The sequence below is a fragment of the Bos javanicus genome, chromosome 1, assembly GCF_032452875.1.
Source record: "Bos javanicus breed banteng chromosome 1, ARS-OSU_banteng_1.0, whole genome shotgun sequence".
Lineage (NCBI taxonomy): Eukaryota > Metazoa > Chordata > Mammalia > Artiodactyla > Bovidae > Bos > Bos javanicus.
This window is the reverse complement of record NC_083868.1, coordinates 84,261,057-84,549,414: the sequence shown is the minus strand read 5'-3', so window position 1 is coordinate 84,549,414 and position 288,358 is coordinate 84,261,057. Positions and strand designations below refer to the sequence as shown.

Sequence of the window (288,358 nt, the reverse complement as noted above, 5' to 3'; positions counted from 1 at the left end):
TTCTTTTAAAGCATAGAATTGAAAGTCTAGTATCACCCACTCAAACTTTGAGTTAGGTATAAACCAAAAAAAAAATAGGATCCTATGTGAAACTTTACTAAATCAATATTCTAAAGTATTGTCTATTTTTACTTTTCTGCTGAAAGCAGAGATTCAGGACATAAAAAATATTCAATTTTGTTACCAAATCAAACTTGAGTCCACTTCCCAGACACACAGCAAAACCCATCTGTTGATACCAGACGATGAAGAAAAGTGTAGCATTTATTGCAAGTTCTCAAGCAAGGAGAATGGGCAGCTAATGCTCAAAAGACCTGAATTTCCTGATGGCTTTTAAGGGTGGGTTTTTAAAGACAAAGTGAGAATGAGGGTCATAGAGAATGTAATCAGTTCATACAATTTTCTGATTGGTGGGTGGTGAGGTAACCAGATGAGGTCACAGAGATTGATCACATTATCAATCCTCCGGCTCCAGCCAGTCCAGGGGCTACATGCTCATGGTCATCATTGTCCATCTGGCTGGGGTCTGGTTTCTGTAAAACAACTGAGAAATGTGCTTTAGACTACTTTTGAGACAAAACCAAGAATCTTTGAGGCTGATTAATATTTTAAGTTATGGCTATTTCTCTGCCTGACTGCCCTTTATCTTTATTTCTACATTCCTTAGCTTTTCCAATCATCCTGCTTGGGCTTGTTTCTTTCTCTCTCTAATCATGGAGGGCCATGACGGCCACAGTATATTTCCGCAGTCTTTTTCTTAGTCACTAAGAAGCAGGGGACACACTGGGAGTTCTCTCACCAGGAAGGCCTCTACCTGGGTTGCTTAGTTTCAGTTTCACGTTTTTATCTAATAAACAGTATTTTACCTGCAGGACATCTAAGTTCCCATCTCTCTTGCTTGCAGGAAGAGCTACAGAATCATATAACCTTAATGTAAGAGGCTGTCAATATTGTGAATTCCTTTATACATATTTAGAAGGGTTTTTAAACAATTAATGGCAATTAATGCATCATGCAGAATCATTGTCAAGTACATTTCTTAAGCATCTATTTGCATGGGATTCTATCCTAGGCATTATACAAAACAAAATAAGCATGTAGTTAATATCTGCAACTTAAGATACAATTGCTTTTCATAATTCTAAATTAATGTTTCTGTTTATTTCTCCCCCTCAACATTTGTGATTAGCTCCCAAGCCTTCATTTCCATGTAGCTTAAGCCATTGTAATTTATTGGCTTTTTAGAATGCTTTTCAAAATATAATTATGCTTGGTATCCACCTTTCCCTCACAGCCACTTCCAATCCATCAGTGAGTTCTGCATGTCCTATCTCCAAAACATAACTAGAATGTATTCTCTCGGTGTCTAGGACCACCTCCCTAACCAGGTACTCATATCTCCTGCTGAGAATAACTGCAATGGTCTCTTCAGGTGGGCCCTGCCCCATGCAGCCTATCATGCACTGCTACAAGAGTGATGTATTTTCAATAGATCTCAGTGGGTCTGTCCAAGCCCCTTCATTATCAGTTGACTATTTCACTACTTATTTCACTGAGAAAATAGAAGCAAATCAAACAGAAAGTCCACAAATTTCTGCCACCACATCTAACCACATACCTATGTACACACTCACCATTCTGCCTTCCCACCTGTTACTCCAGATGAATTGTTTCAGTTGCTATCTAAAGACAACCATCTTGTCTGGAAGATCTCATTCATTCTTACCTTCTTGATGACATTGCTCCAATTATTCTCTCCTCTCCAGAATCATCAGTTTTTCCTTTTCTGTTGGATCATCTCCATCAACAAATAAACACTATAATCTATCACTCCATTTTAAAAAAAGATTCTCCCTAAACCTTACCTACTCACCTCCCTAAACCACTGCTCCCTCAACATCAAACTTCTCCCCTGGACTTTAGATTCACGTATTCAACTCTTCATGTAACACCTCACATAGACATCTAAAAGGCATCTCAAAGGTAACATATCCAAACTGAGCTCCTAATCTACCCCCATACCTGTTCTTTTGCAGTCTTCATCATCTCAGTGAATGGTAACTCCATCCTTCCAGCTGCTCAAATCAAAAACCTTGCCTCCTCTCTTTGTCTCATCAGCAAATCTCTTGTCCTGTCACTGCAGCTACTTCTGGACTTCATCCACTGTACTGCTACTACCCTGCTGCAAGCTACCAACCTTCATTTTCTAAATCAGCCTCCCTACTACTTTTATCCTTCAATCTATTGCCAACACAGCAGGCAGAGTAATCCTTTAAATGTAAGTTAGACGACGGCTCGCCTCTGCTCAAAATTCTGCAGTGACTCCCCATCTCATGCAGAGTGGCATTCAGAATCCTTATAATGGTGTAATATCCCTGCATGACCTAAGCTTCAGTTACCTTTCTGACCTCATCACCTTCTATTCTCCTTATGCATTTCACTCCAACTATACTGGTCTGCTAGTATTTCTTAAACATGCCAAGAAAGCTTCTGCCTCAGGATCTTCGCACTTGCTCTTCCCTCTGCATGGAAAGTTCACCCTCTAAATATCCTAATATCCTAGATACTTTCTCACCTTCAGATCTTAGCCCAAATTCACCTGTCAGTGAGAACTTCCCTGGTTCCCTGCATGAATTTACACTTTCCCCATTTCCACAAACCAGACACTGTTTTCCTGCTCTGCTTCATTTCCCACTATAGTAACTACATCATTTAACACACTCTGTGTTAGCTTCATGAGGTCAGGGAGATTTTTGTCTGTTTTGTACACTGTACCTTCATGCATAGAATAGTCCCTTAAATAGTATTAGGGAAATAAGTGAAAGTTTGTTTTAAAAGTTAATGCCTGATGTTGATGCGGGTACAGGGCAAAAGTTACTGTCATATTCTGCTGATTAAAATATAAATTTCAACAACTTTCTGGTGGCCAATTAGTCACTAAGGATCCAAAATCCTAAAAACAGATACTATTCAGCTCAGCAACTACACTTTTATGACTGAACCAAGAAAATTCTCATGGATATCTGGGGGGGAAGTTTGTATAATAATGCTTATTGCAGGACTTTGTAATAGCAAAAAAATGGAAATAATCATAAAAATCAAACAAAAGAGATTTGGTAGGATAAACTACAGTACAGTATACTTGTATGGTGAAATTTTATTCACCTAGCCTTGATTAAATTTTAGAAAATCATATAACAATGTGCAAAGCTGTTAACAATAGGTACAATATAATAAAATTAAATTTTGCTAGATAAAAACATATACATGGAAAATGATTGGGAGTAGATATCTCTGTTTATCTCTGGATTATGAGATTATACATAGTTTTATTTCCTTTTGTTTGTCTATATTTTCTTTCTCTTATTGAAGTACAGTTGACTTACAATGTTGTGTGAGCTTCTGGTACATAGCAAAGTGATTCAGATACACATTGGGTTAACCAAAAATGTCACTGGAGTTTTTTTAAAGATTTATGTATTTATTTTTATTTTTTGGCTGTAGTGAGTCTTCATTGCTGCACGTGGCTTTCTCTAGTTGCAACGAAAGGGAGCTACTCCTCATTGTAGTATGTGGGCTTCTCATTGTGGTGGCTTCTCTTATTTCAGAGCAGGGACTCTAGCTGTAGGTTTCAGTAATTGCTGCATGTGGGTTCAACAGTTGCTGCTCAGGGGTGCTAAAGCACAGGCTCAACAGCTGTGGCTCAGGGGCTTAGTTGTGCCAAGGCATGTGGAATCTTCCCAGACCAGGGATCGAACCAGTGTCCCTTGAACTGTAAGGCAGACTCTTTAACCACTGGACCACCAGGGAAGCCCCAGTATTCTAGTTTTCCTGTAAGATGTTACAGAAAAATCCAAACGAACTTTTTGGCCAAGCCAATATATATTTTTTTCATATTCTTTTCTATTGTAATTCATTATAGAATATTGAATATAGTACCCTGTGCAATACAGTAGGACCTTGCAGTTTACCTATTTTTTAAGTATTTAGTTTCTTTTTCAGTATTTATTTATTTATTTGGCTGTGCATGCAGGATCTTTAGTTGTAGCATGTGGAATCTTTTCTTTAGTTGTGGGATGTGAACTCTTAGTTGCAGCATGTGGGATCTAGTTCCCTAACCAGGGATTGAACCTGGGGCCCCTGCATTGGTACCGCAGAATCTTAGTCACTGGATCACCTGAGAAGACTCTGTTGATTTACTTTATATACAGTAGTTTGTATCTGCTAATCTCAAACTCCTCATTTATCCCTCTCACACTGCCTTTCCCCTTTGGTAACTGTAAGTTTGTTTCCTATATCTGTTAATCTGTTTTGCAAATAAGTTTGTGTCACACCTCAAATTCGACATATAAGTGATATCATATGGTGTTTGCCTTGCTCTTTTGACTTACTTCACTTAGCATGATAATCTCTAGGTCGATCCATGTTGCTGCAAATTGCATTATTTCATTCTTTTTTATGGCATAGTAGTATTCCATTGTGTATATATACCACATCTTTACCTGTTCATCTGTTGATGGACACCTAGGTTGTTTCCATGTCTTGGCTATTTAAAATAGTGCTGCTATGAATTTTGGGGAGCATGTATCTTTTAAAATTAGAGTTTTCCTTCAATATGTGCCCAGGAGTGGGATTCCTAGACATATGACAGTTCTATTTTAAGTTTATTAAGGAGCCTTCATACTGTTTTCCATAGTGACTGCACCAATTTACATTCCTACCAACAGTGTAGGAGGGTTTGTTTGTCTTTATTTTCTTAACTGGCTATAATGAATAGGTTCAGTTCAGTTCAGTTGCTCAATGGTGTCCAAATCTTTGCAACCCCATGGACTACAGCACGCCAGGCTTCCCTGTCCATCACCAACTCCTGGAGCTTACTCAAACTCATGTCCATCTCATCGTGATGCCATCCAACCATCTCATCCTCTATCATCCCCTTCTCCTGCCTTGAATCTTTCCCAGCATCAGGGTCTTTTCAAATGAGTCTGTTCTTTGCATCAGGTGGCCAGAGTATTGGAGTTTCAGCTTCAGCATCAGTCTTTACAATGAATATTCAGGACTGATTTCCCTTAGGATGGACTGGTTGGATCTCCTTGCTGTCCAAGGGACTCTCAAGAGTCTTCTTCAATACCACAGTTCAAAAGCATCAATTCTTTGGCACTCACCTTTCTTTACAGTCCAACTCTCACACCACACGTGACTACTGGAAAAACCATAGCTTTGACTAGATGGACCTTTGTTGGCAAAGTAATGTCTCTGCTTTTTAATATGCTGTCTAGGCTGGTCATAGCTTTCCTTCCAAGGACCAAGTGTCTTTTAATTTCATGGCTGCTATCACCATCTGCAGTGATTTTGGAGCCCAAAAAAATAAGTCTGTCACTGTTTCCATTGTTTCCCCATCTATTTGCCATGAAGTGATGGGACCGGATGCCATGATCTTAGTTTTCTGAATGTTGAGTTTTAAGCCCACTTTTTCACTCTCTTCTTTCACTTCCATCAAAAGGCTCTTTAGTTCTTCTTCGATTTCTGCCATAAGAGTGGTGTCATCTGTGTATCTGAAGTTATTGATACTTCTCCCAGCAATCTTAATTCCAGCTTGCGCTTCATCCACTATAGTAAGAAAATGACTTAATGACAAGTTAATATGCCAAATACTTATATATGCCATCTCATTTAATTCTCAAAGAGACATTATAAAGTATTGTCTTAGTCAGTTTGGGCTGCTGTATCAAAAATAGCATAGATTGGATGGCTTATAAACAATAGAAATTTTTTTTTCACAGTTCTGAGTCTGGGAAGTCCAAGATCAAGGCACGTATCTGGTGTCTGATGAGAGCCTTCTTCCTAGTTCATAGACACCAACTTCTCACTGTGTTCTCACATGGCTGAAGGGGAGGGAGATCTCTCTGGGGGTCCCTTTTTTAATGACATGAATCTCAACCTTCATGGGTTCATCACCTCTGAAATGCCCCACCTCCAAATACTATTATATCAGGGATTATTTCAACAGATGAATTTGGAGTGATGTGACTTCAACATCACCCCCTAGTCTACTTGGTGTAAGCTGGGACAGAATATCAAAAATGATTACTGTAAACATCTCAGGACCTACATAATCACCTTTGTGGCTAGGGTTAATGAATTAGGAGACTCCAGAATTACAACCATATAAATAGAATATGCAAATGTGAAAAGTATTTATAGCATATCAACTAAAAATTCACTTTTTGTGAGATCTCTATCACAAGTAAGATAGCAAATGTGGGTAACAGGTTTAAGGCCAAGGGTTAATCATTCCTACTGAAGAGTGCACGGAAAGGTGAGATAATCAATTTCTATATAGCTACAAAAGACCTCCAACCTTTTTCATACTATATTAAATATTAAATAATGGCTAGTTTTAAGAAGGAGAAAATATTTGTTGCAGTTAATGCATGTTAAAAAAAAAACACCACCTCAAGGGAGGGACCAAGATGGTAACATAGGAGGCTCCTAAACTTCCCTCCTTCCATGGACACACCAAATGTACAACCTCACGCAATGCAATTCCCTCTGAGAGAATTCCAGAAACTAACTGAGTGACTCCTACAACACAGGGAAAATGAGAAAGTAACTACAACAAAATAAGTGGGATAGGCTGAGACATATCCTTGCCATAAACTCCACCCCAGGCACAGAACCATACAATCAGGACGGAACCCTAAACTCCCAGTTTCTCCCTGAGGAGCAAAGAACTTGAACTGTGCATCTATTGCTCTACCTTTTAAAGATCATATCAGAGGGATGGGTCCAAAAACACATATCTCTGAAAGCCAATAGGGCTTGGGTTAACAGGACCCACAAAGCTATAACAAACAAAAAAGCAGTTCTTAGCAGGAGTATTAGCACTCACTACATGTACTCTCACCAGGGCTCAGTGCAGAGAAGCAGGCAAAACTGTCCATTACCTAGTTTTTCCCTGGACATTTTTTCCTGGCTTAAACACTTACTAGTTACTGCTGAAAGTCTATGCCGACCAGCCCGCATTAGATGATGACAGCAGTACTCCTCAGTATTCTTTGGGACATTGATGGGTCTTGGCACACCCTCAAATAATAAGGATGGTTGCTGGACAATCACAGAAGTTTGAGAAGCAACCAGGAACTTGGACCAGGCTGATTCACAAGGTTCATATCCTACATGAGACCAGTCTATTAAGACTGGGGAAGGTGGCTCTTTTATCTAATGTAGGAAAACCAACACAGAGAGCCAAGGAAAATGAAGGAACAGGGAAATGTGTTCCAAACAAAAGAACAAAATAAATCTCCAGAAATTGATCCTATTGAAATGGAGATAAATTCTGATAGTTCAAAATAATTGCTAAAAAAAATGCTCACCAGGATCATAAGATCAATTCATGAACAACAAAGAGATAGAAAATATTTCAAAGTACCAAACAGAAATCATAGAGCTGAAGAATACAGTAACTAAACTGAAAAAAAAAAATCAATCAGTTCAGTTCAGTCGCTCAGTCATGTCCAACTCTTTGTGACCCCATGGACTACAGCACACCAGGCTTCCCTGTCCACCAACTCCCAAAGCTTGCTCAAATTCATGTCCATCGAGATGGTGATGCCCTACAACCATCTCATTCTCTGTCAGCCCCTTCTTCTCCCACCTTCAATCTTTCCCAGCATCAGGGTCTTTTCAAATGAGTCAGCTCTTCGCATCAGGTGGCCAAAGTATTGGAGTTTCAGCTTCAGCATCAGTCCTTCCAATGAATTATTCAGGACTGATTTCCTTTAGGACTGACTGGTTGGATCTCTCTGCAGTCCAAGGGATTCTAACGAGTCTTCTCCAACACCACAGTTCAAAAGCATCAATTTTTCGGCACTCAGCTTTCTTTATAGTCCAACTCTCACATCCATACATGACTACTGGAAAAACCATAGCTTTAACTAGATGGACCTTTGTTGGCAAAGTAATGTCTCTGCTTTTTAATATGCTGTCTAGGTTGGTCATAGCTTTTCTTCCAAGGAGCAAGCATCTTTTAATTTCATGGTTGCAGTCACCATCTGCAGGGATTTTGGAGCCCAAAAAAATAAAGTTTTTCACTGTTTCCATTGTTTCCCCATCTTTTTGTCATGAAGTGATGGGACCAGATGCCATGATCTTAGTTTTCTGAATGTTGAGTTTTAAGCCAACTTTTTCACTCTCCTCTTTCACCTTCATCAAGAGGCTCTTTAGTTCTTCTTCGCTTTCTGCCATAAGGGTGGTGTCATCTGCATATCTGAGGTTATTGGTATTTCTCGTTCAGTGTCAGACTTGATCATTCAGAAGAAAGGATCAGTGAACTTGAAAACAGGGAAGTGGAATTCATTCGATCAGAACAGTAAAAGGAAAGAGAATGAAAAAAAGTGAAGATAATTCAAGGGACTTTTTGGTATAATACCAAAAATACCTGTATATGAACTATAGAGATGTGAGAGAGAAAAGGAGCGGAACACTTATTCAGGGAAATAATGGCTTAAAGAATACTAAATAGGATGAATGAACATAAACAGACCCAAATTATAATTAAACCATCAAAAGTTGAGGACAAATGGGGCAAAGACAGCCTCTTCAATAAATGGTGCTGGGAAAACTGGACAACTATATGTAAAAGAATGAAGTTAGAACACTTCCTAACACCATCAGTTCAGTTCAGTTCAGCTCAGTCGCTCAGTCATGTCGGACTCTTTATGACCCCATGAATTGCAGCACTCCAGGCCTCCCTGTCCATCACCAACTCCCGAAGTTCACCCAAACTCATGTCCACTGAGTCAGTGATACCATCCAGTCATCCCATCCTCCATCGTCCCCTTCTCCTCCTGCCCCCAATCCCTCCCAGCATCAGAGTCTTTTCCAATGAGTCAACTCTTCACATGAGGTGGCCAAGTATTGGAGTTTCAGCTTTAGCATCAATCCTTCCAAAGAACACTCAGGACTTATACACAAAGATAAACTCAAAATGGATTAAAGACTTAAACGTAGGATCAGAAACTATAAACCTCTTACAGGAAAACATAGGCAGAACACTCAATGAAATAAATCAAAGCAAGATCCTCTATGACCCACTTCCTAGAGTAATGGAAATAGAAACCAAAGTAAACAAGTGGGACCTGATTAAACTTAAAAGCTTTTGCACAGCAAAAGAAAGTATAAGCAAGGTGAAAAGACAGCCCTCAGAATGGGAGAAAATAACAGCAAATGTAACAACTGACAAAGGACTAATTTCCAAAATACACAAGCAGCTCATACAGCTCAATACCAGAAAAACAAACAACCCGATCAAAAAGTGGGAAAAAAGACCTAAACAGACATTGCTCCATAGAAGACATACAGATGGCTAACAAACACATGAAAAGATGCTCAACATTGCTCTTTATTAGAGAAATGCAAATCAAAACTACAATCAGATATCACCTCATACCAGTCAGAATGGCCATCATCAAAAAGTCTACAAACAATACATGCTGGAGAGGGTGTGGAGAAAAGGGAACGCCCTTGCACTGTTGGTGGGAAAGTAAATTGGTACAGCCACTATGGAAGATTCATTTAAAAGTATGGAGATTCCTTAAAAAAAAAAAAAAAAAACTAGGAATAAAACCACCATGCTGCTGCTGCTAAGTCGCTTCAGTTGTGTCCAACTCTGTGCAACCTCATAGATGGCAGCCCACCAGGCTCCCCCGTCCCTGGGATTCTCCAGGCAAGAACACTGGAGTGGGTTGCCATTTCCTTTTCCAATGCATGAAAGTGAAAAGTGAAAGTGAAGTCACTCAGTCATGTCTGACTCTTAGCGACCTCATGGACTGCAGCCTACCAGGCTCCTCCATCCATGGGATTTTCCAGCCAAGAGTACTGGAGTGGATTGCCATTGCTTTCTCCACCATATGACCCAGCAGTCCCACTCTTAGGCATATACCCTGAGGAACCCCAAAATGAAAAAAACACAAGTACCCCATTGTTCATTGCAGCACTATTTACAATAGCTAGAACATGGAAGCAATCTAGACGTCCATCAACAGATGAATGGATAAAGAAGTTGTGGTCCATGTACACAATGGACACAATGGACAATTTTACTCAGCCATAAAAAGGAATGCATTTGAGTCAGTTTTAATGAGGTGGATGAATCTAGAACCTATTATACAGAGTAAAGTAAGTCAGAAAGAGAAAGAGAAATACCGTGTTCTAACGCATATATATGAAATCTAGAAAAACAGTACTGAAGAATTTATTTACAGGGCAGCAATGGAGAAACAGACATAGAAAATAGACTTATGGACATGGGGAGAGGGGAGAAGAGGGTGAGACGTATGGAAAGAGTAACATGGAAACTTACATTACCATATGTAAAATAGAGAGCCAAGGGGAATTTGCTGTATGGCTCAGAAAACTCAAACAGGGGCTCTATTTCAACCTAGAGGGGTTGGATGGGGAGGGAGATTCAAAAGGGAGGAGATATATGTATACCTATGGCTGATTCATGTTGAGGTTTGACAGACGACAACAAAATTCTGTAAAGCAATTATCCTTCAGTAAAAAAATAAATTTTTTTAAAAAGTTGAGGACAAAAAAAGAATCTTAAAAGCAGCAAGGGAAAAGCAATTTGTTATATACAAAGGAATTCTCTTAAGACTATGATCGTATTTTCAGCAGAGACCTTGCTGGCTAGAAGGAGTAGGATGATTAAAGTGCTGAAATTAAAAACCAAAATACTCTACCTGGCAAAGTTGTCCTTTACCTTAGAATTGAAGGAGAGATAAAGAGTTTTCAGACAAAAGCTGAAGGAGTTCATCAACACTAGACCAGTCTTACAAGAAATGTTAAAGCAAGTTTATCAAGTTTAAATAAAAGCATACTAATTAATAACATGAAAACACACAAATGTATAAAATGTAAAAATGTACTGGTAGAGGTAAATGTATAAATTCAGAATATGCTAAGATTGTAACAGTTATGAGTAAGTCACTTATAACTCTAGTATAAACATTAAAAGACAAAAGCATTAAAAATAACCTAACTACAATAATTTCTTCATAGATACACAATATAAAAAGATGTAAATTGCAACATCAAAAACATGAAAGGTGGGAGAGATGTGAAAATATAGAGCTTTTGTATGCATTAGAATTTAAGTCATTATCAATTTTAAACTAACCATTTTAACTGTAAGATGTTTTATGTAAGCCTCATGGTAACCACAAGGCAAAAAACTACGGCAGAGATACAAGAAAAGTAAGGAATCAATCATACGACTACAGAAATACACCAAAGTACAAAGGAAGAGAGCAAGAGAAGAAAAAAGGAACTACAAACATCCAGAAAATAAGTTATAAAATGGAAATATTTACTCCATAATTAAGTGTAAATGGACTAGAATATAGCCAATATTTTAATGACTATAAATAGAATATAATCTATAATATTTTGAATCAAATATTGTATATTGGAAACTAATGTAATATTATTATAAGTCAATTATGCCTCAATAAAATTAAATAAATATATAAATAAAATTTTTTTAAAATCTAAATAGACTAGATCCTCCAATCAAAAGACAAAGAGTAGCTGAATGAAATTTTTTTTAAAAATCCAACCATATTCTGCCTACAAAAGATTCACTTCTGCTTTATAGACACGCATAGACTGAAAGTGAAGGGATGGAAAAATATATTCCGTGTAAATAAAAATAGAAAGCGAGGAAGGTTAGTTACCTTTACATCTGACAAAATACACTTTAAACGAAAAATTGTAACAAGAAGCAGAGAAGATCACTATATAATTATAAAAGGACCAATTCATCAGAAGATATAACAATTATAAATAATGTATAATGTACATTTAGGTACATCAAAGCACCTTAATGTATAAAGCAAATATTTAACAGATCTGAAAGGAGAAATAGAAAGTTATACAATAATATAGGGAACTTCAATACCCCACTTTCATCAATGGATAGATTACCCAGATGGAATATCAGTAAGGAAACACTGGACTTAAAGTACACACTAAGCTAACAGACATATATAGAACATTCCATCTAACAGCAGCAGAATACACATTCTTCTCAAGTGCACATGGAACATTTTCCAGGATAGATCATGTGTTAGGACACAAAATATGTGTTAATATATTTAAGAAGATTGAAATCATATCAAGCATCTTTTCCAACCACAGTGGTACAAAACTGGAAATCAACTAAAAGAAAAAAACTGAAAAATTCACAAATATGTGAAGATTAAACAACATGCTCCTGAGCAACCAACAGGACAAAGAAGAAGTCAAAAGGAAAACTAGAAAACATCTTAAGACAAATGAATATGGAAGCAAATAACATACCAAAACTTAAAGGGTGTAGCAAAAGCAGTTTTAAGAGGGAAGTTTATAGCAATAAATTCCCATACTAAGAAAAAATAAAGATCTCAAACAACTTAACTTTACACCTCAAAAACTGAAAAAGAACAAACTAACCCAAAGTTAGTAGAGGAAAGGAAATAGCAAAGATCAAAATAGAAATAAATGAAAAAGAGGCTAAAAAGACTAAAGGAAAAAATCCTTGAAACTAAGATCAAGTTCTTTGACAAGATAAATGAAATAGACATAGTGTAGCTAGATTAAGAAAAACAGAAAAAAAGACTCAAATAGATAAAATTGAAATGAGACAGAAGACATTACAACTAATAACACTGAAACAGTAAGGATCATAAGAAGCTACTATAAACAATTGTATGTCAACAATTAGCTAACCTAGAAAGTGAATAAATTCCTAAATACATATAATCTACCACAACTGACTCATGAAGAAACAGAAAATCTGAATTACTAATAGATTAAATCAGTGTTCAAAACCTTCTCCAACACATAAAAAAGTAGATGACTGCACTAGTGAATTCTACAAAACATTTCAAGAAGAATTAATACCAACCCTTCCCAAACTCTTCCAAGAAAACAGGAGAAGGGAACATTTTCCAATCTCATTTTACAAGAACAGTATTAGTCTGCTATCAAAAACCAGGGAAAAACACTGTTAAGAAAAGAAAGTTATAGGCCAATGGCCCTTATGAACACATATGCAAAAATCCTCAACAAAATATCAGCAAACCAAATTCAGTAGTACTTTGAAAGGGTCATACACCATGATCAAGTAGGAAGTGAAAAGAAGCTCAACATCACTAATCATCATCAAAATATAAGTCAAAATCACAAGAAGCTATCACCTCATACATACTAGGATGTGAGGTGATATCTATTATTAAAAAGGGAAGACAGACTTCCCTGGTGCTCCAATCCAGGGGACATGGATCTGAGCCCTGTTCCAGGAAGATTCCACATGCTGCAGAGCAACTAAGCCCATGCACCTCAACTACTGAAGCCCAGATGCAGCAACAAAGACCAGGGCAGCCAAAATTAATTAAAATTTTAAATAAATAAAAAGATAGGAGATAACAAATGCTGGCAAGGATATGAAGAAAGGGAAACTTCTGTACATACTTGGTGGAAATGTAAAGTTGGTACAGCTTCCATGAAGGTTCCTCAGGAAACTAAAACTAGAACTACCATATGATCCATCAATTCTACTTCTGCATATATATCCAAAGGAAATAAAATCACCATCTAGAAAAGATGTTTGTACTTCCATGTTCATTACAGTATTATTGAGAATAGCCTATGTACCCATTGACGAATGAATGGATATAGGGAATGGATTGAAAAAATATTATTCAGTCTTATACAAAGAGTAAAATCCTCCATACATGACAACAAGGATGAACTTGGAGGACTTTATGCTGAGTGAAATAAGCCAAACAGAGAAAGATACATACTGCACAATATCATTTATATATGAATTTTGTAAATTAAATTCATAGAAACATAGAGTTGAATGATGATTTCCAGGGTCTGGAGGGTTGGGGAAATAGAGTTTGATAAAAGTGTACAAAATTTCAGTTTAAAGATGATTAAGGTCTGAGGAACTAATGTATAACATGGTGTCTACAGTTGATAATACTGTATTGTATAATTAAAACTTGTGAAGAGTGTAGAATTTAAGTGTTCTCACCAAAAAAGAAAAGATAAATAAATATGTGAGGTGGGAATCCTTTCACAATGTATGTCTCCGTCAATTCATCATGTATACTTTAAATACATTACAATCTTTTTTGTTAATTATACCTCAATAAGGGGCTTTCCTGGTGGCCCAGTGGTAAAGAATCCACCTGCCAATGCAGGAGACACAGGTTTGATCCATGGATCAGGAAGATCCCTGGAGAAGGAAATGGCAACCCACATCAGTATTCTCGTCTGAAGAATTCCATGGACAGAGGAGCCTGATGGGCTACAGTCCATGGGGTCACATAAGAGTTGGACATGACTTAGCAACTAAACAACAACAAAACACCTCAATAGAACTGAAGAAAAAAAGAAAACATCACGTCTTCATTATGCAGTTACCTTCTTCCAAGGAACTGAAGTCTCTTGAATCCACACATTCAAAGCAAATGGCAAATACACTGGGCCAATTCTACATCCAAAAAGTTATGGCAATAATTCGCAGAAAAGTTCTCCAGATCACTGTAAGTTTTAATTGAGCCCATTGTGTTGCTAACACTGTTAGAGCCTCTAGGAGTAACAGACAAAAAGAGAAAGGGAGACGGGGAATAGAAAGAAGAGAAGTAGCATGTTCTTGTCCTAAAGGAGCTCGTAATGCACTGGGGAACCCCTCAGAATGTTAGTTTGAAAATGAGCAAGTACCAGATTCTCAGTTGGTCCCTCCGCCTTCACTTCTCACTGCACTCTCTCCATTCACCATACAGCATACAGCAATCTGAATGATTGCTTAAAAACCTAAATCAGAGCTTGTACTGTGAAACTGAAAATCTTGTCATAGCTTCCTATTTCACTTACCAGGAAAAAAAGAAAAAGTGCAGTCCTCACAAAGGCTTAGATGTCTGAGACCTGCCAACTTCTGAGACCCCATCTCCTACCACACATCTTCACTTTCACTAGCCTCAGACCGACTGGTCTTCTTTCTATTCCTCAGTCATCCAAGCTCTTACCTACCTTTGGGCCTTTGTACTGACCAGTCCCTCCCCTGACACAGCTGGCTGCTGGTTTTCGGTAGGCTCTTAGATCCTGTGTCGCCCACTGAAAAAGCCTTCCCTAACCGTGCAGCATAAGCCAGCCACTCATCCCACTTGCCACACTCTCTGACATGCGTTTTCTTCGCAGCGCTTTTCACCATCTGAAACTGTCATATGTACTAGTGTCCTTATTTATTGCTTGTTTCCTCCTACTAGAGAGTCAACTATACGAAAATACAAACCATGCCTGTGTTGTTACTCACCACACATACTTGGCTTCAATAAATATTTTTGAATGGAAGGCAGACAGAAAGGAGCATGTTAGTGTTGACTATATAAAGTTATCCAAGAAGACTCCAAGAATTCAATGGGCCTTGAAAGACAGATAGTGGTAAACTGCTCAGAATCTGATCAGGTTAACTCTCCTTCACTCTTTCCCACTAAAGCCTATATCCCTCAGCATCTGAAAAAGTCAAAGTAACCCAGAAAGCACGTGCCAAATGCTTATTGAATTGAATAGCTATTTTTGAACAATCCCACGTGGTGTATATCACTTGAATAGAAGACTGGTATTGGGTTCACAGAGGTTTTTCTAGTTCAGGGCAGCAGTGTCCCAGATAGAGCCTGTTCTATGTCTAGAGTAAGGACAAAATGAAGCAGAGCTACAGGTAACCCAAACTGGTGTTGCTATAACAAGGAAAAGAAATATACTCCAAGTGAGCTCCTTTCCCTCTCTAACTCTCAAGCCTAACTCTACAAAAATACATACAATATGCAGTATCTTCAAATTTTGTGACTTAAATGCCGTACTGTTTGCCTTAGATAAGTTTTTGGCTCCTGTGTCATGCCTTTATTTCTGGGAATGCTTACTTAGCAAAGAAAAGAAATCTAAGGCTTAATGTCTCTCTCCATTAGATATCCATATTCCAAAGTTTTAAATTGCACCCCGTTTCCATCCCATGGTCCCTAACACTCTGTCATTTCAACCACAACCAGGTGGGATACCAAAGGGGATTACATGTTCATTTGGAATGAGATATGTGCAAAAAAACCCTTAAGAAACTAAGATCCTTTTTCTATTCATTAATAATAATGTACAAGAAAAGAAAAGGGCAAATGGAAGAGCAGCAAGAAGCGTTTTTTAGTCGTTTGGGAACTAGGGACTTGGCAGATCTTCTCTGGTATGACAACAGGTCTTGAGCCTAGTGTTTGTCAGACTAAGACTAAAATTGCAATGCCTTTTTACTTGACATACTATGTCCTAGAAAAAAACTCCAAGGAACAACTTGCTAAATATATTTTATGTCTAAAATATATAAAACTGTCAAATCTTAGATTGCACAGCTATAGCTAATTAATTTGTGTATGTGATAAAGTGTTTAAAAGTACTTACAAAATTAATTTTTTAACTTTTGAAAATCAAAAAGTAGTCACACACAAATATACTTTTGATTTGGAGAGGGCACGTATGATTTGCCACATAAGTGACAAAAGATTAAATTCTTATGTAAAACACAGTTTAAATTAATTAGAAAAAGAACTCACAATAATCGATAACTGAACAATATGAAAAAAGCAACTGACACAAGAAGAAATTCAAATGTCCTGCTAACATTTATTCATCTTTTCCTTAATCAGTCAACAAATATTTATTGAGTACCAAATATGTACCTGGTATTACCCAAGACACCAAATTGATTGATGAGCAAAAACTGGCCCTGTTTTGAAAGAACTCATAATATATTAAACCCAATTCATAATCAAAGAAATTCAAATTAAAATGGTGTCTTACCTATTAATTCCTTCAATTTACATTCTATAAATTCAGCAAGATACACTAAGCAGTTTAAATTTTTTCACAAGCTTGTCTTGCTAATTCCATACCTGGGCATTTTTCCTAAGGGAATAATCAGAAAGATGCAAACAGACTTATGTGTAACTATGTTAATTGTGCTATTCTGGGATCCACCTTAATGTTCAACGATTGGTAATGTTTTCTGGAAATTTTTTATGTCATTAGAAAATTCTCAGAAAAAAAGTGTGGCTGAAAAAAAATCATACAAAACTGGAATACCAATAGCATAATATCGATGCACAAATATATCCATATTCTACATTTTCTAAAGTTAAAGTGTTAGTCTAATGTTAAGGAAAAAGTGTTTTTAAAATAACCAACAACCAACAAAAATCCTTTTAACAAGGACGCCATCTTATAAGGATGCCATCTTGTTTGCCAAATAAACCGTCTAAATATACTCTTTTCAGTGTTCACAATTTGAATCTATTTTGGAGTATACAGAGGCTAGGAAAATCCTAATGATAGAAGCAATACAAATCAACCCTCTTAGTTGTCTGAACAATAAAATGCTGCATTATTTAAATTGTTTTGAAAGGAAAGTTCAAAGTTTAGCTTGACAGTCACCTCTGCCTTTATACAAGAAACACAGCCTATAGCACCATTTAAAAACCACAGACCACCGACTTGGACTCAGGACCGGGATTTTCTCCGTTTAGCCCTGACTCTCAAAGGTCCCCAGCGCCACGCCGTCTGCAGATGGCATACCCCCAAAGGGAAGCGCGCGACTCCACTTCCTGCCTGGGGGCGGCACGTGGGGCCCTCGCAGGGATTTCAGAAACCTGTTTGAGCCGTTTCTTGTAGGGCTGAACCTTGTTATTTGGTAAACATTTATTTAGCTCTCTGAGAACTCCGAACTAATCACTGCCACTTCTCTTTAATAATAAATGGTGAACTTCAAACGCAGCAGAATCAACCAACTCATCAGCGCTCGCCGGGAGGTGCAAAACTGCAGCCGGCCAGCGGACATGAAAGACTGAACATTTCCTGTTCCAGCTCCCGGCGGCCCAGAATAAACTTAAACCAAGTGGGAAGATGTTGGTGCGGTCGCCCCCAGCGCGCGGGCCGCGGGAGCTCGAGATCCATCTGTCCGAGGCCGGGCGCGCCGCCCCTTCCCCTTTCGCCCCAGGAACCCTCAAAGCCCGCATCTCTGCCGGCTCCACAATCTGGGCTGCTGCCCTTCTGGGCTTTTAATGCTGCCTTTTAAATGTGTTGTTCAGCTGCAAGCCAATTAGCCCTTTCCGTTTGCCCGGGCGAGCGGTGGGAGCGCTCGGAGCGCCCCTCACCAGCGGAAACGCAACCGCTCCCTCGGCGGCGCTCCCGGGCTCGGAAGGGAGTCGGCACGCCTGGCGGCGTTGACGCCAGTCTTCCAGGATTTGGTCCTCAAAGTCTTTTTTAATATACTAGGAAAGACAAGAGTCTCCCCTTTGATGGTTTCATTTTGTAATGTGAGAAACAAACTTTAAGGCCCATCCTATACACTCGTATTTGATTCAACAAAGCTACACGGTCCCACCTTTCATCCACTGCTGATTTCGAAATGCTATCAAGCCTTTGGAAATACTGAAAGATTTTTCTCCCAGACACAGGGATAAAGATAATGACCTGACTCATATTTGTCTAAAATTCTGTTTATCAAGATGTATTTTTGAATTCTGTACTGCCCGTTCTGATGAAGGCATGTGTTTGAGGTAGAGCTGACTCTAGTTTTCTAATAAACCATAATAAAGCTTTGAATGAGAAATGTTTTACCCTCAATGTATTCTTTATTTTGTATGATTATTTCATCTGTGTATAATGGAGACCCAAACAGATCTGAAGTCCAATTTGTTCTCAAACTTAACACATTTCTGTTAATTTTTTTAAACATGAATTAATTTAGAAGAAGTTGCTGGAACCATAGGGATTGATGTTAAAATAGCTGCGCATCATTCTCAAAGAGCCCTGCTAAATGTACTTTCAATTTTACTCAATAATCCTTAGATATGGAGAGGAGATGTGAAGCACTTGGTCTCCAACGGCTCACAGAAGCGACCCTGCGGGCATTTTCAGTGATGAGCTTGGAGTGCCCCTCTGTGGAAGGAGGTGAGCACTACAATTTCTCTCACTGGTGAGTTTGTGGTTGCTGCTGACTTGGACAGAGAAGGCAATGGCAACCCACTCCAGTATTCTTGCCTGAATACCAGACGGAGGAGCCTGGTGGGCTGCAGTCCATGAGGTCGCCAAGAGTCGGACACGACTGAGCGACTTCACTTTCACTTTTCACTTTCATTCATTGGAGAAGGAAACGGCAGCCCACTCCAGTGTTCTTGCCTGGAGAATCCCCAGGGACGGGGGAGCCTGGTGGGCTGCGGTCTATGGGGTCGCACAGAGTCGGACACGACTGAAGCGACTTAGGAGCAGCAGCTGACTTGGAAACCTTGTAGTTCTTCACTTCTGCATACATGAGGGCAGATGTTACTTTACTGTTAAAATCTGTGAGTTTAGTCTCACTCCTTTTCTTCCGTGAAACATAAATACTTGTTGAAAAGAATGAATGAGTGAATGAATCCTTTTGTCTCTTTCAAAAGCTTTGCATTTATTTTCTTGCAAAACCCATAGCCGTGTTAGTCCCCATTCTGACATTTAGGAGCAGATAGAATGAAATGACAAGGAGCACAAATAGGTGTTATCTTATGTCCCAGGTCTCAGAAATTGGCAGTGGCTGCCACAGAGGGAGACTGTGGCCAAGTGTTGGCTCAGAAGGAAGGGTGATGTGATGACTGAGCAGGATGCAAAAAAGAAGTTAATCACTCTGTGCCCTAGGAGCTGAAACCTGTCTTATTGATATATAACACTTCTGCTGCGGCTGCTGCTAAGTCGCTTCAATCGTGTCCGACTCTGTGCGACCCCATAGACGGCAACCCACCAGGCTCCGCCATCCCTGGGATTCTCCAGGCAAGAACACTGGAGTGGGTTGCCACTTCCTTCTCCAATGCATGAAAGTGAAAAGCGAAAGTGAAGTCGCTCAGTTGTGTCCGACTCTTAGCGACCCCATGGACTGCAGCCCACCAGGCTCCTCCATCCATGGGATTTTTCAGGCAAGAGTACTGGAGTGGGTTGCAATTGCCTTCTCCGATAACACTTCTAGCCATTGGTTAATTGTCACTGAATTTTTTTAATGCATTTCAGTCTTTGTTTTCATCTCAAAAGAAAAATAGTGTATTTTCTGTTTACCCTGCCAAATAATAAACTCCATTTTTATTTATGTGATAATAAATTAAAAGGGGCTTTCCAGGTGGCACTAGTGGTAAAGAACCCACCTGCCAATGCAGGAGACATAAGAGACATGGATTCACTTCCTGGGTAGGGAAGATCCCCTGGAGAAGGGCATGGCAACCCACTCCTGTATTCTTGCCTGGAGAATCCCATGAACAGAGGAGTCTGGAGGGCTACAGTCAAAAGAGTCACAAAGTGTCAGACACAACTTCTTGGAACACTTATTGGCTAGAAGTCATATGTTCAAGTTATACTCTAAATAGAAATATTATCATTAGGATGCTTTTAACTGCAAGTAAACAAAATCCACATCTGTCTTATACAATAAAGGCAATGCATTGGCTCATGTAACTGAAAATTCCAGTTCAAGCTTTAAGCAAGGGTTGATCCAGGGGCTCCAATAGTGTCACCAAAATGTTAGTTTCTTTCCATTTTTCTGCTTTATCTTCCCAGGTACTGTCTTCACCCTAAAGGTGAATTAATGAAATCACCAACATTATCATTACTGTTTGAAGGTCACTCAATGTTCTCTAAGAAGGAATAACAGATAAAGTAACAAAGTTGTTTGAATCAAGATATTTTTTCATGAAATAATCTATAGATTAAGTCATTCAAGGAAAAAAATTTTGTTGAGAGCCTGTTGAGGCCCATCATGGAGGAAACTGTCCTCCTTTTATCTTTTTCTTTAATTGAAATATAATTGATTTGCAATATTGTATTAGTTTAGTTCCAGGTATACAGGAAAGTAATTCAGTTGCTTTTTTTCAGATTATTTTCTGTTATCGGTTCAGTTCAGTTCAGTCTCTCAGTCGTGTCCGACTCTTTGCGACCCCATGAATTGCAGCACGCCAGGCCTCCTTGTCCATCACCAACTCCCAGAGTTCACTCAAACTCACGTCCATTGAGTTGGTGGTGCCATCCAGCCATCTCATCCTCTGTCTTCCCCTTTTCCTCCTGCCCCCAATCCCTCCCAGCATCAGAGTCTTTTCCAATGAGTCAACTCTTCTCATGAGGTGGCCAAAGTACTGGAGTTTCAGCTAGGTTATTACAATATACTGAATATAATTCCCTGTCTATACAGTAAATCTTTATTGCTTATCTACTTTTAATTTAACAGTTTGTATCTGTTAATCTCATGTTCCTAATTTTTCCCTCCCACTTCCTCTTTGGTAACTATAAGTTTGTTTTCTATGCCTATAAGTTTATTTCTGTTTTGTATATAGATTCATTTGTATTATTTTTTATCCCACATAAAGTGATATCACATATTATTTGTCTTTCTCTGTCTGACTTACTTCACTTAGTATGATAATCTCTAGGTCCATCCATGTTGTTGCAAATGACATTATTTCATTCCTTTTTATGGCTGAGTAATATCCCATGTTGTGTGTATATATGAAAGTGAAAGTGAAGTCGCTCAAGTCGTGTCCAACTCTTTGTGATCCCATGGACTGTAGCCTACCAGGCTCCTCCCTCCATGGGATTCTCCAGGCAAGAGTACTGGAGTGGATTGCCATTTCCTTCTCCAAGGGATCTTCCTGACCCAGGGATCGAACCTGGGTCTCCTGCATTCCAAGCAGACGCTTTAACCTCTGAGCCACCAGGGAAGCCCATATGTGTGTATATATATATATATATATATATATATATATATACACACAACATCTTCTTAAACCAATCAACAGTTGTTGGGCATTTAAGTTGTTTCCATATCTTGGCTATTGTAAGTAGTGCTGCTATGCACATTGGGTGCATTATCTTTTCAAATTAGAGTTTTTGTCTTTTCTGGATATATGCCCAGGAGTGGGATTGCAGGATCATATATTAGCTCTAGTTTTAGTTTTTTAAGGAATTTCCATACTTTTTTCCTTAGTGGCTGCACCAATTTATATTTCCAACAATAGTGTAAGAGAGTTCCCTTTTCTCCACACCATCTCCAGCATTTATTATTTGTAGACTTTTTAATGATAGCCATTCTAACTGGTATGAGGTAATACCTCATTATGATTACGATTTGCATTTCTCTAATAATTAGTGATGTTAAGCATCTTTTCATGTTGTCCATCTTTTCATATTGTCCATCTGTATATCTTCTTTGGGCTTCCCTCATAGCTCAGTTGGTAAAGAATCTGCCTGCAATATGGAAGACCTGGGTTCAATCCCTGGATTGGGAAGATCCCCAGAGAAGGGAAAAACTACCCATTCCAGTATTCTGGCCTGGAGAATTCCATGGACTGTATAGTCCGTGAGGTTGCAAAGAGCTGGACACTACTGAGAGACTTTCACTTTCACTATGTCTTCTTTGGGCAAATGTCTATTTAGGTCTTCTGCCCATTTTTTGATTGGGTTATTTGTGGTTTGTTTGTTTGTTAATTTTTTAATTGAGTCATATGAGCTGTTTGTATATTTTGGATATTAATCCCTTGTCAGTCATTTCATTTACAAATACTTTCTCCCACTCTGTAGATCGTCTTTTAGTTTTGTTGATGGTTTCTTTTTATGTGCAAAAGATTTTAAGTTTGATTTGGTCCCTTTTGTTTATTTTTGTTTTTAATTCTTTTGCCTTGGGAGACTGACCTAAGAATATATTGATATGATTTATGTCCAAGAAAGTATTGTCTATGTTCTCTTCTAGGAATGTTATGGTGTCATGTCTTATATTTTGGTCTTTAAACCATTTTGAGTTTATTTTTGTATATAGTATGAGGGACTGTCCTAATTTCATTGATTTATATGTAGCTGTCCAGCTTTCCCAATGCCATGTGTTGAAGAGACTGTCTTTTCTCCATTGTACACCTTTGCCTCCTTTGTTGAAGATTAATTGACAATAAGTGTGTGAGTTTATTTCTGGGCTTTTTATTCTGTTTCATTCATCTATGTGCCTGTCTTTGTGCCAATACCATGCTGTTTTGATTACTGTCACTTTGCAATATTGTCTGAGGTCTGAAAGAGTTATACTTCCAGCTTTGTTCTTTTTCCTCAGAATTACTTTGGCAATTCTGAGTGTTATATGGTTACACATAGATTTTAGGATTATTTGTACTAGTTCTGTGAAAAATGTCAAGGGTATTTTGATAGGATTCACATTAAATCTGTAGATTGTTTTGGGCAGTGTGGCCATTTTAACAATGGTATTTCTTCCAAAACAATAGCATGGAGTGTCTTTCCATTTCTTTGAGTTATCAACTTCCTTTATCAATGTTTTGTGGTTTTCAATGTATAGGTCTTTCACCTCCTTGATTAAGTTGATTCCTATATTGCTGGGGTATTTTTGGGTTTTTTTTAATTTTACACTTTTTGTTGTTGTTGTTGTTGCATTGGGTCTTTGTTGCTGTGCAAAGGCTTTCTCTAGTTGCAGTACACAGGCTTCTCATTGCAATGGCTTCTCTTGTTGTGGGGCACAGGCTCTAGGCTCAAGGGCTTCAGTAGTTGCAGCTCACGGGCTCTAGAGCACAATCTCAATTGTTGTGGCACACAGGCTTAGCTGCTCTGAGGCATGTGGAATCTTCCCTGACCAGAGATCGAACCTGTGTCCCCTGCTTTGGCAGGCAGATTCCCATCCACAGTACCATCAGGGAAGTCCTTTGGCATGATATTTAATGGGATTTTGTTCTGACATTTCATTGTTAAGAAATGCAACATATTTCTGTATATTAATCTTGTATTTTGCTACCTTGTTGAGTTCATTTATTAGTTCTAATAGTTTTTGTGTGGTGACTTTAGAGGTTTCTATATAGAGCATCATGTCATCTGCAAATAGTCACAGTTTTATCTCTTCCGTTCCAGTTTAAATACCTTTTTTAAATTTTTCGTATCTGGATTTCTTGTCTGTGGCTAATAGCCTCCCTTATTCTACTGTACACTGTTTAATGTGGTGGTGAGAGAAGGCTGTGATGAATACTAAAATATACCCTACTTTCATATATTACACCAGACTGATAGTGCTAGGAGAAACCTTAGAGAACACTTGGTTTTGCATCTTTGGTGTACTAGGAAACTAACTAAGACCCAGAGATGGGGGGTAAACATAAAGTTAATTTTATGAGAACTGAAGAGACACTTTAAAATGTGAACAAGGGGGCTTCTCTGGTGGCTCAGTGATAAAGAATCTGCCTGTCAATGCAGGAGACTTGGGTTCAATCCCTGGTCTGGGAAGATCCCACGTGCCACAGTGCAACTAAGCCAGTGAGCCACAACTGCTGAGCTCACGTGCCACAACTGTTGAAGCCCATGCACCCTGGAGCCTGTGTTCTGCAACAGGAGAAGCCACTGTAATGAGAAACCCAAGCACTGCAACGAGAGAGCTGTCCCTACCCACCACAACTAAAGAAAAACTCAAACAGCAATGAAGACCCAGCACAGCCAAAAATAAACAGATAACATTTTTTTAATAAAATGTGAATGGGGATCAAGCCTCTGCAAGACCACACGTGTTTATCTGTCAACAAATAGCACCTGAAAATCAGTCTTACCTAGAGATTCAACCGTCCAGACCAATTTGCCATGCCCTCCATGAAGACTCTGTTGTGCAGTTTCAAAAAGTAATCTCCCTTCAATCTGCTACTCACAGCTTCTTCTTACCTTAAAATAGTATTTTCTGAATTGAGATACACATAAGTCAAAGAATACATCGTATTTTGTATTTTGTATTTGAAAAAATATAGCTGGTATTTCAAGCTGTTGATTTCACGACCATTATTGTTCATAAGAAGACTATAGTTGATGTATCAGTGGTGTTCTACCTTATACAGCACATTTTTAACTTTAAGTATACAATTCAGAGATACCTGCAAAACTTTAAAATAGTCAAATTTACACACTGATGTAGTCACAGAAAAAAACTTTGACTGCTTTGGATATGGGCTTCCCTGGTGGCTCAGCAGTAAAGAATCCATCTGCAATGCAGGAGACACAGGAGACAGTAGTTTGATCCCTGGGTTGAAAAGGTCCCCTGGAGGAGGACATGGCAACCCACTATAGTATTCTTGCCTGGAGAATCCCATAGACAGAGCAGCCTAGCAGGCTACAGTCCATGGGGTCACAAAGAGCTGGACACAACTGAAGCAACTGAGCAGAAACACATGCTCTGGGTGTGTATGAAGATTTAAGAGAAAAATGTTGTAAAATTTTTAATTTTACAATCTCATTAATGCCAAGTTGTTGATCTCTTTGCTTTATTTAACTTTTTAGAGAGATGCAGCTCATTGCCTTCATTCAGTAATGTTCTCATGCTTCTATTTGCTTTGTAAGAAACTCCAAGTCTTTTCTCTAATCTTCAATCTGCCAAACTGTATACACAACTTGTGTTTGTGTTAAAAGATACTTGCTCATTTGAATATTCTAAATCTAACCCTCCGTGGCAAGTTTGCATTCTATATGCAAGATAAAGTGAATGGGCAGATCATAAAACGGGGGCTGTGAGGAACACTGCTTAATCATGGTGAATAAGATAGGTTTTGTTGTCTGAATTACCTTTTTTTAACTCAGCTGAAGATCTAGTTGTAATTTTTTTAATCTTATTAAACAGACACTTAAGGAAAAAACTTCAGATTTCCTTTTCTGGAAGTAAGAGGAGCTAATATTCTGAGAGGGCCTCCCACCAAAAAACAAGTAGATCCTGATAAGCCATCCTTTATTGCATGTCTATAGTTGTAAGAAAAAAAGGTAATTTTTCAGGATACTCTCTCCAAAAATAAATTTCAAGAATGCAGAATGATGCGCAGTATTAAGAAGGGAAAGGTAGAGTGGCCTAAAGGCATAAGCCAATATTAGAGCTTTGATAGCTGGACCAAGTCTTGGGCTAGAAGCTACTATAAGAGTTGAACTTGAGAATCCCACATTAAGCTGATCTCAAAGGAAACTGAAATGTTCCAGCTCAATGGTCTCCCTGTTGCCTAGCACAATTACAAATAAATATTCTCTTAAGAAAACTATCCCCATTGTATTACCAAAAGATCCATATTAAGAGAAAGCAAATATGGGCTCAAAACCAAAATCAGAAAATACACATGTAAAAAAGACACCATCATTGCAAGTCATCAAATAGATTCCAGTCCCTAAGGAATTCACATTTTGGAAATTGTCAGATACAGATTATAACATTTCTATATATAAATTGTTCAAATAATTAAACATGCTTTCACAGAACAAGTAATTGTTAAGGGATTATCAAAAATATTCTGCCAACTTGAAAAAAATGAAAATGAAAAGAACTTTTGGGAATAAAAAATGTAATTGTTGAAAAAGAAAATAGATGGTTTAGACTGCAGATTAAATGTAAATGAAAAGAGAATTGGTAAACTGGAAGATATATCTGAAAGAATATCCAGAATCCCATATAGAGAAAAAAGAAGATAAAAATTAATATAGAGATTGAAAGTTATAGAGAATAAAATGAAAGACTTTAAAATACTTCCATTCAGAATCCTAAAGAAGAAAATAGAATGGAGGAACTGCAATATTTGGAGAGAAAATGATCAAGGAATTTCCAAAATTGATAAGATACATAAACTCAGAAGTATCAGTAAAGGAAGCTGATATATAATAAACAAGATAAATAAAAAGAAACCGACAAAGATACATTGTAGTGAAATTGCAGATCACAAAAGACAAAAAGACTTTAAAAGCAACCTGATAAAGAATGATGTTTTCCTCTCAACCATACCGATAGAAAGCAAAAAGACAGGATCGCTGAATCATGGAGAAAGCGAGGGAGTTCCAGAAAAACATCTACTTCTGCTTCATTGACTATGCTAAAGCCTTTGACTGTGTGGATCACAACAAACCACGGAAAATTCTTAAAGAGATGGGAATACCAGACCACTGTTCCTGTCTCCTAAGAAATCTGTATGAAATCAAGAAAAAAACAGAACAAGACATTTAATAACTAACTGACTGATTCAAAATTGAGAAAGGAGTACATCAAGGTTATATACTGTCACCTGGCTTATTTAACTTTTATATGGAGTACATCATGTGAATGCTGGGCTGGATGAATTACAAGCTGAAATCCAGGTTGCCAGGAGAAATATCAATAATCTCAGATATGCAGATGACATCACCTAATGGTAGAAAGTGAAGAGGAACTAAAGAACCTCGTGATGAAGGTGAAAGAGGAGAGTGAAAACGCTGGCTTAAAACTCAACATTCAAAAAACTAAGATCATGGCAAATAGATGGGGAAAAAATGGAAACAGTGACAGACTTTATTTTCTTGGCCTCCAAAATCACGGCAGATGGTGACTGCAGCCATGAAATTAAAAGACACTTGCTTTTTGAAAGGAAAGTTGGGACAAACCTAGAGAGCATATTAAAAGACAGAGACATCACCTTGCCAACAAAAGTCCGTATAGTCAAAGCTGTAGTTTTTTCAGTAGTCATGTATGGATATGAGAACTGGTCCATAAAGAAGGTTGAACCCTGAAAAATTGATGCTTTTGAATTGTGGTGCTGGAGAAAACTTTTGAGAGTACCTTGGACTGCACAGAGATCAAACCAGTCAATACTAAGGGAATTCAACCCTGAATATTCATTGAAAGGACTGATAGTAAAGCTGAAGCTCCAGTGCTTTGGCAACCTGATGCAAAGAGTCAACTCTTTAGAAAAGACTCTGATGCTGAGAAAGCCTGGAAGCAAAAGGAGAAGGGAGCAGCAAGAGGATTAGATGGTTTGAAAGCATCACCAACTCAGTAGACATGAATTTGAGCAAACTCCCAGAGGTAGTGGAGGACAGAGGAGCCTGATGCACTGCAGTCCATGGGGTTGCAAAGAGTCAGATACAACTTAGCAACTGAACAAGGGGAAAAATTAACTGTCAGCTTATAATTATGTATTCTGCAAAATTATCTTTTTGGAAATAATGAAAAAATGAAGACATTTTCAGTTGAACAAAAATCTAAAGAGTTTGCCATCAACAGTTTTAGGAACTTGTAAAGAATGTGCATTAGTAAGAAACAAAGCTATTGTTAAAGAAAAGTCTAAAATGCAAATTATTAGTGAATAAATTGGTAAAGATGTAATTTTTACATCTTTAATTTTAAATTACCTCATTCAAGGAAGAAGATTAGAAAGAAAGAAGGAAGGAGAGGCGGGGTTCTAATTTATAGTGTTTAAGCAATAAAATACAGAACTGAAGTTCTAGACTTAAGTAGCATTTGGAGATTCTTCAGTCTCCAGATTTTGGTTTTGACTCACCAATGAGAAGTAAGTAGCTGATGGAAAAGTGTTCTAAGATCCTTGCATCTTGCATCGTTCAGGAGCATGTTTAACATATTAACTTACTTTAGACTTACTTAAATTTAATATGCATGATACAGTTTCAATAGTAATTACTAAAAGAATATTTCATCTTAACTGGATGAGGGGAAAATTTGTTAAGAAAACTCTTGAACTAAAAAATTGAATTAATCTTGAAAAGGGAAACGAAGGAAAGAAGCAAGTGAAACAGAAAGGAGAAAAAAAATTAATATTTGTTTATTTTACTTAGCACAGCCAAGTAGCATGCAGCATCTTTTACTTGAGGCATGTGGGATCTAGTTCCCTGACCAGGGATCAAACCCAAGTCCCCTGCCTTGGGAGGGCAGAGTATTAGGCACTGGACCACCAGGAAGGCCCCTAAGGAAAAATTTACATTGATAGAAACAAGTCCAATTATATCAATAATGACAATAAATATAAATGAATTAATTACAAGTTAAAATTTTATTTAATCTGTTTTTTCTTTAGCTAAACCTAAAGAAAAAGTTTATAGTCACACCTAAAATATAAAAATGTCAAAAGATTAAAAGAGAAATTCCAGACAATGCCAGAACAATCATAGATCACTACACTGATATTAGATAAAATATAAAACAAAGAGCATTATTGGGAATAGAGAAGGTTATTATATAATGGTAAAAGTTTTCAGTTCACTATGTAATTATAGCAAATTTAAATTTGAATGCACAGAATAAAATTGCCTCAAAATCATCATAGCATATGTTATCACACCTTTGTAATTATTGGTGGTCTAGAAGATAACATATTAATTTGAATAAAGAATGCTTGAAGAACAAGTATAACAAAATTGCTATAATTAACATATTTAAAATTAGATATCTAACAAGTAGAGAACACACATTCTTCTCAACCTCACAAGCAGTATTTCTTAAAATCCACACTCAACTCAGCCATAACACATGTCTCAACACATCTCAAAGAATCAGCATCGTGAAGACCATATTCTCTGGCAGCAATACAGTTGAAAAGATAAGGGATAATAATACAAATTTGATGGAAGACTGCAAATCACACATTCAAGAAGTCCTATGAATTCTAATCAGAATAACTACAAAGAAAAGCATAACCAGGATATCAGAGCAAAAGAGCTAAAAACAAAAGAAAAGGAGGAAATTTTTAAATCAGGCAAAACAAAAGACATTATCTTCAAAGGAGGAACAATAAGATGAACAGTCATCTTCTCAACAGAAACCATAAAAGTCAGAAGATAGTGTTCTTTTCTCAGTCTGATTGGAGGTGTATCAATTTACTGATCTCAAATAACCAGATTTTGATCTCACTGACCCATTTCCCCTGTTGTTTTCTGTTTCACTGATTTCTGCCATGTTTATTCCCTCCCCCACCCTTTATTCTGCTTACTTTGGGCTTGATTTTCTCTTCTTTTTCTGATTCCTTAAGGTAGAAGCTGATAAAGGACATCCACAAAAAAGCTTACTTTTAATATCATTATTACTGATAAAAGACTGAATGATTTCCCCCTCAGATCAGAAATGAGAGAAGGATGTCCACTCTCATTTCTGCTATTCTGTATCATAATGGAGACCCAAAGGACTAAAGCAAGAAAAAGAAATAAAAGACATGCATATTGGAAATAAGCTTCCCCTTATTTGCAGAAGACATGATTTTCTATGGAGTAAATTCATATACCAAAAAAAAAAGAAAAAATGACTATAAAGTATGAGTTTTGTAAGATTGCAAGATACAGGTTCAATATAAAAAAAATTCATTGTAACATTTCTGCAAAAAAGACATACAGATGGCTAACAAATACATGAAAAGATGCTCAACATCACTCATTATCAGAGAAATGCAAATCAAAACCACAATGAGGTACTTCTATCTCTTGCTGGTCAAAGTAGCTGTCATCAAAAAGTCTACAAACAATAAATGCTGGAGAGAATGTGGAGGAAAGGGAACCCTCTTATACTGTTGGTGGGAATGCAAACTAGTACAGCCACTATGGAGAACAGTGTAGAGATTGCTTAAAAAACTGGACATAGAACTGCCATACAACCCAGCAATCCCACTGCTGGGCATACACACTGAGGAAACCAGAACTGAAAGAGACATATGTACCCCAATGTTCATTGCAGCACTGTTTATGATAGCTAGAACATGAAAGCAACCTGGATGTCCAACAGAAGACAAATGGATAAGGAAGTTATGGTACATATACACAATGGAATATTACTCCAAAGCTATAAAAAAAAAAGAATGCATTTGAGTCAGTTCTAATGAGGTAGACAAAACTGGAGCCTATTATACAGAGTGAAGTAAGATCAAAAGAGAAGCACCAATACAGTATATTAACGCATATGTATGAATTTAGAAAGACGGTAACGACGACCCTATATGCAGGACAGCAAAAGAGACATAGATGTAAAGAACAGACTTCTGGACTCTGTGGGAGAAGGCAAGGGTGGGACGATATGAAAGAATAGCTTTGAAGCATGTATATTACCATATGTAAAATAGATGACCAGTGCAAGTTTGATACATGAAGCACGGCCCTCAAAGTTGGTGCTCTGGGACAACCCAGAGGGATGGGGTGGGGAGGGAGGTCAGAGGGGAGTTCAGGATAGGGGGATGCCTGGACACCCATGCCTAATTCATGTTGATATATGGCGAAAATCACCACAATATTGTAATTAGCCTCCAATTTAATTATTTTTTTAAAAAACTACATAAAAGCATAGCATAGTAAACCCCGAAGATAAGCAGATATGCATTAGAAATGTTGATTCAAAATCAAGCATTTGATAATAATGTTAAGAGCATCATTTAATCATAAGAGTATTTCACTGTATTTATTAAGGATGAAATGAATTTTAAGTACTTAGGGAAAAAATTATTGAATGTAATTCTGTGTACCAGTAGAAGACAATTGAAAATTGAAATTTTAAAGCAGAATTGTTGACTATAGCATCAGAAAACATGAAATGCTTAGGAGTAAATCTAGCAAAATAGTACAAGAGCCATAGACTCTGGAAAGTATAAATGTACTGAGCTCACAGGTCAGAATATACAGTATTATTATGATATCAGTTCTTGTCATATGAATCTATAGATTCAACACATTCCCAATAAATATCCCAGCAGGCTTTTTTGTAGAAATAGATAAGCTGATTCCAAGTTTTACAAGGAAAAGAAAAGAGCTAGAACAACCTATTTCCTTATCAGCCACCAACAGAATCCCAATATCCAAATTTCACATATATCTCATGGTTTAGAACTTTCTCCCAACTAAATCTATTTGTCTTATTTGTACTCATTGCTTAACCCAGGAATGGGTACATTGTACCCATGAATGTACCCATGAAGGGGTACATTGAATGATTATCCATTCTTTAAACCATATGCAATCACATTGTCTTAAAGGCAATGGTTAACATAAATACATTTTATTAAAATAACTTTCCCATCTTGATTAGCTTGTTGGAAAGAATGAAGAAATTCACCTATCAATATGTGAATTTTCCACACATTCAGTTTTTAAGAAAATAAAAGTGTAAATCTTTATTTTCACACTCATAAGCAATAGATGTAAAGAGTGTATTCTTTTCCATATTTTTCACAGCAGCTTCTGTTACTAACATCTGCTGCTCTTTATGATGTTCATGTGAAAATATATACCAGTTATTGTAAGCTTTATCAAAAGAAAATAGAACAGGTTGAACAAAAACCTTAAAATGTGAATAGCAGGACCTTTTTTCCTTTGGGATCTATAGATTCAACACATTCCTACAGTAGTAGAATATGATGCCCTTTGCTATATAGTAGGACCTTGTTGTTTATGTACAGTATTTTCTATGTAGTAGTTTGTATCTACTAATCTCAAACTCCTAATTTGTACCCCTACCCCGTTCCCCTTTGGTAACTGTATATTTGTTTTCTATGCCTGTGAGCCTGTTTCTGTTTTGTAAAAAGTTCATTTGTGTCATATGCTAGATTCTGCTTATAAATGATAGCATATGCTATTTGTCTCTCTCTTTCTTACTTCACTTAGTGTGATCATCTCTAAGTCCATCCATGTTGCTGCAGATGGCACTTCATTCTTTTTTATGGCCGAGTAGTATTCCATGTATACCACACCTTTCATATCCTGTCATCTGTTGATGGGCATTTAGGTTCCTTCCATGTGTTGGCTATTGTAAGTAATGCTGCTATTGAATACTGCACTGTACATATCTTTTTTTTTTTAATTTTTTCCCCTTCTTATTTTTATTTTTTTTATTTTATTTTATTTTTAAACTTTACAATATTGTATTAGTTAAAATTAGAGTTTTCTCTGTATATATGCCCAAGAGTGGGATTGCTAGGTCATATGGCAACTCTGCTTTTGGTTTTTTGAGGAACCTCCATACTGTTTTCCATGGTGTCTACACCAATTTACATTCCCACAAACAGTATAAAAGAGTTCCCTTTTCTCCACAGTTTCTCCAGCCTCTGTTATTTACAGACTTCTTAATGATGGCCATTCTGACCAGTATGAGGTAGTACCTCATCGTAGCTTCAGTTGCATTTTTCTTATAATTGGCAATGTTGAACATCTTTTAATGTGCCTCTTAGTTGTATGTACCCTGGAGTAGAAAATGGCAACCCGCTCCAGTATTCTTGCCTGGAAAATTCCTGGACAGAGTAGCCTGGCAGGCTACAGTCCATGGGGTCGCAAACAGCGGGACTGAGCACGCACATATTGGCTGAATGTCTTGCCAATACCAATAAGGTATTGGCAAGACCTTATTTTAAAAGCACTACTCATGTCATTTTCTGTTCTGAATTGTGTTCTCTCAAAATTCATATGTTGAAACCCTCCCTGTGACTATATTTGGAGATAGGGTCTTTAAAAGGTAATTAAGTTTAAATGAGGTCATGAAGGTGGGGCCTGAATCCAATAACTGGATCCTCATAAGAAGAGGAAGAGGGATTTCCCTGGTAGTCCAGTGGCTGAGACTGCACGCTGCCAATGCAGGGGGCCCGGATTCAATCCCTGGTCAGGGAACTAGATCCCGCATCCCGAAATTAATTAAGAGTTTGAATGCCACAGCTAGAAGATTCCACAGGCCACAACAAAGATCGAAGATTTAGCATGCCACAACTAACTCCCAGTGCAGCCAAATAAATAAATAAAAATAAATTTTAAAAAAGAAGAGGAAAGGACACCAAGGGGTCTGGTGAAAAGGCCATGTGAGGGCACAGCTAGAAGGCATCCGTCTGCAAGCCAAGGACAGACAGAAGTCTAAGGAGAATCCAAATTTGCTGACACCTTGATCTTGAACTTCCAGCCTCCAGAACTGTGAGAAAATAAATTCCTGTTGTTTAAGCCACCCAGTCTGTGGTATTTTGTTATGGCAGCTCTAGCAGACTAAGACTTATTCCAGTTTTTGCCTCTAATTTTTGCTTTGCCTACTTCTCTGGATATTTCTGTAAAAAATGATTATCCAAAATTCATGCCATTTGACCACCTCACACCATACACTCAGCCACCATTTGTCTGACCCAGTCATCTCTTCACCTTCCTGTATGGCATGACTCCGAAACCGCCTAGAAATTCAGGATTGGTTTCTGCTGCCCTATTTGATTAGCTCATTTTGCAAGTTTCTGGGTGGATACAGACCATTACAAAGCCAGCTTGGCCAAGGGACAGAAATCAATAAGGAGGGAGACAGCAGGAACAACAGGGGTTGGGTTCAGAAACCTTGCCACACAGTGCGCTGGCTTTGTTGAGCTTCATGGCACAGGCCCATGTTCTGTAAACTTTTCATCTGCACACAAATTGCATTTCACAGCAATACTGAAAGGGTGGGTTACTGATGCTGCATGTGGGAGGTATGTGCACAAATCCTGTTATCTGATAATAGGATTACCATGCATGCCTCCTGAGCATGCTTTGAAAGTTTACTCCTGAATCTACATATACAGCCACAGGCCAGTCATTTTATTGCACAACAAATAAAATTACTGCCAAATCATTTTTAAAGTGACTATTATTTTCCTCATTATATCTGTCATCATTTCTGAGTTGAGCTGCAGCAACAGCCATATCCAGGTAAGTGTTTTTCTTCTCCCTTATCACATCCACACCGTCACATCCCAACCCACCCAAGCAGCACCAAATTGTTTCTTAATATTTCTGAAGCCCACAGGATATTAAAGGCAAACTAAGGAGATAAACCGATAGAAAAGAAAATGCCTGTTATTTTAGCAACATTGATGAGGTATCTTCTTCAAAACTTATAACCAAAAAGTTCTTTTAAATAGTCACTTACCAGAAACTCCCTGTCGGTCCAGTGGTTAGGACTTGGCGCTTTCAGTGCCGCGGCTAGGGGTCAGTCCCTGGTCACGTAACTAAAATCCTGCAAACCATGTGGCCAAAAAAATTAAAGTCGTTTACCATACATGTTGCCCTTGGCTTTGATTTAATCCTTTCACTAAGTCTTAGGTTATGGACAGCATAGGTGCAGGTTCAAAATTTTCATGTGTATGATTTCTGCCCTCTCTTGTGGCTAGAAGACCTCATACTGTGCTACAGCTCCATAGGAGCTGAGGAAATTGTTCTGCCTAAAGAGACCAGAGCCATGACACTCAGGGCAGTGGTGATGGTTGATCAAAGTCCCTGAACCAACAATCACGATGCCCTGATCTAGCAAAGATTTTTCTCTCAAATGTGAATTTATTTACATGGAAACTATTCAAAATATACGAATAAATGTCATTTATATGTACATTTATTGACTCATTTTTCCTATAAATTATATGAAGAGAAATACAAGATAAGTATACAGTTCAGTGAGTAATATATCTGTTTCAGTAACATAAGAACACTTGGAATCTACAGTATCCTAAAGTATCTAGAAGGGATACAAAAAAGGGAGGCATGGTATTGGTTCTGAGTAAAACGTACGTATCTCATATTTTCTCCTCAGACTTACCTTACACAGGAAGTAATGGTACCATAGAGTAGGATGGTACATTTATATTAATGGTGTAAGATGAGTCTGCGGAGAAAATACGGGATGCATATGTTTTACTCAGAACCAATACCATGCCTCCCTTTTTTATATCCCTTTAAGACCCTCTGACTGGACAGAGCCTCTCCTTAAGCTTCCCTTTGGCTCCCAAGAGGAATCTTTGTGTGCTCCAGTTTATTTCCACTTATCCTTCTTTGCCTGCTTGCCCTGAATCTCATTGCCTCAGGGCTTTACATAAGTCTGTATTGTAAAGGAGAATTCCATTCCATAACCCTTGAGAATTGTCACGCTGTTGTAATCATCAACATGGGTGTGAATGCAAATACATTTGGAGCTAACTACCTAGGATTCCTGGTCAAATCCTAAGAATGCCCTGACCCAATCACTTGTTCAGTCACTCAGTCCTGTTCAACTCTTTGCGATCCCATGGACTACAGCACGCTAGGCTTCCCTGTCCTTCGCTATCTCCTTGAATTTGCCTCAGACTCCTGTCCATTGAATCGGTGATGCCATTCAACCATCTCATCCTCTGTCGCCCCCTTCTCCTCCTGCCCTCAATCTTTCCCAGCATCAGGGTTTTTTTCCAATGAATTGGTTCTTTGTATTAGGTGGGAGAAGGCAATGGCACCCCACTCCAGTACTCTTGCCTGGAAAATCCCATGGACGGAGGAGCCTGGTAGGCTGCAGTCCATGGGGTCGCTAAGAGTCGGACACGACTGAGCGACTTCACTTTCACTTTTCATTTTCATGCATTGGAGAAGGAAATGGCAACCCACTCCAGTGTTCTTGCCTGGAGAGTCCCAGGGACGGCGGGGCCTGGTGGGCTGCGGTCTATGGGGTCGCACAGAGTCAGACACGACTGAAGCGACTTAGCAGCAGCAGCAGCAGCAGCATCGGTGGCCAATGCATTAGAGCTTCAGCTTTAGCATCAGTTCTTCCAGTGAATATTCAGGGTTGATTTCCTTTAGGATTGACTGGTTTGATCTCCTTGCAAGAGTCTTCTCCAGCACCACAGTTCAAAAGCATCTATTCTTCAGAACCCAGCCTTCTTTATGGACCAACTTTCCCATCCGTACATGAGTACTAGAAAAACCATAGCTTTGATTATATGGACCTCTGTTGGCAAATTGATATGTCTGGCTTTTAATATGCTGTCTAGGTTTGTCATAGTTTGGTCACTGTCTGCAGTGGTTTTGGACCCCAAGAAAATAAAATCTGCCACTGTTTTCATTGTTTCCCCATCTATTTGCCATACAGTGGTGGGACTGGATACCATGATGGTAGTTTTCTCAATGTTGAGTTTTAAGTCAGCGTTTCACTCTCCTCTTTTACTCTCATCAAGAGACTCTTCTTTTAGGATTTGAAATAGCTCAGCTGGAATTCCATCGACTCCACTAGCTTTGTTCGTAGTAATGCTTCTTAAGGTCACCTTGACTTCACACTCCAGGATATCTGGCTAAAGGTGAGGGACCCAATCACTTACCCCTCCCCTAACAACTCTCTTGAATTTTATAGTCATCACCGCACTGCTTCACTTTATAGTTCTCCAGTTTGGGGCTATTTCAATTGACCCATCTCTAAATATTCTTGTACATGTATCCTGGTGAACATAGCACACATTTTTTTAGGGTATATACTTAGGAGAGGAATTTGTGTCAAAGGATATGCAAATCTACAACTTCACTGGATAATGCCAAACAGTTTCCTGAAATGGTTGAAATAATTTACCACCTGCCACCCGACCAGCAGTATATGAACTTTTCTGTGGTTCCACATCTTTGCTAACACTTCTTAAGGTTAGAATTTAAGTTTTACCCAGTGTGGTAAGTAGTTGTACCTCACTGTAGTTTTAATTTGCGTTATCTTGATTACCAGTGAGTTTGGATATCTGTACACATGTTTATTGACCATTTAGACATCCTCTTTTGTGAACTGTCAATTCATGTCTTTTCCATTTTTCCATTGGGCTGTCTGGTTATTTGGTATTTTGTCTTTTGTCTCCGTTTGTTGTTGTCGTTATTTGTTATATGTCTTTTATTGCACTGTAGAAGTTCTTTTTATATTTGGATGTGAGCTTTTTGTTAGGTGCATCACAAATGTTTTTTCTCTGTGACTTTTTTTCCTTCTCTTAATGAGTCTTAATGTGTCTTCTGACTCGTGCAGCGAAATTCAGCAATCATTATTTTCTGTGGCTTGTTTTAAAGTATCTCCCTGGCCAGTGATCATAAGGATATTTTCCTAGATTATCTTCAAAAATTTTTATTCTTTGTATTTGACATTGAGATCTACTTTCTACCCAAAACTGACTTGTCATGGTGTGGATTGATTATGGGTTCAATATCTCTCCTTTTTTTCTTTCTCTTCCTCTCCTCCTCCTCCTTTTTCTTTTTGTTGGTGTGGAGTCATCAGATCCATAAACATGGTACATTTCAGTTGCCTTTATTTTCTTTCATTAAGTTTTATAGTTTTCTTCACAAAGGGTTTGCACTTTTTTTATTTATACCTTGGGACTTGATTTGTTAAGCTATTTTGAATGGTTATCTCTTTTTTGTTTCCTTTTTAAACTATTGGCTGCTGATATATAGAAATAGTTAATTTTTGTATTGACTTTGTATCCACTGCTCAATTTGGCTAAAAACTAATATTGTATTCATAGATTATTCTGGGTTTTATCATAATCATATCATCTTTAAACAATGAGTTTGTTTCTTCCTTTCCAATCCTTATAATTCTTATTTCTTTTTCTTATGTAATGGCTCAGACTGGGACTCTGCTACAGTTCTAAATGGAAATAGTTATAATGGGCATCCTTGTATTTTTCCTGATTGTGTGATTTGTAACTGTGGGATTTTAATTTATTGAGGTGACTAAATGATGACATGAAAGCTAATGCCATTGAAATAAGAATTACTCACATTTCCTGAGAGAAGAGGCCACATCATTCAGACCACATGAGTGGTCAGGAGACAGACAGGAGAGAGGGAAAAGCCTAAACCCAGAACCCTTATTGGAGTTTTTTGAGAAAGGCAGGGCAAAGTAAAACAGTTTAGGATTAGTTATTATTAGTAATAAATTGTGGGCTTTGGGCTATGGGGTCCTTTCTAGCTACTTGGTTCCTGGCCTGGGGATGACTTAGGCCAGGGGAAATATTTGCTTAGTGTGTAAGCATTAGATAAAGGAGGTGATTGGCTTGCACATGAGAGGCATGCTCCCGAGTAAAGTATTTACCAATTTCAGGAATTACTAGCCCAAGGAAGCCAGCCTCCCCTCCACCATTAAGATTTTTAAGATGTTAAAATATTATAAGATACGAAAAAATAAGACATGATTAATACACTGATCTCAAAGAGAAAGTTTCCAACATTTCATTAGTTCCATTTTGCTTTTTTTAGATGTCCTTTATCCCTAAAAAGATACTTTCAATTTTAGTTTGTCAACAGTACTTTTTCCTAGTTATAAACAGATACTGAATTTTATCAATTTTTTTTTCCTGATTCAATTAAGATGATTATATGACTTTCCTCATATAATCTGTCAATATTCACATTTACATTTATTGAACTCCGCTTCCCTGGTGGCTCAGACAGTAAAGAATCTGTCTGCAACGCAGGAAATCCAGGGTTGATCCCTGGATTGGAAGATCCCCTGGAGATCCCACTCCAGTATTCTTGCTTGGAGAATTCCATCAACAGAGGAGCCTGGTGGACCACAGTTCATGGGATTGCAAACAGTCAGACACAATTGAGTGACTAACACTTTGACACTGAACTTGTGATGTTAGTCTGTATTTTTATTTCCAAGAATGAGCTCGATTTGATCATGATGTGTTATTTTATACATTGTTGAATTCGGTTTGTTAACATTTTGTTAGAATTTTGGCAGCTATATTTGTAAATGAAATTCATCTGTATTTTTCTTTGCATATGTGCAGAATCTGTCATATTAGTACAAGATTATGTTCATCTTCTGAAATTAGCTGAAGAAAAAGACCATAGGATTATTGGCATTTCCTCCTTGCTTGGTAGAATTCTCCACTTGAGCCAATCAGAGCATAAATTTTCTTTGCAGGATGCTCTTTAATAAGAGACTGTATTTCTGTAATAGTTAGAGAAGTATTTAGGTTTTCTGTGTTTACTAATCGGAGAAGGCAATGGCATCCCACTCCAGCACTCTTGCCTGGAAAATCCCATGGATGGAGGAGCCTGGTAGGCTGCAGTCCATGGGGTCGCTAAGAGTCGGACATGATTGAGCGACTTCCCTCTTATGTCAGTTTTGGTAAGTTTGGTATTTTTCCAGGAGTCTAAATATTTCATTTAAATCTTCAATTTGGGGATAAAAAGTTGTTCATAGTATCCTCTTATCTTTTTATATATTGATTATGTGTTCCTTCTCTTTCTTTTTTCGGTACACTCACCAGAAGTTAATTGATTTTATTGGTCTTTTCAAATAACTACATTTTGGTTTTTGTTCATCTTTTTTATTGACTGTTTTCTGTTTCGTTAGTTCATGTTCTCATCTGTTTTATTTCCTGCCTTCTAATTTCTGTGGATTAACTTTTCTGTTTTTTCTCTCTCTTTTTTTTTTTTTGGCCACACCTCGTAGCTTGCAGGATCCTGGCTCCCCACTAGAGGTTGAATCTAGGCTACCGTCATGAAAATACCAAGTCCTAACCACTGGATTGCCAGGAAATTTCCTCTAATTTCTTGAGATTTGATGTATGGCTTAATTGTTGTCAGTCTGTTTTTCCTTTTTAGTATATGCATTAAAGATAGTAAATTTTCTCCTAAGTACTGGTCTAATCCTATCTTAGGAGATTTAATTTGTAGCATTTTCACTATTATACAAATAAAAATATTTTCTAATTTTAATTGTGATTTTTTTCTTAGACTTATGATTTGTTTAGATGCTTACTAATTAAATTCTAAACATGTAGGTATTTTTTATTTATCTCTTTATTATTGATTTTGTTAGAATAAATATACTTTGTTAGATAACATATTCTATATGATTTCAGTTCTTTAAACTTGTTAAGACTTTATTTATAGCTCAGTATAGCATCAATTTTTGTAAATATTCTTCATGACTTTGAAAAGTCTACAATATGCTGCTATCGGTGCAATACTCATTCTTCACTATTAGGGTGAATTTGTTTCTCCAGGCAATTCTGCCTGAAGTTTGCTCTATATCTGTTGCTGTTATCATATTCAGTTCAGTTCGGTTGCTCAGTCATGTCCGATTCTTTGTGACCCCATGAACTGCAGCACGCCAGGCCTCCCTGTCCATCACCAACTCCCAGAGTTTACCTAAATTCATGTCCATTGAGTCGGTGATGCTATCCAACCATCTCATCTTCTGTCATCCCCTTCTCCTCCTGCCCTCAATCTTTCCCAGCATCAGGATCTTTCCAAATGAGTCAGCTCTTCGCATTAGGTGGCCAAAGTATTGGAGTTTCAGCTTCAACATCAGTCCTTCCAGTTATCATATTAAAAACATGCCAATATAGAATTTCCATATCTTCTTGATGAGTTTAATCTTTTATCATTATGACGTAAAGCCCCTTAACTCTAGTAGTGCTTCTTCCCTAAATTCTATTTTGTCCGACATTAATGGAACTGCTCCAATTTTAAAATAAATTTGGCAGGAAGTTAATATTTTACTCTCCATCTTTCTGTATCCTTATCATCTTCCTCATTTAGGTATATTGCTTAAAAATAAATTAAATATATATGTATATATGAAATTCCGTGGTGGTCCAGTGATTAAGACTGTGCTTTCACTGCCGAGGGCCCCAGGTTAAATCCCTGGTCATGAAACTAAAATCCCTCAAGCTGCCAGGTGCAATGAGATATATATCCACATATAGATATATATCTCCAGTTACACATTATACATACAACTTTCTAACTGGAGCATTTAGCCCATTTATAGTTAACATAATAATGCTGTTTTGGGGAATATATTTACCATCTTACTATGTGCTTTCTATTTGTCTACAAACTCTTTCCTTTTTCTCTCCTATCTCCTGTCTTCTAGGGTAGTGATTTTTTTTTTTTTTTTTTTTGCACATGCCTCTTATCTATTAGTTTGAAAATGTACACTCTTTTTAGTTTTGTTTTGTTTTTAGTAATTACGCTAGAAATTACAAAATGGATTAGACTTATAAAAATATGTGCATAAATAATTTAAAGCCAACTGTAGGATTTTACTCTCCTCAGTGTTATTTTTATTTGTTTCCTTCAGACACCTGGACACAGTAGCAATCAGGATCACTTTATTTGGGATTTTGGGGGTTTCCATATGACTGGAAAGGTACAGCCCATACAAGATCTGATTTACTTCCAGTTAATTTTTATTGCTATATTCCCAGTCCAAGGAGTAGAGGTAGAGTGCTGTTTATCAGGGGCCTTCCCAGGTGGCACTATTGGTAAAGAACCTGCCTGCCAATGTAGGAGATGAAAGACACCTGGGTTTGATCCCTGGATCAGGAAGATCCCCTGAAGAAGGGCATGGCAACCCACTCCAGTATTCTGGCCTGGAGAATCCCATGGACAGAGGAACCTTGAGGGCTACAGTAATAAGGTCACAACACCCTTTGCATGCCCTGAATTGTAATTCTGACAACTCCTAGCTCAGTGAGATCTCAGCTCAGCCTCATGGCTGCCTCCACTGAGTCAGCAGCAAAAGTCATCAAGTAATATTGAAACCAAGTCCTACTAAAACCTAGTTCCCTTCCCAAGTTTATGATTAATATCTCTATCCAAAACTTTATTCCCTTTCTCATCCTCCATGACCTCAATCCTGTCCTAACTGAACACTAATCCTCTAGAGTTAGATGACTACAGTTGCTGTTGTATGTATCATCACCAACGTACAAACTCAGGTTGTTTCCCCAGGGCAAGATAGGCTAACAGACCCCTGAGCCATGGACCACTAGGCCAGAGAATCATAGACCAGAGACATCCTGACTCCCTAAACTACAATTAAGAAATGGCACATAAATGGCACAAGACTATGATTAATTCCAGCCTTTTTGTTCTTCCCCTTAAAAAAACATTCTAATTCGAAGACCAAGTTGGAAAGAACCTGAGTCTTGTCTTCCTTTCCCCTGCTTCACACCCAGCAATAAACACTGTACTTTCTTTCACTACAGACCGGTGTCAGTAGATTGGCTTCACTGCTAATGAGCGAGCCAACCCAAGTTCAGTTCAGTAGCAGTGCATTCACATTTTGAGCTCCCATCCTCTGCCAGATCTCAGTCCAGTAATAGTCGATTATGTTGTTTGTTCTTTGATGCTATGATATTGTGATTTATAATATAATTATAATAGAATAGAGTATATAATACTTTATAAAAATATAAAATATATTTATAGTATATAACTAATATAATTTGTAATACAATATATTATAAAAAATACACTTATAATATAATATAATTTGGTCCTCATCCCCATTTCTGGCACAGAGTTCCTAAAACTTTTGGAATTTCCTAAGTGATGAGAGCAACAAAGATGTTTTCTTTTAGGTTGATGAGGTGACTTTTGGAAAGCACCTAAGGATGGAGGTTGATTGCCAGGGGAACCAACCAAATGATTAGAGGGGTTGAAACTTTTAATCCTACCCCTGACCTCCCAAGAGAGGGTTGGAGTTTGAATCAATTGCCAGTGACCAATGATTTAATCAATCCTCCATAATGAAGCCTCCACAAAAACCCCCAAAGAACATTGTTTAGAGAGCATCTGGGTTGGTGAACAAGTGGAGGTGCTAGGAAAGTGGCTTCAGAGAGGACCTGGAAGCTCTGTACCCTTCCCCATACCTTTCCCTATGCATCTCTTGCATCTGGCTCTTCCTGAATTATATCCTTTTATAATAAGCCAATGATGCTGAAAGCTCAGCCTCTGTGCACCAGTGCCAAATTGAATCTCAGAGGCTGAGTTTTGAGTTAAACAGAAAAGAATAGCTTTATTGCTTTTCCAGGCAAAGGGAACAGAGAAGGCTCATGCCCTCAAAACTGTCCCTACCTGGAAGTATTTGGTGTGGAGATTTATAGCAATGGTTCAAGTGTGGGGTTGCTAATAAGTATCAGTTCGGTTCAGTTCAGTTCAGTTCAGTCACGACTCTTTGCAACCCCATGGACTGCAGCATGCCAGGCCTCCCTGTCCATCACCAACTGCCAGAGTTTACTCAAACTCATGTCCATTGAGTCAGTGATGCCATCCAACCATCTCATCCTCTGTCGTCCCCTTTTCCTCCCACCTTCAATCTTTCCCAGCATCAGGGTCTTTTCAAATGAGTCAGTTTTTCGCATCAGGAGGCCAAAGTATTGGAGTTTCAGCTTCAAAATCAGTCCTTCCAATGAATATTCAGGACTGATTTCCTTTAGGATGGACTGGTTGGATCTCCTTGCAGTCCAAGGGACTCTTGAGTCTTTTCCAACAACACAGTTCAAAAGCATCAATTCTTCAGTGCTCAGCTTTCTTTATAGTCCAACTCTCACATCCATACAAAACTTCTGGAAAAACCATAGCCTTGACAAGACAGACCTTTGTTGGCAAAGTAATGTCTCTGCTTCTTAATATGCTATCTAGGTTGGTCATAACTTTCCTTGCAAGGAGCAAGCATCTTTTAATTTCATAAGAGCCCAAAAAGATAAATTCTGTTACTGTTTCTACTGTTTCCCCATCTATTTGTCATGAAGTGATGGGACTGGATGCCATGATCTTAGTTTTCTGAATGTTGAGCCTTAAGCCAACTTTTTCACTCTCCTCTTTCACTTTCATCAAGAAGCTCTTTAGTTCTTCTTCACTTTCTGCCATAAGGGTGGTGTCATCTGCATATCTGAGGTTATTGATATTTCTCCCATCAATCTTTATTCCGTCCTGTGCTTCTTCCAGCCCAGCATTTCTCATGATATACTCTGCATAGAAGTTAAATAAGCAGGGTGACAATATACAGCCTTGACATACTCCTTTCCCAATTTGGAACCAGTCTGTTGTTCCATGTCCAGTTCTAACTGTTGCTTCTTGACCTGTATACAGATTTCTCAAGAGGCAGGTCAGGTGGTCTGGTATTCCCATCTCTTTCAGAATTTTCCACAGTTTATTGTGATCCACACAGTCAAAGGCTTTGCCATAGTCAATAAAGCAGAAATAGATGTTTTTCGGGAACTCTCTTGCTTTTTCCATGATCCAGCAGATGTTGGCAATTTGATCTCTGGTTCCTCTGCCTTTTCTAAAACCAGTTTGAACATCTGGAATTTCATGGTTCACGTATTGCTGAAGCCTGGCTTGGAGAATTTTGAGCATTACTTTACTAGCGTGTGAGATGAGCGCAATTGTGTGGTAGTTTGAGCATTCTTTGGCATTGCCTTTCTTTGGGATTGAAATGAAAACTGACCTTTTCCACTTTTCCTGTGGCCACTGATGAGTTTTCCAAATTTGCTGGCATATTTAGTGCATATTGAGTATATAAGGCTTGAATTCCTTTAAGGTGAACTCAGGTGGTCTCCTAAGGAGCTTCTCTGGTTCTGGAGGTTATCAAACTATGACTGTCTCTGGAATGAAAAATGCTTCATCAGGTAGTTAACATCTTTCATTTGTTTGGGAGTTTAGTTCTGCAGAAGAGCTCAAAGATATTATTATGTATATCCCTTGAGGCGGAACCAGATCCTGACCCAAGGCTGCACTATTGTTTCTTGACTTCTTCCCTACTTCTTCATCCCCTCCCATCCCTGTTTAAATCTGCCCTTTGAAACTCAGAGAAGGTCATAGAGGCTGAAGCCTATTCCCTACAAACAAGAAACAGAGGACGTAGAAAGTCTTCCACGCCCGGGAGACCCACAGGGTCCTGCTTGGTTGCACTATCTCCAGGTAGATAGTGTCAGAATTGAGTTGAATTGTAGGACACCCACTAGTGAAGAATGGCTTGTTAGTGTGGGAACCACCTCTGCTTCCTTCCCACCCCACCCCCCCATATACATACAAATCAGAATTAGTCACCACAACCTTTGAGTGGCTTTTCAGAAAACTTTTAGTATATTCCATTCAGCTTTTTCATTCCAGTTCTTTAGAGATTACCCCTTAACTCCTGCCAATGAGGTCCCTGGAACTGCTTATAATCTGGTTTCTCATTTAGTCAGTACATTAATTGGAGCCTACTATGTGCCTGGCCCTGTTCTAAGCTCAGAAAACAGCAATAAAGCCCTGCTGTCATAGAGTTGACATTCAAGTTGGAGAAAAGAGGTGATAAACAAGTGAACATATCTGAATAAAGAAGTGAACTATATAAAACTCTGGTGGAAGCTTTCTTCAGCAGGTGAAACAAGTTCAAAGGTCCTGAGGCAGGGGAGAGTAGGGAGGATGGACTACCCGGAACTGATGGGGGTAGGTGGGGAAGCAGAGATGAGGTAACAGGGCCAGGGCCAGATGGTGTAGGGCCTGGTAGAGTTTTATTCTAGCATGTAATGAAAAGCTGTTGGTATGCAAGAAAGAGACTTGAATGACTTGTATTTGTATTAAGTTGCTCTAGCAGCCTTATAGAAAATAGACTGTAGACCTTTTCTCTGATTCTGATTTAACACATTCCAGTAAATTCCTTTCCATCCTAAGTTAGCTATAGTTGTAGAACAGACAAATAAAAATCCTAAATAGTGTGACCAAAGAGGGGACTGCAGAGAAATTTGAGGTATTTTATTAGAAATGATAAAAGACAAATGAATTCATATTCCAGACTGGGAAACTATTGACCCTTGGTATGTAGGACTTAGCCATGCTCTCTTGGATCTGACCTCCCAAGCTGGCTGTTCCTTATTTGATACGGAGAGCGCACCTACAGCAGAGGCCAGGCTGTTCTAGGAACCAGCCACTCCCCTAAAACAATCAAGGTCCTGTTTTCAACCTGGATCACCAGTTCTGATTTCTCCTTCCTTCATCCCCAGAGGGCCTTTTGCGTCCTCTGCCACCCACCACTTCCGTTGAGGTCACTGCTGTCACCTGAGATGTTCTCAGAATTGGAAGAGATCATGGCATAAGGATAAACAAGGATAAAAACAGTTACAGATTGCACAAAATAGGTAACCCCTGAGTAGCAGTTGGACACCTGCTCGATCTTACTGCTGAAACAGCACACTTAGTAGACTGGTGCAAAGCTTCCTGAAGCAGTTTGCTGAGCACTCTTGAAAAATGAAGTAGGAGTAAAGTGATACAGCATAAGAAGGCAAGTGCTCATGGTAAAAAAAAAAAAGAGTAAAGAAAAATGATTTCTCATTCCTAAATTGTGTGAACATATGTTAAATATGACATATCTCAGTGTGGGCCACAAAGTCAAAACAGTCATTTTATTTCCATTTATGGTAACATTTCATTTCTTCAGAATCCAGCTACCTAGCTATTTCAGCTACCCAGAATACATTTAAGAAAAGTAGTAAGCAAAAAAACAAAAAACAAAATTATCCAAAGAATGCAAATAAGATTTAATAAAATTGTTCACTAAGACCCATATCTTTCACTCACAGGAGAGCCCCTTGCACTCTAGGTGGGGGTGGTGGTATTTTTTTCTTTTAGTTCATTCATATTTCTCTCAGTTTGCTTTTATATTCGTTCTTTATTCTTGTAGTTGTATGCAGCATAGTGATAATAGAGGGGAGAGATGGGCCATCCTGTGGATAACACTCTAAGGACATATGATTATGTGGTTACTAACTGGGCTCTGAAGTCAGGTCGATCTTGATTCAGCTCTATAACAGCTATATGACTTAGGACAAGTTACTTACTTACCCAAAACCTAGGTTCCGAATCTCTAAAATGAGATTATTTGTATCTCTCTCTTGGGGTCAGTGTGAGGATGAAACGAGATCAAGCAGGTGAGTCTACCCAATAGTGATGTGGAAAGCTCAGCTTATGTGCACTGGTGCAGAATCAAATCTCAGAGTCTTAGGTGAAGTAGAAAAGAATAGCTCTATTGCTTTGCCAGGCAAATGGGGATACTGCAGGCTCATGGCCTCAAAACTGTGTGCCCCTATCCAGGGGGATCTGCTGAGGAGTTTAATAGCAACAGTGGGGTTGCTAATAAGGACTAGAGAGTGCACAGGGTCTGTACTCCTTTATTCTGGTCTCAGGTGGTCGCCTAATGAGCTTCTCTGGTTCCTTTAATCTGGCCTCATATGGTCTCTTTTTTGGTTTGTTGTTTTGGCTGTGTCAGATCTTAGCTGTGGCACACAGGGTCTTCTGTTGAGGCATGCGAGCTTAGTTGTCCCACAGCATGTAGGATCTTTGTTCTCCAACCAGGGATCGAACCCATGTTCCCTGTTTTGGAAGGCATAATCTTAACCACTGGACCACCTGGTGGTCTCTTGATGAACTTCTTGAGGTTATCAAACTGTAATCTCTGGAATTAAGAATACTAACTTCTTCCATTTGGTGGGGGGCAAGCGAGGGGGCGGGTGGAGTTCAGTTCCGTAAAGAGCTCAAAGATATCATTCTGTGTATCCCTTGAGGTGGAACGCTGCACTATTGTTTCTTCACTGCTCCTCCTTTGTCTCTGGGCTTCCGAGGTGGCGCTAGTGGTAAAGAACCCACCTGCCAATACAGGAAACACAGTTCAGTCCCTGGGTCAGAAAGATCCCCTAGAGGAGGGCACAGCAACCCACTCCAGTATTCCCGCCTGGAGAATCCCCATGGACAGAGGAGCCTGGCAGGCTACAGTCCATGGGGTTGCAAGAGTCGAACGCAACTGAAGTGATCGAGCACACATACACACACTCTTGTCTCTGCATCTCCCCTTCCCTGATTAGCAACTATTTGAATCTGCCCTTTCAGACTCAAGGAAGGTCATGGAGGCTGGAGTCTGTTCCCTACAAACAAGAATCGGGAGACAAAAAGGCTTCTGTGCCCAGGAGCCCCACGTGGTCCTGCTCAGCTACAGTAGTTGCTCTATAGTGGGAACTATAACTGCTAGCATGTTAATGTTTAAGGCAATGTTGCCTAATGACTATGGATTCTGTAGCCAAAATGCATAAAAGGTCAAATATTGGCTTGGCTACTTACTTAGCTGTGTGACCTTGAGTAAGTTACTAAATTTCTGTATGCCCCTATTTCTTGGCCTTTAAAATGGAGACAGTCATTGGACCTACTTCATAGGGTTGTTGGGAAGATGGAGTTAATACATAAAAAGTGTTTAGATCATGACCTGGCACCATAAACACCATGAAAGTATTGACTGTCATTATTAATGACTGATCTTGCCATAATTATAAAGCACTTCTCTCCTTCAGTTTATCCATGACCTCCTAGCTCTGTCCTCCCCTGGCAATCATATCATATACAAAGTGTTCTCAAGTACATCATCCCAAGAGAGTCTTAGGACGTCTCTGTGATACAAACAGGAGAAACTGATAAATGTATATAAATTCCACACAAATATTTGTCCAAAAAATGCTTAATTGAATCATGGATCCTGGTATCAAACAATTCAAGTATCATGTCACATAAAAGTAAATTTGGAAAAAGTATATAGTTGCAAAAATAAGTGTCTTATCTCTCCAGTTCATGGAAAGTCTACTACTGAGACGTTACAAGAGAAACCAATCTAAATAGGTGCAATTTGTTCACTTTAACACTAGGTGGCGGCAAATGATGTTTTAATCTGTGGTTTTATGCCCTAGACAAAATGTTCCCGACTAGACAGAAAGTCTAAGAATACAGCTGGGCATCCCAAGGAGCTCCAGCTGTCAGCAGCTTCCTTCACCCTTCTATGCCCAAATTTCTGAAATTGCTTCATCTTTCAACCTCAATCTCAACTTCTGCAACAATTTGACCACAGGTCAAACTTCTTTAGGAAGTCAGGTGGTGAGCAAAAAGTGGAGAATCCTAGGTTAGTCTTTGTTACCCACAAGAGTTATTGGATATCTAAGATGTGGGAAAATGAAAAGTGAACTAGTTGCTTTTTGCAATTTCCGGTCAGATTTCAGGCTGGAGTGGAGATGGGGTTTTTGTATGACACATTTTAACAGCTGGAAGTGAGACTATGGGATCTGCAAAGCTCCAGAGGTCCACTAACTACCTGGTTTCAAACCCTGAGCTCTGGCACTCATTAGGTGTGTGGCTAGTTTTGCAAATTATTGTTGTTTAGTCACTAAGTTGTGTCTGAGTTTTTGTGACCCTGTGGACTGTAGCTCACCTGGCTCCTCTGTCCATGGGATTTCCCAGGCGAGAATACTGGAGTGGGTTGCCATGCCCTCCTCCAGAGGATCTTCCCGACCCAGGGATCGAACCCACGTCTCTGACATTGGCAGGCAGACTCTTTACCACTGAGCTACCAGGGAAGCTATTTCATCTTTATGTTGCCTCACTATCCCCCTTTCTAAAGTGAGAATGGTAATATAATAGCAGTGCTTATCTCACTGAATAGGTAAGTAAATTAAATGAATTAGTATGTGTGAAGTTTTTAGTATAGCGCTTGACATACAGAAAACACCAGATAACTGGTAGCTATTAGATTTTGGAAGGCTTTGAAAATCAGTCTGAGAAATTTGAACAGTAAGTAACACAGAGATACACTCAGGAAGGTAGGACAAAAGGAAAAGCACAACAGAAGGTCAGTGTGTTCAAGTGGGGTAGGGGCGGGGGGAAGTCAGGCAGAAGAAACAGACTCAGTAAATTGAACTTGAGGTTCCAAGGGTTTGACTTGTGGGGTGGTACAGTAGGGAATAATGTGTGGGAGATTAGTTTATTAGCATGAGAAGCAAATGTCAGCAGGTTTATAAGTGGAAAGAGCACCTTAAACAGCTGGGTGACTTGGGCCTGGCTTTGACTCCACTGGCTACGTGAACTTAGGTGAGTCACTCCTCCCAACCTCTGGTTATTCCCCTGTTGTTGATTTGGAAAATATCCTCACTGCCTTCGTTACAGTGATGGGAGAAGAAAATGGTATGGTATGCATGAAGATACTTTTAAAACAGTAAACTTTCAGATGGATATTATTACTGTTTTTGTTAGGAAGGATAAAATGAATTTATCCAGCTGGAAAATATTGACAGACCCTCCAGGGATGGCTTAAAATAATTAATTCAAATTCAAGGTTATGGAATAAAAGTATTTAGAAGACTAAAACTAAAGAACTGTATTTAAAACATTTGATAGTCATCTATTAAATGGAGCAAAGAGCCTGTGGATTTCTCCTGGGTATAAATCCTTTCTGGGTCCTCCATTTCTTGTTTGTAGGAAACAGGCTGCATTCAGCCTCCTTGACCTTCCATGAGTTCCAAAGGGCAGATTCAAATAGTTACTAATCAGGGAAGGGAGGGAATGCGTAAACAAGGAAGGAATAGTCAAGAAACAAAGGCAGAGCCAGAGTGCAGGGGCCTGGTTCCTCCTCATGGAATATGTTTTTGTTGTTCAATCACTCAGTCCAACTCTTTGAGAACCCATGGACTACAGCTTGCCAGGCTTCCCCGTCCTTCACCATCTCTTTGAGTTTGCTCAAAGTCATGTCCACTGAGGCAGTGATGCCATCTCATCTTCTGTCGTCCCCTTCTCCTCCTGCCTACAATTTTTCCCAGCATCAGGTCTTTTCCAATGAGTTGGCTCTTCGCATCAGGTGGCCAAAGTATTGGAGCTTCGGCTTCAGCATCAGTCCCACCAGTGAGTAATCAGGACTGATTTCCTTTAGGATTGACTGTTTTGATCTCCTTGCTGTCCAAAGGATACTCAAGAGTCTTCCCCAGCACAGTTCAAAAGCATCAATTCTTCCGCACTCAGCCTTTTTTATGATCCAACTGTTACATCCATACCTGACTACCAGAAAGACCTTAGCTTTGACTATACAGACCTTTATCAGAAAAGTGATATCTTTGCTTTTTAATATACATCTTAATATTCCCCAAGGAATATTCAGTTCATTTCAGTCGCTCAGTCATGTTCGACTCTTTGCGACCCCATGAACCGCAGCACGCCAGGCCTCCCTGTCCATCACCAACTCCCAGAGTCCACCCAAACCCATGTCCATCGAGTCGGTGATGCCATCCAACAATCTCTTCCTCTGTTGTCTCCTGCCCTCAATCTTTCCCAGAATCAGGGTCTTTTCAAATGAGTCAGCTCTTCACATCAGGTGGCCAAAGTATTGGAGTTTCAGCTTCAACATCAGTCCTTCCAATGAACACCCAGGACTGATTTCCTTTAGGATGGACTGGTTGGATCACCCTGCAGTCCAAGGGACTCTCAAGAGTCTTCTCCAACACCACAGTTCAAAAGCATCAATTCTTTGGCGCTCAGCTTTCTTTATAGTCCAGTACACATCTATACATGACCACTGGAAAAACCATAGCCTTGACTAGACGGACCTTTGTTAGCAAAGTAACGTCTCTGCTTTTTAATATGCTTTCTAGGTTGGTCGTAACTTTCCTCCCAAGGAGTAAACATCTTTTAATCTCATGGCTGCAATCACCATCTGCAGTGATTTGGGAGCCCAGAAAAGTAAAGTCAGCCACTGTTTCTACTGTTTCCCCATCTATTTGCCATGAAGTGATGGGACCGGATGCCATGATCTTAGTTTTCTGAATGTTGAGCTTTAAGCCAACTTTTTCACTCTCCTCTTTCACTTTCATCAAGTGCCTTTTTAGTCCTCTTCACTTTCTGCCATAAGGGTGGTATCTATCTGCATATCTGAAGTTATTGATATTTCTGGCAATCTTGATTCTAGCTTGTGCTTCCTCCAGCCCAGCGTTTCTCATGATGTACTCTGCGTATCAGTTAAATAAGTAGGGTGACAATATACAGCCTTGACCTACTCCTTTTCCTATTTGGAAAAGGAATATACATAGCAATATATTTTAGTTCTTCTGTAGGAACTAAAGCTCCTGCTCAGGTGAAGGATGGTAACTTCAGGCTGAGCACAAGATTCCTGAAACACTGCCCTGTTATTTCACCACCACCTAGTCAGAAGAAAGCCACATACCCTGAAGCCCTCATCCCACATTTTGCCTGTAGAAACTCCCTGGAGTTTGAGGTTTTTGAGCACAAGCCACCTGTTCTTGTTTGCCCCTGCAATATACCTTTCTCTGCTCCAAACTTGAATGTTTTGATTCATTTGGCCTTCCTGTGTGTCAGGCATAGGAACTTGTTTTCAGTAACATCTACATGGAATTAAGTGAAGATTTTTAAATGTGCTATAAAAATGGCAGTAATAAAAAGGATTCCATTGAATACAATGTATAAATATATCAATCAAAACTTTAAAAGAACTAAACTTCCTTTTTAAAATTAAAAAGATCATGGGAAAAAAAAATTTAGGAGGGGTGGGGGAGAATTTTTTAATTCCATTATTTGTCGCCCTGAAAAAACATGGTTAAAGACAAACTGAATCACCCAGAATAAAGGCTAATTTCTAATTAAACAGATTGATCACATACATTTATCTCCTTTCCAATTCAAGTCCTCACCAACACATCAGTGAGAGAAAGGTATAAATCTGTCATAACAAAGAGAATAGGAGCTGATGTAACAAAATTTTACAACTCAGAAAGTAAATTGTCTTATTCCTGCCAAACCAAACTTGGGTCTGCTCACCCACCCACAGTAAAGCTAGTTTCCTGAAACCAGTTGTGGTGAAGGAAAGTACAGCCCTCATTGCAGGTTCGAGCCAAGAATGTGGGTGGCTCGTGCTCGAAAGATCCAAACTCCCTGATTGTTTTCAGGGGAGTGTCTTTAAAGACAACCTTTGGAGCAAGGGCTTCTGATGGGGCAGTAGTGAGGCAACAGGGTGGTATTTCAGGGCTCTCAATCACGAGCCTTCTGGTTCCATCCAGTATGCGTCTAGTGCTTGGATTCAGCAGCAGTAGCCAGCATCCTCTGCCTCAGGTAGGGATCGTATTTCCTAAGGAACAGTTTCAGAGATACCTGTCCAAATGTTATGTGTATCCTTTGAGGAGGAACCGGGACTCTGCTTTACCACTGACCTGTTATTGCTTTTCTTGTTTAACTACTTTTCCTTTGTTTCTGCATACCCTCACTCCCCTAATTAGTAACTGCATGGGCCTGTGTTTTGCAACTTCAGAAAGATCTAAAAGACTAAAGTCTTTTGTTACACACAAGAAATAAGGAACACAGAGAGGCTTTGGTACCCAAGAGGGCCCCACTGGGTCCTGCTGTTTCAAACCTCCCCCACGCTTTTTCTCTGATACCCCTCAATCCTGAGGGAAACAGATGCAGGACGAGAAAGGGAATAAAGCTTTGGATAGAGAGGTTAATCATAAACTTGGCAGGGGAACTTGGTTCTAGGGGAATTCCGTTTCATTAGCAAAGGACAGAAAGCTATGAAAACTGTCTGTAGAAGCTGTCAGCTACAAATTGTCACTTGCCATGGGCACCTGCCATCTACCTCTACAATGATTAAATCATGTGTTGCTACAGCTGCTGTGACCTTCAACAGCCCCTGAAGGGAGTTCAAAGTAGAGATCAAGAATGAAGTACTCTGTGCTCTGGAAAACTGGCAGAACAGGTCTTCAGATGGATATTTCCAGGAGCAGATATTATGAGCCCAATTCTTGCATCTCCTCATATCTACCAAAGCACTTAATCCCTTCATGGTGACATCAGCTCCTCATCACTAGCAGAAAACTTTTGCAAAGATAAGTACTTGATTACATGAACTCCCTCTTCACCAAAATTCCCTATATATTGACCTCTCCCCTCACCTCTTTGAAGCAGTTTCTCAGTTACCTGAGGTACTGTCTCCCAGGCTGGAGTCCTCATTTTTGCCCAAATAACTTAACACAATTCTCATATCGTGCAATTTTTTCAAGTAGACAAAGGGGATCCCAAGGAGAATAAACCAACATGTACTGCTGAACTGAGATTGTGCGCCTCTGACTGGGAATTGAATCCTTGTGCCAGAACTGGAACGCAGCCTGAACCCAGACTAGGACTTAAACTCATGGTCTTTTAATTATAATCACTCACCTTGTGTCTGGACATACTGAGGCTCTGGTTCTTTGTGTCTCAGTGTAGAAGGAATTCAGTGAGAGGCAAAGTAATAGGCAAGAAGTACACTTATTAATTTAGGATGCTGTGAGAGATGCCAGGGAGGCCTGGCGTGCTATGATTCATGGGGTCACAAGGAGTCGGACACGACTAAGAGACTGAACTGAACTGAGAGATGCAAGGAGGCAGGCAAGGGGGATTAGGTGAGCTACAATTTTATAATCAAAGGAGAATGGGGGAGAGAGGAAAAGATCAGCTTCTTCCTCATTCTTCAAGTATACATCAGGCTTATATAACTAGCTCTGCCTTCATATTACGCAGGAGAATGTCCAACCCTATGAGGTCAAACTATGACTGTTGTAGTACTTATTCACATCAGCAGAAGGGTAGTAACATTTTTCTTTCATTTAATGACCAGGAGGCAGGTAGGGTGGTCTGGTATTCCCATCGCTTTAAGAATTTTCCACTGTCTGTCTTGATCCACACAGTGGATCAAAGGCTTTAGCACAGGCAGTGAGGCAGAAGTAGATGTTTTTCTGGAATTCTCTTGCTTTTTCTATGATCCAATGGATGTTGGCAATTTGATCTCTGGTTCCTCTGCCTTTTCTAAATCTAGCTTGTACATCTGGAAGTTCTCGGTTCACGTACTGTTGAAGCCTATCTTGAAGGATTTTGAACATTACTTTGCTATCATGTGAAATGAGCACCACTGTGCAGTGGTTTGAACATTCTTTGGCATTGCCCTTCTTTGGGATTAGAATGAAAACTGACCTTCCCAGTCCTGTGGCCACTGCTGTATTTTCCAAATTTGCTGGTATATTGTGTACAGCACTTTGACAGCATCATCTTTTAGGGTTAGACCTAGCTCAGCTGGAATTCCATCACCTCCACTAGCTTTGTTCATAGTGATACTTCCTAAGGCCCACTTGACTTCACATTCCAGGATGTCTGGCTCTAGGTGAGTGACCACACCATTGTGGTTATCTCGGTCATTAAGATCTTTTTTGCATAGTGCTTCTGTGTATTCTTGCCACCTCTTCTTAATCTCTTCTGCTTCTGTTAGGTACTTACCATTTCTGTCCTTTATTGTGCCCATTTTTGCATGAAATGTTCTCTTGGTATCTCTAATTTCCTTGAAGAGATCTCTAGTCTTTCCCATTCGATTGTTTTCCTCTATGTCTTTGCATTGTTCTCTTAAGAAGACTTTCTTATCCTTGGTATTCTTCAAAATTCTGTATTCAGATGGGTATATCTTTCCCTTTCTCCTTTGCCTTTCACTTTTCTTGTTTTCTCAGCTATATGTAAGGCCCCCTCAGACAACCATTTTGCCTTTTTGCATTTCTTTTTCTTGGGGATGGTTTTGGTCACCACCTCCTGTACAGTGTTATGAACCTCCATCCATAGTTCTTCAGGCACTCTGTCTCAAATCTAATCCCTTGAATCTATTTGTCACTTCCACTGTATAATCATAAGGTATTTGATTTAGGTCATACCTGAATGACCTAGAGGTTTTCCCTGCTTTCTTCAATTGAAGTCTGAATTTTGCATTAAGGAGCTCATCTCTTCTTAAAGAGATGGGAATATCAGACCACCTCACCTGCCTTCTGAGAAACTGGTATGCAGATAAAGAAGCAACAGTTAGAACCAGACATAGAACAATGGACTGGTTCAAAATTGGGAAAGGAGTACCTCAAGGCTGTATATTGTCACACTGCTTACTTAACTTATATGCAGAGTACATCATGTGAAATGCTGGGTTGGATGAAGCAAAAGCTGGAATCAAGATTGCCAGGGGAAATATCAATAACCTCAGATATGTGGATGACACCACCCTAATGGCAGAAAGTGAAGAGAAACCAAAGAGCTTCTTGATGAAGGTGAAAGAGGAGAGTGAAAAAGCTGGTTTAAAACTCAACATTCAAAAAACTAAGATCATGGCATCCAGTTCCATCACTTCATGGCAAATAGATGATGAAACAATGGAACAGTGACAGATTTTATTTTCTTGGGCTCCAAAATCGCTGCAGACAGCGAGTGCAACCATGAAATTAAAAGACGCTTGCTCCTTGGATGAAAAGCTATGACCAACCTAAACTATGTATTAAAAAGCAGAGACATTACTTTGCCAACAAATGTCTGTATAGTCAAAGCTATGGTCTTTCCGGTAGTCAGGTATGGATGTGACAGTTGGACCATAAAGAAGGATGAATGATGAAGAGTTGATGCTTTTGAACTGTGCTGGAGAAGACTCTTGAGAGTCCCTTGGACTGCAAGGAGATCAAACCAGTCAATCCTAAGGAAATCAACCCTGAATATTCATTGGAAGGACTGATGCTGAAGCTGAAGTTCCAATACTACTTTGCCCACCTAATGCAAAGAGCCAACTCATTGGAAAAGACCCTGATGCTGGAAAAAATTGAAGGCAGGAGAAGGGGATGACAGAGGACAAGATGGTTGGAGGGCATCACTGACTCAATGGACTTGAGTTTGAGCAAGCTCCGGGAGTTAGTGAAGGACAGGGAAGTCTGGTGTGGTGCAGTCCGTGAGGTCACAAAGAGTCGGACACAACTGAGCAACTGAACAACAACAAATTCAAAAGTGCACAGTTGTAGACTTATGGATTGCAGCCATTCTGTGAAATGGTACCTCATAGTGGTTTTGATTTGCATTTCTCTGATAATGAGTGATGTTGAGCACCTTTTCATGTGTTTGTTAGCCATCTGTATGTCTTTTTTGGAGAAATGTCTATTTAGTTCTTTGGCCCATTTTTTGATTGGGTCATTTATTTTTCTGGAGTTGAGCTGTAGGAGTTGCTTGTATATTTTTGAGATTAGTTGTTTGTCTGTTGCTTCATTTGCTATTATTTTCTCCCATTCTGAAGGCTGCCTTTTCACCTTGCTAATAGTTTCCTTTGTTGTGCAGAAGCTTTTAAGTTTAAGAGGGTGTGGACAAAAGGGAACTCTCTTACACTGTTGGTGGGAATGCAAACTAGTACAGCCACTATGGAGAACAGCGTGGAGATTCCTTAAAAAACTGGAAATAGAACTGCCTTATGATCCAGCAATCCCACTGCTGGGCATACACACTGAGGAAACCAGAATTGAAAGAGACACGTGTACCCCAATGTTCATCGCAGCACTGTTTATAATAGCCGGGACATGGAAGCAACCTAGATGCCCATCAGCAGATGAATGGATAAGAAAGCTGTGGTACATATACACAATGGAGTATTACTCAGCCATTAAAAAGAATACATTTGAATCAGTTCTAATGAGATGGATGAAACTGGAACCTATTATACAGAGTGAAGTAAGCCAGAAAGAAAAACACCAATACAGTATACTAACGCATATATATGGAATTTAGAAAGATGGTAACAATAACCCTGTGTACGAGACAGCAAAAGAGACACTCATGTATAGATCAGTCTTATGGACTCTGTGGGAGAGGGAGAGGGTAGAGAGATTTGGGAGAATGGCATTGAAACGTGTATAATATCATGTATGAAACGAGTCGCCAGTCCAGGTTCGATGCACGATACTGGATGCTTGGGGCTGGTGCACTGGGATGACCCAGAGGAAGGGTATGGGGAGGGAGGAGGGAGGAGGGTTCAGGATGGGGAACACAAGTATACCTGTGGCGGATTCATTTTGATATTTGGCAAAACTAATACAATATTGTAAAGTTTAAAAATAAAATAAAATTCAAATTTAAAAACAAAAAAACAAAAGTGCACAGTTGTTAACAGAATTTCTAATATGAGAATAATTCTAACATGAGAGTAAACAGGTTCAAAACCCTATACTGCCCTACTTATTATTAGCTCAGTGAACTTGGGCCATTCATTAGTTAAGCTCTCTGAACCTCAGTTTCCCCATCTACAGAACTATGGCTTTAAGGCATAGAATCATGGTATGGATTCAATGAGATTATATGTATAGGAAAGCTTCCAGGAAAAACAAACCTTCATTACATTTAAGGTGCTGTATTTGTTTTTTTTTTGTTGTTGTTGTTGTTGTTTTTGGCTGCTGTTACAAAATGCCACAAACTTTTGGGCTGCATTTCCTGTTTCATGGTGCCTTCCACCATTTTCAAAACCTGTTTTGCTTCGGTATCTACTTGCCTCCTTCTTCTATGTCCAATCTCCCATAGCTTCTTTGCTCTTTTTATAAAAAGATTGTATTGAAGTATAGTTGATTTACCATGTTTTGTTAATTTCGTCTTTACAGCAAAGTGTCTCATATATATATATTATAATATATATAATTCTTTTTCATATTCATTTCCATTATGGTTTGTTACAGGATATTGAATATAGTTCTCTGTATTGTATAGTAGAACTTTGTTTCCTCTTTTTTTTTAAATATTTATTTATTTGGCTGTGCCAGGTCTTAGTTGCAACATGTGGAATCTAGTTCCCTGACCAGGGATCACACCCAGGTCCCCTTTTTTGGGAGTGAAGAGTCTTACCCACTGGACTACCAGAGAAGTCCCCCTCTGCCTCTTTCTTAAAAAGACACCTGTGAACCTTTAAAAATTGTAACTTGCAGACTTCCCTGGTGATACAGTGGTTAGGAATCCTCCTGTCACTGCAAGGGACACGGGTTTGGTCCCTGTCTGGGAAGATTCCACATGCCACCTGTGTGCCACAACCACTGAGCCCTCCCTCTCTAGAGCACATGCTCTGCAACAAGAGGAGACACCACAAGGAGAAGCCCCTGCACTACAATGAAGAGTAGCCCCCAAGAGCTGCAACAAAGACCCAGCACATACAAAAATAAATAAATAAAATTTAAAATATATATATATATATATATAGAGAGAGAGAGAGAGAGAGAGAATAGACACCTGTGATTCCATTCAGGGCTCACCTGGATAATTTCCTGCCTCAGTATCTTTTATTCATACCTACAAAGTCTTTCTTGCCATTATAAGATAATATTTGCACAGTCCAGAGATTAGGATATCTTTGGGGCCATTATTTAGGTTTTATCTATAAACTATGCTTTGGAGGAATAGACGAGTCCTGTGACTTTTAAACTCATCAAGTCTATTATTGAAAATGAATTGCCCCTCCCACCCAGGCTCTCCCATGGCCTATTTCATCCTAGGCTACAACCAACTGAATAGGAAGATAACCCTACCCTGGCTGGGCTTCCCAGGTGACTCAGTGGTAAAGAATACACCCTCTGACACAGGAAATGCAGTTCCATCCCTGAGTTAGGAAAGATCCTGTGGAGCAGGAAATGGCAAAACCCCACCCCACCCCACACCCCCCAGTATCCTTTCTGGGGAATCCCATGGACAGAGGAACCTGACAGGCTACATACAGTCCATCAGGTTGCAAAGAGTCAGAGACGACTGAGCACGCCAGCACCTATTCTGCCTTCAAGAAATTAAGAAAGCAAGCTTCATCATCCACCCTGTCATAAAAAAGCCTGGAAAAGTCGGCTGACCCAGCAGAATCTCTGCAAGTGTTGCTCTGTCACCTGTGGCTTACCTGCTCAGCTGGGACTCTTTGCAGATACCGAGTTTGCAGGCAGGCAGTAGAACTCCAGCAGAGGCGTGGAAGGTGTTCCTTCCCATGGGAGGTCTTTCCTCCCAGACCTGGAGGCCAGCCAAGACCAGCACCAGAGGTTGGGACTGCTCACTCTTGTCTCCCTCCATGCAGTGGTGTGGTACCAGGCTCTCTGTGTAAATAAAGAGATCTTTTATTTATTTTTTTTTAAGAGCTCCTTTTTAGTTGGCAGCATCTGGCATGAGTCCCTGTCATTATTATTGGCAGGGTTGTTTTTTCTTCAGTTTGGCAAGTCTTATGTAATAATTCCCAGGCCATGTGGTTCTCACCTACTTCACTTGGCCCTAGCTTATAGTCTTGGCAATTCTCTTAGTATAGATGATTGGTCTACAAGCAAGAGATTTGAGAAGCTAGGAGCCAACATTTGTTGAGAGCTTACTATGCACCAGACACTCTGCTAGCTTATGTCATTTTTCCATTTTGTTTTATAACCAGCACATCATGCAAGTGTGAAAATTGGGGGCTTAGCTAGCTTAAAAGTTAATTTACTTTCTCAAATCATAAAGTAAAAATAAGAGGCAGAGTTTAGAGTTCCTCCTAGTCAGACATGGGTGTGTCTGACTCCTAAGTTTTCCCACTACCCCTCCACCTAAGGGAAGGAGAAATAAAAAGCATCTGATCACAGCCATGACTCAGTGGTTTGTCTTGGAGTTCCTTAATTACCAGCAGCAGATTATCCCCTAGTTATAGTTTTACAATCCTAGCTACTAAACCAGTGGCTAAATGACAAGTAAACATCACACAATTGAGAAATCATTCAGCAAACTAAAATCGAATTATTATTCTGCTTTCACCTAATCCATTACCTTATGGGACAGTAATCTCAAATTTTTTTAATTATACACCCTAGTCAGTAAAAAATTATTGAGCACACACCCTCAATAAATGTCTGTTTATTTTTATTATCTATATACAGGCACTAGACATATAAAAAGCCCACTGGGAATTCCCTGGTGGTCCATTGGTTAGGACTCTGCACTTCTACTACCAAGAGCCTGGCTTCAATCCCTGGTTGGGGAACTAAGATCCTGCAAGCTCTACAGTGCAGTAAAAAACAAACAAACAAACAAATAAAAAAACACACAGAAGTAGACGTCTATAATGCAGTATTTTAGTTAGAAGTTCTAATATTTTCTTTCCATATTTGAGTGAGTCAGCTTGCATCATCGCTGTAGGAACAGTCCCCCTGGAAGGCCACTCTCACATGCAGCTACTGTTGAGCTACAGACCCACGGCTGTATACCCAGACTCATTTATAGACATTTAAGAAAACCTCAGCAATGATTAAAATGGCCTCCTACAATGAAAGCTTACTGCTTCTGTGGCAAAAAAACAAACAAACAAAAAAAAACAGAACAAACTCAGGTGATTCTATAGCATCTTCCGCATGGCCAAACAGAACCCTCCCATATCCCTTCATGCCTAAGTGGCACTCTGGTACCCAGGGAACATTTGCCTAGCTGCTCCCTAAATGTTCTGATTCCCATAGTTAATGCATTCAAAAGTGGCCCTAAAGAATATACCATAGAAACTCAGACTTTACCTTAGATTTTGGTTATATAGAGCTTGCCCTGAATTTGGGATGGGTGCCCTGAATTTATTGGAAATCAGTCAGTCACAAAGAGCATCCTACTCCCTGCCTCATTAAGTTTAATTTATGTTTTCTTTCAAAAACAAGTACCTTTGAGTTTGTCTGTCCTGTCGGATGTCTAAAGCCCTCCTCCCTGAGTGAGATAGCTCTCTATAATGTCCTTGTAAATTTCCCCTTCTCCAAGCCTTGTCTGAGCCATGGAGAGAGGCTGTCCTGGTAGCATGACCCCTCTCACAAGGATTTCTTTATCCTGGACCACAGATGGGTCAGAATGAACCTGATATACTGGGCAAAGCAGCCCATGCTGTGTGTGTGGCCTTGATGAGGGAATTGGGGAGTAAAATGGTGATTCTCTAGAGAACTGTTCAAGGAAGTAATTGAAGAGAAGGGTCTGCAGTAAATATCATAATTCAAAGTTCAAATACAATCTTAAAGAACCTATGAATTCTAGCAAAGCAAAAACTGCCACCTGGGTGAATACCTGAGAGAAAGGCTGTTCTGTTCAGCTGACTTTTACCTGCTCACTGAGATATGGAAGGAGGAAGACCAATGTGATATGTCCTGACTGGCAAACTCTACTGGACCCAGGATCACTTGGGGACTTTGTTAAAAATGATAATCTAATTCAGTAGACTTTGGAGGAGAAAACAGGATGGAGACTATGAACCTCCATTTTTAACACACACCTCCAGTGGATTCTGATACAGGTGTTCCATGGCTCACATTTTAAGAAGCACCGAAATAAGTTATAGCTACGTTTAGGCTACTAGGCTACTATTGGAAACATAGTTTTCTGAGCTTTAAATGATGTATATGTGCAGTGTTGTTTAGTCACTAAGTTGTGTCCGACTCTTTGTGACCCCATGGACAGCAGCATGCCAGGCTTCCCTGTCCTTCACTCTCTCCCTGAGTTTGCTCAAACTCATGTCCATTGAGTCACTGATGTCATCCACCATCTCATCCTCTGTCCTCCCCTTCTCCTCCTGCACTCAATCTTTCCCAACATCAAGGTCTTTTCCAATGAGTCAGCTCTTCACATCAGGTGGCCAAAGTATTGGAGCTCCAGCTTCAGCATCAGTCCTTCCAATGAATATTCAAGGTTGATTTCTTTAGGACTGACTGTTTTGATCTCCTTGCTGTCCAAGGAAGTGTCAAGAGTCTTCTCCAGCATCACAGTTCAAAAGTATCAACTTCAGTGCTCAGCTTTCCTGATTGTCCAACTCTCACATCCGTACATGACTACTGGAAAAACCATAGCTTTGATTATTGTTGGCAAAGTGGTGTTCCTGCCTTGTAATATGCCGTCTAGGTTTGTCATAGCTTTTTTTCCAAGGAACTAGCATGTTTTAATTTCATGGCTGCAGTCACCATCCTCAATGATGCTATGTGCATAAATGATTTAAATGATCATGCTAATTAATGTATACCATGTATTTTTCCACTGAAAGAGGCATCTAAAAATCATCCCATGTTGACTTAAGTGCTACCAATAGAAAGTTCAAAACTAAGAGGGAAGGGATGTAACGGATGATCAATCAATGGCAATTATTATTCCCTCCTACTGGTGAGGTGCAGCACCCTTTAGGAGTTATTTTAAAAGATTATAAGTCCCCAAATTGATGGGTGTAGAATTTACATTATTCCTGTAATAATTTCTATTTCACATTATACTTCTCTCTTTTAAAAAAAATTAAATTATTTATTATATAAGTTATTGGCTCAAAAGCAGTATCAGCTATTTTCTAACATGAGCGTCAGTCTTAGGCTTTTTTAAGACCTAGTGAGAAAGACCATAATAAAGTTGCCAGATACTATTCAGATCTTGCAACAACCAAAAAAAATTACAAATATTTGAAAACTAGAAGAGAAGCCTAGGGTTGATAGTAAACACACTCTTACAAAGCAAAAGATAGTGATGAAATCAGTCTAAAAACATGGACTTGCTGATTTGAAGGAGTGTTGGCTTTGTTTTTAATGCAGTGACACTTAATGATGAAGAGACTTGCCAGGATGCAGCAGAGGCAGAGGGTTTGTTTGGTGGGAGTTAAAGGAGAAGGCTTCCTGGGTTCTGAGGATAAAAAGTAAACTCCTAAGAAGCCTGTTTGGTCACTTTTGGTCACTTTTTTGTTTCTGCCCATTGTTGTGGGGTATCAGATGAGATTTCTGTTGAAATTCAATTGGTTTCTTTGTTGCTTTTTTGAATACTAACTTTCTGTGAACAACTTGATTTAACTGCCCACATAATATTGACATTCCTGCCAATGCAATAATATGCTCCTATATTTTGTGCTAGTTTTTAGTGAAATATTTGTTTAGCTACATGTGCTTCAACTCCTGTATTCATTCAAGTTTATTTTATATTGCTGCTTGCTTTGTGCCCATTTTTATTAATATATTTACTCTATAGACTATGCAGAAATTTATCCTAATGTACTTCATATTATAACTTACTTATTGGTACAAACAAATAAAATGCAGTTTCATTATTTGCTTTTACAATATGACATGTACAGTAAGGGACTTAATTTACCAGTCAGTTTGTGATGCTTTATTCTCTTCTAGTCACCAATATTCAGTGGTAATCAATATATTTCTTTAGAACTATATATTTTATATTTTTCCAAGTTTAGTAATAAATTGTTATATATTACATATTGTATTATATGAGCAAAACTATATTTTCCTCTTACAACAGGCACTTTTAAATCACTTTTATACAGTTTAGAAATAGATCTACTATTGTTTCTGAGTTGCAAGCAATTTTACGTGAGTTATTTTATTTAATCTTTATGGCAATCCTAAGACGTAAGTACTGTTATCCTTTTTTTTTTAACTTTTTAATTTTATATTGGAGTATAGCCAATTAACAATGTTGTGACAGTTTCAAGTGGACAGCAAAGGGACTCAGCCAAACACATACATGTGTATCCATTCTCCCCCAATACCATCCCTGTTTTGTAGAGGATGGAACTAAGAATCAGTGAGATGTAACTGCCCATTTCACAAGCCAGTAACTAGGCTTTGGGGAAGGCCCCAGGACTCCTCAGGGCCTGCTCATATCTGAATGATCCCACCTGCCCTGAGGGAACCCTCCTGATTTAAGTTGTGTACATCAGCGAAGGAAAGGAACAGATGGAAATCTGAGATGTCCATGCCTTGTAGTATCTACAGTGAGTAGAGAGAGTCACAAACAGGCGTAGTTCACTCAGGTTCCTCTTCCATCTCCAGTTCCATTGCTTCTGTCCTAGGGTGCTCAGTCAAGTCATCACCTTCTCTGGTCGTGAGTTTCTTTGGAGTACAAATTAAGTAGCTTGACTGGATGATTATCAAGAACTTGTCAGTTCTAAGAGCTAGAAATTAACTTCCCTTCCATATCTATAGGTGGAAGAGGGAGGTGTTGGAAAGCTGACCTTCTGGTAAGCCTGTTCAGTCCCGTGTTTATAACAGTCTGACACCATATTCTTTATACAGCACCTGTGCTGTGTGCTAAGTCACTTTAGTCGTGTCTGATTCTTTGCAGCCCTATGGACTATAGCCTGCCAGGCTCCTCTGTTCATGAGATTCTCCACACAAGAATACTGGAGTGGGTTGCACGCCCTCCTCCAGGGGATCTCTCCTGCATTGGCAGGCAGGTTCTTTACCACCAGCACCACCTGGGAAGCCCAACTGTATACCAAACACCAGATCTTCTTTTTTTAATAATCCCCAAAAAATCTTTAAATATTTATTTTTATTTATTATTTATTTGGCTGTGCCAGGTCTTAGTTGTGGCATGCAGAATCTTTAGTTGCAGCATGCTCTTAGTTGTGGCATGTGGGATTGAATTCCCTAACCAGGAATCGAACCCAGGCCCCCTCCGTTGAGAGTGCAGCACCTTAGCCATTAGGCCACCAAGGAATTCCCCCCACCCACCCAAATAGCTTTAAAAGATCGTGGTGTTCTTCTCATTTTACAAGAAAGGAGATCAAGTATCAGAAAAGATAACTTGTCTGAAGACACAGCCAGTAAGTAGTAGAAGTAAAAGTGGAACCCAGATCTATCTTCCTACAAAGCCCCTGCAGTGACCTACAGTGCTCTCCTGCTCGTCCAGCCATGCTATGCGTGGTTTCAGTAGAGACATGGAGGAGATGGGCCCCTCTCCTGTCTGTGGCTACAGTTTTATGAATAAGAAAGTGTATATAGTATGACTTGTAGTCTCTTCAAGTGCCCCACTTCCTGCCTCTTCCATCTTCAAAGAGGGCTAAGATTACCTGTTTACGAACCAGCAAATAGAATGCAGCATAAAGGACTTAGAAGAAAAATATCACTTATGTGGTTTTGGTAAGCACAGATACTCTGTAAAATATGTTGATAAACTAGGATTGAGAATATTTTTTCTGTCTCACAGGACTCTTATGAAAATCAGATTCACATTTCACTTGTTCTTTTATTGAACAAGTATTTGTTGTACAGCTATTATGTGAAAGGTGTTGTTCTGGATGCTGGTAATAAAAAGGTGGACAAAATAGGCAGGGCTTGTCCTCATGGAGCTTATTTTTTAATAGAGGAAAACAAATAAACAATGAAAATGTGAACAAATAAACAGGATGATTTCAGATTAAGTATTCTAACTGCAGTAAACAGTGATTATGAGGAGGCAGGCAATTTTATAAGAGGACAGAGATGAGGGTAGGGGTGGGGGAGGACCAAGAAGAAATCTAGAAAAGATGACATTGTCAGCCATTCCTAAAGCCTAAGAAACAGCTAGCTATTTAGAGAGCATTCCAGGAAGAGGGAATAAGTGCAAAGTTCCCAAAGTGGCCATGAGTTGAGCACACGTGAGGAAGGGAAGGAAGGCCAATGTGGCTAGAGCACAGTGAGCAAGGGGCAGGAGGTTCAAACAAGGTTGAAACAAGGAAGGAGAGAGGCATGGAAATCAACCCTGATTTTACTTTCAATGCAAAGGGAGGGTATTAAAGGATTTGAAGCTAAGGAATGGCACAATCTGAATAATGCGTAAAAGACATCTTTATGGCTGGTGTGTGAGGGAAATGCATCGGGGGGGGGGGGGTAGTGGCAAGGAGTAGCAGGGATGCAGGAGACTAGGTCATAGGCTACTGCTGGAGCCCAGCGGAGAGACAGAAGAGCCTGGGTGAGGCTGGATTGGGGCAGAGAGATGGGAGAGACAAGGGAAAGCAAGGGATCAAGGACAGCAAATGGATTTCTCAACTGAACCGAGCTAAGGAATTACCAGTATATTGTGGCATCCTGAGGGATGGCAGAGAGGACTACTGCTGGGAAAGAGACACAGGAATGCTAAGACTGAGGACCAGGAATCCTAAATACAAGCTTCTCCTTGATTTCCCTAGGTCTGTCCCTGCGATGTGGAAATTCTGCTTCAAAGGTTTGAAATGAGGGCTGCATCCAATTCTCAAGCCATTTATATATTTTTAAAATTTTATTATTTTGTTGATTTTTAATGATAAAATACACATTAAATTTACCATATTAACCATTTTTTAATTAAAATGTGTTAGTTTCAGGTGTGCAGAAAAGTGATTTATATATATATATTTATTATATATATTCATTTTTTATTATTTCCCTTTTTATAAGCTTAGTAATGTATGTGTGCATGCTAAGTCGCTTCGGTCATGTCCGACTCTTTGCAACCAGGTGGACCATTGCTCACCAGGCTCCTCTGTCCATGGGATTCTCCAGGCAACAATACTGGAATGGGTTATCATGCCCTCCTCCAGGGGATCTTTCGGACCCAGGGATCAAACCTATATCTCTTACATTGCATTGGCAGGCAGGTTCTTTACCAGTAGCGCCACCTGGGAAGCCCCTGGCAGTGTATACATTTTATTTTATTTGTTAAAATTATTTATTTTTGGTTGCCTGGGTCCTGGTTGCTGCACACAGACTTTCTCTAGTTGTAGTGTGCAGGGGCTACTCATCGTTGGGGTGCACGGCTTCTCTCTGTGGTGGCTTCTCTTATTGTGGAACACAGGCTCTTGGTGCACAGGCTTCAGCAGTTGCAGCATGCAGACTCAGTAGTTGGGGCGTGTGGACTCTAAAACTTGGGCTCAGTAGTCATGGCACACAGGCTTAGTTGCTCCATTGCCATGTGAGATCTTTCCAGATCAGGGATTGAATCCATGACCCTGCATTGGCAGGTGGATTCTTATCCACTGTACCACCAGGGAAGTCCCTCTTTCAGTTTATTTTCCATTATAGGTTATTACAAAATATCAAATATACTTCCCTGTTTGTTTTATATATGGTAATGTGTATATATTGGTCGCAAGTTCCTGATTTATCCTTTCCTTCCCCTTTCCCCTTGATAACGGTAAGTTTGTTTTCTATGTCTGTGGGTACCATTTTAACCATTTTTACATGTACAATTCAATAGTGATAAGTATATTCATATTGTTGTATCTACAGATATTTAGAAGTTTTTCATCTTCCAAAACTGACCCTCTACCCATTAAACAGTAATTCCCTCCCTCCCTCTCCCATTTATGCTGTATTTTGAACATAGATCCAAACAAGTTTATTCTTTCTCCCTAAACTTAGGCTCCATCCCTAGGTACTTATTCTTCATATTTGAAAATGATATTGCAAGTAATCAATGTTAGAACATCCAACTTACTTGGATTTTTGTTTTCAAAGAATCTTATTCATAAATCAAAAGCTATGAAGTCTGTTCCATGAAGGAGGTGTCTGTGACTTGGTATTTTTCATCAGGATGATATTAGCATGCTTGGTGGGACTCTTCTTTCCTCTTTAGGCAGGCAGTACAGGACATTAAGTGTCACTGCACCCCATCCCCACTAAGCACCAGCCTTATCCTAGTCATTGTGACCATCTAAAACACCCCCTCACATTTCCAAACACTCCTTGGGGAGTGTTGACCCATCTCAGCAGAGATTCACAAATTGCATATTTATTAGGACCCCCTGACTCAGAATAGTGAAGGACAGGGAAGCCTGACATGCGACAGTCCATGGAGTTGCAAAGAGTCGGACACAACTTAGCGACTGAATTTTTTTTTTTTTTTTGACAGGAAACTGTTATAGTCATATGGCCTAGTTCAATTATATTATCATGAGTCCATGATAATGACATGATTCTAGCTACTTTGCAAGAAATAGTTATGCTTTCCCACACTCTTTTCCCCCACAAGCATTTGCTTGGACTTTTTTGGCCAATTCTCTTGGCCTCGCACTTCTTTGAAGTAGTTGTCATTAAGTAAAAGGTCTTAACAAGAGAGGCATGCCCTCCTTCATTCACCTGCCACCCAGTCCTGCCACTATTTGTGCTTTTAATTTCATTGTATAGACCCAAGGAGACGTGTGGGTCTATATGTGACTCAGGAGCACAAAAGGCACCAAGAAGGGGCTTGATTAGAGTCTTGTGTGCCACCTGACTGATTCAAAAAGGGAAGATCTGATTGAGGGCCATAATCACCATCACCACATTGGCACAAGCTGCCTTTTCAGGGTGAAAACCATTGCCTTGAACAATAGTACAATTTTGTCAGAGAGAGACAGTCAGACAGACAGACACAGTGCAGCAACTTTTATCAGACAAGACACAATGACTCACTCCTTTCCTACAGGTTTCTCCAGTTCTTCTGGCATTGAGTGGTTTGATCTGATAGTAGGAACCAACGATAGACTACCTCCTGGCTCTGCCTCTGATTCATAGCAAGTCTTTCTTCTTGGGATGAGTTTATTACTCATCAAAGTAAGCCACAGCCACCAGACTCGATATTTGGCTTCTCTGGGATCCTCCCAGAGAAAGTCCCACAGCAGAATTATGAAATGTATGTCACTTCCAATAACATCTGTACTTTTACTTCATATAAGTGATGACCAGTTGTCTGTATCATGTCATAATGTGGTTTGCATTATCTACTTCTTGTCATGACAAAACAATCACCCCATTCTCACTGGGAGCTACAAAGCTAATGTGTGCAACAGACTATGTATCCCTTTAGTTTTATTTCTTTTTCCTTGCTTAAACATCAGTTTACAGTAATATAATCTTCTGTGAAGTCTCCTGGGGAGAAAAGCAATTTGGAGGTCCCCACTGTAACTTGATTCACAGACTCTGTTGAATGCATCAGACACCTCATGTTACTGTCTTATCGATCCTGGAAACACATGATGCCTCATCTTCTCTCCATTCTGCCTCCAAGCATCTCTCTTTACACGCTTTCTCTCATCCTCCCCACTGGTCTCTGATGGGGGATGTATTGCTTCCCTTCCCATCTGCTCTCTCCACCGCTGTCTGCCTTGTCTCCTCTGTTCAGTTGAATCCTCTCTATCTTCTTTACTCCCTACTAATTCACTTGCCCTTTCTTCTGTCTACCCTCTGAAACAAGCCTCCTCTGTCCTAGATATAAAACAAAGCAAACAAAAAGCCTTGACTAAGCTGCTCCGCTAGTAAACTACCCTGCCCCTTCTACTTCCTTTCTCTGCCAAACTTCTGGTCTCCACCCTCTGCTTCCACTTTTATATTAACTACTCACTTGAATCTAGTTCCACATTTAGAGCCCAGTGAATCTACAGTCTCCCAGGCTGTTCCTCTCATCTCTCTGCAGCTGAGTATCCGCATTTTGAGAGGTTCTCTTTCTTTGTATTCCAAGAGAGCTTTCTAATCAACCTTCCCATCTCTGTTTCTTTTGCTCTTCATCACTCTCTTCTCCACAACCACTCCTTCAGAAATCTCACCCACACACGCTCAGTTCTCGCCTTGCAAGGCACTTTTAAGCAGTTGTGCCCACCCAAGCCTCATGTCCTCGATTCACGGCCTTTGCTTCCTGAATTGCAGCGGGTGGAGACTAGATGTCTGGCAAAGGAAAAGAAATGGATTTGTTCCAAGCCCTGTGTCTCCTGTCAATCAGCCCATTTCTCAGTCTTCTGTCAGAGACTTAGCTTTCCACTCAGATCATCATATTGTTCCATCTTGCCAACACGTGTACTTATTATATCTTGGATCGTGAGTTTTCTCCTGAGGTTTAATTCTACACTTTAACTAACTGCTAAATATTTCCACTTGATTTTCCTGTCATCACCTCAAACTGAAAGCCTAAGAATAAATGTACTTACCCCTGAGAGAATGCGGGGGAGGGGCAGGCAGGGAACATGGTATTCTTTGTAATTCACTTAGTCTCCAAATACCAGTCATTTTTGTTTCCTCTTCCTATTCTAGAAACCAGCCCTCTTAATTCTTCCTCTTTACTTTTCTTTCCTTCCTATTTCCACTACCAGCATCTTGATTTCTCTATTCTTGATTTGCTACTAGTTTAATTTTCATAAAATCCTACTCTTTTTATAGCCTATGGTAATCAGAAGTCTTTCAGTTGCAAATAAAAGAACCCAGTTGGTACTGACAAATTTAAAAAGAAATGTACTGGCTCACACCTAAATGAAAAGGCCAAGGATATCTCTCTTCGAGCATGGTTGCCCAAGTACTTGTCTAGTACTTAACCAATATCACTGGGAGTCTCTCTCCTCCATCTCTTGGCTATGGGTCGGCTTCACTCGCAGGCACACTCTTCCTAAGTGTGTACCAGGACACACTTAGCCACCACTTTCAGCCACCACTACCAGCAGATTCATACTAGAGAAATGCAACATCATTAGCAGAAAGAGAGGACTCTTTCCCAATAGTCTGGCAGAAGTCCTAATACTGAGTTTGACATGTAAGACCTGAGTCATGGGCCCATGCCTAGAGCCTGGGGTGATGTGAACCCATCCAATCAACATAGAGCAAAAGGAGAAAAAGCATGGTTCCCATAGAAAATAAGGGTGCTATTACAAGATGAGAGGATGGACTTATCTGTAGGTACAGGCAACAGATGGCCAATACACTCTCCCTTGACTGTACAATACAGTTAAATTCCCTTAATCTGACAATCTATAATAGATTCTTTTACCTTAATGTGGCTTAAAACTTCCTTTCCTATTTGCTCACCCCTTATACAACACAAGCCTTTCACTGGAACCAATATTTTTCCTCCTAGCTTTCAGTTCAGTTCAGTTCAGTCGCTCAGTCTTGTCCGACTCTTTGCAACCCCATGAATCACAGCACGCCAGGCCTCCCTGTCCTTCACCATCTCCCGGAGTTCACTCAAACTCATATCCATCGAGTCGGTGATGCCATCCAGCCATCTCATCCTCTGTCGTCCCCTTCTCCTGCCCCCAATCCCTCCCAGCATCAGAGTCTTTTCCAATGAGTCAACTCTTCACATAAGGTGGCCAAAGTACTGGAGTTTCAGCTTTAGCATCATTCCTTCCAAAGACATCCCAGGGCTGATCTCCTTTAAAATGGACTGGTTGGATCTCCTTGCAGTTCAAGGGCCTCTCAAGAGTCTTCTCCAACACCACAGTTCAAAAGTATCAATTCTTCTGAGCTCAGCTTTCTTCACAGTCCAACTCCCACATCCATACATGACCACTGGGAAAACCATAGCCTTGACTAGACGGACCTTTGTTGGCAAAGTAATGTCTCTGTTTTTGAATATGCTATCTAGGTTGGTCATAACTTTCCTCCCAAGGAGTAAGTGTCTTTTAATTTCATGGCTGCAGTCACCATCTGCAGTGATTTTGGAGCCCAGAAAAATAAAGTCAGCCACTGTTTCCACTGTTTCCCCATCTATTTCCCATGAAGTGGTGGGACCAGATGCCATGATCATCGTTTTCTGAATGTTGAGCTTTAAGCCAACTTTTTCACTCTCCTTTTTCACTTTCATCAAGAGGCTTTTGAGTTCCTCTTCACTTTCTGCCATAAGGGTGGTATCATCTCCATATCTGAGGTTATCGATATTTTTCCCGGCAATTCCAGCTTGTGCTTCTTCCAGCCCAGCATTTCTCATGATGTACTCTGCATATAAGTTAAATAAGCAAGGTAACAATATACAGCCTTGACCTACTCCTTTTCCTATTTGGAACCAGTCTGTTGTTCCATGTCCAGTTCTAACTGTTGCTTCCTGACCTGCATATAGGTTTCTCAAGAGGCAGGTCAGGTGGTCTGGTATTCCATTCTCTTTCAGAATTTTCCACAGTTTATTGTGATCCACACAGTCAAAGGCTTTGGCATAGTCAATAAAGTAGAAATAGATGTTTTTCCAGAACTGTCTTGCTTTTTCCATGATCCAGTGAATGTTGGCAATTTTATATGTGGTTCCTCTGCCTTTTCTAAAACCAGCTGGAACATATAGAAATTCAAGGTTCATGTATTGCTGAAGCCTGGCTTGGAGAATTTTGAGCATTACTTTACTAGCATGTGAGATGAGTGCAATTGTGCGGTAGTTTGAGCATTCTTTGGCATTGCCTTTCTTGGGGATTGGAATGAAAACTGACCTTTTCCAGTCCTGTGGCCACTGCTGAGTTTTCCAAATTTGCTGGCATATTGAGTGCATCACTTTCACAGCATCATCTTTCAGGACTTGAAATAGCTCAACTGGAATCCCATCATCTCTACTAGCTTTGTTCATAGTGATGCTTTCTAAGGCCCACTTGACTTCACATTCCAGGATGTTTGGCTCTAGGTGAGTGATCACACCATCATGATTTTCTGTGTCGTGAAGATCTTTTTTGTACAGTTCTGTGTATTCTTGCCACCTCTTCTTAATATCTTCTGCTTCTGTTAGGTCCATACCATTTCTGTCCTTTATCAAGCCCATCTTTGCATGAAATGTTCCCTTGGTATCTCTAATTTTCTTGACGAGATCTCTAGTCTTTCCCATTCTGTTGTTTTCCTCTATTTATTTGCACTGATCGCTAAGGAAGGCTTTCTTATCTCCTTGCTATTCTTTGGAACTCTGCATTCAGATGCTTATATCTTTCCTTTTCTCCTTTGCTTTTCACTTCTTTTCTTTTCACAGCTATTTGTAAGGCCTCCCCAGACAGCCATTTTGCTTTTTTGCATTTCTTTTCCATGGGAATGGTCTTGATCCCTGTCTCCTGTACAATGTCACGAACCTCAGTCCACAGTTCATCAGGCACTCTATCTATCAGATCTAGGCCCTTAAATCTATTTCTCACTTCCACTGTATAATCATAAGGGATTTGATTTAGGTCATACCTGAATGGTCTAGTGGTTTTCCCTACTTTCTTCAATTTCAGTCTGAATTTGGCAATAAGAAGCTCATGATCTGAGCCACAGTCAGCTCCCAGTCTTGTTTTTGCTGACTGAATAGAGCTTCTCCATCTTTGGCTGGAAAGAATATAATCAACCTGATTTCGGTGTTGACCATCTGGTGATGTCCATGTATAGAGTCTTCTCTTGTGTTGTTGAAAGAGGGTGCTTGTTACGACCAGTATGTTCTCTTGGCAAAACCCTGTTAACCTTTGCCCTGCTTCATTCTGTACTCCAAGGCTAAATTTGCCTATTACTCCAAGTGTCTCTTGACTTCCTACTTTTGCATTCCAGTCCCCTATGATGAAAAGGACATCTTTTTTGGGTGTTAGTTCTAAAGGGTCTTGTAGGTCTTCATAGAACCATTCAACTTCAGTTTCTTTAGCATTACTGGTTGGGGCATAGACTTGGATTACTGTGATATTGAATGGTTTGCCTTGGAAACGAACAGAGGTCATTCTGTCATTTTTGAGATTGCATCCAAGTACTGCATTTCGGACTCTTTTGTTGACCGTGATACAACTGACAAATAACATTGTGTGTTTAAAGTGCATAACATAGTGATTTTACATAAGTACATATTGAAAAAATGATTCCCACAATAAGGTTAGTTAACATCGCCACCATCTCACAGTTTCCATTTTTTTAGCTTAATCTTAACTATTTTTTAATCCTCTGATCTCTCCATGGTCTTCCTATCTCTACATCTTTGCTGATGTCACTATCCCTCTCACCTCTTCAAATTCCACCCATCCCCCAAATCCAAGAGTAATTCACTCCTTTTTGAGGTCCACCTAACCCTCCAGACTGCAATGATTTATGTTTTTATTCCCTAGATTAACATTTATTGACTGTGAGCTGGGTCAAACAGAGTACCACTCAAAAGTCAAAAGCAGAAGGCAGTATCTGTTGTCAGATTGTGGGCATGTAGCCAAAAGATCAGTAACAACAGAAAAAGCTGGTATGGAAATGAATATTTATTTGGTATGATAAAATAAATTACAACAATTACAAATTTTGAAAAGACATGTCACAAAATCACAAGATCCAAGAAAGCAACTGTATCTTTATTGATTATCTGCCTGGCACCCCTTTATAATTATAATGCTTGTTGGGAACATTTTTGTCTGTATATTCTTTCATCACATCTTCTATTGACAATTATTTTGTAATATTTTCTATAAAGAAAATAGATAATTCAGTGTTTGAAGCTTTTTGCTCTTTATTATTGATATATTATTGACATACTTTAGCTTCATAACTCATATTTGGTAATGTCATGTAAATACTTAGTATTCTGTCAAATTTGGGAGAAGCTCTATCCTCAGACTTTTTTTTTTTTCTATTTATGATTTATCAGATTTAGAAAAAAAATTTTTTAGTCTGGCTCCTAATATTTTAAACCTTGGTGTTCCTCCATAACACACTCCCACGGGTACAGGTCTCTGTGGAACATATACATTATATATTCATGATAATAAAGTGGCCCTGAGCTCTTGGGTAGAGAATGACATGTGAGTCAGCACAGAGATTGGTAGAAATGTTTTTAGAAGCCATTCCATTCCTACACTGGAATGACTGGCAACAACGTTATCTGTGGAAGTGACAGTGAACCATATAAATATATTTTACTAAAATCTCCACTAAATATATTTCCCAGTCTGCTTCTGTCCTTGACATTTTGTGAATAAGGGTGACCTTCTGTGCTTTGGAAGGCAGCTTAACCCTCATTATGTCAAGCTGAAGTTATACTGTGGGAAAACAGAAAAGACGGAGCTGGGGAGCTGATACAGTCATCTTCAGGGCAAGAACAGCTCCCAGTACCACTTAAGATTTGGTGTAGCACGCAGAAATCAAATCCCAGATTTACTTACGGCAAGCTTCTTCTCATGTTCCCTAATCTGACCAAGCGCTCTATACTCCAGAACACTTCCTTCCCCAAAGGGGAGCATCCCAGATCAACAGCCAGCGCTGTCCCACCACTGAAGTTTGTCTAACCATCTAGACTAGTTCTGCAAGTCCTTCCCAGTTCAAAGAATTATGAACTCAAGTGTGTGCGTGCTAAGTCGCTTTAGTTGTGTCTCTTTGTGATCTATGGACTGTGGCCTGCCAGGCTCCTCTGTCCATGTGATTCTCCAGGCAAAAATACTAGAGTGAGTTGCCATGCCCTTCTCCAGGGGATCTTCCCTACCCAGGGATCGAACCTCGGTCTCCCGCATTTCCTGCATTGCGGATGGATTCTTTACCACTGAGCCACTGAGGAAGCCCCAAGGAAACTGGCCAAAAAATCCAAGCTGATGTGTGGGCAAAAACGCAATGCTGAGTTAAAATACAGTATCCTACATAGCCAATGGAAAAATTCTAATGCCTGTTCACTAAATGATGTTCCCCAAATAGTAAATGCCTTCCTATACCAGTTCCCAGGCTGGAATGGCAGTTGACCCAGCTGAATCAGCCACCCTACCCCTGATCACCACAGCCTTGTACTCTTTCTCCTACTCTTTAACTGAGCTTTGAAAAAATTGCATCTTTCAAACTGAATTTTAATACATGAAAACACACTAGAGCTATGTTTTCAGTGTTCTCCTGTTAGAGCTGGAAGTCCACCTTCAGGTGCCATTTCCCTGTGTTGTGCAGGAGAGTGCTTTTCCACAAAAGAAATAAACCTCAGAGAACTGTACAAGGCAGGCCTGGTCCAGAATAACCTGAAGGTTTTTGAAAATTGCAGGCCTCCATCCTTGATCTTTTATCATTCTTTTGAATGACTTTAAAGACCAAAAATATGGGTTAATACAAAGCTAGGAGAAACAGTGAACTAATAAGAGGAGCCAAAAGTTTTCCTCAGGTTAATTCTATTATGTTGAAATTTTTTAAAAAACGAATAAATATAGAATACTATAGTTGAGTCAAAAAATTTTCCAGATGCTTGCAGAAGTACAAGATTAAACAGTTAACACTTATTGAATGTTACTATGTGTCAGCCACTATTATGGCTTTAGTTGTGTTTACCATATCTAACATGCTATGATGATAAGGCTGTCATAGATAAGTTAGGCATCATTAACTCATCTAGCAAGGTTGTAAGGATTAGAAATGGTATAGGCATACTGCCTGGCACATAGTAGGTGCTCAAGAGATATAGGATATAACTAGTTTGTAAAGAAAGCTTGAAACAACTTATCCCCTTTAATAGAGAGTGATTATTTAATCTTAGATGGAGGGATATGAATAACGAAAATAATTACCTCTAGTTAATTGTAAGACTATAAGTCTGGGGAGGTAGTGAATCTATTTTAAGTGGCCCTGTAGGAAAGATAAAAAACAGTAAGTGAAAGACACGGTTAAAAGGAAGAAAGGGAGGGAAGGAGAGCACAAGGGAGGAAGGGAAGAATAGTGGAAGGAGCCAGGGACTGTCTTGAATCCCCACGTGTCTGTGGGGCTATTCTAGAAAAGGCAGGGACAGACTTCTGAAAATGACAGTTATAAGGGGAATGCAAACATCTTATAAGCTTGCAGATAAAGGATATTTTTCCAGCTAACCGAATACCAAGCCCCACTTCAAAATTTACCCAGATGACTTGAGATAAAAGTGAGTGCCTTGGAGACTTTTTATCAGAACTTGTGCTTCACAGGACAGTTTTCCGCCGAATGGAGTTCTTATTAATGAAGCAAAAGATAAAGTTGATGCCTGTATAAATGAATAGGTAATGTCCAATCACTATTTTTAGAAGCTCCTTGAAATTAAAGAGAGAGTAAATGTTCCCTCATCAGACCAACATTCTTGAGGCCAGTAACTCAGTGACCTTTTTTTAAGGACAGTGGATATTATTTATAAAGCTTTAAGGAGTTCATTAGTCAAGTGAATGCGATAATGTTATTCTTAGAAGATTCTGGATCTTTTTTGCAAAGTAAAGATGTGCTTCTCCTGTAATAGTGAATCTAACACCTATAAACATTTTTAAAATGAACCACTAGACAAATGCAGGGTCGCATTTTTACTATTTTCACAGTCTCATTCAACACATTTCATGACAAAGTGGGCTTCATTATAAAGCCTGGTTGTTGTTTTTTTTTTCCCTTTAAAAAAAAGCTTTTTAAAAATTCATTTTAAAAAACCAACTCAAAGGTTAAAATAACAAAATCTGATGCTGAGGCTGAAACTCCAATACTTTGGCCACCTCATGCGAAGAGTTGACTCATTGGAAAAGACCCTGATGCTAGGCAGAATTGGGGGCAGGAGGAGAAGGGGACAACAGAGGATGAGATGGCTGGGTGGAATCACTGACTCGATGCACATGAGTTTGGGTGAACTCCGGGAGTTGGTGATGGACAGGGAGGCCTGGCGTGCTGCGATTCATGGGTTCGCAAAGAGTCTGACATGTCTGAGTGTCTGAACTGAACTGAACTACATGGGAAGAGGAGGAAGAAGAGCATTTTTATTTTTTTTAATATTTATTTATTAATTTGCTGTGGCAGGTCTTAGTTGTAGCACAAGGAATCTTCATTGCAACATGTGGGAATTTTCCTTGCAGTGCGCAGACGTCTCTCTAGTTGCAGCTCATGGGCTTAGTTGCCCTGCACATGTGAGGTCTTAGTTCTTCAACCAGGGATCAAACCCTAAGTCAGGAAGTCCTAGGAAAGCGTTTTTTTAAATCAGAAGAGAGAGAGAAGATTCTGGGAGACTGGACAGGGGCCTGAAGTCAGCAGATCCTGCAGAGCACCAGGGACTAGCTGCACTGCTTAACAGCAGAGCTACAGGACGAGGCAAGGCCTCCGAGAGGAAGATTTACAGTGCCCCAAAGCAGGACAGAACCTGGCTGTCCCAGGGTTCTCCTTCCTCAGGCACGGTCCAGAAGCAGCTGAACCCTCAGCCCATCCTGATGAGACACAGGCCTGGCAACAAAAGCCAGGCCGGTCCTTTGGTCAGTGCCAGAGTAGTCCATCTCTCCCCAGAATCAGCACGGTTCTGTGGCAAGACTCCATCAAATCAGTGAGTGAGTGCTGTTCCTATTCTGCGGGATGGGGGCTCTGAGTCAGATTTCAGTGATTTAGGGAAAATAAAGAAATATGATATTTCCTGCGTGGCTGTTTGTGAACTGAAATTCATTCCCACAACAGATAGGTATCTGAGATGCGTGACTACTACAACCTGACTCTGCCAATTTGGGTGTCCAAAGGGGATAAATTCAGATAATCATCCCCTCTTACAGAACGAGGTTTTATTTTTACATGAGTAAGTGGGGTGGAGAGGTTTCAAAAAATTACTTATTGGGAACAGTTATCCCATTTCTGGCAAGTTAGGGAATGTTGTCTAGTGAGTTAAGCTTCAAAATATGGAAAAATGATAATAGAGGAAAAGTTTGGTAAATTGGAATGGTTTATTAACTTTTATAGTTACAATATTACAATCTAGTCAGGACTTCCCTGGTGGCTCAGACAGTAAAGCGTCTGCCTACAATGTGGGAGACCTGGGTTCGATCCCTGAATCAGGAAGATCTGCTGGAGAAGGAAATGGCAACCCACTCCAGTATTCTTGCCTGGAGAACCCCATGGATGGAGGAGCCTGGTGGGCTATAGTCTATGGGGTCGCAAAAAGTCCGATATGACTGAGCGACTTCACTTTCTTTTACTTTCAGGAGGAAAAAAACTCATTTTAAAAAAACTCACAAAGGAAACAACACAATCACATGCTGGATTAGGAGCCACCATCATTTGAAACTTTGCTTCATTTAACAGGATGAAAACTGAACAATCACTTCATGTTTGTGGAATATTTTATCACTGTTTATTAACTGCCAAAATGTATGTCAATATCAAATAAGGGGAAAGGAACCCAGAAAAGAATTGAGGGCAGTTGGAATCAGGCATCAAGAAAATGGTCCTCCTTATTTACAAAACAGAAACAGCCTCACAGACTTAGAGAATGAGCTGTGGTTACCAGAGGGGAAGGGTAAAGGAAGAGATAGACTGGGAGTTTGGGATGACATGTACACACTGCTGTATTTAAAGATAACCAACAAGGACCTACTATACAGCACAGGGAACTCAGTTCAACATACAGGTTTCCAATTCCAAAGAGATAATGCAGTAGTATCTCACCCATAAGACAATGAGATGGTTCATCCTGTATGTGGAATGATTTAAAATGGAATGTTAAAAAAATAAATAAATAAATAAAATGGAATGTTAAAAAAATTTTACATGGATCACTATGAAAATATGTAAAATTTTATTGGAAACTAGTGTTTGCTGTATAACCGTGATTTTCCACTTTTTTTTCTCTTTCCTGATAAATCTTAAAAAACACAAAAAGTATGCCTCTTTCTAACTTAAAATTGATATGAAAATATTTCTTATAGGTTTAAAAAAAGTAGTCCTTTATTGATTTAATTGAAACTCAAGTTTACCTTTAATGCTTCCATGCCTCTCTTTTTGTTTTGTTCTATTTTCATTTTCTTTTTTTTCCTCACTTTTGTTTTCTTCTCCAGAAGTGAAAGCCAATAGAGTTATGTAGTTTTGAAGTAGCATAAAGTTTGCAGGCAAAAAAGAGTTGAGTCTGAATCTCTACTTGCTCTTGGGTTGGGGAGTTAACCCCTTCATTTCCATTTCTTCCCAGGTAAAGGGAGATGACAGTGCCAACCTCACAGAGTGAGAAGGAGGGAAACGGCAGTCAAGAAACCAGCAGCTGACACAGAGCAGGCAGGTAATCAGGGATGTTCATTATCCTTTCCCCTTTAGCAAAAGGAGAGTGAGAGAAGCAGTCTCTGTCTTAACAGCTGTGCTTCTCAAGCTTTAATATGCATGTGAAACATGTTAGCACTAACATGCAGTACTAACACAGAGATGTTAAAATGTGTGTTCTGTCCATGCTGGGTCTCAGATGTTGCTGGTCCCCAGACCACACTTTGAGTAGTAAAGTTTTAGAGGTAAAAAGAACATGGAAATGGTCAAATGATAAAGATTAATAGGCAGGAAAATATACCAACATTTACAGAATATGTACTGCATGCCTAGAAATATATACATAAATACATTTTTAAAATACTTTTTTTAATCCTCAAAATAATTGTGTGAAGTAGGTTTTATTACCATTTCCCAGAACAGGAAATTGAGGATCAGGTGTACTAGCTCAGAGGAGATCCTTGTCAATCCAAAGCTCACATTCACCTATGCCTTGACAGAGGACACAGGGTGTGACAGATCAACAGAAAGAGGTAATAAGTCTAAGTGGGAGAGAAGGACCAAGTACGGGTGGGCATCAGTGATCTGTAGAGGGAAAGATGAAGGGGCTCGGGGAATATAAGGGTGCATTTAACAGTGAGAGAGAAGAGTGTAGGGACAATGAGCCCTTTACTCACCCTATTCTGCCCATACTCCTTCAGAAGCCGGAATAGCTACTGTTCAAGGTCCAACCCTTCACCTCTTCGGTCAAATCATTATTGGCAAAGAACTAGGGCAGCTGTCACCTTCCAAGCAGTGAAGGAGTGGACCTTAGCCAACTTCACCTCTCCTAGTTATTTCTCTGGTTACCGAGATAAGAAAGAAAATGCACAGAGAAGGTCAGAAGGAGGACAATCAGTATTGCACTTCTGAAGGCACTTTTTCAACCACTTAGTTTAGCAGAGAGTTTATATCTAATCTAGGTTTAATATTGCCCTAGCAAACAAGAGCTGGAGCCAAAGGTATGAACCCATGATTACAATAAGGTCTAACAGGTGACAATCTTATGACAAGAAAAACATGTTGCCACAGAAATATCTTACTGTAAGGCAGCAAACATTTCAATGCTTAGGCTCCATAAACTGTGGACTTCACGTAGGGCAGACACAAAAAAATATAACTGTTTTTCATAATAAACTCTAAACTTCATTTTGTTTTCAAGATGATACACTTAATTGTTTTTAAGGCATCCTTCAGGAAGATACCAGTTTGGATCTGAATTAGTAATGTCTTCACTGTAGGGATGTGGGAAGTACTAATAGCTGTCTCTTCTGGTCTTCCCTGGTGGCTCAGCGGTAAAGAATCCTCCTGCAATGCAGGAGACCTGGGTATGATCCCCTGGGTTGGAAAAATCCCCTGGAGGAGGAAATGGCAGCCTACTTCAGTATTCTTGCCTGGAAAGTCCCATGGACAAAGGAGCCAAGCGGACCACAGTCCATGGGGTCATAAAGAGTTGAACACAATTGAGTGACTGAGCACACACACTCCTGTGTATGGTTGGCCTGACTCATTGCCCCACCCCCACCCCTTTCTGAGTGCCTGATTCTGAGTTCTCAGTCCACTCCCAGTAGGACTAGACTTCAGATGTGAACTCCTTCACAATTAACTAAAATTTCACCCTTCCCAAGTCCCAGCACAATTTCTAACTCCTTCTCGAGATGATACTCATCTGTTCCTCTGAGCTCCCCATGATGAAAAGTGAATCCCAGGTGCCACATGAGCACCAGTGAGCCACTGTTCCTTTCTAACTTCACTAAAACTGACCAGGGTTCACAGCTGGTCCTCGGCGCCTGGTTGCACCTCCCTCCTGAACATCTGTGAGACTGATGCTCAGCTCTGAACCCCAGCAAGCTGGCCCACGGTATGCCTCACCATATCATAAACACACTTCTTGCTCTACAGTTTTAGGCCCCAGAATATCCAGAACTAGTGCTGCCTGCTCTGTCCCTCCCAATCTGATACCTTTGGTCACTGACGCTTGAAACAAACAATTTTGCTACATCCCACTCCACCACCCTCAACAAGACATTAGTGAGCTGTTGTGCCTTCCAATGTGCAAAATGCCACTGGAATTGTACATCCCAGCCAACATATCCCTGGAAAGTAAGTCACAAATCTGCCTCCACTCAAAATGTTTCCTCCTTTCTTAGTTTTATGGTTCAATATGCCATTTTGTGAAGGAAGGGAGGAGTCCAGGGGGCAGAAACTCTTTCATAATAATGAAAGATACGTAACCTCTCTTGATTTAAAACATATATAAAACTAGGCCAATTTTAAATCACAGAAAGTATGTCTAAAATCTGACCATTATTTTCTATTCACTAGTCAGTAGATGTGAAAATCTATTCTAATGTCAAGGTTCTGTTTAAGTCAAGAAAGTTACTAGGAGACATAAGTTGGCAGAGAGTTTAATTTGAGAGCAGTATCTAAAACACAGCATGCAATGCAGTGATTAAATTTGGTTTTGATTGAGCAAATAAACATAAAGGGGCTGCTTATAAGGTAACATTAGTCCCATTAATGTTGCTGCTGCTGCTGCTAAGTCACTTCAGTCGTGTTCAACTCTATGCGACCCCACAGACGGAGCCCACCAGGCTCCCCCGCCCCTAGGATTCTCTAGGCAAGAACACTGGAGTGGGTTGCCATTTCCTTCTCCAATGCATGAAAGCAAAAAGTGAAAGTGAAGTCGCTCAGTCCGACTCTTAGCGACCCCATGGACTACAGCCTACCAGGCTCCTCCATCCATGGAATTTTCCAGGCAAGAGTACTGGAGTGGGGTCCCATTAATGTTAAGGAAGATCAAATTCTTAAATATGAGTTCCCAGGGATGGCTCATAAGGAAAATTAATCCAAGGATGGGAGAAAAGTAGGAGAGCTTATTGTTAATTATTTTAAACAACTTCAAATTCCTTAATTGCACTTGAGTATGGAAAACCAATGGCACCCTACTCCAGTACTCTTGCCTGGAAAATCCCATGGATGGAGGAGCCTGGAAGGCTGCAGTCCAAGGGGTCACTGAGGGTCAGACATGACTGAGCGACTTCACTTTCACTTTTCACTTTCATGCACTGGGGAAGGAAATGGCAACCCACTCCAGTGTTCTTGCCTGGAGAATCCCAGGGATGGGGGAGCCTGGTGGGCTGCCGTGTACGGGGTCGCACAGAGTCAGACATGACTGAAGTGACTTAGCAGCAGCAGCATGGAAAACCAATGGGGAAATGAATCATTCTTTCTCCATCTGTAGGTCTGGAGTCAGAGGCTGACATTGTTGATCTGGAGTTTATAAGAGGGACTCCATTTTGGATATGCGTAATTTCATTCCATATATACATGGGTTGCTCTGAAACCCATCCTCCAGGACTCTGTAAAAGATAGAAAGAAAAATGGAATTGCCTAGAAAAACATGAGCTCCTCCTGGGTTTTAAGGTAGCTTCCTTATTAACTATAGAACTAGGTACAGAGGTCAATAAACAAGAAAAAAATATAATCAGGATTCCTTTTGTGTTGATATAGTGTGGAGCTTGTCTTAAATGAAGATCTGAAAGGAAAATCATCACAATACATTTTTTAAATATTAAAGCTATTATTCTGGGGTGTCTCCCTGACTCTCTTGGAGATTAGACAGCACTTCTCTATACCCATTGCAGTTCACATGCCTCCAATACAGCAGATATCATGATATTGTAGTGGCTTTAGCTTGTGCTCAGTCACTTCAGTTGTGTCCAGGTCTTTGCAATCACATGGACTGTAGCCCACCAGGCTCCTCTGTCCATAGGATTCTCCTGGCAAGAATAGTGGAGTGGGTTGCCATGCCCTCCTCCAGGGGATATTCTCAACCCACAGATTGAACCCAGGTCTTCTGTATCTTCCTCATTGCAGGCGAATTCTTTACCACTGAGCCATTAGGGAAGCCTAATGACTTCAGCTTCAGATCAGTTCAAGTCAGTAGATCAATCATGTCTGACTCTTTGTGATCCCATGGACTGCAGCATGCCATGCTTCCCTGTCCATCACCAACTCCCAGAGCTTGTTCAAACTCATGTCCATTGAGTCAGTGATGCCATCCAACCATCTCATCCTCTGCTGTCCCCTTCTTCTCCTGCCTTCAGTCTTTCCCAGCATCAGAGTTTTTTCTAATGAGTCAGTTCTTCTCATCAGGTTGCCAAAGTATTGAGCTTCAGCTTCAGCATCAGTCCTTCCAAATAATATTCAGGGTTTATTTCCTTAGGATTGACTGGTTTGATCTCCTTGCAGTCCAAGGGACTCTCAAGAGTCTTCTCCAACACCACAGTTCAAAAGCATCAATTCTTCAGTGCACAACTTTCTTTATGGTCCAACTATCACATCCATACATGACTACTGGAAAAACCATAGCTTTGACTATACAGACCTTTATTGGCAAAGTAATGTCTCTGCTTTTTAATATGCTGTCTAGTTTTGTCATAGCTTTTCTTCCAAGGAGCAAGTGTGTTTTTATTTCATGGCTGCAGTCACCATTTGTAGTGATTTTGGAGCCTAGACTTTAGCTTATCTGGCTCAAACTAAGATTGTTAGTTACTTAAAGTCAGGGACAATTTTTTCTTTGGTTTTTCAGTGCCTAGCAAGGCACTACCAAAATGTATTGAACAAGTTAATAATTTTTTTCTGTAAAGTAGTTGTATAATACAGATATAAGGTAAACATTTATATCAATAGAATGATTTGGAAATAGACTGGTGATGACAACTAATACTTGTTTCCTTTGGTCTTTTTTCTAAGAGGGAATCAAATATAGCAGGTAGGATCATTTGTTTATGACTTTTAGAAGCACATTTTTTTCAGGAATATGATTCATGGGAAGAAAAGGCCATTTTCATATAAAATTACTATGTCAGTGTTGCAAAATTTAGTGGTAATTTAAACACTGCTTCTTTGAAATACATTTGCATTAGTCAGTCTTCTCCAGAGAAACAGAACTAAATATATACATAGAGAGAAGGAGAGAAAGAAATTTATTATAAGTAATTGGCTCATGTGATTATGGAGACTGGCAAGTCCAAATCTACAGGGTGGGCCAGCAGGCAGAGGCCCAGGAGAACTGACTGTGCAGATAAAATCCAAAGGCCATCTGCTGGAGAACTCCCTCTTCCCTGGAGAAGGGTCACTGTTTTTTGTTCCATTCAGGCCTTCAGCTGGTTGGATGAGGCCCACCCACATTGTGGAGGGCAATCTGATTACCAATCAAAATGTTATTCTCATCTAAAAACACCCTTAGAAAAACACCCAGAACAAAATTTGACCAAATATCTGGTCATCCTATGACCCAGTCAAGTTGACACATAAAATTAACTATCATCATATTCATGTGGCAGATAGCAGTGTCTGTATAGGGCTGTTCACTGTATACCACTGTGTACCATGAACGCTTGGAGTAAATCTCAACTGAGTAGACTACAGCTACCAGAGTCTACTGAGGTAGACTCAGCTGAGTAGACTACAGATAGTTTTGTGTGACTGTGCTAGTGGGGGCTTTTGCTTCACAGAGACCTGGGTTCCAGGCCCTTCTACTATTTGTATGACCCTCAACAAGTTACATAAACTTTGTACATTTTAGTTTTTAAATTTGTATTTTAGGAATAATAATAATAATACCTACTTCATAGTCATTGTGAGGATTAAAATCAAATGCACATAAAGCATTTAGCTAGTACCATGCCCATAGTATGACATCAATAAATGTTATTGGTTTTTATAATTATTTCCATACAACTTTCTCCCCTTTTAGATGGTCTAATTTCTCAAGACAGAGAATTTATTTTTAACCTGTTTCTATCATGCTCCATGCATAATCCATCACGTGCATCTGTTAAGTACTTCTAGGTTTAATCTGCCTCAGATTCTATGACTTTCGTTTTATGATGAGATGCCATGGGTAAGAATACATGTTAATAGTGGAATTTGTATTTGATTTTTTTTTAAAGAAGTAAATGATGGCAAATAGTTCATATGGTCTTGAAGTAGTGTCAGAAGCTAGGCGAAAATCTGTGAAGCAGAAATAAGCTCTAAATAGGCTCTGGTGAAAAAAGATAAATTCCTTGAAGGAATAAATAAATTTGTACATGAAAAGGTCTGGAGCTCATGTGCAACATTCTGTAGGCTTTAGTTGCATTTAAAAAATTGATATGAGCTCTATTTGAAGAAACTCCAGGTTGTTCTGAGGCAAATTCAAGATATCATTCATTCTCTATATATTTCAATATTGCATCATTTTAAAAGGACTTTCCTTTTTATTTTCATATTTTTAGGACTTCTCTTTTTAAAAAGCTGTAATACTTTGCTCCCTCCAAAGTCAGGAAAAATTCCTTAATACTACTAATACCCAATGTTCACATTTCCCTTATCACACTATGAAAACTTTTTAAAAAACAGTTTGTTCAAAATCTTGATACGAAGGGTCCATATATTGTTATGGATTGATATATATTTTGAGAACTTTTTTCTTTAATCTATGTTTCCCCCTGGATCTCTCTCTTTAAAAAAAAAACCTTGCAATTTTATTATTGAAGGAAAAGGTCACAGGCCTACAGATGTCCTCACTGTCTAGATTTTGCTGACTGAATATCCATGGACTCTTTTAAACATATTCATCTAGTCATACTGCCATCTGCCACATTTTATCTTCTATAAACTAAAATCTGAGACTTGATCATATTTAGATCTTTTTTTTTTTTTTTTTGGTGAAGGACAAAACCACCTCACAGACGTTTATAAACTTCCATCAGAAGGTACATGTCTGGTTGTCTTCTTGAGATGCAAATAGCCTTCGTTGAGCAATACCTACATAGTGATACTCTTATTTCTTCCTAGTTTTTGGCTGTGATACTATAAAAAAGAAACTTTCCCTCACTACTGTTAGGTTATTTTGAGGTAATAGTATCCTTGACTATTGAAACTGTACATTCATTAAAATTTTAGTAACTAAATTTTATGTTTGACATTAGATTGCAGAATTCATCATTTCTTGCCACTGTCAGCTGCTGGACTATGTCAGTAGTGTCTGTAATACACATTTGTATCATGAAATAGGTGCTCGTTTTCAATTATGGTAGATGAAGGAACGTGATACCTAGTTTGTGAAAGTGATTAACCAAAATTTTAATCTATACCCTTAATGTTGATTATTTATTCTGTACCAATGTCTTATTATTATGGATAAAGAGGTAATGAATGTATTCATGTATATACCTTTTTTATTTCTTTTAAATTAGTTTGTGATAAAATTCCTCAAAGTAGAATTGATAGAACAAAGGATGTGATTATACTTATATCTGTTGTTCTTTGTTTCCATATTCCTTTCCAAAAGGATGGTATTAATTTATAGTGCCATCAAGAATGAGTACATACTTTCACTTCAACATTGACAATTGTCATACTTTTATTTTGCTATTTTAGTAAATGTAAAATGTTATTTTTACATCACTTTCACTTGCATTCTTTGGATTACTATCAAGGAATAACATTTTTTTGCCTATCTATTTGTATACTAACTATGTTTCCTAGGGTAGAAGAGCGATTTTTCTTAACTATTAAAAGGCATGCCTGAACAACATAACTATGTAATAGGAGCAGAGGATTTCAGAATCTGGTGAATTTTCTGTTTTCATAAATTGGCTTACTAGGAGTGGATATAAATAGTTCTGGTTTCAATTTCCTTTTTTGTAATGGGAGCAGAGGGTGCTGTCTCAGGAAGGAAGATTCCCTGAGTGTTTGAATACATCATAACATTTCTTCCCATTTTGTTTTTCCATTGGAAAACCCAGTGGATTTAACAGCCAGCCCCTGTGGCCATCCAGTTACAAGTCGGTGTACTCCTTGCTCCCCTGGGAAGGTGACTTTCCAAGCCAAACAGTGGCTGTGGCCTAATCTGCAGAAGCAAGCATGAAGAGAAGCAGCTCCAGAGAGAACATTTACAGAGTAGCTGCCCGGACCTGGCTCGCAGCTAGACTAGGGTTCTCAGTGTCAAGCAACCAAATCGGCTTGAGCTGATTTAAAACTGACAAAGATTTTTCTTATTCGTTTTGAATAGTATGCTGATCTTAGCAATCTTCTTAACCCAGAGAGACACAATCACAGTGAGAGAATGCCCAGTTGACAATGATTTTACAAAACATTTTATATCTCCTAAACTGATTTTGTGAGTGTGTACATACTCAGTGGTGTCCAACTCTTTGTGACCCCATCAACTGTAGCCCGTTCCTCTGTCCATGGGATTATCCCAGCAAAAATACTAGGATGGGTCGCCATTTCCTCCTCCAGGGGATCTTCCTGACCCAGGGATCAAACCCAGGTCTCCTGTGTCTCCTGCAATGCAGGCTGATTCTTTACCCACTGAGCCACCTACTTAATCTCCAAGCTGTAGAATGCACAATGACTTCTAGGAAATTTGATAAACTGTTTTTCTTAGTATACAATAGACTTTTCTTTCTTTAACTTGTACCTTAGTGCCCAATTAAATAATAAGCATGCCAATTAAAAATTAATAATAACATGTAATTAGCTTTCAAAAACTAGTGAATTTATCAAGAGATTAGGCATTGTTGTTATTTAGTCGCTAAATTGTGTCCAACTCTTTCTTCACCATTCCATAGACTGTAGCCCCCTAGGTCATTCTGTTCATGGGATTTCCCAGGCAAGAATACTGTAGTGGGTTGTCATTTATTTCTCCAGAGGAGCTTCTCAACCCAAGGATCAAACCTGGGTCTCCTGTATTGGCAGGTGGATTTTTATCACTGAGCTACCAAGGAAGCCAGATTAGGAATTAGGAAACCCTAATTTTAAACCTAGCTTGTTAATGATACACTCTATTTCCATGCTATTTCTCCCACTTCTGAAACTAATGTAAAACTGGAAATGATGTCAAAATAGTTAATAGCTAAAAGTTTAGTAATCACTCACAAGTAGTAGTACATTCCATGAGGAGGTACTCTTTAAGAATGAGAAATAAGATTGCCCTCTGGGTTTTACAACAAAGATCTACACTGAGATGCACCTTAAAGAAACAAAATAGCCTGCTACACAATTAATAAAGGTAAGAATGGTAGGGAGACTAGATCTGCCCCAAAAATAGAGGAAAAGGAGATTCACAGTATAAACATTGACCGAGCCCAGTCAATTTGTGTTTTGAGGAATGAAAATCCAGCCAGCTTCTTCATAGTATCTGGTGCCCAGTAGGTATTTTCTTAGAGCAGAAATGCACACACCGGGCCATCTTAACATAATGCCATAAAGTGAAGTCGCTCAGTCGTGTCCGACTCTTTGCGACCCCATGGACTGTAGCCTACCAGGCTCCTCTGTCCATGGGATTTTCCAGGCAATAGTACTGGAGTGGATTGCCATTTCCTTCTCCAGGATAATGCCATAAGTCTCTCACAAATACCTCCTCTCCTAAGCCTCCTCTCCTAAGCCTTTGCTCCTCAACATTTCTGCTGATTGTTTGGCTTCTTACAGGGGAGGATAACGAGAGGAAGAAAAATTAAACAATGGGCTCCCCGATCCCTAAAGGTTTTATTTCTCATTGTAAATTAATAAAAGTACTGTTCTGATCTCATATATCAATCTTTTGAGAGGTTTGCTAATTGAACATCCCCAGTCCAATCAACTTCAAATTACTGATGAAACATTTTCTAATCTGTGACATTTAGAGCAGACTCTATTGAACAGTTAAATTCTCCAAGGCTTCCCCAGGTAATCCCCTCTGCATTGGTAAAGTGTCAAACAACCCTTTTCTGCTCCTATCTACACCCTTACTAGTGAGCACAGTGCACTCCAGGTCAGCTACAGGATGTAAACAGAATGGTGGATGCACAGGAATGACATCCAGAAGTTAACTTTCTTTCCTGTCTTCAGTTGAAACAGGCCTCACTTGCCTCACCTCCCTTGATCTCTATAGCAAATACAGCTCCTAGCACATAGTAGGCCTTCAATTTATATATGTTGAAATGATGGCTGCTCTTGTACATATTTGATGGTCTCTCACAAAGGATAAGAAGGCAACTCAACATTGTGGGAGTATTTTTGTGACTGTATATGGCTGGGATGATTTAGTCTCAGTGTAATCCTAAAAACAGCAAAACTTCCCAAAACTTGGGAGACTTTTTGTTTTAACAGATACTTCTCAGGTTCCCAGGGGAAAAAAAATAAAGCAAAGAAATGAGGATCATACAATCATCACCAGCTCAGGGCCTCTCCGGGGTACTTGCTAGTGATTCAGCCCTCCCCTGCCAAGTCCCTTCTGCCTTCCAGCAGGGTCCCAGAGGATTCCCACTGCTCCTTGCTCCATTCCTCAGCAACCACAGTAGCTCCTACTATCACTGCTCCTCACCAATTCTGACCTCCCTGTGTGGAACAGTGAGGACTAGCTCTGGCTTCAGGTGTGTTTCTATAACTCTCTGAGCTCAGATCCTGCCTGCAGCCATCTTGAACCTGTGAAGAAGTGATCATGGGGCAGGTTGCATCCCTTCATAACTGCTAATGTAAGTCCCAGGGTTAACTGTCACCAGAGAGCTGTGTGGGCCCCAGGTGTTCCTCAGAGCGCAGTGAGGAGCACGGGCAGGTATCTCACCCCTGCTGCTGCTTTGGGGAGAGGCTGCTTAGTGCTGCTGCAGGCTGACACCTCCACTGGTCCCATGGGGTTCAGACAGTGCCAGAAGCCCCACTGCAAACTTGAACAGACCAGGAAGAGATAGGCACAGGCTGCTGTCCCAGAAAAAGAGCCAGACTGGGACCTCAGCAAGAAATCTTGGCCCTGCCCAGATGCCACATATGTATACCTTCCAAAGGTCTTCCCTCTTATTCTCTTTCCAAATACTGCATATGGATAAAGTTTACTGCTTCTCTCACCATGTCCAGAGGATTTCTGCTTTCCCCCTAGTCAGTTTTCCTGCGTTGGCACAGGGATGAGGAAATATCCAGTCCTGGAAGGCTTATTGCATTTTGTTAAGTAAAAGTGAACTTTGTAGTTGGCAGATTTCTTGATCCCCATATGGGTGCTAAGTAACAGTCTTTAAAAGATAACATGTGCTAAGTCGCTTCAGTCGTGTCCGACTCTTTGCAACCCATAAACTGTAGCCTGCCAGGCTCCTCTGTCCATGGGGATTCTCTAGGCAAGAATACTGGAGTGGGCTGACATTTCCTTCTCCGAGGGATCTTCCCAACCCAGGGATCGAATCCAGGCAGATTCTTTACCTACTGAAGCTGCGAGGGAAGCCCACTGAAAGAAACATAGGGCTGTAATAATAGCATTGGAATTTCCTTTGATACTAAGGATGAGGTTGGATAATGACCTGGACATTTATGTATGCTAAATTGGAGGCTCGCTTTTTGTCAGAAATGGAGAGAAAGACATAATAGATGAGATGCATAGGTAGAGAAGTAAAATATAATGCCAAGAGTTTTCAACAATTGGTATTTGGATTTTGGATATTAAAATTATATATAAGTTTTATAATATATTTATATAATAAGTTTTATAATATATAAAATTATATATATATAAAAGTAGACATAGTTTAAAAGTATATAAAATGTGACTTTTGTAACTGAAAATTTTTGATTAGGTTAAATACCAAGTTGTGTGAATTAAATTGGATACAGTGGATTAAAAGATCAATCAGGGTCAAGCAAATATTGCATAATCACAGCTTTTCTAGCTACTAAACAATTACTGTACTCATGTTGTAAGATTGTGGGAAATAATAGGAAAAATAGTGAACAGTTTAAGAAAAACAATAATGCAGCAGCTGTGAGGTACATGTTCAGTCACAAAGAGTCAGAACATTGACTCTTTGTGACCTCATGGGCTGTAGTCTGTCAGGCTCCTCTGTCCATGGAATTTTCCAGGCAAGAATACTGGAGTGGGTTGCCATTTCCTACTCCAGGGGGTCTTCCCAACCCAGGGACCAAATCCAGGTCTCCAGCATCTCCTGTATTGGCAGGCAGATTCTTTACCATTGCACCACCTGGGAAGCCCAATAATTCCTAAAAACATTTCATAATTTGGGAATACACCTAGTCTGTCAAATAATGCAAAAGAAAATTAAATTTTTTAATATAATTGCATCTGAAAAATTATTGTCTATAAACCCAGAGAAGAAACAATATAAAGTGAGAAAATAGTCAAATCAAATCTAAGCATCCTTGAAGCAACTTGAATATTAACAGTTATTGATCATTTAAAATCCAATGGTATATTTTTTCATATCTGGGAGTTTATATTAGAGATAAATCATATTTTTGGCTAAATTAACAACCAGGTAATGCTTTCCCTAATGAAATATATCAGCTCACATCTTGAGAGTCTTCTGAAATCTTTCTCAGCCTATACAATTTAACATTTCTTCAGACTGTGGTTATACAAAATGAAATAGCTATTTTAAAACCATCTGCTTATTTTTCCTAAGGTAGACTTTCAAAACAGAATAATTTAATGGATTTGAGTTTTGTGGATTTTGAGCCTCAATTGTGTCTTGGCACTGAACATTAAATCAGCTAATTACCAAAATGCCATCTAATTTTACAATGACCTTAAATCTCCAGTGAACATTTAGTGGTCTAGTGGTTTGGGAAATGTAGGTGAGGTGAAGTGAAATTCTATTGAACTTAGCTACAACTAAAACTGACATAATTTTCCTCTTAGTTTTATTTCAGGTATGAAAGTAAAGGCCAGATTAATTTTTTTACTCCATAAGATGGCAATCTTCACTATTGCTATGAGGGAACTATCTGAGGGCATCAACCACCTAAGCAGCCAAGGACCAGAACTGAGGATCTTACTTCCAATTTTGAGTCAATTTTCCCTGACATTTTGATGGTAAGATCAAAGCTAATTTGCATTACTGATAAATCAAAATTATACCACAAGTTCTTTTATACCCTTCAAGGGATTTTTCCACTCAGATAATCCTGAGAGAATAAAGGTTGCTGTCATGTACTCTTTTTAAACAGAATTATATTCACAGGACTTCCCTGATGGTCTAGTGGTTAAGAATCCGCCTGCCAGTGCAGAGGACATAGGTTTGATTCCTGGTCCAGGAAGATTCCACATGCCTCTAAGCAACTAAGTCCATGCACCACAACTACTGAGCCCATACTCTACAGCCTGCAAGCCACAACTACTGAGCCCATGTGCTGCAAATACTGAAGCCTGCACACTCTAGAGCCCATGCTCTGCAAAGAGAGAAGCCACCGCAATGAGAACCTGAGCACCACAAATAGAAAGTAGCCCCTGATCACCATGGCTAGAGAAAGCTCATGCACGCAACAAAGACCTAGCACAGCCACAAATACATAAATAAAAACTGTACCCACGGTAATCAGATTGTACACAATTATTAAATAAATGATATTATTAAATGTATGATATATAATTTTCTGACTTCCGTTGACTCGCTAGCTTTCAAAGGCCTCACTCTATCTGAATGATGAAATAAAGGCAACTGCTTGCAGAGAAGGAAGCTGAAACTAATTGGGGAGAAAGAGATGAGAGCAAGATATAGAATATCTCTTATCCACAGAGATGATATTGTTGGAGAAAAAAATACAAAGAAGTATTATAACATAGACATTGAGACCCTCAGCAGAGTACACTCACAAAAGATGTCTTTTACTCCACAGTTATTTTCTCTGAGCACCATATTAAGATCTCCCCCACTTAGTAATAATTAAATATGTTATGAAGAAAACTTCTCTATTAGTTATAAGAATGTAAAGTGTCAAATAGTATGATTATTGCATCGCAGTTAAACTGCATCTGCCTATAAGGAGCCAAATTTCCTCTAAATAAGCATACTTTTACTCTCAGTTTAACATCTAATCAATAGAAATTTGAGAGAGATAAATAAAGAAGAATTATAGAGTAGGCTGTATTTGCTCACTTGTGGTTATTATTATTAAATAAATATTAATAGTAAAATTAATAAAGCATCAAAGTTATATTAAAACCAATGAGCAATAGCAGCAAATCCCCAACTTTGAAGAATGCAAGTACTTTCTGTTCTTCTCCCAAGTTGGATTCAGTGATGCATCTTCTTAGACTCTGACTCAAGGGGCAGGGAGAGGCTGAGAATGGAGATTCTGGGAAACAGCAGATAGGGCAAAAGGAAGAAGGAAAATCCAGGAAGAGACTCCCAGGTTCCAACTGGAGACAAATTCCATCTACATGTTCTACAAAGAGCCCCTAGGAGAACAATTAAGACCCTTAGAACCTCAATGTGTCCATGATCTGACCTCAAAATAGAAGAGGTTCTTTCTGGTACCAGGCCAGGACACCTACCCTGCTGAGGTGCATGAGAGCATGTTTAGGGGTCAGTAATGAAGTATTCACTCTAGGAAAGATAATGGGGACAATATCGAAACTACAAATGCAGTACTGTACCAGCATTTAAATAGCAACTTGATAAAACACAACAGAGGGAGCTAAAACTGATGGATGCAATCTAAAAGCTGGCATCTCTCCCAATTTACTATTTAATTAATTAACACAGGAGAAAAGTTGCATTTTCTTGTCTGGCATTTCAAAACAATAAAGTAAAAATAAGATGCCATTCAGAATTCTAAAGCAACCTTGCTGGAGCACTCACATTCATTAAAGCTATCATTAATTACAGAGTTGGACTAAGGCTTATTCATTAGAATTCACATGCATTATTATATTATGCAAGGTTAAATTAGATTTGTATCTTTATGTACAAGTACATTAATAAAAAGACATGTAATAATACAGAGGAAAACATATACATGTATGTGTTTAAAAGTTGTTTACCTTTTCTATTATGGTTCCTCTTTTTTTTCATAGGACAGTGGGAAGTCACAGGGTGATACATCTAACAGTAATCTCCCTTTACAATGATGATCTGACCTCAAAAAAGAAATGGTATTATTGATCTGCCATTATATGAATTGAATTTATGGTCATGTTGGTGATTTCACTGAGTTATCTGCTTTCTCCTGCCCTATTTTGGGGGCTAGAAATACAAACTATAGTCCTGAGATAAACTTTTCTTTTGGTAAAGCTAACAACCACCTCTGAGGGTTGAGTCTATGACTTTACACTCATCAGTAACTCTGGATAAAAATTAAATAAGCTAAGTAATAAAACATGCACACATCACCTCTTCATCTCCTCCCCTCCTGGCACCCAGATGCACACATATACATGCATAAATACGCATACACACTGACAAACCATCAGCCCTGCATTGTGTAGAAGTGCAGTCTCCTTTTCAACAGACAGAATGCTTCTTCATGCAAAGTCCCTAAGTATGCATATGATACATATGCATAAAACATCGCTCCATCTAAAAAAGTTACCACATCCCAGATGAAACTTTGAGGATCTGATCAGTGAAAAAGCAAGTTTGAAGTTGGAGGTGACAGAACTAAGAAATTTTTAAATTTTATCTTCTTATAGACCTTTTTTACTCTATGTACCAGTAACTTTTAATACTTTCACATACAATATTTTTACTATATTTAAGATGACAGGTATGAAATTGTGTTACTTTAATAACTTAATTTTAAGACGGAGTTAACAGGACTTAACCAGGACTTAAACAATTAACTCCTGAAGTGTAAGGTGTCTGGGAACATTAACCCAGACACCTAGCACAATGACTGCATGTGTGAGTGTGTGTGTTAAGTCGCTTCAGTCATGTCTGACTCTTTGGGATGCTATGGACTGTAGTCTCCTCCTCCTCTGTCCATGGGATTCTCCAGGCAAGAAAATTGGAGTGGGTTGCCTTTTCCTTCTCTAGGGGATCTTCCTGATCCAGGGATCAAACCTGGGGCTCCTGCCGCATCTCCTGCATTGTAGGCAGATTCTTTACCGCTCAGCCACCCGGGAAGTCTCAAAATTGTTTACACTTGGCAGGATAGTTGGTAGAGTAAACAAATGTTTGAACAAACAGACCCTGCCCCACAGGAGAATAGTGTCATAGGGAAGATAGACATTAAAGTGATTTCAGCAAAAAATTACATGATTACCAGTGTACAAAATATTTGGAAAGGTATAGGACACTGGACATGCTTAATGAGAAGAGTGCAGAATTACCTTGACTGTTGACTCAGCATTTGTCTGGGGCACAAGGAGAGCCTCAAGGGGGGAAAACAAGGAGTAAAGAGAGAATAGGGCAGCATGTATGAGAGACAGAGGGGGATAATTTCAATCAGAAGAAAATCTAGAAAGAAGTTATTCGGGATATGTACACATTTTGTTGTATGTTATTTCCAAAACAGGTAAATGTTTCACACTTTTGTGTGTGTGTTTGAGTTTGTATTTAGCTTGTGTGGGGGGTGGCAGCCACTGGGATCTTTTGAGTGCTTATAAATGTCTTAACCTAGCTCTATAAGGGAACCTGAGCTTCTCTGAACACTAATTTTTAAGCTGAGACTTAAATGATGAAGAAGAATTAGTCAAGTAAGAAGCTTTCTTCTCTTCAGGATATCAGAAGAGACTTGCAAACAGAAGTACATGGAGCATGTGAAACCACCCAAAATTGTCTGAGACCACAGCCGCATTCATCTCTTTCCTCTTCTCCGCAGGAGTCACTGTGAAAGGCTGATGCATTCAGGTCCTGTCATATGTGCACAACAAATGGCCTTGCTGTGAGGGCCACGTCAGAATATTAACCACAGGCAAGTGGGCAAACACGGTAACACAGACACAGCTCAATTTGGTACAGCTTTATTTATGTAACTGGGGCTTCCCAGGTGGTACAGTGGTAAAGAATATGCCTGCCAATGCAGGAGACACAGGAGACATGGGTTTGAAACCAGGGTCAGGAAGATCCCCTGGAGGAGGAAATGGCAACCCACTCCAGTATTCTTGCCTGGAAAATTCCACAGACAGAGAAGCCTGGGGGGGTCACAACAAGTTGTATGCGACTGAGTATGCATGCATATTTATTGTAAAAAAAAAAAATTCTGAACACATAATATAATATGTGCCAGGCCCTAGGTTACCAGAGAATTTCCTACTCTGGGTTCTTACAGGGCCACTGCCTGATCTCAGCTGTCTTCGCTTGAAATCTTCTCACCTGACTCCCAGAGAGGTATGACGTCTCCTACTGGTTGTATTCTGCCCCAGCGTCCTATGTCCCCTAATCCAAACCAACCCAGCCACTGTCTTCAGTCCACCCCAGAGCCCTTTTTCCCTGAGAACTAAGGCAGTAACAGGCTTTATATGTTATCCAGGATTATGCCCCACTCCACGCTCACCTGCTCTCTGCTATTTCCTTGTTGTTATTTCTGTGAAATCAACCAGACCCTTCCTTGTGTGTGTATGTATGTACTCAGTTATCCAACTCTTTCTGGCCCTATGGACTGTAGCCCGCCAGGCTCCTCTGTCCATGGAATTTTCCAGGCAAGAATACTAGACTGGGTTATCATTTCCTTCTCCAGGGGATCGTCACAACCCAGGGATCAAACCTGCTTCTCTTGCGTCTCCTGCATTGGCAGGCAGGTTCTTTACCACTAGTGCCACCCGGGAAGCCCAGACCCTTCCTTAATAGTAAGCTATTAATATTACCAAAAACCCTTCAAACAAGCAGCCACTTTCTTTCTGTTTCCCATACAGAAATCTCTTGGAGTAGTATTTCTTAATACTCAACTTTCAACCCATTCTACTTCTTGCAACCTTAACATAGTTCTTTGTTTGACTCAGCATGTTTTCTTCCTGATCACATTTTTTCCCCTCCTTTCACATACTACCAAACCTGACTTCAACCTTTACTCATTGGTTTGTTTCCTTACAGTTAATCGCCGACTCACACAAATTAACATCTCTACTCACCGTAAAGTAGTGAAAACATACGTAATTGTGGCAGTAAAGGAAATCACAATCTTCAGATTAGATTATTTGGGGCTTATTGTTATCTTAAAACTAATCTTTATGATTTATAATATGAATGACTATCTTATTTTCTTTTATTCCTTATATTCAGAAACAAATGAACATCTTCAAAATATAGAAGATACAAAGGAGATGAAATAACTAGCCAAAGGGAAACTAAAATTAGACAAAACAAGAAATACAGGGTAAGAGTAATTCACGAAATGTGTGCTGTAGAGTCTAGGCACTTGCCATAAATAATTCTCTGAAATTTTAAAATAGCAACAAAATGACAGAAGGAAGCTTGTTCAATTACATAATTCAAAATGCTCAGAAGCTTACAAAACAAACTAGTTGCTCAAGAGAAGCAGAGTCATCTGTGGTGAGGAGTTTCTGCAGGCTCTCAATAAAACAGCGTGATGAGTGAGCGGTGTTCCCAGCTGCACCTCCACAGCAAAAGCAGTCACGGGCTTCCTGAGGCTGCTTCTCCTACCTTCTCTGGACTTAAGTTGTTCACAAGATCCTAAACTGCAGTTCAGTAAAAGTCACCATAGCAGGAGCCAAAATAAGACTATGTAAAGACAGATTTCTGATCATTTTTCTTTTATCTGAAGATAAAATAGACATCACCAGAAGAAAGTACATAGTCCTCACGAAATCCTCCATTAACTTTTCTTCTCCCAGCTGAGCATTTCTGACAAATTTGCAAGTCAGAAAGGAATGTTGGCAATTTAGGGTATATTCACTTCCATTAGGACTCAGCAGAACTGGGGATGGGTTTCATGTGGTTTTATAAAAGTTAAGGAAACAGATGGGAACTGAGGAAACATTTGTGGGCTAAGCCAAGATTTTCCTCAGAAAAGAATTTTGGATTTATTTCTAATATAGATAAAAGGGTAAATGCCAAGATTTTGCTATTGAACACAACTGTGATGGTTTAACCTAGAAAAATCAATGAGGTAACTGTTAACAAACATCTCCCTATGCAGTCTTTTTTTCCCCCAGTTTTTTTTTTTTTAAATCGTGGTAAAATACACATTTAAATTTATTATCTTAACCATTTTTAAGTGTACAGTTCAGAATATATTTATGCTTTACATACTTTGACTTTTCAAGAAGGGATCATTTTTATAGACCCTAACTCTCACAATGGGTCTGAGTTTCAGTGGCTTTTGAGTTATTTGTAAGCATAAATAACCAGAAATTAAACTGTGTTCATACAACTTAGTCCTGACATCTGTTTGAGAAATTTTCAGGAAAAGTTTCAAATATGTAATGTACAATTGTTCCTGATGAATTTCTTTACCATTTGATAAAATACACAAGCCTGGTCACTAATGGAAAAAGCTGCCCTGAAGTCTGGTCTGGAAATTCTAGAATGAGAGTTAACCAGAAGGAAATTGCTTTTTAAGCATAATAATTTATAATATACTAGATATATAATTTTGGGAAAACATAAAGCTGTCCTTTGAAAAATGAGACCAGATTTTAGAGCCCAACTGATGGTTTCATCTGTGGGAAAATAATTAAAGCAACAGATTGTCAAGGCTCACTTTCCTCCACTCAGACTGAACCTTGAAGGGTCCTGAGAGGCATGCCACACAGAGTGCCCTGACTCTAAAGGACGGTAACCGGTACTCCTACTGTATAGCTTATGATATCCTGAAGTCATCCGGTATACTTCACTCTTCCACTTTGATATTTCGGAACCAGATGTTTTCTTCCCTAACTACTCAGTTATTGGTATTAATTAATTTGACAAACACCTATTGAGTACTTTTTACACACTATGCATTCCAAAACAAATGAGCCAGGAATCATGACCCTAACAAGCTCACAGTCTGTGCTTCCTACTGATGGTCCAAGATGTTCTGATCAAGAAAAATATCCTTCTTTGTCCTTATTATACCTAAGAATCTCTATTACAGAAAACCAGGAGATTTTTTTACTCCCTGGGAATAAACACATCTCACAGGTATATTTAACACAGAATTATATAAACAAGTTTCCTCAAAAAAAGGAACCATACTTACCATTAATTGAGTGACTGAATTCAGTTGTGTGATGCTATTATTCCCTTGGAAGGCCTGTCACCTCACTTGAAATGGCTTAAGTTCAAGTTTCTTTGTCTGACACCAGAGCACAACTTCCTATAATATGGGTCTCTGCCAGTCCAGCATTTGTGAACTTGATGCTTCATTCTAGCAATAATTTCCTATCGATGTTTTTTCTCTCTTCACCCTATCACACATAATGTCTATGAACATAACACTCTGATTTCATTCTGTCATTTCATTGTTCAGAAAATTCCAGTGATTGCCCAATTTCTGGTAAACTGTGACTAGCCAGAAACTCTCCTAAGATTATGCCTTCCCTACTTATCCAACCCCATCTCTTATTCCTCCACAGTAGTTGTACCTCAAACATCTTTAGCTTTCCGTGGTTCTTGCTGCTGGGAAGCCTTTATCTCCCACCTTCATCCTCCCATTTCAAGTTCAGTTCAAATTAATCTCTGTTCTTTTGAACTCTCTTCAATTGATATTGCCCACATCAATTTTCTGAAATTAGTGACTATTATTGGTATAGTTCTTTAGAACTTAATCTCATACTGCCTTGGACTGTTATTTAACTGATTCCTCTCTGCAACTTCTCGTTCCAAGGGGATTGTAAACTCTCCCCAGAAAGAAGGGGCTCATCTTAAAAGTCGTATGCACTTGTGTCTCCTCCTAATATTAGGCAATTGTTATGCATACATTTGGTGTCCAATACATTGAGGAAATAGCTATGGAATGAATGAATGACCACTGACTGCAAATACATTTTTTTTCCTTTCCTTTGCAGTTGGTGCTTGCCTTAAGTCCTGTGTATTCCAATCTCAATGTTTTCAAAACTTTCCAACCACAACCAATAGGACGACATTCTTTTATACCGTGATCTGCTGTGTAGGTGTATATACACATACACGTATGCACATATACATAAACACCTGAAACAAAATTTTACAAAACAATACATATTATCTACACTAAGCAACATATTCCAATGTTTTATATCCTATTTTTTAAAGACACTGATCATGACACATTAAACTGATTTCATTGCCAATAAAGAATTACAATCTACAGTATAAAAACTTAATACTTCTTGGATCAATATGAGGCATATAATATTGCTCTTGAAAAATCCTTAGACCAAAACACTGCCATGAATACTCATTCTGTTACTGACAGTTTGAGCTACAATTATTATCTTTACACAGTTACCTTGAAATAACATCTTACCGTATTCCACCATAGAATTTAGAATCAGCTTCAACTCCTCCCACTCTGCCTTTTGAAAATTGGGACACAGTTAAATAATAATACACAAAATGTCCTTTAGCTTTCTATTTATCGTCTTGACAAACTTTAGTGGCATATAAATAAAAATTTCCAGGACTAATTTTAATCAGACCACTTGCAGATGATAAAAGCAGATACATTCATATTTTTGTTTCTTTACTATAAGAGCATGAGTTTTTGTTGCATCTGGGAATTTGAATCCCAGCTCTGCTGACTTAACCTGAGCAAGTTACTTAAACTGAACCTCCATTTCTGCATCCACACAATGGAAATAATAGTATCAACTTCAAAGGATAGATTTTTGGGGGCTCCAAAATCACTGCAGATGGTGACTGCAGCCATGAAATTAAAAGACACCTACTCCTTGGAAGGAAAGTTATGACCAACCTAGATAGCATATTGAAAAGCAGAGATATTACTTTGCCAACAAAGGTCCATCTAGTCAAGGCTACAGTTTTTCCAGTGGTCATTATGGATGTGAGAGTTGGACTGTGAAGAAAGCTGAGCGCTGAAGAATTGATGTTTTTGAACTGTTGTGTTGGAGAAGACTCTTAAGAGTCCCTTGAACTGCAAGGAGATCCAAGCAGTCCATCCTAAAGATTAGTCCTGGGTGTTCATTGGAAGGACTGATGCTGAAGCTGAAACTCCAATATTTTGGCCACCTCATGCGAAGAGCTGACTCATTGGAAAAGACCGTGATGCTGGGAGGGATTGGGGGCAGGAGGAGAAGGGGACGACAGAAGATGAGATGGCTGGATGGCATCACCGACTCAATGGACATGAGTCCACCAACTCCGGGAGTTGGTGATGGACAGGGAGGCCTGGAGTGCCGCGATTCACGGGGTCGCAAAGAGTCGGACACGACTGAGCGACTGAATTGAACTGACTGAAAACAGGCCATGCAAGTAAAGAGCTTATTATAGGGCTTGGGACACACAAGTGTTCCATAAATGGTAGTAACGTTTGATCACTGTAACAAACAAGTAAAGGTATCGCAAACTTCCTTTTAGGGTCATAAAGAAAGATTTAGTCATAAGAACAGAAGTGAGATTACGTTTTCTCTTTGTAGTCAGACTATACATATAATGTAAAATTCCACTTCTGGTTTTACAGATCATTAATACCCCTAAGAAAAGGCTCTATTTGTGGTGCTGGATAATCATTATATAATAAGGAATGTCTACTGAAATTAAGGCTTCCCCGGTGGCTCAGCGGTAAAGGATTCGCCTGCAATGTAGGAGACAAAGCCTGAGCTACGGGTTGAATTCCTGGACTGGGAAGATCCCCTGCAGAAGGAAATGGCAACCCACTCCAGTATTCTTGCCTGGTAAACCCCATGGACAGCCCATGGGATCGCAAAAGGGTCGGATACAACTTAGAGGATAAACAACAACTGAAACTAAAAAATTTTATATATATATATAAGAAAAAACTGCCCAGTTTTGCTAATTTCATTTAAATTTGTTTTTGCTTAATAAAAAAATTCTTTTTAACTCGTTTGTGTTGAAGTGTGCTTTAATTCAGCAAAATACTGTACACGATACGCATACATAACACTCAAGATGTATAGGAGCTTGCTTTGAATAAAGCGAGACCCGGCGCTTCATTTCAGCCTTCCAAGTCAAATTTTTATTCCAGTTGTCTTTACAATATATTCCTTCTTACTTCTATTCTTTCATACCCTCATCTTACTTAGGTCTTGCTACTTACACGGTATTCTTAACCGCATTTCGGCAGTTAACAGTAAACAACTACGTTCCCACAGAAAGTGTTTTCCCCCTAACCTGTTCAATTTAGCACTGCAAAACAGCATATCTTGTCTATTCCTCCGGAAACACTGGTCTACACCCGACCAGGCACAGGGGAGTTGCATCCCCTTTCAAAATTACTTAAGTCATCAACATTCCCCTAGCCCCAGCTCGCTCGTTTGCTAACGAGAGCTGCGATGTGTTGAGACAAACACTTCGGACAATTTAATTGAACCGAAGTGGAGACCTCTGGGGATGAACTTTCAGTCACTACACTCCTGATGATACGTGTGCGTGTTGGGCTGCTGAAGGAACCAAAGAAAGTAGAGAGCCAGAAGCAGACCTGCAACAGGAGGTCTGCAACAGAGGAGCCTGCCAAAAGCTGCGGCCTTGGTATACCAGACACAGCCGTTTAAATTAATCCAACCCGCTAAATGAAGGTGGGGGGGGGGGTGCCGACGCGGCGATCGAGAGCCCGCCCCCCTCCACGCGCGCCGCCTTCCACCCACACTGCTGAGCCCCGGCCCTTGGTCCGCGCAGCCTCTTTCGTCACGTCCGGGCGCGGCCCGCCCAGGTGGGGCCGGCAGCCGGGGGCCGGGGGCGGAGTTGTGGCGGTACTGCGGGTGACAACGGTCAATAATGAAGGTGGCTGCGGCGCGGCAGCCGACTCAGCTGCGCCGGGTGGGGGCGGCGCCGGGACCGCGCCTGTAGGACCTCGGAGCCGGCGCGGGAGATGGGGCCCCAGCGCGGGGAGTGAGGCGGCCGCGGCGAGCGGAACTTCAGCCGGAGGGGCTCTCCTGCTTTCCCCTCTGGCTCGTCAGCCTCCACCTGGAGCCCCTCGGCCCCCGCGTCTCGCGGGACGGGAACGGCGACGGAAGGGGCATGTGGCGCTGGGTCCGGCAGCAGCTGGTAGGTACCTCCGCCTCTCACCTCTCGGACGCTCGCTCTCGCGCGGCTTCTCGGGCCCGGGTGGCGGGGAAGGGCCGGCGGCGCAGAGCCGCGAGGCCGGAGCGCGAGCTCCGGGCTAGGCCGCATTGGAGGCGGGTCCGGGAGCCGGTAGTGCCCCGCGCAGCCCCGTACACGTCTCATCGCCGAGCCCGGGGCCCCGAGGCCGGCGGCGGGAGGCTGCCGCTTCCTGGTCGCGCTTCTCGGTTACTCCCTCTTTCTCGCCGCTCCGAGACCAAAAGTGGATGCGGAGCGGGGTCGGCGTCTCGGCTGAGGAACTCGGGCGGGGGGACGGAAAGAGAGTAGGTGTTGGGGAGAGAGAAGAGGCTCGTGTTTCCTGCCTTTAACAGTTTGGGACTGGTTTGAGTGAAGGGGACGGCGAGGATCTGTCTCCAGCCCCATCTCCTCGCTGTTTTCAAGGTTGCGTGGATTATCAAGGAGAAGCATAACTTGTCTAGTCTAACTCCTCTCAAAGAAATTTTACCCGAAGCCTGGGTAAGAAGGAATATTCTAAAACCCCGTCTAGTTGCGAAGCTAAGTGAGAGAATTATGAAGGACGGTTTTCTTCCTGCCTTGTCCTCACCCTACCCCAGGTGAAACTTTTGGAATGGGAACCTTACTTTTTTCCGTTCTCGAGGCAATGTGAACGCGACCGATTTGGAACCAATGGTTAACTTTTCAGTTTTATTAAAACATCTGGAGAAAAAAAAGAATTTTAGAAGTGTGATTTAAGGCATATAAAAAGCGCCACCTTTCTCCGAATTAATTCACAAAGAAAACTTTCTTGCTTGCTGGCAACTACAGACCCCAAAATACAACGGTAAGGCAACGTTGACAGTTAGGAGTGAAATTGCTCCCGGCTGAAGAAGTCTACGATTACCTCCATGATGTCTGTTCCTAGTTGCTGGTTAATTTCTAAATCGCATTAGTAATTAAATGCTGCTACAATTCGGTGTTTTCATTTACTAATTTAAAAGACAATGGAGCAGAAACGGTTTTTGTGGGACTGTAAAGATTTTGGGGGACTAAAAACATTGATACCTCCTTTTACCTACTCTAGAAGAGCATTTTTATGTTTAAGAAGTATGCTGTTTTAGAGTCAGCCTTCTGTTAATTCATTTGGCAGGGGGCATCATTCTCAAAAAAAAATACCTTATAAATAAAACTAGAACTGCCTGCCACTCCCTCAAGCACATGTTAGCTCTCTATTTTTAGGTAATTGTGAATTCAGATATCCCAGATATATTCCTTATTAGACAACCAAGCTAATGATGTCGTTATAATACCAAATTGTTGTAATAGTTTGGCTTTATTGCAATAAGCCGCAGCTGGGTAACTTGACTCTAGAAGTTAATTATTTCAAGTCTGACTTCATGCTTTTGATTTGCCCATCTTCATGTATAGAAATCTTGTTTACCTGATGGTGTTTTTGTATGCCAGTGGTTTTTTCTAGTTTTTCTTAGTGGATTAAGACACCACTTCTCAGTGTTAGGTATTTTTTGTTAACTTGGATAAAATCCTGATTGTATTCTCATCTTCAGAATAGGCAATTTGTTAATTTTTTTAAAAAATGGCTTCAGCCAAACACAGCTAACAGGAGGGGCAAAAAGTCTTGTGTGGTTAATTTACAAGAAATGCCTTATGGAGTGATTAACAAGTTGAACAAGTTGCCGTGCATAAAAAATGCTATCTCTGATATTAGTCACTCACTTCACTGGTTTTACTTTTAAGTTATCAGATCTTCCAAGTATGTAATCAGACCTGTGCCTATGTAGGAGTTTGTCTCTTTGATTAAGTTTGTACAGTCACTTAAATTATATGTAAAGGATAGTGAATACACAGAGTAATAAGTATATTTTACTATCCCAGTCATAAACTGCCTTCCTAGTTACTGCACCAGAATTATTCAGTTCGTAGGCTAGTTTAAAGTATACTTCGATTTGCTCAATGGGTTGAGTTTTTCAGCAATAGAGTCACTAGACGGGCACAGCAACCTGCTCCAATACTCTTGCCTGGATAATCCAATGAACAGAGGAACCTGTCTGGCTGCAGTCCATAGGGTCGCAAGAGGAGGACACACACACACAAAGTTCAGATAAATAGGACAGCTTTGGAGAAGTTAATAAGCAGATCACAAAGACAGGATTTTTGAAATTAAAAACATTATTTATTGTATGAATCCTGATTTCTGGCCTCTTAAGTTGTTGTGCCAAAAAAAAAGTTTATTGTCATTTTGTTACAGAAACAACTTGTATTTTCTATTAATTCCTTGTTAAATTAAACACAACTTGACTGCTTATCTCCACAAACTATTTTCACTTCTTGACACAATGAGAAAAATAGAGGAGGTTGTCAGAAAGTTGATGTTTTTCTTTGGGAAAGTAGACTGAAAAGATTGAACTATCCTTTCCTTTTTCATTCTTCGTTTTTGAGCTCACAATCCTAGTTATTTTACACTAAGAAAGTTTTCTTATGATGTCTTTCTGGTACAATGAGTATTATTCTAGCATCACATGTGTTAACTCATTAGAGATGGCAACACCTCGATTATGATAAGTGCCAGTAACCCGTTGTAGTTCCATATTTAGATTTTTATGGTAGCCATTAACCACAGTGGCTATTAAAATTTTAATTAAAGTGAATTATCAACAACAAAATTAATTAATTAAATTAAAATTCCACATGGCTATTAGCTACTGTATTGGACAGTTCAGAATAGAACATATTCATTATCACAGAAAATTTTATTGTACAACACTATGTTAGATTTAAATGAAAGTCTTTGTCAATTCATATTTTAATTGACATGTAATATTTCTTTACAGTACAATGTAATGCTATATTTTTAAAGCACTTGCTGTGTGCATACATAATAAGCTAAATACTGGGGACACAGATGTTGGTCAGTGAGGGCCTTATTTATCTCTGTATTTCATGTCTCACACAGGACTTGGCATAAGAGTAGACACTGGGTACATGTTTTTTGAATAAATGAATAGGTGAGAAGATAAAAAATTAATCCATATTATTGCTTCTGTGTTTTGAGATAAAGTGACAAAATTCAAGATTGACCAGTCCAGAGGAAAGCTGGAAACTCACTGTAATTTTTAAAAATACGACTTAATGTTGTTGTACTAGGATACAGTTTCTTAAATTGTTCTATAAATGTAGTCCCTTCAGGTTTATATCTGCAGTGGCAGAAGGAGGCTAGTAAGATTGTCTTCTGATTCACTGAGAAAAATGGTAAGCCTAAAAGCCTATTCACATTCACCAAACTTGTTTATTCCTCTGTTCTCTTTACACTTGTCACAAAGAAAAGTATGACAGTCCTCTTTTCCAGACTCACCAGTCCATTTGTGTTCTTTCATCCTGCTCTCCGCATCAATTATCTGTAGTCTGTTTACTCTTACTTTTTCTTTAAGCTGTGAACACATTAATGCCTTCCTCTACTAATTTACTTTGCCCTGTACCTGTGTCAAAATGTTTTCAGTTTTCTAAAAAATAGGTCTTTCCTATATAACTATGCTGTCCAGGACTCTTTGAAATGTGGCTAGTTCAGACTGAAATATGCTTAAGTATAAAATACACATAGGATTTTAAAAACAGTGTAAAAAAAAGCATGTAAAATATCTCAACTTTTTATATTGGTTACATGTTGAAAAATATTTTAGATTTATTTGGTAAAGTAAAATACTGTAGTTCATTTTGCCTGTTCCTTTTTACTTTTTAAAAAATGGTTACTGGAAATTTAAAAACTACATAAATGTAATGCCGTATAACATTAAAAGTGAGCTCATTTTTCCTTATAGCACATTATGTAAGTCTAGATATCTTAAGCAGTAGACTAGTCTGTAAATATCTTGGGATGGGCTATATTTTATCTTTAGAACCCTTGCACTCAAGACAGCAGCTGGCCCATTGGAGGTACCCACCCACCAAATGTTGGTTGACTGAATATCAGGTTTCTTTCCACATCAGTTTGGAAGTACCTGTGTTCTTTGCCTTTCTCTCAAGGAATGAAAGAGGAGTAGGCCAAGGAAGCAAGGCCTATGGTGGTGTTATTTTGGTGTGGCTAAGTAAATTTTAACCTCAAAAGTTAATGTTTTGGGGCTTCCCTCGTGGTCCAGTGGTTAAGACTGCGTCCTTCCACTGCAGGGGCTGCAGTTCAGTCCCTGGTCTGGGAAGTTCTGCATGCTGCAAAGTGCAGCCAAAAAAAACATTAATGTTTAAGATCCTAAATCTTAGAATATTTGCTTATTTTATCTCTGTGTTCAGACATATATCCTCAGATACTCAGTTTTTCATTTGGTTAAAGAGGTCAAGCATTAGTGAAGTAAAGTGAAAGTCGCTCAGTCATGTCTGACTCTTTGCAGCCCTGTGGGTCCATGAAATATACAGTCCATGGAGTTCTCCAGGCCAGGATACTGAGTGGATAGTCTTTCCCTTCTCCAGAGTATCTTCCCAACCCAGGGATCAAACCAGGGTCTCCCACATTGCAGTCCAATTCTTTACCAGCTGAGCTACCAGGGAAGCCTGGTCAAGCATTAGTGGAATCCCAATTATCCTAGCTGTACTGAAGTAGGGACCTTGCCCAAATGCTCCAAAGAACCTTGTGATTGCCACTATCATTATTAACTATCCTTTTTATCCCTACAGTCTGTTTTCAACATAGCAGCCAGAGTGATCTTATTAAAACACAGGTTAGGTCATGTAATTCCTGTCCTTCTAAGAACTTGCCTTCTTGCTCAGAGTAACAGCCAAAGTTTCTGCTAGATCTGTATCCAAGTCCCTGCCCAGACCACTTCTCATCTCCCATCATTCTTCACCCACTTTGCTTTATCCACATACACCTTGCTGTTCATCAGAAGTGCAGGACGGATTTCATTCAGTCTTAGGATTGTTGCCCTGGCTGTCACCTCTGGCTAGAATGTACTTCGCCCCAGTTAATTTGGTGGCACCTTCATTCCCTTCCCCTGGAGAAGGAAATGGCAACCCACTCCAGTATTCTTGCCCGCAGAATCCCATGGATGGAGGAGCCTGGTGGGCTACAGTCCACGGGGTCACAAAGAGTGGGACACGACTGAGCGACTTCACTTTCACTTTCATTCCCTTCAAGTCTTTGTTTAGATGTTATCATTGAGGCCTTTTCAGTATTAAATTGTAAATTGCCACCTCCATACTTCCCTAGCCCCCTTCCCTGCCTTTTTTGTTTGTTTCTCTTAGCACTTATGACTATTTAACATATTTTGTACTTTACTTGTCTCATTTATATCATGAAGGGAAGGATTTTTGCCTATTTTGTTTTAGTTCTCCATGTAACAAAAACTTTCTCAACCTGCATCCATACTTTTAGGTAACACTCTTTCTTTCTCATTTATTCATTCACTCAAACATTTTCTGAACATGTACTCTGTGATAGCATATTGCCAGACTCTGTAACAACCAAAATGAAGCAACCACTGCCCTATCCATTCTTCTAGGACTAATGGATATTTGAATTTCTGTCTGTTTTTTTCCTGTTTAAAAAAATGTTGCAATGGCCATTCTTGCTTGTGTGTTTTTTTAAATTGGCATACCTAGAAGTGGAATTGCTGGGCCATGGGGTGTGCACTTTATGACTGTTACTAAATATTGCTAATTATTTTCCAAAACCATGTTCCCCTTTCCCTACATCTTGGTCAACACTTTGTACTGTCAGACTTGAAAGAACTTAACCAATCTGGTGAGTGTGAAAGGTATCTCATTTTGCTTAATTTGCATTTTCCTGATTGCTAGTGAGATTAAGATGTCCTGTATTTCTTCTCTTTTTTAAAAAATTTATTTATTTTTGGCTGTTCTGGGACTTTGTTACTGCGTGGGCTTTTTCTCTAGTTGAGCCAAGCTAGGGGGGCTACTGTTCGTTGTAATGTTCAGTCTTCTCATTGCAGTGGCTTCTCTTGTGGAGCACAGGCTCTGGGGTGCAGGTTTCAGAGGTTGCAGCATGTGGGCTCAGTAATTTCAGCTCTGGGCTCTAGAGCACAGGCTTAATAGTTATGGCACACTGGCTTAGTTGCTCTGCTCCATGTCGGATCTTCCCAGGTCAGGGATTGAAGCGTGTCTCCTGCACTGGCGGGCAGATTCTTGACCACTGAACCACCAAGGAAGCCCCCTTTATTTCATTCATATGAATAGATTACCCATTTTTCTGTTGAGTGGTTTGTTTTCTCCTTATTAGTTTCCTTTGTAGTCTGGATGCCAATTCTTTTTTGTGTATGTTGTGAATATCTTCCAGCCTGCACTTTGTATTTAACTTGATGTCTTTTTTGATATTTTAAATTTATTTGTAGGTAAACTTATTATTAGGTGAATGATTTCTACTTTTTATTACTTATTTAGGAATTCCTTCCTAGAGTCATAAAGCTGTCTTTCTGGCATTTTCTTAGAGTTGTCTAAAAATCTAGTTTTACAACATTTAGGTCTTGAATATGCCTGGGATTTATTTTTGTATATGGAATAGTGAAAGTGAAGTCACTCAGTCGTGTCCGACTGTTTGTGACCCCATGGACTGTAGCCCACCAGGCTCCTCCATCCATGGAATTTTCTAGGCAAGAGTACTTGAATGGGTTGCCATTTCCTTCTCCAGGGGATCTTCCCGACCCAGGGATCGAACCCCAGTCTCTCCCGCATTGCGAGCAGACGCTTTACCGTCTGAGCCACCAGGGAAGCCCTATGTGGAATAAAGTAGAGAAATTTATTTTCTCCCATATAGAAAGTTGTTTGTCCCAGTACTGTTTATTGAATGGGCCATCTTTTCTCCACTAATCTCTGTTGTTTGCCTTCTCTGTCATATTGCCTTCAGTATTCCCTTTGTGTTGTGTTCTCTTTTTAGGCTCTCTATTTGGTTTCACTCATCTATTGATCTGGTGGTGCATGAATAATATAGTACAATATCTTAATGTAGTGTTTTATGATATCTGACCAGGCAAAATCCCCAATCCTTTTCCCACCCCTAGAATTGCTTTGGCTCTCTACTCTTCCATATGCTATTTTTATTTGTGTCATCAGTTTGTCTAATTCTGTGGAAAATCTTTCTAGGATTTTGATTGGCTTTGCATTGAATTTGTTAAGTTCTATTAATATTTTTCTCTTTGATTATGTAGAAGCTGTAGATTGTATTTTTATCCTTTTATTATCTCTCTCTACTTACAAATAATATAGGGATTTACAAGATTTTGACTTGTGTTCCCTCTTACCTTCCACATTACTATTACTTAATAGTTTAACTTTGTTTTTCTTTTACCAGCTTTATTGAGAGATAGCCACATATAATTTTCTCATTAAAGTGCACAGTTCAGTTTCTCAGTATATGCATAGAGTTGTGCAGCCCCACCACACTCTGATTTTAGAACATTTTTATACTCCCTAAAAGAGATTCCCTGTCCACTCTCTTTCTCCATTCCCCCCGCAAGCCACTAGCCCCACTAGCCCCCAGCTGTGATCAATCACTAATCTACTTTCTGTCTCTATGGTTTTGCCACCTCTGGACATTTTGTGTAAATGGCATCATACACTATGTGGTATTTTGTGATGGTCTTTTCAGCTAGCATAATGTGTTCAAGGTTCATCTGTGTTGTAGCATATATTCATACTTCATTTCCTTTTATTGCTAAAATTGCATTGTATAGATATACCAGAGATTGTATTCATTCATCAATTAATGGACATTTAGTTGGTTTCTGCCTTTTGGCTGTTAGAAGTAATGCTTCCTTTTCCATTCATGTGCAAGTTTTTTGTGGATGTATATTTTCATTTCTCTTGGATAAATATGTAAAGAGTGGAATTACTGGGTCATGTGGTAACTTTGTCAGGAATTGCCAAATGTTTCCAAAGTGATTGCTCTGTTTTACATTCCTACCAGTCATGTATAATATAAGGGTTCCAATGTCTTTATATCATTGCCAATACTTGTTTTTGTCTTTGATTCTAGCTGTGGTCATGAACATAAGTGTAACTCATGGTTTTGATTTATATTTGCCTAAGGACACGACTGAGCGACTGAACTAAATGATGATTTCAAACATCTTTTCATGTCTCTATTAACTGATTTGTTTGTATTTTGTGAGGCTTTTCTTGATGAAATGCTTATTCAGATTTTTTAACACATTTTTAAGTTTTCTTTTAGTTATAAGAGTTATATACATATGTTCTGGATATAAGACCCTTACCAGATACATGATTTCACAAATACTTTCTTCCATAATGTTTGTGGAAACGCAAAACATTTAAACTCAAAACATTCTCAGCTTTTTACCTGTTATTCATTTTGATTTACTACAGTGATTTTTTTTATTCATCATTATTTAATTTAAAGTTTATTTACTTGCACGTTGGCTGTGCTGGGTCTTCTGGTTGTGGTGAGCAGGGGCCGCTGTCTAGGTGTGATGTGGCAGCTTCTCTTGTGGAGTGCAGGCTTCAGCAGCTGTGGCTCCCCAGCTCTGGAGCACAGGCTCAGTAGTTGTGGCACGCCGGCTTGCTTAGTTGCTCCGTGGCATGTCGTGGGATCATCCCAGACCAGGGATCTCACCCAAGTCTCCTGCGTTGGCAGGTGGATTCTTCACCACTGAGCCATCAGGGAAGCCCACCGTTATTTCTTGAATATCACCTCTTGCCTATGTATTTACTTTTATTCTTGCTGACATACATTCTTTAGTTATTTTTAAGCAAGGCTTCATGTGTGGTAAACTCCCTTAGTTTTTATGGCTTAAAAATGTCTTTATTCCTAATTATTATTGAATACTAATTTAGGTAGATTCAGAATTCTAGATTAACAGTTACTTTCACACAGCATATTATTATTATTGTTATTTTTGGCCACACTGTGCGGCATGCAGAACTTCCTCAACCAGGGATCGAACCCATCACTCAGCATATTGAAGATACTACTTATTCCTTTGCTTTCAGACATTTATTGGTGGTGTAAAGTGTGCTTTTAATCTAATAGTCATTACTTTGCTGATAATCTCTGTAACATCGTTTTAAAGATTACCTCGTTGTCCTCTATTTTGCAGTTTTACTATGCTGTGCTCACATTGTTTCATATGATTTTTGTTTCTCCTGCTCTACTCTTGTGTGTGCTTTCAATTTGAAAGCTGTCGTTTCTACAGTTCAGAAAATTTTACAGCTTTTTTCCCCTTTAAATGTTGCTTATCCGACTTCAGTTTTCTCATTCTCGAACTCTTGCTTGATCTTTATCTATGCTCTGTGGCTCTTGCCTTCTTGTTTATGTTTCTCATATGTTTTCTCTCCGTGCTGCTTTCAGTGTGAATTCTCAGCTCTAGTTTGCAGTCACCAGTTTTCTCCTGTGTCCATGGGCTAGGCCTCTGGTCTCCCGCCTGGCCTGCCTCACTTCTATCCCCTCACCTCCCCCTTCCCCTCACCTGTCTTCCCACCCCAGGCCTCAGCAGCAGCTCCTAGCAGGAAGGGAGGCTCCAGGGCCAGGGAGGAAAAGCCATGGGCTGCACTCCAGTCTAGAGCTTATCCTTGTCTTCTGAATTTTTAATTTAAATGACTCTCCCCCACCCCGCCCCAAATTTATTATTGGACCTCTTTCATTTCCATTTGTTCTTGATGCATATTTGCCTGATTTGTCTTGTAGTATTTTGTTCTTAAAAAAAAAAGTATTATTCTGTTACCTCTTTGGAGATTTTACACATATTTAAAAGTACACAGCTGTTTTTAGCCTCCTTTTCAGTTGAACCTGACTCTTGGACCTCGGTACAAAAGGGGATTGAACTTCAGACTGCCTATTTCCAGAGCCAGAGTACCAAAGGCTCAGCCCCTGATCAGAAAAGATTACCTTATTTTAAGCCTAGCTAAGTCGTTTTAAAGAGGAAAAAAAAATTTTTTTTTAATCTATCTTGTGAAGTAGAAGAAGAGTTCAAAGTATGTACTTTTCCAGGGTTACTAACTAATTAGTGCTAGAGGCAGGACATAACCCAGAGTTTTTGCCGGGCATATACGAGGGTGGAAGAGAATTAGCAGGAGCAGCAGTTTTCCCTATATATCTCTTTCCCATTCCTTCCATTTTTAAATCTAACCAAGAGGGAGGCAAGAGGAGAGAATGAGTTGGGGAAAGAAATTGTAGGTAGCAGTGGTATTCTGGAGATGGAGGAGACAGGTCTGAGAGGAAAAGGAGAGAAGCAGTCAAGAGGTCTGTAGTTTAGCCAATGTGGCCATTTTCAAGTTGACATAATATTCTAGGTACTAGAAGAAGCTAGGCCTTGCTTGTACCCTAATATATATCTCCTCTTGCATATGTTATCTAATATCAAATGAAATACATTTTAATTGATTTTGAACATTGTGGCAAATTTTTTAGAAAGGTTTTCAGTTTTAAATGCCTTTTTTCACCTTATACCTTAGGAACCACAAAATTGTTTTGATATTTGAGAACCTCGTGATGTTGATGTAGAAATTAGAAATGCTGAAAAGAGATAGGATAGTTGTCCTTTTTTATTAGTAACTTTTATTACATTTGTAATGAAATTATGCCATAGTTTATTTTTATATATTTAAAGTTGTTATTTAACTATTCAGAAGAATGTGTTTGATAATTTTCTGTAGGAAAAAAAGCAAGTCATCTAGTGACTTACTGCTATTTCAGTCAAAATTTTACTCATTTTATCTGATTTTCATTTCACTCTTTGTGTTTATTAAAGGCATTTTTTTTTTAATGATGTTTTATTCAGGGCAAGGGTCCTGACTTCTCATTTTGGTATTTTCATAGTACCAAGCATATTACCTAGCACATAGTCAATGCTCATAGTATTTATAATGAATTTTTTAAATTAAATTATAGGGTCACTTAACAAATGAAATACTAAGTTGCTTGATATTTCAGAATGGTCGAATCAGTCAGTCAGTTCAGTCGCTCAGTTGTATCTGACTCTTTGTGACCCCATGAACCGCAGCACGCCAGGCCTCCCTGTCTATCACCAACTCCCAGAGTTTACTCAAACTCATGTCCATTGAGTCGGTGATGCCATCCAACCATCTCATCCTCTGTGGTCCCCTTCTCCTCCTGCCTTCAATCTTTCCCAGCATCAGGGTCTTTTCAAGTGAGTCAGTTCTTCGCATCAGGTGGCCAAAGTATTGGAGTTTCAGCTTCAGTATCAGTCCTTCCAATGAATATTCAGGACTGATTTCCTTTAGGATGGACTGGTTGGATCTCCTTGCAGTCCAAGGGACTCTATAGAGTCTTCTCCAACACCACAGTTCAAAAGCATCAATTCTTCAGTGCACAACTTTCTTTATGGTCCAACTATCACATCCATACATGACTACTGGAAAAACCATAGCCTTGACTAAATGGACCTTTGTTGTCAAAGTAATGTCTCTGCTTTTTAATGTGCTGTCTAGGTTGGTCCTAACTTTTCTTCCAGGGAGCAAATGACTTTAATTTCATAGCTGCAGTCACCATCTGTAGTGATTTTGGAGCCCCAAAAATGGTCTGTCACTGTTTCACTGTTTCCCCATCTATTTGCCATGAAGCGATGGAACTGGATGCCATGATCTTAGTTTTTTAAATGTTGAGGTTTAAGCCAATTTTTTCACTCTCCTCTTTCACTTCCATCAAGAAGCTCTTTAGTTCTTCTTCACTTTCTGCCATAGGGGTGGTGTCATCTGCGTATCTGAGGTTATTGATATTTCTCCCAGCAATCTTGATTCTAGCTTATGCTTCCTCCAGCCCAACATTTCTCATGATGTTCTCTGCATATAAGTTGAATAAGCAGGGTGATAATATACAGCCTTGACGTACTCCTTTTCCTATTTGGAACCAGTCTGTGGTTCCATGTCCAGTTCTAACTGTTGCTTCTTGACCTGTGTACAGATTTTTCAAGAGGCACGACAGGTATCTGGTATTCCGATCTCTTTCAGAATTTTCCAGTTTGTTGTGATCCACACAGTCAAAGGCTTTGGCATAGTTAGTAAATCAGAAGTAAATGGTTTTCTGGAACTCTCTTGCTCTTTTGATGATCCAACAGATGTTGGCAATTTGATATCTGGTTCCTCTGCCTTTTCTAAAACCAGCTTGAATACGTGGAAGTTCACGGTTCATGTACTATTGAAGCCTGGCTTGGAGAATTTTGAGCATGACTTTGCTACTGTGTGAGATGAGTGCAATTGTGTGGTAGTTTGAGCATTCTTTGGCTTTGCCTCTCTTTAGGATTGGAATGAAAACTGACCTTTTCCAGTCCTGTGGCCACTGCTGAGTTTTCCAAATTTGCTGGCATATTGAGTGTAGCACTTTCACAGCATGATCTTTTAGGATTTGATAACAGCTCAACTGAAATTCCATCACCTCCACTAGCTTTGTTCGTAGTGATGCTTTTTAAGGCCCACTTGACTTCACACTCCAGGATGTCTGTCTCTAGGTGAGTGATCACAGCATTGTGATTATCTGGGTCATGAAGATCTTTTTTGTATAGTTTTTCTGTGTATTCCTGACACCTCTTCTTAATATCTTCTGCTTCTGTTAGGTCCATACCATTTCTATCCTTTATTGTGCCCATCTTTGCATGAAATGTTCCCTTGGTATCTTTAATTTGCTTGAAGAGATGTCTAGTCTTTCCCATTCTATTGTTTTCCTCTATTGCTTTGCATTGATCCCTGAGGAAGGCTTTTTTATGTTCTTTGGAACTCTGCATTCAAATGGGTCTATCTTTCCTTCTCTCCTTTGCCTTTCTCTTCTCTTCTTTTGACAGCTATTTGTAAAGCCTCCTCAGACAACCATTTTCCCTTTCTGCATTTCTTTTTCTTGGGGGTGGTCTTGATCCCTGCCTCCTGTACAATGTTATGAACCTCTATCCATAGTTCTTCAGGCACCCTGTCTATCAGATCTAATCCCTTGACTACTTGTCACTTCCACTGTAATCATAAGAGATTTGATTTAGGTCATACCTGAATGGTATGGTGGTTTTCCCTACTTTCTTAAATTTAAGTCTGAATTTGGCAGTTTGGCAACTTAGTACAGTGCCTAGCATAGTATCAAGCATTTTTCCTCAATAGATACTTGGGTACATATTGGTCTCGTAAGATTTTTTGCAGTGAGTGTAATTGAACTTTAAAGCTTGAATTGTAGACATTCAGTTCAAGTCTTAATCGTATTTTACCTAGGAAGTTGTTTCTTCGCTATTGCATCTCCTGAGCAACAAAAGGGATATAAATATCCTTCCTTATCTCACTTCTCCACTATGCTCTTCATTAGTTCAGAAAATTCGAACAAAGATTGAGGGTGAACTTGATTTTTTACTATTGAAGACAGGGAAGTTGTTCTCTAATTTTGGGTTTTTCTATTGAAATTTAAATATTGTAGAGGAACCGGCCTCTAAACTTAGATTTACAGGAGACTGTGGATCCAACTCCTATGCAGCATTAAAGGGAGGCAGTGCTTACCTACCAGTGTTTGATCAACTATTTTTCCAGCATATATTTGCAGAATTAAAAACAAAACAGCTTAGGAATTTATTATGAGACAGTGAAAGTCAAGTCCTAAGTAATTAGAGATACTGTTATCAGTCTTTATATAATGCCTTAGACCATGAGTTCCCTCATAGTGTTTCCTGTAGATGAAGTTTTCAGTGATCTGGGGCAAAATGAGAAATACCGGGTCAGTGTATCATGCACATGTCTGTTTGTTTGTTTGTGCGTCTTTGCTCTAACTTATATATGTCCTTGTTTTTGAGGACTGTGCTTTTAACTTCTTAAAAAAATAGCTTTTTTAAAAAAAATAGTTTTAGATTTTCAGAAAGTTTATGAAATAATAGAGAATTCCTATACATTTTTCTCACCCAGTTTCTCTTATTGTTAACATCTTACATTACTATGCTACATTTGTTATGCTAATAAACCAGTATTAATACATTGCTATTAATTAAACCCCATACTTTATTGCTAATTTTTATACATGGCGAAATAATCACCACAGGAAGTCTAGTTAGCATCCATCACCACACAAGAGTTACAGAATTTTTCCTTATGAGAACTTTTAAAATCTACACTCAGAGCAACTTTTGCGTATACAACATTATTAACTATAATTCCATGCTGCACATTATATCCTGTAACTTATTTTATAACTAGAAGTTTGTACCTTTTACTTCCTTCACCCATTTTACCCACTCCCCAAGTCCCACCCTGGCAGCCACTCATCTGTTTTCTGTTATTTCTGTATTTATGAGCTTGGGCTTTTTTGTTTTTGGTGTTACATTCCACATATAAGTGAGATCATACAATATTTTGTCTTTTCTGACTGACTTTTTTCACTGAGCATAATGCCCTTAAAACCCATCTGTAGATTTTAAAAGATTTCATTCTTTTTAACAGATGCCATTCTTTTTAATGTTGTTATTGTTTAGAATTTTATGGTTGTCTTTGTAGATTGGCACATATTTTAAGATATTAAATTTTGAAGGTACTTTGTAAAGGATTAAGTATTCTTGTCTGTGGCCTCAGAATTGTAAACCCACTGCTTCTGATGTACTGAGGAGGACCCAGGAAGCCGTCTTCATTGCCATTGTTGTTTATGATTGTGAGTAGAGAAAGAGGAGCCTTTAAAAGTGTTTGAGAAATCTTAGTAGAAATTTGTTCATTCCTCTGTCTCCAATTTGGACACCACAGTTAAATTTAGTAGTTTCACTTGTTATCCAGCCAGTGTTCAATTGTAGGTGTAGGTATAGGTAGATCAAGAAAATTAATTTAGGGTTCTTGGTTACAGAAACCTTAAATTCTCTCAGTGAAATCTGTAATTTTAAAATTTGATCTAAGCTAAAACTACTTCACAGATTAATTTTTATCAGAAATATCTCTGTGATTCTATACACAGAAATCACCAGTTTTGCAATAAGAGACTATCACAGTTAAATTATGGCCAAATAGGAAACTTCTAATCCAGAAAATCTGTGGTTAAGTCCCAAATGGGTGAAATTGATACATTTTTAATTGTAGTAAATATACTTAAAATTTGCCATTTTATCCATTTTTAAATGTACTTAAGGAAGTGAGTTCAGGGTTGCCGAGTCTTTCCACTCCACCCCGCCTGGCGCAGGCGCGATACCTCGGGCAGCAAGGATTTCCAGCCCCGCCTCGGTTTCCTCAGTTAAAAAATAAATAAATAAAAAATAAATGTACTTAAAATATCCAATTGTGACATTGTTATGCAGCCATCGCCACTGTCTGTCTCCTGAACTGTTTGATCTTTGCAAACTTTATACCCATTAAACACAAATGCCCTTTTACTCTCCCCTCCACACCTTGAATAAATGCCTGACAAAGAATGAATTTGTCAACTTTTACTCCTTATGTAAGAGGAATCATACAGTTTTGTCCTTTTGTCACAGGCTTAATTTTACTTAGCATAATGTCTTCAAGGTTCTTCCATTTATAGCATGTGTCCAAATTTCCTTCCTTTTTAAGGCTGAATAATATCCCATTGTACATACCACATTTTGTTTATTCATTTTTATGTCAATGGGCACTTGGTTGTTTCCACCTTTTGGCTATTGTGAATAATGTTGCCATGAACATGAGTTTACAAATATCTATTTGAGTTTTTACACAGAAGTAGAATTGTTGGATCATGTGGATATTCTGTGTTCACTTTTCTGAGGAGTAGCCATATTATTGCCACGGGGCTGCTACAGGTGTATGCTGGAATAGGGAATTAGGGTTGGGGAGTAGCAGAAGAGATAAGCTTCCTGTAAGAGATGAACTTCTTATAGTAAAGTATTTGCAAATGATTTAAGAATTTTAAAGTTAAGCTCAGTTCAGTCACTATCACATCCAATTCTTTGCAACCCCATGGACTGCAGCATGCCAGGCTTCCCTGTCCATCACTAACTCCCAGAGCTTACTCAAACTCATGTCCATCGTGTCAGTGATGCCAAAGATTACTCTATATTTTGAATCCTGTAGCTGGAAAGCTAGTTCCAACCTACCTCTGCAGTAGGAGCAGTTCTTGGAAGCCCAGACTGGTCTGATGGATGGCAGACTACCTTAAATCCTAAAATGAAAATTATGTAACATGATTCAAAAAGTTGAAATTAAATTATTGTGTTTACATCATAGGCATTTTAAGTTATTTCCTCTCACCTTGATTTGGGCTGTTAACAGTGTAAAATTATAATACCTTCATATAGATGTATTTTGGGCTTCCCAGGAGGCTCAGTGGTAAAGAATCCGACTGCCAGTGCAGGAGACAGATTCGATCCCTGAGTTAGAAAGATCCCCTGGAGAAGAAAATGGCAACACACTCCAGTATTCTTGCCTGGGAAATCCCATGAACAGAGAAACCTGGTGGGCTGCAGTCCATGGGTTTGGAAGAGTTGGATACTACTGAGCAACTGAGCACAACACAACATAGATGTTTTTTATTTAAAGCCCATATCCAGGAAACAGTAATTCACTATTAATTTTGTAGATTTGGTAAGGTACATTAAATCATTATTCCCCAGAAGCATCGTTACATTGGAACATGTAGGCAACAGAAATCACTTTCTGTCATACAAAGTGTGTGACTGAAATAAAGCTTTTGATCATTTCTTTTAATAACCAGTGCCATTGAAGTTTTGATTCTGGAGCTTCTTTTTATGTTATTTTTCATGGACTTTTTATTTGTTTTGTAGCTTTTTCTTTGTATTTTGGAGGAGACAGATCACATATAAGAATGATTACATGTACAGATTTGATCACTAAGCTCTAAAAGTATTCTCTTAGTTTTGTTAAGGAAGTGTGACATTTAATTACAGGACTGTAGTTTTAGTTTTTTCTTAGCTCTTATTTGTAATGCTTGTATTTTTTATAAAATTTTTGAGATTTTTAAGAATAGTACAGAGGTTGGTATATTTGGTATCAAAATATGTTATGATTCATTTCCAAGTACCACTTTTTGCCAAAGACCAGCTTCTAAAAATTATAAGCTGTTTTCTGGTTTGGTTTTTCTAGACTTCATGAGTTTGCTGTTACAAAAGAAATCTCTTTCAAATCAGTCCCATGTGTTTTCCATTTTTTCCTTGAATGCCATTGTGGGGCTTTTTTCCATCTTAAGTATTCATCCACTTAAAAATACTTGTGGTTTTTACATATGCTCACAAATCCAGACAAAAAAGAGGTTTTTAATTTCATACTTTCTTAGAATATGAGAGTTTTAATTTTTAAATAAAAATTAAATTTGTGTGCTTCCAAAATCCTATACAGTTGACTCTTGAACAACACGGGTTTGAACTGTGCAGGTCCTCTTATATGTGAATCTTTCAACAGTTAATACTACAGTACCGAAGGGCTGATTCAGAGCATGCAGAAGGCCAATTCTGAAGTTATACTCAGAGTTTTGACTGCATGGAGGGTTGGCTCCCCTAACTGCTGAGTTGTTCAAGAGTCAACTGTACTCTACTTTTTAGCAGGTGCAAAAATCAGGATGGCTAGAATAGCATCACTGTATCTCAGTTCCTTTACTCAGGACAAGATGAAGTCAGAGAAGAAAGGAGCAAGCCATCCAAGGTTCAGGGTGTGAGTGGATAGTCTGGGTGGACAACAGAAAGTAATTTGCCAGAGGCTTCTGGACCCTGATGTGTGTGGCCTTAACCTAGTGATTAGGGAGTTCAGATTGTGCAGTACCATAGAATTGCTGATAATGCTTGCTAGAAATAGTATGAAACTATGCTTGAACTTCACACTAACAGTATAGTTATATAATTAATTCTGATAAAAGGTATTTGTTTTGATTTCTGTTAAAGAAATTAGAGGCATTATTGAAATAAAAATCCTCTGTGTCATTTTTAAAATACGGAATATTGAGCGGGGCAGCTAAGTATAAAAACAAGACCTTAAAGTGGTTCTAGCTTTCTTTATGTCATCAAAATCTGTTGAAAACTATTGTGTCATCAGAAAAATACTTGTTCCCTGGTGGTCTAGTGGTTAGGATTCTGCGCTTTCACTGCTGTGAACCAGGTTCAATCCCTGGTCAGGGAACTGAGATCCTGCAGTGTGGCCAGAATTAAAAAAAAAAAAAAATTTTAATTCGTGTATACACAAATTTGCATATAATTTCAGAGACACAGGCCTGACGCCCTGCTCTAAGTCACCTTTCTCATTTTTGGACAGTTTTATTTATTTATTTTATTTAGTTCATGCCTATGTGAATTTGTGGCAGAGAAGATGATGTTCATGTATTGAAGTTACAGGTTTAATTTCCATGAGGAACGCCTGCTGCTGCTGCTAAGTCGCTTCAGTCGTGTCCGACTCTATGCGACCCCATAGACGGCAGCCCACCAGACTCCACTGTCTCTGGGATTCTCCAGGCAAGAACACTGGAGTGGGTTGCCATTTCCTTCTCCAATGCGTGAAAGTGAAGTCGCTCAGTCGTGTCTGACACTTAGCGACCCCGTGGACTGCAGCCTACCAGGCTCCTCCGTCCATGGGATTTTCCAGGCAAGAGTACTGGAGTGGGGTGCCATTGCCTTCTCCGAGGAACGCCTAGCTATCCTTATACTGTAGTCACAAATATAAAATCTAAGTATTTGGTGTGTGTAAAAAAAATACACCCACATGTATATACATGCCACTGATTATAACAAAATTGGATAAGGTCATTTGAATTAATCACTGGAGAAACAATTCAGAATGCTTAAGTGGGTATTATAGCCTCTTTGGGAATAAGGAAAGACGTGCTATCATTATTTTCCTTTTGGTATTGTCATCTTATATGATTTCCTGAAATATGGTGATACTGAATTTAAAATTCAGTTTAATTTAAAACTGATTTTTGGGACATTTCAATATATCTTCCTGAAGTAATTGTAGAAATCTCAGGAGTTCCAGCATGTGTGTGTGATCACTGGTTCATTCAGTAGAGACGGATGGAGAATGATGAGCATTTGCTTCCTGTAAAGAGCATGCATTTATATATAGTATATTCATACTATGAAATATGAGAGGTTGTAGTACTAATATCATTGTATATTTTGGGGTAAGGTCTTAGATTCTTTGTTTTTTGTTTAACTTTAGATGTACATAGTAATAATCTTTGGATTTAGCAAAAAGAATTTTGTATCCGTGGTTCTCAGTCTCAGTTGTCTTGACATCTTAAAGATTTTTATCTTTATATAAATTTGCTCAGATTTGCTCTTTTTTCTTTTATCTCAGAAGCTTTACATGCATGGTGTATAACTTAGGATCTAGGTTAACATGATTACAGAGTGGATACAGAATAAGTATGTTCCATGGAGTCTAGCACTGCAGTTACCTGTGTGTGTCTCTTCTTGTCTTATGTACTGTATAGACAAACTTCTGGTGGACCCTCTTTGAGAAACACAGTCATAGGCTACAGCAGTAGCATTCAGACTGTTCATCTATTTACTGTGTTGGAGCATATTATGATTTGTTTGCATATTTAATAAGTCATATTATCCTTCACGGCTTAACATAGTGCTTAATCTCAGTAGATAGTTGTTGGTTGAATAAATGGTATACATCTTTAAATGATTATGATATTCCAGATAGACCAGTGAGTTCCAACTCTGATTTTGAAACCTGCCTTTTTCTCCCATGAATTATTATAGGGCACAGTTATGAAATGTTTAAAAGAAAATTGATGAGGAAAATAAATATGTGCCACATTTTATCCTTAAACTGATTTTGAAATCAGATACATAATGGCACATTCACATCCACAAAGTGTGGTCATCACTTTAAATAGCATAACAGATAAAATAAAACTTCATTTCTTAATGGTGCATACAAATACATATAATTTGCACCATTGTGTGCTAACTGTTTCTAAGATCACAAAGTAGATTGTTTAAAACCATGAACAACAGCCATTGAAACCCAAACATAGCACTACTACTATTCTAATGTACTAAACAAAATATTCCCCTAGGTAATATGGGAATCTCCACTATCCTATGTTTGTCTGTACTTAATGGAAATTTTACAGGAATGCCAAGCATGGAAAGGCAGCCATATTATTTAGTAGATTACTAGCTTAAGAGCACTTAAATTATAAAAGTGGATCATTGTAGTTTATGAATACCAAGTTTAATTGATCTCTTAATAACTTCATAGTACTAGTAAATAGCCCTTGACCATCATGAAAAACATGTAAATCTAAGAAAATTTGAATCATTGCTGTTAGAAACAAAAAAGGTCCTGCATTTGGTGATTGCTTTCAACCTGTGAGCGCTTCACTATGGCTCAGACAGTAAAGACTGCCTGCAATGCTAGGAGACCTGGGTTTGATCTCTGGGTCGGGAAGATCCCTGGAGAAGGAAAGGGTAACCCACTCCAGTATTCTTGCCTGGAAAATTTCATGGACAGAGGAGCCTGGTGGGCTACAGTCCATGGGGTTCCAAAGAGTCGGACATGACTGAATGACTTTCACTTCAACCTGTCAAGGGTTCCCCGATCAAAGAAGTTGTGAAGATTTACTTGCCATTCTGCAAAAACGGAAATATAGACCAACGGAACAAGATAGAAAACCCAGAAATAAACCCATGTACCTCTGGGTATCTTATTTTTGACAAAGGAGGCAAGAATGTACAATGGGGCAAAGACAGCCTCTTCAATAAGTCGTGCTGGGAAAACTGGACAGCTACATGTAAAAGAATGAAATTAGAACACTTCCTAACACCATACACAAAGATAAAATAAAAATGGAATAAAGACCTAAGTGTAAGACCAGAAACTATAAAACTCTTAGAGGAAAACATAGGCAGAACACTCGATGACATAAATCAAACCAAGACCCTCTATAACCTACCTCCTAGAATAATGGAAATAAAAACAAAAGTAAACAAGTGGGACCTGATTAAACTTGAAAGCTTTGCACAGCAAAAGAAACTATAAGCAAGGTGAAACACAACCCTCAGAATGGGAGAAAATAACAGCAAATGAAACAACTGACAAAGGATTAATTTCCAAAGTATACAAGCAGCTCATACAACTCAATACCAGAAAAACAAACAGCCCAATCAAAAAGTGGGATAAAGATCTAAACAAACATTTTTCCAAAGAAGACATACAGATGGCTAACAAACACATGAAAAGATGCTGAGTATCACTCATTCGTAGAGAAATGCAAATCAAAGATACAGTGAGATTTCACCTCACACCAGTCACAATGACCCTCATCAAAAAGTCTACAAACAATAAATGCTGAGGAGGGTGTGGAGAAAGGGAACCATCTTTCACTATTGGTGGGAATGTAAATTGATACAGCTACTATGGAAGGATGGTATGTAGATTCCTTAAAAATCTAGGAATAAAACCACCATATAACTCCCAAGGAAGCCAAAATTGAAAAAGACACATCTGTCCCATTGTTCATTGCAGCACTATTTATAATAGCTAGAACATGGAAGCAACCTAGATGTCCATCAACAGATGAATGGATAAGAAATTGTTGTACATATAGACAGTGGAATATTACTCAGCCATAAAAAGGAATGCATTTGAGTAAGTTCTAAAGAGGTGGATGAACCTGGAGCCTATTATACAGGTAAAGTAAGTCAGAGAAAGATAAATATCATATACTAACACATATATTCAGAATCTAGAAAGATGGTACCAAAGAATTTGTTTGCAGGGCATCAATGGAGAAATAGAGACCAGAGTTATGAACATGGAGAGAGGGGAGAAGAGGGTGAGATATATGGAGACAGTAACATGGAAACTTACATTACCATATGTAGAATAGATAGCTAATGGGAATTTGCTGTATGTCTCAGGAAACTCAGGGGCTCTGTATCAACCTAGAGGGGTGGGATGGGAAGGGAGATGGGAGGTAGGTTCAAGAGGGAAGGGACATATGTATACCTGTGGCTGATTCACGTTGAGTTTTGACAGAAACAACAAAATTCTGTACAGCAATTATCCTTCAATTAAAAAATAAATTTTTTAAAAATAAAAAGATTTACTTGCCACTTTGGAAAAGAGTGTAATATTGTAGGAATGAAGTATCAGTATTCTTGTCACCAAGGCAAACCTTTCCACTGGAGATGATTACTAAATGTACCTTAATTGAATGTCTTCTAAATTTGAAGCCAGAATTATAACATATTAATATACCCACATGTGAGAGAGTCGATTGATAATGTAACTAGCATGAAGAAATGCTTGTATGGACTGAATCTGGGCTATACAGTGCGTTTTTAAGTTCTCTGGGAACAAAGCTCTTTGAAACCGAGTTGATCTGGGTGTAAAATAAAATGTAAGCCTTTGTCATCAGACATGGTAGGTGCTGACTAGGCCTTAGCTACGCTGGGCTTCTGCATCACTGACTAGGAATCAGAAAAAGACTAGGAAAAGAGAAAAGCAAGAAACTAGGAAAGAGAATAGCAAGGAACCCCAGGAATGAAAGAGAAGGAAAGAAGCCTTCACGAACTTCTGTAGATCTTCTGTATGATTATTCTTTTCTTGTGGTTGCATCTCTGACAAAGAATGGACTGTTTTTCATTACCAGAGGTTATTGCCTAGTTAGTTTATATCTAAAGAAAATGTACCTGTTTACTTTGAAAGGGGCTTCCCTGTTGGCCCAGCTGGTAAAAAATCCTCCTGCAATGCAGGAGACCTGGGTTTGATCCCTGGGTTAGAAAGATCCCCTGGAGAAGGGAAAGACTACCCACTCCAGTATTCTGGCCTGGAGAATTCCATGGAGTGTATAGTCCATGGGATCGCAAAGAGTCGGACAAGAGTGAACTTTCACTGTTTTTGAAAAAAAAAGAAATGGCTTAAATAGATTAACCCTATATACAGTTCAAGGCAAGTGATAGGTATAATAGGATCAATTAAAAAGTACCACCAGTAAAGAATCATGACAACTAACTTTTCTGACAATTATTTTTCTTTTGCTTTGCCTTAGGGTTTTGACCCACCACATCAAAGTGACACAAGAACTATTTACATAGCCAACAGGTTTCCTCAGTATGGCCATTATACACCTCAGAAATTTATAGATAACCGGATCATTTCATCTAAGGTAAGAATTAACACTTCTATTATTAAAACTGTGGTTATGTACTGCTTTAAAAAGTGATTTGTTTGTGTAGTATACATTTATATCCTTAAAAATACAGGGAAATGGTGGTTGGTAGATGTATCTTAACCAAAATTGTAAACTGTAAAATAAAAAGAGTTGCTGGTTCCTAATGTCAGATAGCCAGTATTCCAAAAGGTACCCTTAGTTTAAGCTAAGGAAGGAATTAAACTAAGGGAACTAAGGAAGCAATTGAACTAAGGAACTTACTTCTATACCATATGCCAGGCACTGTATTAGGTACTTCTTGTACTATTTAATCCTTACAACAACTTTAATATATGTTTAATGAGTGTTTGTTATACTCATTTTATATCAGTTTCTCCAACTGAAGTGCTGGAAAATAATTTACCCAGGGATGTTAGGAGTTTGAACTCAGTTCTGTGTGACTTTAAAGCCTGACTTCCTCTAATTTTATCATTCTTCTATAAACATTTTATAGTACAAAAGAACCTACTCATTCTTACATATTCTTCCTTGTTTCATTTTTTTTTCCTGTGGCATTTTGAAGCTGTCTTAGTCTATTTTGAAGCTGAAGATTATAGAATAATGCTATCATCTGTCATGACGGATATGTTTTCCTTGCTGTCTAATATGATAACCATTAGCCACATAGGGCTGTTTAGACCTTGAAATATAGTATGTAATTGAGGAAGTTAATTTTGAATTTTGATTTATTTTAAATTGTCAATAGCCACATGTGACTAGTGGCTACCTCACTGGACAATGCAGTTATAGAGGATGTGAGTCAGAAACTGAGGGTAAAGTTCTTTAAGCATTGTTGTTGTTCAGTCACCCAGTCGTGTCTGACTCTTCACTACCCCATGGAGTGCAGCACTCTAGGCCTCTCTGTCCCTCACCATCTCCCAAAGTTTGCCCAGGTTCATGTCGATTGCATTGGTGATGCCATCCATCTGTCTCATCCTCTGACACCCTCTTTGCCTTCTGTCCTCAATCTTTCCCAGCATCGGGAACTTTTCCAATGAGTCAACTGTACACAGCAAATGACCAAAATACTGGAGTTTCAGCTTCAGCATCAGTCCTCCCAAATCAGCAGGGTTTATTTCCCTTAAGATTGACTGGCTTGATCTCCTTGCTGTTCAAGGGACTCTCAGGAGTCCTCCAACACCACAGTTCACAGGCATCTTTGAGCATGTGTGTTTTTGTTAGTCACTCAGTCGTGTCCACTCTTTGTGAGCCCAGGGACTATAGCCTACCAGGCTCCTCTGTCCATGGAATTTCCTAGGCAAAAGTGCTGGAGTGGGTTGCCATTTCCTTTTCCAGGGGATCTTCTCAACCTAGGAATCAAACCCAAGTCTCCTGCATTGCAGGCAAATTCTTTACCATCTGAGCTACCAGGAAAGTCAGGATAATAGAGGAGCTTTAGATAAATGACATATTTCTTAGTAAGTGATGGAAGAAATAAAAGTCCTTCTTGAAAACAAAATTTTTTAAACACTAGGTATAATACCCTAGTAAAGTAATGCTCAAAATTCTCCAAGCCAGGCTTCAGCAATATGTGAACCGTGAACTTCCTGATGTTCAAGCTGATTTTAGAAAAGGCAGAGGAACCAGAGATCAAATTGCCAACATCCACTGGATCATGGAAAAAGCAAGAGAGTTCCCGAAAAACATCTATTTCTGCTTTATTGACTATGGCAAAGCCTTTGACTGTGTGGATCACAATAAACTGTGGAAAATTTTGAGAGAGATGGGAATACCAGACCACCTGACCTGCCTCTTGAGAAATCTGTATGCAGGTCAGGAAGCAACAGTTAGAACTGTACATGGAACCACAGACTGGTTCCAAATAGGAAAAGGAGTAGGTCAAGGCTGTATATTATCACCCTGCTTATTTAATTTATATGCAGAGTACATCATGAGAAATACTGGACTGGAAGAAACAAACTGGAATCAAGATTGCCGGGAGAAATATCAATAACCTCAGATATGCAGATGACACCACCCTTATGGCAGAAAGTGAAGAGGATCTAAAAAGCCTCTTGATGAAAGTGAAAGAGGAGAGTGAAAAAAATTGGCTTAAAGCTCAACATTCAGAAAACTAAGATCATGGCATCTGGTCCCATCACTTCATGGGAAATAGATGGGGAAACAGTGGAAACAGTGGCAGACTTTATTTTTGGGGGCTCCAAAATCACTGCAGATGGTGACTGCAGCCATGAAATTCAAAGATGCTTACTCCTTGGAAGGAAAGTTATGACCAACCTAGATAGCATATTCAAAAGCAGAGACATTACTTTGCCAACAAAGGTCCGTCTAGTCAAGGCTATGGTTTTTCCTGTGGTCATGTATGGATGTGAGAATTGGACTGTGAAGAAGGCTGAGCGCCAAAGAATTGATGCTTTTGAACTGTGGTGTTGGAGAAGACTCTTGAGAGTCCCTTGGACTGCAAGGAGATCCAACTAGTCCATTCTGAAGGAGATCAGCCCTGGGATTTCTTTGGAGGGAATGATGCTAAAGCTGAAACTCCAGTACTTTGGCCACCTCATGTGAAGAGTTGACTCATTGAAAAAGACTCTGATGCTGGGAGGGATTGGGGGCAGGAGAAGGGGACGACAGAGGATGAGATGGCTGGATGGCATCACTGTCTCGATGGACGTGAGTCTGAGTGAACTCTGGGAGTTGGTGATGGACAGGAAGGCCTGGAGTGCTGCGATTCATGGGGTCGCAAAGAGTTGGACACGACTGAGCAACTGAACTGAACTGATAACTTATATACAATAAAATTCACTAATTTGATGAATTTTGACAAATGTATAGCATATGACCACCATCATTAAGATACAGAATACGTTTGTCACTCCAAAAAGTTAGTGGCCATTCTCCCTTCTCTTCACCTCCAACAATTGCAACTGATCTGCTTTCTGTAGTTATAGTTTTGTCTTTCTAGAATGTCATGAACAATGCACTGTAGGAGTCTTGTGTCTGATTTCTTTTCACTTAACACAGTACTGTTGAGAACGATCTTTGTTGCTACAAGTGTCAGAATCTGTGTTCATTTCCTTTTTAGTGCATATTAGTTATCACCATAGGTTTGGATAGTTTATGTTCTGAATTTGGGTCATTTTCCTTGGAGGGTTTCACTACTGGTATTTTCCCCTTAAGTTTCCAGTTGCTTTTCTAGCCCTGAGCTCTAAATCTTTGTCGTATTTTGTTGATAAGGGAGTACTTTTCCCTACTCTTTGACTACCATAGCTATGTGAGTTGGATAGTATCTCCAGGCTAAGAAGCCGTTGCTTATAATTCATACACCTTCCATTTGTAATTTTTTTTAAGTTAAACTCTCTTCATGTTTCTATCTATATTTTGGACACATTCCAAGGTTTTAAATAGTTGTTTTAATCTAGTTTTCATAATTCTTATCTGCTAGGAGTTCACTTAAATTGTCTTATCTGCTAGGAGTTCACTTAAATTGAAGAAAGTAGGGAGACCATTCAGGTATGACCTAAATGAAATACCTAACAATTATACAGTGAAAATGAGAAATAGATAAGGGACTAGACTTGATAGACAGAGTACCTGATGAACTATGGACGGAGAGTTCGTGACATTGTACAGGAGACAGGGATCAAGACCATCCCCAAGAAAAAGAAATGCAAAAAAGCAAAATGGCTGTCTGAGGAGGCCTTACAAATAGCTGTGAAAAGAAGAGAAGCAAAAAGCAAAGGAGAAAAGGAAAAATACCCATTTGAATGCAGAGTTCCCAAGAATAGCAAGGAGAGATAAGAAAGCCTTCCTCAGTGATCAATACAAAGAAATAGAGGAAAACAATAGAATGGCAAAGACTAGAGATCTCTTCAAGAAAATTAGAGATACCAAGGGACCATTTCATGCAAAGATGGGCTCAATAAAGGACAGAAATGGTATGGACCTAACAGTAGCAGAAGATATTAAGAAGAGGTGGCAAGAATACACAGAAGAACTATACAAAAAGTTCTTCATGACCCAGATAATCATGATGGTGTGATCACTCACTTAGAGCCAGACATCCTGGAGTGTGAAGTCAAGTGGGCCTTAGGAAGCATCGCTACGAACAAAGCTAGTGGAGGTGATAGAATTACAGCTGAGTTATTATCAAATCCTAGAAGATGATGCTGTGAAAGTGCTGCACTCAGTATGCCAGCAAATTTGGAAAACTCAGCAGTGGCCACAGGACTGGAAAAGGTCAGTTTTCATTCCAGTCCCAAAGAAAGGCAATGCCAAAGAACGCTCAAATTACTACACAGTTGCACATCTCACACGCTAGCAAAGTGATGCTCAAAATTCTCCAAGCCAGGCTTCAACAATACTTGCACTGTGAACTTCCAGATGTTCAAGCTGGTTTTAGAAAAGGCAGAGGAACCAGAAATCAACTTGCCAACATCTGTTGGATCATCAAAAAAGCAAGAGAGTTCCAGAAAAGCATCTATTTCTGATTTATTGACTATGCCAAAGCCTTTGTGTGGATCACAACAAACTGTGGAAAATTCTTAAAGAGATGGGAATACCAGACAACCTGATGTGCCTCTTGAGATATCTGTACACGGGTCAAGAAGCAACAGTTAAAACTGGACGTGGGACAACAGAATAGTTCCAAATAGGAAAAGGAATACATCAAGCCTGTATGTTATCACCCTGCTTATTCAACTTATATGCAGAGAACATCATGAGAAACGCTGGGCTGGAAGAAGCACAAGTTGGAATCAAGATTGCTGCAAGGACTATCAGTAACCTCAGATATGCAGATGACATCACCCTTATGGCAGAAAGTGAAGAACTAAAGAGCCTCTTGAGGAGAGTGAAAAAGTTGGCTTAAAGCTCAACATGCAGAGCTCTAAGATCATGGCATCCGATCCCATCACTTCATGGCAAATAGATGGGGAAACAGTGGCAGACTTTATTTTTTGGGCTCCAGAATCACTGCAGATGGTGACTGCAGCCATGAAATTAAGAGACACTTACTCTTTGGAAGAAAAGTTAGGACCAACCTAGACAGCATATTAAGAAGCAGAGACATTACTTTGCCAACAAAGTAATTGTCTAGTCAAGGCCATGATTTTTCCAGTAGTCATGTATGGATGTGAGAGTTGGACTATAAAGAAAGCTGAGTGCCAAAGAATGGATGCTTTTGGACTGTGGTGTTGGAGAAGACTCTTGAGAGTCCCTTGGATAGCAAGGAGATCCAACCAGTCCATCCTAAAGGAAATCAGTCCTGAATATTCATTGGAAGAACTGATGTTGAAGCTGAAACTCCAATACTTTGGCCACCTGATGCAAAGAACTTACTCATTTGAAAAGATCCTGACGCTGGGAAAGATCAAAGGTGGCGGGGGTGGGGGCGAAGAGGACGACAGAGGATGAGATGGCTGGATGGCATCAGTGACTCCATGGACATGAGTTTGAGTGAACTCCAGGAGTTGGTGATGGAAAGGGAGGCCTGGCGTGCTGCAGTCCATGGGGTCACAAAGAGTCAGACAGGACTGAGCAACTGAACTGAGGAGTTCACAGTCTGTTGATACTTGAAACTGAGTTTCCTGGAAAACTTTTGAGATTAAATATATGAATGTTTTGATATTCAGTCAAATGTAGTAGTATTAGGTTTGGTGTTTTTGACCAGGTTTCAGAAATGTAGACTTTTAAATAAATGTTGCCTTTTTTCACGTACATGAAGACTGTCTTTCTCATTACTCCTCTATTATTATTCCACTAATGTTTTTTAAAACTTCCAAACCAGATTACCTGCTATTCCATAAACTCATGTTTAACTTCCCTACCACCTTGCCTTTGCTATGATTTTGTTTTGATAACCTCAGTTTTTAAGAATATAAGTTGTATATTTTTGCAGAGAAAGTAGATTTCATGTTTTTTAACCATATTTCAAGAATGTAGACATTTTATGTGTGTGTGCATGTTCAGTCACGTCCTATTCTTTGAGACCCTATGGACTATAGCCCGCCAGGCTTCTCTGCCCATGGGATTTCCCAGGCAAGAATACTGGAGTGGATTGCTGTGGTCTCCTCCAGGGGATCTTCTGGACGCAGGGACTGAATCCGCATCTCCTGCAGTGGCAAGCAGATTCTTTACTGCTGAGCCATCAGGGAAGCCCAGATATTTATATAGGCAGTGTCTGGGGTTTTTTTTTGACCATAGTTGAGCCTGGCTTCTCAATGTTCCCTTTTACTACCTTTCTACTCTCCTATTATTTCCCTAGACTCTTTTCAGACTGCATTATCTTCTCTCCCACAAAGCCATGAGGAACTTCCTTCTTCTCTGCCTTTGTTCATTCTTTCTTTCCTTCCTGAAATGTTCTCCGTTTGCCCCCTATTTTCAGCTGTGAGTGGTTCCTCTCTTAAAGCCCATGTTGATTGTGACCTCCTTCATTAAATTTTTCTTGCTTGTTGAATTCTTTGTATATTCCTTCTTTTACTTTATCTTGGAATATAGCTATTGATATAAATATTGTTCTTAATCCTCTCTATTTAAACTTGTTATCTTTGTTTCTCTTATTATGTAGGTGCCTTGCACATTGTAGATGGAAAATATGCCTTTGTTCAATTTAATTCACTATATAGTAACGTCTTATCATAAATTTAAATTTCCTTCCGAAAGATTTAATTTTATGACCATGGTTTCATTTTCTTAACTAATGTCAGACCTTTGAAGGGCAGTGGTAAAGTCATATAGGTAATTGTAGAGAAGATACGCTTCTAGTTCATTTTTCTTAACTGTTATTACGTAATTAAAATAATTTTAAAGCATAATGAATTATTATTTTCCTTAGAAGATTTTCATGTGTTTAAATATTATTCTACTTGAGTGCCTTCTCTGTGTATGACAGGACCAGCACAGAATTTAGACTCAGTCTACTAATGTTTACCTGAAAACAATTCCCAACATTTATAAGCTAGCTCATGAGAAGTTTTTGTTTCTTCTCAGTTTTCCATTGTATTATTGACCTAGCCAAAGAAAACATCCTGAAATTAATTATCTTATTGCTAACTTACATATTTAGTTGCTCTTTTCAAAATTCTGAGAGATAAAATGTATTATCACTATTATGAATCAAATAGATTGATGTAAACTTAGAACATTGTCAAGTTAGTTCTTATAAAGTTTTATACAGTTGCTCTGGTGATTAAGAAAGTTGTTGGAAATACTATGACCCTTGTAGGGACAACTGTCTTTTTACTCCAGTTAAGATCAGCTGGTAGTGGTTTGACCCATTGTCTCACGTACACACATTGAGCAGTGACCTCTTTTGGTTCCAGGAAGTATCTGCCTCTCTTCTCTCTAGAGTCGTGAACATGGTTCCCAATCTCAGATTCTAGAACCACTGGTGACACTACAACCACAAGAAAATGTTTCAGGTATCCCAGATTAGGACTGAAAATATAATTCACCTAAGAAAGGCTGTTAGGTATTGTCCTATTCTTCATACACCCTTGAGTCAAATAGGCTTTCATGGGTTCTTCTGGGAACCTAGGCATATTTATAATATTGTTCATAAGTGAATGTTTCAGGTCTCAAAAAACTGATTAAGGGAATTCCCTGACAGTCCAGTAGTTAGGACTTCTCACTTTCACTGCCGAGAACAAAGGTTCAACCCCTGGTTGGGAAACCAAGATCCTGTAAGCCATACACCAGGGCCAGAAAAAAGAGAAGAAAAAATTGATTAAGAAGTGAATTTCTGACCTACAGAAATTAGAACCATCTTCCATTGTACCACAGAAAATCTTGAATTAGTCAATAACCAGTAAGGCTTCATGCATTACCTGACACCAGGAGAGTTACGGAAAAAAAGTTTTTTCCCATCAGTGTTTATTTGCCTATTTATGTATTCTGCTAGCGTTTTGCTATCTGTGTGCTATAGTGTAAGTGCTGAAGATAGAGCAGTAAATAACACTATGTTCCTAGCCCCGGGGATCTTATATTCTGCTAGGTGAATGGACATTGGGTAAAGTAACAATACTGTAAAATGTTTCCCTATTTTATTTGTAATGGTGTTGTGTGTAGTGAGTGGCACAAGTAAAATTTATATGGTGTTACCCTACCCCCATAATGTAGCATTATAGGCTTATAAACTGATTAATAATATAGCAACAGACACATAGCGATTAGTATGAGCTAGGTTCTGTCCTTGCTGCTGCTGCTACCCCATAGACGGCAGCCCACCAGGGTCCTCCGTTCCTGGGATTCTCCAGGCAAGAACACTGGAGTGGGTTGCCATTTCCTTCTCCAGTGCATGAAAGTGTAAAGTGAAAGTGAAGTCACTCAGTCACGTCTGACTCTTAGCGACCGCATGGACTGCAGCCCACCAGGCTCCTCCGTCCATGGGATTTTCCAGGCAAGAATCCTGGAGTGGGGTGCCATTGCCTTCTCCGAGGTTCTGTCCTTAGCACTATATAAATATATCAGCTCATTTAATCTTTGTAACAACTTATACAGTATGCTTGTTATAACTGTCCTCATTTTATAGAGCATAGAATGAAGTATAGAGAGATCGATCCAAGGTCCTTCAGTGACCATGAATTAGGATTTAGATCACAGCAGTTGTTAACCTTTTACCATCAATGTTTATAACCATTATACTCTACTATCTCACTGTAAAAATAGACATTGTGACAGATTTTCATGTCCTTTGTGAGATTTTCTTCATGGCTATACCAGTGATCACTTAACTAAAGTAATTTTTAATCTTTTTCACATTTCATATCCCATGCGTACTGAGGAGTACTTGAAGAATTATACTGTCTCCTTTGTTTCTGACGAAACCTAAAGAGAATATTTATAAAGTAAACTGAATCCAGTGTTAGCATTTTTATCAACTCCTAATTCATCTTTAAATTTATTTTTATTTATTTGGCTGCCCTGGGTCCTAGTTCTGGCACATGAACTCTTAGTTGCAGCATATGGGTTCTAATTCCCTGACCAGAAATCCAACACAGGTCTCTTACATTGAAAACGTGGAGTATTAGCCATTGGACCACCAGGGAAGTCCCTTAATTCATCTTTCAACATTAGGTTTAGTTTTGTGTAATCAAAACCCAAAATAAGTTATTAAAATATTATTTTAGATCTGCCATCTCCAACTTCTAAAAAAACTAGGAATTTAATAGCAAAATTGATAGGTTCCTTTATGTCTCTTTTAAAGTTATACTAAAATTGCCAATAAATAGTAAAAGGTAAAAAGTAGAATAAAAGCCCTGAAACTCTAAAAACCAGATAGTTTTTATAGCATCGAGTTACATGAATTTGTGTAAGGGCTTGATATATCTGATGTGTACAAGTTTTCTTATTATTTGTATAAAATACATATTATTTTAAAATATTAACTTATCTTTTTGTTTTTTGTTTTTTAGTATACTGTGTGGAATTTTGTTCCAAAAAATTTATTTGAACAATTCAGAAGAGTGGCAAACTTTTATTTTCTTATTATATTTTTGGTTCAGGTAAGCTTTATCACTCCATAAATTGTTAAGTTGATAGACATGAATGCTAAACATATATCTTCAAGGAAAAGTTAACATTGCATTCTAAACCATGTGACTATGGGACCCATTTTTTTTTTTCTGCAGAGCTTCCCCATTGTATTCAGTGAATATAGTAATGTAAATCACATCCAGATATCTGAAAAATAGCCAGTGAATTTTAAGATCCGTTGTATTTTGTTTTATCACTTATGTGTAATAGTGCTGATAATCATAATTAAAGCCAAGAAAATAGCATCATCCTTTCAAATGTTCTGCCTCAGAAAATAAATACTTTGGCTTTTAATATACAGCACTTGTTTTTGGTACATTTCTGCCTGTGGAACCATGTTTGTACAAAATTAATCTTCCTTTGGTTTTTCTTTTTTTTTAATTTATAGATTTTACTTTTAAAAGTTTTTATTATAATTTCTAAGAATCTCCATGAATATAGATTTTTATCCAGGAGGCCATTTTCTTAACTTAAATCATTGTAAGCTCTTTAGTTTTTAGTTTTTCACATTGTGCTTTTTTTCCCCTAATATCAGAATATCAAGAGAACAGTATGAAACTTGAGTATAAACCAAGATTTAGAATTAGTGATTGTCATTTTCCTTCAAAGAGGTTTTTCTTTTCTGATGATACGTTAGCAGTCTCTTTCAGTGTGGCACTGAATTTTTTTTTTATAAACTCTGAACTTTTCTCTCCATAGAACCTGGACCTTCAAAAGAAAAAAAACTTGTGAAGTAGTCACCTTAAAGCTTGAGGAAGCTTTTCTTTAATTGCTTCCCTTTGTGAGCGGAAAAGGAACTTCTGGGTTTTTTTTGTTTGTTTGTTTTTTAATCAGTAGACCATCAGCTTGTTTAGTCAAAAAAATGAGAAATTTACACTTATTACATACAAGTAACATGCATTTGTGAAATTACTACCTAAGATCAGGAATTCAGCCTGTCTGTGGAATAGAACAAACTTAATTGGCCTAACCAGAGTAAACCAATATTAATAAATTATTAGACCCATGTTCTAAATAACCAAATATAATTACTGCAAATATTTCTTCTAAAGCAGTTTATTGAAACATCAGTTGTATGATTTAGATAATTGCAGCATCGTTTGTTTTCCAAGTTGTACCCCTCTGGCTCTACTAGCTGTAACAAAATCACTTGTAGAAGGAAACCGTTTCCCTAGTCCCATTTCTTGTTTTCTCTCCAGTGTGAGTTTATTCTGGATTCCAGAATAAAAATTGACAGATTTTTTTTTTTTTTAGCATTTCTCTGGATGGGCAAAGAAATGTGAATTGAAATTCTGAATAGCTGTAGCTCCCCTCCAAGACAAATACTGAGGAAGACCTTAAGTACTCTATGTGTTAAGAAAGCAGAGAAACTGAGTCCACTCTAGCAGTATTTGTGGGTATGCAATAGATTTAGATAGTCTACTAACCCCATATAATGGCTAACAGTATACTTGTGAAACTGTGAAGTAAACTACATTCACTGCATAATCTCTCTCAAGTTACTTTTTCATCTGAACTATGATACATATTTTGTATAATGTTTTCAGATTTCCCAATAATTATAAGATTCTACATGTTAATAGTGATATGTACAATATAAAATATAATACTCTGCATTCTTTCTTTTTTAATGCAGCTTATGATTGATACACCTACCAGTCCAGTTACCAGTGGACTTCCATTGTTCTTTGTAATAACAGTTACTGCCATAAAGCAGGTATGAAATATTTTATGTTGCTTGCTTTCTTCCCAAGTCATTCAGAAGTTTTCTCCTCCAAAGTAAGATTTATTGTTGCGAAAGTAATTTTCATAAGAAAGCAAATTTAGGGCTTTCCTGGTGGCTCAGAGATAAAGAATCCACCTGCCAAATCAGGAGACATGGGGTCAATCCCTGATCCAGGAAGGTCCCACATGCCATGGGCAACTAAGCTTGTGTATCACAAATTCTAAGCCTGTGCTCTAGAGCCCAGGAATCACAACTACTGAAGCCTGACTGCCCTAGAGCTTGTGCTCTGCAATAGGAGAAGCCACTGCAGTGAGAAGCCCATGCACTGGAGAGTAGCCCCTGTTCCCTGCAACTAGAGAAAAGCCCACACAGCAGTGAAAGACCTAGCACAGCCAAAAAAATAAACAAAATTATAAAAAGAAAAAAAGCAGCAAATTTGTTTGATTCTGCATATGGTAAAAATTAAATTGAGGTAAGCCACTCTTATCAGGTACTTGGTGACTGATGGGATGATTACAATTATTAAAGTATGTTGTTCCTTTAACATACCTAAGAAGTATCCAAAAGCAAGCATTTTGTATGTACAAACCAAGTTATGTGTGAAACAGATTATTACAGTCGTCTTTGTAGAGTTTGGTAGTATTTAAAGGATATATAATTCAAAGGAAGGGGATATGTTTAGGAGTGAAGCATGTACTTCTGGCATGAAATTTTTGAATAAAAATTGTATAGTGCTTTCCTACTTTTTACAACTTTCTCTGTGAAATTGATTTTTATGTAAAGTTGTACTCTAAGGGAATAGCTTCAACTAGATCTGATTTGATATTAAAATCTAGGTGTAGAAAAACAGTATTATTGGATAAACATGACAAGAAATTTAAAAAATCCCTAGAAACGTCATGTTTATATAGTTACCACTTCTCAAAATATCTGCTCCCTTCCTCTTGAAAGAGTTAATTTGAATTTCCATGTGCCAGTTTGATGTTTTCATTTTGTAAGATTTAAGGATAAGGTTTAAATTGACATAGAAACAAAATTGGCAAACATTTTATAATTCTGAGATGTAGTTTATTTATTACTTATTTGATAAAGGTAAGGGAAGTCTATAAATTAACAGTTAATCTTGTGTGTCTGAATAGCACGCTACTGGAGAAGGCAATGGCACCCCACTCCAGTACTCTTGCCTGGAGAATCCCATGGATGGAGAAGCCTGGTAGGCTGTGGTCCATGGGGTCTCGAAGAGTCTGACACGACTGAGCGACTTCGCTTTCACTTTTCACCTTCACGCATTGGAGAAGGAAATGGCAACCCACTCCAGTGTTCTTGCCTGGAGAATCCCAGGGATGCTGGAGCCTGGTGGGCTGCTGTCTTACAGCAGCAGCTGTAAGTTTGATTTCCCTTTATTCACTGGTCTGTTGGAGACTGCTGCTGCTGCTAAGTCACTTCAGTCGTGTCCGACTCTGTGCGACCCCAGAGATGGCAGCCTACCAGGCTCCCCCGTCCCTGGGATTCTCCAGGCAAGAACACTGGAGTGGGTTGCCATTTCCTTCTCCAATGCATGAAGGTGAAAAGTGAAAGTTAAGTCGCTCAGTCATGTCCGACTCTTAGCGACCCCATGGACTGCAGCCTTCCAGGCTCCTCCGTCCATGGGATTTTCCAGGCAAGAGTACTGGAGTGGGGTGCCATTGCCTTCTCCACTGTTGGAGACTAGGATTTGTGTAAGTCAGTAAGCATCCAGATCACTTAATACAATTACATATTCATTTGGTTTTTTAGATGTCATTTATTGCATCAAAGTAACAAATATTTGTCCCTTGGACTTCTTTTTTATATATAATTTCTTCTTTGGTGATTTCATCAAGTCTAGTGGGTCTAAATTTACATGTATCCTGCAACTATGCTCTGAACTCCAGACACACACATAAAACAGTTTGTGCTTGCAAATACAACTATTTCCTCTTGGACACCTTAAACGTTTCCTGACCTGTGTCACTGTCTCATTCACTACTCTGGTCTTTTTGCTTATATCATTTCTCATTCACTACCTATTCTGTTGAATAAATGCTTGTTTTAGGTTGTCTGTCACCTTCATTTGAATGTTTAGTTCTCTGAGGGCAGATACTTTGTTTTATATTATCAGTTTGTTACCAGTGACCAGAACAAGGTTATGCACATATTTGACATGAAATAAATATTTGATAGATGAATAGATGAGTGAATGAACCTCTTGAATATTTTTAAGAAAGTGTTAAATGTTGAAATACTTCTTTCCTTGGTTTCCCAGTATAAATTTAGCCAAATAAAGAGTGGATTTAGTTGGAACATGATGCTGTAACTAAGTTGAAAAGATGTTGGTGAGTTTATAATATATCTGCCAAAGGAGTGAGTTTAATATAATAATAATAACTTACAACATGTCTCTTTCCAAAGTGAGTCATTTGTCAAGATGGGAGACATTGGAAATGCAGCAGATTTTAAGGATAACATCATCAGTTTAGTTTTGAAATGTTTAATGTTATTTGTGAGACATCAAAATGGAAATATTAAGAATGCATTTGGATATTTAAGTTTATTAGAGTCTGGAAATACAAGCTGGAAATAGAAATTTCAGAATTTTTTGAAGACACAGGGATGAAGAAATCGGGTAGTAGGAAGTAAGAGAAGGGTGAAAAAAGGGCCCGTTAAGATGATATAGAAGGAGCCTCCCATAGTAAACTGAGAAGAAGTAACTGAAGAGGTACTGTGAAAACCAGGAACATGTGTGTGATGAAAACCAAGTAAAGAGAGTGTTTCTAGTAGTAATGAATGCCAAAGTAGTCTAACATGGTTCTAATGAATGAAATGTTTGGGGGAAATTATGTTTCCCTTTCTCATTTGATAAAAAGTATCTCTGGGGAAGGGAATGGCAATCCACTCAAGTATTCTTGCCTGGAGAATTCCATGGACCGAGACACCTGGCGGGCAAGTCGGACACAACTGAGCGACCAACACACACACACACATCTTCTAATTACACAACTGAGCGACCAACACACACACACACACATCTTCTAATTATACTAAGAGGGGCTTTTTTTATTCTTTTGATGCTTACAGGGTTATGAAGATTGGCTAAGACATATCTCAGATAATGAAGTAAATGGAGCTCCTGTTTATGTTGTTCGAAGTGGTGGCCTTGTAACAACTAGATCAAAAAACATTCGGGTATGCATTTAATAAACAATAGAAATCAATTATATATTAAAAGGAAAAATTCTAATCTGATTATATTTTAGTTAAAGTCTGCTTTCCTACATTAAAATATTACAGTAGACCACTTGTTTAGAACGCAATAAAAATAAGTCCTGCCTTTTAAAATCTGTATATTCACTTTTCCCCCAAATTCTTCATAGGTGGGTGATATTGTTCGAGTAGCCAAAAATGAAATTTTCCCTGCAGATTTGGTGCTTCTGTCCTCAGATCGACTTGATGGTTCTTGTCACGTTACAACTGCTAGTTTGGATGGAGAAACTAACCTGAAGGTTTGTACATGTGTATGTTTGAGTGTGGCTCTTAGTGAACAAAACATCTCTGGATTATAGTGATATTTTCCTTTGGTTAAGGTAATAAAGTTTGACCTGATAAAGGAGAAATGTTTTAAATTACTATTAATTACTTCATGAAAGTATACATTTTACTTCAAGGTTAGCCTCACATGGTTTAAGCAAGTTAAGAAAAGTAAAAAGTGCTTTGGAGAAACTATAATCTTTTAATATACTGGTGCTTTTTTAAATAGCGGGCACATTTAAATTTTTCTCAATTTTCAAAGTACAATCAAAGATTTTACTTGATTCACTTTTTTCTACCTATTAAATGTATTTGCAGTAAACTTTGAGCAGTGATGACTATTAACACACTTACAGACTTAATTTCCTTGTATGCAAATGCCCTTTGTAGACCGATAGTCACAGTAGCTCTTTTCACTGCTTGTTACTTTACATTCTTCTTTCTCTTCTCATCTGCCATCTAGCTTAGTGATCTCAAGTACAGAATGCTATGATTTCATTTGTAAAAGAGATTTGAAATAAATGATGTCTAAGGTCCCATTTAGATCTCAAAACTATGGGCTTTAACTTTTCTTTTTTTCAGACACATGTGGCAGTTCCAGAAACAGCAGTATTACAAACAGTTGCCAATTTGGACACTCTTATAGCTGTGGTAGAATGTCAGCAACCAGAAGCGGACTTGTACAGGTATGATGTGATAGTCACCATATTCTTCTTAAGTCTGTTTACAGATCTCATTTTTTACAGTCATAAACATGCAATGAAATAGCTGTTTGAAAACATCATTTGGGGGAGCAAGGCGGGAAATCAATTAAATGCGGGCAAAGCTAAAAGCAGAATTTGGCAGAATTCTAAGCTGAAGTATTAAAAGCTGTGCTTTTATTCACATGTTTCTCCTTATTATCTTCTACTTTGGTATGAACTGGCTTTATAACAATAGCAGTAAACATTATAACAATAATAGTAGTTATGAGGGAAATAAAGTTATTTCCTTAGAAGAAAATAATCTAATGGTGTGTGTGTATATATATGCACTCAGGCACATGTATATGTGTGCTCCATGAAGGGCCATGTCTTTGTGTTTGTTAGGAACTAACTCATTTTAACACTGTAAGTCATCTTTCAGTGAGCTATATGCTAATTATTGCCATCTATGAAATGGAAACAACTTTCATTATTAAAAACTTCCATGAGAAAACTACTCATTTTTACTCAAAAACGGGTAAGAGTAAAAATCACAACCACATTGTAAAAATTGACCTCAGCTTTTTGTCATTCTCTGCATTTGTTAGCTTAAGATGTAATCATTAGTCATTGGCTTTTTCAGATCTCTTACATATCTTTGTTCTGGATCCATATATTTATAATGGAATTTTCTCTGTGTGGTATAAAAACGTTACATTTTCATCAAAAACAAAAACAATGTGGAATTTTCCACTTAACTATAAAAATTGGAAGTTCTGTGCATTTAAATTATAAGATAGATTTAACTGTGAAGAATTCAGTGCTTTGAGTTCTATATTGCTGTTATTTCTAAGTCTCAGAAAAGGATGAATTATAAAAAGATTGTTGAAAACTAGAAAATGATGCAGCATTAAGAAAGCATAAGATTAATAATGAGATCAGATGTGTAATGCTTTGAGTGGTTTTGCCTTATTTGAAAAATGGGGAAAAAGTTTAAAAAAGCTTTTTAAAATAAGAAAAATAAGAAATACAACATTTTATTGTCACCACTGGGAGCACCTGACCCCCAGGTCTGCTCTTAATCAGAATACATGATTTATAGCCAAATGTCAAGTCATCTTTGAACTTGTATGCCTATCCCCAACCAGGGTTCTATTCCCAGGCCCAACATACTCTTTGAGTGTCAGAGTTGTGGATAATTGCATAAAAATTACAGTATTCTGCCTTAGGAGGCTGCAAAACAGAATGGAGAAGGAGAGTGGCAAATTCAAGGAAGCCATAGGCAGAGTCCAAGCAGTAGTTTTTAGAGGGCAAGAAAGGCCCAGAATGTCAGTAGTCACAAGGGTAACGAGATACTGAGGTCACAATCTGTTGGAGAATGAAGGATAGGAGAGGCCTGGGCTGGGAAGCAGTCCTGGTCCAGAAGGGGTCAAGCCAGAGTTAGAAACCCTGGAGGCTGTGAATCAAAGCTCAGTGGATCAGGGGACTCTGACACGAAGGAGTTGGACAGCTGGTCAGAATGGAGAAGGTGACAGCATCACCCATGACCTGTAGCAGCAGCAGAAGCAGGGTGAGGTTTCTCTCACTCATGGGCCCAAAGACTTTAAGTAGCAAGTGGATGAGGGTCATGTTGTCACACTCCATGGAGGCACTGTCGTCATTCTCATTCTGGTGCACTGTCACTAGCCAGAGGCTCTCTGCTACTCGTTATGGTAGAGCAGCCCCATGACGGTAGGAAAAAAAGGCATAAAGTTAAAGGAAAAGACATAATCGTCCCAGTAATCGCCTTCCAGCTCCACTAGGAGGTTGAAGACAATGATGGAAGCAGAAATGACTAGCAACTGGCCAGCCTCTAGGCCGTTAATTCCTGCTACAATTTTGATGGCAAAAGTGGGTGAAATAAATCATGAGAGCTAGTGAGACAGCTGTGGGCAGCAACAACAGCTTATGGCACCAGCACATATTTGTACATCATCTGCAAAGCCCAGGAAAATCATGCAGGGGATGGCAGGGAGCACACTGCATGGTGGGGGAAGGCTTTACACTGCTTCTCCACAGATGGAATGGGATGAAGCAGAAGAGCATGAGAGGGAAAACAGCACCACTGATCACTCCCTGAGAATCTAACAATACTAATTTTTTAAAGCTTAGTGACTGATTTACCTTTGTAATTTCTAGTATGAATATTGGATCATTCATACATGCAAAAGACTGGTTTTGTTTCATGTATAAGAATAGTACCAAAACTTTCTTGAAATTTTCCACCTATTGATGTCATAAATGTAATATTCATTTTTTTGTAACATGATGAATTCTTTGATAGATTCATGGGACGAATGACAATAACTCAACAAATGGAAGAAATTGTAAGGTAAGAATAAATTTGCATTATCCAATCACTTTTAAGTGAAAATTGTTTCAGGGAGGGAATTGTTTCCTCCCCGTTTAGGAAAATTAGGTCTTCACTTCAAAATCATTCCTCACAAACTAGAGTACTGGGCAGTCTAGAACTTCTTTACTCTTCTGTTTGGTTGCTTGGTTGTTTTGGTTTGTTTTCCCTCAATATTCAGGTTAATTTCTGGTACCTACATGAAAAACTTCTTGTCATTTCAAAGATTTTATGATAGGGTGAGATTACATTGTTACGCATGACCACAAAGCTGAATTTAGAATAAATCTTGGAATCAACCCTTGAACGTCTCATTAGCATTCCACCTATTTTCTGGAGATGTTCAGTTTATACTGGCTGCATAAAATAAGATACTAATATAAAGAACTGAGAATTTGTTTTAATAAAATCCTCAAGACAAGCCACCAAAAATATGTATTAGGATGAATTCACATTTTTAATATAAGTTAACATAGGGGCACGTTCAGTGAACTCTGTGACAAGGTCTTTGTAAATTTAGGGACCCCTGCTGAACAACAGTGACTGGGTTTTATTTTGATTTCTATAGTGACATAATGGAATGCTTGTGTGGATACATAGTATGACTCGCATTAAGATATTGTGGCTGGTAAAGGAAAAGAGCAATTATGTTAGCAAGGAGAATGTTTTGTTTTTTTTGTTTGTTTTTTAAGGGAGCCTTGTTCTTTGCTGAAGCAACCAGAGTGAACTAATGAATTTTTTAATTTGAGGCTTTCTACCATTATATCCTAATTTTATATGCCAACTTGAGCTCAGAGTTTTTCTATTCATTGTTGGAACCAAATGAAAAAGAACTGTAATAAGTCTCCTGAATAATTGATTTTGGAATATCCATTCATTGTGTTCCAAATATATGATCTAATAAAACCATACTTGTTATACATAGCCAAACACCTGACCCCTATATTCATTGGATTTTTTTTTAGTGTTTGGGTTTATAGACCTCTTCAGAATTGGTTCAGATTCTGTTTAATTCAGATAACCTTGTATGTATATTTCAGAAAAGCCTTATGATACGGAATATCAACAAAATTAAAGCTTTTTAGTCCATCCATAACAGTTATCATTTGCTATCACTAAGAAAATACAATTTTCCTTTCTAGTTATTTCTTCTCGTTTTATATCTCCATTATGGAGAGAAATTCATACAGCAAGAAGAACCCCATGCTTCAAGAAGTATGCAATGCAAGTAGTCAAGTTGCAGTGTTCATCTTGCCTAAAAAAACTACTAACTCACTTACTATGCTATCATTTGTAACCTAGTATAATTTTAATTGTGCAGAAAACATGCAGTAATACACAAATCATAATACAATTTATGTTTACATTGCTTTTTTTCTTCACGCAACCTGTTTACATTGCATTTTAATTCTGTATTTTCCCTTTGAAAACTGTTATTGATTTTGGTCAAAATTTTAAAATTTCATCTTCTGTAAAACATTTTTAAGTTACCACTTAACATCACTTAATTTTGTTTTATGTCTAAACTTCTAAAAGTAGTGGCTTTCTGATGGTATCTACAGGCATAATCTTATTTCTGAGTCATTGACCTTAAAATGACTGAAATGCTAAAGCAGATATTTGTTGTTACAGTAACTAACATCATGATTGACCTAGACAGCTTTATACTAGCTGAGATTTTGGTTTTATGAGAAAGCATTGTTGTAAGTATAGCTTTGAGTCCCTTCTGTCTGCTAAAGCTGCCATTTAAATTTTACTTGAATTTTTAATAAATTTAATGCTTTTGGTTATTTTTCCCCCTAGACCTCTGGGGCCAGAGAGTCTCTTGCTTCGTGGAGCCAGATTAAAAAACACAAAAGAAATTTTTGGTTTGTATATATTGAAAAATTTTAATAATAGATTTGTTTTGATGCTTTATATGAAGTATTTTTGAAAGCACAGCATTTGTGTTATATTGGTTAGATAATTTGTCTGTGATAATTTTCTTTCAGAGATTGTGTTAATATAATTTTGTGTTATATTTTTTCTTAATTCTGACTTTTGAATAATAGATTGGAACCTTGCTGTTATATTTTCTTTGTGAATACTTCGTGCTAAGAAGATAATTCTGGCATTTGTATTAATGGTGTTGAGAACTATATAATCTGGCACCATGGTACAATAAACCACTTGTATTATTCCATTATAGTTAGATTGGATTGTTAAAACTGCTAGCTCATTTATTCCTTCAGTAAATTCTTAATGATCTGTGACTGTGTATCAGATGCTGTTTTTACATACACTGACTGGATTAAAAGGATAAATAGTGTTCTTGCATTGGAGATCTCAATTCACTATGCTCTGAGTCAACTCTAGGTAAATTGTGAAGTTAATGATAACCTTTAGCTGTCAACTAGCTCCTCACCTTTAAGGAATGGCCATTAGCTTTTGAGCTCTTCTTTCTCATTCTTTTGTTTTCTTTTAACTGTACTATATCTTATCTCTCAGTGTTAGGCTCTCTGATAAAGAAATCCATAATTTTTTAAAAAGGAGAGTAATGAGTGTGACCAAAATATGGAGAGATTGGAACTCTCATACATTGCTGGTAGGAGTAGAATGTTCCAGCTGCTGTGGAAAATAGTTTGGCAGTTCCTCAATAAGTTAAACATAGAATTATAAACATATCACCTGGCAATTCTACTTCTAGATATATACCTTAAAGAACTGAAGACAGGTGCTCAAAGGCTTGTATGAGAATGTTCATAGCAGCACTGTTTACAATAGCTGAAGGGGTAGGAACTGCCCAAATGTCTATCGACTAATGAGTGGATAAACAAAATGTAGGCTATCCAACTAATGGAATATTATTCCCCTATATGAAATGCAGTACTGATAAATGCTGCAACATAAACTTTGAAAACATTATACTGAGTGAAATCAAACAGAAAAGGCCACATGTTGTATGATTCCATTTATATTAAAAGCCCAAAATAAGTAAATTCATAGAAATAGAAACTAGATTAGTGGTTCCCAGGAGCTGGGTAGGGGAATGGGAAATGATTGCCTAATGGGTTCAGGGATTTTTTTGGGAGGAGGGGGGCGTTAAATATTCTTAGTGAGGATGGTTGCACAACATTGTGAATGTAACTAAGTACCTCTGAATTAAAATGGTAAATTGTACGTTACGTGTATTCTGCCACAATTTAAAAAAGGAAACCATAGTAAAGTTTTATGGTTTAAAAAGTCCAAAGAAACCTCCAGGACTTTTAGGCTCTCTCATATAATGCTGTATTTTAACACCTCTCTAGCAGTAATACCTTTCACGGTCTTAAACTTTAGGAAATTTAGATGAATTTAAATTTATTTACACATAAATATGTGTATTCCTTTAGATGAATTTGCTGCTGTTTTCCTAAGCACCGCCTCTCTGTGTTGTACCATTCTGTCTGATTTCTCACATTTCTATAGTTTTGGTGCCCTTTATCATTTGAGTTGTAATCTCTGCCTTTAAGGAATAATTCTAATAGTGAAAATTCCAGCACAGATCTTTAGGAAGAGAGCATGATGAATATTGTTCCTCACATCATACTGCTTAGGAATAGGCATAAACATCTATTGATCGTCTTTCTGTTTCTAGGTATTTTGCTAATTTGTCACACAACCTTGCAACAGTTTTAATGAGGTTATTTTTTCCCATTTAAAGATGGAGAAATTGAGACTCGGAAAGATTAAATAACTTGCTCAAGGTTACAGAACTAAGTGGCAGAGCTAGCATTCAAACAAAGCTCTAACTCCAAAGTTTTTTTTGTTGTTTTTTTTTTTTAATGAGACTGCTCTTACCTAATTTCAAGACTGCTCTTCCCAGTTTTAGTCCCATTATTACTGTCGTTCTCTCTCATCTCAGAGTCTTTCTCATAGGCACATGTTTTTAGAATAGCAGTTTCCTTGTATTTACTTCATTTACTGTGACAGATGACCATATTATCTTTCCATTGCTTATGAGATTATGTCTAGACTCCAGATCCTGGCATTCAAGGCCTTTCAAACTGACCCCAATCCATTGTTGGAACCTAATAGAAAGTGCTTTTCCATTTCTGTCTTTGCCTTATAGTTAGTGCACTATTTGCTGTATCTGTAATGGTATTCTCTGCTATCTTTATCTTTCCAAATTCTTTGCCCCATCAGTTCCAACTCAAGTAATACCGCTTTCATTCAAATGTCTCAGTTATCATTCAGGAACAGAATCTATATGGCTTTCTCAATCAGCAGGCTGAATGACTGGAGTTTCCCAAAAACCTCCAGGACTTGAAAGCCGAATTCTAACAACTGTCAGTTGATACATTTTTTAAGTTGCTTTCATGCTAGTGAGTACATTCCTTTTGTGAAACATGGTGGAGGATTAGTTTAAGTCTGTTTTGTTTTTCAGGTGTTGCTGTATATACTGGAATGGAAACTAAGATGGCATTAAATTACAAGAGCAAATCGCAAAAACGATCTGCAGTAGAAAAGTAAGAAAACTATTTTATTTACACATAAATAGGACTGTTGATATGGATATTATATATGTATAAAATACGTGGTATAAATATATGTTTCAAGTCAACAAAAGATGGTATCCTTGAGGATAGGGAGAGTTTCTCATTTTTATTCAATTCTGATTTATTGACATACAGTTGATGAATAATATTAGTTTCAGGTGTAGTATGTGGTGATTTGACATTTGTATCAATTATGAAATGATACAATGAGACTAGTAATCGTCTGTCCCCATACAAAGTTATTGCAATATTATTGACCATATCCCTTATACAGATATTACATCCTCATATCATTTATTTTATAACCAAAGGTTTGTACTTCTTAATCCCTTTCACCAATTTTACCCATTCCCCCAATCCTGTCAGGCCAACCACCTATTTATATCTATGAGTCTGTTTTCATTTTGTTTTTTTAGATTCCACATATAAGTAAGATCATATGATATTTGTCTTTCTCTGTCTGACTTAGTATAATGCACTTTAGATTCATCCATGTCACTGATGGCAATATTTCATTTTTTTATGGCTGAGTAATATTCCACTGTGTGTATATATACCACATCTTTTTTATCCATTCATCTATTGGTGGACACTGAGGTTGCTTCCATATCTTGGCTATTGTAGATAATGCTACAGTGAACATTGGGTGCGTATATCTTTTCAAACTAGTGCTTTTGTTTTCTTTGAGTAAATACACAAAAGTGAAGTTGCTGGACCATATGGCAGTTCTATTTTTACCTTTTTTGAGGAAGCTCCATATTGTTTTCCATAGTGGCTGCACCAATTTACAGTCTCACCATTAGTGTATTCAGTTCAGTTCAGTTGCTCAGTCGTGTCCGACTCTTTGCAACCCCATGGACTGCAGCACGCCAGGCTTCCCTGTCCATCACCAGCTCCCGGAGCTTACTCAAATTCATGTCCATCAAATCAGTGATGCCATCCAACCATCTCATCCTCCATCATCCCCTTCTCCTCCTGTCTTCAGTCTTTCCCAGCATCAGGGTCTTTTCCAGTGAGTCAGTTCTTATCAGGTGGCCAAAGTATTGGAGTTTCCGCATCAGTCCTTCCAATGTATATTCTGGACTGATTTCCTTTACGATGGACTGGTTGGATCTCCTTGCAGTCCAGGGGACTCTCAAGAGTCTTCTCCAACACCACAGTTCAAAAGCATCAATTCTTTGGCACTCAGCTTTTTTTATAGTCCAACTCTCACATCCATACATGACTGCTGGAAACCATAGCTTTGACTAGACGGACCTTTGTTGGCAAAGTAATGTCTGCTTTTTAACATGCTGTCTAGGTTGGTCATAGCTTTTCTTCCAAGGAGCAAGTGTCTTTTAATTTCATGGCTGCAGCCACCATCTTCAGTGATTTTGGAGCCCCCCAAAATTAAGTCTCTCACTGTTTTCTAATTGGTGTATTAGAGTTCCCTTTTTTCCACATCCTTACCAGTACTTGTCATTCATTGTATTTTTGATGATAGTCATTCGGACAGATATGAGGTGTATCTCGTGGTTTTGATTTGCATTTCCCTGATCATTTGGGAAAATGTCCAATTAGATCTTTTGCCAGTTTTTTAATCTGATTGTTTTTCTGATGTTAGGTTGTGTGAATTTTTATATATTTTGGATATTAACCTCTTGTCAGATATATTATTTGTAGAGTTTTCTCTCATTGGGTGGGCTGCTTTTTTGTTTTATTGATAGTTTCCTTCACTGTGCAAAAGCTTTTTAGTTTGATATAGTCCCTTTTTGCTTTTGTGTCCCTTGCCTGCAAATATATATATATATGTATATATTTTGAGGAGATGCAATAGGTATATGTATATATTTTGGCCATGCCATACAGCATGTGGAATATTAGTTCTCCAACCAGGGATCGAACCTGGGCTCACAACACTGAAAGCTCAGAGTCCTAACTACTGAGGACCACCAGGAAACCACCCCTCCAAATATTAAGATCAATGTCAAAGAGGAATGGATGCTTTCTAACATTTATGTATACATGTAGCATTTTGCACAATATTTGGCATATTGTAGATGCTAAAATAATGATTTTAAAATAAAAACTGTTGAATAATAATGGAACCACTTGAGCGGACTAAACCTCCTACAGAAAAGAATTATAAAATCTGGACAGAATATTAATAAACAAGTATTTGAAAGCATTGGAAAGTGATCAAAAACAGAAACTGGCAAGGAGTCTACTCCTGAAAAATGACAGCAGCAGCAAGGGGGAGTGCAGCTTTTTACCTGAGGGCCCTTTTTACTTACTGTGCTGCTGCACAGGCTATGAGAGAGCCTGAGCTTTATCGTGTGTAGACGTTAGAGGACAAAGTTCAAAGCTGAAGGAGCAGCTAAAAAGGGAAAAATCATTTTAAGGGAATGAACTCCAAAACAGGCATATAAATTCTACCCAAATGACTGGATAAAAAGAAGCAATTAAACCCAATCTGAGAATAAAGAGAAGAAATATTTAAAATGTAGGCTTTAAACAACAGAATAAAAAACAAGCAATAGACAAAATTAAGAGCCAAAAGTTGCTTCTTTGCAAATATTAAAATAGGTAAATCTATACCCAGATCGGACACAACTGAAGTGACTTAGCAGCAGCAGCATACCTAGATCGAGGGATCAAAGGGAAAAGAAGTGGTAGAAGAGAGAAAACTTAAAAAGATTTGCATTGCCTCATTTCAAGACAGTATAAAGCTACAGTAAGTTTTGTATGATTTTAGCATGAAAAGATAGTTCAGTAGGTTAAAATATAGAGAGTTGAGAAATAGTGATTTTCAACTAAAGCATTAAGTGAATTCAGTGAGGAAAAAGTCTTTTCAACAAATGATGTAACAACAATTGGATATTCAAATGGGAAAAAAAATAATAAACTTCAACTCCTGCCTTACACTGTACACCAAAAAAATTTTTAGGATGGATCATAGATCTAAACATAAAAGCTAAAACTATGAAACTTTTAGAAGAAAACTTTGTAAGATATCTTCACAACCTGGAGATAACTAAGTATTTTTTAGGACACAAATAGCATAAATAAAAGGAAAAATTGATAAACTGGACTTCCTCAAAGTTAAAAACTTCTCATCAGACTACACAATTAAGGAAATGAACAAATAAGCCACAAACTGGGAGAAGATATTCACAAGATCTATCTTACAAAGAACTTGTATTCAGAATATATAATGATATATTAAAAACTCCTATATGTTTATAATAAAAACAGCCCAGTGAAAAAAATAGGTAAGATATGAACAGATACTTCACAAAGGAGAATATACATGTGGCCAACAGGCACATGAAAAAGTGTATATCATTAGTCACAAGAGATACAAAGTAGAACTACAAAGAGATACCAAGACGCACTTATTGAAGTGGTAAAAATGGAAACTGAAGGTTCCAAGTATTGGCAGATAAGGAGCAGCTGAAGCACTTCTAAGTAATCTGTGGGTCAAATAGGAAATTTCAAAGAAAAAATTTGTAAATACCTAGAAATTAATACAAATACAACAGTCACATTTTGTAGAATGTAGCTATAGCAGTGCTGAGAAGAAAATGTATAGTACTTGTATTAGGATTCTCTAGAGAAACTAAGCCAGTAGTTTATACCTAAGTTACATATAAGGGGAGATTTATTATAGGAATTGGTTCACGTGGTTGTGGAGCCCGTGAAGTCTCAGTCGGCCAAATGCAAGATAGAGACCCAGGAAACTTGGTGGCATAATTTAGCCCAAATCCAAAGTCCTAAGAACCAGCAGCTCTGAGGTCCCTAATCAAGAAGAGACAGAATTTCTCCTTCCTTCGCCTTTTCTTATTGTTGTTGTTGTTCCATTTGAGCCCTCAATGAATTGGATGATGCCTGCCTATATTGGGGCTTTCCTGGTGGCTCAGACAGTAAAGAGTCTGCCTGCAGTGCAGGAGACCCATGTTCGATCACTAGGTCAGGAAGATACCCTGGAGAAGGGAATGGTTACCCACTCCAATATTTTTGCCTGGAGAATTCCATGGACATGGACAGAGGAGCCTGGCAGACTACAGTCTATGGGCTTGCAAAAAGTCAGACATGACTGAGCGACTAGTTGCTATATTGGTGAGGGCGTATGTCTTTACTAAGTCTATTGAACTAACTATCTCTTCCAGAGACACCCTCACAAACACATCCAGAAACAATGTTTTACCAGCTCTCTGGTTAGCCTGGTCAAATCAACACACAAAATTAACTGTCACAGCACTAAATAATGATACTGAAAAAGAAACACCAATGACAAATTGAAATTTAAATTATACCATTTGCAGTCACCACTCCCAAAGAAGTACCTAGGTGTACACCTAACAAAATCCATATAAAATCCATGTGCTGAAAAGAACAGAATGTTGATGAAGGACTTTAGAGATAAAATATTAAGCTTGCCCAGTGAAAAGAAGAGGGATTTTAAAGTCAATTCATGACTTGTATGATTTTGGGAAATCTACAGAACGATTTTTTAGTTTTGGTCACCATCTTTAAAAAGGATGCAATCTCTTCCTCACAGGTTTTTATAAATATTAGACAAGGTTGTTTTTTGTTTAACATAAGACAAGTTAGTGGTTGTGACAGAAGTTCTATAAAATATCAGTGCTATACAAATATTAGTTATGTTTGCACATAAAGTAAGATAGGTCCTGAAAATGTAGAAAATCTTTTGATAATTATTTACAGTAAAATAACTGGCCAAAACTGTCATTTACTATAAGCATTTTGAACAGTAGCTTAACTATAGTAAATATGTTTGTAATCGTATGTATCTGTTCTTTTATTTCTAGTAAATAGATTTAATTGAATGGTCATAAATTGTGTCATTTAGATAGCTATCATAATATCTTATATATTTAGTGTCTTATTTAATACCAATAATAATTTCCAAACAAATGAGTATAGTAACATGTTATTGATACATTTTATATTCTCTTTTTTTCATTTCAGGTCAATGAATACATTTTTGATAATTTATCTAATAATCCTTATTTCTGAAGCCATCATCAGTACTATCTTGAAATATACATGGCAAGCTGAAGAAAAATGGGATGAACCTTGGTATAACCAAAAAACAGAACATCAAAGAAATAGTAGTAAGGTATTTTATGATGTTCTTGACTCTGTTATAAAGAAAATTTTATTCTTTGGAAATTTTATATCTTTTAATGCTTTGTAGTGACTTCTGATAGGAGTTATCAGTGTCATCCCCTAAAAGTATTATTGTTGAAGGATATCAAAAGGATATTGCATGTGAAGAGTAGCCAACATGTTTGTACTGGTATGCTTTTTACATTTTGGGACATAAGCAATTATATTCCCTATGACATAATTTGAATGGTTAAAGAAGATCACAAAAATTTAGATTATCTGTATTGGCATTCCACTTCAGTACTAGATATTGAAATTTTCATTCCATTTACTGTATATTATAGATTATAACTAAAGAGTAAATTAATTAATTTTCATTTCTATCAGAGTAATTCACTGGGCTTCCCCAGTGGCTCAGTGGTTAAGAATCTCTGCCTGTGATGCAGGATACGCGGGTTCAATCCCTGGGTCAGGAAGATCCCCTGACTGACAAGAATGGCAACCCATTCTTGTCTAGAAAATTACAGGGACAGTGGAGTTTGGCGGGCTACAGTCCATGGTGTTGCAGAGTCAGACCTGACTGAGCAGCTGGGCACAGGCTTGCGCATAGGCACAGAAAGTAACAAATTAAGTAATTTGGTTTTAATCTTTTTTCCTTTCTCTTTAAGATTCTAAAGAGCAATAAATGTGTTGAAAGGACAATTCAATAAATGAATTTCAATTCATGAGGCTATTCTGTTTCAGAATATAGTTAATAGTCTATTTAAATGTGAAATTGATTATTTTCTTCAGTGATGATAAAGAAATTCTCATATTTTTTCTTACCAAAAATCATTTTTTTCCCACAGATTCTGAAATTTATTTCAGACTTCCTTGCTTTTTTGGTACTCTACAATTTCATCATTCCAATTTCATTGTACGTGACAGTGGAACTGCAAAAATTTCTTGGATCATTTTTTATTGGCTGGGATCTTGATCTCTATCATGAAGAATCAGATGAGAAAGCTCAAGTCAATACTTCTGATCTGAATGAAGAACTTGGACAGGTAAAAATGATCCTTTTGTTTTTCTAATTTGTTATTTTTATCAAAACAATAAATGTACAAAAACTGATAAAACTAAATATTACAAAACTTATACTAAAAAACAGCCCCACTTTCTTTGCTCCACACCTTGTTTCTTGTTTCCCATTTTGAAATCTTAAACTGTTCTTCATTATTTAGCATTGTATTTTTATATGGTATTCTTTCTGGATTTTTAAAGTTGAGACATTATTTACTATGAAATATAAAGATATAACCCTTACACTATTCCTTCTACACACATCTCCAGACATATACCCACTTTGCCTCTCCATAGCTCCCCAATATTGTTAAATCACAATTTGGGATTTAATAAATATTCACTTACTGACATTATTAGAACTGTTTTGTTATAGTTTATTAACTCCTAGTTCTCTCTGTGTGCTGTGTAGTACTATAATTACATTTTTCCTATGTATTTTGGTTTTGTTAGACTTAATTGTTCTATTTTTTCATTCTCTTAATTTCCATTTACCACAAACAAATCTGATGAGTGTATGAACCATCTCTCACATATGCAAACACAGCAGGTAATCTAGGATTTCCTTTCTCTTTTTTATTCTGTTGCTCGCTTTCTCTTTTGAAGCCTTTCATTTTTCTGCTTCAATTTGGACTTCTTTCTGGACCAGCTTCTCAGCTGTCACCCTGGACTTCCTTTTCCATCACCCTAGAACTTCCCTTGTCTCCCATCTGTTTTAAATTTCCTGCCCTCTGCTTCCCATGTCTTCCCACCTGTTGCTTATTCTCTTATTTTGGTGGACCACATCTTCTAATAACTTCTTCGGAAAGGATGCATAAGATGGATATATTTTGAGTTTTTGCATGTCTAAAAATATCTTTATTCCCTTCTTACACTTGATTAATAATTTAGGTTGGGAATTATTTTTCCTCAATATTTTCAAAAGCAGTTCTCCATTTTTTTCCTGGCTTCCAGTGTTTCTATGAGAAATCCAATCCTATTCTGAGTCTCAGTTTTTCTATGTGATCTGTTGTTTTGTTTCTGGAAACGTTAATGTTTACAATCTTCTCTTTGTGCAATGAATCTGAAATTTTATGATGATACACCTTGGTGTCTTTTTTTACTCCCTTTGGGCAAAGAACTCCAAGTCCTCTTAATCTAGAAACATGTCCTTCACTTCGAGGAATTTTCCTTATTTCTTTAGTAACAAGTCTGTTTCTGTTTTGTGGAATTTTATTTCTGAAATTTATTAATTTGGGTGTCAGACCATTTATCCTAATTTCCTAATTCTCTTTGAATTTTCATCTCCGTGTTTTTATAATACGGTTTCTGGGAGAAGTCATGCACTTTTATCTTTCCACCTATCTTTTGGTTTATTTCTATGATAATATTTTAAATGTCTAATATTATAGTATATCAGAACAGTGTGTTTGTTTGGCTGTGCCCTGTGGTTTGCAGGATCTTAGTTCATCAGTTCTGCTGTAATGTGACATATCCATTACCAAAAATCACTGTGCTGTGTAAAATTACTTACTAAAAACCACAGGGTTTATGGGAAAATGGGATTGGGGTATAACATAAACTTTGTCAGTAATACATTTAAAATGAAAAGGGAGGAACCTAATGACAACAGTACTTGCTAAATTATTAAGAAATACAATAAATATGGTAAATACAATAAATAAGTACTACAATAAATACGGCACTTTATGAAAAAGACCTAAAGTATACTTGTAGAAGTGGCCATCAGAAGTATTGCAGCTGGTTTTTGTGTGTTATTTGAATTTATTTATTTGGCTGATGGGTCTTGGTTTTAGCATGTGGGGGCATTCAAGATAAGATCTTTCAGTTGCGGCATGTGGAATATAGTTCCCTGACCAGGAACTATTTCTGCTGTTGATTCAACAAAAACTATCAGTCCCCTCTATAGATGAACGTAACTCTAAAGATGCCACAGACTTATAAAAGTCTATAAATTTTAAATGTTTTGTGTTACCCTGCATCATTAATTATTTGTACTCTCAACATGAGTATATCAATGTTAATAGGTAAACAACATCAGGAGACAGAGGGCAGCTTTTTTTTTTTTTTTGTCTAATATAAGACCCTGAACAGAAAAGTTTGTTTTCTTTTCTATCTCTAGGTGGAGTATGTGTTTACAGACAAAACTGGTACACTGACAGAAAACGAGATGCAGTTTCGGGAATGTTCAATTAATGGTACAAAATACCAAGAAATCAATGGTAGACTTGTATCTGAAGGACCAACACCAGACTCTTCAGAAGGAAACTTATCTTATCTTACTAGTTTATCCCATGTTAACAATTTATCCCATCTTGCAGCCGGTTCCTCCTTTAGAACCAGTCCTGAGAATGGAACTGAACTAGTAAGCAATTTTTAAGTTAATAAATAGGAATTTCATTTGAAATGGTAGTTCTTTGTAGTTGGTAGGTTGTAGGAGAAAATGTTTTAAATGTTAGTGGGGCAAGAAATACACATTTGAAATGTTTATACTTTGGTTCAGCATTGAGAATTTATAGTCATAAGGAAACTTAAATTGTCACTTATTATGTATCTACTTTAGTTCTCTAGGTGTTTAAATGAGACTAAGTTAAGGAACGCGCTTCTGCCTTGAAGTAAATAAGACTTTGTTAAGGAACACAGCTTAAATTTATTTAATACCTTTTCCATCTCAGTTCTGCCACAAAATAGTTTTTACCTTTACTTGCAATTTGGTTATGTCTACTGAAAAGATAGTCAGATGTTAAAGGGTCATAAGCAAACATGATGTCTTAACTCTTTGGAGTCAGAAGCAGCCAGCTAGCTATTGCTTATGCAATTCAAGATTATAGCACTCTTGTTCTACATCTTTATCAAATTACAAACTGTATTTAATGGCATTTTTTAGAATTTTGTTTCTGGTTTCCTACATGTTATTTGGTATTGGTATTTTTATTGTGAATATTAATTATGTTTCTGCAGATTAAAGAACATGATCTCTTCTTTAAAGCAGTCAGTCTCTGTCACACTGTGCAGATTAGCAGTGTTCAGACTGATAGCATTGGTGATGGTCCCTGGCAGTCCAGCTTTGCACCTGCCCAGTTGGAGTACTATGCATCTTCACCAGATGAAAAGGCTCTCGTGGAAGCTGCTGCAAGGTAGTTTAAGTATAATTTTCAAATCTTCAGAAAAATACCTTTTAAATAAAAGTGTGAAAATACAAGAAAATACTTTTAAATTCTCAGACAAAAAAGCACATAAAAATATTCTACATAAGAATGTGAAATGTCATTAATTTTGTTGTCAAGCTTGCATTAAGTCGTATTTTGAAGAGATCTCTTTAAAAGTCTACTGCATTCTGCATGTGTGCTCAGTCCTGTCTGACTTTGTGACCCTACAGACTGTAGCCTGCCAGATTCCTCTGTCTGTGGGATTTCCCAGGAAAGAATACTGGAGTAGTTTGCCATTTCCTCCTCCGAGGGATCTTCCCAACCCAGGGACCGAACCTGCATCTCCTGCATTGGCAGGCAGATTCTTTACCTGCTGAGCCATCGCGGAATACCCATACCCAAAGTTAACAACAAGCCAAAGTAATTTTGTTACATAAATTTTAACACATTTATTATAGGCTAGCAGTGTTATCAAATAATGGCACTTCTACTGGTCCTTTCATTGCTTCAGTCTTCTGATGGCAAGTTTTACTCTGACAGCAGAAGTAGTGTTGTAGTAGGTCCAGGCACCACTAGCTACTGTCTGATTGCTATGAAATATGTTGTGAGAAATACTTGTGTGTGTATTGTTTTGTACCAACTCTAATCCTTTAAGTTCTTAAAAATAATGCTATATATTCTCAAAGGAAATACTTTAATACATCTTAAACTTATATTTTAAATGTTTTTACTCAAGTCATATCGTAAAATATGAAATGTTGTTCAGTTGCCCAGTCATGTCCAACTCTTTGCAACCCCATGGACTGCAGCATGCCAGGTCTTCTGTCTCTCACCATCTCCTAGAGTTTGCCCAAGTTTATGTCCACTGACTCAGTGATGCCATCCAACCATCTCATACTCTGTTGCCCTCTTCTTCTGCCTTCAATCTTTCCCAGCATCAGGGCCTTTTCCAGTGAGTAGCTGTTTGCATCAGGCAGCCAAATTACTGGAGCTTCAGCTTCAGCATCAGTCCTTCGAATGAGTATTTAAGGTTGATTTGCTTTAGGACTGACTGGTTTGATCTCCTTGCTGTCCAAGGGACTGTGGAAGAGTCTTCTCTAGCACCAGTTTGAAAGCATCAATTCTTTGGCACTGTGCCTGCCTTCTTTATGGTCCACCTCTCATCCTTTATATCTTATATTTCTTTCTTCTTTTATTTCCTAGATTTGGCATCGTATTTGTTGGTAATTCTGGAGAAATTATGGAAGTTAAAACTCTTGGAAAACTGGAACGGTAATTTTTTTCTATATGTAATTTTCTATGTATTGAATACTATAGAACAGGAATCGGTAAAGTGACCCAGAAGCTAGATCTGGCCTACGGCTTGTTTTTGTATAGCCTGTAGACTAAATTACATTTTTAAAATGTTTTCAGAAACAAAAATGCAACAGAGATCATATATGATGTTCAAAGCCTAAAGTATTTGCTATCTGGCACCTTAAAAGTTTACCAAGGCCTGCTCTAGAATGATGTCAGTATTACATAGTATCTCATCACAATAATAATATAATGGTCTGAATCTTTCATCTGTACTTTAGCTTAACGGTTCTTGAATTTACTTATGTGTTTATTTTTACATGTAAAGGTAATGAGTTTTATGTTTCTACTCACTAAACAAAAATTTCTTTATCTTTCCAATGATTTTTATCTTTCAAACATTAAGGAACTGTTGTATCATTTCCAATACTTCTACTGTTGGATAAAGTAGTCCATTCTTATCATATTCATATATCTTTTGTGGTTTTTATCAGTTCTGATCACATCTCAGCTCCAGCCCTGCTTGTCCAAACTATGCTTTTCTGAACTAAATAGTGCCCAGTCTTTGACCACTTCTATCTGGGACCCTGTCTAGCTCATTTTATCAACTTCCACACTTGACCATCAGACACCAAATTCTTCTGCAGCTCCCTAGAGAGATCTTCCCCGTCTCCACCCCCCACCCCCCACCCCACCCCGCAGCTGTCCTGTCCTGGGTTTAGAATCACTGCTATAATGAGCCTCTGTTACTAATGTGAGGGCTTATATTTCTCAGATGTGTTTGGTCAGAAAAAAGGGTTTAGAATCAGTCACCCTTTTTAGTGAGGAAACATGAAGCTGGGCAGATATGCATTCCAATCCTTGCTCTGCCACTCATATGCTTATTTGGCTTAGGCAAATGAATATGCCTTTCTGAGTATAATAGTCTTCATCTGTAAAGTGAGAGTGAGATAAGACCTACATCCTTTGGTTTTCATGGGTGTTAAATGATAGAAGGTATGTAAAGTATGTGGCATTCCGTTAAGTATTAGACTGACCAAAATGGTCATTCAGGTTTTCCCATGAGATCTTTTGGCAAAACCTGAATGAACTTTTTCTCCAATCCAATACTTAATAAAAGTCTGTTCCTTCTTTTTCTATCTTGTATTGTTAATTGACTCATGATCCATCATCTTAAAAAATATAGTTGAGATTAATTTCTTGTTCTGAATTAACCATTTTATCTCTTATGGGGGTTCTTTCCAAATAGTCACTTCAGTTCAGTCGCGCAGTCATGTCCGACTCTTTGCGACCCCGTGAATGGCAGCCCGCCAGGCCTCCCTATCTGTCACCATCTCCCGGAGTTCACTCACACTCACGTCCATTGAGTCAGTGATGCCATCCAGCCATCTCATCCTCAGTTGTCCCCTTCTCCTCCTGCCCCCAATCCCTCCCAGCATCAGAGTTTTTCCAATGAGTCAACTCTTCACATGAGGTGGCCAAAGTACTGGAGTTTCAGCTTTAGCATCACTCCTTCCAAAGAAATCCCAGGGCTGATCTCCTTTGAATGGACTGGTTGGATCTCCTTGCAGTCCAAGGGCCTCTCAAGAGTCTTCTCCAACACCACAGTTCAAAAGCATCAATTCTTCAGCGCTCAGCTTTCTTCACAGTCCAACTCTCACATCCATACATGACCACTGGAAAAACCATAGCCTTGATTAGACTAATAGTCACTTAATATTATTCAAAAAAGTAAAGATTTTGTCTTTCTTATTTTTTTTCACTTAGATACAAGCTGCTTCATATTTTGGAATTTGATCCAGATCGTAGAAGAATGAGTGTAATTGTTCAAGCACCTTCAGGTAACAAATCTAAACTTTTATGAATTTGTACTTATTTAATATTGTATTTGAAGTGGTTTGCCATTCCCTTCTCCAGTGGACCCCATGAACAGTATGAAAAGGCAAAATGATAGGATACTGAAAGAGAAACTCCCCAGGTCAGTAGGTGCCCAGTATGCTACTGGAGATCACTGGAGAAATAACTCCGGAAAGAATAAAGCGATGGAGCCAAAGCAAAAACCAATATCCAGTTGTGGATGTGACTGGTGATAGAAGCAAGGTCCAATGCTGTAAAGAGCAATATTGCATAGGAACCTGGAATGTCAGGTCCATGAATCAAGGCAAATTGGAAGTGGTCAAACAGGAGATGGCAAGAGTGAATGTTGACATTCTAGGAATCAACGAACTGAAATGGACTGGAATGGGTGAATTTAACTCAGATGACCATTATATCTACTACTGCGGACAGGAATCCCCTCAGAAGAAATGGAGTAGCCATCATGGTCAACAAAAGAGTCCAAAATGCAGTACTTGGATGCAATCTCAAAAACGACAGAATGATCTCTGTTCGTTTCCAAGGCAAACCATTCAATATCACAGTAACCCAAGTCTATGCCCCAACCAGTAACGCTGAAGAAACTGAAGTTGAACGGTTCTATGAAGACCTACAAGACCTTTTAGAACTAACACCCAAAAAAGATGTTCTTTTCATTATAGGGGACTGGAATGCAAAAGTAAGAAGTCAAGAAACACCTGGAGTAACAGGCAAATTTGGCCTTAGAATAGGGAATGAAGCCGGGCAAAGACTAATAGAGTTTTGCTAAGAAAATGCACTGGTCATAGCAAACACCCTCTTCCAACAGCACAAGAGAAGACTCTACACATGGACATCACCAGATGGTCAACACTGAAATCAGATTGATTATACTCTTTCAAGACACAGATGGAGAAGCTCTATACAGTCAACAAAAACAAGACCAGGAGCTGACTGTGGCTCAGATCGTGAACTCCTTATTACCAAATTCAGACTGAAATTGAAGAAAGTAGTGAAAACCACTAGACCATCAAATCCCTTATGATTATACAGTGGAAGTGAGAAATAGATTTAAGGGCCTAGATCTGATAGATAGAGTGCCTGATGAACTATGGACGGAGGTTCATGACATTGTACAGGAGACAGGGATCAAGACCATCCCCATGGAAAAGAAATGCAAAAAAGCAAAATGGCTGTCTGAGGAGGCCTTACAAATAGCTGTGAAAAGAAGAGAAGCGAAAAGCAAAGGACAAAAGGAAAGATATAAGCATCTGAATGCAGAGTTCCAAAGAATAGCAAGAAGAGATAAGAAAGCCTTCTTCAGCGATCAGTGCAAAGAAATAGAGGAAAACAACAGAATGGGAAAGACTAGGGATCTCTTCACGAAAATCAGAGATACTAAGGGAACATTTCATGCAAAGATGGGCTCGATAAAGGACAGAAATGGTATGGACCTAACAGAAGCAGAAGATATTAAGAAGAGGTGGCAAGAATACACAGAAGAACTGTCCAAAAAGATCTTCACGACCCAGATAATCACAATGGTGTGATCATTCACCTAGAGCCAGACACCCTGGAATGTGAAGTCAAGTGGGCCTTAGAAAGCATCACTACGAACAAAGCTAGTGGAGGTGATGAAATTCCAGTTGAGCTATTTCAAATCCTGAAAGATGATGCTGTGAAAGTGCTGCACTCAATATGCCAGCAAATTTGGAAGACTCGTCAGTGGCCACAGGACTGGAAAAGGTCAGTTTTCATTCCAATCCCAAAGAAAGGCAATGCCAAAGAATGCTCAAACTACCGCACAGTTGCACTCATCTCACACACTAGTAAAGTAATGCTCAAAATTCTCCAAGCCAGACTTCAGCAATACGTGAACCGTGAACTTCCTGATGTTCAAGCTGGTTTTAGAAAAGGCAGAGGAACCAGAGATCAAATTGCCAACATCCGCTGGATCGTGGAAAAAGCAAGAGAGTTCCAGAAAAACATCTATTTCTGCTTTATTGACTATGCCAAAGCCTTTGACTGTGTGGATCACAATAAACTGTGGAAAATTCTGAAAGAGGTGGGAATACCAGACCACCTGACCTGCCTCTTGAGAAACCTGTATGCAGGTTAGGAAGCAACAGTTAGAACTGGACATGGAACAACAAACTGGTTCCAAATAGGAAAAGGAGTACGTCAAGGCTGTATATTGTCACCCTGTTTATTTAACTTATATGCTGAGTACATCATGAGAAACGCTGGACTGGAAGAAGCACAAGCTGGAATCAAGATTGCCAGGAGAAATATCAATAACCTCAGATATGGAGATGACACCACCCTTATGGCAGAAAGTGAAGAGGATCTAAAAAGCCTCTTGATGAAAGTGAAAGTGGAGAGTGAAAAAGTTGGATTAAAGCTCAACGTTCAGAAAACGAAGATCATGGCATGTGGTCCCATCACTTCAGTGGAAGCAATGTCAGACTTTATTTTTCTGGGCTCCAAAATCACTGCAGATGGTTACTGCAGCCATGAAATTCAAAGATGCTTACTCCTTGGAAGGAAAGTTATGACCAACCTAGATAGCATATTCAAAAGCAGAGACATTACTTTGCCAACAAAGGTCCATCTCGTCAAGGCTATGGTTTTTCCAGTGGTCATGTATGGATGTGAGAGTTGGACTGTGAAGAAGGCTGAGCGCTGAAGAATTGATGCTTTTGAACTGTGGTGTTGGAGAAGACTCTTGGGAGTCCCTTGGACTGCAAGGAGATCCAACCAGTCCATTCTAAAGGAGATCAGTCCTGGGTGTTCTTGGAAGGAATGATGCTGAAGCTGAAACTCCACCTCATGTGAAGAGTTGACTCATTGGAAAAGACTCTGATGCTGGGAGGGATTAGGGGCAGGAGGAGAAGGGGATGACAGAGGATGAGATGGCTGGATGGCATCACTGAATCGATCGACGTGAGTCTGAGTGAACTCCAGGAGTTGGTAATGGACAGGGAGGCCTGGCGTGCTGCGATTTATGGGATCGCAAGAGTCGGACATGACTGAGCGACTGAACTGAACTGAACTGAACTGAATATTGTATCTAATACAATTTTTTAAATGTTCATTTTTCTTTTTAGGTGAGAAGCTTTTATTTGTTAAAGGCGCTGAATCATCAATTCTCCCTGAATGTATAGGTGGAGAAATAGAAAAAACCAAAATTCATGTAGATGAATTTGCTTTGGTAAGTGGAAATTTCTCTGATTTAAAAACCATTATAAATATATATGAAAGATATTTGCATTAGTATTTTATCAAAAATTACAGTAATTCTGTAGTTCTGTTACATTATGTGTTGGTTCCTCATTCTTTGGTTAAATACTGACCTTTTAACCTGCAAACATATATCTTCTGTTTGAACCTATTACAGCCAGAGTACTTATGGCTTTAAGGACCCCTCAAATTGCTGCATTATAAAAGGAGGGATTTCCCTAGTGGTCCAGTTATTAAGACTCTTGCTTCCACTGCAGGGGGCACAGATTTTTATTCCTGGTCAGGGAATTAAGATTCCCACACAGCACAGCCAAAAAAAAGGAGGGGGTTATAAAAAAAAATTCAAGAATGTGTAGAACTGGAACCCTCATACATGCTATGGAAATATAAATGATATGGCCAACTTTAGAAATAGTTTTACAGTTACTCATGCAACACAGAATAATATAGAGTTACTATATGAGTCAAGGTATACATCCATAGAATTGAAAATATACATCTAACAAAAACTTGGACACAAATGTTTGTAGCAGCTTTATTCCTAATAGCTAAAAACATGGAAAAACCCAAATGTCTGTCAACTGATGAATGGATTAAACAGTGTCCTATCTGTATAATGGAGTGTTAATTGGCCATTAAAAGAAATGATGTTCCTTTGTTAAGTGAAAGAAGCTAGTCACAAAAGGCCACATATTCTGTTTATATGAAAATCCAGAATATGCCAATTCATAGAGCCAGAAATCAGATTAGTAGTTGCCGGGAGCTGGAGTAAGGGGGAAAAGGGAAGCGTCTGCTAATGAGTATGGAATTCCTTTTGAAGGTGATGAAAATGTTCTGAAATCAGATAGTCATAATGATTGCATGACTTCATGAGTACACTAAGGACCAGCTAATTGTACTCTTTAAAGTGAATTATGGTATGTGACTTATGTCCCTCTTAATAAAAGAATGTAGGAGAATCTTACAAAAATAAAGTGCTACAGTTCATGTGAAGAGGAAACTTATTAAGCAGTTCTATCTCAGTCTTAGAGCTTCATGATCTCTCATTTCTGCATTTCTGTAAATGTTTGCTCCATACTTATCTCTATACATCTGCCTCTTTACAGTTTCTTCTCTCCCATTACTTATTTTCTAATTGTTTATGGTCTAGTTCATCTACCACACTGTAACATCTGTAAGAACAAAGATATTCTACTTTTCTGTCATTTTAGTATCTAGAACAATGCTTTCACTAAGCTGGGACTCAACAAATACTTGTTGCGGAATGAATTAATTTCATTTGTTTATAACTCTGATAGTCTCTTGACTTATTTAAGAGAAACAGGTGTTTATAAATATAGGTCATATGTAAATCAAGGAAAGCCAATATTTAGAAATCTACTAAGTAGTGACCTGCCTCTTGAGAAATCTGTATGCAGGTCAGGAAGCAACAGTTAGAACTGGACATGAAACAACAGACTGGTTCCAAGTAGGAAAAGGAGTACGTCAAGGCTGTATATTGTCACCCTGCTTGTTTAACTTATATGCAGAGTACATCATGAGAAACACTGGACTGGAAGAAGCACAAGCTGCAATCAAGATTGCCGGGAGAAATATCAATAACCTCACATATGCAGATGACACCACCCTTATGGCAGAAAATAAAGAGGAACTCAAAAGCCTCTTGATGAAAGTGAAAGTGGAGAGTGAAAAAGTTGGCTTAAAGCTCAACATTCAGAAAACGAAGATCATGGCATGTGGTCCCATCACTTCATGGGCAATAGATGGAGAAACAGTGTCAGACTTTATATTTTTGGGCTTCAAAATCACTGCAGATGGTTACTGCAGCCATGAAATTCAAAGATGCTTACTCCTTGGAAGGAAAGTTATGTCCAACCTAGATAGCATATTCAAAAGCAGAGACATTACTTTGCCAACAAAGGTCCGTCTAGTCAAGGCTATGGTTTTTCCAGTAGTCATGTACGGATGTGAGAGTTGGACTGTGAAGAAGGCTGAGCGCTGAAGAATTGATGCTTTTGAACTGTGGTGTTGGAGAAGACTCTTGGGAGTCCCTTGGACTGCAAGGAGATCCAACCAGTCCATTCTAAAGGAGATCAGCCCTGGGATGTCTTTGGAAGGAATGATGCTAAAGCTGAAACGTCACTACTTTGGCCACCTCGTGCGAAGAGTTGACTCACTGGAAAAGACTCTGATGCTGGGAGGGATTGGGGGCAGGAGGAGAAGGGGACGACAGAGGATGAGATGGCTGGATGGCATCACTGACTCAATGGATGTGAGTCTGAGTGAATTCCGGAGTTGGTGATGGACAGGGAGGCCTGGCGTGCTGCGATTCATGGGGTCGCAAAAGTCGGACACGACTGAACGACTGAACCGAACTGAAGTAGTGTCATATAGTATTTTAAAACCTTTCCTTTCTGAGTCCTTTTATTAGAATCTTTATTTTGGGTTTTTGTGAGGAAAATGTAAGAAAAAGAACTTTTCTAAGCTTTCAGAGTTAGATACCAACTTTCAGATATTAACACCATAAGAAAAATTGATCCTTGGTACAATCAGATAATCAAACATGTATTCCTAAGTTTTGTATAATTCCAAATCACCAGTGAAGATACAATGATACAATTAAAAATCATTCATTCTGGGACTCTAGAAAAGTATTGGTTGATTGATAATGACCACCTTACAGTCTTCTTTATTTGAATTGTGAATTTGTCATACCATGAAGCCTCAGAAAATTATAGTCCCCTTTGCTTAAAAAAATTTTTTTAAGTAGATAAAAGTAAATTTTTAGTGGTTAAAACAAGAGAGTAGAACCTAGTGCTGCCTCTTTTGATTGGCCTGAAGGTACCTTTGTAGAACTTTTTATTTTCCTGGTAAAAAACGGTTCTAAAATTACAGATAGATCATGTTTATGAGCATGTCTAGGCTCTGTAATATTCTACAATTCAGTGACCTTAATTATTATGAGCAACTTTTTAAGAACCCATCAGAAATTGAAAGAGCTATGATAATATGTATCCCACAATTCAGATGACTGTGGTTTTGTAACAGTTTCCTGTCACTAGATGATGATAATTTTTAAATTTGTTAGTTAATTTTTGGTAATGGTATCCTCAGTTTATTTCAATAACTTTTTGATTCCCCATTAGTTATTTTCGTTCAATTTTGTCTTTAATTTTTCTCTTTTAGAAAGGGCTAAGAACTCTTTGTATGGCCTATAGACAATTTACATCTAAAGAGTATGAGGAAATAAATAGACGTTTATTTGAAGCCAGGACTGCCTTGCAGCAACGGGAAGAGAAATTGGCAGGTGTCTTCCAGTTCATAGAGAAAGACCTGATATTACTGGGAGCTACAGCAGTAGAAGACAAGTAAGTATCAGATAAATAGTCAATGTCATTTTTCTCATAAGAATTTTTCTAACCAAATATTTGTAATACATGACAAACTCCACTTTTAACATTTTATAGTGACTTAATGTATTTAAAATAAAAAGTTAAAGCTTTAATTTTTCCCAGTCCATACATATAATTTTTGTCCTAGTCAGCTATCTGAAATACTTGATAGAATCCAGCCATGTATAGTTTTGAGTTTTTAGACAACTACTCCGTGTGCCATTCAAAGATTTTAAGCTCTTGCTTAATTCTCCAGCCTCGCCTCCTGCCATTGCCACCTTCTGCTTTACATTTCAGCAGTACCAAACTGTCTTGTTTTCTGAACAACAGTGAAGACTGTTTTAACTAAAACTGTTCTGTTTTTGCCTTTTACACTTTGTAAAGCTGTGCCTTCTGCCTGGATCATTTTTCTCTTATCCATCTATGAATACCCATTCATAAATTATAGTTCATATATTACCCGCACTCTAGGAAGATCTTTCCTGAGTCCTAATACTATTAAAAATTCTCTTCTTTGGGAAGCCTTCATGTTTTGTAGGTAGTTTCTGCTGTTGTCCTTGTGACAGTATATTACAGTTACTTATTTGAAGACTTTCCACTCTGTTAGCCTGTGAATTCCATGCCGTCTGTTTATTCATTGCCTTTGTTCCCTAGCCTCTCTCTCCATGTATGTTTCACTTTCTTGAATTATTGAATTCTACAAATTAAGTATATTGTTAGGTTTTTTCCTACGACCTAGATCTAAGGTGTTTGCATTTTTTTTAAGATCTAGTGTTTCATTTACTTTTCAGTGGTCCTTGTGAGATTTCTGAGATTCTCTGAGGTTATGTAGACCTTTATTGTCTGCAGTCTGATTTTTGAACTACTGATTTAAGAGATTTTCTTATCAAAAAGAAAATCTCCTAATTTGAAATTTAAGACTTTTAAGAAATAAGTTTGTGAAGACTGTATAGTTAGTTGGTTTTATAAAAATCAACTTCAAAGTACAGTTTTAAAATACAAAGTTGTAGGTTTTATATTTAAGCTTACATAGTGCTCCAGCATATTAATACCCTGTGAGCTTCAAAAAACCAAATACGTTTACAGTAGTAGTATCTGTCACCAAAATGAAGAGGAAGGAAACTTAACAATTGTAAGAATGCATACATGTTCTCATCAAGGCAGTATTGACCCAGGCGATTCGTATCTGTCACCTCAAATGCCCCACAACTCTGGAATGCCCGTTGTGACACATGTGTCAGCATAGAGTTGTAGATTTTGTATTAGCCAGGTGATCACTGATCTGGGTTATTCTTGTTTTTTCCCTAGTGGGAAAAAAAGTCGGTTGTTTTACTATACTGTAGCATTCCTAGGTTAAGGAGTTCAGAATTACCCTACTTGTACTATGTGGTTTACACTTAAAATTTGGTCAAAAAAGTATTCTCTGTGTTTCTTTTGTTTTCAGACTACAAGATAAAGTTCGAGAAACTATTGAAGCATTGAGAATGGCTGGTATCAAAGTATGGGTACTTACTGGAGATAAACATGAAACAGCTGTTAGTGTGAGTTTGTCATGTGGACATTTTCACAGAACCATGAACATCCTTGAACTTTTAAACCAGAAATCAGACAGTGAATGTGCTGAAAAATTGGGGCAGCTTGCCAGAAGGTAAGAATATAGTTACCTGCATCATGGAGTTCAGGGGTCAGGAAGCTATTGCCCGATGGACCCAAATATGGCCCACTGCCCTTTTTTACAGCCCATGTGCTCAAAATAACTTTCACATTTTTTTTCCTTATTGTTAATTCTTTATTGCATGCCTGTGTGCTCAGTTGTGTCCAACTCTTTGCAGCCCCCTGGACTGTAGCCCGCCAGGCTCCTCTGTCCTTGGGATTTCCCAAGCAAGAATACTGGAGTGGGTTGCCATTTCCTCCTCCAGGGGATCTTCCTGATCCAAGGATGGAACCTGGGTCTCCTGTGTCTCCTGCATTGGCAGGTGGATTCTTTTCCTTTATTGGGGTGGTGCAATCTCAGAACATGATGACTGAAGGTAAATGGGTAGTCACATTTTTTAATGGATGAAAAAGAAGTCAAAGAAGAGTAATATTTCATAGTGTGAAAATTACATGAAATTAAAAATTTAATGTACTTAAATTTTATTGGAACAGAGCCACATTGGTTCATTTACACATCAGCAAAGGCTTTTGTGCTCCAACAGCACAATTGAGTAATTGGGACAGAGCACTTTTATCATTTCTCATTGCTGTTTGATACACTGCAAATCACAGTGACACAGTTATAGCTCATTGTTTTCTGTGCCACACTGCTGTATGGCAGTTTGGTATATTTTTATTGTCAGTATTTAACTGTCATGTCCAACATAAAAAGAAAAATGGACTTTTAATATCATACTCTTAAAGCACAGTAGAGTGTTGATTATTTTATTATCAAGTTAGATGGCAACACATTATGTTTATTATTCAGTGACGATATGGTTTAATATACTGCCTGTTTCAGATATAATCAAATATGAACTAAAAATCTCATTACCGATGGTTCTTTTGTAATGTAAAATCTCATTACAGATCAGCATTAACAGATGGACATGTGCCAGCTGACTTTGATAGAGGACATGAACTTTGAACCCCAATTAAAATGTTCTTCCCCTAACAAGAAAAAGATTTCTGTTCTATTATTTTTAAAATTATATTTAATGATTATTATTAGATTTTTTTACTTAAAATTTTTATCAAAATTTGTTTCTTCTTTGGTAATGTAAGAACCTATATGATATCTTCAATTTAGTCTCATGGCCTGCAAAGCTTAAAATTGAAATATTTACTTCTGGTGCTGTATAGAAAACATTTACCAACCAGTGATACAGTTCACATGACCAGACTGGGGAATGCACATGCATTTTACTGTTCAAAGATACTTTCATGAGTATATATGCTCTTAATTTGTTCTGTTTTTCTCTATATCTCCTGCTTTAGGTAGAACTTTTTTTAGGAGCCCTCATTTAACACAATTTCTTTAAATTTTATTTATTTATGGCCATGCTGCATGTCTTTATTGCTGTGCAGGCTTTTCTCTAGCAGTGAGTAGGCTTCTCATTGCAGTGGCTTCTTTGCTTCAGAGCATGGGCTCAAGGGCATGTGAGCTTCAGTAGTTGTGGCTCCTGGACTTCAGAGCACAGGCTCAGTAGTTGTGGTGCACAGGCTTAGTTGCCCTGCAGCCTGTGGAATCTTCCCAGATCATTGATCAACCTCTCCCCCACCCCCGCCCCCACCGTGTCTCCTCCATTGGCAGGCAGATTCTTCACCACTAAGCCACCAGGGGATCCCCAGTTTGTTTTGTTTTTTTTCTTTTTACCTTAAATAGGAGTGCTTCAGTGTAAGCATGAGGGTTACTTGTATGTAGGTATCTGAGATGTCCTACTGGTATTTGTCTTTGCAGTCTTGTGATATTAATGCAGAAAAACAAATATGAAAAGATAATGGCCACAGTTGTCACTGTACATTCAGTGCTTTATTTATGTTTGTTATGCAGGGATTGATGTGATACTAAATTTTGGATTTTATCAGAGAAAAGCTTATTTAAGGAATGTTTTATTTTTTTAATATAAATTTATTTATTTTAATTGGAGGTTAATTACTTTACAATATTGTATTGGTTTTGCCATACATCAACATGAATCCACCATAGGTATATACGTGTTCCCCATCCTGAACCCCCTCCCTCCTCCCTCCCCGTACCATCCCTCTGGGTCATCCCAGTGCACCAGCCCCAAGCATACAGTATCGTGCATCGAACCTGGACTGGCAATTCGTTTTAAAGAGACAGTACAACTTTCAGAAAGGTCTTTGCTTGAGCTCAAAAAGGTGGTTGATTTAGGTTAATGACACTGGTTTTGAAGCAATGCCAACACTATTGTGGCTACTTAAACATTTAAGGGCATGATGTTCAGAACTCCCTAAAATATACAAACTAATTGTTCAGAATCATTTGCTTCTTAAATATTACTCCTGATTATAAAAGTAATAAATACTCATTTTAAAAGCACTGAAAATAAGATATGATGATTAGTAATATAATACAGCCATCTGAAGATAATTGTTATTTGTATTTTCAAATATTTTTAAGTCTTCTATATATGTGCTGGTGAGTCTGTTAAGATCATGGGTATTGTTCATTTCCCTTTTTGTACAAAAGTGTATTATATTTTGTATTATAAAGTGAATATTATACCTTAAAATTAATTTTAGGCTTGGTACGTGAAATGTATGTTTCAGAGATACCATTTTAGTGGAATATATTTTCTTCCTTTTCTTTTTTTCTTTTGCTGAGTCTCAAAGCTTGTGGGATATTAGTTCCCCAACCAGAGATTGAACCCAGATCTCTGCAGTGAGAGCACAGAGTCCTAACCACTGGACCACCGGGGAATTCCTGAAATATGTTTTCTGAGTTAACCATATAAGTCAATAGGATTTTGATTTTACAGACTTTCAGGAAGTATCTGTTCTAAAAATCTTAGATATAGCAAAAGAATTCCATACCTTTGAAAGCTTTAGTGTATGTATCTAATCCTTCAAAAACACATTGATTGTCTCCTATGTAGGCATTTGGGACAGTCATATAAGGTGTGTTGTTTATTCCCAGAATACTTACAATGTGTCAGAAAAAAAGAAGTAAATATATTGTCACAACCATCACAACTGAATTGTAACAAAGGCAAGAACAGAGAACTGTCTGTGGACCAAAGAGGGAAACTTAGCCCAAGTTTATCCTTGAAACAGCTCTGTACATTGGAACTCATGACTGTGTTGTCTCCTGTTTTGAGATGTAAACTTGTCAGAAAATAACACCAAGAAGCAAAGTGGCCCATGTATGCAAATTCCCAGAGCTGAGAGGCTCATTCAGGCAATTGATTCTATCAATTGTAGCTAACTATGGCCAGGGAATGGAATAGATGGGAGTGGATGTGGGAAATATTGAAACATGAGGCTACAGAAGTAAGCAGATGCTACCTTACTGTGTGCCAGAACTATGAGGTGCTTTTCCGTATTGCATAAATGTTACACCATGGATTGTGTATGCTGGTTTATGAACCCTGTCCAGAGAAAAACCTAACTTAGTGTGCCTTGGGAATGTTCCCAAGGAAAACTGATCTGATCTGTCCTACTCTTGGCTACTGCTGCTTCTGAGACCATGTGCTCAGGCGGTGCTTACACTGAATGTCTGTAGATAGCAGGGGTTGCCAAGTAAGTTCAGCCAACAGAGAGGAAAAATAGTCATTTTAGATGCTGATTTCAGGTATTGGAGAATTGATAAAGGAAGTATACATTTTTTTAAGTTTATATTGTAAAATGTTCATTGCTTTCCACTTACTATACAGTGCAACACTAGTTACTAGGCATATTATGAAGACATCATTTTAACTTACAGAAAAAATTTAAGTATTAGGAGACTGAAAATCATCAGTATGTTTAGTTTTCATAACTTGTCGCTCATTTAATAGTCTTCTTGCTTATCATTTAAAAATTGAGGGAATAGCTGCTATGGAAAATGGTATGGAAAAAATTTTAAATAGAACTACCATGTAATACAGCAGTTCCACTCCTGAGTATTTATACAAAGGAAATGAAGTCACTGTCTCAGAGAGATCCACACTTGTGTTCACTGCAACATTATTCACCATAGCCAAGAATGGCAACAACCTAAATATCCATTAATGTGTGTATGGACAGTGAAAATGTGATGTTCCTTCCACACATGAAGGAATATTATTCACCCATAAAAAAGAAAGAAATCTTGCTTTTTGTGATAACATGGATGAATCTTGACAACATTATGCTGAGTAAAATAAGTCAGACAGAGAGAAACACATACTTATATGTGAAATCTAAAAAAAACAATGATAGAATGGTGATTGCCAGGAGCTGGGCTGTGGGGGAGATGGGGAGGTGATAATCTGAGGTACAAACTTCCAGCTTATATATAAGATGAATAAGTTCTGGGGATCTAATATACAGTATGGTGGCTGTAATTAACAGTACTATATTATATATTTGAAAATTGTAAAGAGAGTAGCTCTCAAATCTTATCACTACAGACCAAAAAAAAGTTTTTACATGAAAAGATGGAGGTATTAACCCTATTGTAGTAATCATTTTTGCAGTATATATGTGTATCAGATCATGTTGTATACCTTAAACTTACATATATGTCAATAATATCTCAATAAAACTGAGAAAAAAAAATAAAATGAAAATGTATGGATGTTTCTCAGTAGCAGTCCTGCTATACTATGAACCCAGTGGTGAACTGTAGTATTTTCCTTTTGCTGAATTGAACACAGTGCTACTCTGAGTGCTGGCCTTCAACTGCATAAGCTTGCTCCAGAATGTAAATCTATACACTGCTTCTTTCACTGAGAAGTTCTTTTTACCAAAGGCGGAGTGGGGTGAAGCAGCTGAACAAAATAGTGTGCTCAATAATATACTTTATTTACATATTGATGCAATAACATACTGATTATGATAACATACTGATTATGATAACATACTTGTTTTCTCTTTCTTGTCACAAATAGTCCTCTCAACTGCCAATAATTAGACCATGTTTTGAAATAGTCCTCAGTATCATGTATGCCCACAAGAGAGGTGTTATCCATGTTCCACCATTGTAATACCTGGCATTACACTCCATTGTAGGGTTAAATATCAAGAGACAATTGATGGTTTCTTCATTCCTTGCCTTGCTACTTAAATATACAGTGAATCTAGCTTGTAAATTTTCCTGAACATTCTTGATTTCATTAAATTTTTTAAAATTAGAACTTGCTAAATATATAACTAGTTATATTTTTATTTTTCTAAGATTTTTTATACAGTTTGAGAGAATATCCTCAGATTATGTGTCACAATTCACATTTTAAAAAATATAGTTTCTGTGTGTGTATCAAATCAGATCAGTCGCTCAGTCGTGTCTGACTCTTTGCGACCCCATGAATCGCAGCACGCCAGGCCTCCCTGTCCATCACCAACTCCTGGAGTTCATATATATCAATTCATTGTAAAATTGAATATCATCTATTTTACTCTTCATATCAATCACTCTCAGTTCTACTTAATCTTAACTTTCAAATGGTAGAACTCTATTCCCTGACATGTCAGTTTTGTAACGGTGAAGTCTATGGGTGAATTATCCAATTTTCAGTAAGAATATTTTGTTTACTAAATAAATGTAAATACTATGGCTTTATACATGTCTTACAGAGGATATCATCATTTTCTTTTTTTTAGGATTAGAGAGGATCATGTCATTCAGCATGGTCTGGTGGTAGACGGGACCAGTCTGTCTCTTGCACTCAGGGAGCATGAAAAGCTATTTATGGACGTTTGTAGACATTGTTCAGCTGTAATGTGCTGTCGTATGGCACCGCTACAGAAAGCAAAGGTACGTTTATTTCATAACAAGTCCCATTGAGATACTTTGATTTAAAAGTATTCTTCAACATTAATGCCTCACATAGTTCCATTTGGTGATATACGGTCTATGAATCTTAACCAGGAGTCAGTTACTTCTCGTAATATGAATTTTAACCATATACATTAGGCCTTTGGAAATTTCACAGTAAATATTGAAGTTTCAGTTATTCATAATAACATAGAAATAGATCATTGTAACCTAGAAATGACCATGTGATAGAGAGCAGTTTGTGATATTCCTGAGACACAAATTTGAACTACAATAACAAGTCTCATGAGTTCGTTACTTAACTGGTGAAGGAGCCTATAAGACTTCAGTTCATCTGCACCTCTAGGTCATTCTGTTGATCTTTGCTTATTCTTGCATTCTCATGAATTGATAATTCTCTTTGTTAAAAATGAATGTTAAGTGCTAAGTAGAACTTTAATAAGGAGTTAAAAAGCCAATTAATTGTGATATGTAGCTGTAGTTCAGTTCAGTTCAGTCGCTCAGTTGTGTCCGACTCTTTGCGACCCCATGAATTGCAGCACGCCAGGCCTCCCTGTCCATCACCAACCCCTGGAGTTCACCCAAACTCATGTGCATCAAGTTGGTGATGCCATCCAGCCATCTCATCCTCTGTCATCCCCTTCTCCTCCTGCCCTCAATCCCTCTCATAATCAGAGTCTTTTCCAATGAGTCAACTCTTCGCATGAAGTGGCCAAAGGATTGGAGTTTCAGCCTCAGCATCAGTCCTTCCAATGAACACCCAGGACTGGTCTCGTTTGGGATGGACTGGTTAGATCTCCTTGCAGTCCAAGGGACTCTCAAGAGTCTTCTCCAGCACCACAGTTCAAAATCATCAGTTCTTCAGTGCTCAGCTTTCTTCACAGTCCATCTCTCACCTCCATACATGACCACTGGAAAAACCACAGCCTTGACTAGATGGACCTTTGTTGGCAAAGTAATATCTCTGCTTTTTAATATGCTATCTAGGTTGGTCATAACTTTCCTTCCAAGGAGTAAGCGTCTTTTAATTTCATGGCTGCAGTCATCATCTGCAGTGACTTTGGAGCCCCAAAAAACAAAGTCAGACACTGTTTCCACTGTTTCCCCATCTATTTGCCATGAAATGATGGGACCAGATGCTATGATCTTAGTTTTCTGAATGTTGAGCTTTAAGCCAACTTTTTACTCTCCTCTTTCACTTTTATCAAGAGGCTTTTTAGTTCCTCTTCACTTTCTGCCATAAGGGTGGTGTCATCTGCATATCTGAGGTTATTGATATTTCTCCCGGCAATCTTGATTCCAGCTTGTGCTTCTTCCAGTCCAGCGTTTCTCATGATGTACTCTGCATATAAATTAAATAAGCAGGGTGACAATACACAGCCTTGACGTACTCCTTTTCCTATTTGGAACCAGTCTGTTGTTCCATGTCCAGTTCTAACTGTTGCTTCCTGACTTGCATGTAGGTTTCTCAAGAGGCAGGTCAGGTGGTCTGGTAAAACTGTGAATTTTCCACAGTTTATTGTGATCCACACAGTCAAAGGCTTTGGCATAGTCAATAAAGCAGAAATAGATGTTTCTCTGGAACTCTTGCTTTTTCGATGATCCAGCAGATGTTGGCAGTTTGATCTCTGGTTCCTCTGCCTTTTCTAAAACCAGCTTGAACATCTGAAAGTTCACGGTTCACATATTGCTGAAGCCTGGCTTGGAGAATTTTGAGCATCACTTTACTAGCGTGTGAGATGAGTGCAATTGTGTGGTAGTTTGAGCATTCTTTGGCATTGCCTTTCTTTGGGATTGGAATGAAAACTGACCTTTTCCAGTCCTGTGGCCACTGCTGAGTTTTCCAAATTTGCTGGCATGTTGAGTGCAGCACTTTCACAGCATCATCTTTCAGGATTTGAAATAGCTCAACTGGAATTTCATCACCTCCACTAGCTTTGTTCGTAGTGATGCTTTCTAAGGCACACTTGACTTCACATTCCAGGATGTCTGGCTCTAGGTGAATAATCACACCATCGTGATTATCTGGGTCGTAAAGATCTTTTTAGTACAGTTCTTCAGTGTATTCTTGCCACCTCTTCTTAATATCTTCTGCTTCTGTTAGGTCCATACCATTTCTGTCCTTTATCGAGCCCATCTTTGCATGAAATGTTCCCTTGGTATCGCTAACTTTCTTGAAGAGAGCTCTAGTTTTTCCCATTCTGTTGTTTTCCTCTATTTCTTTGCATTGATTGCTGAGGAAGGCTTTCTTATCTCCTTGCTATTCTTTGGAACTCTGCATTCAGATGCTTATATCTTTCCTTTTCTCCTTTGCTTTTCACTTCTGTTCTTTTCACAGCTATTTGTAAGGCCTCCTCAGACAGCCATTTTCCTGTTTTGCATTTCTTTTCCATGGAGATGGTCGTGATCCCTTTCTCCTGTACAGTGTCACGAACCTCCGTCCATAGTTCATCAGACACTCTGTCTATCAGATCTAGTCCCTTAAATCTACTTCTCACTTCCACTGTATAATCATAAGGGATTTGATTTAGGTCATACCTGAATGGTCTAGTGGTTTTCACTACTTTCTTCAATTTAAGTCTGACTTTGCCAATAAGGAGTGCATCATCTGAGCCACAGTCAGCTCCCAGTCTTGTTTTTGCTGACTGTATAGAGCTTCTCCATCTTTGGCTTGAAAGAATATAATCAATCTGATTTCATTGTTGGCCATCTGGTGATGTCTATGTGTAGAGTCTTCTCTTGTGTTGTTGGAAGAGGGTGTTTGCTATGACCAGTGCGTTCTCTTGGCAAAACTCTTATTAGCCTTTGCCCTGCTTCATTCCGTATTCCAAGGCCAAATTTGCCTGTTACTCCAGGTGTTTCTTGACTTCCTACTTTTGCATTCCAGTCCCCTATAATGAAAAGGACATCTTCTTTGGGTGTTAGTTCTAAAAGTTCTTATAGGTCTTCATAGAACCGTTCAACTTCAGCTACTTCAACATTACTGGTTGGGGCATAGGCTTGGATTACCATGATATTGAATGGTTTGCCTTGGAAACGGACAGAGATCATTCTGTCGTTTTTGAGATTGCATCCAAGTACTGCATTTCGGACTCTAGTTGACCATGATGGCTACTCCATTTCTTCTAAGGGATTCCTTCCCATAGTAGTAGATATAATGGTCATCTGAGTTAAATTCACCCATTCTAGTCCATTTCAGTTCGTTGATTCCTAGAATGTCGACATTCACTCTTGCCATCTCCTGTTTGGCCACTTCCAATTTGCCTTGATTCATGGACCTGACATTCCAGGTTCCTATGCAATATTGCTCTTTACAGCATTGGACCTTGCTTCTATCACCAGTCACATCCACAGCTGGGTATTGTTTTTGCTTTGGCTCCATCCCTTCATTCTTTCTGGAGTTGTTTCTCCACTGATCTCCAGTAGCATATTGGGTACCTACTGACCTGGGGAGTTCCTCTTTGAGTATCCTATCATTTTGCCTTTTCATACTGTTCATGGGGTTCTCAAGGCAAGAATACTGAAGTGGTTTGCCATTCCCTTCTCCAGTGGACCAATTCTGTCAGACCTCTCCACTATGAGCCATCCGTCTTGGGTAGCCCCATACAGCATGTCTTAGTTTCATTGAGCTGGTGGTCCCTGTGATCAGATTGGCTAGTTTTCTGTGATTATGGTTTCAGTGTGTCTGCCCTCTGATGCCCTCTCTTAACACCTACCATCTTACTTGGGGTTTCTGTTACTTTGGATGCGGGGTATCTCTTCACGGCTGCTCTAGCAAAGCGCAGCCACTGCTCCTTACCTTGGATGAAGTCGCCCCTCCTGACCTTGAACATGGAGTAGCTCCTCTCAGCCCTCCAGCATCCATGCAGCCACTGCTCCTTGGACGTGGGGTTGCTCCTCTCGGCCGCCGACCCTGACCTGGGATGTGGGGTAGCTCCTCTCAACCGCTGCCCCTGACTTTGGGCGTGGGGTAGCTCCTCTCGGCCGCACGGTCCGTTGCAGCCGATGTGGTTCTGCGTGGTCTGTAGTTAGGAAATATTTAATGTTCAGCTATGATTCAAGTGAAAACCTATACAAATATTTTTTGTAACTGAAACCGTCACAAGTATATGCTTTGAAATATACATCTAAACATATTATTTCACATGTAGAGCTAATAAACTGTACATCCAGGTGTGTTTTTTTTTTTCTTTTTTTTGGCTTCATGGGGTTTTATTACAGTGCCTGTTTTATTATTATAACCCTTATACCCCAGTCTGTGGACATTAAACTGGAGACCAAACAGACCTAATGCCTAAATCCTTTAGAAAAGTACATTCAAGTATTCCAAAGAAACCTTTCTTTAGATTTCATTGAATTTAATTTTGATGGCTTTTTAAATTTTTAAGAAACTTTATTACAAGAGAAAATAAATATCTTTCCTCTGTATCAAATGAAAATAATTTCTTGAGAGAAAAAAATTGCCTGACAAAGTTCAATTAATTGTAGTTAATTTTTTACACAATTATTAAGCTTTTTATAAATTTAAGCTGTGTTTAACAGATTCTTACATCCCATCATAAAATCTAAAGACCACAATCTGTTTTGTTGTCATTTCTGAAAGACATTCCTAACGTCTTAATGGAGACATTCCTCAAACAGTGAACCCCAGTGCATATTACTGTCCAATGTAAAACTAATTTTTTATTGTTCTTAAAGCAGATCATTTCAGATAAGTAATTTTATATAAATACAAGAAAATTGAAATTTTATTATAATTAATGAGTTGTATGTCTTTCAGGTAATAAGACTGATAAAAATCTCACCTGAGAAGCCAATAACATTGGCTATTGGCGATGGTGCTAACGATGTAAGCATGATACAAGAAGCACATGTTGGCATAGGTGATTGATATTTTTTCTTTGAACTTCTAAAGTTATAATTATTTGATGATAAATCTTTTGTAGAATAAAGTACAATGTCACATATACGAATGAAAACTAAATGCAGTGGTGTAATATATCACATCGTATTTCTGTCAGAAACCTATCATTATTAAGCCCAATATTTAGGATTTTTTTAAAATATTCATTTGGCTGCCCTGGGTCGTAATTGCAGCATGGGGGATCTAGTTACCTGACCAGGGATTGAACCCAGGCCCTTTGTTTTGGGAATGTGGCATCTTAGCCACCTGGACCACCAGGGAAGCCGCAAGATGTTTTAATTGCAAATTTTCAAGGAAATAAATACCACTAGTGAATTTTATCTTCGCCAGTTCTTCTTCCCAGTAAAGTTAGTTTAGTTTTACATGCAATTTTGTACCTTTTTAAATACTTTTACGCAGTATTTTTATCATTTTTAAATTCTAAGTTCATGATATATATAATTATTCTTATTTTAGAATATTATTATTTACTTTATACATTAGTCTAAAGATTTTGGAATGTATTTTAAAGATAATTTTAGAGACAGGAAATTATACCAAACTATAAAATTTCAAGTAACTTTCTAATTTAATAACCTTTATGCTAATTTTTTTCTATTTTTGCCTAAAATTTTTATTAAATTCAGAATACTAAAATCATTTTATTATATTTATATTACCATTCATTTCCCACTTAAACCGTATTTTGACCTGTCTTCCTCAATAATTTTATTGAGGAAGCAAAAGAGAGGAGTATGGGTTTTTGTTGAAGGATAAAATTTTAGAGTTAGAAAAGAAGATAGTCCTTGCTCTGGAGTTGACTATGTGATGAATACTGATCAGGTCCCATATTTCCAGTGTATCCCTCAAATCAGCTTCTTCCTCTTTGGGATAATTAACTCTTCATTTTGTAAACTTCACTTTCTTTATATTGTTTATACTGTTGTTTCCCAGAAATCTTCATGATAATTTTATAACTTATTATATCATATGTTAGAGTATAAAAAGCTACAATACTTGTAACAGTTTGATTTTATCAATAATATGGTAACAGCCAGACCAGTGAACAGAATCAGTTCGGCACATCTGGAAATTTAGTATGTAACAAAGGAGATGTTTCAAATAAGTAAGGAAACAAATTATTTGATTTAATAAAACACTGATATAACTAGTTATTTGGGGGGAAAAAGTGAGTCCCTTTCCATTGCTTATAGCAAAACAAATTCCAGATGGATTAGGATTTAAATAATTTTTGAAGGCCATAAAAAATAATAGACTTTAGTGAATAATCCTGTTATTTGAAGTATGGAAGGATCTTTTAAGTACAAAACCAAAGAAAGCAAGGAACTGAAAAGGAAAAAGATCAACATGTGTGACAGAAGTAAATACTTACATAAAAAAATTTTAAAGACAAACTAGTAAAGAATATTTGTAAAATAGATGATAGTCTTAGTATTCCTATTATGTGAGGTCTTAATTTAAGGAGAATAAGAAAAACACTCTAGTAGAAATCTCCGTAATAATCAAAAAGTAAGTTAAAATTGCCTGTCAGATTGGCAAAAAAAAAAACCCTGAAATGGACAAGGGTATAGACTTCCCAGGTGGCACTGTGGTTAAAGAACTCCCCTGCCAATGCAGGAGATGCAAGAGATGGGGGTTCAATCCCTGGATCAGGAAGATACCCTGGAGTAGGAAACGGCAACCCTCTCCAGTTTTCTTGCCTGGAAAACTCCATGGATAGAGGAGCCTGGTAGACTACAGTCCATGGGGTCATAAAGAGTTGGACACAACTGAGCACACAAGCATGTAGATTAACAAATGCCCTTAAATGATGTTAGTGGGCACGTAAATTGGTACACCATGCATTATTATATATAACAATTTTAAATGTGTGCCCTTTGGACTTCCCTGGTGGTACAGTGGATAAGAATCTGCCTGCCAGTGTAGGGGATGTGGTTTCAATCCGTAGTCCAGGAAGATTCCACATGATACAGAACAACTAAGCCTGTGCACCAAAACTGCTGATCTCTCGTGCCACGACTAGTGAAACCCTCATGCTGTAGGGCACGAGAGCCACAACTAATTGAGCCCACATGCTCCAGCTTACAAAGCCCATGCTCCTAGATCCTGTGCTGTGCAATGAGAGAAGCCATTGTAATGAAAAGCCTATGCACCACAGCAAACAGTAACTCCCACTTGCTGTACCTAGTGAAAGCCTGTGCATAGCAAAAATAAAATGTGTGCCCTTTGACCTAGTGACTAGGCCTCCAGGAATTCCTTTTAAGAAAATAAATGACTATGTTAGCAAGCACATATGTCCATATGTAGTAAGTAAACAATGTCCATAATGTAGAAAGTGATGAAAGCAGATTACAAAACAAATAATCCCATCTTTATGTACTTATTTGTATGTATGTTAAGTGAACATACATGAAATATGCATAAGAAAAACTTCTAAGAGTATATAGACCAGAAATAGTGGTTTACTCTAGGAGCTGTGAATACAGATGATTGTCTTTACATTTTGGAACATTTTCATCCTTTTATGACAAAAATAGAAAATTTTAATTTTGAAAAAATAATTTTTTCAATCCTGGTTTCACATTGAAAAAACAAACTTGGAAATAACTTTTGAAACCTAATGAACTATAGTAACCTCAAAAAAAGTGCTCATATTTGTGAGATAAAATTATGTACTGATTTCAAGTAATATTGTACATTTTTCTTTTAAAAAGCACACTGAGTTTTGTGTGAGAGTTTTAAAACTGTTAAACATGGTTATTTTGACTTGATTCAGCATATTTTTTGTCCTCGGAAATAGAGATATGAAAGCTGTTTTATGGCATTCTCTTCATTAGAATAAAAAAATGTTCTTAGATCCTGAACTTTTAATATTTTATATCAATTTTATTCTAATTCTTTGAAGATTGATGTTACATGCCTAGTATATGTTATAGCTTTGTATTAATTACATATTTGATATAAATAGAGCAACCTTTTGGGAATCTATTGTCTACTATAATTTAGGATATAGTGATCCTAAATCCAGGTTCAGCTGCTACAGATAATTAAGGTATTTTCAGGCATATCTTAAAATTTACATTTACCAATTATCAGTGAACTAACCTTTTTGTCCCCTGTATTACAGGAATCATGGGTAAAGAAGGAAGACAAGCTGCAAGAAACAGTGACTATGCAATAGCTAGATTTAAATTTCTCTCCAAATTGCTTTTTGTTCATGGTCATTTTTATTACATTAGAATAGCTACCCTTGTACAGTATTTTTTTTATAAGGTGAGTTTCATGGAGATATTTTAGAGTTAATTGATAACAGTATTTGAGGTTTCAGTTTAAGGAATGTTATTAATATTACCATACAAATTAGTCTGAAATTTTTTTCTATAAGTCAAAATAATAGTCTATGGCATATACTTTTATTATTTTATCATAAATCTAATGTGTACTCACAGAAAGCAAATCAGTGGTTGCCTGAGGCCAAGAGTGTGAGTGATAGAATTGACTAGAAAAGTATATGGGAGAACTTTGCTTGACAGAAAAGTTCTTTAACTTGATTGTGGTGGCGGTTACATGGATGTATGAATTTGTCAGGACACATCAAAATTCATACTTATTTTATTCCATGTAAATTAGAACATGAATGGTTTGATTTCTTTATTGTTATTTTGTCCGGAACCAGTAGTAAGTTTTAATTTTATCTCCAATATTGTGATTTTAAGCAGAAGTTCTTAATCTTTTTTGGGCCATGAATGACTGGTAGTCTAGTAGTATAAACTACTCAGTATAGGGATTTTAGATGTATAAAATAAAATGCATAGAATTACAAGGAAGCCAATTATGTTGAAATATTGTTCTATCTCTTGACCCTTTGGGCAAAGATGGGATTATTTGGAACCAATGTTAAGCGCCTCTGAATACCAAGACATTTACTACATCAGAGTGTTCTGTGTTGCATGCATTTCTATAATTAGTAGCTGCAGCCCAATGAAAGAACACAGGTAGATTGTATAATGCTAATAGACGATGTTGGCAGTTTTTTCTTAGCTTATTATAACAACTTTTGCTGTGACCTGGGCTTCCCTGGTAGCTCAGCGGTTAAAGCGTCTGCCAGCAATGCGGGAGACCCGGGTTTGATCCCTGGGTTGGGAAGATCCCCTGGAGAAAGCAATGGCACCCCACTCCAGTATTCTTGCCTGGAGAATCCCATGGACGGAGGAGCCTGGTGGGCTACAGTCCACGGGGTCGCAGAGTCGGACACGACTGAACGACTTCACTTTCACTTTCAAGGCTTTTGTAATGGAAAGAGATTTTGATCACTCCATTTATTGTATTTTAAATATTTTTGCATTTTAAAGTAATTTTAGCCCTAAAGTTTAAGTAAACCTTCCTAATTGTATTTTGTATGAAAAGTATTGAATAATAGTTATAAATTAAGTAAACCTTCCTAATTGTATTTTGTATGAAAAGTATTGAATAATAGTTATAAATTCAAAATTATCATATTGTTTGGCAATGATAGGAGTCAAAGGTATTTTCATTCTGACATTTGCAGTGCTTCATAGACTACTTTTAGGCATTTTTTAATAAAATGGGATTCTTATTTTCCTATTTTTGTATGGACAAGTTCTTATGGGCAGATCTACTTACCGTATCAACTGAGATTATTTTCTGGACTCTTTAATAAAAGTCATTTTTATAAATCATTTCTCATTTAGACTTAAATATTTCAATTATTTCCATTTAATCTTGTTTTTCAGAATGTGTGCTTTATTACACCCCAATTTTTATATCAGTTCTACTGTTTGTTTTCTCAACAAGTAAGTAAATAGAGTCTTTTGTTTTATCCTTTTAGATAAAGAGTAGAGTATATGTGTTCAGGTTTTGTTAAATACTTGGAGGGACCTTTTCTATTTTTCCTAGTCCTACAGATAACTAACTAGACATAACTTTTCTTATAGTATATTTAATTAGCTTAGCGTCAGTATTTCTTTTTTCTGATTTTCAGTTTGAAGTGAGTGTGAATACCAAAAAAATATTTTAACTGTGGATGCTTTTTTTAAAAAATAGATATTATTACTCTTAATAGCTTATGAGAGGACTTTGCTCTTTTCAACTTATGTATAGTACTTCTATAAAATTCATATCAAGCCAGGCCCCATAATTGTTGGAAGATTACATCATTATTTATTTTTTGACTCATAGAATTTTTTTAAGATTTGAAAGAAACATAGTGATTGAGTCCAGGGATGACATATAGGTTTCATCTCAGAAGGTAAATAATTAAATGGAGGTTCCAAGAGTGCTATATTGAAAAGGGTTCTGAAGCTATATGACTATATGCTCACAGGGAAAACTTTGTCATAGGTTAACAGTAGCTATAATGAACACTTGATGGGTCTTTTCTTTGTACACATGTCACACAGAGAAGGAAACTGAAATCCATAGGGATTAAGTAACTTGCCCAGGATTACATAGTTAATAACTAAACCATGCTTGGACCTATTGCTTCTGACTACTTGAGCACCCTTCTCACATATCATACTCAGCATCTCTAATTGATCAAGACATTTGTTCTAATTTATTGAAAGTTTTAATTATCTTAGGTTTTGGGGGTTTTTTTAAATGAGTTTTTTCCTACCCTTAATCACCGTTTACTCCTTTGTTTACAACCTGGAACTCTAAATTTGAGACATCTGCTTGGACATTGATTGCTAGTAAAAATGTTTTACTTGGATGAAATAGAGAATGCTGTGAGAGCATGTGACAAGAAGACTTAACCTATTTTGATTAGGTTTTCAGGGAATTTATAGTACAATCTGAGAGACAGTATCAATGTTAGTAAAAGCTATATGTGAAGAATAGGCAAAGTGCTAAGCACTTAGTACCAACAGTAGTACATATAACTGTTTAGAAGAAGCAGCTATCATCAGGAATTTGAGCCAGTGTTTTTTAAGTTTCATGGATCATGGATTAAAGAAAGTGTAGGACTTAGGTTGGAAGACAAAGCTATGAAAGCAAAACTATATGTGTAGCGTATCAAAGGAATAATAACAAGCCTAGGACACATGTAAGAGAATTGTGTAAAATTACATCCCAGTGGTCAAATTAGAATGTCTTGAAATATAGATCCATCTGACTGTAATAGCAGAATCACGTGACATAGCAAAATATTCCAATTTCCACAAAGAATATAAATGTAGAAACATTATGTTTATATAAGAAACCAGTTCAGTTTAGTCGCTCATTCGTGTCCGACTCTGTGAACCCATGAATCGCAGCACACCAGGCTTCCCTGTCCATCATACTAAAATGGATTCAGTGTAAACTGAAAATATGTAATTTTTATGATGCTTCTTTGTAATTATATGAATAAGTATAATAGTAATGTAGTCTAGAGTCTACAAATTCCTACAAATTTCTCTTTCTAGACACTATATGACAGCGTGTACCTGACTTTATACAATATTTGTTTTACATCCCTGCCTATTCTGATATATAGTCTGTTGGAACAACATATAGACCCTCATGTATTACAGAACAAACCCACCCTCTATCGGTAAGTGTTTTCCAATATTAAATGTCCATACCACCTCTTGCAACAAGTAGTACATTATATTTCAATAGTTATCCATTTTTAAAAGTATCTTAAAAATAAGCAAGTATATCAGGCAGTTTCTTGGTGATTAATGTCTTACTAAAGGAAGTACTTAAGTTCTCGTATGATTTATAGGTGTTGAACATTGAAGAGAATATTTGAATGATTTTTCCAATGTTTTTAGGAATGAATAGTTTGGTCCTAGGAATGCATTAAGCAGTTGCATAATTTGCACTTTCTGTTTTAAACCAATAATACTCTGTTTCATGGGTACACACAAAAGTTATTCATTACTTAGTTGTCTCTAGAGTTCCTAAAAAATAGTTCGTGTTCTAACCCTGCCAAATTTAAGGGTAGTAATTGATGCAAAATATAGAGTTGAGGCCATTAAATCCCATCCCAGGCCCCCTGGGTTTTCAGGACTAACTTATGATTACCATATTTACTTGACCTTTACGCTTATAGAGATATTCAGTTATCCAGAAATGGCAGTAACTTACCTTGATTTCCCAGGATATCTAGGGCTAGGCTTGACCCAAGATTGTGCATAGTTGTTTAGTCGTGTCTGACTTTTTGCAACCCCATGGACTATAGCCCGCCAGGCTTCTCTGTCCATGGGGATTCTCCAGGCCAGAATACTGGAGTGGGTTGCCATGCCCTGCTCCAGGGTATCTTCCCAACCCAGGGATTGAACCCAGGTCTCCTGCGTTGCAGGAAGATTCTTTATCATCTGAGCCACCAGGGAAGCCCAGAAATACTGGAGTCGGTAGCCTGTTCCTTCTCCAGGGGATCTTCCCAGCCTATGAATTGAACCAGGGTCTCCTTCATTGCAGGCAGATTCTTTAGCAGCTGAGCTACTGAAGCCCTGACCCAAGATTGGCACAGACTTTTCTTCTCATAATAGCTGTTGATAGATTGTGAACTCAGTTAGGAACCTCAGTGCTGAACCTAGCTCACATGACTCCACCATAAAAAAATAATCATGGCTGAGTTATAACAGAATATAACAGAATTTGACAAAGAGGGAATTCCCAGGCAGTCCAGTGGTTAGGATTCTGGGCTTTCACTACCAGGGGGCCAGGTTCAATCCCTGGTCAGGAAACTAAGATCCCATAAGGCACACATTAGGGCCCCAAAAAAAGTAATAGCAAAGAAATAGCAACTTTACACAATTAAACTGAAGAATTATGTATCATAATTAATCAAAATCAAAAATATATCATATTTCCTTATCAAATGAGAAATTGTATTTGAATATGAGAATTATAAGCTATTACACAGCTGTATGATTTACAAGCAGTGGTTTGTAAATTAGGTTTTGTTCTTCTAAAATTTGTAAGCAATTTTAAATTAAAAAGCCATCTTGTTTTTTAATTATCAAATGGTAATAATTATTTAGTAGATAAATAATAAGTCCTGATGTATTTTTTTTCTCTTTTTTTTAAATTTGCAGAGACATAAGCAAAAACCGTCAATTAAGCATGAAAACATTTCTTTATTGGACCGCCTTGGGTTTCAGTCATGCCTTTATTTTCTTTTTTGGATCCTATTTTCTCATAGGGAAAGATACATCTCTGCTTGGAAATGGCCAGGTAAAATATACAGTTTTTTACCCAATGTTTTTAATAATTAATGTAGTTTGGCTTTTGATAACTTTCTGTCATAAAAAATAAAGTAAAATTACATTTAAGTTATAAAGTTGTATATATTAAAATGTAATTATTAAAAGGTTTTAACTTATTTTTAATCAAATTTCATACAAATGAAGATTAAAACAGAAAGGCAGTGCAGTGTAATTTTAATGTGAAACTCAAATTACCTAAGTAGTTTTGCGGGTTCAAAAATTAATTCATATAAGGGGATATATTCATTGCATTGCATGCTGTTCACTTCAGGATTGTGTTTTAATAATAGCTACTGTTTATTTAGTACTTAATATTGTGCTCAGTGCTTTACATGCTGCATTTCCATTAATCCTCACAGTAATTCTATTGGCTTTTTCAAATGAGAAATAGAGACAATGTCTAGGGTTTTGCTTTTAAATGGATGTATTTTTTTTTTTTGGTAAGCTTAAAAAGTGCTGCTGTACTCTTTAGTGCACACCAGCAATCCTGAAGATGTCAAGTTACAGTTTAGAATGGCCATATTTCTGAAATTTAAAATTGGAAAGGAGTGCCACACAGTTTGTTGCTTCTGTGTCCTGACTGGAATGCTCATGTTGAGAGATTCTTTGCAGAACTAGGCCTCTCTCTCTAGGCTTAACTAGATAGGTTAGGAAGGAAAGAAATAACAACTGTAGTCCTGTGATAGACTGAAAATACTTGTCACCTTTCAGTTCAGTTCAGTCGCTCAGTCGTGTCCGACTCTTTGCGACCCCATGAATCGCAGCACACCAGGCCTCCCTGTCCATCACCAACTCCCAGAGTTCACTCAGACTCACGTCCATCGAGTCAGTGATCCCATCCAGCCATCTCATCCTCTGTCGTCTCCCTCTCCTCCTGCCTCCAATCCCTCCCAGCATCAGTCTTTTCCAATGAGTCAACTCTTCGCGTGAGGTGGCCAAAGTACTGGAGTTTCAGCCTCAGCATCGGTCCTCCCAAAAAACACCCAGGACTAATCTCCTTCAGAATGGACTGGTTGGATCTCCTTGCAGTCCAAGGGACTCTCAAGAGTCTTCACCAACACCACAGTTCAAAAGCATCAATTCTTCAGCACTCAGCCTTCTTCACAGTCCAACTCTCACATCCATACGTGACCACTGGAAAAACCATAGCCTTGACTAGACGGACCTTTGTTGGCAAAGTAATGTCTCTGCTTTCGAATATGCTATCTAGGTTGGTCATAACTTTCCTTCCAAGGAGTAAGCGTCTTTTAATTTCATGGCTGTAGTCACCAACTGCAGTGACTTTGGAGCCCAAAAAACAAAAGCCTGCCACTGTTTCCCCATCTATTTCCCATGAAGTGATGGGACCACATGCCATGATCTTCGTTTTCTGAATGCTGAGCTTTAAGGCAACTTTTTCACTCTCCTCTTTCACTGTCATCAAGAGGCTTTTTAGTTCCTCTTCTCTTTCTGCCATAGGGTAGTGTCATCTGCATATCTGAGGTTATTGATATTTCTCCCGACAATCTTGATTGCAGCTTGTGCTTGTTCCAGCCCAGAGTTTCTCATGATGTACTCTGCATAGAAGTTAAATAAGCAGGGTGACAATATACAGCCTTGACATACTCCTTTTCCTATTTGGAACCAGTCTGTTGTTCCATGTCCTGTTCTAACTGTGCTTCCTGACTTGCATATAGGTTTCTCAAGAGTCAGGTCAGGTGGTCTGGTATTCCCATCTCTTGAAGAATTTTCCACAGTTTATTGTGATCCACACAGTCAAAGGCTTTGGCATAGTCAATGAAGCAGAAATAGATGTTTCTCTGGAACTCTCTTGCTTTCTAGATGATCCAGCGAATGTTGGCAATTTGATCTCTGGTTCTTCTGCCTTTTCTAAAACCAGCTTGAACATCTGAAAGTTCACGGTTCACATATTGCTGAAGCCTGGCTTCGGGAATTTTGAGCATTACTTTACTAGTGTGTGAGATGAGTGCAGTTGTGCGGTAGTTTGAGCATTCTTTGGGATTGGAATGAAAACTGACCTTTTCCAGACCTGTGGCCACTGCTGAGTTTTCCCAATTTGCTGGCATATTGAGTGAGCACTGTCACAGCATCATCTTTTAGGATTTGAAATAGCTCAACTGGAATTCCATCACCTCCACTAGTTTTGTTCGTAGTGATGCTTTCTAAGGCCCACTTGACTTCACATTGCAGGATGTCTGGCTCTAGGTGAGTGATCACACCATAGTGATTATCTGGGTTGTAAGATCTTTTTTGTACAGTTCTTCTGTGTATTCTTGCCACCTCCTCTTAATATCTTCTGCTTCTGTTAGGTCCATACCATTTCTGTCCTTTATCGAGCCCATCTTTGCATGAAATGTTCCCTTGGTATCTCTAATTTTCTTGAAGAGATCTCTAGTTTTTCCCATTCTGTTGTTTTCCTCTATTTCCTTGCATTGATCACTGAGGAAGGCTTTCTTATCTCTTCTTGCTATTCTTTGGAACTCTGCATTCAGATGTTTATATCTTTCCTTTTCTCCTTTGCTTTTCACTTCTCTCCTTTTCACTTGTTACCTTTAGTTTCTGTTTTCTGCTGGCAATACTTAAGAACTCCAAAATATATTTGCTGTTGGGAGAATATGACGTTTTATCTGTGCAACAAACATTTATTGAGGACTAGCCATTCCCATGTCAGAGAAGGCAATGGCACTCCACTCCAGTACTTTTGCCTAGAAAATCCCATAGACGGAGGAGCCTGGTAGGCTGCAGTCCATGAGGTCGATAGAGTCGGACACAACGGAGCGACTTCACTTTCACTTTTCACTTTCATGCATTGAAGAAGGAAATAGCAACCCACTCCAGTGTTCTTGCCTGGAGAATCCCAGGGACGGGGAAGCCTGGTGGGCTGCCGTCTATGGGGTCGCACAGAGTCGGACACGACTGAAGCGACTTAGCAGCAGCAGCAGCAGCAGCCATTCCCGTGTACTATACTAGTGCCTAGATTTATGAGAGAAACTAACACACTCGGTTATAGAGCTTAGAATCTTGTGAGAGATACCGGAAATGAGCAATTGAAATAACACAATATTCAAGGGCATAAAGGAAATGAATTTCAATATTAGGCTTTAACCATGCAAATCCCTTTAGGATGTAGAATAGGAACATACATATTATTGCCACTTGTGAGGACATGCTTAGCCAGGTTTGGAATCTAGTTTGTGTAGCATGAATGTTAACAGCATTTCCCCCAAGTAATTGAATTTTATTGAATTTTTTTCTCTGTGCCAGGTGTATTCCATGTATTAACTTACTAAATTGTAACAACAATCCTATATGAGGAAAATATATGTTACTTTTTTCGTATTAGAAAAGTAATCTCAGGTTAAGAAACTTGCCTCAAGTCACATAGTAAATAAATTACAAAAGTATAATTCAATATTATATAATTGATATATAATATTCTATACTATACAGTATAAATATGTATAATGTCAAAGCCTGTATGCTTTGCCATGATCCTAAATTCTGTTGAGAAACAATTATTAGCCTGGTACACTTCTGTGCAGTATTACCACCTGTGCAAGGACCATCAAATATATATATATATATATATTTATTTGCCTGTGCTAGGTCTTGGTTGCTGCTCACAGGCTTTGCAGTGAGCAGGGGCTACTCTCTAGCTGCAGTGCAATGGCTTCTCATTGTGGTAGCTTCTCTTGTTGCGGAGCAGGGGCTCTACAGTGTGGTCTTAGTAACAGTTGTGGCCCATGAGCTTAGTTGAGTCTTTGCATGTGGGATCTTTCTGGACTGGGAATCGAACCTGTGTCCCTGCATTGGCAGGCAGATTCCTAACCAATGAATCACCAGGGAAGTTCAGTCATCAAATATATAAATATATGGATGAGCATGCCCATTTCCACCTAAAATACTGGGCCAAAAATGGGACAGAATAAACAGGGGGAAAAGTTAAGAAAAAAGGAAGATGTCATTGGATAAAAAAGAAGTTAAAGAGATCTCTTTTGTGCTAGTTACTTTTCTTCTGATTTTGAAATACTATATCCGAAAAATAAACAAACAAACAAAAAAAACCCCACCTGTTCTCCTTGTACCGTAATTATTCCTATCATTTTTACATATTTCTTTTATTTTTTCATTAACCTCAGAATTTATATCCTCTTATTTCTCAATAACCTTATCATCATTTTCCCCTTAGTATTGCCTTAGTGATTTTTCTTATTAAAAATGCTTCAAAAATATTTTTTCATAGCTACGTAATATTCAGTTCAGTCGTTCAGTCCTGACTCTTTGCGACCCCATGAACCGCAGCATGCCAGGCCTCCCTGTCCATCACCAACTCCCGGAGTTCACCCAAACCAATGTCCATTGAGTCAGTGATGCCATCCAACCATCTCATCTTCTGTCATCCCCTTCTTTTCCTGCCCTCAATCTTTCCCAGCATCAGGGTCTTTTCAGATGAATCAGCTGTTCCCATCAGGTGGCCAAAGTATTGGAGTTTCAGCTTCAACATCAGTCTTACCAATGAACATCCAGGACTGATCTCCTTTAGGATGGACTGGTTGGATCTCCTTGCAGTCCAAGGGACTCTTGAGAGTTCAAAGGCATCAATTCTTCCACGCTCAGCTTTCTTCACAGTCCAACCCTCACATCCATACATGACCACTGGAAAAACCATAGCCGTGACTAGATGGACCTTTGTTGACAAAGTAATGTCTCTGCTTTTCAATATGCTGTCTAGGTTGGTCATAACTTTCCCTCCAAGAAGTAAGCGTCTTTTAATTTCATGGCTGCAGTCACCATCTGCAGTGATTTTGGAGCCTATTATATGGCATAAATTATTTAAGAATATTACAGTTTTGATTTGCTTCTAGTTTTTAGTGACTTTATTTTAAAATTAAATCTTGAGCATGCTTTATATGAAAGAAAAAATCTTAATGAAAGGTAAATTGTTGTTGGCCCTTTGGTATAAAAGTTTTTTTTTTCTTTTTACCATAAGTTAACTACCATTTTTTTAACTCAAATTGTATATCATTAAGTTCCTTCCCCTTTTAGTCTACCAGTTCTGTCACTCAGATATATGCCACTAGAAATTAATCTACCACTCCCTGCCACCAGTACTAGTAGATAACAGTGGGAAAGGGGCATATGTTACAGTCGGTCAGATTGGATTTACATCCTAGCACCTGAAGTTATCATTTGAGTGATTTGGGATGAGTTGGTTAACCTCTCTGAGACTCAGTTTCCTCCTTCAAAATTAGGAGCTTAATTACTACCTTATAGGTTTGCTGTGAGGAATAAATGATATATGTAGGGTGTTAGGCATAGTGGCTAGCATACAGAAGTACTCAACCTTCAGAGTATTGTTATGATTGCTATCAAGTCTTTTTACTGAAGACCTTGTCCTACCCAATCCCATCTAGCCTACTTCTCCCACAAACTCTCTCTTTAACTGTGTAACTGCCCTTGCTGGCTCTCTCAGAACATGCAACATTCACTTCTAGTGTTCAAAGCCATTTCTGTTTCCTCTCTAGAGTGCTGTTGCCTCTTTCTCTTATGACTGTCTATTCTTCAGGGTTGAGCCTAGGTTGTAATTTTGAGAAAGAAAAACCTTTTTGTATTTTTTACTACAGAACTTTTTTTTTTAAGTGTTAATGATTTTAATTACTCTTTTATACTATACATGTCATCAGCTGTTGAAACCTAATCATCAAATGATAAGAGCTCTGTGTTAAGATAGAAATATACTATTTTATATTTGTATTCCACAGAGAAGTCAGTATCTTTATTTTAATTCAAATGATTTAACCACTGTAATTGCCAATCAGGTCATTAAAGACACATATGCAATTTAATTCCTAACAGTAGATATAGATTTATTTTAATTAAAGCTTGTATGATTGAAATGTCTTTGATTATCTAGTTCATTGCATAATTTTCCTGCATATTCTCTTATTCATGAGAATATTTAAAGCACTATTAATACTCCAATCAATAGGAAATTATTCATATACAGAGAACAGAAAAATATACATTGCTTCTTACGGTATTATCCAACAATTGGTCAATGTTTAAAATGAATAATAAAGAGATAGTTTGTACTGGAGAACTGAACAACTGATTAACTCTATAGAAGGTAATTGTCTTATAGATCAATGTATAGTTAAGTTAAACCTGTTACAAAATTGGAAGAAGTTATATTTTTTTTTTTTTACTATTTCTACTTCCTGGCCTCCTCTTCTCCCTTGAATGTACTCCTGTGGGACTTTCCCCCAAAGCACTCTCATCCAAACCATGTTCTTTATGGTCAGCAGCACCCATTTTATTGCTAAATCCAAGAGCGTGCCTCAGCCCTTATGAACTCAACCACTGGGTACAATTTATGCAGCCTTCCTGCCTGCCACAGTATCTTCTCTCAGTCTCTATAAGTTACTTTGGCTTCATTACCAGCTATTCCTTTTCAGTCTTTTAGGGACCATAGTAGCTGCCTTCTTCCTGCTTCCATTCTTTCCCTTCCTACTATCCATTCTCTGCACAGCAGCCCAAATGAGCTTATAAAAATGAAAAAAATTTTGGACTACCTCTTGGACTGTATTTCCTACCACCTTCCCTTTTAGTCACTCTACGCCAGCCACACTGGTTTTCTTGCTCCTTCAGACTAATTTATTCCTGTATTAGGACTTCTGCACTTGCTGTTTCTCTGCCTAGATTCTTTTCCCTCATGTGGTCATGTGGCTGAATCCCTTAATTCCTTCAGGTCTCCTGAACTATCACTGGCTTGACTCAGACTTTCTAGACCACTCCAGTAAAATCCTGTCCCTCCCACTTTCTGTCACTTCCTGTAAGTTTATTTTCTGCCTTTTCTACTAGGCAAGCTCCATGAGGTCAGGAATGTTACATTATTACTGCTTCATTCCCCAAGGTCTAGAATGGTACTTGGTATGTACCATTATTATAGATTCTCTGTTATTATATCTTGATTGGCTTTACAAGTGAATAATGAATCATCTTCTTTAATTTGAAATATATGGTTGGCTTTATTAAATAATTAGGTAGCAAATTAAGTTAAAAGAAGTGACTTAAAAACCCAAAACATTGTGTTAGAAAATGTTTTGAGCATTTGTCTCTTCCGAGCAGGAACAGATCCAGGTTTAGTAGTCTAAACCTTACTCATTTTGGCAGGCCCTCTTTAAGTGAAAAAAACATAAAACTATAATTTCAAACATAAGTATATGTGAAAATGATTGTGAGTGACATAAATAGGTTCTATTTAACACAAGCCAAATAAGCCCAACTCAGCTTCTCTTTAGCTAGATCCCCAAATCCTCTCTGCCACTCACCTCATCGCCAGTTAAACTAAATTCAAGGGGAAATCACAGAGAAATAGTCTTAAGCTATTGCTGCAGTTGAAATAAACTAGTTTGCTAATTTACCCAAAAAAGAGAATGTGAATTTGTTTTCTACAGCTCCCTCTAGGTCCTTAAATGCTCGAATTTTAAATTATTCTCTGCTTCAAAGGAAGATACACATAATTAGCCCCAATCTGGGCCCAGTAAAACCAGATACTGAGAGGTAGATATGTGTGGTTGTTACCATTTCCAGGCCCAGGTGGCCTGACTGCATTAATTAACTGTTTCCATATCACTGAAAGAGGAGCTGGCATTCTTGAGAGTCAAATTGAGTGAGATACAATGTTTTTTCAGTATTCTAAGTCATTTCTAGAGATGATGAAAGCAGGAAAAGTCAATATGACTTTTCCATTATTTTCCTCTTGACAAATAAGCTCCCCACATCAGATCAGATCAGTCACTCAGTTGTGTCCGACTCTTTGCGACCCCATGAATCACAGCACACCAGGCCTCCCTGTCCATCACCAACTCCCGGAGTTCACTCAGACTCACGTCCATCGAGTCAATGATGCCATCCAGCCATCTCATCGTCTGTCGTCCCCTTCTCCTCCTGCCCCCAATCCCTCCCAGCATCAGAGTCTTTTCCAGTGAGTCAACTCTTCGCATGAGGTGGCCAAAGTACTGGAGTTTCAGCTTTAGCATCATTCCTTCCAAAGAAATCCCAGGGCTGATCTCCTTTAGAATGGACTGGTTGGATCTCCTTGCAGTCCAAGGGACTCTAAAGAGTCTTCTCCAACACCACAGTTCAAAAGCATCAATTCTTCAGTGCTCAGCCTTCTTCACAGTCCAACTCTCACATCCATACATGACCACAGGAAAAACCATAGCCTTGACTAGACGGACCTTTGTTGGCAGAATACCCTCAAATAAAGGGACATTAATGTTTCATTGTTGATTGTAAGAACCATTATTTATTGGTTACTTTTTTACCTTTTAAGCTATTTGTTTTTTAATTGAAGTATAGTTAACTTATAGTGTTGTTAGTTTCACATGTATAGCATAGTGATTCAGTTGTATGTATACATATATATATTCTTTTTCAGATTCCCATTATAGGTTATTACAAGATCCCTGTGCTATACAGTAGGTCCTTACTGTTTACCTGTTTTATATATAGCAGGGTGTATATGTTAATCCCAAACTTCTAATTTATCTTCTCTCCCCACCCAACCCTGCTTTCCCCTTTGGTAACATAAGTTTGTTTTCTGTGTCTGTGAATCTGTTTCTGTTTTATAAACAATTTCATTTATATCTTTTTTTTTTTAGATTCTGTGTATGTGACATCATATGATATTTGTCTGACTTACTTCACTTAATATAATAATCTCTGGGTGAATCCATGTTACCAGAAATGGCGTTATTTCATTATTTTTTATGGCTAAGTAATATTCCATTGTGTATATACACCACAGCTTTATTCATTCATCTGTCAGTGGACATTTAGGTTGCTTCTGTGTTTTAGGCTATTGTAAATAGTGCTGCTATGGACATTGGGGTTCATGTGTCTTTTCAAAGTAGTTTTCTCTGGTTATAAGCCTAGGATTGGGATTGCAGAATCATATGGTAACTGTTTTTAGCTTTTTAAGGACCATTATTCTCCATAGTGGCAGCATTAATTAAATTCCCACCAACAGTGTAGGAAAGTTCTGGCATGGTGGCTCTTTGTTGCACTATGTGGGCTTTCTCTCATTGCGGAGCATGGGCTCTAGATCACCAGGCTCTGGTTGCAGCATGCAGGCTTAGTTGCCCCTAGGTATGTGGGATCTTATTTCCTGGACCGGGGATTGAACCCACATCCCCTGCATTGCAAGGCATGTTTATAACCAGTGGACCACTAAGGAAATCCTTCTGTAGACTTTTTAATAATGGCTAGTCTGGCACTGTTAGGGGATTCCTCATTAATGAAATTTTGATTTGCATTTCTCCTATAATTAGTAATATTGAACAATTTTTAATATGCCTGTTGACCATCTGTGTGTTTTCTTTAGAGAAATGTCTACTAGGTCTTCTGCCCATTTATTTATTTTTTTTATAATTAAGCTGTATGAGCTGTTTGTATATTTTGGAAATTAATCCCTCATCTGTAGCATCATTTGCAGATATTTTCTCCCAGTTCATAACTTGTCTGTTTGTTTTGTGGATGGTTTCCTTTGCTGGCAAAAGCTTTTAAGTTTAGTTAGGTCCCATTTGTTTATTTTTGTTTTTATTTCCATTACTTTAGGAGACAGATCCAAAAATGTATTTCTGCATTTTATGTCAAAGTGTTCTGCCTATGTTTTCTTCTAGGAATTTTACGTTTAGGTCTTTACTTTCTTTAGATTTTATTTTTTTATATGGTGTTAGGGAATGTTTGGAGAAGGCAGTGGCACCCCACTCCAGTACTCTTGCCTGGAAAATCCCATGGACGGAGGAGCCTGGTAGGCTGCAGTCCATGGGGTCGCTAAGAGTCAGACCTGACTGAGCAACTTCACTTTCACTTTCACTTTCATGCATTGGAGAAGGAAATAGCAACCCACTCCAGTGTTCTTGCCTGGAGAATCCCAGGGACGGGGGAGCCTGGTGGGCTGCCGTCTATGGGGTCACACAGAGTCGGACATGACTGAAGCGACTTAGCAGCAGCAGCAGCAGGGAATGTTCTAATTTCATTATTTTACATGTAACTGTCCAATTTCCCAGCACCACTAATTGAAGAGGTTGTCTTTTCTCCATTGTATATATTTGCCTCCTTTGTCATAGATTAATTAGACCATTGGTGCGTGGGTTTATTTCCAGGCTTTCTGTCCTGTTCCACTGATCTGTGTGTCTGTTCCACTGATCTATATGTCTGTTTTTGTGCCAGTATCATACTGTTTTGATTACATTAGCTTTGTAGTATAGTCTGAAGTCAGGGAGTATGATTCCTCCAGCTCCATTATTCTTTTCTCAAATTATTTTGGCTCTTCAGGGTCTTAAGCGCTGAGTTTGTCATTTATTTTGAATTACTTAGATAAGTTTTTTTGCCATTGGAACCCATTTGTTTTTAAATGACTGGTCTTTTAAATAGTTTTTTTAAAACCAATGGTAAAGATTATGACTATTTGGTGACCTAAATTGACATAAAATTCTGGTTATGCTCTTATTTGTGGAAATTAAATCCTGATATTCTTTGGGGAATCTGCAAATCTGCATTTTTAATAGGAGAAGGCAGTGGCACCCCACTCCAGTACTCTTGCCTGGAAAATCCCATGGGCAGAGGAGCCTGGTAGGCTGCAGTCCATGGGGTCGCTGAGGGTCGGACACGACTGAGCGACTTCACTTTCACTTTTCACTTTCCTGCATTGGAGAAGGACATGGCAACCCACTCCAGTGTTCTTGCCTGGAGAATCCCAGGGACGGGGGAGCCTGGTGGGCTGCTGTCTATGGGGTCGCACAGAATCGGAAACGACTGAAGTGACTTAGCAGCAGCAGCAGCAGTCAGTTTTGGCTAAAAAGCCCAGGGCAATACTATCTGACTGGCATTAACCATATTTTTACATGGAATCCTTTGAGTCATTCCACTAGCCGTTATCTTTCCTTTCAAGTGTTGGTTTTGTGTATAAATTTCTTTTTACTTGATCTTTCTATTATGTGTCCAAAATACAGTGGCAGGTATTCTCTTGTGACTTTTGGCTGGAGTGGTTTCAGAAAATAATTATAGTTGAACAGGGTTTATTATCATATTTACTGTGTGACAGGAGTAAAGCAGTTACTAACAGCTGTATCAATTCAGTTCAATTCAGTAGCTCAGTCGTGTCCGACTCTTTGCAACCCCATGAATCACAGCACACCAGGCCTCCCTGTCCATCACCAACTCCCAGAGTTCACTCAAACTCAACGTCCATCAAGTCGGTGATACCATCCAGCCATCTCATCCTCTGGCATCCCCTTCTCCTCCTGCCCCCAATCCCTCCCAGCATCAGGGTCTTTGTCCACCTCCAGTGAGTCAACTCTTCGCATGAGGTGGACAAAGTATTGGAGTTTCAGCTTCAGCATCAGTCCTTCCAATGAACACCCAAGACTGATCTCCTTTAGGATGGACTGGTTGGATCTCCTTGCAGTCCAAGGGACTCCCAAGAGTCTTCTCCAACACCACAGTTCAAAAGCATCAATTCTTCAGCGCTCAGCCTTCTTCACAGTCCAACTCTCACATTCATACATGACTACTGGAAAAACCATAGCCTTGACTAGACGGACCTTTGTTGGCAAAGTAATATCTCTGCTTTTCAATATACTATCTAGGTTAGTCATAACTTTCCTTCCAAGGAGTAAGCGTCTTTTAATTTCATGGTTGCAATCACCATCTGCAGTGGTTTTGGAGCCAAAAAATATAAAGTCTGACACTGTTTCCACTGTTTCCCCATCTATTTCCCATGAAGTGATGGGACCAGATGCCATGATCTTCGTTTTCTGAATGTTGAGCTTTAAGACAACTTTTTCACTCTCCTCTTTCACTTTCATCAAGAGGCTTTTTAGTTCCTCTTCACTTTCTGCCATAAGGGTGGTGTCATCTGCATATCTGAGGTTATTGATATTTCTCCGGGCAATCTTGATTCCAGCTTGTGCTTCTTCCAGCCAATGTATAATTGTCACTAAAAACTATCTGTGCCACACAACTTCAAGCCTGTCTTTGAGTTTCCAGTCTGATAATGTTATCCAAAGGATCATTTATGTAATAAACATAATAATGCTTTGTTGTATTTCTTCTCATTCTCCTTTAACTTTACTAATCTAGGCAGATTTCAAATGTACCTGACATAAATGATGCAAGTGATTTTCAGTAAAGAATGTGGTTATTCTTTGCATCACTTCTGTTTCAGCATCATTTTAACATGTAATACAATACTAGTTTATTCTTTATGTTTTAGATGTTTGGAAATTGGACATTTGGCACCTTGGTCTTCACAGTCATGGTTATTACCGTCACAGCAAAGGTATGATACAGAAATTAGAAGCATGGACACGTTTTGTCTATATAATTCTAATTTGCTTCATTTATTTTGTGATATAGTTTTTCTTTTTAGTCATGCATAATTTCATGGATGGCTAGTTTGATAATTCATTTTAATTTTTGTCAAATTCATTATGAATTCATTTTTTAGTTCATTATTTTGGAAAGCCTCAGCTGATTTTTCTAGTCAAAGGAAAGTTAACTCCTCAATACCCACCTGTGAAATTGTGCTTCTCTATATGTAATGCAAGATAACACAAGCTGGTTTAGCCCATGGAATTGATAAAGTACTCATGAAATTTTAATGCTGCTTCCTCACAGAAGAAAAATAGTATAAACTTGAAATTGTTCAATTTCATACTAGGAGCTTTTCATTAATATTTGTCTTCTGAGGGACTTTGCCATAGGAACTTTTTAGTCACTTATTCTTGGGTTTTATCTGAGAAGTTAAAGATTTATTAATTTACATTAAGGATTTTTTAATTTATTTTTTTAGATGGCTTTGGAAACTCATTTTTGGACCTGGATCAATCATCTTGTTACGTGGGGATCTATTTTATTCTATTTTGTGTTTTCTTTGTTTTATGGAGGGATTCTCTGGTGAGTTACTATATTGTATTTTAATTATATTGATTCAACTCTAATATTTATTATGATAGGTTTGAACAAATTCTGCTCAGAATAGTTTTAAGAGCCTATCCTGATAAGAAATTTAGTTCTTTCAGTTGATCTTACTAATAAGGAAGAAAAAAGAAGCTAACAATTACTGCATTCTAGTGTTTTACCTGAGATATTACATTGATTCATCACAATAATCTTACTATCCCTTTTTTTCTATTTGGATACTGAACTGTTTAAGATCACGAAGGTTAAAAATAGGATTTACTTGAAAATTATTGTTCTTTATGCTAACCATAGTATTGATACCTCTAAATTGTTACTAATGTATATAATAAAATAAGGCACATAGAACCATTAAAGTTTCATGAAAAAGGTAACTTTATCTCTGAAAAGTAAATAGTGTGCTGTATCTTCACTGCTAAAATCAGGTATTCAGCTTCTCTGATAGATCAGAAATGAATGCTTATCCTAAAGAATCCTAAAATTCTTTGATAAGTCATGGACAACTGAAGTCCCTGAATTAGAGTAGTTATATTACATTGCCTACTGTGTCTGCAAAATATTACAAAAAGCGGGTAAAAAACTTGGATTGGCTAAACATTAACTTTCATTAGGATTATAAAAGGATGCTCATGACTATCATTTGCTTTTAATCCTCTTTATTTCTTCATTTTTTCCTGTATTTCCCCATACTGCTTTGAAGTGATATGTACAAAACCCCAAAAATGGTATCTTGACAAAACCTATTACTGTGTAGAACTAGTAATATTTGTGAGTACATTTATTTTAAAATAAGTGTATAAAGAAGATCCTCTAACTAGAGCTTTTCAACCTAAAATTTTGGTTATCAACCTTATAGTTGCTTAGTAGAAAACATTTTATTACATACTTTTTCTTGCTTTTTTAACCTCTTAAGTCTGTATTACTACATAATTCTTTGGATTTCCTACCACTGGGATAGAATAAGTCAACTACTTGCCACTTCCTAATTATAAAAACTATGGTTGTCATTCAAGCGAATTAAATTGGATTTTATTTTTGACAATGAAAGTATATCACATTTTATTAGTTAATTAAATTACATTGATTTGAAATTTTGAACATTTTACCGCTGTATACCTAAAATTGTAACCTTCGAATATAGTGGTTTACTTAATGTCTTGATTTAAGAATCTGTCTTGTCAGTTTCTTCTTTTATTAATCCCACTTTCTTTGCAGGCCATTTTTGAGTTCCCAGAATATGTACTTTGTATTTATTCAGCTCCTATCAAGTGGTTCTGCTTGGTTTGCCATAATCCTCATGGTTTTTACATGCTTATTTCTTGATATTGTGAAAAAAGTATTTGACCGACAGTTCCATCCTACAAATATCGAAAAGGCACAGGTAACCACATTTTATATACAGTACCTTTTGAATTAGGAGTGTTTAATGAATAGTTGTCATTATAATTTGCTCCTGTTAGAAAATAGTAAATTAACTATTCCTGTATCAAGTATTTTGCAATATAAATGTTGTTAAATGTGATACTGTTAAAATTGTATTAAGTTTTTGACTCCTAAAAAATTATAATTTTAAAAATTTTATAGAAGTAGATTAGAAATATAAAACTATCAAGTCATATCCAAATAATAGTGTAAATATATCTTAAGTAATATCACAGCATTCTATCAAATATATATAATTGGGATATATATTCATGTCTTTAGAATCATTAGAATTTCAGTAGTACTTTAGGTTATATTGTTGTCAGCAGAAGAAAGAAATAGTTCTTTAACCTAAATAACTTCTACATAATGGATTTTTACAAAATATTTTCTCTCATTGAATACTCACTAAAGTATTTAAACTACAACGGGTATTAACAATGTTTACATAGTGTTTAAGAATATGTTCTTAAGGACCTGATCGTTGTGAGTTCAAAATCCTCTTTCTACCACTGGGTAGCTCTGACTTTAAGTCTCAGTTTCCTCATGGGTAAAATTATGACAGAAGTGTCTATTTCATTGCATTTGTAATGAAGATTAAATGAAATAATTAATATTCAGATAAAGTGGATGCTCAAGAAATAAAAGCTATTTAGTGGAATGTACCATCTTTGTAATTTGACTTGTACATAACCTGGAAATACTAGTTTGTTCTGTTAACTGTACCATGGCATTGAATATATATCCTCAGGAACACATTCTAATCAACTTCTATGCCCCTGTAAACACCAAGCTTATTAATTGTTTAATGGGGGATGGGGGTTGTTGTTTTTGCATGTTTGTTGTATGCAAAGCAAATTTTTGTTTAAATTTTGGAAATTTAGTTGTGTGTTAATGCTACAAATAGAATAAGTGCTTCCTAAGTATTTAGAGATTAGTTAGACTTCTTAAATAGTATATGGTTTTAATTTCAATTGATCATATTAACATTTCTTTAGCATTTATATGCTTTGGTCCCTCAATTCTAGCCAGTATACATTTTAACACCTTTGAAGCAGTGCAGGCATCTGAAGCCTGACAGACTTAATTCAAATACTGTTTTAACCATAGAATGTATATTCTTAAGTCACTTCCTTAAGCCTCAGTTTCTTCCTATATAAAATCAGAATAATAATTACTACCCTACATGATTGTTAGAGACAGTTAATATGAAGCACCTGGGTCTGTATGTAGTAAGTCCTCAGTAAGAACATAATTATAAGAATGATTTGGATGCTGTTCTAATACTGATCTTCAGCTGGGGCTGAAAAATTTTGCATAATCTGATTACTCTGTCTGCCTATGCATTTATCTATATCTGAATATGGGCAAACTTTTCCACTGTGCAAGATATTACTTAAATGTATATCAGAAAGGTTTGCCTTTTTTCTAAGCTTCAGAGATATTCTTGGTAATAGAATACTAGTTTTAATACATTGACTATTATACTTTTTCTAGACCATTATGAAGAACATTTTTGTCTTGTCTGCTTGCCTAAAGTTATATTTCACCAAAATAGATTAATGACATCACTTAGAAACTTAAATTTTTATAAAAGTAAATCAGAATTATTTACATTTATACTTGGAAATTTTCTTTAGGCAGAGTATTTACATACTTACATCTTTCAAAGAGATTTCTTAATGATAATACAGGATGATAATGTTAGTCCTTATTATTTTTATAGGCCTCTTTTTAAAGGATTACACAGGAAGTATTTGATACCTTAAGATGGACCCTTAAACAAGAAAAAGTTAAAAGTGCTTTATATTTTGGTTCTTTTACCATGGGTTTTAATTGATTTAAAAAATGGAGTTAAGAAATCAATCATTTTTCTATGTCTGAAAGCCTGTATAATCTCCCTTTTTACCCCCACTAAATTTCTTTTAAATGATTTGACTGGATGTTCAACTGGGGTCTGATCTAAAGAGGAGAAGAATGTATATATGTGTAAAACTGTGTCCCTTTGCTATACAGCAGAGATTGGTCCAACATTGTAAATCAATTGTACTTTCGTAAAAAATGAACATATAAAAATAAAGAGGAAATCTCTACTTTCACTCAGGGATTTTTCCTAGCCTATGGGGGATTTTTCTGTTTTTGTTAAGACAGTATATGGTCCTTCAAATCCCATGTGTGATGTTATTCTTTTGCTATAGTCAGTAATTTTTATTGTTTCAGACTTGTACTGTCACCTCTAATTTCAAATGATAAAATTGTTAGAAAGCTGTCAGTTCCTTACTTCATTTTGCTATCATCCAAATAGTAGCAAGAAAAATTATATCACAAGAAGAGTTGGCAGCATCGATTTTGAGTTTTTCCTGCAGAATAGCAATGTGGTAATAAGAGTAAATTCTTGGGATAGCAAAGCCAACAGCCCTACAAATGTCAGTCATGTATGTGTAGCATGTATGATACTTCCTGCTCTTGTAGGAACAAATGTCTTTACAAAGCTTGTCCTGTGTCTGTCTCTTAGATGATAAATACAGCTCACTGACTTGTTGTATGTCCCATCCCTTTTCTGTCCACTTATAGATGTACTCCAACACAGTCGCTTTCAGTGACGAGTTCATCGCACTGCAGCCATTGTCGAGGGCAAGGAATCAGCTGAGCAAACTTAGGTAGAGTAGGAGGAGTAGAACCTCGTTAACTCTTCTGCATGCTAAAGGTCAATTTATATTCAAAAGATGGGCAGAGGCATGAATTAAGAGTGGGGCATTTTTGTTAGCACAGCTCTGTCTCTAATTTGACCTTTACCATTATGTATGTTAAAACCTAAAAAATATCCATTTCTTTGAGATGAAAATCAGCATAACAGTACAGAGATCTGTACTTTGTTATATGTTTTATACCTTAACTACTTTCCTAACACAATTCTAATGCTTCTGCTTGTCATACTCGTATTTAAGAATGCTCCTGCATGTTGAGTAATTTAAGCTACAGAAATTCATCATAAAATTTAAAGTTTTAAGTTTCAGTTACTTAGAAGTGAGAGTTGCCTATTTTTTATCTTGCCTTAATATGTGTTGTAAATACACATGCCTATTTGTCTTTGTGCACTGTAATGCTGCTGAAATGGTTCATATCCTTGCTACTGTTTAGTGCATCTATAAATTGAATAATAGATTTTGTATCTCATATACATCTTTATCTCTACCGACAGATTCATTCTGTCAGTTTCTGCAAAAAATAATTAGTAATCCCAAGATGTCTTTTGATGGAACAGAATGAAAGTTTGAATCCTAGAACTTTTCATATTAAGATACCAAAGTTATATATTAACTTCAATTCCAATCTCGTTTGAAGAGGAAAAGTAATATAACTACAACTTTTTTCTTTGTTTTTAGTTTTGGCACCTTTCAGCTTCTCACCCTGGATTTTTAATCATATGTATTTTTAAAATTCTTTTTTATTCTGTAGATTTCTAATCTGTGTTCACTTGATCAAATGAATGACTTTGACAAAGCCCTGCTTAAATAACTTATGTAACCCTGTAATTTTGAACTCTTCCAAATTTTACCAAACCTTTTGATTTTATTATTCCTATTAGTATGAGGGTTTTTGAAATATTCTACTTTGAATTACAAATATGTAGATGATATATAAATGGGAGTTTAAGTGGTAGTCAACTAAATTTCATGTTTAAAACGAGAACTAAAATGAAAACGAACTTGGAAGATTTACCTCCAACTTTGGTTAAGCCAAATATGTATATCATTTTTATCTATATGTGCCTTCTGAAAACTGTGTACTTATCACATTTTTGAACATCTGATTATGAACCTTAAGGCAATAGGAGAACTCATTATTTAAAAGAACACTCTGGTAAGCAGATTTGTGAGGATTAACTTTTGCATTGTGAATAATCTTAATATTTTTATTAAATTATATTTTCACATATGGTGGCTCAAATCAAGCAACATTTTTTGAGCAGTGATAGACAAAGAATGAAGCACAGAAATTGTAAATTAAAGATATCCCACTCCTTAATAGTGTAATAAAATAGTAAGCTTAACATTCATTCATCTGTGAAAGAATACAATGGACGCAGGTACATTAGTCACGTTGTATTTCCTACAAGTCACTCTCCAGTCAGGTCGTGTAACAATGGCAGACCCTGTTGGGTAGTCGGTAGGCCTGAGTGCTAGCCCAGCATGCCCTTGGCACTGCACCCTCTATATTCTAATCAGATTAGTCAACTCTGAGCTTCAAGGTTCTTCACCTATCAGATGACCATTTTATATACTATAGTCTTACTCACTTACTGTCAGCATCAGCAAAAAACAAAAAGAAATATAATCAACCAAAAGTCAGGCAGAAATAACAGTTGCTTACATGAGTGGTGAATGACCACTGGATGGGCATTTGCTCATAGCTTCATGAAGCAAAAGTGCCCACAAATATCTGTCTGCTGGTGCACCCTGTGAATTTAAATGCATCTTGTTTTTGAACCGTGTTGAACAGTATTCCTGGGTGTGGTTCAGGATAACTTGTTTACTATTGTGACAGGAAAATTATACATGTATTGAATGTCTTTAAGAGTTTTCAAATCTTTTATAAGGTTAGTATTGATACTTCTTAAGAACCATTAACACAAAGCTATTAATAATTTTTTTAAATAAAAGAAAACTCATTTTTAATATTTTCCACTCCCTTACAAAAAGCAAAGCTATAATAATAAGCTATCTTTACATAAACTTACTGTACTCTTGAAACCAAGAAATTCTACTTTATTATGTATATAAGAAATTTACTATAGCATTTTTTATAGAAATAATTATTCATTAGCCCTAAGACTGAGAAAACACATAGAAATGAGGGAAAAGTATGTTTTATTGAGGTCTTTTTTTTTTTTTTTAAGAAAGGTTAAAATTTTTAAATTAGCTTGGCCATGGGCACATATTCCTTAGAAGGTCTCTAATACTTAAAATATAGAGGGAATTCCCTGGCAGTGCAATGGTTAGGGCTCCACGCTTTCACTACTGAGTGCCTGGATTCAATCCCTTGTTGGGAAATTAAGATCCCACAAGCCATGAGGCATGGCCCCTGTGAATAGAAGAATAGAAATTGTTTTAAGTTAGTTAATACTCACTAAAGATATTTTAAATTAAGGATTTAATTGTTTACTAAATCAAGTCAAGCTTCCCCCTTACCCATATGTCTAACATTTGAAAGGCTATATGATTGACCCTTCCACTCTGCTGAAGTTAGAGAAGTCTTCTGAGAAGGAGCATGAGAAATATGAAATAAGACATACCTTTGCAATAAGAACCCTAATTGTTAGTGGAAAGGAATTTAATAGAAGAACTTGAATTTTACTGACAGAAACCTGGTTTTAATTTAACTTTGTACCCTGGATAACCATGGCTTTATTTTGTGTGGTCTGTTGTATGCTCCTTAAGAAGCTCCTATTAGCTCTCTTTTGTGACAGTAAATGAATGTGGTGTTGTGTGAACTTTCATTTGTGCCTCACAGATTGTGGACCCTGACTTGCTGTTTTGATTCTAAACTTATATACAGTGAGAGTATTGTTCTGTAATACGAGACTTGTTCCTTTTCTGTCCTTCCAGATGGAAGAAGATAAGGGTTCAGTCAGCTCAGCATATGAATTTGCTGAAAGCAAGCACAGAGGGGAGGACAGTGGGCACCTGCTAGCTGAGGCTTGCAGCCAGCAGGACAGTTGTTGCACGCACTAGGTAGTACTGCACTGGGCCTTCCTGGGGTGTCCGCTACACGCTTAAGCTTGGGGCACGCTGTGGGAGGACTGGCCTCACATTCCAGTTTTTACTTTACTCATTCCTTCACTGTTTCTCATATGTTGTTTTTGTTTACCTGTTTTCCTTTTTTTGTGATCTTTACATTTTTCTATATGTCTGTACCCGAATATTTCATTAATCTTCCTTTGGAGTTAAGTTAAATCTTACTTTACTTCAGATTCTGTCTTATTGTCTTATAGTGAAAAATTTATTCCTTTTCACTTCTTTTGAAAATATGTCATGCTATTTCTCTTATTTCTGAAATCACTTTTCCCACTTTGTAGCTGTGTGTCATTTTATCCATGTTAATGTAGTTAGACACCACATTACTTATCTAAGTCTCCCCCTTGAGTTGAATGGTCAAATGACTGAGTGCTTAGACCTGGTACTGAATAATTTTCTGTTGACTGATACTCACCAAACTCTCAGTTCTTAATTTTCATTAGCTGTCATAGTTACATCTTTGTAATAGAAAAGTGTGAATTTAAATAAAGACTTGATTAACTCCCCTCTTGAGATATAAATCCTACCGACTACTTCTAGATCTGATTGGGATATGCAAACTATTTTAATTGGTAGTAACCAAGGAAGATAAAAATTCTTACCGCTAGTAATTATATTTTTACTTGGACTGTTTGCCACTTTGGATATTGTAATTACTGGTCAAGAAGGTGCTATTGTGTCATCTGAGATAACCTTCATAAATGGAGAAACTTTAAAACAAAGCTACTTGAAGATTGTAAATCAGACAGTGGAACAGGTACAGTAATTTGGAAAAAATGTGAATTATATTGAAAAGTGTTTTTAAAATTAGATTCTTTTAATGAATTGCCCAAAATGGAAAATGCTGGAGATTAGTCAACTGTCAGTCATTATTATTATTAGTTGAAAAGAAATCCAAAAGAATTCAGATTTTTATTTTGTTCAGGGATATTTCATGTGATTATCTTTACAACATATTTATCTTGTATTTTGATAAATATAGAAAGATTTTTAGTTTTTAGAACATGCACTCATTGGCTGAAAGGAAAACTCAGCTGAAGGGCGTACTGGTTAAAAGGGGATGCTGGCTGGGATTTAGATTATGTCCTGGTTATTTCCTACAGCAGATAATCCTTTTGGGTCCTGACTATGCTAATACTGTGAAATTATGTCCTCTGTGATAAAAGTTCCCCAAAGGTTCAAGCTCAAGTGGATATTTCAAAAGACATGTATCTGGTGCTGCTTTGCTTTAATATATCCATTAAAATGTACAGTATGGTTGAGAATTGGGTTCCTAGAATGCCCCTATTAAATAATAGGGGCCTTGTTACGATTACTTTTCCAAAGGAATGATAAGTGAATTCTTCTATCATCCTGTGACATATGGTCTCTCTTCCTATAAATAAGAAAGCAGAAGAACCCTTAGACCATGGATATGATTTTAGTAAAAGTGCTGGAGGTGTAACCCTGATCTGCAGTTTTTTTCTGCTTATCACTAAACTTAAATTGGTTGAATAAAAGTATTTTGAGTATTTCTGTCTTTGGCATATATTTTGAGGTAAAAATCACTTTTAAAAATAAGTGTTAAATAATCCCGCTCATCTATATTTTCTTTCTTGAAATGGCATTTGTTTCTCTAATCAAAATTTGGTTAGCCTTACCAAATCAGACAGAGAGTTATGCTGAGCCTTAAATGTTACCATGGGCCATAGACTCTCCTAGTTATCTCCCTCTATGTCACCTGCCTCTTAGGCCTTCATTGTTCTGTCATTTCTTTCTCTCTGGATTCTTGGCTCTACTCTGGATGCCCTTTTCCAGCTTGCACCTAGAAGCTACCATAGAGATATCAACAGGATGCGAGGGCTACTAAACCTTCTCATTGTGGATCAGGGTACTTAAGTCCCAGACCTGAAATCTGCCACCACCACCACCATTTTAAGCAGTTTCAACCAACTACAAGTCACCTTCCTCTCCTTGTGTGACAAAGATAACATAGAAATACTACTTCATTTAACAAAGCAGCTAACTACAGAAGAACAGAAAACCTAAATGGCCTATATTCAGTTATTTGCCACTAAAAGGTACAGTTTTCTGAATGAGTAAAATTTTGTAAACAGAATCAAACATTTAAAAGGCTGATAATAATAAGGCATATCTGATAAGTGTGACACTTTACAAACTAATGTTATTTTCAAATCTGTGCTGACTTACTGAACAGCTTTTTCATCTGGAGGTCAAAATGAAGAAAGATATTAGTATTGATATTATTTCTACCAAATAGTAATGATATGTTGTGTATGACTGATACTTAGAAAACTGATTTTTTAACATCAGCTCAGCTGATTAGTTAATAATTGCTATTCAGATTCACCATCTCCATTAAAATAAAGAGTTTTATCAAACTATTTCACAGATATGTGTGAAATAGTTTGATAAAACTCTTATTCATCTAAACTACAAATTCCTAGTCAGATATTGGGTTGGTTTTTTGTTTTGTTTTGTTTTTTGGTAATCACATTATTAAAAGAGTCTCAGTCTTTTTGAAACAAGGAATAAGCCAAATTTATTACAATAAGCTTGCCTAATAATGTATGTTTATTTTCATACTTAAATTTAGGCAACACATATGGAAATCTCCTTTCTAAGGATCCCTAAAAGTCAGTATAGAGGTATTTTGCTTATAACTATCTTTCAAAATTGTTTATTTTATTTGGGGAGAAGGAAAAAAGGGAGGGAGTCTAGGGAAGGTAAATATGACTTGCAGCATGTTTTGGAGAAAAAGGCCTTGAATAAGAGAAGCAGTTATTTAAATACCATCGTTAAACAGCTACCTCTTCCAGCTCTCAATAAGGACTTGAAGCTGATACTGGTTTTAGGGGTTTTACTATTCTTAACCAAATTTGGAAATTGGTAATATTCGATGACTTTCTTGATTTAAAAGAAAAACATTTCCTAAACAGGAGCCTTTTTTTCTCACCATCATTATAGTTTAAGGCTTCTTTCCAAATACCTCCTATAAGGCTAAGCAAGATATTCACTTTGATTATGAAATATATAAAACAATTTTAAGACCAAAAGAACAAAGAACAAATGTGGTTAATAGTTTGATAAAACTTTATTTGATTTGATAGGTAAAATGGCATGGGAGTGACTAAAAAACTTAGAAATGTTATGACAGTTTTCCAAAACTTAGAAGATTCAAGAAAGATTTTTGTAGAAGCAACAGGAGAAAATTCTAAATGTTTGCCATCAGTGATGTGAAAATATTGGATATAAAAGCAGTAAGCTAGAATTTATTTCAGAAGGGAAGTTCTGTAAAGATGAAAAGTTCCACTAGCCTTACGTACCCATGTTGGCTCTCCATAGCTGTTTTGCTTGGCAGCCCTTTTAGCTCTGAGTTATGTGGTTGTTTCTGAGAAGTGTCGTGGAGAGTGAGTCTCACCAATAAATCAAAATTTCTGATAAGTTAAAAGGTAACTTTTTAGTCCACTAAGTAGGGTCTCACTCCCATTATTTTGCTTTATTTCTTTTCTAGTATTTATTAATAGTCTTTTTTTTTTTTTAAAGGTAATGACCCTCTCTCCTTACTTTGAATGAAATGAGACCTAAATGCTGCACTCTCAGTTATACTGGAAGCTATGATACGAGATCAAAGATGTATATATGGGAAAGTGGTAGAACTTGGAGGCTTGCTAGAGAACAGTATAGTGTTTCCAGTAGATAGCTTTACAGAAATGCACTTAACCAGCATTTTCAAAGCAGGTGCGGGTTTTCCCCTTTAGGGAAGAAAAAGAAATGTATTTTACTTAGTGTGATCAAAGGGTAATCTGAGAAATCATTTCTTTATATATGTTTGACATTTTAAGATGTTTACTCTGTGTTAAGTTGCCCATAATTTAATACCTGTCCTCAGGTTTGAAGGTAAAAGGTGATGAGTGCAAAGAAAGATAATTGCCTGAAGTCAGATCCAGACCTAAGCACTGTTCTGCATGTATTAATATGTGGACACTCAAAATGCTGTTGACCTTATGGATGTCATCTTTAGTGAATCCCTGTCAGTTGGTTGAACCCCAGCAGTTAGTGAAGCATATGCTGTTAAATTAAGAAGAACCAGACAAACTCCTTGTTCGAGTTTCTAGTCTAGTTCAGTGCTCTCCAGATAAATCTGATGAAGGACCAGATTGTTTTCTTGTTTTGTTGTTCATTTCTAGTTCACCATAGACCAATACTTTTGTAAAATACAATAAAAATGAATTACTAGGAAATGAAATTTAAAAGATATATAAAATAAGCCCCAATTTTGAAATTATTAGATTGAACAGTTACAAAAATATTCTTGTCAGATTGCAGTAAAATTGTCTAATCTCTTAATCTCACAGATCAGATGCATTTGTGTTCTCATGGGCCAGTAACTGTTTTCAGACCAACAATGATCCATAGATCACACTTTGAGGCACACTGGTCTTTTTGCCAGGGGGCACGAGTAACAGCTGCTCTTTCAACACTTAGGCTAAATATGTGCTGAATACACATCATGCTTTTCTGCCCACATAGTTACTCATTCTTTTTGCTTAGCCTGGAATGCTCTTTCTCTCCCATCTTCAGCTGTTGAAATCCCATCCAGTCTTCAGTATGCATTTCAGATGCCATCTTTTTCATCAAAATACTCTCCCACTAATACCAACAACAACAGCTGGTTTTGAGCTTCCCTTCCCCTTTTTTGATGTTTGTAGTCTGCCTTATACCATAATTATAAGAAGGCAGTATAACGGCGTGGTAAAGAGGTTTGGGCCCTGGATTCAAAGAAACCCAAGATTCAAGCCCCAGCTGGGTGAGCTTGAATATATTTTTAACTTCTCTGTTTCCTCATCTGTAAAATGTGTTTAAGTCTGGTGCCTATCCCAAAAGCAGTTATAAATGAGATAATCCACAAGAAGCTTCTTACCTAGTAACTGGCACACAGTAAGCATTCCATTAATATAACTTAATTATAATTAAGTTATATTAATAATATATATTATATATAATATATAATTAATAATTATAATTAATATAACTTAATTATAATATAATTAAGTAATAAGCCATTATTACTTGTTTCTGACTTACCTCCCACCCTTTCTTTTCTTTATCCTTAACTCAGTAGATTGTCCCCTATAAAAACCAGTGTAGTGCCTTGCTCAATGAAATACAAGGTGAATTTAAGTGCTTCTGCCATTTAAATGATACAACCAACCATTGGAGTAGAATCTAGAGGGAAATAGGTTACTGAGAGTTAGACAGGTGGGAAGATTTTATAGAAATGACAGTATTTAAACTGATCTTGGTGTTAGGAGTCAGCATGCTGCCCCTAATTGGTAAAAGGCCCTGACCCATGTTCTCAGGCAAGGAACACTGCCTGGTTGGCTGTGTGGACACAAGGAGCATTTAAAGGTAGAGTAGGAAAGGCAGCCTTAGGTCAGGTTATAAAGGGCTTTACAGGCCTGTCTGAGGTGTAGTTTCTCGCTGAGCATGTGGGAGTTGTAAAGTTCTGCTTCCTACAGAGGCTGGTTTTGAGACAGAGGAGGCTAGAGCCCAGTGACCCAAGAATGAAACTAGGAAACTAGTTAAATCCTGTTACCTAAACCAAGATTTCCTAAAATCTTCCACTGAATATTAATATTCCTCCTGGTATTGATTAATTAATGTTCCCTGGGGGGAGGGGAAGAAGGGAAGTTCACCAAAAAAAAAACAAATTTGCACTACGTCTAACTCTCCCCCTGGAGACTGACCATAAAAACATGACTTCTTGGCAGTCCTTTACTCACAAAAGTGTTTAGACATTCCTTGAACTAGGGTTTCTCAAACTTAACACAAAACTTTTTTCATGCGATGTCTGTAAATATCTCAAAAAACACAGTTAAGAAGTAGTACTGTAAAGAGTCCTAAATCAAGAGCATTATAATGAAAGAACAAGTTGAAATTTGGCTATTCCTCAGTGTTCAGCAGATCCTAGGACATTGATGCAGTCAGTTCATTGCCAAAAAGGAACCAAGTTGTCTCACGTTGCCTGGTATTTGACAGGGTTATTATGAGCAGGGTTTTCGCTGGACCTAACCAGTTGTTTCCCTGGTGGTTCAAATGGTGAAGAAATCTACCTGCAATGCAGGAGACTCAGGTTCAGTCCCTGGGTCAGGATGATCCCCTGGAGAAGGAATCGGCAACCCACTCCAGTATTCTTGCCTGGAGAATTCCATGGACAGAGGAGCCTGCTGGGCTACTCATGGGATCGCAAAGAGTCAGACACGACTGAGCAACTAACTACTTTCTTTTACCAGTTGCTTAGGTTCAGAATGCAGGTTATTTATGTTCCATCATGCTTGTGTCTTCTGTCCATTGTGCCATCCATGAATGTACCCTGTTGCCATGCGTGTACTCGACACTTGGTGACTCCCAACCTTTGTGAACTGCAGCACTCCAATGAATCTATTTTTGTTGTTTTCCTTCCTCTATTTTTGAAAGATTTGTTATACAGTATGTTATACATGTAAAATAAATGAAAATAAGTTTGTTTAAAATGATAATCCTTGAGAAATTTAGGAGTACCCTTGACTGTGTCAAAACCAGGTTGGGAATCATTGGGCTATGTGGTTATACCATTTTTCCCCCTTACTCTAACAGGATTGAAATTATTAGCACTGTGGCTTTAAGTAATCTTGCCAGGTTGTTTATTCCTCCTCAGTATAAAGTTTGCATACTTACAGAAATTCAGTTTTAAATCTAAATAGTACAACTTATTTAATCGACTTTAATAATCACCAGTTAATTTTTAAAAAAACAAGATGAGCTTATTATGGACATGATTAGCACTTAATAGTTGCTTAGCAACTTAAGGCAAATGATGCTTTTTTCCAAGAATTATTTATGGTGTATGTATATATATCTATATGATGTTTAGAATTTAGCACATAGTAAACACTTTGTAAGGTGTTTGCTGCTGTTGGTGTTATTGCTGAAGATTGGAATTCAGTCCTGCCTGGTTATTTCCCAATCTTCAAAATAATTTAAACTCTGCTTTTCTCAGTTACTGGATATTTTTAATTGAAGTTGCAGGAGCAGTTTCACCTAAAAAGTTCAAAGAATTAAACTTCAGTAAGTTTCTGAGTGGTTGATGTATATTGATCATAATATATTAAGATACTGAAATCCACAATCTCGGGACTTCCCTGGCAGTCCAGTGGTTAAGACTCTGTGCTTCCAGTGCAGGCAGGGGATGTGGGTTCCATCCCTGGTTGGGGAGCTAAGATCCCACGTGCCGTGTGATGGGGCCAAAAGATAATTTTTTTAACATTTTTTTAAATCCACAAACTTTCCAGATTTATACAAGATTCAGCTACTTGTTTTATATAACCATTTTACTCAACCTCTAATTTAAGACATAATGCCTTTTAATCACTCTTAAAGTCTTCCATACCTTTCCATATTATATAAAATATGTATACATTACTTTTGGTTTTAAAGCGCTTGTTATTATTTTTTTTTAATGCTTTTTGGAAGTCCAGATCTATCAGTAACTAATATTTTTCTGCTTCACCTCCTTCAGCTTACTGAAACAAATTCAAGTATCAAGTGCTTGGACTCCATGTGCTGTTTCTCAGAAGGAGAAACAGCGTGTGCATCTGTTGGAAGAATGCTGGAGCGAGTAATAGGAAGATGTAGTCCATCCCATGTCAGCAGGTGTGAAATTTCTCTAAGTAGCCTTTGCTGCAGATGAGTATCCTATAAACTGGAACAGGTTGAACCCACATCTCTAGATAATCTAATCAGTCAGCTCCTGCCTTTACCAGTTGAAGCAGGAAGTGTGCTCTTTATTAGCACTCTTTGATGCTATTTCACTTTGTGGCTTTAAGATAGGGGGTTCTTTCACTACCAAAGGAAGATAAAGCACCTTTGAAGAGACTTTTCATCTAATGAACAAAAAATTTTTGCTTTACACTCTTTCTCAAATGTGGTGAATAGGAGTGTGTATATGGTACTCTTGTTTTTATAACTTTCTCTTTTTTGTTATACCTATACTATTTTATTTCCTGTATTTTGTTTGTTTGCTTTTTGTATTTATAAAATAATCTGCACATAATAGGAAAATCAAGAGATTTTGCTTTTCTTATTCTTCATGTATATTGTCTAGTAAGTCACTTGAGACTTTGGGATATTTATAAACATAAAAAAGGCTGTATTTCTGCTCTCCTACACCTTTTTATCTGTGTAATGAGGTTTTAAAATAAGTTGTAGTTTTAAGTTTTTACTGCTCTTTATGGTCTAATTAAAAGTTTATAAGTTAGAACGGGTCTTTAAATTATGGTTTAGAAGAATTTTATTGTTTTTTGTCCCTTCCCAAATGTATTTCTTGAATTAGACTTGTACTTTTGAATCATAACAAAAATACCATTTTTACCACTTAAATTATTTAAAAGTGAAATTGATTCAGTTCTTTCTACATTTCTCCAAGAGACATAGTATTATTTAGGGAATATTAAGAAATAGAAAATTGTTTCACACTTTGGTGTTCTTTAAGTGGATGATATTATAAAGTTCCAAAGTGAGAGCAGCAGTGCACTCGTGCACATGGTGTGTTAGAGGTGGCACAGATGGATGGTGATTCCACTGTCCACAGAGTGCCACATGAAGTAGCATCACTTTCTATATGTGCCACACTGGAGAAAAGTTTGGAAAGACCCCATGAGCAGGAAATCAAGGGTAGCGGCAATGCTGCTTTTATCTGTTGATAAAAGAATTTTTAATATTTGGTTGGGTTTATGTTTTAAAAGTGAAGAGCATGACATTATTCTTATTATTATATTCTTAATTATTATATATTATAAGGTACATTATTCTTGTACCTTAGAATTCAGGTAACTTTTACTGGCGAACTTGTTCACTCCCACTTTGCCTTTAGTTATGGCCATTTCTTTATGGTACAGTTGAATTTATAAATAGAATTCTTTTAATATGTATATGGTTTCAGTCCCCATTTGTTGATTATAATGTGATAAGAATATTTCCATAACACTGTGACATTATTTTATAGTAATTTTATTCCATATATAAGAATTACTATGAGCAGCTGAATTTATTGGGACATGTATGACTTACAAAATTGTATTATAAAATGCATTATAAGAAATAGTTCTGCCATGTACCCAGGCCAGTGAGTCTCCCAAAGGAAGTTCCAGAGAGACTGATATATATTATTTTACTTGTTAAGACAGGTTTACTGCACAGAACTAAGGTGGGAATTAGACTAAGAGACTACTATAGAACTTGTATAGAATTTTTTATATATCTTTTCAGCGTGAAATTTCTGTTTAATGACAATAAACATCTTCACTAACTACTAAAACAGACTAGAATTAGTTTTAAATGAGCCCAGAATATTTTTCTGTTCTACATATATTCCCACTTTCTGGATATCGGCTATTAAGGTAATATGCCCCATTACTCTTAACATAGCCATTTTTTTGCTACATTATCCCTTTTGAGCCTGCCCGAGGGATTATATGGGGTTTCTTTCTGCATGGTCTATTGAAGGTGTCTGTTCTCATCTGTACTTTTTTTCACTTAAAGTTGTATCTCACTTTTTTCTTTTGTAAGAGTTTTTTTTTTCTTTTTTGCTAATAAAATGTTTAACAGTAGTGAATATCTTATTTGACAGACTATAAATAGCTTTCCAGTTTTGTTCAGCATCTCCAGTTATGTTATTGGTTACTACTGTCGTTATCTCTGAATAATCCAAAAAGTCTTTTGAGATTTGTTCTATTTTTTTTTAGTGGATAAAATTATATAATATGCAAAACCACTTCGTGCCTTTCTAAGGGCTATATGAAAATTACCACAGATCCATTAACATTATATTTAAACTTTGAAAAGTTATTTGTTTTTGTTTTTTACATGTAATTGCTTTAGTGAGGTACATTTGGCATTCTGTTTTGATTTTGGAACAGCTTCTATTCTACATCTCTCTCTCATGTCTAATTTAAAAGGACAAGATTACGTCTATTACAAGATGTAGAATCCCTTGGATATTTGTTCCATTAACTTTAAACATAAGAGATAATGGTAATCACTTGAGGAATACAATTAGTGCTTTCATATAACACATTTCTAATAAAACTAATAAAGTTTTACCATCCTTTATTCTACTTACATTTTATTAATTGATGTTGTCAAACAAATATGCCATATTGCAAGCTATGTTTCAAAGGTAGCATCATGGTGCTCTATAAAAGATATGCCATGTTGTACTCTGAAGGGCTGTGGTTCAGCAATAAATGCTTTTCTGTATGTAATTTACCAACAGTTACTTATCCTAATCAAAATTGTCTTTTAAATAGAAAGGAGTTAATAGTTAATATATAACTCAGTGTTTAATGTTCTGTCAAATATGATATTTAACAATATAAATGCACATATGTGATTTGAAAAGATCAAAAATGAAAGACAGCTTACCTAAGAGGATTTTCTATGTAAGCAGTGGTTGAAAAACAGGAAAAACTAGTATAAAATATTGGTTTAGGAGTGTTATTTATGGTTATGTTTTGTCATCTGTGTCTGAGCATACTTGTCCTTGCCTGAATACTAAGAAATGTTCACAGTCTCATTTCATTCATTTATTTTACAAATACTGAGTACCTACTATGTACCAGGCATAGTTCTAGGTACTAGAGAGACAGTAGTGAACAAGCCCTTCTTAAAGGAGGATAGATACTGTTTAAGTTTTCTGGAAACTAGTAAAATTAGAGAACCTGTAAATCACTGGTAGTTGTTGCTTGTTTGTCTTCCTCTTCGCCAACTTTGTAAAGTTTTCTAGATTGTAAACTTCATTGTGATTATGCTCACTTAATCGATTTAAATTGGAACTGCATACAAACTTTAGAGTCTCTAGGAAACAGATTTTTTTAGAAAAGTGAATTTGGGCCATTTTAAATGCTACTCTTTTCCTCTAACATCTTTATTTAAGGAAAGTGGGAACCCTGGAAAAAGTTGCATAAAATGTATTTATTGTTAAGTGCTTTTAAGTCTTCTAAGAACAGCCACCTTTAACTTGGTAATTCTAAACTGTCCTTGAAATAGGTTAGGCTATTTTAAGCATGGCAGGCTATTTTCAGTCTTAAGTTTTTTAGCTGAAATTGGTACAGCTGCAAATAAACTACTGTATAATGAATTGCTTATGGTCTTTTCATTCAGACAGACAGTAGTTAACTTTTTACAGACCAGCAGAGGATTATTTGTTCTTAGTTAAGTGAAAATCTTAGTGATTTCCAGGTGTCTTTGATACCTGTTGAATATTTACTTTGTTCAAGCTAATTATGCTAAAATGTTTAGAATAGAATTTATAGCTGAAAAGAAATAATATAATATGAACATACTTGTTACTTCATTCTAAAGCTTTTGGTAACTGGGCTTTTTGTTTGTTTGCTTTTGTTATGTCAAATACAGCCTAGTTGCTTTTCAGTAAAACCAAATGTGCATAACTCTTAATAACATACTTGTTTCTTACTGAATTGGTAAGATTTTAAGAGTGTCTCATGCTTTACTACCTATAGAAATTGTTTTAATACTAGTGAATTTTGGCTAATATTTTTATATGATGACTAGAGCATTATTTTCCCAAATTTTTATATAATATAAATAGAATGTTTGGTCATTCAGTGCTAGTAAAAAGAACTTCTCTTTAGCTTTTAAAAATGAATCAGTCAGTGCTTAGTTTAATACTCAAACTGAATTTTGCTCCTAAGTTTTAGAGTTAATTTTTTTCTCAAGTGATACATAGGTCCTGGTGAGCCAAACTTTTCTCTTATTGTTACTTTAGATCATGGAGTGCATCGGATCCTTTCTATACCAACGACAGGAGCATCTTGACCCTCTCCACAATGGACTCATCTACTTGCTAAAGGGGCAGTAGTACTTTGTGGGAGCCATTTCAACTCCTTTCCTAATTTGAGTGTGAGCATCCTGGTAACGGCCACACTACCTCTGTGGAATTACTTTCTGAAATCCCTGATACTAGTTCATGCCCACTCATAGTTACAATGGCAAACAAACAAAAAGCGTTACCATGCACCCGTGTCAGCCACCCTCTTAAAAATTTGTGAATAAAGAGACATTTTTCATCTCTTTATCTGGGTTGTCCCCATGTGGTTATGGGACTCCTAATGGCATTTCAGCCTTTTGCTAAGGCCACTATATTTTAATATCAAGGTAGAAAAGGGAGCTAATTCCTAGTTAATTGTATTTTTTAGTATTAGCTTGGTTATTGAGTCTTCTATTTAAATCTGCTTCTGTAAATTATGCTGAAAAGTTTGCCTTGAAAACTCTATTTTTTTATTAGAGTTATATTTGAAGCTTTTCATGGGAAAAGTTAATGTGAATATTAAGGAATTTTGGTCTCTCAGTGACCCATGTTTGTTAATTCTTTAGTGCTTTCTAAGTTCACAGAACAAATTAGGAGAATGCATTTCCAACTGTTATTTACTTGCACTATGGGTAGTATTGATAAATATATATCAGTCCCAAACTTTCTCTCAGTGTACTGTAACACAACCAGTTAAGTTAACCATATACATGCAAAAGGTATATCATATCATATATAAATCAAGTCCATTCACCAAATTTCTAATTAATGTTTACTATTTTCATGAAAATGTAAAGAACCTATAGTGGGTAAATTAGATACATTAGCATATTATTTAATGTGTTTATCATTGGATCTTTTGCATGCTTTAATTTGGTAAATATATGTCAATTTGTTTTTTCTTGTCTATCTGAAGGCTTTGTTTGTAGTATTTTACAGTGCTGTTGTGAAGTCCAGCTATATCAATAAAAAACTTTGGAAAGTATTTAAATATTGCAAATACTTTTAATTATATGAATCAAAATTTTAGGATAATTAAATCAGTAAAATGAGAAGAGCCTCTTTTTTGTGACTAGCTTAGAATTGCTCTTGCCTTTCAATAAGCTAGCTCTTAGAATAAAGAATTTCAGATGAGAATCCTGTTATTTTTAGGTTAGTATGTTATCTAAGTTACAGCAGCCTACCACAGTAAAGTCAAGTCTGCCCAGTGTCCCATTATAAGGTATGGCTATAGAATGTAAATGAAATAAACTCAAAAATGCTAAATTATATGGGGTAATGGCTACAATAAATTTAAGTGCTATAAATGATTAATCAGGTTTGTATGACTGCCATTAATTCACTGCAGTTCCGTACTTGATTTTCATCCTGAATTTAATGTGATCCAGTGCTGTCATTTGTTTTGATAAAAAGTAATGTTGTTTTAAAATTTGGAAATGATTATTTAAGAACTGTTCCTAAGCATATGATTGAGTACATATACATTTAAAATTGTATGGGAACGGTTGCCAAAATTTTCTGAATGTGGTAATTCCTTTCTGTACATTTATTTTTTGCACAACCCTTCCACTCCTTTCCCATTTCATGAATATAAGACTTCTAGAATTGGGCTGGTAGGGAAAGAATCATACAATTAAGACTTCACCTTTGTTTACTGGTAAGCTATTTTCTTGCCAATATAACATTTGTCTGCTTCAATAATGCAAGGATATATTAGGTTATAAATTTCAGCCTAAATATTAATTTTTGCAAATAGTCCATCTTTACCTTAGATTGGATTTAGGAAAATGCTGTTATTCTGGAAATACTATAAAGGGATAATAAAAATTTAGTATGTACCCTCACCAGTTCATGTTTCAGAAGAGGAAATACTGCAGAAATTTTTCAGTAGCGTATTAGTGGATGACAATGCCAAACTTGCTCTTAGAATGTCTTGTAAAATGTTCATATAACAAAATGACATTTGGTAGCCAGGCATTGCATCTACTTTGGTGTTTATTTGCCATCAATTTAACTGACTACTAATACTAGGGAAGGACTGCAAAGCCATCAGGCAGTCTCTGACCAACTACAGCAAGGCATGAACTCAGCCAGCCTATTTGGTGCTCAAAGTATGATTGATATAATTTTCTGCATTCACCATTTGAAGTTATTTAGGAACTTTGTATCTGAAAAATAGCATCCACTGACATGCTTATCCTACTCTGTTGTTCAAAACCTACTCCCTTTAAAGGAATTCTTGTAAGAAAAGGATTTTCTGTTAAGAAAGTAACAGTGTTGTCTGCAAACTTCCAATACTTCTGTGTGCTAGACAGTCATTTTGTAAAACTGTTACTGCATAATGAGTATTTGTAAGTTTTCCTCCTTGCGTATCTCTTTAAAATTATTTGGAAAGTACGATGTTGATAATTAACTTACTGTTATCCTACAAAACCAGGTACGATGCTACATGTGTTATTGCTAGTTACTGGTCTCAAATCTATTTGCCTCGCTTGCTTGTGTTTACCTAGCCTGAAGGCTGTAGCCCTGAAGATAGTAGCAATCGCCAAGTCAGTTTCCAAAATTGCCCATCAGCTGCTTTAGGTGACTCAGCAATCCTGCCTCGACTTTCAACAAGCATTAGGCTCACAGTGGAAGGAATGAGTGTGGGCCAGGGGAACTATAGCTACCCAGGCTTGCTGTGGAGTTGAGAAGGAAAAAGGGGAGAATTAAGTTTGAATTTCTCTTAACTAACCTCCTCCTTGGGTCTTAATCTCTCTGATGTCCAGCAGCTTCCCAGACCTGATCCAGACTCTGGCACTGTCCTGAGTAGGAGATTAAACAGAGGCAAATCAGCTAGTTAGGGAATACCTTTCTCCAGCCAGGGTCATTTCTACTGCACAAGATTGTGAAATTGGCCTTGTGTGATAAGCTTGAGACTCCTATCTAATAGGCAGGAGTCACAACCACTAAAATATTTACAATTTATACCAAAAGTTTTTTAAAATACACTACTATGAAAAGTTTTGGGGGCTGGAGAAAAGGAAAAAATCATCCCATGTCTGTGTTTTTGCTTTAAAGATCAATTTAGGGTATAAGCAGGTGTTAATAAAACTAACACACGAAAGAGTTATATGAAACATGTTTTGTTATTTTGGGCCCTCCTTTAGAGATACTTTTATTTCTATCTAAAATGACTTCTGTTTTCATAAAAACAGAACATTATTCAAGTGCTGTTTGAGATAACCTGAATGGTATTACTTCAAAAGATCATAACTAATGATATGTTTGTAATAATGGTGATTGTTAGATTTTTATGAATAATAAATAGTTGGAAATACTATCATAACAGTTTAAAATTCTGGACCTCAGACACTGTGGCTATCTAATAGAACTTGTTATCTTCATTGTCAGTAAATGTAGCATACTTGTTGTGCAGCTCTCAGTAATTTTTTAAAGTTTATGAAATTATATTAAATAAAAATTTTCCTATATAAGTCAGTCTTTTTCCATTATTTAAATGCATTTTAAACCTCTCTCTGCTCATCAAAACCAGCACTGCCAAGATTTTTTAGTTAAATTTTACTGCATTTATTCTCCAGTAAAGAAATGTTATTATATGCCTTTCACTAACTGCAGTTTTCAGAAATCCAGTTCTTTTGTTACCCAAGTTGTATAGATTATCAGTACAGTTTCTGAAAGCTGTCTGATTGAAATGTACCGACTGTAAAGATCAACACACTTCAACTATAAATGCATCATTCATGAAAAACCAGCCAGTGTAAATTTGGAAATGCCTTCAATGAATAGAAAATATGTGCTTTCTGGGACTTCCTTAGCAGTCATTGGTTAAGACTCCAATGTTTCCAATGCAGGGAGCACAGGCTTGATGCCTGGTCAGGGATCTAAGATCCCATGTGCTGCATGGTGTAGCCAAAAAATTTAAAAATTTCAAAGAAAAAGAAATGCGTTCATTAAAATATACTATATTTATATCTGAAATATTCCACTGTCCTAATGATGCTCAATCATTGTAAACACATTATTTCCTTGCTGTTTATTAAAAAGGTAAGCTATTGTTTTTGTACATGTGTTAGTATTTGCAAGGGAAGACAATATATATTTTATTTCTGAAATGAGGTAGAACATGATCCTGGACAAGTCAATTTATCTAGGCCTCTGTTTTAAAAGGAGTTGAGGACTCAGACTATCTTTGGAATATTCAGCCTTTAATGTTTATTGTACAACATAATGAATCATGTTCCTGATGATTAAGACATAGGGCAAGAAAGTAAAATTTTATGGGCAGTATTTCACCAGAACATGTAGTGAATTCAAAAACAATTGAAGTTTTATTTTGAAGAGTATTTATTTTGACTCAAAAACAAAGCTGTTGTATTTGGTTGGCCAAAAGGTTCATTCAGTTTTTTCCTAAGTTGGCTTTGGTAGTGCTTAAATTAGTTGTCTTTAACTTCATTTGAAACAATTTTGTTAGATTGTACTGTGACAGTTGTCATATAAATGTGCATTTTAAAAAATCAATTCATGGATTTTTGTGTAACCATTTTAATATTGAAGATGGAATAAAACAATATTTTCAGCTTTTTATTTATTCTTTATTATTTTAAGAAAGACAAAAATGCATCTGAAATGCAAAAAAAAAAAGATAAGTGTGGTATATGAAGAAGGTACTGTGATCAGCGTTATATACCATGCAGAAGATAGCCAACATACTAAAAATATCCAAATCAAGAGTTGAAAATCATTTGCACCAGCTTGGTTATGTTCATTGCTTTGGTGTTTGGGTTCCACGTAAGTCAAGGGAAAAATAAAAACCTTCTTGACCATATTTCTGCATGTAATTCTCTACTGAGACATAACAAAAACGTTTCATTTTTAAAACAAATTATAATGGGCAGTGAAAAGTGGATACTGTACAATAATGCGGAACAGAAGAGACCATGGGGCAAGCACGATGAACCACCACCGACCACACCAAAGGCCAGTCTTCATCCATAGACAGTGATGGTGGGATTGGAATGCTCATGGTGGGATTGGAACGAAGTCCTCTGTTGTGAGCTTTTTCCAGAAAGCTAAACAATTCCAACACCCACTGCTCCCAATTAGACCAACTGAAAGGAGCCCTCAACAAAAAGGATTCAGAATCAGTCAACAGAAAATGTATGATCTTCCATCAGGATGACACAAGACTGACTGACTTCGATGACTGGACAAAAGCTGTTACTGCTCGGCTGGGAAGTTCTGATTCATCTGCTGTATTCACCAGATATTCTAACTATGATGTCCATTTATTTCCATCTTTACAAAATTCTCTTAATGGAAAAAATTTTTAACTCTCTGGAAGACTGTAAAAGTTACCTGGAACAGTTCTTTCCTCAAAAAGATAAGTTTTGGGAAGATGGAATTTTGAAGTTGCTTGGAAGGTGACAGAAGGTAGTAGAACGGAATGGTGAATATGTTGTTCAATAAAGTTCTTGGTGAAGATGAAAAATGTGTCTTATTTTTACGTAGAAAACTGAAGAAACTTTTTGGCCAACTCAGTAAATTGAAGTAAGTTCACGTATCTGTGAACACCTGTTTTTGGAAGTAGCAGATTTTAAGGTAAAATGGTCTGTATTCAAGTAAAATCTGTGGACGGTGAAGTGCATTGATTTTAGGATTACATTTTATCACTTTTGACAAATGTGTGTATCTCTGTAATCCTAACCCAGATAGAGAACCTTTCCATCATCTCAAGTGTGCAGGAAACTTCTCTCCCTTTCTGCCCTTGGCAACCATTTTTTTCGTTGTTTTCTGTTCACATAGACTAACTGTACCTGTTCTTGAATTTCATATAAATGGAATTGTACATTTTCACTTTTGTATGTTACTTTGTTTACCATGTCAGTGATATTCATACATCTTGTTGCATATATCCATAGTTTGGAGTATTTTTTTGCTACTCAGCAGTGTTCCTTTTTGTGAACATCTCACAATTTATCCTTTCTCTGATTTATGGACATTTGAGTTATTTCCAGTTCGGGGTGATCATAAATAAAGTTATTATAAACATTCTTCATGGACATGTTTTTATTCCTATTAAATAACAAGTAGAATTGCTGGGTCATAGGTAGGTCTATTGGAGAAAGCAGTGGCACCCCACTCCAGTACTCTTGCCTGGAAAATCCCATGGACGGAGGAGCCTGGTAGGCTGCAGTCCATGGGGTCGCTAGGAGTTGGACACGACTGAGCGACTTCACTTCACTTTTCACTTTCATGCACTGGAGAAGGAAATGGCATCCCACTCCAGTGTTCTTGCCTGGAGAATCCAAGGGACGGGGGAGCCTGGTGGGCTGCCGTCTCTGGGGTCGCACAGAGTCGGACACGACTGAAGCGACTTAGCAGCAGGTAGGTCAATGTTTAATTTTATGAGACACTGTCAGAAAGTTTTCCCAAGTGATTGTGGGTGCCATTTTATGTGCACTTGTGTGCAATAATGTGAGTTTCAGTTTTATTATAGCCTATGATTTTAATTTGCATAACATGACATTTAACTCCTTTTTATATGTTTACTAGCAATTTATATTTTTCTGAAATATCTCTCGATGTCTTTGGCCATTTTTTTCAATAGGCTGGTGGTCTCATTACGGAATGGTTGGAATCCTTTTCATAAGGATGTCAGTTCTTTGTCAGATGTATTACTTGCATTTTTCTCTACACTACTCTGCCTGTATATTTTCTTACTGGTGATTTGAGGAGCCAGGAGTGTTTTATTTTTATGAAGTTCTTTTTTTTTCCTTTTTGATTATGTGTTTTTTGTGTCTTATCCAAAATATTATCAACCCCAAGTTCATAAAGGTAATTATGTTCCCTTCTGAAAGCAGTCTAACATTTAAATTCACAATCCATCTTAAATTCATTTATGTAAGGATTGAAGATCTTCCTTCCTCCTATCTCCGTAAAAATACGTTTGGTTTAGCTGAATTGGTTGAAAATGTTCTCAATCTCCATTGAATTCATTTGGTGCCTCTTTAAAATTAACTGACTGGGGAATTCTCTGGCAGTCCAGTGGTTAGAGCTCCATGCTTCCACTGCAGGAGGCATGGGTTCAATCCCTGGCCTAAGAACTAAAATCCCACAAGCTGCACAGTGTGGCCAAAAAACTGAAAAATATATAAAATTGTATAAATATAGGTCTACTTCTGGACTGTATTCATTTATCCTCATACCAGTAGCACACTCTTGATTGCCGTAGCTTTCTGCCTAACTTTGAGATCTGGTGGTAAGTTTGGCTATCCTATCTAGGTTCTTTGCATTTCTATATAAATTTTGGAACCAGCTAATGAATTAAAAATCCTGATATGGTTTTGATTGCTCTGAATTTATAGATCATTTTTGAAAGCACTGACATCTTAATATTGACTCTTGTATTTCATGAGCATGTTATCTCTCCATTTGTCTTAGGTCTTTTAGGAAGGTTTTGTAGTCTTCAGTGTAGAAATCTGGCAAACTTTTGTTAAACTCCTAAAATTTTTAAGGTTTCTGGTGCTGCGGTAAGTAGAATTATTTAATTAATCTTCCAGTTACTCATTACTGTTCTACATAAATGCAGTTAATTTTGTGCCTTTGACTTTGTAACTTAACAACCTTGTTAAATTCAACTTTTCTTTTGTGTAGAACCTTTTTGATTTTGATACACAATATGTCATCTAAGAATTGTTTCAATTTTCATGTCTTTTTATCTCTTGTTGCACTGGCTAGAATTTCCTGTACAATGTTTAATAGATATGCTGAGAACCATGAATGCTGCTGCTGCTGCTGCTAAGTCGCTTCAGTCGTGTCCATCTCTGTGTGACCCCATATCCATCTCTGTGCGACCCCATAGACTGCAGCCCACCAGGCTCCCCTGTCCCTGGGATTCTTCAGGCAAGAACACTGGAGTGGGTTGCCATTTCCTTCTCCAGTGCAGAAAAGTGAAAAGTGAAAGTGAAGTCGCTCAGTCATGTCCAACTCTTAGCAACCCCATGGACTGCAGCCTACCAGGCTCCTCCGTCCATGGGATTTGCCAGGCAAGAGTACTGGAGTGGGGTGCCATCGCCTTCTCCGAGGTGTTGAATTTCAAAATTTTTCCATTTTTTTCCTCCATTTTTCAAGATGATCATGTGATTCTTTATGTTTTAGTTTGGTAATATGGTGAACTATCCTGGTTGATTTTCAATGTTAAACCAACTTTGTATCTCTGAGATAAATTTCACTTGGTTATGATGTATTACCCTTTTATATATTGCTGTTTGATATAGTAATGTTGTGTTAAGGGCTTTTGTATCTGTGCTTATGGAAGGATATGGATCTGTAATTTCATTTTCTTAAAACATCCCTGTCGTGTTTTGGTATTAGGGTTATTACACTGGCCTCACAAAAGTTTGGGAAGTGTCCCTTCCTCCCCTTTGTTGGAAGAGTTTATAAGGTTGATGTTATTTTTAACTCTTAATATTTTGAAGAATTTACCACTGAAGTCATCTGGACCAAGAGTAAGAGGGGTTTGGGGGCATTTCAGTGAGGATATTGTGGATCATGACAGATACAGGATTATTCTGTTTCTTTGTGAAAATTTTGATGATGTATCTTTTAAGGAATTTGTCCATTTTATGTAATTTCCAATATTTCTGACATAATTCAGAATATTTTAAATATCTTTTTAATGACTGTGGGATATGTATTATGTTTCTGCTTTTCTTTTTTATATTGGTAGCTTCTTTCCTGATTTTTTTTTTTTTTACCTGACAAATCATTCTAGCGATTTAATCAAGTTTATTGATTTATTTCAACAACCAACTATTGGCTTTTTAAATTTTATCCATTTATTTCTATTGCTTCATGCTCTCGTTTTTATTCCTTTCTATTTTGGTTTTAATTTGCTCTTCTGTTTTGGCTTTTTGGAAGCTTAGATAATTATTTTAATAATTAAGACATTAAAACTATACATTTCCCTCTACTGCTTTAGATGCATCCCACAGATTTTATTTTTGTTGTTATTCAAAATCAATATTTTATTTCCTTTACGATTTCTTTTTAGACCCCTGGATTATTTAGAAGTGTTTTGATTTTTAAATATTTGGAGGATATACTTTTTTTTTCCCTTCCATTCGCTACACTTTTTCTTAATAGTGTTAGGATTTCCAGTTCTGTGTTAAAACATTTGTGGTAATAAGGATAGCTTAATCTTGTTTCTTACCTTAAAGGGAATGCATCTAAGGTTAACCCATAACAATTATACACAGGTGTTGAACTTCATGAAGTGATTGTTCTGGTTCAGTTAAAATTATCATGAAATGTTTTACTCATGTAGAGAAGTATATTGATGAATTTTTCTGATATTAAGTAATCCTTGCATTATTAGCACAAATTCTGCTTGTTCATGATCTGTTATTTTTAGTGCTATGTTGGATTCATTTAACTATTGCTTTATTTAGGATTTTGCATCTGTGTACATAAACAAAATGGGCTTATAATTTTTATTCTCTTGGTGTGGATTTTTTATTAGATGGGGAGCTTCCCCACTTCCCCATTTTCTGGGTTCTGCAACAACTTACATAAAACAGCTATTGAAAGTTTGGTAGAATTTGATAGAATAAAAACATTTAGACCTGAGGTTTTTTGAGAGGACAGGTCTTTTGACTACTGTTTCTAATACACTTTTTACAGCTGGTGAGAATTATTCCTATACATTTTATATAATTCTAGGAGTTTATCCATTTTAAATATTTCAATTTAGTTCATAAGACTTTACCTCCATATGTCTGAAATAATTTCTCCTTCCTGGGTTATTTTCCATACATTCTTTGGTTTCTTTTTTTTTTTAATTGAGGTATAATTGACGACAACATTAGTTTCAGGTGTACAGCATCATTTTATATTTGTATACATTGTGAAGTGGTTAATCAGCGTAGTTAACATCCCTCACCAAAGATAGTTACCAAATGTTTTCTTGTGATGAGAACTGTTAAGATCTCTTAGCACTTTAAAACTTGCAATACAGTATTTAGTCACCATACTGTCATTACATCCTCATGACTGACTTGTTAACTGAAAGTTTGTACCCCGTTTTGACCCCCTTCATTCATTTCACCCAACTCTTAAGCCCCCACCTGTAACCAGTCTTCTCTAATCTATGAGTTCAGTTTTCTTGGGAGTTTTTTTTTTTTTTTAATGGTCTTTGGTGGCATTTTTAGGGTTTTCTGTATATATGTCATCTGCAAAAGTATACTTATTTCTGATTTGAATGCCTTTTATTTCTTTTTCTTGCTTAAATAATTGCTCTGCTTAGGACTTTCAATACTATGTTGAATAAAAGTGGCAAGAGGGGACATTCTTGTCTTATTCCTGAATCTTAGAGGAAAAGCTTTTAGCTTTTCAGTGTTGAGCATGTTATCTATGGACATGACAAATGGCCTTTTTTATGCTGAGGTGAATTTTCTCTGTACCTGCTTTGTTGAGAATTTTACCATAAATGAATAAATTTTGTCAACAGCTTTTTCTTCTATCAAGATTGTTGTATGATTTTTATCCCCCATTTTGTCAATATAGTATATTACATTCATTGATTTGCAGATATTGAACCATCCTTGGATCCTTTTAATAAATCCTACTGGATCATGGTTTCTGATCCTTTTAATGTATTCTTGAGTTGTTTGCTGGTATTTTGTTGAGGGATTTTGTATCTATGTTCATGAGGGATATTGGCCTGTAATTTTTCTTCTTGCAGTGTCCTTTTCTGGTTTTGGTACCAGGGTGATGCAAACCTTGTAAAATTGGAAGCACTTCCTCTTTTCCTATTTTTTTGGATGAGTAAGATTTGGTATTAATTCTTTGGTATTAATTTTGGTATAATTCACTAGTGAAGTCATCTGGTCCTAGAGTTTTTGTTGGGAGGTTTTGGATTGCTGATTTAATCTCCTCTAACTAGTAGTTAATCTACTCAGGTTTTCTATATGTTTCTAGGAATTTATCCATTTCTTCTAGGCTAGTCAGTTTGTTGGCATACAGTCATTCATTCTGGAGAAGGCAATGAAACCCACTCCAGTACTCTTGCCTGGAAAATCCCATGGACAGAGGAGCCTGATAGGCTGCAGTCCATGGGGTCTCTAAGAGTCGGACAAGACTGAGCAACTTCCCTTTCACTTTCATGCATTGGAGAAGGAAATGGCAACCCACTTCAGCGTTCTTGCCTGGAGAATCCCAGGGACAGGGGAGCCTGGTGGGCTGCTGTCTATGGGGTCACATGGAGTCAGACACGACTGAAGCGACTTAGCAGCGGCAGCAGCATTCATAATCTCATGATCCTTTGTATTTTTGTGGTGTCACTTGTAACATCTCTAACATCTCATTTTGAGTCCTTCCTTTTTCTTGATGAGTTTAGATAAAGGTTTGTCAATTTTGTTTACTTTTCAGAGATCCAGCTCTTGATCTTCTCTGTTGTCTTTTAAATCCATTTCCTTCCATCTACTAATTAGAGTGTTCTTTATTCATCTTTTTCTAGTTCCTTTCTAGGCACTTCTCACTATGAACTTCCTTCTAATAACTGTATTCCATTAAGTTTTGGTGTTATATTTGCATTTTTGTTTGCTTTAAAGTATCCTTTATCCTTTATTTCTCTTGATTTCTTCTTTGATCCTTTGTTTAATCTACATATTTGCAAATTTTCCAGGTTTGTTCTGTAATTGATTTTTAGTTTCATGCCATGTACTCAAAAAAAAACAACCTTGATATGATTTCATTCTAATCAAATTTATTAAGACTTGATTTGTGGCCTAAAATCTGTCTTGGAGAATGTTCCTGTGCACTTGAGAACAATGTATATTTTGTTTCTTTTAGATGAAACAGTCTGTATACGTCTAAGTTCATCTGGTTTAACATGTCATTTAAAGACAATGGTGGGGTTTTTTAATTGATTTTTCTCTGGATGATGTTTTTATTGATGAAAATGGGACACTGAAGTATCCTACTATTACTGTATTGCTATCTATTTCTGTTAAGTCTTAATATTTGCTTTATATATTTAAGTGCTTCTATGTTGGGTTTATAAATGCTTACAAATATTATATCCTTTTGTTGGATTAACCCCTTTATGTAATGTCCTTGTCATTTATTATAGCCTGTTTGTCTCATGTAAATATAGCCAAAACAACTTTCATTTGATTTCTATTTACAAGGAATCTTTTCAGTCCTTTCACTTTCACTTCCAGTCAGTGTGTGTCTGATTATCTTAAGTGCATTACTTGTAGGCAGCATATAGCTTGGTCTTGGATTGGTTTTTATCCATTCAGCTGCCCTGCATACTGGTAGGTATATACTCATTGGCCATTTGTGCATTGTTTTCAGGCTGTATTGCAGTTCTTCTGTTCCTTTCTCTTCCTGTGTGATTTGATGGTTTTCTTTTGTGGTGTGCTTAGATTTATTTATCCTTTGTATATCTATTATATGTTTTCCTGTGTGGTTACCATGAAGTTTACGTATAACAAGTCTTTGTCATTGCTAACAACTTAAGTTTGAACACATTCTAAAATTACATTTTTACTTTCCCCCAGTTACATTTCAGTTTTTGATATCACATTTAACTTTTTATATTGTATATCACTTTTTTTTTTTTCACTACTTTAGTCTTTAACCTGTATGCTAGCTTTATAAGTGACTTATGTACATAGGAATTAAGCTTTATGTAATCTAAGCTTTCTATGTCTTTTAGTGATTAAATTTATAAGAAAATTTTAATTTCCAAGTACTTGGGGTATATATTATTTTTAATTTATAATTCTGTTATAGTCAAAGAACATACTCTATGATTTCAAACCTTGGGACTGTAGTAAAAGCTAGCATGGGATATATCTTGGTGAAAGTTCCATGTGTGCATCCAAGACTTTGTTTCTGGTTCTACATTTAAAGAAAGTCGCCACTCCATCCTGACAGCAAAAGTTGAACAGATTGAAAAATCAGTAACTCTTCTTGGATTCATGAGAGACTGGAGAATAGAGGGCAAACTGCTACCCCAATATTGGAGAGGTAAGCAAAGACTGAAAAAAAAAAAAAAACCAATACACTTGGGACAGTTACAAAAGATATAACATATGTACACACGGTAATATCAGTAGAAGAAACAGAAAGGAAAAGAGATAATTTGAAATGACAGATTTTACCCCCAATTAATGGCAGAGACCAAACCACAGATCCAGGAAATTCAGAGATCACCCATCTAATCTGAAGAAAGCCAGAGTTTAAGAAGAAAATAAAGATTTTCTGAAACAAAAACTGATGGAATTCATTCACCATGCATGAAACATTTAGAGAATGAGTGTAATATAGGTCAAAAACTCAGTCTGTATAAAGGAAGAGCAGTGAAGAAGGAATGTGATGGTAAAATTAAAACTTTAACAGGAAAACGGTTTCTTCCAAATACCAACAATGTATTTGATTATGTGTGCTAATGTATATGCTTATATATAAATGAAGTGAATAACAGCAGTTGTACAAAGGAGGACTTAGGATTATTTTGTTACTATAATGTATACTACCTGTGATGTGTTATTTCATAGTTGACTTGGATTAGCTATAAAAGTATATACAAATTCTATGGCATCCACTAAAAAAGGTGGGGGAAAAAAGTATAACTAATATGCTAATCTTAGAATATGCTATTAAAACTACAAAACGCAGAAAAAGAGAGAACCAAGGGCAACAATTAGAAAATAGTAATGAATATGAGAGAGATTAATATTAACCACTGTATCAGTAATCACTTTGAATGTCATTGGAATGTACCAGTTTAAAAATAGATTGGTCTTGGTTTTAGATCCACTCTGACAAACAGTATGTTATCTACCAGAAACCCATTTTAAATATAAAGAGATATACATTAAAAGGATAGAAAGAAAATATACCACACTAATGCTAATCAAATTAATGCTAAAAATAATTTTCAAGAAGCGCAGACTTCAAAGAAAGAAACATCAGTAATAAGGGCATTAAATAATGATAAAGGGGTTAGTTCATCAAGAAGGGGTTAATGTGTATGTGCCTAAAAACAGCATCAAACTATATGAGGCAAAAACTAATGGAAATAGATAAATTCACTGTCAGAGTTAGAAATTTCAACAACCTTGATCAGAAGTGGACAGATCCAGCAGGCAAAAATCAGTTAAGGATATAGCTGAATTAAAAGTCAATCAACTGAATAAAATGGACATCTGTAGACTGTTTTATCCAACAACAGAATACAAAGTCTTCTCAAGCTCATAAATATTCACCAAGATAGACCACATCTGGGACAAAAAACACACCCCTTTAAAAGACCCCTTTAAAAGAACAAATTATGCAATATCTGCTCTCAGAACTTAACAGAATTAAACTAGAAATAAGTTACAAGATGACTGGAAAATCCTAAAACACATGGAGATTAAGCAACACTTCTAAGTAACACAGGGGTCAAAGAAATCAAGAGAAATTTCAACTGAGTATTTTGAACTAAATGAAAACACAACTTAGCAAAATTGGTGGGATGCAGCAGAAGTAGTGCTTAGAAGGAAATTTATAACATTTAAGTGTATACATTAGGGAAAACACAAAAATCTAGAATAACTTCCATCTTAGGAAACCAGAAAGAGAAGAACAAGTTAAAACCAAAGTCAGCAGAAGAAAAGAGAACTAGAGCAGAAATTAATGAAGTTGAAAACAGATAGCAATAGAGAAAATGAATGAAACCAAACTATGGTTCTTTGAAAAGAGCAATAAAATTGATAAATCTCTAGCCAGGATAACTTAGGGAAAAAAGAGGACACAAATAACTAATACCAGAAATGAAAGAGGACATCACTACAGATCCCAAGGATCATTAAAAGGATAATAAAGGAATATTATGAACAACTCTGTGACCACCTAGAATAAACTGACCAATTCCTTTAAAAACACAATTGTCCAATGCTCAAACAAGGAGAAACCATCTGAAAAGGCCTATATCTCCTAAAGAAAGTGGATTTATCGTTAATAACCTTGCAAAACAGCAACAAGGCCAGATGCACTCACTGGTGAATTCTACCAAACATTTAAGGAAGTAATTATACCAATTCTCTCAGAAGATAGGAGAGGAAATACATTTTACACTCATTCTTTGAGCCCAGCATTACCCCTAATACTGATATCAGATAAAGACATTATAGACATCATCGAAAAAACCTGTAGACCAAATATCTCTCATGGGTGGAGAAGATCCCCTGGACAAGGAAATGGCAACCTATTCCAATATTCTTGCATGGAAAAACCCCATGAACAGAGGAGCCTGGTGGGCTACAGCCCATGGGGTCATGAAGAGTCAGACACAACTTGGCAACTAAACCACAGTATCTCTCATAAGCATAGATGTAAAATCAAACTTTTAGCAAATCAGGAGGGGTGCTTCAGACTCATAGCATTTCCTCTCCCCTTTGATTTACAACTAATTGGACATCCATAACCCAGAAAAAGTATCTGCACAGTACACCAGGTGACCCGAGAGAGATCCATCTACCTTACATCCAAAAGTGGGTGGATTGGGACCTCAGAGGAGGCAGAAGCCCCAGGACATTAGTGGCAATGGTGGGCTAGCATGCCATTCTGGCAATGGAGATGGAGGGCAAAGATAGTGGGGGTCTCCGTGGTCACACATGCTGGAGGGATCCACTGCTCTGAGTAGAGGTTACAGTGACTGAGGAGAGGGAAAGGGAAAAGACAGTAAAAACCTAAATGTCCATTGACAGAGGAATAAAGAAGATGTGGTACATATATACAATGGAATATTATTTAGCCATTTAGAAAACAATGAAATCATGCCATTTGCAGCAATGGATGGACCTACAGACTATTGTACTAAGTGAAGTCAGACAAAGACAAATATGATATTACAAGTGGACTCTAATTTTGTAAAATGATACAAATGAACATATTTACAAAACAGAAGCAGACTAGCAGACTTAAAGACATCAAAAACAATCCTGTGGTTACCACAGAAATGTTGAAGTGGATAAATCAGGAGCTTAGATGAACATAACACACACTACTGTAAATGATCAACATGGACCTACCATGTATGGCACAGGGGATTCTACTCAATGTGATAACCAATGTGAAAAATCTGAAAAAGAATGAGCGTATATTTTAGGTATAACTGCATCACTGCTGAAATACAACATTGTAAATCAACTACTAATAATATTAAAATAAGAAAGCAGAGAACTGAAAGGATGTATTTTCTGCTGTCTACCCCAGGATTCTGGCAAGAGGACCACCCACAAATATATTCAAGGATCCCTATACCAGGCTTTAGGCAGCCCCAAGTGCCAATGATATGCCTCACCCAACTCTGCCACTGCCCTTTTCTCCCCTATATTTCTCACTGCCAACTTATTCTTTCTTTACGTGCACACTCCCAACCCCTTAGTGGTGAGCGAGCTTTGAGAAGAGAAATCAAAAACTTGTGCTAGAGTGCAACATTCTGAAAAAAATGAAGGTTCCTAATTGCCAACCTGTTGAATCAAAGTCTTACCTAAATAAGAAAGGTGTTCTCTACTTCAAATGCAGCAGCAAAGGCACTTTTCATCAAATACTATTGAAAAGAATCATGGTATTACAATTTCACAAAGTTTTTACAGGAACTGAACCCAAGACACAGAATATTGTGATCTAAAAGATAAAGAATTCAAAATAGTTATGAAGAAATTCAACAAGCTATAAGAAAACTGAGAAAGGTAATACAATGATCTCAGGAATAAAGTCAATGAGTAGAAGGAGTACTATACCAAAGGGATTGAAATTCTAAAAAAAAAAAAAAAATTCCAGGGCTCAAGAACTTAAAAGAGAGATGAAGAATGCATTAGAAAGCATTGGATATAGGGCAGGTCAGATGGAAGAATGAGCTCAATAACAACAATATAGAAGTGTTTCAGGTGGAAAAGAAGAGAGAATACTTTTTTGAAATGAAGAAACCCCATGAGAATTTACAGACTCCATTAGAAGAGCCAACATAGCATTAGTGGGTATACCATAAGGAGAAGAGAGAAAAGAGCTGAGCACATGTTCAACAAAATATAGCTGAACACTTCCTAAACCTGGGAAACTGGATATACTGGTCCATGAAGCTAATAGAACATCTTATCTCTATGAAAAAAAAAGACCTCCAAGATACATTAAGACTCAAACATCAATTATAAAGAATTTTAAAAGCAGCCATTGGAAAAAAACAAAATCCATAACCTACAAAGGAACCCCTATAATGCAATCAGCCGATTTATCAACAGAAATTCTACACACCAGGAGAGAGCGAGATGACATATTCAAAGTATTGAAAGATAAAAATTCAGTCAATACCACCCAATGCAGAATGACATACATGCACTACTATACATAGATCATAAAGACCTAATGTATAGCACAGGGAACTCTACTCATTTCTCTGTAATGACTTATTTGGGAAAATCATCTAAAAGAGAGTGGATATGAGACTTCTGTGGCAGTCTAGTGGTTAAGAATCTGGCATGCAGGGGCTTTGGGTTCAGTCCCTGGTATGGGAAGATCTCACAGACCGCAGAGCAAGTAAGCCCGTGCACAACCACTGAGCTCTTGAATTCTGGAGCCCACACCATAACTAGCATCCATGCACCATAACAAAAGACCCCACATGATGCAACAAGACCCAACGCAGTCTAATCTTTTTTTTAAAAAAAGGTCAGATATATGTATAACTGATTCCCTCTGCTGTAGAGCAGAACCTGACAACACTGCAAATCAACTATACTCCAGTTAATAAAAAGAAAATACCCTATCCAGCAAAGTTAACCTTTAGGTAGGAAGGAGAAATAATAGCTTTCCCAGACAAACAAAACCTCAAGGAGTTTACCACCACTATACCTGCCTTAAAAGAAATGTTGATTAGAGCTCTTCAAGATGAAATTAAAAGGCAAAGAAGTACACAAAAGTGATTAAGGTGATAGAATTGAAAAACTAAAATTTTTAGAATAGTATATGAAACAATTACAAAAGTTAAAGGAGGACATTAAAAATTACTATAGCTACTAAAACTTAACAAAGTCACAGCATAAAAAAAGATAATCTGAGAAATCAAAAATACAAAAGGGGAAGAGTAAAGGATGAAACAGACAAATGGAAATAAATTGCTATCAGCAAAAAAAAAGGACTACTGTTTCTATGAAATATTTTATGTAAATCTCATGATAACTACAAAAAGCTACAGCAGACACACAACATAAAAGAGAGTAAACAAATCACCATGGAAAATCACCAACTTACAAAAGTGAAAAAGAAAACGAGAAAATAACCAGAAGGCAAAAAAAAAAATGGCAGTGGTAAATCTTTACATATCAATAATCTCCCTAAATGTAAATGGGTGGAACTTATCAATCAAGAGGAACAGACTGGATGGGTTTAAAAAAAAGAGAACTATATGCTGCTTACAGGAGACTTATTTCAGCTCTAAAGACACACATACGCTCAAGGTAAAAGAATGGAAAATGATATTCCAAGCAAATGGAAACCAAAAGATGGTGAAGCCATACTTGTATCAAACAAAAGAGACTTCAAGCCAAAAGTGGTAATGAAAGTCAAAGGTTATTCTATAATGTTAAAAAGAGCCCATACATCAAGAAGTTAGAGCAATCAGTAATATATATGCTCCCAACACCCAAGTAACCAAACATATTAAGCAAATACTAACACCTGAAGGGAGTAGACAACAGTAGAATAATAGTAGGGAAGATCAGTATCCTACCATCAGCAATGAATAAATTGTCCAGACAGAAAAACAATAAGAAAATGTTGGAATTAGGATAAATGGACTTAACAGTCATGTGCATAACATTCTATGCAACAGCAGCAGAATACACATTCTTTTCAGGTACACACAGAACACTCCAGGATAGATCATAAAATAGAACACAAATTTTAGCAAATTTAAGAAAACTGAAATCATACCAGCTATCTTTTCTGACCAAAATGATATGAAACTAGAAATCAACAAAAAGATCTACAAATATGTGGACACTAAACAGCACAATGGGTCAAAGAAGAAATCAAAAGGGAAATTTAAAATTATCTTTAGGAATTTCCTGGTGGCCCAGTGGTTAGGACTCTCTGCTTTCACAGATGAGTGTGTAGGTTTAATCCCTGGTTGGGAAACTAATATCCAAAAGCCAAATAAAATTATCTCAAAACAATGAAAATGGAAATACAACATATCAAGCATTAAGTACATATTAAGAAATCAAAAATATCTCAAATAACCTAAAGATAACCAGAAAAAGAACAAATCAAGCCCAAATTAAGCAGAAGAAAATAGTACAAAGATTAGATTGAAAGTAAATGAAATAGAGACCAGAAAAACAACAGAAAAGAATCAACCAAACTACAGGCTGCTTTTCTGAAAAGATATAAAGAAAATTAACAAGTCTTTAGCTACACTTAGAAAAAGACTTCACTAAAGTTAGAAATGAAAAAGGAGATGTGACATCTGATACTAGAGAAATACATAGGATCATAAGACTACTTGAACAATTATATGCCAAAAATTACATAACCTAGATAAGATATATTTCTAGAAACATAAAACCTACGAAGACTCAAGCAGGAAGAAACAGAAAATCTGAATAGACCAAAAGTAAGTAAATTGGATCAGTAATCAGAATCTCCCAACACAGAAAACTCCAGGACCAGATGGCTTTAGAGATTTTTACCAGACATGTAAAGATTTTAACACCCATCGTCCTCAAAATTTCAAAATATCAAGGAATGGGGAACACTTTCAAACTTACTCTATAAAGCCAGAGTACCTTGATAGTAAAACCAGATATGGATAATGGAAGAAAAGATCAGTAATCCTGATGCCGGGGCTAGGGGAGGCAGTGGTGGGAGGAACCTTTAACAGATTGGGTATCAAAGAAACTTAATTAAGGCTATGTATGATAAACCCACAGCTAACATTATACCCAGTGAAGAAAAATTACAAGTGTCTACCCTAAGATCAGGAAAAAGACAAGGATGCCCATTCTCACCACTTCTACTGTACTAGCTAGAGCAGAACAGAATAGAGTGCCCAGAATTAAATCCTAGCATACACAAGGGAACTAAGCACACCAAATGTGGAAAGGATACTCTTCACAAATCGTGCTGGGAAAATTGGAGAAACACATTCAGAGCAATGAAATTGGTCCCCTATCTCACATCACTCAAAAAAAAAAAAAAAAAAAGACTAGACTTTCCTGAGATGCCAGGGTTAAGATTTCACTTCCACTGCAGGGGGCACAGGTTTGATCCCTGGTTGGAGAACTAACGTCCTGCCTGTTGTGTGGCCAAAAGAACAATGACAACAATTGAAAATAGATCAAAGACTTAAACATCAGACCTGATACCATAAAACTCCTAGAAGAAAACACAGGGAAAATGTTCATCGATATTAGTCTTGGCAGCAATTTTTTGGACATGACACCAGAAGTACAATCCATAAAAGCAAAAATCAATACGTGCGAGTACATCTAACCCAATAGCTTCTGCACAGCAAAAAGAACAAAATGAAAAGACAAATTACAGAATGGGAGACAAAAATTGCAAACCGTGCATCAGTTAAGGGATTAATATCCAAAACATACTGAATTCATACAACAACAAAATGTAATTAAATGGGCACAATTAATACACATTTTCCCAAAAAGGACTCAAAACAGTCAACAAGCACATGAAGATAACATCCCACTAATCATCGGGGAAGTGTAAATCAAAACCACAGTGAGATAACACCTCGCACCTCTTAGAATAACTATCATCAAGAATACAAAAGAGATGCCAGTGAGCCTGTGATAAAAAGGAAACCCTCATTCACTGTTGGTGAAGATGTAAACTGGTTTAACCACTATGGAAAACAGTATGGAGGTTCCTCAAAAAATTTAAAAACAGATCTAACATATGATCCAGCAGTTCTACCTCTGGACATATATACCCAAAGGAAATAAAAACAGGATTTTAACATGATAAATGCACTTCCTTGTTAATCACAGCATCATTCACAATAGCCAAGCTTATGGAAACAGGACTTCCCTGGTGGTCCAGTGGTTAAGAGTACACTTGTCAATGCAGGGGACACAGGTTTAATCCCTAGTCCAGGAAGAACACATGCCAAGGGGCAGCTAAGCCCATGTGCCATAACTACTGAGTCCATGAGCCCTAGAGCCCGTGCTCTGCAACTAGAGAAGCCACCACAATGAGAAGCCTGCACAGCACAACTAGATAAAGCCCGAATGCAGCAACGAAGACCCCAGCACTGCCAAAAATAAAACTTTCTAAGAACCTAAACTCTTAAAACTGAGTACTGTCAAGATTTCAGTTCTTCCTAAACTGATCTACACATCCAACATATTGCCAGTTGAGATTCTACCAACTGCACTATAGAATGTGTATGAGCTATAGAATTTGTATTCTACAGTTACTGCATATTCCATAAACATCAACTGTGATTTTCAAATCAGTATCTGTGTGTGTGTGGCTTTTAGACAGTTTTATCAATTACTGAATGAGTAGTAAAATCTCCAACTGTAATTAATTGTGAATTTGCCCATTTCTGTCATTTTTTTGCTTCATACATTTTGAAGGTCTGTTATTAGGTGCGTACACATTTAGGATTCTATTCTGATGAACTGATCTTTTATCAAAGTGAAATATCCTTTTATACTTTGTATTAACATAGCCATACTACCTTTTTTATGCTTGTTTACATGATATATCATTTTACTTTTAGTCCTTCTATCTTTATATTTAATGCATGACTTGTATAAAGCATCTACTTGGGTCTTGCTTTTTGTCTATTCCAAGTCTCTTCTAATTAATATAGTCATCAATATATTTGTATTTAAACTTTACATCTTGCTGTTTTCTATTGTCTCTTGTGCTTCTTTCTTTCCTGCCTTCATTCTGGTTATTTTTTAGCATTCTGTCTCTTTTTAGGTTTATGGTTATACCTGTTTTCAGTGGCAATTCCTAGGATTTACTAAATATCCTTACATTGCTCAGTGGTAAAGAATCTGCCTGCAATGCAAGAGCCACAGGAGATTTGGGTTCAAACACTGGATTGGGAAGATCCCCTGGAGGAGGAGATGGCAACCCACTCCGGTATTCAAGCCTGGAAAATCCCATGGGACAGAGAAGCCTGGCAGGCTACAGTTCATAGGGGTCACAAAGAATTGGACACAACTTAATTAGCATCCTTGCAGTGAATATTCTCTCACCTCATTTATAAGAATCTTACAATAAAAGTCCATTGACTCTTCAATCCTTTGTACTACTGTCATGTAGTTTATTTACATTTATAAACCCAACTAAACACGTTTTGCTTTAAACAATTATTTTAAAGACATTAAGTTTTGTAAAAGTATTTTATAATGCTTTCCAATTCCAATGAATATTCAGGACTGATTTCCTTTAGGATTGAAAGTACTATAAAAAGTATTTTTATATTTTTAAAATATAAAAGTATTTTATTTTTATAATACTTTCAATCCTGAAGGAAATCAGTCCTGAATATTCATTCTAAGGACTGATGCTGAAACTGAAACTCCAATACTTTGGCCTCCTGATGTGAAGAACTGACTCACTGGAAAAGACCCTGATGCTGGGAAAGATTGAAGGCAGGAAGAGAAGGGGACAACAGAGGATGAGATGGTTGGATGCCATCACTGACTCACTGGACAGATTAAGCAAGCTCCAGGAGTTGGTGATGGACAGGGAGGCCTTGCGTGCTGCAGTCCATAGAGTTGCAAAGAGTTGGACACAACTGAGCAACTGAACTAAACTGATGGCGTAAGTTGTACTTTTTAGTGTCCACTGCCTGAGAAAACACACATAAGGATGTAAAGACCCCTTACACTTGGCAACGGTATACTAGAGGTACAACCTGAAGCAGAACCATGCACGTGTGCTGAGTCACTTCAGCCCTGTCACTCTTTGGGCTGTAGCCTGCCAGGTTCCTCTGTCCATGGGATTCTCCGAGCAAGAATACTGGAGTAGATTGCTATGACCTTCTCCAGGGGATCTTCCTAACCCAGGGATGGAACCAGTATCTTCTGTGTCTCCTGTATTGCAGACGGATTCTTTACTGCTGAGCCACCGGGGAAGCCCCCAGAACTACCCTACCCAGCATTTAAAAATATGTGTGCAGTTTAGACTGTCAAACTAGAGAGGCAGTTTTTCATTTCCTGGGGTAAAATGTACAGCTCCAAGATCCAATGCAGGATTATCCTGCCCCAAAATGTTCAAGTATCTGGCTATCCTTTGGGACATTACTTATTTTTACTTGTTTGAGAGAGTAAGAAACATTCATGTCTAACAGAATACTTGATTTTCCCAGATTTCTAATCCAATGGTCTCCCATTATGCTACACAACAGCATCATCTATACAACCATTTCAATTAGTTTTTCCTTCCCTCCCAAAATACAACCCATCATTAAATTATCTGACCCCACCTTTAACATATATCCTTAGTTTGCCCACCTTTCTCCTACCATTGTCACACTAGTTCAAACCAGCATCACACCTTGTCCAGACACCAACCTCCTAACTCACTGGGAATCATTCTCAAAACAGCAGCCAGTCACCTTTAAAAAGCAAGGTTTTTTCTTTCCTGTTTTAAAATCTCCAAAGGTATCTCATTGCACTCCTTGTGCTAGCTCACAAAATCATACGCAATGTGGCTCCTGCCTGCCTCTCATCTCATGGCCCTGTCTCTGCTCCTCAGCCACCTCACTGCCTTACCTTCCATTCCTCAAACTTGCCAAGTTCATTCATGCTTCAGGGACTTTCAACTACTGTTGTTCTCTGCTAATCTAGATCACATGGGTGGCTCCTTTTGTTTTGGAGCTCCAGCTCTGCAGAATCCCCAGAAGTAGGACTAGGTAGTTACCTTAAAAATAAACTAAAAAACTTAAAGGTTGTGATCCAGTGAGCTAAACTTTCTTCTCACGTCTCTAAGCAAGTTACAGATTTGGTTGTTAATGAATCTGGAAATAAAAAGTATCTGAGAATCCAATTCATTAATTTTTCTTATTTCCCTTGGAAAACCTTCACATTTAGTGCATGTAGTATTAGGTAAGGCCATACTGCTACACCAGACACCCAACAACAAAGAGCCTTAAAGAGAAGAGGTGTAACGTTCTCTGATTACATTCTGTGGAGAGTTCCAGTAGGTACTGTACAACATGACAAAGTGGGAGTTGTTCCTGGAATGCAAAGATGGTTCAATATATGAAAATCAATCATTCTGATACGCCACAGTAACAGAGTGAAGGACAAAAACCATATGATCATACTAACTGATGCAGAAAAGCATTTGATAAGACTCAATACCCTTTCAAACAGATGGGGAAACAGTGGCTGACTTTATTTTTCTGGGCTCCAAAATCACTGCAGATGGTGACTGCAACCATGAAATTAAAAGATGCTTTACTCCTTGGAAGGAAAGTTATGCCCAACCTAGACAGCATATTCAAAAGCAGAGACATTACTTTGCCAACAAAGGTCCATCTAGTCAAGGCTATGATTTTTCCAGTGGTCATGTATGGATTTGAGAGTTGGACTATAAAGAAAGCTGAGCACAGAAGAATTGATGCTTTTGAACTGTGGTGCTGGAGAAGACTCTTGAGTCCCTTGGACTGCAAGGAGATCCAACCAGTCCATCCTAAAGGAGATTAGTCCTGGGTGTTCATTGGAAGGACAGATGTTGAAGCTGAAACTCCAATACTTTGGCCACCTGATGCTGGGAAAGATTGAGGGCAGGAGGAGGAGGAGACAACAGAGGATGAGATGGTTGGATGGCATCACCGACTCGATGGACCTGGGTTTGGGTGGACTCCAGGAGTTGGTGATGGACAGGGAGGCCTGGTGTGCTGTGGTTCATGGAGTTGCAAAGAGTCGGACACAACTGAGCGACTGAACTGAATAACCTTTCCTGTTACCCCACCACCACCGACAAAAAAAAATCAACAAACTCGGAATAGAAGGAAACTACCTCAGCATAATAAAAGATTTAAAGATCATATATGAAAACTCCACTGCTACATTATACTTCAATGGTGAAAGATGCAAAGCTTTTCCTCTAAGATCAGGAACAAGATAAGGATGCCCACTCTTGTCACTTCTACAAGGTATCTAAAGTCCTAGCCACAGCAATTAAGACAGAGAAATGAAATGAAAAGCATCTAAATTGGAAAGAACCAAAATTATATTTGCAGATATTATCCTTCATGTTGAAAATCCAAAATTCCATACACACACATATTGTTTTAATATAAAGCAAAACAAAAGAAGAAATTCAAAGGGAGAAATAGACAAGAGCATAATAAAAGTAGGCGACTTCCATATTCCATTGTCATCAATGGATAGATCATCCAGACAGAAAACCAATAGAGACACTTAATAACATTTGAGCAAATGTTTAACACCTAGAATATCAAAAGAACTCTGACAACTCAACAACAAAAAAATAAATAACCAATTCAAAAATGGGCAAAGGACTTAGTCATTTTTCCAAAGATGATATATAAATGGCCAACAAGCATGTGAAAAGATGCTCAATATCACTAACCAGAGAAATGTAATTAAAAACCACAATGAGGTATTACCTCAATTCATTAGGATGACAAATACAAGAAAGGGGGAAAGAAAGGAAGGCGGGAGGGAAGGAAGGAGGCAGGAAGTGTTAATGAAGATGTGAAGAATCTGGAGCCCTTGTGCACTGCTGGTAAGACTAAAACGGTGCAAGTGCTGTGGAAAACAGCCTAGACGTTTCTCAAAAAATGTAAACAAGAAATGGCACAGGATCCAGTTATAGCACTTCTGGGTATTTATCCAAAAGAAGTGAAAGGAGGGTCTCAGATATTTGCACACTTACGTTCACAGCAGCACAATTAATAGCCAAATGTCCACTGACAGATAAATGGAGAAACAAAGTAAAATGTGATATATACTTACAATGGAATGAATTCCTGTCACATGCTGCAGTGAGGATGATGCTTGAGGATATTATGCTAAGTGAAATAAGCCAACCACAAAAAGATAAATACTGTGATAAAGACTCCATTTATATGAAGTACCTGAAGTGAAGTGAAAGTCGCTCTGTCATGTCCGACTCTTTACGACCCCATGGACTATACAGTCCATGGAATTCTCCAGGCCAGAATACTGGAGTGGGTAGCCGTTCCCTTCTCCAGGGGATCTTCCCAACCCAGGGATTGAACCCAGGTCTCCTGCATTGCAGGTGAATTCCTTACCAGATGAGCCACCAGGGAAGCCCTATGAAGTACCTAAAACGATCAAATTCATAAGACACACTAAGTAAAATAGTGGTTACCAGGGGATGGAATGTGAAAATGTTTTCAATTCTATTTCTAGGAGTAGAACTGCTGAGTCATATGCTAACTCTATGTTTAACTTTCTGAGGAACAGCCAAACTGTGTTCCACAGCTGCTGCACCGTGTTAACATTCCCACCCATGTACAAAGGTTTCAATTCATCCGCATGCTCTTCAACACTTGTCCTTTTCACTAAAGTAATTCTTGAGGGTGTGAAGTGATAACTCACTGTGGTTTTGGTTTGCATTTCCCTAATGACTAATGATGTTGAATATTTTTTCATCTGTATATATGTTCTGGAGAAAGATCTATTCAAATTATTTGTTCATTTGTAAATTGGGTTATCTTTATTGTTAACTATAGTTCTTTATATATTCTGAATACAAGTCCCATTATATTTTTAAAGTTAAGGGAATGTCTATTGATATAATTATTATAGCTTTCTATACCACACTTCATTAATTTCCAAAATATTTTCAAGTTATAATATTTTTTGATGAAGTACATCAAAGGTTACCTTAAACATAAATTTCATAGAAATTTTAAAATATAAAGCAACCAATACATTTTCAAACAAATGAATTTCAAGCTGAAGAGAGGCAGGTATGGGGACCCATCAGTTAAAAGAAACTTATAGATATACAGAATATATGGACCTTATTTTGAAACCAGACTTGAACTGGAAAAATAAATTATGAGACAATTTAAAATGCTGTCTAGATAATTACTAAGAAATGGTTAACATTTAAGCATGATAATAGTGTTTTGGTTATCTTTAGGAGCTTTATGTATCAGACATACATACTGAAATATTTATAAATGAAATTATTTGCTACCTGGGACTTGCTTCAGAATAGATCAGGGTTGGGAAGATGGGTACCATATAAATAAATCAAGATTAGCCACATGAATTGATTGTGTTGAAGTAGGTTCATTATACTAATCTACTGTTGTATATCCTGAAGTTTTCTATTACAAATAAACACTACTCCAATGTCTACTGTGTCTAAGAGCAAAAGTGGCTGGAAGCAACTAAACAATATCATCTAAAGTTTTACAAACTGAAAAAATTCATTCCCAGAACAAAAGAGCTCTGGGAAAATTAATAATGAGACTGACATGTCTGTGCAATTATTTATACAACATTTTAAGTATTACCACCAGTCACAGGCTAACTGGGAACTTACATCAAGCACTGTACACAAAATAGCACAATGCAACAGCCATCAGCATCACTCTTAACCTACACAGTTCATTTCCTCACTGGAGTTCACTAAGGGACTGGAACCCCCACTGAAGAGTACAGTAACTACCCTCACTGATTTGCAGAAAATACTGCCTTCAACCAAATATATGTACACAGCGAGTAATTTTATAATCCCTCAGGCCACCTTATACTCAACTAAATTGCACATCCAAAAGACAAACAAATTAGGATAGCTAGATATATATAACTTGTACACTTAAAATACAGATCTACCAGGATGACAATAATAAAAATAAATATATTCACAAGGATTTAGAAAAACTGTAACCCTACATATTGTGTTAGGAATATGTTTAAATGGTACAGCCACTTCGGAAAAGTTGGGCAGTTTAGAAAGTCAAACGTAAAATTTTGAAACAAGCCAACAATTACACTCCTAGGAATCTACCTGAAAGAAATTAAAATATATGTCCACATAATGACATGGGGAATGTCATTATGGGGAATATTCACAGATTATTCATAATAACAAAAATGTAAACAATCCAAACGTCCAGCAATTGGCGAATGAATAAACAAAATGTAGTATATCTACATAATGGAATACTACATAGCAACCAAAAGAATTAAGTACAGGTATATACCATAACATGGATGAAGCTCAAAAACATTATGCCAAAGGAAAGAAGCCAGAAACAAAAGACTTCAGATTGTATGATTCTAGTCACCTGTAATTTCTGGACGGGGGAAATTTATAGAACAGATCAGTGTGACTGCCTAGGTCTTGCGGTAAGAGCAGGAACCAACGCAAAGGAGCATGAGAGGAACTTCTATTAAGGCTGATGGAAATTTTCTAAAACTGGATTGTGATGGTTTCAGAACACTATGAATTTACTAAAATTTAATGAATTTACTAAAATTTACTGAATTGTACACTTACAATGGTTGGATTTCATGGTGTATAAATTATACCTCAATAAAGCTGTTGCTATTGAGTACCATTACAACAGTCTTATGAATGACTATTTTAAAGCTCTGGCTTTCATTACATGTAATTTCAGTACAGTGAATTCCAACACACTCTCAGGATTAAGAATACTGAAAACACAAGTATTTTCAAAAGATTTCATGTACACACATCTCTAAATCTTACTGGTCAAATATTGCTCTTTTACCTCTGTGTCATGTAACTACGTAACAAGAGCGCTGTCTAGAGCTTACCTTAGCATTTCTCCTTAGCCCCTAGCTTATGCCCTACAGTACTCCTTTTTGTAAAAATCTCATTTGGCATTGCCCAAGTTTTCCATTAGATCCAAAGTTTTATTTCATAACCTGAAATAAAATTAATAGTTATAGTAAATGTGTGCCTAAATATATATACTAAATATAAAATGAATATTATCCGTTTGTTTTTCTTTGCTTTGCTCATTAAGCCATTCATATGTTGCCTCTGTTTCCAAACTTTTTGTTTTAAATCAAGCTTTGTTTTTACTATTTTTGGTTCTAAACTATTCTTCACTTTAAACTTATTTGATGGATTCTTCTCTTCAAAGCAGTGCTACTTTCCATAATCAAGCCTGCTTTAATTTCAATCTGACTCTATCTCTTCCTATTCCACTGTAAAATGTTCCCTCTAAGCCAGTTATTAAAAACAGAAAAACACCTTTTTAACCAAACATTTTTCCCCAGACCAAATCTCATATGCAATGCCAATAAGATACAAGAGATAAAGTAGAAAGCTTCCGACCTCATGAAATACAGCAGCCTCAAGGCGTTTCTTGAAAAACAATGCTTTAAAAGTTATAAGCTATACTGATTTCTGCACAGCACAAACAGAAGAGATAAGGTGAATATAAATAAGCAATACTTTTAAGAAAAACTTGGATATACTTAGATTAAAAAAAAGTTTTAGAAACTCAATTTTTAAAACATAAAATGATTCACCAAGTATCTGTCTTTAAAACTCCATAAAGACATTACTTTTTAGGAATTCCATCTACTACAACAGCTGTGCACTTTTTTAAAGTCATAATTTCCTTATTTATGGCAGATTAAAGATGAAAGAGAAGTCAAAAGCCACATTAACACAAAAGAAAGTTGTCAAATAAATGAATTTGTCAGCAAGAAATGCCAATTACCCAACAGGCAGTAAAGAAAATAGATAGCAAGAATGCTCTGGTAAAACCATTTATGTAACTGTATTGAGTTAAAAAAAAAAAAAAACAGAACTATCCGCCTCCAGAATCAAATACAAATCAAACAAATATTCAACCAAAATGGCGACAAAGAGTAAGGGTAAACCTGGAAAAGGGGATTTGTACTATTAGGAATTTTCAAATGTAAAACTATAAAATATAAACCACTTCCCCTTGTGAAATCAAAGGTAAAGGTATCATAACTTCACCACATTTCTATAAAATAAAAATAGAAATTATTGCTATATGATTGTAAAAATGGAGGCAAGTAGAGTTCAGAAATATACTTGTTTATAATCAATTAAATGATGAACCATAATTTGAACCCTAATTATCACATTATGTAGAAATCACAATCCGGTATTGTGTGCTCAGTTATTAAGATAAATGTTAAATAGTTCACATTTTAAAAACATTTTATCATTACATTATCAAATTTGATAAAATCTTATCAAAACATCTATGTATGCAATATAAATCATGTTGTTAAAAGTATAAAGTAACATTTAAAGAAAACTGCTGAGGTGTCAAATAAGTATTTTCTATTAAATATATACAATTTAACATTTAGAACTCCATAAATTAATTCTTGCTGAAAGTTGATTCAGGTTTACAAAGGCATACTTTGTGAACTATAATAAATTTCCCCAGCACCACGTTCCTTTATTCCAAAATTCTTTCATTAGGTTTAACTTTCTTCTGTCATTCATATGTAAAAGTTACAGAAGGTTTACAATACGTAGTCTTCATAGTAACATGTTTTTAAAAAAATCTAAGCAAAGTGCACGTTAAACTGTCTACAACTACTCAAACCTCTTGATTATCATCAAATAAAAAATAGATGAACACTTCATTCACTTAAATCTTTCTGAGGAAAAAAAAATAGTATACCTTGCTTAAATAAGAATTTCCCAGTAAGGGTATTATATAAAAGATTTCCCATGTTATTTTATTAACTCTCTTTCACTCATTAAAACTTTTTAAAAGTCTAATGAAGAACATATACTTACAAAGCCATATTACACAACTACAGTACTGTTAAATAAAGCAGCCCAGTATAGTTGTAAACATTTCAAATATAGTAAACAAGACTTGGCATGTCTTTTCTCCCAAAAACTTGCCATTACAATGCTCTTTCCATTAATAATTATCCTTTCTAGAAAAGTTTTCCGGTATATTTTAGTCTTTAAAAGTATTACACTGAAATAATATGTGAAAAGATTTAGTCATGGCAATTTCACTGAAGCTTTTATTGCCTCTGTTGGTAATATGACAGGGATGTAAGAAACACAATTGAACTTACAGAGATATGCAGATGATAGTCACTAAAGATAACCTTGATCTCAAGTATTTTTATATGTGGGCACTTCTAATTTTATACACTTTACTATTTAAAAAGCATTACATTTTAAAATGTGTACCTGTTTTGACATTTGGCAAAAAGGAAACTGTACCTGTGGTTCAGTTTAAAACAAAAGAATCAGCATGGGGAGTTAACCAAAATGAAGACTGAAACACTAATTAATTAAAGCAATTCAAGTTGTGTGTGTGTGAGCATGTGTGTCCCTTTCAACCTGTCAATCTCACTCTTTCACACACACTCACACACACATGGCCATTATGTGTAAGCATTCTTAGTACAAAATATTCCCTACGTAACCCGACATTTATCCTCAGAAAAATCACACCACATTAAATCAGTCTTCTCTTTCAGGCCCTAGTAATAGTATTGTTTAATTCTAAGATGCCATCATAGAGTTAACAACCTTAACTTTTATGCTACATAATTATATTCAAAGCTTTATGTATTGTTTTGTTTATAATTACACAGTAATTATAAATGTTTAGTACCAAACTGATGACAAACACTATTTTGTTGAAAAGGTCTTGCATTTAAAAGGAAAAGTCTGTAAAACCCAAGGCACTAGGCCACGAACCAATATCAGACTTATATGAAAAACAAGTTCTATTGGGGAAAAAAAGCTAATCGGATCTCATTTCAAAACACAGCATACTGGAATTAATTAATCAATTCAAAAACAATACCGTAACTCAAAATCTTTAAGACAGGAAACAAAATAGTACATATATATATATATATATATCTTTTTAAAATATTTCATAATTGAAGTTCCTCTTAATATTTACAAATACGAAATCAGGAAATACTGAAAGCAGCAGGATTCTTCTTTTTTCTTTTTTTTTTAAATAACCAATTCCAGTAACCTGAATAAAACTGTCAAAATTTTCTTTTGATAGAATCATATTTTTGAATTAAAGTTATGATTAGAATATTAATATCTATGGGAAGAGCTTTCTAGTCAATTTCAAAATCATGTAAATAAAAAGTAGTTTTAATATATCCATTTCTTAAAATCATTTCCGCATCTACATTATAATGTACTGCTTTTCTGAAGTACATTCCTTTGATAATTTCAACATTAGACCTTACAGAGTGCCTGGATACACCAAGCAAAATCTACTCCTGCTAAAAACCAGTCATCCAGTCTCTGAAGTTTTACATTTTTTAAACCAGCCTTAAAGAAATGTTTAAAAAAGCAATAAACCCTTCTTCACATGTCAAGAAGTGAACAGAGAAATGAGCATTTTCAGCATGAAAGCAGTTCACAGGTCTTGTAATAAAAAAAAAATAGATACAAGATACAGTTCTGCTTTGATGTGAAAACTGAGCTAATCTGAGTGAAATAAAACATAGTAGAAACTAAATAATTTATGAAAATAGAAGCCAGATTTGTATTTTGCATCAAGTGCATGCTTGCTTGAAAATCCTTGCTCCTCAAGTATTTGGCAACCACAGTGATTAGCAGTTAAAACAATTTCAACAAAATAAGAAGTCATCAAAAATGGACTATTTGTCTGAAAGAGCAGTACCTATAAGAATTGAACTTCATGGCTCATTACAACCATTTTCAAAATTTAATTCCTACTTCTTCTTATAAATTAAGAGAATTTCATTTGTGTTCCATAGTGTGCTGACAAAACAAAAAAAAAACAAAAATAAACCCTCATGCCTAAATTTAGAATATTGTATTATGTAGCAATCTAAAACATTCAAACAAATTAAATAGTTTAACTTACTTAACAGGCATATAAGCATTTCAAAATCATAATGAAATCCAATTACGAGGTGCATAATGTAGACGGGAGTAGAATCTAACATTATGCAGATGTTTTTCTAAATAAAAGCCCCTGTAAGACAACTATATATAAACATGGGTAAGATAAGTGCAGACTAGTTCTGTGGAACCTTTTGAAATCGAGGGTCTAAAACACAATAAAATTTTGGGTAGGCACACCAAATTATCCTAAAATTTTTTCACGTTGGTTATTTTGACTTTTTTTCATCAGATACTCTACTCACATTAACAATACATGTAATTTGCCAGGAAAAAAAAAAAATCCCCCCATACCAAAACACCATTCCAGATCCGGTACACTTAAATATATCACTCTCACTGGAAGTGCTATCAGCATAGTCTTTGCAACTAGCCCAAAGCATATATTTAAGAAGTTTTTATAAACTGTGACGTTCATATGTTTAATTCTTATGCCAAACTTGTTTTCTGATGAAGACAGCATTGTGCTTTATGCAAGAATGGAAACTTCAAAATAATCACCATAAAGCTTCTAAGACTTATGGGAGAATAAACTAGGATGGTCCACAGATATAAGATGAAATCCACAATGTTGGAATAATAAATGTTTAGAGCGGCCCAGACTAGAAGACAAGCCCAAACCACCATTAGAAGAATGAAATACGATATGGTCCAAGATGTATCCTTAAAGTTTTGTCTCAACCCTCAGTCTGAATTGTGAGGATTGATCTTCAGTTCAGTCCAGCCAGCAGAAATTGACTGTGCAATTTTCCGTTGTATTTATTGTACAGACTATGTACATTCTAGAAGGTTCCTTCAGTGCTACACTGTTGTACTTTTTGTCCCAGCAATTTGAGGGCGTGCAAATTCCACAAAGTCATCAATAAGAACAGGCCATGCTCCTGTGGGGGGGATATGTGAGAAAGGAAAGAAACAAAAGCAGAAATAAGGCTAGTATTTAGCAGAATCCTTATTTTTTCTTAAATATCTTCCCTACAATTGTTAAAGCATATCATTATAAATATCCACACTGATAAGACCTCCAAATTTCTAGTTCTTTAACGTTTCAACCTAGAATATTCCTTGCATTTTCTCTTTTCTATTACTCCAACACTTGATCATTCTCTGAATGATAAAAAATAACACTCTTGGTAATCAGTAATATATGGTTTTCTGAAGGCCACTGAAGTAATCTGGTCAAATCCAGCCTTGATATGATGACACACTGCCAGTGCTGAAAGCATATTAAATTGGAGTTAACCTTTTTCTGCATTTTAGGGCAATCTTACAAAGGAAATTAAAAGCAAGGATCAGACACTAACCTATTTCATGATAATAAATTACTAAAGGATTTTAAATTATATATATGCATGCTCTATACATGCTTCTATGGCAACTTCCAAATCAGCAAGTTCTCCACTTTTGATAAGGCGTAACAGAAAGCACAATCATCAATTATTAGTCATTTCTCAATTCTTAAAGAAAACAATACATGACAATGAAAACAAAGATAAGGAAATAACATTATCTGTGGTTAGGTTAAATAGTTCAGGACACTTTTAAGGAGACCAACGTTACTAAAGATTTTTCAAAAAATACTGTCTATTCAAAAATATCAAAATACATCTTGCTAATTCTCAAGGGGAAGCAGGTAAGTACATGTGAAGAGATCAATGTAAACTACTACCAGTTCCAGAAAACAAAAATATCCTGGTAGTGGATGGCAGAGTTACCTTTCTAAATACATGAAGAAACAGCAGAAAAGTATTCAATCAGTGAATATTACTTAATGCCAATAGTGCTACAGTAGGAAAATAAAGTCCCATTTCCATGTGGCCTAAGTCACAAAACTCAAGGAGTTTACAATCAAGCTCACAGACAAAACAGACAATAAAAAAATATATATATATAGGCACTTACATTAAGAAAAGAGTAAGTTCCTAAAGTAGACTGAAAATCTAAAACATGAATGAAAATCACTCATGCCTTTCTGGAAAACATGAATACAGAGTTGGTATTTAAGGAAATAATACAGATTGGTAAAAGAGGATGAAGGCATTTTCTACATTCAGAAGAGCACAAATAAAAGCTCAGAAAAGAGAAACCTAAGAAAAACAGAAGTAGACAAGAAGTTCCAGGGTGTATGATTAAAGATATTTTTAAAGAATTGGTAGAGCAAAATATTCATTACCTTCTTCATCATAATTAGACATGTCATCTGCAATCATTGTACTGAAGTCTAAAAGAAGATTCCAAGTATCTTTTGGTATTGATCGTTTATGATGTTCCTATTAAGGAAAAAAAAAAATAACAAGAAGCATCCAATTCACTAAAATAGGGTTTCAAAAAAAACAGTCCAGAAGATGCTGAATACAAGAATTCAAAACAACCTATGTAATAAAATTCTGGAAATCAAATTTCTCATTCTACATCCAATACATGCTCTGAAATGAGTTAGGCATCCTTTAAAATGTTAATTTATCTTCAAACAAAGCAAAAATTTAGAAAACACCAAACCGCAGAAAACATGAACTTACCAACAAAAATTTATTCCATAAGTCTAAGAATTTAAATCTTCCATTAAGCACTAAATTCCAGTAGGCAATGGCCATTTCTAGATCTGTAATATTAAAAATAAATTATGTACTTCAAATGCCAGGAATATTTGTCCCTGAAAAAAAACACCAAGTAAGACAAAGATAGCCTTAATTAAAAAAAAAAAAAAAGCCTTGTGTCCTGAATACTTACATAATAAAAATTTCCTATAGATTTAAGTCCAAGCTTTATATCCTGCTTCCATCACCAATGCATGGTTCCTTCAGGGCAAGAAGGGTATCACTTACCTCATTAGGGGTTTCTGAAGTTTAAATGAGATAATGTAGGTAAGCATGTTTGATTATGTCATAAGTATTGAAATGTTAATGTATACCAGACCTCAGCCCTTTTGACATTTTGGACCAGATCATTTTTGTTGCGGGAGGCTGTCTTATGCATTACAGCATTAGCAGCATCCCTGGCCTCTACCCACTAGATGCCAGTAGCAGTTTCCTATCCCCAGTGGTGACAACCAAAAACATCTCCACATATTGCCAAAGATCCCCTGGGATGCAAAACTGCCCCAAGATGAAAATCACCAATGTACACGTATAAGCTGTAACGCAATGAGTTGCTATCCATAATCCTAATTAATCTTACATTCCAAGTTGTTGGCTCACTGATCCTGACCACAAGGAGACCATTAAGAATACTGATTAAAAATTTTAAATTAATAATAAACTAAGTCTGTCTTTTTAAAAGTTTGATGAAGAGGATATAAATGACTATTTAACTGGAGCAGAGAAGAGTAAAGAAGCAGTATTACTGCATGACAAAATATGTATCTGTCTTAAAAGAAGAACTAAAGTAGTTATATCAAGCTTTTATGAGTAAATTTACATTTCCAGGTCAGGAAAAATTCCATTCCAAGTAACTTAAAAGTTCTTTTTGATATGATCTCCAAACTACTCTGAAGAATCTGAAGAATCATGAGAGACTAAGACTCCAAAAACAGGCTCACATCCTACCTGAAAGAAAAACATAACAGGACATAAGGCAAAAAATCTCCCATCTTCACTAGATCCTACGCTCTTCAAGGACAGGGACTACATATCCCCGAACTAGCACTGAAATACACAGCAGGCATTCGGAAACTGGGGAATGAACAAGCTTCCTACGATTCTAGTTACAAATATGCACTCACCTCCAAATCCATCGTTATGTCTTCCCTCAAACTCAATGGAAAAGGTGCCTCTTCTTTTCTCCTATCCAAGGTTAAGCCCCTAACACCATTACTCTGGATCCAATATGCCATCCTGCCTTTTAGTTTACAGATTAGTTTTCTTCTCTCCTTGTATCCTCAACTTTGCCCTGTCTTCTGGCTTCCCCCTCCACAAAGGAACATACTCAAGTTATCAACTATCTTTAAAAAAAACTTTTTCTTCTACTTCTCCATCCCCTTACTAGCTACCCTCTTTCTCCTTCCCTTCACAAATTATCTTGAAACAGTGCATGGAGTCTTCTACTTTTATTTTTAATGTGCTCACGAAAACATGTCTGAAAGTCAAGTTCAGATCCCCATGTTTTATGAGAACTAGAAACAGGACATCAGTCCCTAATCACAAATCCTTTTTAATCTTTGCAATCTTTAATGCTCTACACCAAATACTCCTTCCAGGTTCTTTACTTTTATTATTTTCCTTACCAATCAAACATAGAGCATACCAATCAAAGCAGAGAGATAACGTGCAGTAGAATTGCTGCTATTAGCCTGTCTAGTAGGATTTGCTGTTATTAGCATGCTTAATGATATCCTTCTTCACTTCAAATGCATTAAATTTATGAAAACTAAGCTTATTACTGTGTTAGCGTTTTTCCTTTTTAAAAAATAATAATGAGAAACAATGAAATATTCAAGTAATTGTAAACCCTGAGACAATTATAAATGCCTCAGGTTGTAAAAGAAGAGAACTTTTTGTAATCTACATTCATTGTCCAATTTCTTTACCCCTCAGACACTTTAATTCTATAAACTAGTGTCCACCTTCGTCACTCACCCCACTGAAAGTAATCTCTAAAGGGTCACCAAGCCCTTCTGGTTGCCAAATAAACCTTAATGTCCTTAATTTACTGGGCTCTCTGCCATATTTGACAAAATTGAGCACATCTCTGGGATGGAACTGTCGCTTCTTTTAGCTTTAACAGTATTACTCTACTGATTTTCCTCTGTCCTTTCTGGCTTTATTTTCTTTTACTTCTCCTCTTCCTTCCTTCATCCATTAAATGTTGATATTCTGTAGCACTGAATGTCAGTAATAACCACTTCTACTTCTCTCATATTTTTCAAACCTTTACCTTCTTTCAAGTTGTATGCTCAACCATCTCTAACAAGTCCTAAAATCTGAAACTTCTCTCTACATATTCTTGATTCTTACATCTAACTGCCTAAGGGTATCTTCAACTGGATATCCACAAACAACTCAAATTCAATAGGACTCAAACTCAACTCTTTCTACAGATCTACCATTTCCTTCTCTTTCAATGAATGTTATCACTCTACAGTGTTTCTCAGTGAAACGCCATTTTTCACTGTAAGGAACAGTCCTATGCACTGCAGGTCCTTGAGCAGCCCCCTAATTCTGAAAGAAACCCTGTCATTATAACAATACCAAAAATACCACTTGCACATCTCCAAACACCCCCAAATGGGGGTTAATACTAACTTCCTCATCACAATTTCAAACAAAGCTTTCTCATTTTGGCTTCTAAGTACCTTTTAAATCTCTCTCTCTTCTCCATTCCCACTTTCAGGGCCTATGCCAGGGTCCTTTTTGTTTCTAGCTTCATAAGCAATTTCTCTTCCTATAGTTCTGCCTCTATTCCTTTTAAAGGACCACACTGCTTTCAGATGGACCTTGCAGGCACACAAATTTGGTTTCACTTCCATGTTAAAAGTCTTCAATGATTAAAACAACGAGACACCACTACACACGTTTTGGAATGCTCAAAATCCAAAACACTGACGATATCAAATGCTGGCGAGGATATGAAGCAAAAGGAACTCTCAGTCACTGCTGGTGAGAATGCAAAATAGTACAGCCACTTTGGAATAGTTTGACAGTTTCTTACAAAACATACGCTTACCATATGATCCAGCAATCACATTCCTGGTATTTTCCCAAATGAACTGAAAACTTGTATCCACACAAAACCCTGTACATGAATGTTTACAGAAGCTTCTTCATAACTGCCAAAACTTGGAGGCAACCAACATATCCTTTAGTAGGCACACATATAAACTGTGGTACATCCAGATGAAGGAAAATTGTTTGGTGCTAAAATGAAATGTGCTATCAAACCACAAAAAGATATGGAAGAAAACAAATTCATAATAATGCTATTAAGTGAAAGAAGGCAATGTGCAAAGGCTACACACTGTATGATTCCAACTAAAAAAGGCAAAACTTTGGAGATAGAAAAAAGATCGGTGGTTGCCAGCAGTTAGGCGGGAGGAAAGGATGAATGGAAGAGCATAGAATTATTTCAGGAAGAATGAAACTTTTCTGTATGATGTTATAATGGTAGATACATGTCCTTATACATTTGTCCAAATTCATAGAACATACAATACCAAGAGTGAACCCTAGGGTAGGAATAAATTAGGAGTTCGGGATTAAAATATACACACTATTATACATGGAGTAGAGAACCAATGAGGACCTAGTGTATAGCACAGGGAAATATATTCAATATCTTATAATAACCTATAATGAAAAAAGGTGTATGTGTATAAACACACACACATATATATCTGAATCACTTCGCTGTACACCTGAAACACAACATGTAAATCAACTATATTTCAATAAAATTTTTAGAAAGAAAAAGAGTGAACCCTACTGTAAAATTAAAGTTTGGATGATAATGATGTGTCAATGTAGGTACAACTGTAACAAACGTACCTCTCTGGTGGGGATTTGATAATGGGAAAAGGTATGTATGTGTGGGAGAATAGGATAACTGGGAAATCTCTGTATCTTCTGCTCAATTTTGCTGTAAATCTAAAGCAATTCAAGAAATAAAATCTATTAACTTCTAAAAAATCTGCAATGTTTCCCACTGCCTTCAGATAAAATCTACAATTCTAGTCAAATGGACTCACTTGCAGTTTCTCAAAGGTGCTCTGTCTCTCACCTCCAAGAAATTGAACTTGCTAATCTTTCCACATTCAAGATAGCTTCTTTTTCTTTTGGTTTTGAAATAATATATTCATTCTTCAAGGATCAAATATTATAATCTTTGTGAAGACTTTGCAAACTCACCCAGACAGACAAAGATGCTCCTAACTCCATGCTCTCAGAGTAAGCAGTCAATAAATGTTTTTGGATGAAACAGGAATACTCAAATATTAATAAATTTTTATTAGGAGCTGAAACACAGAAGATTAAATTTTACAGGAATAAAATGTCAATTGCCACAAGCCTGTGAAAAACTGCCTGCCCTTCAGGGACTTCCCTGGTGGCCCTCTGGCTAGGACCCAGCACTCTGTCTGTCTGGGCCCTGGGTTCAGTCCCTGATTAGGAAACTAAAATCCCATAAGCTGCACAGCACAGACATTAAAAAAAAAGAAAAGCTGCCCTTTAGTCAGAAATGTCTGAATGACAGAGAGAACAGTTCAGCTAGACAAAAGTGGTTTAATGTAGTAGTTTAGCATCTTAAATCTCAACTCTTCCCCTAATTAAGCAGCCCTGGGCAACTAAGCTCATTTCTCTGTAATTCAGTTTAAAATAAAGATAATAGTATCTACCCTCATGAGATTGTTGTAAGAATTAAATGAGAGAATACACATAAAGTATTAGAACAATCTGGTAAATAATATGTTCTATTACTATTGTTTGAGTTATTTTTAAAACTATTATTATATATTCTGAAGCAGTATGGGAAAGAAAAGAAACTCAATAATGTAACAAGAAGCAACAACAGCAATTAGAATAAACAGAAGGGTAACACAGAGGGAAAGAGACACAAGAAAGTCCTAGTAATAGTATTACCTAAAACAGATACTTGCAGAATGAAGCCTTAAGCCCTTATAATAAAATTAAAAATGCAAACAGAGGTAATCCCAGTGTCACTCTTTCACAGAGAATCAACAAGGGCTATGTGCTGTTTCATAAAAGATGATCAGCTGAGTGCCAGACAAAAATGGACATGAACTGAGACTGAATCCCCTAAAGGGAAACAAAATGTTGCCAACTCACTAGGGAGGATGAATGGTGATTTAAAATCCTTTTCACAAAGTCTTAATTTACCTAGAAATATCTAAGTTCAGTTCACAACATAATACAATAAAAAGAACATAAAATGTGGAGTCAGAAGATGTGAGGTTCAGTCCCAATTCTAACAACTCTAAAGTTATGTGACCTTAAAAGTCAGCCTCTCTGACCAGGAGTTTCCTTAATGACAAAGAGGTTGGTTTTACTTAGCTCAAAGTGTTGTTATAAGAACCAAATGGGATTGTGTAAATAAAAATACACATTAAAAAACTCTATAAAATTATTTCTAAATATTAAATGTTTAATAAATGTTAAAAATTTCTAAATTCTAGGTGAACTGGCAACAGTTTATAAGAAAATAAAGTTCAGGTTTAATAAGTTTAATAAGTTCAGGATGATCCTAAAAATAATATGGCTGTTAAAAAACAAAAGCAATTTTTCGACAAATTAACAGAATGAACAGTCTTCCAAAAAATAACAGACCCATGGTGTTCTACATTAAATAGCCACCTTCTGGAGTATTATATTCAGCTTTAAGAATTCTATTTTGAGAGAAACCAAGAAACTGGAAATGTTATCTAGGGGTGACAGCAACAGGAATAACAAAGGTCTTCTCAAATGAAGAATAGTTTGGAATGCTGACTTGAAAAAAATGAGAAAGGATAAATGAGAAAAATCTTGAAAGGGTTAGCCTTCCTTTGTGCTGCTGCAGAGGACAAATAAAAACAGTTGTAAAAGTTGTAAGGACAAAGATGTCATAAGGAAAAACAACAACAGTATTCTGTGATAAGAATGAACCACTTTCTAAAATGACATGTGTTCAATTCCCACCCTGTATGTTCAAACATAAAAGCTAAATGAGCATCAGGTACAGATGCTACATTGCATAGGTTAGATTTAACACAGAACTTATGAAATCCCTTTCAAATTTAAGATTCAGAAGACTACCAGAAATGGCAGGTGACTGAAGCAGAAGGTGACAAAGGAAGTATCCTATCCTGGTGTCATAAGAAATAAGGTTACAGAAAATGAGAAAATATGGGAAACACCAGCTCTCATTATAGCTAGCCCAGCTATTTATAAATAAACCACAATGCTGTCACTGTCGCTCTCTGCCAATTTGTTTTGGGCCTCAACTCTTCTCCTACCATCTCCTAATTCCTTTCTGCCAAATATTATAATTTAAGAGCCCTGTAAACCCTTAGAAACGCTGTCAAGAAAACTTTCTTTTTAATTAACTTCAACTAAGCAAGTCATTACATTTCCTGACACCCAACATCAGTGCAAAAACAAAAAGAGAAATTATGATTTGTCTTTTATTATTTTTTTTTAATTAAGACTTTTTAGTTTTAGGTTTATGGAATTGAGCAAAAAGTACAGAATTCCCATATATCTTTATCCCACGCATGTACACTATGTCATTTCAGTCATGTCCAACCCTTTGGGACGCTATGGACTGTAGCCAGTCAGGCTCCTCTGTCCATGGGATTCTCCAGGCAAAAATACTGGAGAGGGCTGCCACTTCCTCCTCCAGGGAATCTTCCAATCCAGGAACTGAACATAAGTCTCTTGTCTCCTGTCAACAGGGTTCTTTATCACTAGTGCCATGCTACTACCTTCCCCCATTTTTAAGATATTGCTTTGTTCTGTGCTTAGTCCTTCAGTCATGTCCAACTCTTTGCAACCCTATGGACCATAGCCCGCCAGGTTCCTCTGTCCATAGGGATTCTCCAGGCAAGAATACTGGAATGGGTCGCCATGCCCTCCTCCAGGGGATCTTCCCAACCCAGGGATGGAAGGAAGGTCGCCCTCATTGCAGGCCGATTCTTTAACATATGAGCCACCAAAGAAGTCCAAGAATACTGGAGTAGGTTGCCTATCTCGTCTCTACAGGACCTTCCAGATCCAGGAATTGAACCAGGGTCTCCTGCACTGCAGGCAGATTCTTTACCAGCTGAGATACCAGGGAAGTCTTTAGTATATTTCTTACAAATGATGAGCCAATATTATTAGCAAAAGTGTATCAGTTTACATTAGGGCTCACTTTGTGCTGTACATTCTACAATTTGGAGCTTTTTTAAAACAACTTTTAAATTGTGGCTGCTGCTAAGTCGCTTCAGTCATGTCTGACTCCGTGCAACCCCAGAGACGGCAGCCCACCAGGCTCCCCCGTCCCTGGGATTCTCCAGGCAAGAACACTGGAGTGGGTTGCCGTTTCCTTCTCCAATGCGTGAAAATGAAAAGTGAAAGTGAAGTCACTCAGTAGTGTCCAACTCTTAGTGACCCCATGGACTGCAGCCTATCAGGTTCCTCCATCCATGGGATTTTCCAGGCAAGAGTACTGGAGTGGGGCTAGATACACATAAAATTTATAATCTTAAGCATTTTTCAGTGTATAGTTCAGTAATGTGAGTTACATTCCCACTATTGTGCAATGAATCTCCAGAACTCTTCACCTTAGAAAACAAACTCGACACCCATTAAACAATGTTACTTTTTTCTTAAGCTCAATACTTACTACAGAATAAAACAATTTTAAAATCTAATTCTTCAGTATACTTTTCTCAACTTTTCCTGTAATCTAAAATTCCAATATACCATATTAATATAAAATTAATATGCTATAAAACAGCTATAAAATGTCAATTTTATCTTTGCCAAATACAATAAAAACTAAGATTCAATATCAAAACTACATAGTCACCCAAAAATATCATTTATACTGTGCTCTAGTGAGAGGCAGAGATATAACTAAGCAATATGTCAGCCCCAGTTAAATCAACATCTGATAGTCACAATATTTTCTCTATTCGTATCAAAATATTGTGCTACATTTTTAAACACAACAGAAATAATTATTTCAGTACATACATGTAAATTCAAATGCTTCAATCGATTTTTATTTGTGGGAAGAGAAAAGGAGACTAGAAAAAACAATCCAGTTAACAGGTGGCCACAGATACAAGACAGAGAAATTAACACTGGGTATCCCAGCTTATTTTGTCTGCAAAATGAGGACTTTTCCTGGAAGAATAAAATCCAACCGAAATTAACTGAAAAGACGACTTCATCATTCCAAATTTTGCTTAATACATATTTTGTATTCAGTCACATTTAGTCCCTCTTTGGGTCAATTCTCCAGTACAAATATTGTACATTCATCCCTTCCGCTAGCTTTCAGTCACGTCCTGTGTGTGCATGCTAGGTCGCTTCGGTCGTGTGCGAGTCTTTGTGACTCTATGGACCGTAACCAGCCTGGCTCCCCTATCCATGGGATTCTCCAGACAAGAATACTGGAGTGGGTTGTAGTACCCTCCTGCAGGAAATCTTCCCAACCCAGGGATCAAACTTGCGCCTCTCCTATATTGGCACGCAGGTTCTTCACCACTAGCGCTACCTGGAAAGCTTTCAGTCACTTCCTCGGTCTAATTCCATAATCCTTTTCTCATTTTTTCTCGCTAATCTAAAATATAAAGAATGATTAGTACAAGAGGCCCTTATTAGCCTCTCCTATTACCTTATCTTCAATTACCTTGTCTTCAAAATCAACAAACAAACTCACTTCCATCATTTAACGTGCTGTGCCTCCATTTCTTCATCTGCCAAAAAAGGATAAGTCTCTAGCACTCTATGAGTGGCACATGGTAGCTGGTGAATTACTGAATGAAAGAATGAGTAACTCATAAAGTTGTTAAACATGAAATGAGGCAGTGTATATAAAGTACTTAGCACACTGCGCCACCATCATGATCTTCAGTGCATCCCCACAGCCCACAGATTCCAATTTAAGCCCTTCTGTCCAGTTTTTAAAAAGAAGTCTTATTAAATGAGTCTTATTGTGTCTCACCAATTTATGCTCCAAACAAGCATTTGCACTAAAATCAAATCATTTTCTCTCTTCTACAAAGAAGCCAAGCTTATTTCTAAAGTCTGAGACCTTCATTTATAACTACCCTCTCCCTGGAACATCTTTCATCTTCACTTACCCAGCCAAATATCAAATCCTTGAGTTCACATTCCCTCTTGCCCAGGAAGCACTTCCCAGCCATTCCTGCTTTTACTCATTTCTCCTTTTATCTAAAACCCTATTTTGTATTATGTGCTACTGTCTACCTTCTCTGAATGATCTGCACTGAAGCTTTTACTTCCACTTCCTTAGCCATCATCCCCAGAGCAAATGTGTGGTTATTTCTACAGTATAAACTGACTGATCTAAACTGTTAACAGTGGCTATTTTGGGACAAGATGATAAATAAAAATCACCTTTTTATTCTTTCTTACAGTTTCCAAATACTTCAAATCAAAAAGAATAAATTTACAAAAAAGAATAGAGTCACATTCTAAGACTCAGAAATTTTAAAATGCTATTTCAACAGATACACAGTGAAAAACTTATGATCCTAAGATCCTACAGTATCTTCTGAAAAATAAACAAGCAAACATACATACCTATGTCAGTGGAATTTTAATATTTCCTGTATTGTAGTTCTTAAAAAAAAATCAGTGGTTCATATATAGTACCTAGAGTAACCCTATTATTGAATAGGCAGGGTATTTTCTGATTAACTAGAAGTTCATTGTTTCTCATTGTTTTTCAGTAGCTGATAATAACTTTATGCTCAAAACAGAACTTTCAATTACAAAACAAAAGTGACATGGTCAATGTAGATGAATGTATTTGAAACACCAAATATAATTTTTTAAAATTCTTACCTAAACCTTTTTGTCCTGGATTCTTCGCAAAATTAAAAGTAAACTGGTAGAAATCCTTAAATCGTCCCGGTTCTTTCAATTCTTGCTCCATCTTGGGTATCTGGGCCTTTAGTTTTTCTATGCTGTCACATCTATACAAAATTAAGTTTATAAAAGATAAGCTTTTCCTTTATAAATCAAAAACTTATTTATTCCTCTAACAGTTTATTTCATAGAACTCTTTTTAAAAATCCATTAAAATATCTTTTTAAATTATATAAACAAGTATGGGATTAGCTGGAAGAAGAAAAGTTCTAGAGCGATTAAAGGTTAGCAATAATCACTATTTTTAAGAGAAATGGGCTATGACTTTTAATTATGTATTCATGGCACAATCAATACACCCAAATGGTAGAAGTCAGCTGTAATGAACAGATAAGAATGTATAGCAATCAGCTCTGCAATCATCAGTTTAAACTGTAGCAGTATTCCTTACATGGAAACAATCCACAGGTCTAGCTTCCAAACAAATTGAAAGTACGGTCTCTTGGCTAGGTGAGGAAACAGGCATTCCTCTTGAAAACTTCTCATTATATTCAAAGTACCATCTCCAACTGAAGTTATCTCAAATCAGTATTAAGCTTTTTTCTGTATCTGAAACCATTCAATTTCCAAGGAGCTTAAATGGATTCAAGTACCAAGTCCTACTTTCCTTAAGGTAGAAATCTTCTATCTGTTATAGATTCCACAAACCAATCACTATACTTTTTTTCCTTCAAATCATTTTTGCTTTTGTTTTCCTTTCATGGTCTTTGTAACACCTCCCAGATTATTAGTTTGTAAATTAAAATTCTGCTTTGGAAGTTCATTACATTTTACATGAACTCACTTTTGAATGAGGGAAAAAAAGAGTTCCAGTGAAACCGGTCCTAGTATAGAAAACTCCAAACCGGTCCTAGTATAGAAAATTCCAGCAAGTTCAGGATAAGGCTGGCTTTGGCTATAAAACCGTGTCGAGACCAGATATTAATTTACTGTTTCTTAGCTTTAAATTCACCCTTCTTTGCCCTACTTTGTGACTGTTTGCAGTGGACTACAAATTGTGAGACTTCATTTTTTTTCTTGTCAGCTGGCTCACCACTAGGTTCTACCAATAGAGGGCGATGAAAGGCTGGAAGCGGAGGAAGGAATTTTTCTTAGCCCAGTCTTTTCTGCAGAGAGCGAGGGTTTCAGTGTACTGGGAGGTCCTAGCAGTGCAACTTGCACGGCTCTCAGCAAGTGACCCTTAGAGCTAGCTTCTTCTCCGAGAAGCAGGCAGCATGCTCCAGAAGTAGCCAGGCACCGTCTTCTGGGGTCAGAATCTTAGCCTTGTGGGGATCCTCTTAAGCTTCCAAGTTCGTTCCTTGTTTCCTTCCCTCAGCTCCAGGGGTGGTGACAGCTTCTTACAGTTACCACCTTTGTTATACTTAGAATTTTCTTTTACCCCATTTACACAATATAACAATTTCTAAAATTTACCCTGTTCAAATCACTGGTATGGTTTGTGTGTCCGGTCTGGACCCTGACTGATTACAATGTCCTTCAGGCTCTCAAGAATCAGAATGACTGAATTCATTCTGATACTTTTTTTTTTTTTTTCATTCTGATACTTTAATACTACCTAACTCTCTAGTTTCTCTCTACTTCTATTTCCTCATTTCTTAAATGCGAGTATAACCACTACTACAGTCACAAAACTGGTGTGAAGTGGTAGGTGAAGTACTTACTTAGCATAGTTCCTGAAATGAATGTTCAACAAACGTTCAGCTTTTATTATTCAAAAGCACTCACTAAAAACATTAAGGACAGCCTGTCACTGATCACAGACTGAATACTTTCAGAGCCTCATTAAATGTAGACAACTAGTGGCCACAGGTAAAACCTCTACCTATGACTTTTCAATCTATTTATTAACAAGACATTTAGCTAACCAGTTGTCAAGGTTTGTGTAGAACAAAAAGTAATTAGTAACTTCCAAGATTTTTAAATTCTAGGAGCTTGTTTACAAATTCAGAGTTCACCACCTCACATTAGGAAATAACTTAAAACTTGCTCACTTCACTTACCCACATAAAATATTAAAGCACAGTAATTTTAATACTAGTGAACCTCCCTTAGAAACAAATGATAAAAGCATAAAGCAAACAGAACAGAACAGGTTGTACTAACTACACAGATAACTTGACATGGGAAGGAACTAGCATATTAGCCCATTTCTATTTACAGCAATGTCTGAGGCAGAGATATCAGTTCCACAGTAACTCTTACAGCACTGCACCTAATTTCATATGAAGATTATACACGCACCCTAATTCTGTCATGCCATCCATGAACTCCTGTTTGGAGAACTCGCACTGTGTTGCTGCTCTGAACTTCCACGCGATGATCAACACACTGATGCTGGCTGGATCGAGGGCCAGGTCATCACAGAACTGCTGTATACCATCTATTCCAATTTTATTTTCATCTTGAGGATCTTTAAAAACACCAGTACAATATGAAATTAGTGCCATACTTTCTATGCTATTCCTAAAACTGAGAAACGGAATGCTTTCTGTTCCATATTTTAAAATGATCACAACAGACCAAAAATATGAAGAAATAGTTTTAACTGTTATTTTCCCCTGTAATATTTAAAGCCACTTTACCCCTGAAACAGCATTCTTAAACAGCAAGATAGGCACTAGATAGGACCTGGTTTTTTAAAAGTCTCATTTATTCATATGAAAAAAGTCCCATACTTACACAGAACCAGAAAATCTGACATTCCTATACAGGGGAAAAAGGATTTTTACTGAACATATCCACATTTTACAAAGGAACTCTAAACAGTATTCTATACAGAAATTCTTTTCTCCTTGAAGTTTAATTTCACTATAGAAATCACTTCTTAGATAACACCAGAAAAACCAAACTGTGTGATTCAATTCTAATCACAAGACAAACATCTGCTATTCAAATTAAAGAAAATCCCCAACTATCAAAATTTACTTTTCAGACAGCAAAAATTTAGACACAAATACAAGGAGAAAGAAGTACTCATAAACTTTGTCAAAAAAAAATGTGCACATCTTTTGACTTTGGGGCAAGAGCTATGTATAAAATATCAATATAATCCCACCTTTGGAAAAACTTTGAAATAATTGTATATATATATATATTTCTGCATAAAAGACACAGAAAGTTGAACACCAGGCTATTAAATATTGGTTCTCTCAGGAGAATAAATAAGTAAAAGACATAGAAACTATTGACTTTTTCTTTATTAAATCTATTATGTATTGTTTAACTTTTTAAAAGTATATATTACTTTATAATTATTTAAAAGTTACTAAAATTATTAGGCAGGTTTCCTTAAAATTGGCTTAGCTGAGTTTTATGAAAATGAGGGAAAAAACCTAGTCCCCCCAGTCCCCATTCTCAAACTGGGTAACAGAGGAGGAAAAAAGGAGGCAAATAAAAGGGAAGGAAATAAAGACACTAAGAAGAAATTTTAGTGAAAAGAGGGAAATAATTTTTCAGATTTCTTAAATTAATTCTAAGATCTAAAGAGCTCTGTTAGACACATCTACCCGATTAATGTCCTCTGTATTATTTGATTTCTCTCAAGAAGCATGTAACTCTGGAAAACCTGGTTCAAAAATATTTAAAGTCACAAACACTCACCTTTGTATCTACTGTATAGTTGTTCTAACTTCTTCCTGTCCAATGATCCTTTTACACTCTCTCGTATATAAAGTTCAGGATTTTGAAAAAAATTGTCTGTTGCAACATCTAACTTCCAGTCATTTTGAGACAGACAACTTACTGCTGTTTTTTCACTAGATTGTGTGAAGATCATAAACTGACGAACTTTATCCTTCTGCGATGATTTCAACTTGTTCTATTGAAACCAGAAAATAAACTGAAACTCTGTAACGTCACAAAAGACTAAGTATTTCTATACTGCTGACTAAATCATTTTTAGCAATACACATGCCTCATAAAATAATAAAACATTTAGCTTAATGTTTTGATCTATTAATAAGGCAAATTTTTAAAAAATCTAAAACACAAAATCGCTGTCATTTTGGAAAAGAAACTAGGACAGAGGCAAAAGAAATTCACCCACCCTGCATTTCTCCTAAAAGTGGGTCCTGTGAGCATGTACAAAGGCTCTAGGAGGGAAGCAGAGCTAACTCTCAAAACCTTAACCAAGCACAAAGCTCCAAAGGATGCTTAAGGAGTGGTGGGGAAGATGATATTACTTAAGCCAGTCAGAACATTCAAGTGACCCTGAGGAACAATGAGATTAACAGATATTTGTTGCAGTCCTAAAACACATTATAAAGGATATGGGGTACAATTCTCCCCAACCTCACCAACCACCCTATTCACTCCCCAACCCCGGTTTTCTTGCTATTTTTACCAAATGTGACAAGCAACAGAATATGAGGTACTCTACATTTCTCCTTACAAGGGTCAGGAACCAAGATAATTATCAATAGAATTTCTTCATATTTTCAATCAAACCAGAAGCAGTGAAATATGAACAAGTACCCTGCATCCTCCCAACCAAGGTAATCTTTAATAGAATTCTCCTTCTTTCACCATGAAAGAAATTACCTTTCCCATGGCCTGAGCCTAGCAGACATTCTCTCTAGCCAGACTCTACTGTAATAACCTTCTCACTGGCCTTGTGTTGACACATACTCATTTCTCATCTGCCCTGAGTCCTAAGCAAAATAAAGTAGGGCAGTTAGGCCCTCCACTCTCTCCCAGTTTCAAGGGCCACATTCTTTGTCTCCTCATGCAAGCTGTCTCCTCTGTAATTTCAGCCTCCCCGCTATTACTCTTCCCTCTCGCAAGTCCTAATACCATCTCTCAGCAAAATACTTGGGTTCTTCCTGAGCTATTATTGCCAATGAAGAGAAAAAAGCATGGAGTAGGACACACATTAATAGATACAGTGTCCTGTGGTTTTAAGCAACACATCTGAGAACCCAAGCATTTTTGATCTGGCCCAGACAGACAGATCACAAACCTCAATCCCGATTGTACAGATGAGAGAACAGACCCCAAATGTTAAGGAATTTGTTAAAAGAAAATCACCCAGGTTATTAGTAGAAATGGGTCAAGAACAGAAAGATCTCATGAATCTGAGTTTTACTAATCTTTCTATAAACCACACTGCTTGCTGTACATATTTATAAACCTTTTGAGGTTTTCAGGAAAAAGACTAATGAAGATATAAATATTTCCACCTTTCACAGAGTAAAAATAAGGCTGTGCAAAAATCAAATATGAAAACCAACCCCATCTTTAATACCCTGGAGTCTAATCTGTCAGCCATACTCTTCTCTCTCTGTAAATGTGTTATTGCTTAGGATTACACATTAAAATCTCAACCTCCATTCTCCATTAAAATTGAGAAACTATAAATTTACTAGCCTCCTGTTATTTCATAAATAAATCTACCACTTCTGGACACCAGATAACTCATATCCCATTTATTTGACACATCTCTCAAATGTCTAGGAGTCCCAACTTGAAAAGTATCTAAAGATGTTATTCAACTGCAAAAAACCCACAATGAAATTAAATGACAAGGAAGATACCTGTCTTAATATACTGTTGAACTGAAAGGAAACCACTCTGATTTCAACTTTTGCTACCGAAAGCTATTTTTAACATGAATATACCCTTTCTAAGAGATATAATACATGTAAGTGATACAGTATCTAAGAAATGTAGTATACGACATACGTTTTAATCCTCTGAAGAACAGGGAAGTACCTGAGGGTCATTATGATCATCACTGACCACTGTATAATGTTGCACAAAGTGCTGGAGATTAACCTAGAAGGATAACAACTACAGGCCACAATCTGGAAATAACTTTTTAATTAAACATTTCCATTTTCCTAGAAGTTAAGAGGCAGCAAAGCAATCAACATTATTGGGGGGCGGCAGGGGTGTATCATACAGTATTAAATCCCATGTTATTTCCTGAGGCTTGAATGAGTTTTGAAGAGAGGGAGGAAAAACACAGCTTAAGTCACTTCTGCCAGTCAAAAAGTTGTTCACTGTACTAATGACTTCCTGTCAGAAAGCAAGATATTAGAAAATTGAGGGGACAAAGATAAAAAACAGTCATATCCATAAAAACTAATAACAATTATATAAGTGAATTAACTCCATCTCATATCTTACTTGAAATAAAAGTATAAATAATGTCCATGTATATGCAAACAGAAATTATTTTAATGGGTTTAAATTTCCAGTATATGGGGCAATATATTTTAAGAAAAAGGGCTGCAGCTACCCATTTGCAACACCACAGAGGCTAATGAATGATACCTCACTGAGAACCGACAGTACAAATTTCTGCTAGGCCAAGTCGTAATGAGCAATTCCATTGTGCAAAGTCTGACGAGCACCCTCCCTTTTTTTGTACTTTTAATGCACTCTGACCTTTCCTCTGTCAGCTCTCTGTGCCTAGAATAAATCTTACCACCTGCTCTCTTACTAGGGAAAGGCTGCCTCGAGGAAGCTGGAGTGGGCTACACACATCCGCCCTTTCCCCAGGCCTATTTAGGAGAGCTACAGCACACCCATCCCCTTTGCCCAGGCCACAAGGGGGCACCAGGCAAGCAGTTCTGATTTTGAGGGTACAGACCAAAGATTTAAATTTCTATCAACTTGAGAAAGAGGAAAAGGGTATTTAGACAGCAAAGAAGTATTTTATAAGGGATGAGAAAGTGGACAGAAAACTGAGGTGGAAGAAAAAACAGATGGAGAGTCTCTATTTCTACTATAAACCCAGTGGGTATCTTCCTAAGAGCAAAAACATATGACAACTGCAATGATTCAGAACTCAAATGTAGTACATGCTATTTAAGACTTACTTAAAAGGAACAAACTAGGGTGGTCATTTAACAAGATTAAGCAATACAATCTTTAGGACTCAAGTGTGAAAACTATCTAGAGATTATCAAATTTTCAAGGAAATTCAATACTGGCAAAGTACGTAAAATGTATAAAATACAGAATATACCCTAATTATTATGGCATCCGGTCCCATCACTTCATGGCAAAAAGATGGGGAAACAACGGAAACAGTGACAGACTTTATTTTTGGGGCTCCAAAATCACTGCAGATGGGTGACTGCAGCCATGAAATTAAAAGACGCTCCTTGGAAGAAAAGCTATGACCAACCTAGGCAGCATATAAAAAGCAGAGACATTACTTTACCAACTAATATCCGTCTAATATCTGTCTAGTCAAAGCTATGGTTTTTCCAGTAGTCATGTATGGATGTGAGAGTTGGACTATAAAGAAAACTTAGCACCAAAGAATTGATGCTTTTGAACTGTGGTGTTGGAGAAGACTTTTGAGAGTCCCTTGGACTGCAAGGAGATCCAACCAGTCCATCCTAAAGGAAATCAGTCCAGAATATTCACTGGACGGACTGATGCTAAAGCTGAAACTCCAATACTTTGACCACCTGATGCAAAGAACCAACTCACTGGAAAAGACCCTGATGCTGGGAAAGATCGGAGAGGAGGAGAAGGGGACAACAGAGGATGAGATGGTTGTATAGCATCACCAACGTGATGGACATGAGTTTGAGTAGGCTCCGGGAGTTGGTGACAAACAGGGAAGCCTGGCGTGCTGCAGTCCATGGGGTTGCAAAGAGTTGGACACGACTGAGCGACTGAACTGAACTGACCCTAATTATTTCTAATTCTAGCAAAACAAAGGGGAAAGAGACAGGAAGGAAGAGAGGTAGGGAGAAAAACAGAGAAACACTGTGTCTTGTAATAGAAAGCTAATAACAATTATATCAAAGATTACTAAAGTTAGAAATACTATAATCTGAACAGTAAAAAGCATCTACTTTCTCATCTTTCCAAAATTTAAAAAAATGTGGTTATCAGTATATAGTTTAATACTTAAATTTAGCAGATGTTTCCAATTTTTTTTCCACTCAAGAACTTTGGAATTTACATTTAAAATAACAGTTTATCTGGGGGGGGAAAAATCAAGACAAATACTTTGGACATAGCCAAGTATACAGCCAAGTGAATGAACTTGACAGTCTACTGCGATAGAAGAATAGGGACTCAAAAAAAGCTTTAAAACAAAAAATGATAATAAAGTTACAAAAGTACTTCCATCAAGAAAAACACTGAACATGGAAAATTATTTTCTAGGTAACAATTTCAAAATAAAAATAATTTTAACGGGTGGCATTTTTAAAACAAAAAATTAAGATTTTATTATTCCTATTATTCTGAATAGAATCTCACCCTTAAATTTCAATCTCGTACCCTTTAAGTTTCAAATTCAGTCTAAATTCCAGAAAAACAGATACCAAGGCCTTTATATTTTTAAAAGAATTAATTTTCTAACTCAATTCTAGTTATTTCAGGATTTGATGAGTCTTACCTCACAAAAGACAATGTTTTAAAAATTAAAACACTGTAATGATCATCCATAATTTTCATTAAAAGCTCTGGATGTGGTTCTCATGTGTTTACCATATAATTAACAATTTAACTTCATCTGAAATTTAGAAGAGCTGGTTTAAGTCCAGAAAGTCATACTTTCTATATATGATACATAGTATCCAGCAGATATAGCCAAATGTTACCAACATCCCAAACCACTCATCTATAAAAAGGCCTTCTCACAGGTTGTAGGTCTGAAATCAAAAGTTCAAGAAAAATCAATTCAACTAACCAGGCTACTTTCTATTCCCAGAGAAGACTTTCACCTAGGGGCAAAGTTCTATCAGAAAGCCAGGCTAAGAATCTAGGTAGGAGTCACTAGAAATTCTCTTCCCTTCTACCTGCAACAGAGAGGTAAAGAATGCAGACTGTCAAATCAGACTGGCAGGATTTTAATCCCACCTGTGCCTCTTAATTGCTGTGTGACTTTAGGATCATTACTTAATCTCTATGTGCTTCAGTTTCTTCATTTGTAAACAGGGTGTGAAGGTTATCTGAACTGATTAAACTCTTAGAACTGTAACCAGAACATAGTAAGGACTCCTTACAAGTCCACAAAGAATATACTCCAGAGAAAAAAATAAGTTTGTGTAAGTAAGATAGTAATAAAGAATAACAACTACCATAATCAGAAAACTGAAAGCTAACATTTGAGCTCCTACTGTGTGCCAGCTCTGTGCTAGATATTTAATTGTTAAATAATCAATTGTCCAAGCTGCCTATCATTGATTCTTTTTTTTTCTAACCAATGTGGAGATCAAACCTCAGAGCTCCTTTTATCTAAAGACAGACTTACCCAAAACGTAGCAGAACCAGAAATGAAACCCTGGTGCCTAGCTTCAAGACATGCAGTTTTTCCATTTATTTTACACTGTCGTCAAGTGAGAGAGAAAACACAAAGGGCAAAAGTGCAACCACTGAGCAATTACTGTGTGCACTGCGGGGAGAGGGGATTGTGAGCAATATTTCTTCACCTATTTTTATGGAAAGTTAAATAACTAATCAACTGGCCTTTTTCGTTTCAAATGTATAAAATTTTCATTCTGACCAAAAATTGCACATTAAGCATTCCCTTACTAACCAAAAGACTAATTTAAGGGGAGAACTTCCTTTTAGGTTTTTTGGGGAAGAGGGATAGGGGAGAAGAGGTGGATAGACTATTTCTAAGAAAAATGTGTTTACTGTCCTGTCATAGTCTATTTTTAAAAACGTGGCCACAATCTATAGCTTTAACTATAGAAAGGCGAAAATTAGGGAAAGTCAGGGTTTCCTTTTCCAATAGAAAGTTCGAAACTCAGAGAAGAAACAAAACATGTACAGATTATAGCCAGAAAATACAATCAAATGTGTACAATTTCAAATATTAAGCAAAACAAAACCCCAAAGCCTCAGTATTCACATAAATTATAATCTGCAGTTTAGAACAGTTACTTAAGGCCTGTGGCTCTCATCATTCATCTGTATACTTCCTGCACTTGGATGACAGTTAAAATGAACTCTTCTTAGAGAGATGCTGCACTAGCTCTAAGTCAAAAGTGGAATAACGTACTATACTATGTAATCACTGTACCTAATGATGTTTTATATAATGGTAATTCACCTGAAAAAATATTTCAGAAGTACACTTGTAAGATCCAGACTGATTTTGTAGTTTTTAAAGGATTTTCCTCAAAGGTTTTAAAAAAATGTTCCACTGGTCAAAGTTTATTTTTCTCCTTCGCATCCTCAGAATTATTTTTCAAAAGATGCTTACCACTGTAAATTAATAAATGTTTTGATTCTGGTTTAGAGAAGACTGCTCTGACTATTAAAAAGTTATTCCTGATTACCTTTGATAATAGGACAGAAATAACCTCCTTAAAGTACTTCCGTTAGTCATATTTCAACTCATATCTCAAACTTAAAGCCTGAACATCTAACAAGCAGGCAAGGCAGCTAATTTAAATTTGATCTTTCTCTCCACAAACATCTTTTCTAATGAAATCTCATATTAACAAAGAAATTAGTAAGGTGAAAACAAAACAACAAAGAATTAAATGAGATTTTTAAAGTCTCACAGTTAAAGAAGTTATAATAATGACTAGCATTCAACCATCATGGATATTTGTTTCACAAAGAGAATAAATGATCCTTGAAAAACGAAATCTCCTAATTCTAAAATTTGGTGTCTACTCAATTTCTAAACCTAGAAATATTAAAATCCTTGAATAGTAAATAAGTGCTCTGTTTGCTGAAATACAAATATCTTAGTATTACAAAGGAATCGGCCATGTACTTCAACTTAAACTCTGTTGCTGAACGCTATTCAGTGTTAAGGGATTCAAAAGTGGATTGAAACAGAATTCTTTAGCAAAAAACTGTTTAAAGTAAAATCTCTCTTAAAATTTTACAATGCAAATAAGCAGTCTAATCACTTTTACTGGGTACTAATTATCTGAACTGAACTGAATTATATAAAATGGATTCAACAAAATGATGAAAGACACTTCAGTGGCATTTTCCCCTTTTGTTTTGGCTTTTTCTTAGGTGGGGATATACATCTAAAGTGACTAGGTAAACTAGATAGTCAGCAGGTTATTCAAGAGCTTGTTTGTGTCCACAAAGCAATTGAATCCTATTTGGAACTATCTCTCTTCATCAAATGTCATGGCTAATACTATCACAACTTGAGCAACATACACTCAAATTTAAAAGGGGGCTTTCTCACAGATTTTCATTATGCTTTATTCAACCTATGAAGTCATAATCAAAAGAGCCACTTGACTCAAATAAGCTCAGCTCTTTTAAAACTTAAAAAAAAAAGTCCCACCACCACGAGTTAATTTTACTTTCAACTTTTTTACCATATGTACCAAAAGAGTTCTAATTTTTCAGTTACTTAAATGTTTACATCAGATCATCTGATTTGATACGGAAACAACTAGGTCACTATTCAATATAAGGAAGAAACCTGAGTGAAATCAATCAAAAATTCCACAGTCATACGGAAAGGCTGCTTGCAGGGTTTTAAAAAAAAAAAAAAGAGGAGGGGTAGACGAAGTGTGTAACCAGAGACCAGGATTCTAATCCCTTGCTCTCTCACATACTAACTCTTTACCTTGGTCATCTCTTTAGAAACGCTGAACGTCCTTTTTCAGACATGATACAAGGAGGTAGCAATATCTATCTCACAAATTGGAATGGAGATAAAAAACAGCTGTGAATTGTTTGACTAGCAGAGGGTATGTTCTCAATAAACACTAATGTCCTTCCTTCTCCCCAAAGGCCCAGTTTTTTTGCACAGTCATTAAATGACATGCCAACTACTACATACTCAAAAACAATCTACAAAAGAGACTGTACTCTGCTGTTTTTATTAACTAGCATGGCTAGGTAAACTTGATGTTCAACTACTATTTATTAAATATTGGGCAGTCACCTTACTCAGAATTCAAAACGACACACAGAAGCTGCATTTCTTCTTGTCTTTAAAAACTGCTTGGGACGTAATTATCTGTAACAGGACACTATGAGACAGTAGAAACAAGGTCTATCATACCATTCAGAATCCTTCACTGGCTTCCTATTTCTCTTGGAGTAAAAACACAACATCCTTCCAATGTCCACCCATGCCCGTCTCCACTCCTTACCACTCACAACTCATCTGCTCCAATGCCCAACATGCCCCTCTCCCCCAACCACAATGCTCCAGCCACACTGGACTCACTGCTCCTCAAACTCACTGACCACATTTCTGGGTGGCTTACTCCTTCATCTCCCAGTCAGCTCAAAATCGACTTCATCAGTGGTGCAAACATTGTTTTGCACCCCCAATTCTACTGTGCCCCAACACGCCCAATTCCCCCCATCCAACACTGCTTTTCTCCCAAAGCACTTTACACTTTCTAACACAGTAAGGAAGAAAAAATATATATACTATGCTTATTATTTGTCTCTCCCTAGTTAAAATGCAACCCTCATCAGGGCAGGGATTTTTATCTCAAGGGGAAAAAAAAATATATATATATATATATATATATATATATGTGTGTGTGTGTGTGTCTATACATATATATACATATGTGTTTGTGTGTCTATGCGTGTGTATCCACATCCCCAGTGCCCAGAACAGTGCCTGGCATACAGTAGGCATTTAAGAAATAATTATTAAAATTAATTAAGGCCCTCCCTTAATCTACTTATGTATATGCAAAACAATGTGAAATAGGAAGACAACCTTGAACAGGCCTACATTAATCTAGACTTACAAACTCTGACATTTGTTGAAAATATAATCTTAAATCTCAAAGTCCACACATAAAAAAAAACATTAAAGACACAGTAAATTAACAGCACTAACCACTCATCTGAATTTTGTTATTTAACATTTTCATTAATAACACTTGGGTTTCCCTCTGTTTAAATGAATAAATTAACTTCAAATCAATTTTCAACCACTTCATTAGATTTCATGTGAGCTAAGACTATATGTACCACAAGTACTGGGGAAAATAGTAAAACCAGGAAAAATTAGTTTCAGTTCTGCAATTAACAATTTTGCAAACTTGAACCTCAAAACCTTTTTGATCCTCAATTTCTTCTTCTGTAAAAGGGAAGAGGAGTCAATTAGATGATCTCTGAAGATATATTTCAGGTGTAAAAATTTCATGATGCTGTGAGTCTATAAAAATCTAGTAGATTACACAGTCTACAACTTCTCACACATCTAAGAAAAATCATTAAAATCAAACATTTTAGCTGAATGTACCTTTATCAAATCCTGTCCTCTTACGAATAAGAAAACAAGCCAGAAGTCAAACACTTTTTTAAAAGATTTTCAGGAGTAACAAAATATTGTCTAGTTTTGGAGCTATTTTTGGCCTCTATGTGGGTGTCAGGTAGGTTAAATGAACAAACTTTTTTCTTACACAAAATAGATATTAAAAAAAAAATTCAGATATTCCATCATTTAAGTCTGACCCCGAATCCCAGAAGTGACAATATAACATGTGCTCTAGAGATGGACTGCGTTACACACACTAAGAAACATTAGCCCCAAAATTGTATCAAGAAATAATTGTAAGTATAATAAACTTACAATGAAAAACTAGAAAATTCTTATGGCCTAAATTCTTTTTGGGCCTGTGGTGATTTAGCTTCCAAACTAACAAAAGCATACCAAGACAATTCTGGTGACATGATCTGAGTTCAGCCACAAAAAAGTTTTAAATTAGTAATATCTTCCCATTACTAGTGTAATTAAATGAGTTATGGCTAAGTTCCAAAACTAGCTACTTCAATGGCAATAAAAGGACAAATGCTTACAAGTCCCAATACAAGTTGAACTCTCATTTGAATCAGGTGAATCCTGAATTCACGAACAGGTAATGAGCATTATCAACACCTTGGATTCCAGAGGATAATGGTGATTGGAGGCTATTATGAACAGAACGCATTTCGATGGGCTCACTGGGTGTTTACCAGGGAATTACATTTCATTACTTCAAGCTTACTCCTGTAAGCCAAGCGTCTGGAAACTTTAGGAGTAACATCTATGACCGTCAAAATACTTAAGAAATTGGAAACTGTTTAGTTTACCCCTGCTGGATCTTTGAACAATGTAACGTCAATCTAAACGTTAACCAGTACTTTATGGCAAGTTTTCTTACAAATACAAATGGTCAGCTTTCATGGAACTTAGCGCAGAACCTAGATCTTGAGTACATGGTAAACGAAACCACATATTCATACACGACACCAAAATTCTGCCAAGTTGGAGGCTGAGACGAGCCAAGTGTCATTCAGCAGAAATAAGACCAACCAAAAACAAAGACACTGGAGCAGACACACATACACCCTTCTCAAAGAGGCCTTTATGTTCCCCATGAGCAAAAGGACAATAATATCACTTTTACTGTCTATTCATACAGTAACCTGCGTGGAATTCAACTCATGCTCAGACTACAATGCCAAACATCGCTTCTGAAAAACAAAAAGTCCAAGAGTCAGGTACATTATTACCAAACTGTAAACACATAACTTGAACACCACGTCTTGAAGCTTGTAGGACATTTTCCAAACAAAAAAGCAGAGGGGACTAACTTGACAAACTGTTTTTTAAAAATCACAAAGTCTTTAACTGGCATAATAAAGCAATTACTCCTCCCACCTCAAGGAAACAAAATATGTGCTCAAAAGGTAGCAAGTCTGTTTCTCCTAATTTTATGAAATGAGAACAGGTTACACTTCCGTACTTCCCCCTCCCCCCACGTCCCCCCAGCTCAGCGGTCTCCCATGTTCTCAGAAGAGGTAAATATAACCTCCACCAACTGGCCAGTGAAACTCCCATTTTCCAAGAGCACGGGACACAGCGAGAGGTGATGGAGAAAGAAGAGGGCTGTTACCCCGCCCCAAGCAAAACTGCCTGAAGACTTGAGGGGTGCTGGAGCCGGCGCGGAGGAGGGAGAGGAGCGCCGACAAAGTCTTTCCTTCTCCCCGGCGGGGCGGAGGGGGAAGCCCCGGCTCCGGGCGGGGGGAGCCTCCTACCCGGAACCCCTGACCCCGGTCCCCGGCCAGACACAATGGAGCCGGCGTGGGGGCCGGGCAGGGACCTGGCCGTTGCCCCATCCCCTCCCCCCGCCCCAACGCCTGCTCCCGCCGCGTCGGGCCCAGTGAGGGGCACTGGGGGCCGCTCCCCGCGTCCCAAACTCCCCGGGGCTCCCGACTAGGCCCGGCTCCGCTCCGCCTCCTCGGCTCTCGCGTAGCGGCGGCGCCCGGGCGGGAAGGGGCGAAGGAGGAAGGGAGAGGCAGGGAAGAGAGCCCCGCCGGGGAGCGGGACGGAGGCCGCAGGCCGAAGCTCGGGGCGGCGGGGTCGCCGCGGGGCGGAGGGCGCTGGGGCGGGGGTGCGCGGCTGCGCCGGCCCCCAGCCGGCGGGGCGGGCGGCCGCAGTGCCTCACCATGTTGGTGTCCTCCAGGCCTCTCCCCTCCTCCTCCGGCTCCGCAGCGAATGGACGGCGGCGGCGGCAGCGGCTCCTCTCACGGGCTCGCCCGGCTCCCGCTCATGCGCAGTGCGGGGCGGCCCCGGCGCGGCCCGAGGAGGCAGCCCCGGGCCTCCGGGAGGCGGAGGGACTGGGGCGGGCGGCGGGCGCCCCGCGCGGGGCTTCCCCCGGGTGCGGGGGTCCCCCCGGGTGGGGTGGGGTGGGGGGGGGCGCGGGCGGGGCAGGGGGCGACGCACGCACCGCGCGCGCAGACATCCTCCCGACGCGTCCGGCGGCCCCCGGCGTGTGGGGGGCCGGGGGACACCACCTACGCTGCCTACGCGCTCCTTACGCCGTCCGACTGCCGGGCCGGGTCTCCACCGACTGGAGGAGGGGAAGAGCGGTGGCCGAAGACTTGAGCAGCTGGGGACCACTTGGAAGGGCTAGGACTGACGCGCTAGATCCGACCCAAACCACCCCTTCCCATCAATACCAAAAGGCGGGGGGTGGGGGTGAAGGTGTAGGGGTGGAGAAAATAGTAAAAACACCTCCACCCCCAAGTGTTTTCTTCTCCCAGACCAGTATCTGGACTGCTTCGGGTCCCCCACGTGGACATACCGGAGGAAACCATGGTCTCCCATGTGGGAGCCAGAATGCCCTTTAGAATGGCCCAGACTCTTCCCTGACCTGTGTCCACAGGAAGACCAGTGGGATGGCCCTAGGATTCCAGGCGAGGAGGACTGAGGTTTCAGGGCCTCATTCATGCCATTCTGGTGTCGGATAGAGTGCCTTGCTCTAAATATGCGCTTAGTTCAACCTTCCTAGGATAAGTTTGGAAAATAAAGAACTATCTTTTTTTTTTTTTTTAACAAGGGTTGATACGATCTTGGTTTTAAGTCTCATGAGTCTCAGGGTACCTGGATTTTCTGCCGGGGATCAAATGTCACAGGGAGTACAAAAGATTCTTTGGAGTGGTCCCTGACCTTAAAAAATTGACTATCCAGTTAAAGAGATGAGACGCTTTCACAAAGGAAGGAAATAAGAAAACAGGTAATAAAGCAAACATCAAAAAATCACATCTAAGACTGAAGCCAAAAAATCTGTATTGCAGGACAGAACCAACCTGAGTGGAAGTGTTATCAATCTCACCTGTTATCACTGTACTCAACAACATCCTTTTCCCCTCTAATACTAGCATAGGCTGCCAGATCAACCCAGTGACTTCAGGGCTTTGAAATTCTTATCAAAACTTCTTTGGCTGTTCCGGGGGCGGGGGCCTCCTGACACTTCCTGGAGCAGCCATGTATCAGAAGCTCCCAGGACTAAGACCCATCCCTGGCTACCAATAAGCACATATCCGTTGTTTTCACCAGCCTTCAGTGTGCACATATTAATGTCCCAGACTCCTTGCTAAGCCCTGGGAAAATATTCAGTAAAGACAGACCAGATCTACTTAATGCAACAAGCCTGAAGCTGGACCACAGCCATAGATGTTCTCCTTCCAGGAATTCACCTAGCATTTGACCTGAGATATCAAGTAACATCTAGGGTCTTAATGTGGAGAAGGAAATGGCAACCCACTCCAGTGTTCTTGCCTGGAGAATCCCAGGGACGGGGGAGCCTGGTGGGCTGCCGTCTATGGGGTCGCACAGAGTCGGACACGACTTAAGCGACTTAGCAGCAGCAGCAGCAGCAGCAGGGTCTTAATGAGGATTCACTGTCTCTCTTTCCACAAACTTATACTTCAGTAAGGTAACAGCTCATGGGTTTTCTTAAGCTCTTTTTCCTGACTGCCAACTCCAGCAAGGGCTTCCCTGGTGGTTCAGCAGTAAAGAATCCACCTGCCAATGCAGGAGACGCAGGTTCAGTCCCTGGGTCAGGAATATCCCCTGGAGAAGGAAATGGCAACCCAGTCTGATATTCTTGCCAGAAAAATCCTATGGATGGAGGAGCCTGGAAGGCTACAGCCCATGGGGTCACAAAAGAGTCAGATATGACTTGTCAATTAAACAAGAGCACCTCCAACAAACGGTTCTTCTGACCTCTCTACTGCATTTGAACACTTTTGCCTTAGATTTCCTCTCCATTATGTTCCATGATTCCACTTTTTACTATGTTTCCTCCTTCCTCTGTGCCACTCTCCTTTGCTGGCTCAGCTCTCTTTGGATCTTAAATGGTAGGCTTTTCAGAACTATCCCTGAATCTCTTCCTGTGTATGAGCTGTGTCATGCTCTCACTCACAGTTCCACAATGTCAACTATTATCTATATCTTCAGGAGTCGTAAATCTTAACTTCTAGGTCCTGAGCAGCAGGCCTGCACACTAATTTTGATTACTTCACCAGCCTGTCAATCTTGACAGATCTAAAACCTTATCCACAAATCTGCTTTTCCTCCTGTCTTTTTCTCAGATCAGCCAAGTCAGAAATTTAAGTCATTCAGGACTCCTTCTACTTCATCCCACTAATCTAATTGCTCACCAGACTTCATCAGTTTCACTTCCTAAATAATTTTGAATCTGCACTCTATCTTCTATCCTCCTATACCCAAGCCTCTATTGTATCTCTTCTCATCAGTAGCCTCTTAACTCAAGTTCTGGCTTCTACTCTTCCCCTACCATTCCAGACTTCTCTTGCTATAACACAAATCTGAATTTCATCCTTAACATTCTCATTGGGCTCCATAAATGTGAGCCCCTTTGGTGTGGCATCCAAGGCTCTCTCCCCATAATTTGTCCACTAACCTTGCAATTTTCCACCCCCTTCCACACAAATGCACCTCATATTTGTTTTAACAACCCAAGCCTGCCATCTCTCATTCTGCTATCCCTGGGTAGCAGGCTAACACTGACCGAGGGCTTTCCATATTCAAGGCACTGTGTTAAACCCATACACAGCCTAAGTCACATAATCCTCACTTCAACCCTATGCATGCATGCATGCTAAGTCACTTCAATCATGTCCGACTCTGTGCAACCCCATGGACAGTAGCCCACCAGGCTCCTCTGTCCACAGGATTCTCTAGGCAAAAATACTGGAGTGGGTTGCCATTTCCTTCAACCCTATAAACTGTGCCCAAAGATTATACCCACTCACAGAGAGGTTGAGTAACATGCCAAATGTTCTTCAGCCAATAAGTAGTAAAGCTGAGATTTAAACCCAGACAGGTGGCACTGGTGGTTAAAGAACCTGCCTACTAATATGGGAGACATAGGAGATATGGGTTCAATCCCTGGATTGGGAAGATCCCCTGGAGGAGGGCATGGCAACCCAGTCCAATATTCTTGTCTGGAGAATCTCATGGACAGAGGAGCCTGGCAGCTGCAGTTCATAGGGTTGCATATAGTCAGACAAAACTGAAGCGACTTAGCATGTGTGCAGTCTGGCAACAGACTCTATTCTCTTAACTATTTCACTGCTATTTCCTACCTAAAACCTCCATGCTCAACTCAGAGACCATCTTCTCTGTGATAAGCTCCTGACCTCATTCCTTGCATTCCACCAGGTAGGTATGTTTCTCCTTCTGTATTTCTGTGACAGTTTATATACACTTCTATTATGCTTATGACATCATATATGATAATGTTTGCCTCCATGACCTCCCCTGCCAGACTGTGCACTGCTCTAGGCCAGAGACCCAGCAGCATAGATCTCTGAGTTTTCAGTGTCAAAATGAGTGCCTTGAATATAGAATATATATATATACACACATACACACATATATACATACTCCATGGTAACACTGGATAAATTAAAAGAAGGATGATACCTGACTGATGTTTTGATCTGCCTTAAGACTGTGCCTATATTGTTTGTTATTGTAATGGGATGTCTTTACTCCTTGGCAGATGTATGTTATACCATATGGTCAGATGGTAAATGTAGTAGCAACTGTACCCATTACTGCACTTCCAAGTTACAGTACTGAATGTGAAACGGAGAATTATTACTCAGTCATTGTGGTTGAGTGAGAGAAACATACTTGTTAAAATTGTCCTGATTATTTTTAAATGGAAAATTCCTAAAGATAAAGCATAAATTACATGATTTAATTAACTAAAGAATGTTAATTAACATGTTCATATCACTCTTTTGTCATGAGGTTTCAAGTATTTAAGCTAAGAAGTTGATGTTTTTTAAGTACAGAATTTGTAGAGATTATTTTGTGCAATGACAATCTCAATATAGCAGGAAATAAGGTGGAATTCACTATCATCCTGCCTCTCCCCCACTAGAAATCTGTATTTACACATAGATATAAAAAAAGATGTTGATATACAGATACACATATATTTATGTCACACCTCTGTGTATGTATAGTGAGTGCATACACACAGTCACTGTATACCTATAGCTATATAGACAAAGTAATATTCAGTATTTGTATATAATACAATTTTCAAGGTAAAACATGCAACTATTTTAAAATAATTGTTGCCTTTAAGTTTAAAATTCATGTTAAGACATTATATTTTCTGGTAAAATTGTTGCAAGTCTGTTTAAAGAAACATGTAAAACCAAGGATTTCATACTTTCAAAATCTATCTTTCAGCAAAAAGAAAGAGCATAAGTAATCTGAAAAGACAGATTGCTAACATTTCTGGTAGTTCATCTAGCTAAAATTAAGCTTGCAGGGTAACTATGTAGACACAGTTACAGTTCAAAGGCACTAGTCTGGGACGCACAGCCAGCACCCTCCCACACTTAAGTGGACTCAGTTTTGCCCAACATTTACATAAATGTGCTTATTGAATTCAAGCTTGCCTATTTATAAATATGTTAAGAGTAAATGAGACTGACCAAGGCAATCTATTTTAGTTTAAGTAAAACATAACATTTAGATTTTATCAGTCCAGAATTATAATTTTTTAAAGGGTAAAGCAGATAGGACTAGGCCTCGGGGCAGGGCTGTCTAGTGTGAGAACCATGGTCCCAAATTCACACCAAACTCACCAGAGTAGGGGAAGAGCTGAAAGGTTTGGGGTTCTCTTGTCACTGACAAATGTTACCAGGGATGTCAAAGAAATGACTGCCTGAGCCTCTCCCCCACATTCTGAACCATTTGAAGAGGAATCCTTAATTAGGACAAGGGAATAAACCTCAAGGAGTGTCCCTAGGAAACTGGGTACCATTGTCCTCCTCACAGAAGAGAACTAACAAAAGCAGTATTCCAGTGGGTCACCCTCTAAATAGGAAAATGGGAATGAATATTCACCAGAGCCAGTCTGTCACCTCAAGGAACATGTGGATCTGTTGATTTTAGCTGCTCCACACTCATGGTAGAGGAATGGACTTGCAGTAACAGCTGAGACTGGAGGGCCAGCAATGGGAAAGCGTCTGAGACCATCACTGATGAGGTCACAATGCCCTACTGTCCCAAGATGTCCATCCTGGACCTCCCTGCCTGGCTCAGCTTGGTCCCTCCTTCATGAGACTATGGCTCAGACCAGGTGTCTGTCTGGAACAACTCTGATCAGTTGCAAAGAGTAAATTCGTTGAGATCTTAATGACTGAAACAGTTCTGCAGGTAGTAGGCTAGATGATCCCCTAGAATCCCAGGCATTTATTCCTGGGTACTTTTGGTATCCTCACCAAGGCATTCTCTGCTGATAATGACAGAGGAAAAGCTGGTATTGAATCAAAACCTTGCTTTTCTGTCTTTATTCAGTGAATAGTGCATGTCATGCAAATTTCTTTGGGACTTGTTATTCTCAAAATGAAAAGACTGGGTTGAATTATGAGATTCTATCAACCCCTAAGTTTGTTTGGTTCCTTTCTGGTGGTCTATTGTGAACTGTCCTGAAAGGTCAGGAAAGTAGAGCTTGTCTCATTCATTCACTCATGCATGCATTGTGACATGTATGAAGCACTTATGCGAGCACTGCAGTGTCTGACAAAT

General features: G+C 37.6%; 2 protein-coding genes and 1 non-coding gene across 15 annotated transcripts; 1 reads left to right on the top strand and 2 right to left on the bottom strand.

The window, feature by feature from the left end:
* Positions 1-21,751: 21,751 nt before the first annotated feature.
* Positions 21,752-21,824, bottom strand: TRNAS-GGA (transfer RNA serine (anticodon GGA)). Its single transcript has one exon. It is a non-coding gene; the product is annotated as a tRNA-Ser (tRNA).
* Positions 21,825-104,018: 82,194 nt separating this feature from the next.
* ATP11B (ATPase phospholipid transporting 11B (putative)) lies at positions 104,019-227,601 on the top strand. 5 transcript variants are annotated; one of them, XM_061414889.1, is made up of 31 exons: positions 104,054-104,320; positions 127,251-127,367; positions 136,784-136,873; positions 138,541-138,621; positions 141,727-141,834; positions 142,023-142,151; positions 142,759-142,862; positions 145,183-145,230; positions 147,052-147,116; positions 149,654-149,735; positions 154,737-154,887; positions 155,726-155,923; positions 158,062-158,304; positions 158,901-159,076; positions 160,292-160,360; positions 162,152-162,225; positions 165,346-165,449; positions 168,665-168,846; positions 170,315-170,518; positions 176,155-176,308; positions 181,110-181,212; positions 184,381-184,526; positions 186,008-186,067; positions 187,679-187,806; positions 189,299-189,437; positions 201,753-201,818; positions 202,332-202,435; positions 203,675-203,840; positions 206,456-206,541; positions 209,491-209,616; positions 217,241-217,326. In XM_061414889.1, the coding sequence occupies exons 1-30, from the start codon at positions 104,294-104,296 to the stop codon at positions 209,573-209,575; spliced, it is 3,489 nt and encodes a 1,162-aa protein (XP_061270873.1). In that variant the 5' UTR covers positions 104,054-104,293; the 3' UTR covers positions 209,576-209,616; positions 217,241-217,326. The 5 variants fall into 5 exon arrangements, with proteins under 5 accessions (XP_061270855.1, XP_061270873.1, XP_061270880.1 ...); XM_061414881.1 differs by lacking the exon at positions 209,491-209,616 and adding an exon at positions 221,507-221,595 and having other exon boundaries at positions 104,056-104,320; positions 217,241-217,374; XM_061414871.1 differs by lacking the exons at positions 206,456-206,541; positions 209,491-209,616 and adding an exon at positions 221,507-227,601 and having other exon boundaries at positions 104,019-104,320; positions 217,241-217,374.
* Positions 227,602-252,578: 24,977 nt separating this feature from the next.
* DCUN1D1 (defective in cullin neddylation 1 domain containing 1) lies at positions 252,579-287,804 on the bottom strand. 9 transcript variants are annotated; one of them, XM_061414828.1, is made up of 8 exons: positions 282,441-282,632; positions 271,124-271,287; positions 270,679-270,895; positions 269,320-269,488; positions 266,995-267,125; positions 257,011-257,093; positions 256,665-256,761; positions 252,579-255,375 (listed from the first exon to the last, which is right to left on the bottom strand). In XM_061414828.1, exons 3-8 carry the CDS (start codon positions 270,851-270,853, stop codon positions 255,296-255,298), a joined length of 735 nt encoding a protein of 244 aa, XP_061270812.1. In that variant the 5' UTR covers positions 270,854-270,895; positions 271,124-271,287; positions 282,441-282,632; the 3' UTR covers positions 252,579-255,295. The 9 variants fall into 9 exon arrangements, 8 of the variants coding, with proteins under 8 accessions (XP_061270812.1, XP_061270819.1, XP_061270795.1 ...); XM_061414835.1 differs by lacking the exon at positions 282,441-282,632 and adding an exon at positions 281,889-281,903; XM_061414811.1 differs by lacking the exons at positions 271,124-271,287; positions 282,441-282,632 and adding an exon at positions 287,675-287,804.
* Positions 287,805-288,358: the final 554 nt, after the last annotated feature.

Bases quoted from the DNA above. Each gene is read 5' to 3' on its own strand.
- ATP11B (XM_061414871.1), top strand. From the start codon at position 104,294: ATGTGGCGCTGGGTCCGGCAGCAGCTG. The intron at 138,622-141,726 runs GTATGAAATATT...TGATGCTTACAG, and splicing joins CAGTTACTGCCATAAAGCAG to GGTTATGAAGATTGGCTAAG. The intron at 149,736-154,736 runs GTAAGAAAACTA...TTTTCATTTCAG, and splicing joins AAACGATCTGCAGTAGAAAA to GTCAATGAATACATTTTTGA.
- DCUN1D1 (XM_061414794.1), bottom strand. The intron at 269,489-270,678 runs GTGAGTGTTTGT...GTGTTTTTAAAG, and splicing joins ACTATACAGTAGATACAAAG to ATCCTCAAGATGAAAATAAA. The intron at 257,094-266,994 runs GTAAGAATTTTA...TTAATATTACAG, and splicing joins TCCAGGACAAAAAGGTTTAG to ATCTAGAAATGGCCATTGCC.